Source organism: Moschus berezovskii, chromosome 12 (genome assembly GCF_049115385.1).
Source record: "Moschus berezovskii isolate FMDL1 chromosome 12, NW_MosBer_1.0, whole genome shotgun sequence".
NCBI lineage: Eukaryota > Metazoa > Chordata > Mammalia > Artiodactyla > Moschidae > Moschus > Moschus berezovskii.
In genome coordinates, this window is record NC_142471.1 from 63,643,638 (window position 1) to 63,923,524 (window position 279,887).

At 41.5% G+C, this 279,887-nt stretch overlaps 2 protein-coding genes and 1 pseudogene across 8 annotated transcripts; 1 reads left to right on the forward strand and 2 right to left on the reverse strand.

Moving 5' to 3' along the window:
- Positions 1–6,804: 6,804 nt before the first annotated feature.
- Positions 6,805–72,290, reverse strand: TM9SF3 (transmembrane 9 superfamily member 3). Its single transcript, XM_055424987.2, has 15 exons — positions 72,019–72,290; positions 62,015–62,210; positions 45,052–45,174; positions 41,655–41,815; positions 40,477–40,554; positions 37,396–37,527; positions 34,657–34,823; positions 30,389–30,483; positions 28,438–28,568; positions 17,901–18,040; positions 15,015–15,083; positions 14,034–14,180; positions 13,508–13,591; positions 13,305–13,381; positions 6,805–8,161 (listed from the first exon to the last, which is right to left on the reverse strand). Exons 1-15 carry the CDS (start codon positions 72,115–72,117, stop codon positions 8,094–8,096), a joined length of 1,767 nt encoding a protein of 588 aa, XP_055280962.1. The 5' UTR covers positions 72,118–72,290; the 3' UTR covers positions 6,805–8,093.
- Positions 72,291–77,237: 4,947 nt separating this feature from the next.
- Positions 77,238–209,696, reverse strand: PIK3AP1 (phosphoinositide-3-kinase adaptor protein 1). 7 transcript variants are annotated; one of them, XM_055424984.2, is made up of 17 exons: positions 209,545–209,696; positions 200,002–200,418; positions 147,130–147,269; positions 141,685–141,829; positions 139,838–139,980; positions 139,191–139,323; positions 136,408–136,604; positions 133,370–133,559; positions 119,252–119,347; positions 113,337–113,528; positions 111,202–111,267; positions 104,588–104,793; positions 101,546–101,618; positions 96,695–96,850; positions 91,414–91,484; positions 90,106–90,224; positions 77,238–80,550 (listed from the first exon to the last, which is right to left on the reverse strand). In XM_055424984.2, exons 1-17 carry the CDS (start codon positions 209,555–209,557, stop codon positions 80,493–80,495), a joined length of 2,415 nt encoding a protein of 804 aa, XP_055280959.2. In that variant the 5' UTR covers positions 209,558–209,696; the 3' UTR covers positions 77,238–80,492. The 7 variants fall into 7 exon arrangements, with proteins under 7 accessions (XP_055280959.2, XP_088698341.1, XP_088698340.1 ...); XM_088842215.1 differs by having other exon boundaries at positions 200,002–200,330; positions 209,545–209,669; XM_088842214.1 differs by lacking the exon at positions 111,202–111,267.
- Positions 153,255–153,982, forward strand: LOC148776010 (large ribosomal subunit protein eL31 pseudogene; annotated as a pseudogene).
- Positions 209,697–279,887: the final 70,191 nt, after the last annotated feature.

The window sequence follows — 279,887 nt, forward strand, 5'->3', positions numbered from 1 at the left end:
AGGCAGTGGCTAGAGCTCTGGGCGCCGGACCAGAACCCAATGCGAGCTATCCCCACTACCAGCTCGCTATGTGCTTTTCGGAGAACCATTTCCTTGTGGGGATGAAGCGAATCTTCTCTTTGGGTCGCTTTTGGCGCAGAAAAAAAACGACGATTAGGATCCTCTCAGCTTTCTCCACATTCCCTCGTCCAGCCGTGACTGGAGCTTGCTGCAGTAACCACCTAACCTAACGTATAGCTGGTGATATTGAGTGGCTTAGAAAATAATGATTTAAAATGACGGATTTCCCCTCTACGTGACCCAATCCTTAAGGAAAACAGTGCAAGACGCTTCATACAGGCAAAAAGATTGACAAACGAACAGCTGTACCTGCTATTTGTGTTAAATTACAGGCATGTTTTATTAAATAAGCCACTCACCATTAACTTGATGGAATAAAAACCAATTTCTGAAGTCTGGTTAATTTTTTGCTAATTAAAAACATATGCCCAAATAATGTGAGAGAATAATCAAGAGATATTTGAAACCCCCTCCTATGCTGTACCGTAAATGTAAAAATTGTTAGAACTGAGCCAATTTGATTTATAGACATAAATATGCTATTACCAAGAGGCTTTTCAAAGACCTTTCTACAAAAGCAAAATTGCCCATTAAGAAGTAAAATACATCAATGTGTAGTCAGCATCACACCCAGCAGAATCTTTTTTCCATTTAAACCGCAAGCAGAAAAAGGGACCAAGATTTCCTTTGGGATTTCCACGTGGTTTCACAGTCACCAATGACAAAACAGCAGACAGGGAGCCCAGAGCTGGGCTTTACACAGGAGTCTGAATTTCTTGCATTATGATCATCTAATAAGTAGTGTGACAAGTCCTACAACCCAGTAAAGGTTTAACTACTAGGTGTTTTGTCTTGGCCCTTAGAAATGTAAGTTGACTCTGCTTCATGCTGAGCCTTCATCAAATGGACATATATATATAGGAGGGAGCAATCTGGGGCAGACGGGGGGCGGGAGGGGAATGGATGCCACCAAATGGCAGGGAAGACCAAGTGGCCATTAAATAGGTATGGGAAGGAGTTGAACGTCATTTCTGCCTGAATGCTGGAAGGAGTCAAACCCAACGCCATAGGTCTCTGCATTTAACCCAGTGAAGGTCACCACCTGTCAGTAGACAAGTCTACAACGTCAACATCTCAAAAGCCTAACAAACTTATGTGACACTTCCAGGTCTCCAGATGGCACTAGGCAAACAGCCAAGTGGCCTCATTAGCAGGGAATTCCTCCGGAAAATAGACATTACAGGCGACCTCTTGTGCAAGCACTGAGGTTGTGAGCTTTTATTGCCTCTAATCCCCGCCTCGTGAGTAGCTGCCAGGCTTCTCACCAACATTCTTTGCCCAAATATTTTGACAACCGTCGTGTTCTGGGATGAGCAAACTGCAGCTTTATGTCAGCTGCCCTGTCTGAATGCTATCTTAAAGGCTATCAAACAAGTACGAACAAACTACTTGAGTCAATAGTACAGAAAAGTCAGAAACAATCGAAAGTGATGGTTAATATTTTTTCTGTTTCATGGTTTCTGATTTCACTTACCACTTTTATATTTTAAACTCTAATCAGGGCTCAAATAATTTTATAAATGTATTTTTTAATTTCCATGAAAAAAACTATAGATTTGGAATAAAAGGCTCTGGGATCTAAAGCCACTGAACTCAGTTCCATAGTTATTTGTGGGTTTCCTCCTCTACAGCTCATGATCTCAAGTCCATACAACTGTCCCTTTTCAGTCAGATGTCTGTCATCCACCCAACTCTTTGCTGGCACACCCTATGCTGAGTTCCACAGCTCTCTTGCAACAGCTCTCAAACGCCTCCACCCCTACCAAGTCTTCCATAACTACTCCGCAGAGGTCCCTTCTTCCTCTTGATGCCTTTCCAGGTTACCACACACCACCTTCTCCAAGGCAGGGAGCAGACACTTCAGGGTAAAGAGGGCACTCTCATTTGCTGGTTTATTTCTTGGTTTATATGAACTGACCACTGAGACAGTACTTTGAGTTTTTAAAATATTTCATAGTTATGATTTTCAGCAGCTGTTTAAAACCTTCTGTGGCTGAGACCCCTACCCAAGCCCATTTAAGGGTGGATGTTGGGCCCTCCATCCACCCTCAGGCTGTCCTTACATGTGTATTCCAGCCTTGAGCTCTTGTCATCTCCATTGTCATACTCACATTGCATTAAACATCTTGCATTCATCCTAATAGGGCCTTGCTGCTCCATGTCTTTGCGGGCACAACTTCACAACTACACAGGCTGCATCTTCATGCCAACATTACAGCAGCTACAACACCTATGACACTTAACCTGTCTGTCTGTCCTACCCTTCTGGGTCTCTATCCTGTATCAGACCTGTCTTACTCTCTGGACCTCTTTGGACCCTCTCTTCCCTTCAGTGACCTCTAAGGTTAGGTCCAAAAATCTTACTGGCTTACACAGAGCCATAAGATCTGTGACATGGGCCAGTTTAAATGACTTATGTCAAAATTCCCCCTACAACTATGTCCTCCATTTAAAAAGTTTGAAACTCCTACCACCTTAAGTATGCAAAACCTTGAAGATAACTTTAAAAACATTTGTAGACTGCATTACCATTGACTCCATGTGTTCCAACACAAATTTATTCCCTCCCCTTCTAATGTCAAACTATTGATTAGCTATTTAATAGAAGCTCTCACTGTGAAATTCAGAAGTTGGTTGTATAAGTTTCCTCTATTAAACTCCTAGTTTTCCAACCAGACAAAAGTGCCCACTAAAGAGATCTAAAGTAATCAAATTTGCACCAATTTAAACTATTCAGCCAACAGGAATTTTCAAGTAAGGTGTCAACTGGGGCTGGTAATAAAATCAGGGGGAGAAAAGAATCAAGGAGGCTGACAAGAATCTAAATAACCAGTTAAAATTGAAGATGAAAAAAAGTACAAATAGACTTGGAGGAGTTCGCCACTACTTTTGATGTACTCGTAGTACAATAAAAATAATCCTACCGTTACTATAGAACACTCATTTCCAACGTGATCTCTATGAATATCTCTTCCATAAGCCAGAGAAGCAACATCCCCATTTTACAGTTACAGCCATCAAAACAATAGGACCTAATTTTGATTACTTCTGGGCTAAAAACAAGGAACTCTTTAGCTGCTCTAGTTTCTTAAAATGTAGTTGCCTATCTATCAGCTTCACAGGATAGTTGTGAGAGGATGCAAGTGAAACTGCTGTGCAACAGTAGTACTAGACAATTACAAAGTATTCTCAATCAGGAGAAAGACAGGGACAGAGGAGTTTGAATGCTGGAGTCAGAGTCTGTATACAAAGAAAGTCAAAAGAACGATGAGAGAAAAAAAATCATTTCTTAAAAAGACAAATCTTATTCATTATACCACTCTTCCCATTTTCTGTATATTTTTTTCCCTCAAAGTATGAAGTTGGGGAAAATACCCAAATCTCAAATTTTAAATCCTTTGTTTCAGGGGTCAGCACACTATGACCTGCTGGCTGTTTCTGCTGTTTTATTGGAACACAGCCATGCTCATTAGCTGATGTACTGTCTTCCATGGCTGTTGCGCTACAATGGTAGAGCAGTTGTAACACAGACTGTACGGCTCTCAAAGCGTCAAATATTTCCTATTGGGCTTTTTACAGGAAGCTTGCTGACCCCTGCTTTATTTAATTGTAGAAAGCTATTAGTAATCTCTTCATATGCATCCCAATAATAATGGGCTATCCTTTATGCATGGATCATCTGTTTCAAAAAAGAAAGAAAGAAAGCATCAGAGGGAAGAACATTTGACTTTTTATTACTTTTTAAAAATTCAACTTCAGTTAGATTAACAGACTAGGTAAGAACTTCAAATGTGATACATTATATACTGCACTGGATTTCTATTACTAAAAAGCCAGTTGGAACATGGCCTACACAAATCACGGGTGAGTACAAAAATGGAAGTCATCACTGAGTAGTAACTGTTTCCTTCCAACTCTGTCACCAACTGTCCGTACTCCGGGGATTTATAGGTTCAAGTCTGACACAGATGAAAAGCCCAAGTGGGACTGCTTTTCCAAAGATACTCTGTTGTCCTTCAAATAGAATGACATGTTAATTTACTCCTTTCCTTTAAGCTTTTACTTAAAATGTTTATAACCTTCAAATGACCTAAACTGATGAACTGGGGCAAGCACACAAAATGCTGCTTTATCAATTATTAGCCCTGTTCACCAATACTTCAAGATGAACACTTTTCACAAAAATATGTTTATTTCCATATCCTAACAACAGTGAAACAAGAACGTAATTTTTCCTTTGTCTGCACAAGTCTGCCTACAGCTCTTAAGAGGTGAAATCAGATGGCTTTTAGAAAATGCTCACAGAACAAGTTATTTCTCAAACTGAATTTAAATCTTATAAACTTTCTGCAGCGATATGTCAACTTTCTGATCTACTTTACCTCTAAATCTCGTCTATTTCTATACACACTTCCAGTCTTGAAAAATTTTCAGTTCTCTGATCTCCTTAACATATTGTTAAAATATAGCTTCATAACTATGCAATTTTTATGAAGATATAAAACATTAATGAACACGTGTATTTTCACGTCACTACTCCTATTAATTATGTGTGCCAATAAATCCACAGAATGAAGCACTAAGACATGGAACCCTAAGCTTAAAACCCAGATGAAACTGCAGTGGGCAGATGACAAACAGGCTTTTCTTTCTCAAAATTCCTATACAGAAGCCCTTCGATATGTAGCTTTTCCTGAACAAATTACACTAATACATTACTTCTTTTTTTACATTTGTAAAAAAAAATCAGCAAATCTTAAACTAATATTTATCTGCAAAACATTTGGCATATGGTGATCAGTAAACATTTAGGAAACAAAAGCTTTATCAACATGAATACAATTTGTGGATAAACCCTGAATAAAGTGGCTTTTGGAAGAACTGGAGTTTGCAGCAACCACCTTTATAAAGAGATCCATCCACTCTCAATGGAAAACACTCAAGCATACCATTCACTAAGTTCAGAAATCACCACAGTGTAATTAATTCCAAGGGCATGGGGCTTAATTTATGGGCAAGCTCCATACAATCCAGAAGCCCAACATGACATACTAAAGAATGTTTTCCCAACTTTCCAGTCACTACATTTCCACCTTATCCTACTCTCACACTGGCAGGCTCCTCTGTCCATGGGATTCTCCAGGCAAGAATATTGGAGTGGGCTGTCATGCCCTCCTCCAGGGGATCTTCCCGATCCAGGGATCAAACCCAGGTCTCCTGCATGGCAGGCAGATTCTTTATCGTTGGAGCCACCAGGAAAGCCCACTCTTGTACTAGGGTATACCTATTAACAATGTCACTAATGTAGCTAAATTTCAGGTGAAGCGTACTTACAGATACAAATCCCCAGTTTTTGAGAGTATTCAAAACTTCAGTTGCTAAGTTGAGCAAATGTTAACAAATGAAAGACAAATAGCATTTATGAAGTGGAAAAATCCTACCCTTTGATTAACTTAAATAATATATTTTGCTATTCTACAACTGAAAGCTATGGAACTAAACTATTTGTGGATTACTTCAAGACACACACACACACCACACACACACACACACACAAAACCCACCCCCTCTACAAAGTCATAAACCAATACCTATTTTCTAAAGGACTTTTCAAGGTGACTTATACTCATTTTAATGTATTTGGATATTACAAAATTATTTTTCAGTGAAGAGTCAAAAGAATTTCAAATACAGGTTAGTTTAGTAAAAGAACTAGTGTACCTGAATGCAGCTAAACCACTCATTCTTTGAAAACCCTGTATCTTACCTGAAAGATTCACAAGAAACAAATTCCATTTTATGAAGATAGAAGCTTGCCACCCAATTTACAATCTATCAGAGAGACTCTATGTTCTTGTAAGAATTTTACATGTAGTTTAAAAGTTATATAATATAAGCCATTAAGTACTAACTTTTAGTTCTTTTTCTTATTAGATCTTAAAGGAAGGTGTGAGAAAAAAAAGAAAATGAAGGAACTAGCAGGTTACACTTGATGTAATATTTTGGCTTGAAGAAGAGGATTTACCAACAGCTTTTGATCAAATTTCTGTTTGTTCATGTCAGTCATACTTAAGTGGTAAGAAATCAAACTTGCCACCCTTTATAGTCTTTAATGCTATATAATAGGATGCAGAGTCTATTAATTTACAGAAACATATTTTGTCATAAAAACACCTTATGTAACTCTGAATGGCATGAACTTCATATTAAGGTTTAAATACATTAAGGTTAAAATGTTTTGAGTCTTTCTAAAAATACCAATATACAGTATAGTTTTTAGGTGGTCATTTGCATAGCAAACTATTAAACTAGAAACTCAATGGTTCCAGGAAAACTTCACATTATGGACCGTTCCAGAAAGATGTATTCAAAATTAAAATTACTTCTCCTAGAAAACTGTAAGCTTTATTTTGCTCATCCTCTAGTACACTAAACCACTTTTACCCATCCCCACTTTATACAGTACACTGACCTGAACAGATTTTGTACCACAATTTCATTTGAAAGGCTTCTCATTCATTTTGTGACTGCACTGGATAATCTAGATGAAAGCAATATTGGGAATTTTAAAGTATGGGTCCCTTGCATCAGAAAAGCATGATTTAAAAAAAACCCTGCATTCGGTAATACTGTCTTTTGAAAAGATATCTTCAAATTGCAAACACATGTATTTTCACAAAACAATTTGGTCAGGAAATTTTATTTTAACAATCTAAAGCAGTAATGCTTTAGATGTTACTTAAGTGCCCCAGACAGGATTAACAAAATTAAATGTTTCTAAATTACAAATTTGGCTCCTGTAGGGAGTCTCAGGAAGAAAAACAAAAGAAAACAATCGCCCCTCCCAAAAGTAGTATGACACACACATTTTGAAGAAACCCCAATGTTTCATGCAGTGGTAGGCAAGATGTAAAAAGCCACCCAAATTCACACATTTCTACACCAATCATCATCAGAAAAAAGTACTCCGTAGTCAATCTGTACATCCAAATGCATTTGGGAATCTACACCTACATTACATTATTTAATGTTATATACATTTATTACCCACCCCCCTTGTTTTTAATAATTTCTTATGTAAAACCTTCATTCAAACCCAAAAAAGATGTAAGACTAACTTGGGGGGAGGGGGCAGATAATCACTTTAGACATTCAGTTAAAATGTAGTTTATCTAAATCTCAAAATGTTTAATAAAAACAAATATCTTCTCCATTTAACAATTTGCTTTCTAACTGTACAGTAAATTGCATTGTAGAGAGTACACCTCTATCTTCAAACTGTATCTTCTTTGGATGGAATTAAGATGTAACTGGATAGTTTTAAGATAAATAAATGGGAAGCTGGTCCAACTAAGATGACAGCAGATATATTACATGCAGGATTTAATATTTTTAAATTTTCTCTTAAAAAAAAAAAAAGGATGCAGTTGAATTGGGGGGCGAAGCAGGTCAAAAAAGAACCCAGGTTCAATATATAAAAATGTCCCACAATAGGTTGATGATGGCAGTAAAAATAAGAGAAAAGAGCAATCTTTCTGGAACATCATTTTTCAGTATTGTAGAAATACTAGTGCCAGGAAGATTTCTATTAATGTATTTTAGCATCCAAGTTTCCCTCTATTTATTTTATTGGAACAAATGCTTTAAATAAACTATTTGTCCTCTTCACTGAAGAGAGCTGGTCTACTTCATCTTTAATGAGCTAGTTTTTGGGAAGTTTAGCCATGTACTGTAGTAATGCCTACTGCATAAAATCCAAGCATTTGCTGTGAACAGTTGGAGAAAGCAGTCAGTAAGAACCTAGGATCAATGGAAATAGATGTTACTTTAAGCCATCCACGAAAGAGACCCACAAAGTACCCAGTATTAAAGCCCAAATCTCTTCTTGCGCCTTTTTTTTTTTTTTTTTTGCTGTGCAAGTTCCACCCCTGTGAAAGAGAAATTGATCCGAAGTTCCAGGCTGTTTTGGGTCTTTAGTCAATTTTCACATTAGTATAGATTTTTCGGACAAAGGCACTTGTTCCCATGTAACCAATTGCTCCTGTAAAGATAAGATAAGATGTTTTGAAACAGATACATACAGAGCAGTACCCATCACTTACAAACAAACACTAAATGCTCTCTGCTCTGGAAAGTTATTCTTTTTTCAAGACAACATCTAATGTTACCATTCTCCCTAAACTTACTAAAATAGTGTCACTTGTTTTGCAAATCACCTGTTGCTGTCATATACCAAGTCTGGTCTGATGTAACATTTTTACAGTTAAATATCAATCATTTAATGAATTATGAACTATATGAATTAAAATAATCTCTTAAAAAGAGAATAATTACAGAATGACAAAAATTCATTAAATGAAAAAAATAAATCTTTTAAAAATTTAAGCATAGATTATTCTAGGTTATTAAAACAATACTAACATGTTCTCCAAACAATATGATACACTTATGGATAATTTAGTAAGAAGTGACTGGGGGTTCTCTCAGGGAAGGACTGAGACCCATGGCCCAGTAGCATCTGAAGCTCTAGAGAGGACACATTTCTGATGGCTTCTTTTTTATGTTTAAATTGTAGAAGCTATGTGATTGGTAGAAAGGTAGGCATTTGAGGGCATGGATAAGAGAGACAGATAAGTAGATCAGGTATTTTGAAATGCTGTTTTTGAATAATGAGCCTCAAACAGGGCCCGAAATACCAAAATGCAGGGGTGTTTCTGTTTTGTTAAATTAAGTTTCTGCCTCTTGGCCCTTAAAAAGTGCTTGGCACATGATAGGATACTCAATAAATATCTGTTGAATGAATGAATTAACTGCATAGTTCTTTAACTACTAAGAGATCTTTAGAACAAGACAGGTAGTCATTCATATGATAGAGAAGATTCTCCACTGGATTTAGGAATTTACCATCAAAGTCTAAAAGTCAGTCTTCCGTGAGTTAATGATACACACACATACATCTAACTGGCTACCTTTGAACTAACTTTTATTCACCCAACTGGTGTATGCAAGGAAAAAATAAGTCTTTCTGCCTTTCCTATACATATGTAAACTGTACCTCAAGGGAACCAAATGGCTGATGAAAGGAAGTTTCTCCTTAGAGAAGTGTCCCAGCTAATAAATATAAAAGGAACAATGGAATGAGACTATTGTAACCACTAATTGGAAGAACTAGGCAGTAACTATCAACAGCTGCTAACCTCACAGAGACAACCAGACATTTAAGTGTCTCCTTATGAAAATTTACAAACCACCTGTTAAGTGTTCTTGGACAAGTATTCTTGAGTGTGATCAGGTCTATAGATCTAACTACCACTTTACAGGAAATACAGGGAGAAGCACACAGAGAAACATTAAATAACACCTTGGGGATACAATCAGCCTAACCCAGAGTGAAAAACTCAACAGGATTTCAAACAAACAAACCAAAACCTAAGTTCCTTAAGTAATTGCAAGGGAAAAGAGAGTAAATATCAATAGACTTAAAGCTGCTTAAAAGACAGTTTTACCAAGCAATGTATGGACTTTAATTGGATCTTCATGCAAACTGTATTAAAAAAGAAATGAGACGAGACAGCAAAAGAGACACAGTTGTATCGAACAGTCTTTGGGACTTTGTGGGAGAGAGTGAGGGTGGGATGATTTGAGAGAATGACATTGAAACATGTATGTTGTCATATGTGAAACGAATCAGCAGTTCAGGGTCAATGCATGTTACAGGATACTCGGGGCTGGTGTGCGGGGATGACCCAGAGGGAGGATAAAGGGAGGAAGGAGGTGAGAGGGGGGTTCAGGAGGGGGAACTCATGTACACCTGGGGCGAATTCATGTCAATGTAGGGCAAAACCAACCAATATAATATGGTAAAATAAAAAAAAAATAATAATGGAAAAAAAAATAAAATAAAAACATCAAAAAAAAAAAAAAGAAATGAGAACGTGTAGGATAAAAGTGAATACTAAGTGAATATTTGAACACGTTAGGAAATTAAATATATATATTAAAATATTATTATATAACTGTATTCTTATATATTATAGCTATATAATAATTATATAAACACTGCACATTTGATTATATACCCACATGCATATATACACACACACAAAAATATTTACAGCTAAAATGACATGAAGTTCGAAATTCACATCAGAAAAAAAGGAGGTAAAGTGGGAACAGAAATAAGACAAGACTGGCTACAAGCTAACAATTACTGATGTAAGGTGTGACAGGTACATGGGGACTCACTACATATATACTACTCTTTCTCTTTTTGTATGTATTTGAAAATTCCCCATAATTAAATATCCAAAATATTTTAAAAACCCACCCAGACAGTAAAGGAAACCTATTTTTGTAATAAATAGACATACTTGAAAATAGTGATAATTCATTTTAAAATAGCTATATACAAGTTCTTACAAGATAAGTGAAAATAACCATTCAGTTTTAAAAACCTGAGTTCTTTTTAATTTAAAATATCTGTAAAATTTTAGGTAGAATCAAAAATTTAACTGGCACAATACAAGTACTAGTCCAATAAGCAAATTCAATTTTCAAGACATAAAATACTGTTCCCTTTTGAGCAGAGATATGCTTAAAAGCAAAATAGTGTCAATCTGAAGAACGATTTTTCTTAATCTTATGAGTATCTCAAGAATAACCTTATAAAATATTACTTAAGGAAGAGACTGAATATACTCCCTAAAAAAATAAATGTCTTGGGAATAATACCAAACTTAATTTTTTTTAAACTAAAATGCTATGCTCAAAACATAAAGTCTGCAGTAATCTAATTAGTTCTCCCTTAACATAATTTTTTTCCTACATTAAAAAATAAATTTTTTTCTTTCAATTACTGATTGAAAAAGCATATTAGCAACATAACCAGATGAGTATGTATAATTTTTGTATTATGATGACATTTTAATCATTTCCAGTGTGAACTCATTCCCCTCCCCGACAAAAACAGATTAGCACTGAAGGCATATAAACCCATTAAAGAATAAATGTTGGGACATTGCCAGAACAGCAGGGAACTGTAAATGTGCCAGGACTGTCAGGCAGCAAGTGAAATTTCAACAGGAAAAGCATTCAAAAAATTTAGTTATTAAGTAGGGGCACTATGATTCACAATCAAGACTGGCCCCTCAAAGTCGTGCTCCTCCCCAACACTCCCCAACACGTCTCATATGTCTCACCACCTAATAACAGACCTGCATTATACCTGGTGCTTTATACACATGACCCCATCACAGACAACGACTCTGAAAGACATGCCTATGTTATAGATTAGAGAATGAGACTTAGGTTAAAATGCCCTCCCATGGCCACAAAGGTTAAGGGGCAGCATGGAGATTTAATCCAGGTCTCTTAGGCCAGTCTTCATTCCAATCCCAAAGAAAGGGAATGCCAAAGAATGCTCAAATTACCGCACAATTGCACTCATCTCACACGCTAGTAAAGTCATGCTCAAAATTCTCCAAGCTAGGCTTCAGCAATATGTGAATCGCGAACTTCAGATGTTCAAGCAGGTTTTAGAAAAGGCAGAGACACCAGAGATCAAATTGTCAACATCCGCTGGATCATGGAGAAAGCAAGAGAGTTCCAGAAAAACATCTATTTCTGCTTCATTGACTATGCCAAAGCCTTTGACTGTGTGGATCACAATAAACTGTGGAAAATTCTGAAAGAGATGGGAATCCCAGACCACCTGACCTGCCTCTTGAGAAACCTGTATGCAGGTAAGGAAGCAACAGTTAGAACATGGAACAACAGACTGGTTCCAAATAGGAAAAGGAGTACGTCAAGGCTGTATATTGTCACCCTGCTTATTTAACTTCTATGCAGAGTACATCATGAGGAACGCTGGGCTGGAAGAAGCACAAGCTGGAATCAAGATTGCCGCGAGAAATATCAATAACCTCAGATATGCAGATGACACCACCCTTATGGCAGAAAGTGAAGAGGAACTCAAAGGCCTCTTGATGAAAGTGAAAGAGGAGAGTGAAAAGGTTGGCTTGAAGCTCAACATTCAGAAAACCAAGATCATGGCATCTGGTCCCATCACTTCATGGGAAATAAATGGGGAAACAGTGGAAACAGTGTCAGACTTTGTTTTTTTGGGCTCCAAAATCACTGCGGATGCTGACTGAAGCCAGGAAATTAAAAGACGCTTACTCCTTGGAAGGAAAGTTATGACCAGCCTAGATAGCATATTAAAAAGCAGAGACATTACTTTGCCAACCAAGGTCCGTCTAGTCAAGGCTATGGTTTTTCCCATGGTCATGTATGGATGTGAGAGTTGGACTGTGAAGAAAGCTGATCGTCGAAGAATTGATGCTTTTGAACTGTGGTGCTGGAGAAGACTCTTGAGAGTCCCTTGGACTGCAAGGAGATCCAACCAGTCCATTCTAAAGGAAATGAATCCTAGGTGTTCATTGGAAGGACTGATGCTAAAGCTGAAACTCCAATACTTTGGCCACCTCATGCGATGAGTTGACTCACTGGAAAAGAGTCTGATGCTGGGAGGGATTGGGGGTAAGTGGAGACGGGGAAGACAGAGCATGAGATGGCTGGATGGCGTCACCGACTCTGTGGACATGAGTTTGAGTGAACTCCGGGAGTTGGTGATGGACAGGGAGGCCTGGCGTGCTGCAATTCATGGGGTCGCAAAGAGTCAGACACGACTGAGCAACTGAACTGAACTGACAGAACCACAGATTGCGCAGCCAGAACTTAAGCCCAGTCTGCAAGCAACCAAAGTGTATACTCATAACCAGTCAACTGTGCTGTCTCCTGGACACTTTTACCTCAATGAACAGGGGAACAGAAACTTCCAAACAAAAATCATTCAGCCAAAACTTTAACTTGTTTACACAATAATCTTTTCCCAAAAATCTAAGCTTAAAAAACAAAGGCAATTCTCAACATGAATGAAAAACTAATTGTGGTATGGGAAATAGTGCTATACACAATTAGTAAAAACAGGAAATTAAAGAAATCAGTGAGGTAATAAATTAGATTCTGAGGAATAGTTAAAAGGACTGAAATCAGATGTTTGAGTTTGTTTTAGTGTTCCTGATCAAACAACACAAGATTATTTCTCAGTTTCCAATTACTGTATTTTTCTGATTCAGATACACTCAGAGATTTACTCATGTTATTCCAAGAATTTCAGAACTTACCACACATTATCCCCAAGGCTGTGCTAAATACCGCCATATATCCAAAGTAAAATGATGTTTGAAATAAGCCATACATCCTGAAATAAAACCAAAAAATTATACACAGTATATCCATTTTTACTTTCAACATAAGGCCTAAATTCTAGGATTTAAATGATAAACTTAGTTTCTAAAATACAAAATGAGAAAATGTCTCCACTTACTTTGTTTTGAAAAAATAGTAGTAAAAGGAATACATGTAAACATAAATTGCAGTGGATGCAGCAGAAAGAAAACTTGTCCATTGCCTAAAGAAAAAAAGTAACTCTTTTGAATGGATGGCACTGAAAGATTTTAAAGAAAAGCATTTTATAAACATCCTTTATGATTCTATATATTTAAAAACAAATGTGTGTATAATGGCATTTAAATATATCAACAAGGAGAAAGCCTAAGAACTGGAAGGAGAGATCCTAAATTTTGTCAGATTTCTAATTACAAATGACCCTAAATAAACCATTTCCTTTTTCAAATGTCTCCTCATGTTTAAAATAGTGACCCTCATTAATACTCCCAATTTTTTTGACTATGATACTATTTTTTTCTCTAAAATCATCAATATTTTTATAACGGAAAAAACTCCTACACTATATTAAGAAAATTTGTATATAGATTTTTACTCCACTTGATACATTTCAAACGCAATTTTAAATTATATGGTCCCCAGCAGTTCTTCCCAGAAGTACTCACCACCTGTAATCCTCTGCATTCAGCAGAAAGTATGTGCACACGATGGTCACACAGACAGTCACAATGCACAGGATGACCAGCACCAGCATCATGAAGCCATAGACATAATAGATCTTATACGCCCAGAAAGAGGTGAAGATGAAATACCTAAATACAGCCCAACAAAGACACAGTGTTCCAGTCTTTACTCATAAAACTCACCCTGTTCTTGCTAAATCTCATTTGCACCTTAGTTATCACTTAAATCTCAATATTTTTCTTCCAAGCAACTTTCAACAGTTTCCCTTCCTCCCCTTTCATCTCTAAGTAAACTGAATAAATTAGAATTTTTAGGAGTGTACTATGGAAAAGAAAAATGAAAATAGCTAAAAATTCATATTTTTAAAATAAATTCATTTATTTTTTTGCATAGAATACTATACAAGCAATGCAGTTTATAAAACACCCAATTAAATTGTTTAAAAAGGTTTGATATGGTAATAATGCATAAAATTAGGAAAATAAAAATAATTAGGAAAAGAAAGTCTAAGAAAGCTCTATGCCATTTTCACAGGACTGCAAGAGAAAGGGCACTATGATTTTATACCAAAAAAGATCCTTTCCTCTAATTCCATTACACAAGCCATCATTAAAACAAAAAGGGTTTTTTCACCTCTTTTCTTTTTCTTATTTCCTTCTGCTTGTTAGTTACCTTATCTATTACCCATTCTTTCAACAGATATTTACAGAAGCCCTACACATATCAGAGAAGCAGCGAGAACAGAATTAAAGAGTCTCTACTCTCAAAGAGATGAGTTCAGTGAGGAACATCAGTAAAGGGACAATCATGACGCGCTATGACAGGTCCTTCACCAATGCACCTAAGAGGAGCATCTAAGCAGGACTCTGGGCGAGGGAAGGGGAAGCCACCCTAATTCCTATATCTCCTGTATCTTATTACAATGAAATCTCTCGAAACATAAATATATTGCCAAAACTTACATTTCAATAAAGATTGAGCCAAAAGGTAAAATTCCTCCTAGGCAAACAATAACTGCAGGCTCCATGAACCTGGAAAATATTAAAATTAACAGTAAACTTCTAGTATGATTTCCACATTATATTAACTCTGATAACAGGAGTCAGAATACTTGTTATAAATCAGAATACTTATTATAAAAATAATCTAAAGGACAGATATAAGCCAGTAAAGAGAAAAACAAAAATTCAGAGAGGCACAATATTGAAATGGGATTTCAAATTAGCCATAGTTAAAATTTTATAGTTAGAATTCTTTTTGGCATTAAAGCCCAAGATAAGAATTTCAGGAACACAAATTCTGGCTACTGGAAGAACTCAAGAAAAACTGTCTCCTCCTGATCCACACTTTCCAGTAACTTCTAAAAATTTTAGTCCTTTACTTATAGAAAGCCACTGGAAAAGAAAATATAAGTTTTGAAACCGACTCCCCCTTGTGAAATAATGTTTCCCAAATTGTGGCCTTGTCAGTCTCTTTGCTCATGCTTTCCTTGGTTCAGTAATTCCTTTTCCTTTGAATTATACAATTATGAGTTCTGAGTTATAAAAGAAGTCAAAGAATGACTTAAAAATAAAATTCAAACCTCATTCATTCACTCAACAAATATTTACTGATTGCAGTCAGTAATTCTCCAACCCTGAATGCCTTCCCTTGTCTCATATTTCTTTTCCTGCAAGTACTGGCTCGAGTGTTCTCCCTATAAAGCCCTTCCCAAGTCTCCCAGGCAGAGGTGGGTTCTTTGACTGCCTCCTGAATGTAACTCCAAGGCTACACTTACCACACTATACTGTACTAATTACTTATATAATTACTCACTAAGATTATAAACCCTTGCAGGCAGAAGCTATTCATCTAGGTATTCCCAGTGCCTGGCACAGTACACTGCACATAAAAGACAGCAAACTACCATTTCTGACATGAACAAACTACAAAATTGAGAAGAAATGAGTTTGACAGCTGAAAAAAAAATTAAAGATCATTTAATCTCATTTCCTTTCCTCCTTTTATAAAAAGACAAGATCCACAGAGGTTAAAAACGACTTGCCTGTCAGATCTAGGATGTGGATTTTGGTTCCCATATAACGACCTAGACCAAGAGACATGCGAGCCTTTTCTACACCTAAACGTGACCCACAGTTAGCAAGGGTACAGGTTACTCCTTCCTCTCTTTCACCAGCCTAGTGACCCAGAGGAACTTTTGTGATTCCTGACTAGTCTTTTCCTTTAATCTTATCCTCCTCAGTCATGGGTGAAGGAACATCAGGATATCAGTGGGCCTTAACAGTCTAATCTTGATTTGAAGAAGATAAAACTGACTTTAAAACACAGACAACAGATGTTCTCATAAGCACTAATCTAAAAAAAAGAAAAGAAAGAAAAAAGAACATGTGTAATTCCTAAGACTAGAACAGATCACTCTCCTTTAAACTATGGGGCTATTTTATCCAGCTTCCACTTCTGCAAATGTCTACATACCTCCAGGTCTTCAAAAGACTACTGTCTAAGTACCTGAAAATAATATTTATAATATAGCAAAATATATACGAACAGAGGCATTTCAATATATATCCCTTATTATGAATATGTAGAGTCTACCATATAGCTGTTTTAATGAGATGGGGAATAAAAAAATATGTAGTAAGATTGTTCTATTTATGTAAGAATTAGTAAAATAAAGAATGCAGCATAGCATAAATCAGCACTAAAACATTCAATATACTAATTTTAAAGGGCAAAACATATACACAGTGAGCTCACATTTTATTCAAATTTGAATTACAAAAATTAGAGATATATATTAGTGATATCTCATTTTATGTCCAAGGTTGAAAAAATATAAACCATCTCAAGTTAAAAATCCATCAAGAATCACTATTTCAAAACTGACTAAATGAACTATAAACTACGTTTAAACTACTGCAATAGAAGAATAGCTTTAGCTATTAAACAGAAATACCTGTCATCTTTTGTCAGGATTAAACCTTGAATTATGGGAGATTCTCAAAAACACATATTGTGCATAAAATGACAAAATGTATCTAAGAGATTTCTACACTATCCCAGAAGTGAAAATAAAGAATGTAGGTCAGTAAATTATGTGATCAGTCACGTTCAACTTTATGTGGCCCGATGGATTGGAGGCCGCCAGGCTCCTCTGCCCATGGACTTTTCTAGGCAAGAATACTGGAGTGGGGTGCCATTTCCTACTCCAGGGGATCTTTCTGACCCAGGGACTGAACTGGCCTCTCTTGCATCTCTGGCATTGGCAGGCAGATTCTTTACCACTAGTGCCAGCTGGGAAGCCCTAGCTCATCTCTCAATTGATTCAAAATATATGGCTATATGTGTGTCAATTTTGTTTTGAATAAAAATTGTGGAAAGGACATTAAAATCGTAAGCCAGGGATTAGCAAACTTTTTCTGTAAAGGCTCAGGTAATATTTCATGTTCTACAGGTAATATGGTTGGTGTCTGTCATAACTGTTTAACTCTGATGCTATAGTGGAAAAGCAGTCATAGACAATATGGGAACAAACAGGCGTGGCTATATTCCAACAAAACTTTATTTATAAAAACAGATTTGGTTTACAGGCTGCAGTAATACAACAGCTGCTGCGTTAGGTCCTATCTGCCTCTATGAACTAGTATACTGACCAAAGCATTTGACTTCTCTGTGAATGGCATTAATATTCAAAAAGTGAAATAAAGATACCATTTATTACTACTCCTAACAATATAAGTTGATAAACTTATAAATACATGCCAATTCTAAACGTTATGTATACGCAATAGGCTTAAGAATTTATATACGGTGAGAAGCAATCAAATACAATTTAGCATTCTCTTTACCATTTTTTCTCCGGTATGGGACGAGGCACAGCATTGACACGACAAGGAAAGTTGGGTTGACCTGATAGATTTCGGCCAAGTATTGTACCAACAAGATTTAGAGGAAGGATAACAAAAAAACAGATGCAACAAACAGCCACCTGTAAATTAAATTAAAATGTGTGTCATTACTCAGAGAACAATAATATTAACAAAAACAAATAAAAAGGATACAAGAATTTAAACGCAATTTGATTATAAAAGAAAATGTTTACGTTCAAAATGGGTTAAAATTGTGCAGAATACATAGTAATAGTAATAGGAAAAGAATGTGCTTTAAAATATTAGAATTAAACTAAATACAAGTTGAACCATATTTCCTATCAACTGTAGTTCCTGATATTTCCTATTCTTCCACACTGCCCCGGCCATAGTCCTTTTTTCTCTCAGTTTCAGCTGTCATGATTTTAACATATCCTTTATCTTTTATCATTATAACCAACTTATTTACTTGCCTATACTTCACTGAGCTCCTATTAAGCTCAAGGACCTTTACACATGTTTCCCTACTTCACAGGTGAAGAAAACGAGACAGAGAGGCTACCTGACTTTCCATGATCACAGTTTAGTAAGCAGCCAAACTAAGATTTCAATTCAGATCTGCCAGTCTCATTCTGTCTGCTCGTTTCTATTCTACAGTGCTTTAGGATCTTAAAAATAAGAGAACATCACTATTTATGCATATATGTATATTACTAAAATAATATGAGCATTTCTCTGCCTATTAATAATCCGAAGTCTAACATTACAGGGGAGACCATACAGAGATTCTAGAACCAAAGTTACGGAAGCATTTATTTTTGTGACTTTTTTTTCTTTTTTATATAAACTTGTATTCTTACAAAGACACATTCAAGCTCTTTCCAGCCAGCATGTAAATTAGGATTAGTTCATTCTGAACCTCTAAAACTGAAACTGAACTGAACCACCTCTAGTATTCTCAAATATATATTTTGGGGTTCTAATAAATCAAAAGTAAAAGTGAGAGAAAAGCTGAATGAAAACTGTGAAGAAATTAACTGACAGAAATGAAGAGGTATGGGGTAGAAAATCCACAGTGATGACATGAGAAGGAAAGAATCTATTTTGAAGCAACATTACTGAAAACTCTACATATTCATTATACCCTGATGTGTGCTTGCATGTGTTTAAACAAACCAAAGAGTATCATCATTTTCCTTTCAGGGAGTGATTAGTCACTCAGTCATGTCCAATTCTTTGCGACCCCAGGGACTGTAGTCCAACAAACCCCTCTGTCCATGGGGATTCTCCAGGCAAGAATACTGGAGGGAGTTACCATCTCCTCCTCCAGAGGATCTTCCCAACCCAGGGATCAAACCCAGGTCTCCTGCACTGCAGGTGGCCTCTACCATCTGAGCCACCAGGGAAGCCCAGAAAACTTGTACAAAAGTAGGGGAGTTAAGAGTTCTGACATTCCATTATAAAGCTCAGACTTAGAAACTCAAATCAGTGGTATCTCAGTTTAGATGTGTTAATAATAGGAATTTTTGCTTATATGAATAATAAGAAAAGGTGAAAATAAAAAATAGGCAGTTGTTTTAAAGATATTTTAAATACTAGGATATATTGTGAATTATACATATCCCATATTTGGGTGCTGAATTCTGTCTCAATTTTTGTTGTTTTTTTAATTATTATTTTGCTACCATTAAGTATATAAAACTCATAAATATTAAAACACTGTAATAGAGACCTACATATTTTCCCTTAATTTACCAGAACTCTAATTTCAAACAAGGACTGAAGAGAAGTTGTTGAGAAAACATTCGTATGTGGAATGACATGGTCTAGCAAAGCAGTTTTCAAACTGTTCTACAGAACCCTCAGGTCCTGCTGAAAAAAGTTTTAGCTAGGAATTCCACAAGCACTTGATTTGAATATCCTTTCGAAGATAGCTTTTTTTAAAAAATTATTTTTAACTGTAAAAAAAATAAGGTGAGAGGAGGGTCAAGAGGGAGGGGCATATGTATACCTATGGCTAATAGTTGATGTATGGCAGAAACCAACACAATATTGTAAAGCAATTATCCATCAACTAAAAATAAATTTTAAAAATAAAGAACAACAAAAAATAAACAGACTCAAATTAGTTTTATACCAAATACAAACAGTCTCATCAAGACATTATCGACTGTTTATATTTGTTTAATTCCCCTCTCCCTTTTCCTGACTTTAATATATAGTAAAAATGTGAGCAGTATGTTGGAAACTATTAGTGACTGAACTGTGAAATCAATTTCCTACTCCTTTATGTCCAACTTCTGGATGAGTTTTCGTCCAAGTTCTGGATGAGTTTACTTGAAGAAATACTCTGAGACTGCAAGGTGAGCTGTTTAAAAAAAAGAGTCACATGGAATTAAATCATCTGTGAAGTCAGAATTTTTCTCAGTACTGATACTCAACCAAATAAACTGGTTACTAAAGTAGAAAGTTAATCTTACCCCTTGATATTAGATCTGTATTCATCACAACTTTCTTGCCTTTATTAAACTTAAAATGTTAAGGTACTGAATTAGCAAAATGTATTTATATTAATAGAATCATGTTCATTATCTGCTTTCTTTCTTGAGCTTCTGAATTAAGCTTTCATTTAACTTGAAATTTAGCAACTAAGAGTTAAAAAATCATTAACCTAATACACTGGTGAAAACCCTGGAATTCAAACTAATATAGGGCCTTCCCTTAGAGCTTCCTAGCCTTTGTTCACGGATCAATGTAAAGTGAAAACAGGGAGGCGGGAGTGAAGGACTCACTCCAGGTTGAGGGCGTCCCCTAGCGACAAGAACAAGTTAGAAACAAAAACTGCGTATCACTCCTTAAAACCCCAAAGATGTACCAACTCAACTGGTCAACTATTCTCAATCTCAGTCACAAGACAAGACTGTGAATATTATTTTATCTTTGTTTCCAAACTGGCCTTTTAAGGAAATCTGTGGTGTGAGTGAAATGGAAAGGGAACAGGCAGCCTAAAATGTGCTATTTTGGAATGCTAAAGGATATAAATTTCACTGAGGGTGACAGACAGTAACTGCTGACAGGTCGGGTGATTCTCAGGCTTCCCAGGTGGTGTCCGTGATTAAAAAACCCTCCTGCCAATGCAGGAGACATAAGAGACTCAAGTTCGATCCCTGGGTTGGGAAGATCCCTTGGAGGAGAGCACAGCAACCCACTTAGTATTGCCTGGAAAATCCCATGGACAGAGGAGCCTAGTGGGCTATACAGTTCATGGGTCGCAGAGAGTTGGACACAACTGCATCGACTTAGCACAAGGTGATTCTCAGAAAGTATATCATCTTCTCAGTCATTATGTTTAGGTATTTCCTTGACATGTGCTCAGAGCAGACAATTTTTATCACTCCTTTCCTACTTACACATTTTATACCTTTATGTCTACACAAAAATTAGCTTCAATTTAAGCATGCTGACAATAATCTAATAATAAATAATAATAAATAAATAATAAATAAATAAATAATAAAACTAATAATCAGGACACTGCCAACTCAAACACAAATACTTACAAGAAGCCTATCTTATAGATATTTTCAACACTTCTCATTCTGATTCCTGGCAACTTCAATACCATAATACAAGAAACCACTGGATTTGAAGTTAAGAACTTATTCTATGCGGCTGGCAAAAAGTTTGAGCTTTTCTGTAAGCTGGTATGGAAAAATCTGAACGAATTTTTTGGCCAATCCAATATAAAGCTAGCATTATCCTGATACCAAACCATTAAAAAAAGACATTATAAGAAAACTGCAGATCAATATTTCTCATAAACATAGATGAAAAACAACATAAAGGACAAGTTTTAGCAAATTAAATCAAGTTCTATATAAAATGGATAATACATCATAACAAATTGAGGTTTATCAATGGAATTCCAGATTGGTTTAAGATTCAAAAATCAATCAATGCAATCCACCATATTATCAGACTAAAAAAAGAAAAATCATAGATCATTTCAAAAGGCGCAGAAAAAAATTGTTGCAAGAGCCAACCTCCCTTCACAATAAAACAAACTCAGCAAACTAGGAATAGAGGGGAACTTCATCAACCTGATGAAGGACATGTATGAAAAAACTACAGGTAACATTTCTTGATGGCATAAGGCTGAATACCTTGCCCCTAAGACTGGGAACAAGATAAAGAGCCTGCTCTCACCTTTTCTGTTCAACACTGGACTAGAGGTTCTAGCCAGTGCAATAAGGCAAGAAAAAGAAAAGAACTAGAGGTTCTAACCAGTGCAGTGAGGCAATAAAAGGTATACAGATTAGAAAGGCGGAAGTAAAACTGTTTATTCTTAGACAACACAACAATATATGCAAAAAGTCTCTGGGAATCTACAAAAAAGAAATGAGAACTAATAAGTGAGTTTAGCCAAGTTGCAGGATGCAAAGCCAGTATGCATAAATCAACTGTTTTTCTATACACTAGCAACAAGCAACCAAAATTTTTAATTTAAGAAATACCATTTACGAATAAAATAAAAAATATGAAATACTTAGAGGAGTAATTTCAATAAAAGCTGTACAAAACCAGAACATTAAAATCTATAAAACATTACAAAGAAAAAGTAAAGATGTCTAAATAAGTCAAGAGATATACCATGTTCATTAGTCAAGACTCAATATTGTTAAGATCTGAATTCTTCCCAAATTTATCCATAGATTTAATGGAATTCTATTCAGGTTTTTCTGTAGAATTTGACAAGCCAATTCTAAACTTCACATGGAAATGCAAAGAACCTAAAAAATCCAAAACAACTTTGAAAAAGAGCTGATTTCAAGACTTATTGTAAAGTTACAATAATCAACACAGTGTGATATTGGAAAAACAAACTAACCCAAATCAATCAATGCAACAACAAAGTAGAAAAGAAAGTCCAGAAATAGATCCACACAGATACATGGTCAATTAATTGTACTCTTCTCAGAACCTTTGAGAGATCACAAAATAGCACCCATCCATTAATCTTTGTCTCCATCCTTTCCTCACTGTGTTCATTTCTAATTATACCTCATGAATTTCATTTGAGACCCTTGAATTCTCATGACATTTTCCCAGTTATGGTAAAATATATGGATCATGAATTTCCCTAAGTATTTGTGAAATCTTTTTTCCTAAAACCTAGGGCACATTTCTGATAAATCCCCTCCCAAGGTAAAACAAACCTTAAAATGACAAACATGGCTCATGACCTATTACTTCTCCATCAACTATTCTACCCATTGAGAGACAAAATCATAAAGTATGATAAGTCACAGATCTATCAGTGCATTCTGAGGTGAATGATATTTAGATTGAAAGGTTATCAGTTTTTATGCTACTTTGTCTCTGTGAGTTTAAAACTCTGCAATTTGGTTCTCTGTCCTTGAAAACCTCCAAAATCATTAAGAATCTGAGATTTACAACCCAGAGAAGACTTTAGATGCCTAAAACATTTTTTCAGAATACCCTGGCAAACCTTTCCTCATTCCCAAGAAATCCTCACAGAACAAAAAACTCTGGGTATAACACTTAAATCATTTTTGAACAAATTTCAAAGGAAAAAGGTTTTACTTTACCAGATTCAATTTAATTTGAAGTACATTCTCTCCAACTCGCTGTAGTATCTCGGCCAGAATAAGCCAACTTCAGGAACAGGTGTGTTCATCGCTGAACCATCTTTGACCCCAAATTTCATTTAAATGCTCCCTTATAGAGTTTTGTAATATTCTCGAGGAATCATGCCTTAAGACTAGACGGTAGACATTAGCTTAGATTACCGCTACCACCCTCTATTTATGTTTCTTTTACCTTTAATAAGCTGCTAAGGTTGACAAGTACTCAACAAGTTTAATCTGGCATGGTTAATGGCTTTGACATACAGGTACATACGACCAGACAATTTGGGGTCCAGAGGCAAACTTCTCCCACTTTCAATCTTATCTTGGGCTAGTCCTGGGGACACCAAAACTCTGGACTCCAAGTGGACAAAATCCCCATTGTTCTGGTGCCTCTGCAGGGCAACACAGAAGCTGAAGTCACTCTTACTAAGAATGAATTGAGCCCTCAATTATGGACTCTCTGAGAAAACAATTAGAGCGAAGATTACCCAGAGAAAGGGCTCAACGGCCATGAGATCAAAGGAACAGGGATAGAATAAGCCTGAGGAAGAGTATACAGGAGTATCTGAAGACTGTGATTTTAAACAAGGGTATTAAAGTAGGGGATCCAGTTTCTCAGACATATGGGACTTGGGGACTTTACAGTTAACAGATTCATCCTCAGATGCTGAGAAGTAGAATCAGGTAAACACTAGAGACTGGGTTTAAAGTAGGACAGATAAACTGGCATAGGATGAAGCCCTGGGCATTGAAATTTTTTAAACTTCCAAGTGACTCTATGTATACCCAAGGTTGGGGACTATGGAGATTATGAGAATAATATAATCATTTCCTTCATAATGTCAACAAGCCAAATAACTTAAAATACAAATTTAAGTAGTTAAAACACTTAATGGACAACTAGGTCAAATATCTCAATTCTTACATTTCATGTTCTAAACAAATTCTGATACTCTTAAAAGGAAGAAAAAATTTTAGACCACACACCTGATTACAATCTGAAGGCAGTATTTCTTCACTACAAAGACCAGGACATTAAGACCAGGACATTGTAGGAGGATGCTAAGCACCACGGAGAAGGCAATGGCAAGCCACTCCAGTACTATTGCCTAGAAAATCCCATGGATGGAGGAGCCTGGTAGGCTGCAGTCCGTGGGGTCGCTAAGGGTCGGACACGACTGAGCGACTTCACTTTCACTTTTCACTTTCCACTTTCACTTTTCACTTTCCACTTTCACACATTGGAGAAGGAAATGGCAACCCACTCCAGTGTTCTTGCCTGGAGAATCCCAGGGACGGGGGAGCCTGGTGGGCTTCCGTCTATGGGGTCACACAGAGTCGGACACGACTGAAGTGACTTAGCAGCAGCAGCAGCAGCAGCAGCTAAGCACCAACAGCCAGTCTTTTATACAATAAAGATCAATTTTATAAACCATCTCTTGCTCAGCACAGAGTCTGCTACTGTATTTGAGTAATGAGTAATTATTAAAGTATCTAAAGGTAAATTACATTGAATGTTAACACTAAAACCCCATTTATAGAGTGGCAAAATTTAATAATTTTTGTGAAACAAAGCAACTTTGAAATAACATTTTCACCATAACAAATTAAAAACTTTATGATAAAAATTATAACAGAATCTGAATTTTAATTTTTAAAGCACTATGATAGTAATTCATTTGGCAGATCACCTCTAAGTAACTTGACTCTCTATATATAATTTCTGATGGCCTAGAACTACTATAAAGCAAATTATTTTCCAGTTCTCAACGTTACTAATTCTTCCACCCCTTTCCTAACCATTATCAGTATCTGTGGCTTGCAAAAACAAACCAAAAAAAGCTTCCAATTTTGAAGCAATCTGCAAAATATTCCTAAATAAAAATTATTAAACATTTAATAAAAACATATATGCAAGGTATCTCTGAAATACTTGGACTGTAAAACAACTAATCATCTGGACTTTTCTGAGACCATTCAATAACTCCCGTATGATAGAAAGAAACCCCAAACAAGGTTAAAATTCAGACAGAGATATGGGTTCCAGTTGCAGTTCTGCCATTAAATCTGTATGACATTAAACGTTATATTCAGTTCAGTTCAGTCGCTCAGTTGTGTCCGACTCTTAGCGACCCCATGAACCACAGCACGCCAGGCCTCCCTGTCCATCACCAACTCCCGGAGTTCACTCAAACTTATGTCCATCTAGTCGGTGATGCCATCCAGCCACCTCATTCTCTGTCGTCCCCGTCTCCTCCCACCCCCAATCGCTCCCAGCATCAGAGTCTTTTCCAGTGAGTCAACTCGTCGCATGAGGTGGCCAAAGTATTGGAGTTTCAGCTTTAACATAAGTCCTTCCAATGAACACCTAGGATTCATCTCCTCTAGAATGGACTGGATGGATCTCCCTGCAGTCCAAGGGACTCTCAAGAGTCTTCTCCAGCACCACAGTTCAAAAGCATCAATTCTTCGACGATCAGCTTTCTTCACAGTCCAACTCTCACATCCATACATGACCATGGGAAAAACCATAGCCTTGACTAGACGGACCTTGGTTGGCAAAGTAATGTCTCTGCTTTTTAATATGCTATCTAGGCTGGTCATAACTTTCCTTCCAAGGAGTAAGCGTCTTTTAATTTCATGGCTGCAATCAGCATCCGCAGTGATTTTGGAGCCCAAAAAAATAAAGTCTGACACTGTTTCCACTGTTTCCCCATCTATTTCCCATGAAGTGATGGGACCAGATGCCATGATCTTCGTTTTCTGAATGTTAAGCTTCAAGCCAACCTTTTCACTCTCCTCTTTCACTTTCATCAAGAGGCCCTTGAGTTCCTCTTCACTTTCTGCCATAAGGGTAGTGTCATCTGCATATCTGAGGTTATTGATATTTATCCCAGCAATCTTGATTCCAGCTTGTGCTTCTTCCAGCCCAGCGTTCCTCATGATGTACTCTGCATAGAAGTTAAATAAGAAGGGTGGCAATATACAACCTTGACGTACTCCTTTTCCTATTTGGAACCAGTCTGTTGTTCCATGTCCAGTTCTAACTGTTGCTTCCTGACCTGCATACAGGTTTCTCAAGAGGCAGGTCAGGTGGTCTGGGATTCCCATCTCTTGAAGAATTTTCCACAGTTTATTGTGATCCACACAGTCAAAGGCCTTGGCATAGTCAATGAAGCAGAAATAGATGTTTTTCTGGAACTCTCTTGCTTTCTCCATAATCCAGCGGATGTTGGCAATTTGATCTCTGGTGCCTCTGCCTTTTCCAAAACCTGCTTGAATATGTGGAAGTTCACGATTCACATATTGCTGAAGCCTAGCTTGGAGAATTTTGAGCATGACTTTACTAGCGTGTGAGATGAGTGCAATTGTGCAGTAGTTTGAGCATTCTTTGGCATTGCCTTTCTTTGGGATTGGAATGAAGACTGACCTTTTCCAGTCCTGTGGCCATTGCTGAGTTTTCCAAATTTGCTGGCATATTGAGTGCAGCACTTTCACAGCATCATCTTTCAGGATTTGAAATAGCTCAATTGGAATTCCATCACCTCCACTAGCTTTGTTTGTAGTGATGCTCTCTAAGGCCCACTTGACTTCACATTCCAAGATATCTGGTTCCAGGTGAGTGATCACGCCGTCGTGATTATCTTCATCGTGAAGATCTTTTTTGTACAGTTCTTCTGTGTTTTCTTGCCACCTCTTCTTAATATCTTCTGCTTCTGTTAGGTCCATACCATTTCTGTCCTTTATCGAGCCCATCTTTGCATGAAATGTTCCCTTGATATCTCTAATTTTCTTGAAAAGATCTCTTCTTTTTCCTATTCTGTTGTTTTCCTCTATTTCTTTGCACTGATCGCTGAGGAAGGCTTTCTTATCTCTCCGTGCTATTCTTTGGAACTCTGCATTCAGATGCTTATATCTTTCCTTTCCTCCTTTACTTTTCACTTCTCTTCTTTTCACAGCTATTTGTAAGGCCTCCTCAGACAGCCATTTTGCTTTTTTGCATTTCTTTTCCATGGGGATGGTCTTGGTCCCTGTCTCCTGTACAATGTCACAAACCTCCGTCCAGAGTTACCGCTCTGAAAAACAGTAACCACCTTGCAACTTGCATGTGTGTGTGTATGCGTGTGTACATGTCTGCACAAGTGTACACTAAGACTAAAGTCTACTCCAGGCCTAAAATTCTGTTTCTAGTAAAACGATAACAACTGGAAGAATAAAGAGACTGAGAGTCCCTCTATAAAGCATCAGTATTTCTGTGCTCTAGTTTTAATATATTCTAAAAATTTAAAACACTTCAAACTCTGTGATAACATGTAAGATATAAAACAGGATTTTAATATTTATAGCACATAAGTTATCAATATTAATATAAATGCTTTCCTGAGGTTCTAAAAATAGTACAGTTACCAAAAAGAAATATTACAGACAGTCTTCACTTCCTACCACTGCCCTCAACTATCACCTTAAAACACCCATGTTTCTTGTGTGTCATCATCCTTCCTCTGAAATATACTCACCAGTTTCCCTCATTTCTAATAAACAATACAGTGTTCTCTTTTGTGTTACCTTAAAGTTGATCTTTCACTTCATTGGTTGACAAATCAAGAAAAAATTTTCTTTACCTAACTTTCCAGGACTGAGTAGGGACTGGCTGCAAATAGTAAAAGGTAGCTGTTATACTTAAGGTACCTCCTAGTTTAGAGGTACCTTGGATGGACAGTAGACCTCATATTAGAATGCTTATCAGTCAGTCAGTCAATTCAGTCATGTCCGACTCTGTGCGACTCCATGGACTGCAGCACGCCAGGCCTCCCTGTCCTTCACCAATATACTCTCAGTTTAAAAGTAAGATTCGAGCAACTCACCATTGTTCCAAAAGGAATGGCTCTCGAAGCATGGTAATAAATGGCTATAAAATTGATGAAGAAGGCAGTGCCACACACCATAGCTGGGATGAGGAATGCACCAATGAACATCTGCTTTATCCATCTCCTTCCTGAAAGAAAAGGGAAACTGTAACAATCAGAGAAGCTAGGTAGACAGACGAGCATCAAAGTCTCGAAAGGTGGCCATTTCTCTTATTAAGTTCCAACTCTTTTCTGGCATTCTCTTATCCTACACTTTCAATGTAAAACATGAACATGATCAGCTCTCCTCAGGAGACTGTCCATCAGAAAATAACCTTTAGATTACTCTTGGTAAGATCTGATACTCCTAGGCTTAAGTCTAAACTCTGTCAACTTTCAAGAACAAGTGTAGTAAAGTTAAGTTTGGTTGGGTGTTCTTCACTTGCAATCGGACTAAAAGCGAATTTATATGTTCAATTTCCTGTTTTGAGTAACCTGTTCCTCCTGTGGAAACTTTTCTAGAGACCATTAACTGTACAGCTCTTAGCCTAACTAGTTTTCAGATCAAATTCAAAGCAGGCATTACCTCAGGCATCCTTACTTCCTCAGGATGGTAGACATGCGTGCTAAGACTCAGTCCCCTATCTAGAGGGAGAACAGAAAAACTGAACAGCTAACTAAAATAGTCAGGAATCTGCAATGATACTCCTTCAGGCAATCCAAAGAATTATCTCTGTTTATAGTATAGACCACATTAAGTCTGACAGGACCAGTTTTTTTTAAAAGCCATGGTAAACTAGGATATCCTGGGGGAATTTTAAATGATCCTGTGCTCTGAGCTCCTTCCGCCAATATGTCTAGCCTACTAAAAGAAGGGCAGGATCCTCTAATGCTGACACTGCTTAGGAAGGGCTGGGAAAATCACATTAGGAAGCCTCTATCCTGAGGAATATAATTTTAACATCTTTCAACAACCTTTCATTCATAAACTGAAATATGCAAATCTACTACTTTTATCACTTTTCTTACCCCCCAAAATTATAGGAAAAACAAAGGAACTTAAAGACCTTAAATGCCATCTCAGAAAGAAACACCAAGAGACAGAAACCTCACATCATACATGAACACCCATCATTTTCAGGTCACAATAATAAAGAAGCAAGGGGATATTTCAGATGAAGCTCCCTTAGCAAAAGATTGTGACAGAAAATCTTTCTGCAGGATCCTTTGATGAGTATTTAAGGGTCAACAGAAATAAATAGCTTTCCTTCTTATTAGCCTTCTACTGCCCAGACATATATCCATAAACCATGAAACATGCCTTTCTGTTCCGCTGTAAAGCTACAGAGTCTATGAGGAAGCCTCCCGTGGAGCACTACTAGAGAATTAGACACCTCAAAGCAAAATAATATTAATAACTTAAATACACTCTCTCCCACAGCTTCCTCAGGCCTAACTTCACAGTGGACAATGAAGATAATCTACTGCTGCTGCTAAGTCACTTCAGTCGTGTCCAACTCTGTGAGATCCCATAGACAGCAGCCCACCAGGCTCCCCCGTCCCCGGGATTCTCCAGGCAAGAACAGTGGAGTGGGTTGCCATTTCCTTCTCCAACGCGTGAAAGTGAAAAGTCAAAGTAAAGTCGCTCAGTCGTGTCCGACTCTTAGCGACCCCATGGACCGCAGCCCACCAGGCTCCTCCATCCATGGGATTTTCCAGGCAAGAGTACTGGAGTGGGGTGCCATTGCCTTCTCCGGATAATCTACTAATTATTCATAATTTTAGGAAATAAAATGTAAGGATTCCATAAAAAGCAGATGAGAACATGTAACAGGTTTGGTAGAGATTATGTGAAACTGGATAACAAACAACTTTAAAATGGCTGTACTGCCCATTTTAAACTCCATATACCTCACAGTCAAATAGTAGCATCTGTAATTAAAAACATAAACAGTAACTCAGAAATTACCTCCTTGTCTAGCATACAGACTTCCTCCAAAATAACCATTCACTGGAGATGTAGCAGCATAGACAAATATGGCTGTACTGAGCATTGAGCCCCTCCTAAAAAGGCAAAACAACATATATAATAACTAAAACCAATGATTTAAAGAAAATATCATATCACATTAACATCAGTTTAATATCAAAGACAAATTTAGCAGTAACAGAAAAAATGCATTCCTGGACTGCAGCGGGCCTCAAAAGGTTGCCCAGTAAATGAATTTCTAGTTAAAACTGCATGTAAATGGTAACAGACTGATCCTACTTTTTTTTAATTTGAAGTTAAATTTCATAATATTCCTAACAAACATTTCACATTTCTTTGGCAAACATACTAGAAGCTGGCACTAAAACTGTTTCGCAACCTTATGAACCAATCGCATCACATGGCAAAGAATATTCATCTGTTAAGAAAATTAATTAGAATATTTCTCTTTATAGTTTAACTGCCTGCTGACAGAAATAAAATGGAAGTACTGTAACCTATATTACTACTATTACTTCAAATGGTATAGTACTGAGACTTCTATTTAGTTTCCCATATACTGTTAAAATTGTTTTTAAAAATCCATAGGTCGACAAATCAACATTAACTCAGATCAATAATTTCTAACCTTTTCTTCCAGTAATGCTATCCAGGCAATACAGATCAACTCTCCTATTGAACAAAACTGGACAAAAATATTTTAAATGCCTAATTGCAAAGAGAAATATTAAAATAATAAAATGACAGCATCATCTTTCATAATATAGAAATGTACTTAACTAAAAATAAAGACCATTTCTGAAACTCACCACAACTAGGAAGGTAAAAGTCTTTAAACAGAACATATAGCCTTGTTAATCTGAGTTAAAGAGTACTCTTTTAAACACAACTTACAAGAATATCACACTAATGTGTGTTCTAGAAGGATACACAACTTTCAAAAATTAACCATCTGCTGGATAATAATTATTACATTCTATTGCCCGTCTCTGTAGACTTACAAAGGCACCATACAGTCTTGAAACATGTACCACTTTTCTGCTCACTTAAGCTCAATTTCTTAACGTGTATGTTAAAACACTATATAATATTCAATTACATAAATTTATAGCTAAATAGAAACGTGGCAGCAATATGTTTGTTTCCCATGTTTAAAAGATCGTGGGTCTCTCAAAGTTAGTCAGTTTGAAAAGCCAAATTTGTTTTTTCAAGAATACAATTAAACATTGCAAGTACGAACTTCTTTTTCCAGACTCATTAACAAATTGATCTATTTTGCTTATTACCAGGTACGTGGATACTGACACAGACACTGACAGCTCAGGCTGCTGTCATGTGACTAGGAGTCCAAAATGACTAGAGTTAAATTAGAAGTCCCAGAGAGATTTCCACTAAGCGGAATTGTGCGAGTAAGTTACAGTTTTAAAAATCAGATATACCCTTGCACCTCTTTGTTCATAAATATCTTATGGGCATTTTCCACCCAAAATAGACCACTTTCATCTGCAATGAAGAAACCTACTGAAGTAAAGAACCATCCTTGCTCATCTCTCTAAGACTGGGGGTGGGGGGAGAGAGGGTGATATCTAAGTAGCTGCCATCCCACCACTGCAGAGCATTTTATCAGACTTACTCATACCCTCTCAAACACCATGCTTTCTCCAAGGTTAATATCACACTAATTGGCACATCCACATTGATGCTGATCTTCTATCTATCTAAGTATTTTCTTCTTCCCTGATTGCCATGATCATCATTGAACAAAGTAATTTTCACAGGTTATACATTTTATCTGCTTTTTATCCTCTAGAATCCTTGAGATATCTACTCCTGGAGTGAGTCTTAAAAATTTTACATGCAAGTTTTTTCATTTTCTCATCACTATGCATTTTTATTATCTCTTATCTTCTTATCTAGAGCACTGAAGGTTAAGAGGCAAGTTCTGGAGTCAGAGTGAAAGTGGTGAGTGTCAGTTGCTCAGTCGTGTCTGACTATTAGCAACCCCATGGACTGTAGTCCTCCAGGCTCCTCTGTCCATAGGATTTTCCAGACAGGAATACTGGAGTGGGTTGCCATTTCCTTCTTCAGGGGATCTTCCTGACCAAGGGATTGAACCCGGGTCTCCCACATTGCAGGCAGGCTCTTTACCATCTAAGCTATCAGGGAAGAGTGTCGAGGTTCAAATCTCATCTTACTAACACCCCTTACTAATAGCTGTATTATCTTACTCAAATTACTCAAGCTCCCTGAGCTTCACCTTTCTCATCTGTGAGCTGAAGATAATAATAATCCCTTCACAGGGCTGATGTGAGGATTAAATAAGCTAATGAGCATAAAGCTACTAACACTGAACCTCAATAAGGTTAGTCACTTTGATCTCATAATAATATTCACAGGTGTAGTACTTATCATGTAAGTGATTAAGTATGTTCACTTCAAATGGTAGAAAAACCACTGATAACAATGACAGGCTTAAATAACAATGCATGACTTGCCTGCTAATAACCATCTATTAGGTACAGTTTCTTATTTCTAAAAGCTGAAGGTCTATAAGTAGAATAGCTTCAGCATTAAAAAATGAACTGCCAACATTGAAACACTAACATTTGAGAAAGAACAAAGCAAAAATTTGGATTCTAGGAGAGGTTGCATACGTGTGTGCTAAGTCACCTCAATCATGTCTGACTCTGTGTGACCCTATGGACTGCAGCCTGCAGGCTCCTCTGTCCATGGGATTCTCCATGCAAGAGTACTGTAGTGGGTTGTCACTTCCTCCTCCAGTAGATCTTCCCAAGGATCAAACCTGTGTCTCTCATGTCTACCTACACTGGCAGGCAGGTTCTTTACCACTAGCACCACCTGGAAAACCCCTAGGAGAGGTAACCCACTACTAAATACCCAATACTAAATTCTAACACTGTGACTATAAAGTTAGTGTCAATTCCATAGTGATGAATTTAATCCAGTATTTAATGTGAAGGATGATGCAGTCTTATGTAGGAAGGGGCTTCCCAGGTGGCACGAGTGATAAAGAATCTGCCTACCAGTGCATCTTTTCTTGAATTTGAGATTTAGTTTACTTGAAATATATTATATCCTAAAATTAGAACTACCAACAAAACACTGAAGTTTAGGTTTTGACCAATTATTTTACGGTTTACGTGGTAACTAACGTACAAAGGTTATATTAAAGAAATATAACAAACTACAGAGAAATACCTTTGCCGATTAATACACATTCATTTCACTGACTGAGAAACCTGACTGAGAAACCTGAATACACAAAGTTCTTTAGGTGCTCGGAAAATACAAAGAGAAGACCCAGTCTCCACTCTCAAGGAACTTACTGTCCAGTGCAAGAAACGATAATTTATAGTTAAACATTTAATATGTAACTGAAGAGCCATGCTTTCAGCAACAATTTGTCACTTGTCCACCAAATGCCAGGCATATATAAGCAAGCACCATCAGGAACTGAAACAGAGGTAAGAAATGTAACAGGAGACAAGTGTCATTCTGACTGAGGACTTCCTGGCACGGCATCTACACCTCAGACTCAGAGTGTGTTTGCTTTGCTGAGGTCATGGCTCTCTGAGCACAAGGTTATAGGACTACTCAATAAAGACTTAAGATCTCCATGAATGTACAACTTTTTCTTAGGATCCAAAGGCCTCACATTAAAGATTTCTTGCAGCCGGTTTTGTCTTCAAAGAAACAGTGTACCAGAAACCATGTAAAGACAGAATAAAGGAAAAACCATGCGATTATTGTTCTAACCTCATGTGCCTTTTCCACCACTCTTTTTAGTGTTATTTACAGTGCTTTCTTCTATTCTGTAGAGCTCCAAGTTTTGGGGGCAAATGTGAAGTACTAACTCAGTAAATGGGTAATCCTTGTGTGCTTCTTAGGAAGATCTAACTGGACCTTCAGCTTTCATAAAAGTGTCTACTCACTTTGCCAAAGAACTCTTGATTTGTAACTCTGCTCATACCTCTAATGAAAAATAATCTTTATAACCAAGCAAAGTATTCAATAAGGTTATTAATTTTAGAAGATAACAGGAAAGTCTATTTATTATAGTTGCAGAATACTGTTCATTATTTGTTTGCAATAATGGCATTTATGCTTTTTAAATTCTAAGATAATTAGAATCAGCAGATATTTAATATAATTGACTTAAAGGTTCAATTATTAAAACTATTCAAGAACAACAAAAAGGTAATAAAGTTATAAACATATGAACTTACTCTGTATACAAATCTTCTATCATTGCAACAATAATAACAATGAGAGACACAGCAAATATCTGACATCCAGAACCAATGAGAGAGGAAAATATCAGTGGGTGACTTGATGGTCTAAATACATCTCCATGCACCTGCTTCCATCCATACTCATCTCCAAGGTCTCTATCCTATATATATATATATATACAAGTGTTGAGAGAAAAGAAAATAATCCAGAATGAAATTAAAATACATAAAATAGCTTAAAAAATTACAACTACAGTTGTAAGTTCCCTCCCTACAAACTTAGAGCTATTAAAAGTTTCAAAATATCAAGAAAAGACATTTCAAATTTAAAATAATTTCTGCCTTAATAAATTATGTTATAAAGTGTGATATTACTGAAACTCAGAAAGGTGGCTCCTGGTTGTACTCAGAAAATCTCAAAGAATGGAAAAAGAAAAGGTCTAGGAGCAAAAAGAAATGGTCACACAGGGAGAAAAGCCCAGCGGCTGTCTGAACATTACCTTCAGATGCTGTTCTTGACATTACATCATGACTATGACTCACGTGTGACCAGGGCCCAGGTTAAAACCAGTACTAGATGCCCTAGCAATGCAGAAATGCCCCTTATAGCCTGGAGCCTAAGAAAATACATGGGGAATATATAGAATAGTTAAATATTATTTAACTGTCTATCAGTCTGTTCAGTGGCTCAGTCATGTCCTACTCCTTGTGACTCCATGGATGGCAGCATACCAGGCCTCCCTGTCCATCACCAACTAAAGGAGTTTGCTCAAACTCACGTCCATTGAGTCAGTGATGCCATCCAACCATCTCATACTGTTGTCCCCTTCTCCTCCCGCCTTCAATCTTTCCCAGCATCAGGATCTTTTCCAATGAGTCAGTTTTTCCCATCAGGGTGCCAAAGTACTGAAGTTTCAGCTTCAGCATCAGTCCTTCCAATGAATATTCAGGACTGATTTCCTTTAGGATGGACTGTTTGGATGTCCTTGCAGTCCAAGGGACTCTCAAGAGTCTTCTCCAACACCGCAGTACAAAAGCATCAATTCTTTGGCGCTCAGCTTTCTTTATGATCCAACTCTCATATCCATACATGACTACTGGAAAAACCATAGCTTTGACTAGACGGACCTTTGTTGGCAAAGTAATGTCTCTGCTTTTTAATATGCTGTCTATCAGTTCAGTTCAGTCGCTCAGTCATGTCCGACTCTTTGTGGCCCCATGAATCACAGCACGCCAGGCCTCCCTGTCCATCACCAACTCCCGGAGTTCACTCAAACTCATGTCCACAGAGTCGGTGATGCCATCCAGCCATCTCATTCTCTGTCGTCCCCGTCTCCTCCCGCCCCCAATCCTTCCCAGCATCAGAGTCTTTTCCAGTGAGTCAACTCGTCGCATGAGATGGCCAAAGTATTGGAGTTATACAGTTAGCAAAAACAAGACCAGGAGCTGACTGTGGCTCAGATCAAGAACTCCTTATTGCCAAATTCAGACTTAAATTGAAGAAAGTAGGGAAAACCACTAGACCATTCAGATATGACCTAAATCAAATCCCTTATGATTACGCTGTCTATAGTGCTTTTTTAAACAAAACATTCAATTATGCCTTTTCAACCTGAGTAAGTAAATATCTAAAACAGAGTTTCTTAAGAAATATCAATCAGTCCCTCAAGATAATCTCTGGGTTTCTTTTGGTGGTGGCAAGGGAGGGAGAGTGGTCTGGGTCAGCTATATTTGAGAGGCAGCAAAAATTCCATGTTTTCATACTGTTCATGGGGTTTTCCAGGCAAGAATCCTGCAGTGGTTTGCCATTCCCTTCTTCAGTGGACTCTGTTCTGTCAGCAACTGAACTGAACTGAAATAGTTCATCTATTTCACAAGACACATATGCATATTAAAGTTTTAACTGCTTTCCAAGCTTATTTAATGATGGGAGCATATCTACAGAGAATATTCATTAACAACTGAATCACTTTGCTGTAAATTTGATACTAATGTAACATTGTAAATTAACTACACTTCATTTTTTAAAAAGGGGAAAACAAAAGAATAGCCATTAACATTCCCTGATGGTCAGGACTCTGTGCTTTCACTGTCAAGGGCATGGGTTCAACCCCTTGTCAAGGAACTAAGATCCCCCAAGTCAGGCAGTGTGGTCAAAAAAATTAACAAACAAACAAACAAAAAAACCACCCTTCTGCTCATTTACAACAGTGTTCTGTAATTTAGTAAAAATAATTTCAAAAGCAAACCTCTGAACCATCTGAACAAAATATAAATCAATCCTTCCACCCACTCTTAATTTTATGCAATATTTAGCAGCATTAGAAAAATACCAATACAAGTCGGCAACCTCCTAGCTGCAATTCTGAAATCAAAAGCTCTGAAAAGTGAGTCTGTTTTGCAAACTTGACATATCCTTCTCTGGTGGCAAATCTCAAGACTGAACTGAGATTACTTACAATGTTTATTTTATTCATCTCACTTAGGGTGAACATTCATATTTTGCTGAAAACACATTAATGTATTTGATTATAGGACATTTAATCAGGGCACTTAAAAACATTAAAATATTTGATTAGAGACCCCTCTGGGAGTTTATATCTTTCTAAAGCCTGAAAATGCTGAATTCTAAAGATCAGCTGATCTAAGGATTATAAACCTAGTTCCAACATTCAAAACCACTTGAGTTAAATTGTTTTGTAAATACAATGTATTAATAAAATGTTTACTTACCATGTCATCCATTTCTTCTTCTTTACTATACCGGGCATAATCTTTTCTTAAAGTTCTCATTAAAATCATTGAAACTAAGCCCACCAAGAAGATAACCATCATGAAGGAGTTGAAAATTGAAAACCAGTGAATCTAGAATAATAGAAAATAAAGTATTACTTACATGAAATACCAGTTACAAAATTCATAGGTTTCATGATGACAATAGAACGTTTATGCAAAAGAAAAAAAAAACACACAAAAATCTTCTAAAACTTTTACATGAAAATCCAAAAATTAAAATACACTGGAGAAGAGTAATTAAAGGGATTGGCTTTCTTTCCAGTAAGCTTCAGATGCATTAAAAGTATGATACTGTATATATAGATTATCACAATCAAATTGTACAAATAAGTACAATTTGGCCAACAGAGTATGCTATTCAGTATTACAGAGAAAGAACGTGGGTTTTGGAATCAAAACACAGTTCAAACACAGGCCCTGACCCCAGTTTTCCTTCATCAAAAATGAAGAAAACGATATTATATCATAAGTGATTTGCACATTTTAATATATATGTAAGCCACATGTCAGCATTGTCTGGCACAGGTCAGTGAATACTCAATAAATATTAGTTCCCTTCCCTCTAACTGAGCAACAACCTGAAAACCTCATCAAAATGACAAGACCAAACCATCATAGTTGGGTGCTGTGGACTTAAGCCACCTTCCTATCCACAGTACAGAGAACTCTGAGGTACTCCATAGTTTCTCAACGTCCCCAAGGCTCTTGACTTTGATTTCACCCATACATTTGTCAAAAAATTACATTCAGATGCAGCACATCTGACTTCAGCTATGTCTGTGGCACTGTCTAACAATTTCTTTACATTTTAATTCCCCAAAATTCTTCCTTATGGATAGTTTCAAAATTTCTCTTCTCTCTCACTTCATTTTTTCTCCTTCCTCTCCATTCCCAAGCCATCACCTCTCACCTGATAGCTCTAACGGCCTCCTACGTGATGACCTTTATGTTTGGTCTTTCCCCTTCCTCTCAGTCTATCCTGTAACAGCTAATCAAGTACATCTTTCTGAAACATCATGTTCATATATCGCTTCTCTATTCTAAAACTTACCGTGACATTCCCTATTTTTTCACATATCAAAGTGAAAGTGTTATTTGCTCAGTCGTGTCCAACTCTTTGCGACCCAACGGATGGTAGCCCACTAGGCTCCTTCATCCATGGGATTTTCCAGGCAAGAATACTGGAGTGGGTTGCCATTTCCTTCTCCAGAGGATCTTCCTGACTTCAGGGTCTCCTGCACTTCAGGCAGACTCTTTACCTTCTGAGCCACCAAAGAAGCTTGCATATCAAACCTAACCTATTCACATATAAAGTTTATCACAAAAGTATTTCTAAAGATTTATAAATGCACTATATAATAATAGGTTTTTGCAAAGATTTGCTTTTGTTGCTACTCTGGAAATTGACCCAGAAAAGGACAAGAGAAAAAAATTATACATATATATATGTATATATACATATAACACATAACTTTTTTCAATTTATCAAATTTTTGAAAAGAAGTTTTACATAGTTACTGTTTGGTAATAAGAAAGATACGCCCCCAAATGTTAAAATTTCTAGCAAAGCTCTCTATTTTCTAATCAAAGATGCAAACTTTAATACCTATTATAATGTACTACTAATCACCTGACATTTTATAATATTCCTTTATTCCCCAAATTTTAAAATGTTGTGTGATTCTGAAGTTATTAACCAAAACAATAAAGAAATGAGATGTCACACAGCAGTGACTAACCCTATGAACTGCTACCTCCAGCACCCTCTAGTGTTGCTAATCCTAAAAGTAGCACTCCAGGTTTACCACCAACACTGGAACAGCGGAGATTAATACACCACCAGCGCTGCTTCTTCCCGAGCACCTGCTATGGAAGGTTTTGTACCAGAGGTTTCATAAATACGGTCAAATGGAGTTTCACAACAACTCTGCAAGGTAGTATAACCCTCGCTTCACTGCTGAAACGAAGCTAAAGAACTGAGTCCTCTCACCAAGGTTATAGTAAATGACAGAGACTGAGTTTACATGCAGTTGGAGCTCCTAAGTCTGTGCTTGTAAGTCACTGTATAACAAACAATCCCAATGCTTCACTGTAGATCCCATCCACTCTTGCCTACTCAAGGAAAAAGGTTCATTAATTCTCCATCTTCTGCATCGTCAGTTTGGTATTCTTTACGGAACCCCATCAACATACAAACGTGTTTCCCTTACATTTCAAAAAACAAAACAAAACAAAAACACCCCAACTCCCTCCTGATCCCATCTTTCCTGCTGACTACTGCACCATTTCTTCACTCCCATTAATAGCCAGACTTGTTGCCTCCAATTACTCTCCGCTCATTCTCTCTTACACCAGCTCTGTTGAGACTGTGCCCCACTGCTATACCAAACTTGTTCTTTGTCAAGTTCACTGATGACTCCAGATGAATCCAGTTACGGTCAGTACTCATCTTACTGACCCATCAGCAATAATTCAGAACTAATCTTTCTATCCTCCACGACAGACTTTCTTCTCTTGGCTTTCAGGATACCATACAATTCTTTTTTCACACCATACAAGAATCTCTTCAGAGCTCTGAGCTGGTTTTCTGCTTTTCTCTCTAAATTTACACTACTGCTCCCAGTGCTCAGTCCTTAGTGCTCTTCTATTTCTATACACTCTTTCTTGGTAACTGCATTCAGTCTCACAGCTTTAAATACTACTTATATGCCAATGACCACAAAACTTCCATCTCGAGCCCAGGCCTCTCTTCCGAACTCCGTTTGACAGATCCATCTGGATGTCTTGAAGACACTTCAAAACTACGTACCAAACTGTACTCTGATCTTCCCCTCCAACTCTCCAAACAGTTTTTTGCCCCACCTACGGCAGTTCCACTTCAACAGGTGCTCAGGCCCCTCTGAGCACACGTCTGAAATCAGCATTATAGTGAACCCTTTGAGACCCACAGCCCTCACGCGGTGCCCTATAAATGGCCAGTTGCTTACTGTGTGACTGACTGAGGCACAAGTTACCTACCCTGTGTTGAAAAAAGGACGGGTCAAGGTATTTGTCAAACCGATCTTCAAATTTTACATCCGACTTTTTCCATTTTACCTGAAAAAAAGTGTTTTCTTTAATATCAAGGACAGTAAACAATACTCTGAGCAAAATCTGAAAAGATTTACACTCTAAGAATAAGAAATTTGAGAAACGGTAGAAAGTTACTACCAATCTGAGAAGTTGAAATATATGATTTAAAAAACTACCTAACTTCCCCCTCTGTGTATTAACAAAACTTATGACTTTACTTAGAGTGATCAACTCAGTTTTCAAGTACTGCTGCTGCTGCTGCTGCTAAGTCACTTCAGTCGTGTCCAACTCTGTGTGACCCCATAGACGGAAGCCCACCAGGCTCCCCCGTCCCTTCAAGTACTATTAACTGTTAAATTCTCTGACCTCATAAATGTGGTAATAATAGACAAAATAAATTAAGAATCTGAACATCTTTGTCTTTAGATTGCATTAGGTTTATTAGAAAGATGGTGTTTCTTTATAAATACAGCTATGCAAATATTCTTTGTACTAGGTACATATGCACAAAGCTTGAAAAACTTTCAAAACTATCTAATAGCAATGGACTCATTCTAGTTACCAGGAAAAGAAACTCGCAAAGAGAGAGGCTACCTACATCAGATTTCTCTTCTTTCCATTACTTTTAATCCTAACAGAACAGAATTAACGTGACAGCTGCAAAGGGCTCTTACTCTGCAAGAGCATCTTATTCCATCTGATAAAGCAAATTATGGTAAACTATACTCATCCAGAAATTTTCAACATAACATCATCTCGTAATCTGCAACAGTAAAAAGGAAAGACAAAGAGTACTGCTAAAAAGTAACTATGAGAATACATGGCTGGGTTAGCTAACTGCTCAGATATAATGGTAAACTTTGCTGAAGCAACTGGTAGGTCCTGCCACTGCATAACAGGTATCTATTACTACAGACCTAAAGTAAATCTCCTAGTCTTCAAGAGGCTTACTTACAGACACTGGGGAAATACAGTCTCATAAAATTTTTACTATATAAATACTGCGCAGTATTTCTGTTGTATCCCTTTTCAAGCTACATTTTCATTTACTGAAGTTGTAAAACTTTATTTTTGATGTTAAGTCACAAACACTTCTTCCTGTATACAATTATTTTCATACTTACTGAATAGGACATCTGGATTTTAGTATTGGGAACCAGTTTCACCTTTCCTTCACTAGTAAGATTAACATCAACAATTCGATTTCCATTAAAACCTATTTCAAGTTTTTTATAGGTCCAAAGATAATAATCTTCTCCATTTTCATCTGCTTCACCAACTATACCTACAAAAGAAATAACACTTCATACAAGGTATGTAACATCACTTAATATTTAAAACACATTAGAAACTAAAGCTCAGTAAAAAGCATTTTTATAAAAAACAGCAACATGACCATTATTCCTTATGGTTAGAACAAGGAAAAGCTACAGGTTGGACTTCTCTTTGTTAACTATTTGGCAAACACAAACCATTTTCACTTCACGGTAAAAAAAGGTGATGAACAGCTCAGCATAATCTATCATTAATTTGATCTTCAAAGTTCACACTTTGATCCTCAAAGTACACCTTCACTGTAATAATTATGACTATATAGTTTATATTCCCTGATATCTCAAAATTTCAAGGAAGCACTATATTACCATTTGGCAAGGTTCTCAGTTTAGTGGCCAAACTAAATTAAAACCAAAGTTTCCAGAGTTCCAGTCTCGTATTTTCTCTAATAACCTATGATCAATCCATTCCTAATAGTTGCACATATGTATATAAGCATTAGTCACTCAGTTATGTCCAGTTCTTTGTGACTCCATGAGCTGGAGCCCACTAGGCTCCTCTGTGCATGGAATTCTCCAGGTAAGAATACTGGAGTAGGCTGCCATTTTCTTTCCAGGGGATTTTCCCGATCCAAGGATCAAACCTGGGGCTCCTGCACTGCAGGCTGATTCTTTACCATCTGAACCACCAGGGAAGCCTAACTTAAAATGCCTCCTCTTTACACCTCAAGTCTTAGAATTATCGCTAGGATTTTGTCAACAAAATGACAGAAGTGTTGAAGATAAATGGTAATGAGACAATAGTTAAAATGATCATTTTGATCACAATTTGGGATACTGAAGTTCAGCAGGTAGTAGCTGAGGACCATCTCTTGTGCCCTCATACTGTCACAGTTAGTTATCCAATGTTCCCTATAACTACACCTATAAATTCATTAGAAAATCTTAGCTTCTGTTTTGGCCACCTCATGCGACGAGTTGACTCACTGGAAAAGACTCTGATGCTGGGAAAGGTTGGGGGTGGGAGGAGAAGGGGACGACAGAGAATGAGATGGCTGGATGGCATCACCGACTCTGTGGACATGAGTTTGAGTGTACTCCGGGAGTTGGTGATGGACAGGGAGGCCTGGCGTGCTGTGATTCATGGGGTCACGGAGAGTCGGACACGACTGAGCGACTGAACTGAACTGAAATGTTACTCCTTGGGTCTTCCCTCTATGGTCAATGCAATTCATGAAAGCACTGGCTGGGGCAGGGGATCATTTTTTTATTAGGAATTATTTGCTTATTAACCAAAGCTGTTCTAATTGGTACCAGTTCAAGGAATACAGATGCATTTTGTTTGAGGTTGCAGAGGGATAATAAAATCCTCCTACTAATTAATTTCATGGAAGTTTATTTACCCATCCACTCTAAAAACTCTGAGGGTGGAGACACAATTACACAATTACAATAGGAAAGCATTCTCTGAGGGACTTTTAAAAGATCTAAAACCTTTATTCCAAGAAAAGCCAGGTAAAGATTTGTTTCTGACAAGGTTTTCCATGGTTCAGACATTCTAGAACATTCAAAAGTATCTGCCCTAAATATGGCAGAAACCCAGAGTTAAAAAATATTTATGTTAAGACAGGAAAACACAGCTGCCATGTTGCTATGGAGGCCCAAGAAATGACTGGAAAAGCCTAAGGTTCCAGGCAGGAAACCCATGAGCAATGCAAAAGAGCAGGAGAGGGACTTGCTCTCTCACCAAAAAGAGGAAACCCAGATTATAGGATTCTCCTCAACTACAGGCTCAGAAATCTTCAGCGAATATTCAGATCTTCCTGCTACCCTCAGAGCTGATCAGAGAAATGTCTGTTATACTAATTACAGTCATTTACATGAAATGCTTCCTATTTATACCTAATCAACATGCAACACAGTAATGATGCCGCATGCAATTATATCTTGAGAGTGACTTTCTTATAAATTCCATCTTAGTCATAGTGTTAGTCACTCAGCCACGTGCAACTCTTTGCGACCCCATGGACTGGAGCCCACCAGGCCTCTCTCCATGGGATTCTCCAGGCAAGAATACTGGAGTGGATTGCCATTCCCTTCTCCAGAGATCTTCCCAACCCAAGGATTGAACCTGGGTCTCCTGCATTGCAGGCAGATTCTTTACCGTCTGAGCTACAGGGAAGATCCTTAATTCCATCTTAGTACCATATTAAACTCTGAGTTGATATGTTCAGTCTTGCAATTTGCTTCTCATGAATACAGCTGCTGCTGCTGCTAAGTCACTTCAGTCGTGTCCGACTCTGTGTTACCCCATAGACGGAAGCCCACCAGGCTCCCCCGTCCCTGGGATTGTCCAGGTAAGAACACTGGAGTGGGCTGCCACCTCCTTCTCCAATGCGTGAAAGTGAAAAGTGAAAGCGAAGTCGCTCAGTCGCGTCCAACCCCTAGCGACCCCACGGACTGCAGCCTATCAGTCTGCTAATAATTTTAAGAATTAGAATATTAACTATATGTACTAATTATATATAAGAACAAATGTCCAGAGATCAAAAAACAAACAACAACAAACGCCACTAAGAGGACAATGTGATCCAACATGCTGGCTATGACAGACGGCTGTACTTTTGCATATTAAGTAATTTAATCAAGTCCAGCACAAACAATGTTTGGATTATGCATAAACTGGTATGACTATTCCATTGCTCCTCTCTATCAACAGAGATGAACAAGGACATACAATATAAAAAAATAAAACATAAAAAGTTAATTTTTAAACATAATAGACTTTTGGAAAATAACATAGAACTAGCAAAACAAGTCATTCAGGAGACTCTTGTACCTAAAAATCATACCACCACAGTCCTGCATCATAAGATAAAGCCAGAATATAATTTTAAAATCCTATTCAGTCCCCTTGATTATATTTGATAAATCAAAGTAAGATATGAGAAAAATGGGGGCAAGAGGAATATTTCAGACTGTTCAAAGCACCTTTTAATTTCTTGAATCTGAAAAATTATACTGTATAAAAGTTATATTTTCAGGAATTTTCATGTAAAGTTCAACACAATGTCAAAAATCTTTCAAGTAACAGGAGACCATATAAAATTGGTATTAAAATAATTCTGTGGAAAAGAGTGAAAACACATTTATTGATTCAGTGTACAATCACCTGAATAGTCATTACAGAAATCTTGCTTATTATGTAAATATCCCCCAAACTTTAAATGTAACATACAGTACTTACCCCATATTGGTAAGTCATCTATGTACATCTGGTACCAGTAGTGATTTTTGATAGCATACACAAATGCATCTCTCTTTTCTTTATCTAAGTCAATTTCACAGTAAGTGCCTGGCATCACATCATCTACATAAAATAAAAACTGCAAAATCAGCACTCTCGCTGGCAGAAGAGTTACAGGAAAATTAGCACACACAAAAACAACATTTATTGAAGTTGAAATTTCTACTCATAACAGTTGAACCTGGGTGATATATATATGGGAATTCAGTATACAATTCTTTCCTCTTCTGTATATGTTTAAGAGTTTCACAATAAAAGAATTTTAATCATCTTTATTTTCAAAGATATCTTATTAGTGAAGAATGCATCTCTCATAGAAAGAAAATTATATAGAAAATTTACAGAAAAACTTTCAAATGAATGAACGGATTTAAAACAGAAATGAAAAGCTTAAAACACATAGGAAAGCTTCATTTTATAAAAAAAACTCAAGAATATAATCCTAAGTAAAAAACAATTTCTAGCTCTAAGATCTCTGAGATAAGTATTCAACTGAACATTCTTGGAAGTGCAAGTCACTGGAGGCCACAGATTCTATGAGAAATGCCAGTGACTTTTCATAATTCGGAAGATTAAAAGGCAAGCCTCTATCCAGCAGGTGTCACTGTACATAAATTACTGGAAAGTTCCCTCGAGATGAGTCATCTCCATTCTTGACTGCTTTTAAAAATACTCCTATCTGAAAATACTGTTCAGATGCTAACTTGTAAACCTTTCAAAAATGTGCTTAGGATCATTAGTTTCTACACAAAACAAAACCTGAAAAACAATCTATAAGACCAACCAAAGGATTGAACTGTTTTTTTTTTTATGTTACTTAAGCAATGAGGAGAAAAAAGAGAGAAATCAACCTTAACAACAACAAAAAAGAAAGCATAAATGTTTGTTTTTAAGTTATCCTGTACTAGAATACTGGTTACTTAGAACATGAAAAACAACTTCCTCCAAGAAACAATGTTAATTTCTCAAATTTTTCAATGCTGATTACAACAAACATAAATTACAGCCAAACCATAATTAACAGCCATCTATAGTGTAGTGGGGGCGGGAGGAGAAGGGGACGATGGAGAATGAGATGGCTGGATGGCATCACCGACTCTGTGGACATGAATTTGAGTGTACTCCGGGGGTTCGTGATGGACAGGGAGGCCTGGCGTGCTGTGATTCATGGGGTCGCGGAGAGTCGGACACGATTGAGCGACTGAACTGAACTGAACTGAATAGTGTTATTTAGACCAGAAGTAACAATCTGAGGTGTAACTCCAGATACTACCACCATGTCTCCCCAGTCCTCAACAGAAAAAACAGCTTCCCCTCATTACTGCTCAGCCCAGAGTGGATACCCCAAAACTATAAAACCAAGCTAGCAAGAAACACTGAAGTCCCATGAAACAGGGACAGGGTAATACTCTCACTCTCAAACTGGGAGAAGAAAATTGCTTTGTATCCAAAAGCGGGCAAGTTTGGCTTGGAGAACAAAATGAAGCAGGGCAAAGGCTAATTCAATTCTGCCAAGAGAATGCATTGGTCATAGCAAATACCCTTTTTCAACAACACAAGAGACAACTTTACATATGGACATCAACAAATGGTCAATACCAAAATCAAACTGATTACATTGTTTGTAGCCAAAGATAAAGAAGCTATATACAGACAGCAAAAACAAGACCTGGAGCTGACTGTGGCTCAGATCTTCAGGTTCTCATAGCAAAATTCAAGCTTTAACTAAAGAAAGCAGGGAAAATCACTAGGCCAGCCAGGTACAACTTAAATTCCCTGTGAACATGCAATAAAGGTAACAAATAGATTTAAGGGATTAGAACTTGTAAATAATGTGCCTGAAGAACTATGGAAGAAGGTCCATAATACTGTACAAGAAGCAATGAACAAAACCATCCCAAAGAAAAAGAAAAGCAAGAAGGCAAAGTGGTTATCTGAGAAGGTCTTACAAATAGCTAAAAAACAGAAGAGAAGTGAAAAGCAAGGAAGAAAGAGAAAGGTATATCCAACTAAGCGCAGATTCCCAAAGAACTGCATGGAGACACAAGAAGATACACTTCAATGAACAGTGTATAAAACTAGAAGAAAACAACAGAAGGGGAAAGACTTGAGATCTCTTCAGAAAATTGGAGATATCAAGGGAACATTTTGTCCAAAGACGGGCACAATAAACGGCAGAAACAGTAGAGACCTAGTAGACGCTGAAGAGATCAAGAAAAGATGGAAATAATGCACAGAACTGTACAAAAAGGATTCAAATGAACCGGATTACTACAACTGTGTGGTCAGTCATCCAGAGCCAGAAATTCTGGAGAGCAAAGTTAAGTGGGCCTTAGGAATAAACCTTAAATAACAATAATAAATATTAATAATACTTAGTTAATAAAGCTAGTGGATGCGACAAATTCCAGTAGAACTATTCAAAACCCTAAAGGATGATGCCATCAAGGTGTTGCATTTAATATGTCAGCAAATCTGGAAGACCCAGCAGTGGCCATGGGACTGGAAAAGGTCATTCCTCATCCCAATTCCCAAAAAGGGTAGTACTAAAGAATGTGCTAACCACCAGACAATTGCACTCACCTCCCACGCCAGTAAAGGGAGTTGCTCAGTCGTGTCCAACTCTTTGGGACCCCATGGACTCTGGCCCACCAGGCTCCTCTGTCAATGGAATTCTCCAGGCAAGAACACCGGAGTTGGTTGCCATTCCCTTCTCCAGAGAATCTTCCCAACCCAGGGACTGAACCCAGGTATTCCACATCACGGGCAGATTCTTTACTGTCTGAGCCACCAGGGAAGCCCCTCATGCTAGTAAGGTCATGCTTAAAATCTTGTATGCTAGGCTAAAGCATTATGCAAACCAAGAATTTCCAGATGTCCAAGTTGGGTTTAGAAAAGGAAGAGAAACCAGAGATCAAACTGCCAACATTCACTGGATTATAGAGAAAGCTAGGTAATTCCAGAAAAGCATCTGCCTCTGTTTCATCAACTACGCCAAAGCCTTTGACTGTGTGGATCATAATAAACTGTGGAAAGCTCTTAAAGAGATGGGAATACTAGATCTTCTTACCTGTTCCTGAGAAACTTGTATGTGGGTCAAGAAGCAACAATTAGACCCTAGCATGGAACAACTGACTGGTTTAGGATTGAGAAAGGAGTAGACAGGGCGGTCTGCTATCTCCCTGTTTGTTTAATCTATATGCTGAGCACATCATGAGAAATGCCGGGCTGGATAATCACAGGCTAATCAAGAGAGGTGGGAGAACAACACTCAATAACTTCAGATATGTGGATGATACCCTTCTAATGGCAGAAAGCGAAGGAGAACTAAAGAGTCTCTTGATGAAGATGAAGGAGGAGAGTGAAAGAACTGGCTTAAAACTGAATACTGAAAAAATTAAGATCATGGCATCCGGTCCCATTATTTCATGGCAAATAGAAGGTGAAAAGGTGGAAGTAGTGACAGATTTCCTCTTCTTAGGCTCTAAAGTTACTATGGATGGTGACAGCAGCCATGAAATCAGAGGATACTTGCTTCTTGGCAGGAAAGCTATGACAAACCCGGACAGTGTGTTGAAAAGCTAAGACATTACTCTGCCAGCAAAGGTTTGTATAATCAAGGCTATGGTCTTCCTTCCCAGTGGTCATGTAGGGTTGTGAGAGCTGGACCAAAAAGAAGGTGGCGCGCAGAATTGATGCCTTTGAACTGTGGTGCTGGAGAAGACTCTTGAGAGTCCCTTGGACAGCAAGGAGATCAAACCAGTCAATCTTAAGGGAAATCAACCCTGAATACTCATTGGAAGGACTGAGGCTGAAACTCCAGTATTTTGGTCACCTGATGCAAGCAGCTGACTCAATGGAAAAGTCCCTGATGCTGGAAAAGATTGAGGGCAGAAAGAGAAGAGGGTGTCAGAGGATGAGATGGCTGGATGGCATCACTGAAGCAATAGACATGAACTTGGGCAAACTTTCGGAGATGGTGGGGGATAGGGAGGCCTGGCGTGCTCCAGTTCATGGGATCATAAAGAGTCAGACATGACTGGGCAACTGAACAATAACAATCCAACAACAATGGCTCCTATACATGTTTTCTTTCTACCCAGGCCCTTTCAAGGTAGAAAGAAATTTAGGGTTTTCATAATGGCAAAAACTAAGACTGAGTACAGGAGAAGGAAGGGACAATTAAAAAAGAGATTATTACAAAAGGAGCTAAGAGAACTGCCAGCAAGAGGGTTCCAAATGGGATTTCCAGATTGTGTTAATGCACCAAGGGCAGCAGGCAACTGGAGCTACAGAGGGAAGATCAAGAACCACAGGAAGGTCCAGGTTGAGCAGCAACAAATGGCCCAAGTGGCCGTGGGAGAACTCACAGCTGCCTCTGCAAGGCCATCAAATTCCGTGTGTTAAATCAGACATTCACTGATAACTGTCATTAACAATGCAGTAGTTTCCCCGATGAAGTTATGAGGTATACAATATGACATTTACCCATATAAAGCTTTGAGAAGATGCCTCAGTCTGAACTTTAGCTTAACCCTCTCTTTCCCAACTATCTACCATCCTCTCTCCCTATACTCTAGCCCAAGTCAACCACCTGCAGTTCCCACACACCTTGTGCTCCCGGGGCCTCTGGACTTTTGTTTGTACAGTAAACCCCACCTCACGTGTCTATCCTAAAATCTTTCCCATTCCTCAACCCTGTCCCCTGCAGAGTGATCTCTGATACCCCAACCTTTTCACTGCTCAAACCAGATAGCCTGCCCCTTCACTGAAGCCCCATGGCTTTCTTTCCATACCTCCTACAGCACCTAGGCCTACACCACCTAGAATCTCACACCAGTACCTCAGCTTCTCAAAAAGACCATCAGGTCTTGAGAACAATGTCTATAACTGATCATAACCTTTTTCAGCCCCAGCTCTGCCTGTTTCAGTATCCAGCACAGAGCAAGCACTGAACAAATAAAACATTTCAACAAATTTTAAGAGCATGATTTTCCATTTATTTGACAAAGGAAATTACTAAGTATGCACACATACATGCATCTGCCTGTGAATGGTGGCGGGGGGGGTTGTGGATGTGTTTGGGTGTAAGGAGAAAATACCAATATAAACAAATGAAATTTTTCAGCTGAGTATCTCAGAAGGATTGATAAAGAAGTCCTGAAGAGTATCTTTCAGTGATATAAAGTCTAGAAAATAAATACTGAGGTAAAAGAGAAAACATCATTATGGCAGGCTATAATAAGGACCTAGGTTCATCATGTTTGAATGAAATTCCTCTTGCAGGCATGTAAGCAAATACAAACATCACCGATAACTGAAGAGTTTGGTTGCTCAACTGAAACAAGCACTTCCCTCTGGAGGAAGCCACTTTGAAGACAAGGAACGTAATGTCTCTGAATATACCAAATCACCACTCAGAGCACTCTACATGACTGGAACACAATCTGAAAAACCCATCACCACAAATCACAACTTTAAAATTACAATAGGATACACCTTTCTCACCTGCTCCAGTATTCTTGCCTGAGAAATCCCATGGACAGAGAGCCTGGTGGACTACCGTCCATTGGGTCGCACAAGAGTTGCACACAACTTAGCGACTGAACAACAACAACAACATACTCTTCTCACATGAAATACACATTTATGAATCCTGAAGAGGATGCAATTAAGATCTTACCAATGAAATTATTTTTATGGGTGAAAAAGAAGAAAACCAAAATTATAAAGTAGCAAATGTCAACACTGATCTTCCAAACAGAAAGCAAGGGTAGATTCTGGAAACTACATGCCAGTAAATCTGTCATTCTCAATCAATTCTCAGTAAATCAATTCTCAACAACACTCCAGACTAATAACTGAATAGACAGTGAAAGCACTGAAAAAAGAATGTGATAATTATTCATGAGTTCTCTAAGAACATATCACGTCTTCCTTTGTTTACTTTTTCTTTTGATAGCATTACTGAATTGGAAAATCAAAAATATTCTATCTCAAATTCAGCAGCACTCAGCAAAGTTTCTCATGAAGTCACTATAGACAAATGATAGAGAAATGGGCAGAAACTTGAATTTTAGTCTGGGTGTCATTACTTACTACCTTTGTGAATAAAAGCAATTCACTTAACCTCTGTGACCCTCAGGTCTCTCAACTGTAAAAGAGATAACATCTATGCTACCTCTGTCCCAGAGCTGTTTTAAGGGCAACAAGTGCCCATATAGTCACAGATAGTGACTATAAGTACCTCTCTGAAAATCCAATGAAAGCGATATCTCCCTTATCCCCTGAAAATGCATATTTACTCAAAATTAAGAGTACAATTCCAGAGGGTCTACATACCCCTGAAGCCAGAGCTTCTTACTCAACTTTGTATATCCAGAGCCTACCATAGGGCTCTGGAGAACAGTAAGCACTCAAAAACTGCTGAATGAACCTTTTAAAAAAGGACTGAAAAACTGGCATTTTCATGTTAATTAATAACCATATATATAAACAATATTAACTGACCCAACTGACTGGCAGGATAAACTGTATAATTTTTTTCTAGGTGGCTGTCTGGCAACATGTAAAAACAACTGCCATGGATACCTTTTGATTCAGTAATTCTACTAAGAATTTAACGTAATGAAAGATTCAAAGATGAAATAAAGTACCTATGTGCTGCTGCTGCTAAGTCGCTTCAGTCGTGTCCGACTTCGTGCGACCCCACAGACGGCAACCCACCAGGCTCCCCCGTCCCTGGAATTCTCCAGGCAAGAACACTGGAGTGGGTTGCCATTTCCTTCTCCAATGCACGAAAGTGAAAAGTGAAAGTGAAGTCGCTCAGTCGTGTCCGACTCTTAGCGACTCCATGGGTTGCAGCCCACCAAGGTCCTCCGTCCATGGGATTTTCCAGGCAAGAGTACTGGAGTGGGGTGCCATTGCATTCTCCACCTATGTGCTAGTATAGACAAATGCATCATTATTTCTAACAGAAAAAAAAGTGGGGGGAAGGAAGGAAAGAAAACAATGAGTAAACTGCCACTGGGAAATGGGGGGAAATTATAAAATCCACTTACAGAAAACTAAACACATTTTAAACAGTAATTAACAATCTGAGGACAAGTTCATAAGATGTTAAGAAAAAAAGAAGATTAAAAACTAATTAATATATAACATTAAATAAGCAAGTGCTCAGAACAGTATCTGGCACATAATAAACATTATGTAAGTGCTCATTAAAAACATTTTAAAAATCATACTAATAACATAAATCCAATATTCAAAATCTTAAATAATGCAAATGATTGTAAAGATGCTCAGAAAAAAAGAAGAAACTATTACTAGTATTTATATCCAGGTGATTTTTATACTCTTCACACTTCTCTGTAGTTTCTAAATTTTGTACATTGATCGTATATCACTGTTAAAATAAATTAAAAATATATATATATACACACACACATTGTTTTGAAAACAAAAAAGACAGATGTCAATCTGAAGAAAACAATGCTAGCGATGGTCTGAATAAGAACTTATAGAAAGACCATGCTTATCAAATTTTCAGTTAGTGTAAAGTTTAAAAAATTGCTAATAATTCAAATTGTCTGGTTGAGCTAAAACACTTCAGTTGAAACCAACAGGACAAAATATTGCATCGAATTCCCAGACTTCCAATTAAACAAGGCAGATTAACCACAAGTGTCTTTTACCTTCTGAAACTCCATTAAAATGTCAATAAAGGAATAAAAAGAATGTAGGTGCACAAGGACAGAAAGGAAGACAGCGAGAAAAGATTCAATAAACGCTGAGGAAATGGAAAACAGATGGAAGACGGCAATGACTAAGGCGGCAGAGGAGACTGTAACAGAAGGGACGACAGGACTGCTGTCACAGGACACAGGAGGCACTCTCAGGACTTGGAGGCACCGCAGACGTGGAAAGGCAGAGGACAGACAGACACAGGGCTGAACACACTGTATGAGACTACGTTTATGGAGGACTTGGATGCCCAGTCCCCTCCTCCACCCAGCACACAACCAGCTGAATACCCTCAACTTGCCCCTGCAGTTTACCAAAGGCACTTGCCCTAGAGAACTTCAGCAGAAAGGCTCCAGCCTCAGAAGAGCAGGAACAGGAGAATCCAGGGACTGTAGAGGGGTGAGGTTACCAAAAACAAAAATCTGCATTCAGGCTAAAAGAAAGGACCTGCAGCCTCCCAAGCCCTTTCCCCACCCTTTGGCAATTAGGCTTTACCACCCCAGCCAGATATCTGAAGGGAAATACTGCAGAGTCATTAAAACTCAAATGGGTTCAAGCTCAAACTCTAACACTGGGCTGCTTAGTTCACATTTTCACTTTCCTACTTTTCACCAGTGAATCCTTAAACAAGTTTACTTCATCTCTGGGCCCCAACTTCCTCGTCTGAAAACCAGGTATAACACACCTCTATAAGTTTATTTCAAGGATGAAAATAGACAAGATTGAGAATCACTGAATTAGAAATACACAAGAGTCTTAAACAGCCCCTGGTATATCTCCATATCTGCAGTACTCACCATTTCACTCTAGAGAAGTAGGATAAGTTAACCCCTCTGGTAACTTGGAGTATTCAAGGAAGAGAAAATTCAAGGGAAGATCAATTAAAAAAAAAAACAGGAGGAAGGAACCCTCTAGAAGCCATCAACTTTTCAACAATTAATATTTATATTAATTGTTCACTATACCGCAACAATTCTTGTAAGAGAGGGAATGGAGTGGTTGGTTACCTCCCCTGCTTAAGAATTACTGTTCTAGTTCAGCACTGCTAGTTATTCAGTTCAGTTCAGTTGCTCAGTCGTGTCTGCCTCTTTGCGACCCCATGAATCACAGCACGCCAGGCCTCCCTGTCCATCACCAACTCCCGGAGTTCACTCAAACTCATGTCCATCGAGTCAGAAATGCAAATCAAAACTACAATGAGCTATCAGCTCACACCAGTCAGAATGGCTATCACCAAAAAAATCCACAAACAACAAATGCTGGAGAGGATGTGGAGACAAGGGAACTCTCCTGCACTGTTGGTGGGGATGTAAGTTAGTAGACCCACTGCTGCTGCTGCTAAGTCGCTTCAGTCGTGTCCAACTCTGTGCGACCCCATAGAAAGCAGCCCATCAGGCTCCCCCATCCCTGGGATTCTCCAGGCAAGAACACTGGAGTGGGTTGCCATTTCCTTCTCCAACACATGAAAGTGAAAAGTCAAAGTGAAGTCACTCAGTCATGTCTGACTCTTCACAACCCCATGGACTGCAGCCTGCCAGGCTCCTCTGTCCCTGGGATTTTCCAGGCAAGAGTACTAGAGTGGGGTGCCATTGCCTTCTCCGAGTAGAGCCACTAAGGAAAGTAAAATGAAGGTTCCTTAAAAAACTAAAAACAGAGCTACCATATGACCCTGCAATCCCACTCCTGGGCATATAACCATAGAAAAACATGATCCAAAAGGATATAAGCACCCCAATGTTCATTGCAGCACTGTTTACAATAGCTAAGACATGGAAGCAACCTAAATGTCCACTGACCAGGGAATGGAAAAAGAAGATGTGGGACATATCTACAATGGAATATCACTCAGCCTTTAAAAAGAATGAAATAATGCCATTTGCAGCAACATGGATGGACCTAGAGAGTCCATCTTATTATCTTACTAAATGAAATAAGCCAGACAAAGAATATCAAATGACATCCCTCATATGTGGAATCTTAAAAAGAAACAACACAAATGAACTTACCTACTAAACAGAAAGAGACTCACAAACTTAGAAAACAAACTTATAGTTGTCAGGGGGAAGAGATAGTTAAGAACTTTGGGAAGATCATGTACATACTGCATATTTAAAATGGATGACTAATAAAGACCCATTGCATAGCACATGGAACTCTTGCTCAATGTTACGTGCCAGCCTGGATGGGAGGGGTGTCTGGGAGAGAAGAGATACATGTATATGTATGGCTGAGTCACTTTGCTGTTCACCTGAAACTACCACAACATTGTTAACTAGTTATACCCCAATACAAAATAAAAACTTTAAAGTTAAACAAACAAAAATAACTACTGCAGATCTAACGACCATAATGAACCAGTTATCATAAAGAACAAGTAGGAACAAACCAGGTGCCAGACAATTTATTCAGTTCAGTTCAGTCGCTCAGTCGTGTCCGACTCTCCGCGACCCCATGAATCACAGCATGCCAGGCCTCCCTGTCCATCACCAACTCCCGGAGTTCACTCAAACTCATGTCCACAGAGTTGGTGATGCCATCCAGCCATCTCATTCTCTGTCGTCCCCTTCTCCTCCCGCCCCCAACCTTTCCCAGCATCAGAGTCTTTTCCAGTGAGTCAACTTGTCGCATGAGGTGGCCAAAGTATTGCAGTTTCAGCTTCAGCATCAGTCCTTCCAATGAACATCCAGGATTGATCTCCTTTAGAATGGACTGGTTGGATCTCCTTGCAGTACAAGGGACTCTCAAGAGTCTTCTCCAGCACCACAGTTCAAAAGCATCAATTCTTCGGCGATCAGCTTTCTTCACAGTCCAACTCTCATATCCATACATGACCATGGGAAAAACCATAGCCTCGACTAGACGGACCTTTGTTGGCAAAGTAATGTCTCTGCTTTTTAATATACTATCAAGGTTGGTCATTACTTTCCTTCCAAGGAGTAAGCATCTTTTAATTTCATGGCTGCAATCAGCATCTGCAGTGATTTTGGAGCCCAAAAAAACAAAGTCTGACACTATTTCCACTGTTTCCCCATCTATTTCCCATGAAGTGATGGGACCAGATGCCATGATCTTGGTTTTCTGAATGTTGAGCTTCAAGCCAACCTTTTCACTCTCCTCTTTCACTTTCATCAAGAGGCCTTTGAGTTCCTCTTCACTTTCTGCCATAAAGGTAGTGTCATCTGCATATCTGAGGTTATTGATATTTCTCCCAGCAATCTTGATTCCAGATTGTGCTTCTTCCAGCCCAGCGTTCCTCATGATGTACTCTGCATATACGTTAAATAAGCAGGGTGACAATATACAGCCTTGACGTACTCCTTTTCCTATTTGGAACCAGTCTGTTGTTCCATGTACAGTTCTGACTGTTGCTTCCTGACCTGCATACAGGTTTCTCAAGAGGCAGGTCAGGTGGTCTGGGATTCCCATCTCTTTCAGAATGTTCCACAGTTTATTGTGATCCACACAGTCAAAGGCTTTGGCATAGTCAATGAAGCAGAAATAGATGTTTTTCTGGAATTCTCTTGCTTTCTCCATGATCCAACGGATGTTGGCAATTTGATCTCTGGTGCCTCTGCCTTTTCTAAAACCTGCTTGAACATCTGGGAGTTCACGGTTCACATATTGCTGAAGCCTGGCTTGGAGAACACCGAAATCAGATTGACTATATTCTTTGCAGCCAAAGATGGAGAAGCTGTATACAGTTAGCAAAAAACAAGACCAGGAGCTGACTATGGCTCAGATCATGAACTCCTTATTGCCAAATTCAGACTGAAATTGAAGAAAGTAGGGAAAACCACTAGACCATTCAGATATGACCTCAATCAAATCCCTTATGATTATACAGTGGAAGTGAGAAACAGATTTAAGGGACTAGATCTGATAGACAGAGTGCCTAATGAACTCCTGACATTGTACAGGAGATAGGGACCAAGACCATCCCCATGGAAAAGAAATGCAAAAAAGCAAAATGGCTGTCTGAGGAGGCCTTACAAATAGCTGTGAAAGGAAGAGAAGCGAAAAGCAAAGGAGAAAAGGAAAGATATAAACATCTGAATGCAGAGTTCCAAAGAATAGCAAGGAGAGATAAGAAAGCCTTCCTCAGTGATCAATGCAAAGAAATAGAGGAAAACAACAGAATAGGAAAAACAAGAGATCTCTTCGAGAAAATTAGAGATTCCAAGGGAACATTTCATGCAAAGATGGGCTCGATAAAGGACAGAAATGGTATGGCCCTAACAGAAGCAGAAGACATTAAGAAGAGGTGGCAAGAATACACAGAAGAACTGTACAAAAAAGATCTTCACGACCAAGATAGTCACAATAACATGATCACTGACCTAGAGCCAGACATCTTGGAATGTGAAGTCAAGTGGGCCTTAGAAAGCATCACTACAAATAAAGCTAGTGGAGGTGATGGAATTCCAGTTGAGCTATTTCAAATCTTGAAAGATGATGCTGTGAAAGTGCTGTACTCAATATGCCAGCAAATTTGGAAAACTCAGCAGTGGCCACAGGACTGGAAAAGGTCAGTCTTCATTCCAATCCCAAAGAAAGGCAATGCCAAAGACAATTTATTAGAGCTCACTATAACCTAACAGCTAAGGATGCAACAGTGAATAAGAATTCAATTGTCCTTGCCCCTGGGGAAGTAACTAAACCACCCAGCAGGCTAGTGCAGCATCTTGAGGATAAGTTAAATCCTATACTATAGTCAATAAACTCAATTATTGTTTTATAACTGAATTTTATAATTTAGTCAATTAACATTTTGTAATTGCTAATACAAAATCAAGTTTGAAGTACAAACACACACTATGTGCTATCAGCATTCATAACAATGACCTTTTCCTGAATGTAACCTTTCAGGAACTTTGATAAATGATGTTTATGCATTATCTCATTTAAATCTGATGATTCTACCAAGTGAATATTTCCCTCATTTCACAGATGAGGAAAGTAAGACTGAAGAGGCTGAATAATTTGTCCAGAACCATATAGACAGGCAGAGGCTCAGCTGAGGTGCATCAAGTCTCTCTGACTCTAAAGCACATGTTCTTTCCACTCCATAGAAGCAAGACTCCAAGAGAAAGGCACCCTTGAAAATGATAGGGTAATGATTTCAAGCCTCACTCAAAGATACCCAATTTGAGTATGCCCTTTTCTAACTTTCTCTAATGTTCTCAATGTAGCATTCTGTTAAGTGGTAGTATAAAAACTATTAAGGAAGGAAAAAACTAAGTTGTACATAAAATCTTCAAAGAGGGGTATCCTACATTAGACTCAAAACTACCATTTCTCCTCTAAGAATGCTTAGTCATGTCTGACTCTTGGCAACCCCATGGACTATAGCCCTCCAGGCTCCTCCGTCCATGGGATTCTCCAGGCAAGAAGATGGAAGAGAGATGTCCTTTCTTACTCCAGGGCATTTTCCTGACCAAGGGATCAAATCAGAGTCTCTTCTGTCTCCTACACTAGCAGGTAGGTTCTTTACTACTGCACCACCATCAGTTTCCTAAAATCATCTATTTAGTGACCTTCATTTTACGAAACATCATCAATCCATTTAGCCTGACAGAATCTACCAAGTTAAAAAAAAGAATTACATTTGTGTGAATGCAGCCTAAGTGTGTATCTGTATATCGACAGTTTTTCCTAGAGTCACAGTATTTCCAAAAGTGTATGGTCTTACTTGAGTATGCCTTCAGAAGAACCTTTAAAAATCAAATACTTAGAGATGAAAGATTAACAATATAAATACTTCTACAGTTCACACAGGGACAAAGGGCTCAAGTTTCCACAAGCATTAGCATGCTGCAGTATGCCTTAGGTAAATCGTTTCATCTTTGGGCCTCCGTAAGAGGAAATCAGATGATACAATCTGTAAGGTCCAACTTAAAATTCTACGATACAAGAACAACCAAGAAACCCCACAAAACACTTTTCAAAGCATGATCAACTTTATCTCTGAACAGGGAGAGCAAGGATCTACAACTGAAAGAGAAGTCTAATTAGCACTTTCTATTGCTTCTGGGAGTGCAGGGTTGACAGAACTCCAAGGAACTGCCGACTCTTAGGGAGTAACATCAGCCCGTTCTGATTCTTTTCATCTAAAAGTGTTTAGTCTGAAAGGAAAATAAATTCCACTTCTATAGCCCATGAAAACTGTCCCCCTCTAAGTAATCTTTCCATCTCAGCCTCAAGAAACTAATAAAATAAGAATCGTTAAGACAGCTGAATAAGTAACTCTTCTTTAGTAAGTAAAAGTGAAGATTTCAAAAAGGGATGAAATCTGTTCATAGTAGCAACGAAGGACTCAGGGTTTTTGCTTATTCTTTCTCTGGTTCCTTTTTAATAAATTAGACATAAGTATCAAATATGGGAGAGGAGAGAGTATGTGAATAAATGTAGTACTGAGGCGCTCAAAGACCACATATTCTGTTTCCTCCTTACTTTTGATTAAATAAATTATCTCATTAAATTAAAACAAGCCTCAGGGCACGTTTATAATAATTCATAAAGTTACAGGGCATGCCATTGTGGTTTAAATTTATAACTTAATTTTATAATTAAATCCCAAGGAATAATATAGAAAAAAAATGTAATTGCGTATACCTATTTTCAACAATAAGGAAAAACATCCTAAAAACAACAGAATTTAACAAATCAAAATTAAACATTACATTCAAATTATTATCTTCAAAATATCTCATTTCACACTCTCTTCCCAAAAGGCTAAAAATATCAGAGGGCCATTACTGTTCATTTCATACAGTATGTAGACAATAAAGTTAAAACTGGAGTAAACAACTTTACTAAAATCAATAGAGTAAAAGAACAGGATTAAAATTCAAAGCTTCTGATTACAAGATCCATGCTCCTATTCAGACATCAAGATACCTAATCAAAGATCCTGCAAAAATTCAATCACTCAGGTGTCTGACCACCAAGTAAAAATGTCCATGCAGGAAATACCTGCTGGGACAAACTTCACAGAGAAAAATAAAAAGTATAAATACACTCATGGGCACTGATAAAATAAATAATAAATAGCTACAGGGGAATTTCCCCCCTAATTTTTTTTTATCCAGTTGAGCTATTTCAAGTCTTGAAAGATGATGCTGTGAAAGTGCTGCACTCAATATGCCAGCAGATTTGGAAAACTCAGCAGTGGCCACAGGACTGGAAGAGGTCAGTCTTCATTCCAATCCCAAAGAAAGGCAATGCCAAAGAATGCTCAAACTACCGGACAATTGCACTCATCTCACACGCTAGTAAAGTCATGCTCAAAATTCTCCAAGCCAGGCTTCAGCAGTATGTAAACCGTGAACTCCCAGATGTTCAAGCAAGTTTTAGAAAAGGCAGAGGCACCAGAGATCAAATTGCCAACATCCGCTGGATCATGGAGAAAGCAAGAGAGTTCCAGAAAAACATCTATTTCTGCTTCATTGACTATGCCAAAGCCTTTGACTGTGTGGATCACAATAAACTGTGGAACATTCTGAAAGAGATGGGAATCCCAGACCACCTGACCTGCCTCTTGAGAAACCTGTATGCAGGTCAGGAAGCAACAGTCAGAACTGTACATGGAACAACAGACTGGTTCCAAATAAGAAAAGGAGTACGTCAAGGCTGTATATTGTCACCCTGCTTATTTAACGTATATGCAGAGTACATCATGAGGAACGCTGGGCTGGAAGAAGCACAATCTGGAATCAAGATTGCTGGGAGAAATATCAATAACCTCAGATATGCAGATGACACTACCTTTATGGCAGAAAGTGAAGAGGAACTCAAAGGCCTCTTGATGAAAGTGAAAGAGGAGAGTGAAAAGGTTGGCTTGAAGCTCAACATTCAGAAAACCAAGATCATGGCATCTGGTCCCATCACTTCATGGGAAATAGATGGGGAAACAGTGGAAACAGTGTCAGACTTTGTTTTTTTGGGCTCCAAAATCACTGCAGATGCTGATTGCAGCCATGAAATTAAAAGACGCTTGCTCCTTGGAAGGAAAGTTATGACCAACCTTGATAGTATATTAAAAAGCAGAGACATTACTTTGCCAACCAAGGTCCATCTAGTCAAGGCAATGGTTTTTCCCGTGGTCATGTATGGATGTGAGAGTTGGACTGTGAAGAAGGCTGATCGCCGAAGAATCGATGCTTTTGAACTGTGGTGTTGGAGAAGACTCTTGAGAGTCCCTTGTACTGCAAGGAGATCCAACCAGTCCATTCTAAAGGAGATCAATCCTGGATGTTCATTGGAGGGACTGATGCTGAAGCTGAAACTGCAATACTTTGGCCACCTCATGCGACGAGTTGACTCACTGGAAAAGACTCTGATGCTGGGAAAGGTTGGGGGCGGGAGGAGAAGGGGACGACGGAGAATGAGATGGCTGGATGGCATCACCGACTCTGTGGACATGAGTTTGAGTGTACTCCGGGAGTTGGTGATGGACAGGGAGGCCTGGCGTGCTGTGATTCATGGGGTCGCGGAGAGTCGGACACGACTGAGCGACTGAACTGAACTGAACTGAATTTTAACAAGTCCTTGACTTAAAATTTTAAACCACACTAAACAGGTATTGAGAGGATAAAGCAATACAACACTGATAAATACACCAAGCCAATAGAACAAATTTGAATTTGAGATTTTACACATAATTTTTAAGTATCCACACAGCCCATTACATCTCTGTACCTCTGGAAATGACTCCATTAGGAATCTATGAAGGCTTTCCCCAAACATAATTTAGTAGAAAACACCTTTCAGAAATAAATATGCTACGGAAATGTAATTTTATTAACAAGATCCATGAATATTTTATAAATATTCAAAACAAACCTTTGTTACTAATATACTTTGCTAAATATAATACATATAACTTAAAGATAAAAACATCTTTTAGAGTCTGGAGTAGTGGATCTCAAACAAGGGTGATTACCGATGTTTAAAAATGTTTTTGACTGTCACAACTGGGAAGTGCTACTGGCATCTAGTGGGTATAGGCCAGGAACTCTGCTCAGCGTCCTACCAGGTACAAGACAACCCACCCCCACACCCCCACAAACAATCATCTGGACCCAACGTCAATAGTGCTAAAGTTGAGAAACCCTGATGTACAATCTAACTTTTATCATGAGGACTATTAAGGTTTACGTACCTTTGAATTTAATATCCAGACCACTAAATTCCAATTCAACTCCTTGAAGTGCTTCTCCCAGAGTTTCATGGTAATGACTGATACTTTTTTTTGACCCCACACAGAATGGAAGTGAAAAGTACTTATATGTCTCTTGGCGATTATGGTAGGGCCCAACAGTATTCATCCATAAGACAACTTCCTCTTTATCCTGATACTGAAACAAACAAACCAAAAAAGCAAGTAAGAATATGCTTAAAAAAAACTAATTCAAACTAAGGGAATATTCTGCTATTTAAACAAAAATGTACTATCTCAGTTTTGGAAGCTTTAAAATAAAATGCTGGAAGCTTGTTTCAAAATGATGATCAGTTTCTACACATTAAAAATGAAATTTGGTGAATTTTAAAATGATATATTCTGATTATGGTCTCATGAAGATTCATGTTTTCCAGACTTTGTTTTATAGAAGATACTCCAATAACCTTAAATAAACTTCAATAAATTTAAGTTTACTTAAATAAACTCCAATAACCTGTAAGAATATGTTTAAACTTAATATTTACACTATCAAATAATGATAAACTTAGAACCGACATAACTCACCATGCTAACTGGACAAACGAGGAGGAAACAAAATCAGAAGTTTATCCAGAACCTAATGTTAATCACTGGAAACTCCAAAAACCTAATGTTGTCCAGCAAGCACAAATAAAATTTCACCTTTTTTTACCACCCTCCTATGACAATCATTGGTCAAAGGGAGGAAATGACCAAAGAAGAGGAAGAGAAAGGCATACTATGAAACCTCCACAACTCATCCAAGTCATATTCTACCTTTCCCATTATCAGTCTCAAACACAGCTACTGCATGCAAATTTTTTTTGAATAAACAATTACGGCTTTACCCATCAGGGAATACTTTATGTAGCTAAACGTGGGCAGTGGTCCAGTGACTTTGGGTAAGTGACTTCACCTTTCCAGGGCCTGACTGGGGAAACTGCCAAAGATTTCTAAGATCTCCTCAAGTTTAAAATTCCAATGATTCTATGAAGAGTAGTTACCTGAGTCATTTTAAAACTAATAATCCTAATTAGCAATATAAATGAAAAACAACATAAGATGCAGCTTGTCAGCTAACAGTGCAGAGCTTATATCACCAAACAATTATTTACTGAGTACCTGCTGCTGCGGTTTCTGCTAAGTCGCTTCAGTCGTGTCCGACTCCGTGCGACCCCACAGACGGCAGCCCACCAGACTTCCCCGTCCCTGAGATTCTCCAGGCAAGAACACTGGAGTGGGTTACCATGTGCCAATAACTGTGTTCATAACTGAGACAGCTTTGAACAAGACACACTTCCTGTCCTACTAGAGCTCAGAGCCTAAACAAAAAGATGGACACGGAATGCGCAATTATAATCGGGCAGGGTGCTATGGAGCATATAAAAGAGAAACCTATCCAACCAGACCAAACACCAAACATTACTCCCAGTCCTCCATCTAATGACTTCCCTCATAGCTCAGTTGGTGAAGAATCCACCTGCAATGCAGGAGACCCCGGTTCAATTCCTGGGTCGGGAAGATTCCCTAGAGAAGGGATAGGCGACCCACTCCAGTATTCTGGCCTGGAGAATTCCATAGACTATACAGTCCAAGGGGTCGCAAAGAGTCAGACACAACTGAGCGACTTTCACTTCACTTTTCCTCCATCTAAAATGAATAAACATTTTCCACCAAAACCCAACATCTCCAAAACAAACTCATCCCACCCAAACGCAACCCCTCAAAACTTTTTCTAACGGTATTATCCTCTCAGACATGAAGACTCAATCCCCAAGTCCCTCTGCATTCCAAAAACCATTGACTTGTCTATTCTTATATAAAGCATCTGCCTCTTTTGATTCATACCACCATCAAACTAGGACTTAGATCTAATCACCTTCAAACATAATGTCTCATTGTCCTAAGACATCATTTGGGTACCTCATCAAGGAATTTATTTAAACCACTGGACTTTTTGAATACATGACACATGTACTAAGCATAGTACTAGGTGTTAAGGCTATAAAGGTAAATCTTGTCCTATAAGTAGTTCACAGTCCAAAGTGGAGCCAGAAAAGTAAATAATTAACAGTGAAGAAATAAGTGTTAGAATTAAGGTAAAAACAGCTGTAACAACAGTAAAAGAATGATTATTTTTGCTTTGGCACAGAAGGATTGGGATGAATAACAGTATGGAAAATCACAAGCTGTTTCAAGTGAATCCAGAAAAACTGTACATAATCTTAATGTATGAAGAAACCAATCAAAGGTCTTAATGTACCCATAGATCCCCATTCATAACTACTCTTGTTACTTTGCTGCTGCTGCTGCTGCTGCTACAGTGTCCAACTCTGTGCGACCCCATAGATGGCAGCCCACCAGGCTCCCCCGTCCCTGGGATTCTCCAAGCAAGAACACTGGAGTGGGTTGCCATTTCCTTCTCCAATGCATGCAAGTGAAAAGTGAAAGTGAAGCCGCTCAGTCGTGTCCGACTCGTAGCGACCCCATGAACTGCAGCCAACCAGGCTCCTCCATCCTTGGGATTTTCCAGGCAAGAGTACTTTAGGGGCTTGAAAAATATACATATGACATCACCCTTCTGTCCAATGTTCAAGGTCACACTGCACTAATCAATCAAGGTATTCCTTTTTGCACAGATATAGATACAGCATAACAAGTCTCAGAACAATTCTTTAAACCAATCACTATCCACTGAACAGAGCTGGTATTAGAATTGAAACCTGTTCAGAGTAGAAACCTTTTTGCACAGTATCATGTACACAAAAAATATTTAATAAATATGATGAAAAAAAGTGAAGAAAGGCTGAAATGAAAAGTCATTAGCAAGTTTCAAGTATGTGCTCTGAATGCAATAGTATCCTTTGAAAAAAGTAAGGAGAGGTAATCACATGTATCCATTCAGGATTATAACCCTGAAAAAGAGGAACTATTCTTGTCATTAATCCTGCTGAGAGTCTGCAGAAATTTTATAAACGTAACAACTTGTAAAAATAAACAGAACACCTTCTCTATAAATCCTAATACTCATATTCCTTTAAAAATAGACAAAAACTTGAGCACTAACACTTGTTAAAATAGAGCATTCATTTATTTCATACAAATTGAAACATAAGACTAAAATAATTTAAGGGTCATAGTGTGTGTTAACACATTCTGAAGTCACTCACTTTAAACATTCATGAAACCTTAATGGGATAGTAGAGTTCTGATGACATGATGCAAAATGTACTATAACAAAATGTGTACAATTCTATAGCCTAGGATTCCTTCTGGGAAGAGGACTGAAGCAGTGATCAGAGGGAAAAATACATATATATGTATATGTTATACAGACATAAACACGGATACACACACACACAGATTAGGGTGAATATTAAGGTTAAAAATGTTTCTTTTACATTACTCCTTATACAGACCACAGATTTCAAGAACTTAAAATGTTTACTTTTCATTAGTTTTTGATTATTGCTGAGAATAAGTTATTTCCAAGACAAGTTCAAGGGGATAGTTCTTTTTCGAGAGAGAAAAATGTGTCTTAAAATATCTTGAAATAATACCAAAAGGAAGAAACGTTTTAAGAAGAAAAACCTTTCCTTTCGCTAAGCTGCTGGAAAAGTCCCTGGGCTCCCCAACTCGTTGAGAAGACAGGACTGGTAAGGCTCTCCCCTCCACCTGTGGAGGTCACAAGTGTGAGTCGCTCAGCCATGTCCAACTCTTTGCGACCCCATGGACTGTAGCCCGCCAAGCTCCTCTGTCCATTAAATTCTCCAGGCAAGAATACTGGAGTGGGTTGCCATTCCCTCCTGCAGGGGATCTTCCCGACCCACGGGTCAAACCCAGGTGTCCAGCATTGCAGGCAGATTCTTTACCATCTGAGACACCAGTGGTGCAGCCAAAAGGCTAATCTGTTTTTAAAACATCCCTTGTCTTAGCAAGCTCTTTATAAATACTTTCCCCAGAAAAACTGAGTTGCCAAAGAGCAAGATGGAATTTAATAATTCCATCAGAAGAGGGGGAGAGAAAAAGTAAAGTATAGCAGTGGATCAGAGGATCCCTGGACATGGGGGTGGTTCCTTCCATGAGGCTTCTTATTAAGGACATAACATGTGCTGGGCACAGTTCTAAGGTCTTTATATGTATATAAACAGTTAATCTCTCAAAGCTTTGTAAGACAGCTCCTATGATTTTTCCCATTTTACAGATTTGAAAAAACTAAAAAGAGATGTTACATAATTTGTCCAAGATCATTCTAATTTGCATTGCATTTATAAATTTAGGACTACACTTTTGCTAATCCCTAATCTGCTTCATTAACTGAAGAGCAAAAACTAAATAAAGGAATTTGGGAAAAGTAAGTTGTACAAAGCACCTAAGGACGTGCTAAACACTGAACAACTTTTCCATTTGAGCCTTTAATCTGCCCAACAGGAAAAAAACCTTCCTAAGAAGCTCCTTGTGCTCTAATCTCAAAAGTAATGACCTTTGTTCTCAAGAAGTCACCAATGTTGGGTCTCTCATTTAAATATGGTTTCTGCGCTGGGAAAGTGCTGGTACAGAAGTTTCCCTCCTTGGCAGACATGGTGAATTACCTTTTCTCAGGAGGAACACTTCAGGAGATGATGCTACTGACGATCTCATGTAAAATCCAAATAAAGAAATCAGAATTTATGTACAGGCGAAGAACTGAAGACTCAGACTAAGTTCCCAAATGCCATTACTTTTATGAGACGAAGGACGAGATATATGCTTACTTTAAAATACATATCTGAGAAAGCAAAATCCCAGTTCTGAAACGTTTCAAAAATCACAGTTTCAATGCCTTTTAATTATTTAAAACACATACATCAGAATGTGAATACAAACAAATTATTAATGTATTTTTGGATAACCTCTTGAGATAACTGCTCTCTCTCAAAATAACTCTATTCCTAAATAAACTTTTGGTCTACCATAGAGTACAGCTGAAAATAGGACAATGAATTCTGGCACTTCCTAAAACTGCTGCTGCTGCTGCTAAGTCACTTCAGTCGTGTCCGACTCTGTGCGACCCCACAGATGGCAGTCCACCGGGCTCCCTCGGGGGTCCCTGGGATTCTCCAGGCAAGAACACTGGAGTGGGTTGCCATTTCCTTCCTAAAACTAGATCTATATTAAAACACTCACAAATTCACTTGTAGTAAACAGTTTATCCTCTTTATAAATCTTCACATATGTTTTAAGAGTTTCATACTCCCAACAGAGATAAAGACTAAAGGCTTCCATTTGTCTAAACAAACATCTTTTTTTTTAACCCAGTGGTGTAATAGTGCTTATGGCAGATGCTGAGGACAGGCTATCCTAAAGGAGATCCAACCAGTCCATTCTAAAGGAGATCAGTCCTGGGTGTTCATTGGAAGGACTGATGCTAAAGCTGAAACTCCAATACTTTGGCCACCTCATGCGAAGAGCTGACTCACTGGAAATGACTCTGATACTGGGAGGGATTGGGGGCAGGAGAAGGGGACGACAGAGAATGAGATGGCTGGATGGCATCACCGACTCGATGGACATGAGTTTGAGTGAACTCCAGGAGTTGGTGATGGACAGGGAGGCCTGGTGTGCTGTGATTCATGGGGTCCCAAAGAGTCGGACAAGACTGAGTGACTGAACTGAACTGAACTTGAAGCACAGAGCGGGTCCTTCCAACATTACCTATACGAGGTACAATGGGCCACAAGGAAATGGAATTGTAACCTAGGTAGGGCCCCTAAAACACAACAGCCATCCCCAAGACCATGCATCTTAAATGAACAACGGTCTGCGTTAAGCTACAGGGTTATCAAACTTCCAACCCTGCATATTCTTACCCCTGGCAGCTCCCGAATTACTCAAATCACTCAACAAGCACTGATTAAACACCACTTGTTGTGCCAAGCACAGAGCCTGGTATATGACAGACCCAGAAAAAAAATTTTTGATTTTGTGACCTTGAGGAAACAGAGCCCAAAATAAGTCAAGGCTTCAGTGTAAATGATAAAATGCTTTTAAGATTCCTGTGCCATTGATTGTTGATTTTTTGATGCTGATATTTTTACATAGTATGGGAATTATATGGACAAGACAGGTGGAAAAAACAAGGACTAGAAATCATGTAGCTCAGACTCTTCCTGTGGCCCTGGGCCAGCCACTGGGCCTCTTCATGTCATTAGGAAAATGAGTCTTGAATTCAATGGTTCCAAGTCTTTCCAGTTCTCAAATTCTATTCTCAATTTGCAATCTTTCTAACGAGTCCTCTGGAATCTTAGGAGACATGATAATCTAACTCTAGTTGTTTCTAAGTGCTCCAACTTTCAGAAATCCAAATAAGCATGAGCCATACCCTATATACCTTTCACTCTTAAGTGCTCTTTTTATGATTCTTCAGTCATTTATTAAGAACCTGTCTTTCATGAAAGTGTTAATTTTTATTTAAGAGTATGTTCTGTAATTTAAAAACTGAAAGGAATTCATTTTATATATTCTGCATGTGTATATTGGAGAAGGCAATGGCAAGCCACTCCAGTACTCTTGCCTAGAAAATCCCATGGATGGAGGAGCCTGGTAGGCTGCAGTCCGTGGGGTCGCTAAGGGTCGGACACGACTGAGCAACTTCACTTTCGCTTTTCACTTGCACACATTGGAGAAGGAAATGGCAACCCACTCCAGTGTTCCTGCCTGGAGAATCCCAGGGACGGGGGAGCCTGGTGGGCTTCCGTCTATGGGGTCACACAGAGTCGGACACGACTGAAGTGACTTAGCAGCAGTAGCAGCAGCAGCATGTGTATATATTCTAGAAGCCAGCAGCATGTTTCCTTCCCATTATTCTTCTGAGAATATTAAGAGCATTGGACAAATAAGCACATAAAAAAATACCATATGACTCAAATGGTCAGCTGAATCCTAATCCAGTAGGTAAAGTAAGAGAAATCAAGGGCTTTGAGGAACTGCATTAAGTAGTTAGTTGCTCCTTCTTAGGATCAGTTACATAATTTGTGGGGCCCAGCACAAAATAAACATGCAAGACTCCTTTCTAAACAAGTATTAAGAATTTCAAATGGTGACAGCACAGCATTCAGCTCAGCAGTCTTTATGTCTTGCACACACTAAGTGGCTGCATGGGTCACATGCCCATTTCTGTCCCTCTTTAACATGAAACCAAACACAACCTCAGTAACAATCCCCTATGAAACCAGACTTACCCAAACATTTCTTTAAAGCACTTAAAAGTATTATCAATACAGAAAATTACTCAATTTGATACCAAGTGTTTTACTGTCCTATTTTTTAAGGATAAAAGGCTGTAGAGCATATCCTATGAGAGTGTAGCAGACTATTAACTCAGTTTGCCTGAGCTCGAATCCTACCTCTACCTGTACTAGCTGTGCAGCCTCAGGCAAGTAACTTCTTCGCCATCCCATTTTCTCATCTATGCAGAGGGCATAATCCCCTTCATTTCACAAGATTATCAATACATTTTAAAATACAAGTTAATACATATTACGTACCTAGGATAGTGTCTACCACATATTGCTACAAAAGTTTAGCTATTATTTCTATCTAGAAACTGTCTTCACAGAAAGTTAATCTAAAGGGCAAACTTCAACTTAGATGGTTCTTTGGTTAACAATCCAATTTCACAAGTATTTATTAAACACTTACTCAGTAACCTTCCCTTGACAATTTTTCTCTCCCTTCAGTATCATTCTGTCTTCATTAGCTACTTCTGCCTTCTTGGTGGAAAAAAAAAATCACTTGACCATAGCCAAAAGTATTATTATCGGTTTGAGATGAATGCCCAGTTTTCAAGAATATTTTCAAGAAACTTTTAAGAAATAAAATATCTTGGCTAATAGCCAAAAAATATATAATGACACTTAAATTTTTTACATGTATCTTCACACTATTTTTCCTATAATTTTTAAATACCTAAATTTTTAAAATAGGTATTAACAAGTGAGAGCAGTTCAATGTAACCATGACTGAAATAAAAGAGTCAAAATTTTTTTGTCCAACAATTTTCTCTCAAAAACATGACATATTCTCTCAAAAACATTTTATCAAGTATTTTATATTCAATTTCTGGCTTTAAAATATTAAACGTTCCTGCCATAAAATTTCAGTTAAATTGGCATTTACATTTTAAATCTGTAAATTAATCTAATATTTTTATTCACCTCCAATCTGTAACATTTTAATTAATATGTTCTTTTCCCTATTACAGCGGTTTATATAAAACACAATATAAAAAGGGGCTTCCCTGATAGCTCAGTTGGTAAAGAATCTGCCTGCAATGCAAGAGACCCCAGTTCCATTCCTGGGGCGGGAATATCCAATGGAAAACAATAGGCTACGCACTCCACTATTCTTGGGCTTCCTTTATGGCTCAGCTGGTAAAGAATCCGCCTGCAATGCGGAGACCTGGGTTCGATCCCTGGGTTGGGAAGATCCCCTGGAGAAGGGAAAGGCTACCCACTCCAGTATTCTGGCCTGGAGAATTCCATCGACCGTATAATTTCCACGGGGTCGCAGAGAGTCGGACAAGACTGAGCGACTTTCACTTTCACTGTAAAAAAGTAAAATACTACTCTTAAGCTTATATGCCTGTACGGTGGAACTAAAGAAACAATTCCGAGTTTTATATGGTATTTCCAAAGTGCTCAAAGAAACTGGAAAAATAGTAGTACTCATTGGCCAAAAGAATGCCCACTGGAAATGAACACTTCTTACTCTTTGAGACAAATTTTTAAACTGTTTAACCTGCAAATAAAACTATCTTAAGGTGAAAAGTCACAAATACAGTACAAAAACGTCACCGGCTCAGGACTTAAAAAATATACAGATAAAAAGTTGCTGTACCTCAAAGTTTAGAACTTGTGTTAACTAAATGAAGAGCACAAGTAACCTACAGACTTCTCTGGCCGCTTCATTTCCTCACTTGTCAGAAATGACAGAAGACTTTCAGATTTAGTACTACACAACCTCTCATGCAAAGTCGTATCATTAATGAGTTAAGGTCTAAAAACACAAACTACTCACACTCACCCTCTAATTTACATGACTTTACTGCTCTGCTCACATCTACCACTGAGAGAGCCACTGAATTACCTTCCTTAAGTGAAAGTCACAAGAGGAGTCGTTAATATCCAAGCTTTGATGTGGAAAATGCCAATTAAACAAACAGTCGATCAATTTTAGGCTAAATGCAAAACGGGTTGTTCCCAGCAAGACAAGAGGCCTGGGAAACTTAAGACCCCGCACAATCAGAAGCTGCCCTAGAGACCACTGGGACGCGAGCCTCATCTCGCGGCCAGAAGAGGTGAGGAGAAAGTTACAAGGCCTCCAAGGCGGATGCGGGTGGCTGAGCGCCTGTACACGTGTAAACTGCTCTTCACCTCAAGCTTATCGAGGTTGTCCCCACGCCAGTGTTGGATTCCGGTTTGGGCAGGAGGGGCAAATAAAGGCCGGCGAGCACCATTAAGTGGTGGATATTTCCTGGTTAGTGTATGACGAGTTATAGGTGGTGCATCCATCTTCCGCCGTGTCGTAGCCCCCCAGCAGCGAGGGCGCAGCTCCCTTCCCTGGGGGACACCAGCCCCGAGACTGGCTGCCTGCGGCCCCCCACTGCCGCGGCCAAGTGAGCCCCGACCCTCAGACTCCGCTTCTTTCCCGGCTCCCGGGGCCCCGGGACCCAGAGGTTAGGCGCCATTTAGGTCCGGGCTGGGGAAAGGAGGCCCAGGCACTTGAGAGTGGAGTCCTGTCCCGGGAACACACGGAAATGCCGCCTCCCCGCTCCCGGGGTTCCTGCTCCGCCAGGCCCAACCGGAAGACGGCCGCGGGGCTCGGCCGGGCAGCCGGGCCGTCCAGGCCGCGCCGGGCCTGCCGAGGCGGCGGGCCGCGGGGAGCGGGCGGCGGCGGCCGCGACGGCAGGGAGCGCTTCTTCTCACCGTGTGCTCGTGCTCGTCCGCCCGGGCCCGGGGCAGCAGCAGCAGCAGCAGCAGCGCGGCGGCCGCCGCCACGCCGGGAGCGCCCGGCAGCGGCCTCATCCTCCGCGCTCCCACCGCACCGGCGCCGGCCCTCCGACTCCTCCTCCTCCGCCGCCGCCGCCGCCGCCGCGGCCGATTCGCATCCACGGGGCGCGGACAGACGCACGGGGCCCGGGCCCAGCCGCTGGCTCCTCCGCGCCGCCGCCGTCACCGCCCGCCCCGGAGCCTCCCCCGCCCCCCGCGCCTCCCTGCCTCTTCCTCTGACTCAGCCACGTCATCCGGCCACCCCGGCACACGCCGGAAGTGCCTCGCGACGCGGGGCCGCAACCGCCGCCGGCCGCCCCGCCCGGGAGGCGCGAGCCCGTGGCCGAGAGGGCCCGGCCGGTCCGCCCGCCGGCTCCCAAGGTCGGCGGCACGCACGCTGGCCGCGGCCTCGCCCCGCTCGCGGCTGCCTGGCCCTCAGCGCCAGGTCGAGTTGTGCGACCTGGGTCAAAACGCCTCAATGTTCTGGCCTCATTTTCTTCGGTGCGAAGTGGGGTAATAGTCTGACCTGCCCCCTCTCGGTTGCAGGGATCAGATCAAATAACCCTCACAGGCGTTCGGCTCCCGCCGAGAATGAATCACCAGCTCCGTAATCGTCATTAAGGGAGAGTGCTAAACTGGTGCCGGGTTGGATGAGTGTCATAAAATCCCTGAATATTTATTGAACCTCTACTATTCAATCTTTTTAAAATTCTTGTTGGTTTATTTGTTGAATCTCCCGTCCACAGATAGAAACATCTCTTAGAATCTAAGCTTCTCTCCTAAGCAGAGATCCTGTTCACTGACATGTACTAGAACAGTGTCAGGCCCATTGTGGAAACTCAAAAGTTATTTGTCAAATATATAAACATCTGGCGGAGAAGGCAATGGCAAGCCACTCCAGTACTCTTGCCTAGAAAATCCCATGGATGGAGCAGCCTGGTAGGCTGCAGTCCGTGGGGTCGCTAAGGGTCGGACACGACTGAGCGACTTCGCTTTCACTTTTCACTTTCATACATTGGAGAAGGAAATGGCAACCCACTCCAGTGTTCTTGCCTGGAGAATCCCAGGGACGGGGGAGCCTGGTGGGCTTCCGTCTATGGGGTCACACAGAGTCGGACACGACTGAAGTGACTTAGCAGCAGTAGCAGCATAAACATCTGGACCCTGGAGTCGAGTTGTCTCTATCAGGCATCAGCAGTCAACAAGTTCTAGCATTTGTTATCTTAGAACTATCTAAAGAATTTATTTTTCCTCTCCCTTCCTAGTAACAGCCAGTCGTCTGCACCTCACTCACCATGTATTGCAAAAACCTCCTAACAGGATCCTTATTACCGGTCTTCCTTACCTATTTATCCTCCCCAACAGGTACCAGAGTGATTCTTCTATGAAGAAAGCTGACTATATCACTGCCTTGCTTAAAATACTCCTTGTATATTGCCTACATAAATCAAGAAATCACAGCTAACGTTTTCATCTGCCAGGCACTATTCTGAGCACTTCACGTGTATTGACTCAATCCTTAGGCAACAGGCACAGTATATTCATTTTACAGAAATGGTAACAGAAGCATGGAGGGTTTAAGTGGTTACTGAAGGACTTGATCCTAGCATCTGGCTTCAGAATCAGTCTTATGTTTTTAATATTTATTTTTATTTATTTATTATTTGGCTGTATTCGGTCTTCATTGCGGCACTTGGGTTTTTTATTTGCAGCAAATGAACACTTAGGAGTGGCACGTGGGATTTAGTTCCTCCACCAGGGATCGAAACTGGGCCCCCTGCATTGGGAGTGTGGAGTCTTAGCCACTGAACCACCAAGAAAGCCCCAGAATCAGTATTTCTTACTACTAATGGACCGCCATCCATACAAACATTTTAGGAAATAAAGTAGACTTGTATATGCTGGCATGCAATGATAGGCAAGAGACAATTTTAAGTGAAAAAATTTGCAAGTATAGACTGTAATTCCATTTTGAATGATATTAGTCTAACCACAGAAAATAATCTGAAAGATTATGACTCAAACCATTAACAGTGTACGTGACTGCCAATATTTGAGTGTTTTATACAATGGGTATGTGCTATATGTGTAATTAGAAAAAAAATTCCTTCCTGAAGGATAATCCTATTAGCATGCAACTACAGAATCAGTTTCCAATTTATCTCCTCAACTTTACTTCCCACTGATCTCTGCTCAGTCTACATCCCTATATTTCCCAAGTACACCGGATTCTTTTATACCTCTGTACCTTTGCCTTTGTTTTTTAATTTTGATTAGAGTGTAGTTGATTTACAATGTTATATTAGTTTTTGCTGTACAGCAAAGTGAATCGGTTGTATATACACATTCATCCACTCTTTTTTAGATTCTTCAATGTTCCCTTTGCCTAGAATGGAAATGAATGGACAACCTTTGTTTACTCATTTTCCTGGCCTAAATGAATGACCTCTTCAGTGAAACCTTGCATGATGCCCTCAGTAAGTTAAGTATCCCTTCTTCAGGATTCCAGCTGCATTTATGTCGTAATTACCATAGTCTCATTTCCTCTTCTCTCCTGCATTCTGACCCTTTTTGATGGCAGCCACTACCTTTTTGACCCTTTTTGATGGCAGCTGTTGGGATAGTGCTTGTCACATCATATTCAATAACTATTTACTGAAGACATTCATAAGTGAAAAGTCAAATAACAGAAGGATTTAAAGAACACTTTCCAAATAGTCTAAGAGGCATCACAAAGGTAGTACCTGATTAGTTGCTGAATGAATCATACACCAGTAATTGCAATAGAAGTCAGAGGAGGTGTCTTATCCATCTTTGTATATCCCTTCGAGTACCTAGCACTGTGACTTGCTCATAGTGTAAGCTCAGTGAATGCTCCATGAATGAATAATCACAGCTCTTGAATCAAGTGATGATGGGCAATTGAAGAATAAGCAGTGCAAGTGCTGAATTAAGATGGATGAGTAGTTTCTTGCTTAACATCCATCACCAGCCTCCACAGATTTAAGGCATTAAGCATTTGCTCCGTATTGTCAGGAGCACTAGGTTGGCAATTGCTTGAGGGTGGGGAGAACACAGGGCTTCCCTGGCTGCTCAGACTGTAAAAAATCTGCCCATAATGCAGGAGACTCAGGTTCAATCTCTGAGTTGGGAAGATCCCCTGGAGAAGGAAATGGCAGCCCACTCCAGTATTCTTGCCTGGAGAATTCCATGGACAGAGGAGCCTGGCGGGCTACAGTCCATGGGGGTCACAAAGAGTCGGGCACAACTGAGAGAGGGAGGACACAAGAAAAAGTATTCGTTTGGGGAGTGTAGACTTATAACTAGGAAACATTACACACACAGCAGACAACAGGCATAACAGTGTACAAAAAAGGAATTGCACAAAATGCGACCAACAGTGTAAATGTTCAAAAGGCAATATGAACAATGAGCAAGAAGAGAAAAGCAGACCCTGTTTTGGTGACATATTTGGGAAAGTTTAATGAGGGAAAGAGCATGCAGGGCCATTAATGCAAGGAATATTTATTGAACACCTGTTATGTGCCAGGACCTCTGGTAGGTACAAGGAAATGATAAATAGCTTTAGGTGATAGAAGTCTGATAATAAGTAGGCTTGCTGCTGCTGCTGCTGCTAAGTCACTTCAGTCGTGTCCAACTCTGTGCGACCCCATAGATGTCAGCCTACCAAGCTCCGCTGTCCCTGGGATTCTCCAGGCAAGAACACTGGAGTGGGTTGCCATTTCCTTCTCCAATGCATGAAAGTGAAAAGTGAAAGTGAAGTCGCTCAGTCGTGTCTGACTCTTAGCGACCCCATGGACTGTCGCCCACCAGGCTCCTCCATCCATGGGATTTTCCGGGCAAGAGTATTGGAGTGGGGTGCCATTGCCTTCTCCGAATAAGTAAGCTTAGGAAGAAAGAATAGGAGATAAAGTAACTAATTAGAGGAAAAGGAATATGGCTTCAAAGATTCTTGGAGCCTGATGACATCAAGGCTCAAAAATCATTCGTACTGGGCTTCCCTAGTGGTCCAGTGGTTAAGAATCTGCCTTGCAACGCAGTGGACACCACCAGTTCGATCCCTGGTCTGGGAATATCCCACATGCCACGGGGCAACTAAGCCCATGCACCACGTAATTACCAGGCCTGCGCTCTGGAGCCTGCAACCTGCAGCTACTGAAGGCGTGTGCCTAGAGCCTGTGCTCTCCAACAAGAGAAGCCGCCACAATGAGTAAGTCCACACACAGTAACTAGAGAGTATCCCCCACTCTCCACAGCTAGAGAAGGCCCATGCAGAGCAACAAAGACCCAAACAAAGCACAGCAAAAAATAAATAAATATATTTTAAAAAAATCATTAGTACTCAAGGGCACCATCAAAATCAGGGTTGTTCTGCCAAACTGGGGAGTGAAAAACATTGATAAATCTTATTTCATCAGTTTCTTCATCTAGATTAATGACCTCATTCCCTGACACCAAAAAGATTGAGGGGGAAAATGCCAATGAAAAGGCAACCCCTCCCAAATGGTTGTTAAAACCTCTTTTTTGTGGTAGCTCTAATAAGACTCAATTGGTTAAGGAGTTTATGACTACCGAATGATCCAGAAAACCACAATTTCAATCTTTTATTTTTGGTAAACACGACCATCAAAAGTTTTGGTCTATAGATGACAAAATATCTTCTGATTTCCATCCTCAGCTACCTTTTCTTTGAAACTCTATTTCTTCTTTCTGCTTTGTTATGTTTGTCTTGCTGCTGCTACTGTCTTGCTAGTAATCTACTTTTCTATTGCTATTTATCACCTTCTGCCTCTACCTTTTCTGTTCTGGCTGAAACGTTCTCGATACCAAGGAACTTTATAATTGTTCTGAATTCTTTCTTTAGGAAGCAATCACTTAAAACATTTGGTTCTTAGACCGAAGAACAACTAAGGCTATTTTAAGTTATAATATTATAAGTTGTATTATAATACAACTAAGTTCCCATTTTACTGTTTCTCATACATTTCTTTTAACTGGAACAGGAGCTGCCACATAATAAGACCCCTTGCTAACTAGGTGGACACTCCAGTATGGTTGTCTCCTTCCTTCTTCAGAATGAGTGATTCCTCACCCCTAGCTTTAGTCCTAAACTTACAGAGTTGAAGGGACTTAAGTTATTACTAAACACAAAACGTTTTATTTTACAGATGATGGGTAGTCAAGGTAGGTGAATTCATCAAGTCAGCAACAGTCCAAAATAAAGTCATTTTCCTGACTTCCAAGCCAATGTTCTTTCCCTACATCATGCTAACTCTTACTGCATGGCTAGCTAAGACATTTTAAATGGGCTTTGGCAGGCTAGCCAGGGAACCCACGATTTATTACAGTTTCTGTGAGAAAACTAATTCTGAGTTGTGCTCAGAATTCAGAATACATCTTTCAACCTCCTACTCATCCTCTCACCTCTCTGGTGAACATAGTATCTGGCCACAGAAATGAATGGAGAAGACCGTTTTTATTCTTAATAACTTATTATACTTGGAAACGAATAGAACACAATTTGTTTATCAAACCAAAGCAAATATTTATACAGTCAGAGTCCTCAAAATTGAGGATCGATGTTTAGGATGAATCTTCTAGAGACACCCAAATTAGCTACTTGTCTTTCTTAGAAATAAATCCGTTACTAATGCTTCCTCAACCAGTTGCAAAACCACACAGTACTCTTTGAAAGACAAGCATAGAAAATCAGCTTACTTCCTGGAGCAAATGGGAGAGGGATCTAAAAATCCCAGCTATTGAGGTAATGTAGGGTGGACTAGGATCCCTGTTTTTTAATAACAAAGAAAGACAAAAGGAGGGGGAAAGAGCAGGTAACTTAGCTTGATGTGAAAAATATTCATTTAAGTTATTTACATATTTTACCTAATTATGGCAAAGCCTTAGGGATTATTCACATCATTAAATATGTCAAGTTAAATTATTTGATTGTAATACAAACCTCCTGTTTAGAGTCTCTCAGTATTCATACTTTGTTGCTCATATAGTTGGGTTATCTGCTCACAGGTTTTAACATAAGATGAAGGAACAGTGCTGGACTGGGAACTGGAAGACAATGTACCTTGCACAGTTAGAGGCAAAGGCAATGGCAGTGAACATGACTTAACAGCTTCACTGTCTATTGAGCCAGTTTGTAAAATCTTGGGGAAGGAGAGGCATCATGTAGGGAACTTTTTAACTGTCTCTTTGGATACCTAGGCACAATTTAGTTTCTGATTCTCATTGTACTTAAATTCATGGTTTTATTACATACTGTATTCCTAAACATGTATACTAAGGTTGACTGTGTGGAAATTGAGTAAATTTAAATTATAATGAGTGGCTCTGTTTCTGGAGAATGAAAAATTTCACCCCATCATTTAGAGATATTCCTTGATAACATGGTCCCCATGCTTCATACAAATTTTTCATTTTCTTCTTTTGCACACAATCATTTTGGATGTTCAATGAACATTCAATGAGGATTTAAGACTTGCCATTTTTGACTTGGCACTCCTGATCATTTCAGTCCATATATCAAGTGTGCCACATTTTATGAAACGCAGATTTCTCATGAGTACTTTCAATTTTATGTTTTCTACTTATTTTCCTACAAGAATAAAATGCCATAAAATATTCCAATATTACACAGTGATGTGCATACAAAGATGGTAACACCATTGGCTAGCAGTAAGTTTTGCCATGTTACTGATCTAAATGTTTATTTATCAAAGAATCTAAAAAAAATTAAATTTGGCATCCAAAAGGAGGCTTAGAGGCATTAAATATTTTTAAAAGTATAGCTTTATCAAGATCAAGCATGCTTAAAATAGAGATTGTCTATAAATAAGAGGAATACCAATCTTATAGTTCTTGTTCTCCTTTTATCTCGTATTTCCTTATTTCTCCCAGATAAGTGACAAGGAGAGTAAAGGGACCATTCCAAAACAGCTACTATGTGCCAGGAATTGTGGTAGGTAATTTGCACAAATACTCTCTTCAAGGCCAATAGTGTATTTTATGTTAGGGGAAAAAAAGCAGAAAAACAAAAACCCAAGATCCCAGAAGCTATTAACTTCACTCAATCATTGTTTGCTGAACTGAGGAATTCGACTGAAAAAGAACCATTAATCATTAGAAAAGGACTCAATAAAACTGTACTTAAATGGATCTTTAATAGTATAGTTTTTATATCTTTGTGTGGGATGGAGAATAATTTCATGGAGAACCATCAGATTTCTGATAATTTTTAAAGAAATGGGTCTGACACTAATTTTACTGTATATTTAAGCATCAAATTACAGACCTGTGTTTTCAAGGTAGATTTATGTGCTAGGGACTCAAAATTAAAGATATACCTAAGGCTCTACATTCTCTGCACAGATTTCCGAAATCTGGTGTTAATAACAAGTATATAGTAAAACAGAGGACTATTTCTATTTTAATTTCTTCCTTCTTCTTCTGACCCCTCAGCAGAGTGAAAGTCAAGGATCCCCCCTGTCTCCTATGGCCAGAACTAAGATCTATAAAGGATGCAGAGCAATAAGTGGGGTCCCTGGCATGCCAAGCTTCTGGTTCCCAACCTTTTTTAGATGTTCCTTGGCAAGCATACTGAATTATAAATGCCCCAAATACTTGATAGTCCCATACCTGGGAGATATGGAAAAAGGAAACTTCTAGAAGGTCAATAGTCACTGAACACATTTCTTCATCTGGACATCTTTGGAGGGAGAGAGCTTGGCCATTTGGATATGGGAAGTGTGATGACCTGGAATCAGCAGGTCCAAATTCCAGACCCACTTCTTCCTCTAACCAACTGAGTACTCTTGGCTCCAGGCTTTGGTGAAATTAGATTTTCCTTCTATCTAAAAGGAGTTAGGACTAATCCCTCTCTAAAGTCCTTTTGAGTTTTCTGTATATGACCAGCCCTGGCATTTAAACACCCTCCTGAAGCTACAGAAAAGCTGAAGAATCATTTAAAAATTAGGATATATCTTCTTAAATCATAACCACAGAAGTTAGATTGGACTAGCAAATAAAACCTAATATAAGTGCATTTCTGTAAAATCACTTGTACATTTCTGATCAATCTTTTCAGGCTCCTGACATGCCAAATTAGTCCAGTTCCAATTAAGTCCTCATCCTCTTGGCAAACGAGGATATGGATCAATAGATGATGGTGAATGAAGTTCTTAGTTTTTCGATTCTTTGTGCCTTAATAATATCTTCTTCAAGGTAAGCCCAAACCAGCAGGGCTGCAACAATATCAGTGATGAGAGTGGGTCTTAAGGTCAGCAGTCAGGCCATAAAACTCAACATGAAGACATCATTAACAGGCTGAAAACTGCAAGTCTCAAAGTCCAGAAGGAGGTAGCCTTTAGGAGGTGGAATCAACGACCTCTGGGTGGAACAGGTGGAGGAGGATGGAAGGTCTCCCTGGTCGGAGGCCTGAAATGAAAGACAAAGCAATTATGATCAAACAGATTTGATGAACTACTTCTTAGGAATCCATGATTTGTTGCAAACTGGGTATACTATGGTATACTATGCAGAGGACACATCCTTCAATTAATAAAACTGGAGACACATACAGACCTTTCAGTGGCATACATGCTAATCTGTGGATTGCAAGCCTAGCCAACATTAGAATCACTCCAGGTGGGGGGCTTTGAAAAATACCAGTTTCCAGGCCCAATCCCAGACCTATTCCATCATAATCTCTGGAGGATAAGGCTCAAGCATGACAACATGTAAACAGTGTTCCTCCTTCAACCAGTTTTATTAATCATGTGGTTTATTTTGTGAAGCTTTGACATCCCAGGTCCTGGCTGATCCTGGAAGGCCTGTCCCTCTGAGGGTAAGCTAATTCCTCTAAACAGCCTGCAGTTAGCACACATTTCACATGCAAACTAACCAATCCAGAGTCCATATCCCAATCACCTCCAGGACTGGGACTCTCAAAGTCCAGGCCTCTCTCCACCTGCCCTAATCACCCCAGGGCCAGGTGCCAGGCAACTGGAGACAGCCCCTATGCCCAAGCCTGCAGAAATTACTCAGACTAGTCAATCCTAAATCTGCCTAGCCTGCCTCACTAGTTCCTCCCTGCAGAACTCACAAGAAAAGTTTCTGCCCATCTTTCTCCACTCCCTGCCCTTTCTCCTGCCTAAACCTGGGGCTTTCCTATGTGTTCCGCCCCAGCATAATGTGCCCGCCTCCTCCTGAGATCTAGGAGTATAACAAACCATCTATCCAATGGCAGTTGTCTCCTGATATGCCGACCTTGCCACACCTAAATAATAATAAAATCTATATTTTAAAACTCCAGTGATTCAAATATGCAGCCAGGCAGCAGACACACTGCAGTAGGGAGATCTCTTGAGAGAGGACTTATGAATTTCTGAAGTCAGCTTCTCACAACTACTTCTACTTGGGATCACTCAGTGTTGGCTCAACTCCACGTCCACTTTCCTAGAAGCCTCCCTCCACATTAGCCTAGATGGTTTTTGAACAGTGCTAAATGACACTCCAGATAGACCTGGGGGAATGTATTTACAAGAGGTTCAACAATCGAGATGGTATTTCCATATGTGTGCTGTAAAACCAATATTTAATTCTCTTGGAAGCAAGTCAATAAGTCAAGAAAGAGCGCTTTGTCAAGTGCTGTAATTGAACTGTGCTACCCTGGAACTGCATACTTGATTGAATGAATCAATGAGTAAATATTTATTAAATGTCTCTTGAATGCAAGTTTCATAGGTCAAGGAAATGATAAAGGAGTTGGGAAAAGACGGGCCATCTCAGAAGGCAGAGAGGGAGGCAGGAGTAGAAAAGAATAACAACAGATATCCTCAAGAGGTCCTACAGTGGCACCTGGGAGTAGATGGTTATATGTGGTTGTCTCTTTATCCAGAGAAAACAGACAGTCTCCTTCCATTGCCCCAACCTGCCCTATGAACCGTGAGCTTAGAGGAGAAAGCTGAAGAACCCTCGGGTGTTACCAGTTATCACTTAAGTGAGCTTAGGCTGGTTTGATGGTTTCCTTCCTTCCTCTCAACAAACATATATCTACTATGCATTAACCTCTGGTGTGGGATATAACAGTAAGTAAAATGAGCATTGATCCCACCCTCAAAGTGCTGAGACTATAACGGATGAGACAGACAATAGGGAAAGTCAGTGCACTGTACCGAATGTTTTGTTAGGGGGCGTTCATAACCTATGAACACATGGCATGCTCACATCTGAAGGACAAGTTCAACAAGTTCAAACTTCTCTGTTTCTCATCTGCCAGACAGAGGTAAAGATGCCCACACTGGAGTAATGTGTGCCACCTGGAGATGACAGGTGGAAGATGGAGAGCACTTTCTGGCTTGGAGTAGGCACTCAAGAGGTAAAGCTAATAATTTTATTATTTGTGGTTAAAGACCTGTTCTTAGACCTTTTCCCCATGTATGCCCCATGAGCCTTTCATTTTACCTTCCATCACAAAGAGAGGCACGATTCCCTCCTGGTCACTCTTCCTCTGTTGCCCTACTCTGCAATTGAGTAAGTCTGCAAGCAAACCTGGAAAAGGAAATGGCAACCCACTCCAGTACTCTTGCCTGGAGAGTTCTGTGGACAGAGCCCTGGTGGACTGCTGTCCATGGGGTCGCACAGAGTCGGACACTACTGAAGCAACTTAGCATGCATGCATGCATTGGAGAAAGAAATGGCAACCCACTCCAGTATTCTTGCCTGGAGAATCCAAGGGACAGAGGAGCCTGGTGGGCTGCCGTCTATGGGGTCACACAGAGTTGGACACGACTGAAGCAACTTAGCAGCAGCAGCAAGCAAACCATCTCCATATTTCTTTCTGATGAAAAGCCCAGCTAAGGATTGGAAGCCCTGTCTTTGGAAATGGATTTCTGAGATTATAGAGATATCAGAACCATGGAAGTAAAATGTATCAAATCAGAATTGAGGGGCAGTCTGTGGGGAAGTGTCCCAAGGACACTGGGAAGCTGGAGTTGGACACAGGATTGTCCAGTCCAGAGACCTGGGCACTGGTTGCTTTCTCCTACATGTTGAGGAGATAACTTTGGTTCAAGAACCCAGCAATCCTAATGTTGGTTAACATTCTTTTAAAGCAGGTCTGTTATTTAGACGATATGCTTTTGTATGATCATAACATTGTTAAAAAATATTTTTAAGCTTCCCAATTAGTAAATAGCCTCAGGTCCAAGTCCCCTTACTCTCTGACCACTCCCCCTGCTCCTGCTTAGGGATTCCACAGATATCTTTACAAGTGGAAGTTGCTCAGTCATGCTTGACTCTTTGTGACCCCATGGACTATACAGTCCATGGAATTTTCCAGGCCAGAATACTGGAGTGGGTAGCCTTTCCCTTCTCCAGGGGATCTTCCCAACCCAGGGATCAAACCCAGGTCTCCCACATTGCAGACTGATTCTTTACCAGCTGAGCCACCAGGGAAGTCCAAGCAGCTAAAAGGTTAACTCTTGGTACTGCAGGAGGCTTTCAGAAATATGTTCTGACTTGTCAGTACTTATTATAGGGGACTGGAATGCAAAGTAGGAAGTCAAAAAACACCTGAAGTAACAGTTAAATATGGCCTTGGAGTACAGAATGAAGCAGGGCAAAGGCTAATAGAGTTTTGCCAAGAGAACACACTGGTCATAGCAAACACCCTCTTTCAACAACACAAGAGAAGACTCTACACATGGACATCACCAGATGGTCATCACTGAAACCAGATTGATTATATTCTTTGCAGCCAAAGATGGAGAAGCTCTATACAGTCAGCAAAAACAAGACCAGGAGCTGACTGTGGCTCAAATCATGAACTCCTTATTGCCAAATTCAGACTTAAATTGAAGAAAGTAGGTAAATCTTCAAGAAAGTTAGAGATACCAAGGGAACATTTCATGCAAAGATGGGCTCAATAAAGGACAGAAATGGTATGGACATAACAGAAGCAGAAGATATTAAGAAGAGGTGGCAAGAATAAACAACTGTACAAAAAACAATCTTCACAACCCAGATAATCACGATGCTGTGATCACTCACCTAGAGCCAGATATCTTGGAATGTGAAGTCAAGTGGGCCTTAGAAAACATCACTATTAACAAAGCTAGCGGAGGTGATGGAATTCCAGTGGAGCTATTTCATATCCTGAAATATGCTGTGAAAGTGCTGCACTCAATATGCCAGCAGATTTGGAAAACTCAGCAGTGACCACAGGACAGGTCAAAGGTCAGTTTTCCTTCCAATCCCAAAGAAAGGGAATGCCAAAGAATGCTCAAACTACTGCACAATTGCACTCATCTCACATGCTAGTAAAGTCACGCTTAAAATTCTCCAAACCAGGCTTCAGCAATACATGAACCATGAACTTCCAGATGTTCAAGCTGGTTTTAGAAAAGGCAGAGGAACCAGAGATCAAATTGCCAACATCCGCTGGATCATCAAAAAAGCAAGAGAGTTCCAGAAAAACATCTATTTCTGCTTCATTGACTATGCCAAAGCCTTTGACTGTGTGGATCACAAGAACCTGTGGAAAATTCTGAAAAAGATGGGAATACCAGACCACCTGACCTGCCTCTTGAGAAACCTGCATGCAGGTCAGGAAGCAACAGTTAGAACTGGACACGGAACAACAGACTGGTTCCAAATAGGAAAAGGAGTATGTCAAGGCTGTATATTGTCACCCTGCTTATTTAACTTCTATGCAGAGTACATCATGAGAAACGCTGGGCTGGAAGAAGCACAAGCTGGAATCAAGATTGCTGGGAGAAATATCAATAACCTCAGATATGCAGATGATACCACCCTTATGGCAGAAAGTGAAGAGGAAATAAAAAGCCTCTTGATGAAAGTGAAAGAAGAGAGTGAAAAGGTTGACTTAAAGCTCAACATCCAGAAAACAAAGATCATGGCATCTGGTCCCATCACTTCATGGGAAATAGATGGGGAAACAGTGGAAACAGTGTCAAACTTTATTTTTGGGGGCTCCAAAATCACTGCAGATGCTGATTGCAGCCAGGAAATTAAAAGACGCTTACTCCTTGGAAGGAAAGTTAGGACCAGCCTAGATAGCATATTAAAAAGCAGAGACATTACTTTGCCAACCAAGGTCCGTCTAGTCAAAGCTGTGGTTTTTCCCGTGGTCACGTATGGATGTGAGAGTTGGACTGTGAAGAAAGCTGAGCGCCAAAGAATTGATGCTTTTGGTGTTGGAGAAAACTCTTGAGAGTCCCTTGGACTGTAAGGAGGTCCAACCAGTCCATTCTAAAGGAGATCAGTCCTGGGTGTTCATTGGAAGGTCTGATGCTAAAGCTGAAACTCCAATACTTTGGCCACCTCATGCGAAGAGTTGACTCATTAGAAAAGACCCTTATGCTGGGAGGGATTGGGGGCAGGAGGAGAAGGGGATGACAGAGGATGAGATGGCTGGATGGCATCACTGATTCGATGGACATGAGTTTGAGTAAACTCCGGGAGTTGGTGATGGACAGGGAGGCCTGGTGTGCTGCAATTCATGGGGTCATAAAGAGTCGGACACGACTGAGTGACTGCACTGAACTGAGGCTGTACCTTAAAGGGAAGTGCACAGATTGTTGTGCTGGGCTCATTGTGCTCAGTCATGTCTGACTCTTTGCGACTCCATGCACTATAGCCTACCAGGCTCCTCTGTCCATGGGTTTCTCCAGGCAAGAATACTGTTGTGGGTTGCCATTTCCTTCTCGGGGGGATCTTCCCCACCCAGGGATCGAACCTGTGTCTCTTGCTTCTCCTGCATTGGCAGGAGGATTTTTTACCACTGTATCACCTGGGAAGCCCATAGTGATTGGCAAAATCACTAGTAAACAGCAAAACATATTAAAAAAGGGGGGGGGGCAATGTCTCAGCAAGATATGGTTTGTTTTTTTCTCTGCTGGCAGGACTTTATACCTTTGAAGAATGTGACACCTTCAGCTGCCCACTCTGTGGAACTGCAAGGGAAACGCCACATAAGGATGTAATGCATCTGTTCCTGTTCATGTCACCATCTGCCTTTCCTAACTTTGAAGTCTGTTGGGAACTTACAGCCAGTGGGAATGTGAAGATTCTTTCTACTGATCTGTAACCCACCTGCACTGCGGTACACGACTTGATGGCTAGCTGTCAACCCAATCAGTACCAATCTATCCTCTGCCCATTCACTTAATTGCATGATAAATATTTGCTAAGTTCCTAGCATGTGCCAACTACTGAGTTAACTCCATATTGCACTGGGGAGAGTAGAAAAAACTTATTAAATCAAAACAATCTTTATCATTTGAGGTTTACCATCTACTTGCGGAGACGAATATGCAAACAAGGGCCACGATGTGGAGTGAGTTATAATAAAGGTATTTGGGGAACACAGAAAGTTCACGCTGCAGAGGAACATCAGGGGAGGCTTCAAAGAAGAGGTGAGGTTTTGACAGAGTCCTAAAGGATGTGTAGGAATCTTCTAAGCAGAGATTTGAAAGGAGTAGGAAGACAGCATGCTAGGCAAAAGAAACAGATTGGGCAAAGACCGTACAAAATGGCACAGCTCACTAGGAATGCTTAAGGGGTGAAACATCAGTGAATACAGAGAGAGATGGGACTGAGGGCTACAGCATGCTAAAAAATACAGAAGTAAATGCAAGGTTTTTATGCCAGGAAGTGACATCATCAGCTATTTCTGTTCTAGAAAGTGCACTCGTGTGCAATGTGGAGGAGGGACTGACTGGAGGCAGGGAGGTAAATGCAGGGATGAACTTAGGCATGGGCAGATGGAGAGGAGGGGGTGGATCTGAGAGTTGTGAGGGCAGCAGAATGAACAAAGCCTGGGGAGCTGCAAAGGAGCAAGAATGGAGGCTGCATCCGGGGTTAGGGACTTGGGGAAGAAAGAGAATAGTGTCATGTCTCTGGCTGGGAAGTCATGAGAAGAAGGCAGTTTGGGACAGAGGAAGGCAGGTGGGATGGTGAGTTTAGTTTTCACACTCATGTTTGAGATCTCTTTGGCATAACTTCCCAGCCAGAAAAGCTCAACATTCAGAAAACTAAGATCATGGCATCCAGTCCCATCACTTCATGGCAAATAGATGGGGAAACAGTGGAAACAGTGGCTGACTTTATTTGTCTGGTATCCAAAATCACTGCAGATAGTGATTGCATCCATGAAATTAAAAGATGCTTGCTCCCTGGAAAGTTATGACCAACCTAGATAGCATATTAAAAAGCAGAGACATTACTTTATCAACCAAGGTCCATCTAGTCAAAGCTATGGTTTTTGCAGCGGTCATGTATGGATGTGAGAGTTGGACTATAAAGAAAGCTGAGCGCAGAAGAATTGATGCTTTTGAACTGTGGTGTTGGAGAAGACTCTTGAGAGTCCCTTGGACTGCAAGGAGATCCAACCAGTCCATTCTAAAGGAGCTCAGTCCTGGGTGTTCATTGGAAAGACTGATGTTAAAGATGAAACTCCAATACTTTGGCCACCTGATGCGGAGAGCTGACTCATTTGAAAAGACCCTGATGCTGGGAAAGATTGAGGGCAGGAGGAGAAGGGGACGACAGAGGATGAGACAGTTGGATGGCACCACCAACAATGGACATGGGTTTGGGTGGACTCTGTGAGTTGGTGATGGACAGGGAGGCCTGGCATGCTGCGGTTCATGGGGTCGCAAAGAGTTGGACATGACTGAGTGACTGAACTGAAGTGAACTTGAGATCTCTGGGACCCCTGGTGAGGTCCCCAGGGAAGAGCAGGAAATAGAAGGCCAAGGTAGAGATGGAGATGGACTTGGAGCTGACAGTTCAAGCTCTGGGGACAGCATGCAGAGTGAGGAGAAGAAGGGAGCGGGACTGGAGAGAGTGATGAGCAGGATGTGCTGTTTGGGGAAGGGAAGCTCAGGAGAACATAAAGGAGAAAGAGTTGCCAGTTCCCAGATCTGGAAGTGAAGTGGAGAATATCCAGTCAGCCGCCCCTCTTATCCATCAGTGGGTCAAGCATTCAGGACAAAGGCCCATGTTATTCATCGCTCAAACATCTCCTCATTTTATTATGAACATTACATACAGTTTCAGAACAACTGCATCTTTTCCAGTCTTCACACCAAAAATGCACCCAAACCCTTTTTCTATTAATTACAGATTTCTTTGTAAACACCATTTCTTTAGTCAGATGTGTTTTCCTCCTTTTTCTCTCCCCATCTTAATCGCAACATGCTTCCAGAATCTCCCAAACAATTCAACTGCCATCTCTCTTTACACATTAAATGCATCCCCATTTCCAGTCTTTAATTTCTGGTATCCACTTCCCTAGTTGTTCTCTCTCCTGCAGACAAAGTTCCACAGAGTCTTTGAAGCTCTACATTCAAGACTGACATTCTTTTTAATCTTGGAACAATTAGATAACTCCCTCCTTCAAGAATAAAAGGTCTTAGATCTTAGATCTTCTCCCATGACACCTGGACCTCCTTGGACAGGTATAACACAATCACTAAACAACTGGACCCTGGAGTCAGGCACACCTAGGTTTATCACACAGGGAAAGTCTCCATCAGTCTCAAACCCCAGTTTCTATCTCTGCAAAATGGGATAACTCTAAACATCTACCACTTGAAGTTGTGGAGAGAATTAAATGAGTTAATGCATTTAGCGAGTTTACCAGAATACCCAGCACATAGTAAGTGCCAATAAATACAAGCATTTATTGCCATAACTGCTCTCCATAAACATCCCTCCCCAATCACCAACTATATATAATTTTCAAGTAACAGAACATAATGCAAATTCAGCAGACAGGACTAGATTATCACTAAAGTTCCTTCTAGGGCTAATGCTCTAAAATGTGACCTCTAGTCTATAGCAGGGAAACATGTTTGGTGAGTGTGAAGCATTTTGGGACTGTGGGAGGTTTTTGTAGCAAGTGTCAGTATGTGAATGTTGCCAGGAACACACAGAAAAGTGGTAACAGCAAAGACAGAAATGGAGACATCCTCAGTGCAGAGTCAGCTGCTTTTTCCAGAAAAACAGAAGAAAACCCTCACTGTGGCACTTTCTCAACAAATTTCACTGATGAGGTTCATTTGAGTTAAAAGATTCAAAATGTAAAAAAAAAAAAAACACACACACCAAAAAAACCCTAGTTAATCACCCCTTACCCACACACTGTATTTTAGACATCAAAGAATTAAACTCCTAAGACAAGCCTAGGCTTTTATTCCCAAAGGTTCCTTTCTGCCTTAGCAGACAGTTACACAAGCTAGCTTTGACCAGCTTTTCAGTGATTCCATAAGACCTTAAAAAGGTTCCTGCCAGAAGCCAGAACACAAACATACATCGGAGCCCCATAAGTCAGTCACACTCTTTTGTCTAATGCCCAGCCCCCAATCTCCATAGGCTCATCCTTTTGTATAAAGAATCACACAGACAGTTGTGCTCTTATTTAGGGCCAGAAACTCAATCCTTACAATTCTGTGAGGAAGTCCATTTATTATCGCCATTTATTGGACACAGAAATAAAGTCTCATGAAAGTTAAACAGTTCATCCATGTACACAAGTGGCTGCCGGGGTCTTCGCAGGTGGTGTTTTCCCACTACCACACCATACTGCCTCTCACCTGCATTTTCATCCCCAGTTCCTTCTTATCTCCTGGTCCTCCAGAAGCACTGTCCCCACGGTACAACCAAGGGAATTCATTATTCAGGAGTTGAATTCTAGCCAACCAGGTTTAAAAAAAATATGCAAAATGTTGACCTTTCCCAGTGTATTGCACTGACAAAAATATTAAATTTGTTACTTAGAGTCTGCAACTGAATAAAGCATCACTTAAGTGAATGAAGAGTCCACACTGAAATGTGTCCAAAGTACGCATTTCAGTGAGTTCAGCTCTTACTCACACTTAGGTCACCTTAGATGTCCCCAGACCCTACTCTGTCCTGAGACTCAACGAGCGAGGAAAAAAAATGTTCTGTCAGCTTCCTTGTTACCTCTGTGAGGCGGCTCGGGGAGGAACCCTGGGGGGCCTCTCAAGGGGCACGGTGGGCATGCTGTCCACTTGTGGGGGGCCTGGACTACGACTCCTGGTAACCTCTGGAGCTTCATTATCCTACAGCAAAAAAAAAAAAGATGAGAGAGAAGGCTGAAAATGACATTAAGCAGCAACGCAGCGGGACAGAGCCATCCCACAAGCTCCTCAGCTCTCCCCAGGCTTTGGTGGAAGGTTCCCCACTGACTGAAATTCAACAGGCCAGCAACAGCAGGGGCAGTTTTCCACTGACTCTGACAATCAGAGTCACTGAAGAGACGATGGGCCCTGAGTTACTAACGTTATTAGTGATCTGAGCTCTCGTTCCTTGCTGCTCAGCGTGACTTGTGGGCCACCAACAGCAAGCGTCGCCTGGCAGTGGATAGAGCCGCAGGGTTTCAGGCCCCTCCTCACACCTGCATTTTCACAAGATCCTAGGGAATCCTGATGCACAGCAAAGTCTGAGGAGCACTGCTCTAGGGTAACCAGGTAGGGCTGGAGAAATCTTCTCTTTAATCAGAAGTCCCTTTTGGGGACCGTGATTGATCCTCCGTCGCAGGATAATACAAGTTGTGTGCTGGGGGGTGGCCCACCCTAGGACCCTACCTCAGGGAGTCTCCCGGGTTGGCAGTGACTCATGTGACCCCCACCCGTGCAAAAGCAGTGAGAGAAAAAGCAGACACCCAGAGGAAAAAGGAGACCAAAGAGTGTGTGGCCTGGGGGTGGTGGTGGGGGGACACAAACCACCAGCCCTGGCTCTGCGTGCCTGCCGCTCCTGACCCAGGCCCAGAAAGGTGACCGCCAGCCCTGGATTCCCGGATATTCACCCAGTTCCCTCTCACAGATGCCCCTTTTGGTTTAACCCTCTCCCTCCTTCCTTCTCTCCCTCCCTTCCTTTCTTCCCCTCTTTTTATTGGTGGGAAATTAATATAACATAAAGCGATCATTTTAAAGTGAACAAACAGTGCCATTCAGTACGTTCACAGTATCGTGCAACCACCATCTCTGTCTAGTCCCGACATTTTCCCGACACCCCCTAAAGGAAACACTGTATCCCTTAGGCAGTTTCTCCCCATTTCCCCTATCCCCAGCCCTGGTAGCCACCAACCTTCCATCTCAATGGATCTACCTATTCTGGACGTCTCATATAAATGGAGCCCCACAGTGGATGACCTTTTGTGTCTGGTTTCTTTCTCTTGGATTTCTCTTTCCTGCAGTGAAATGACCCCTGAGACAAAAACCTATAAGGAGGGGGTGCCCCAGCTCTCACCTCGTTGTCCCCCTCCATCCCGCTGCTCACACTGAGGAGGCTCCGGGTGCTGGACCGGTTACTTGCGCTGCCTAAAGGGTGCAAACAGAGTCAGCTGGACTGTGCAGGCTCTCGAGATAAAGTAAAAGGCAAAAATCTAGCACTTACTGATAGAAACAGTACATAAACTGTGAATAAGGGATTCTTCAAAATGCTGCTATCTAATAACATACCATGTTATTAGAGTTCAGTTTTTCTTTCAGCATAAAAACGGGTCATCTTTTTATGACCACTTTTTGCTTTATAGCTACCATTTACCAAGAGCTCACCCCACATTATATGCTTTAAAAGCATGACTGCATTTAATCCCTAGGAAAACCTTATCTGATACTAGTGCTTCGATTTGACAGACTAGGAAGCAGAGATGCTCTATTTCTCACCTGTTCAGTGGTGTTTCTTAAATCTGCAAACAAACTTTGTTACTAAAGTTTTTTACCTATTTAGGGATTACAGCAAGCACATGCAAGTATCACACATGTACACATACCTTCTAAAAGGGGGCCAGTGTGACACAAAACAAAACACAAAGCACAAATTCAAAAGTATAGTTTACACACCAGATAGGAGCTATGAGTGTGTGAGTTCAGGTGCTTAGAGATGTAAGTTGAGGATTTATCACCTAAATCACTGAAACAGCATCATCCAGTTGAGTTTTCTGGAAATGTTCTGTTGTGTGCTGTTCAGCTTGAAAGCTAATGTGACACAGCGCAACTGAGGAACTGAATTTTAAATGTTATTTAGTTTTAATGAACAGATTTAGTCACATGCAGTTATGGGCTACTGTACTGGACAGGACAGCATTAGAACAAGCTCAAGGACGTGATGGTCTGGCAGTGAAGAAGCAAGATTAACAGTTAATCAGCTAAAACTTTGACTTTCATTTTTCCAATATATGCTGTTAACAGTACTGCCAGCACTTAGGTTTAGCTGAATTTTCACTCAAAATAGCTACTTATATTGGTTTATAGGTAAACTGTCTTAGTTTTGACTTCATTATGGCATCAACTTTGACCTAACTAATTTAGATACCAGCTTGACAAAAGCAGGTTGAGATTATAATTTTGGATTTTTTCTTGGAGGCAGATTTTTAAATTTAAGATAATGTGTCAAAATATTTCTAGACACCAGGAGATTCAGAGTTTGTTTCAGAGTTAAGGACCACACAATCCTGTCTCTTTTCTATCCAGTTACCCACATATAACACCGTTCGCTCAGCTAGAATGTCCTTTCCTTCCCACTCCCCCAGCCCACTCCATCCACAAATTTGAAACCTCCTCAGGCTCCAATGCTCGGGACAAATGCTACAAAAGCCTTTCCTGATTCCCCCAAATGGAAGTAACCCCTCCTGTGCACGGGCTTCCATCCCTGTGGGGCCAAGCCTTCCACGTCATTCATCATTGTTCATCTTATTCCTTTACAACGAACCAGACTCCTTCCAAAGATTATCTGCTGGGAGGGAGCAAAATGGTGTCCAGGAGCTGATTCTAGGATCCTGGAAATTCATACCCACCAGCTCCCACTATGCTTTCCCTTGGTGTTGTTGAATTTTTAACCCTCAGTGCTTGACTTTGAACCCTCACTCCTGGTTTATCTGCCCTGGCCTTCTCCCTTCTCCAAGGCTGATGACCTGGTTGGCCCCAACCCACCTGGATGGCACCATTGGTAGGAAGTTCTGGCCCTGGCCCTCCATCACATTCACTCTTGTTGGGGGAAAGGGGCAGCGCCCACGCCTTGCCAGGCTTCTGTCACCAGGGAGGAAGGATCAGACAAGCCTATAACTTGCACTTTTTTTACACTTTCTCTCCTCCATTATAAGCTCCCAGAGCACAGACCCTGTTTCTTTTTCAGCTTTATGTCTCCAGTGTACAGTCTAGCTCCACATGCACAGAGCAGTCCTCAATATTGATAGAGGTATGAATGAGAGAAAAAAATGATCACGTATATGCCTGTTAAGAAACTTGAATCAGGCAAACTAGAAGAAGCTCAATGGTCTTTCTTTAATGAAACTTTTGTTCTCTTAAACATAACACTAATATCTTGTGCTTAAAATTTTAGATATAACTAATTTAACCTGAAACTGTTTTCCTATAGTTTCCAAGAGATGACAGCTGCAGCACAATAAAATAGTGCTGTTTTTAGGGCATGATTCTGGGGGTTGAAGGGCTGTTGGTGGCTCAGAGCTGGACTATCCTCATTCTCTCTCCTTGCCCTCTTTGGAAGGAAATATGTCCCCAAGGTTGAGTACACAGAAAGATCTGTATGTGAATCCAAGATCCTCTGCTTAATTGTCAAGTGACCCAGGATTAGATGCTTAACCTATGTCTCTGTTTCCTGATCTCACAGCACTATTGTATAGAATGAGATCGTATGGTAACATGCTTGGCACAGAGCCTGTAAGAGCAAGCATTTAATTAATTACAGCAGCTATCATCATCATCATCATCATCAATTTCAAGATGACAGATTATCCATTAGTTACTCAAGGACCCCACCTCCAGTATCCACACCTTTGTACTGCCTCCTCCTCATCTCCCTCTTGGCTTAGCCATGGGACTCACTTTGGCCAATATGACATTATCAAGTGTGATGTAAGGCAAAGCTTGATAAGCACTTGCACACCGGGGCTTATTTTTCTGGAATGCTCCCTTTATGGATCTTGTTATCCCCCCAAAATTCAGGCTATTGAATTAGAGGCCATATAGAGAGAGGCCCTGAAGAATGAGAGGCCATCATGGATGCTCCAGTCCATGCCAAGCTTACAGCTAAGTACAGTTGGGCTCCAAAATCACTGCAGATGCTGATTGCAGCCAGAAAATTAAAAGACGCTTACTCCTTGGAAGGAAAGTTATGACCAACCTTGAGAGTATATTAAAAAGCAGAGACATTACTTTGCCAACCAAGGTCCGTCTAGTCAAGGCTATGGTTTTTCCCGTGGTCATGTATGGATGTGAGAGTTGGACTGTGAAGAAAGCTGATTGTCGAAGAATTGATGCTTTTGAACTGTGGTGTTGGAGAAGACTCTTGAGAGTTCCTTGTACCGCAAGGAGATCCAACCAGTCCATTCTAAGAGAGATCGATCCTGGGTGTTCACTGGAAGGACTGATGCTAAAGCTGAGACTGCAATACTTTGGCCACCTCATGCGACGAGTTGACTCACTGGAAAAGACTCTGATGCTGGGAAGGGTTGGGGGCGGGAGGAGAAGGGGACGACCGAGGATGAGATGGCTGGATGGCATCACCGACTCTGTGGACTTGAGTCTGAGTGAGCTCTGGGAGTTGGTGATGGACAGGGAGGCCTGGCGTGCTGTGATTCATGGGGTCGCGGAGAGTCGGACACGACTGAGCGACTGAACTGAACTGAACTGAACAGCTGCACAAGTGACCCCAACTGACCACATGGGGCAGAGGTGAACCATCCCCACTGACTCCTGGCCAAGTTTAGAATCAGGCATAAATAAATGATTATGTTTAAAGCCATTGCATTTTTGGATAGTTTGTTACACAGCAATAGATAACTGAATAACAGGGACCGGATGCAATCTACAGCCACAGAATAAAATAAAACCCTCTGGTCTGTCATTTAATAACATTTTCTTACCCAATAAGCTAGCGCTCCCCGGGCAGAGTAAACCACCACACAAGGTACAAAGCAGAGTTTATGCTTTCCATTCTATTCTCACTCCAAGGTAACTCAAAGTAAAACATACAGATAAAATAGTTTAAATGAATCAAAACCTGTAATGATTATTCTACATTTATCTTGTTAAATTTCCCGTTCCCTTACCCCAGAAAGTCCTGCCTTCGCCCCCAGAGTGTCTACACCACTTCTCTCCTCCGCAACATATCTGAGATGGGTTGCTTGCCCCTTGCTTTCTCTGCCATCTGTGATCACTGGGAAAATCTATCCCATTTCTGAACTTGTCAGAATTCTCTAATTTGCCTCAAGGGGGTAGTATATATTATTACCCTCATTATGTAAGGGGAGATTTTCTTCTCTATCAAGTCTAGACTTAACATGACTGTGTGATATGCTTTGGGTATATTTCAACAGGTAACAGTGGTAGAGGGAAGAGGGTTCTACTCCTATTGCCATTGACTGGTTGTGGGACCTTAAGCAAAACACTTTCCCTTTCTGGGTTACAAATACTCTGCTAATAAAGTAAGGAGAAGGAACAGTTCAGAGGCTCTTGACCTAAGTCCATGGATGGGCAAAATTGTGTGTGTGTGTGAAAACACGTGCAAGTGTATTTTTATAAGAAGGACATTCAGAGCATATGTCAGATTCTCAAAGGGGTTAGTGATACAGAAAAGATAAAGAAGTTATCTTTTCTGGGTTAGATGAGCTTCCAGTTCCTACCTCCACATGGCGGTCTTCCACCTGACATTTAAGGAGACTTTGAGTCCTGAAATTCAGCTTGTCTCTTGCTCTTTTATTTTTTTCCCCCAGTCACTTTTGTTAACACTGAAATGTATGAAAGCAGGGAAACTCAACCTATTTGTGAAGCTGGTGTGTCTGAAGTCAGTTAACATTGCCCTGGATCCGGAAACAAAGCCCCAGCTCCTGGCTGCACATCAGCGGGTATTGTCTATTGCAATCAGACTCCTATTCAAGCTTTCAAGCCAAAAGGAAGACATTTCCAAATCAGATCCTCAATTGCCTATACAGTTGGAATTCTCAAATCTGAATCCACTGTTACCTAATGTTTTTGACTTTGTGCCTTTTCCTTTCCCTGACCATGGTTGAAGCAAAAAGAATAGTAAGCAAGAGTCTTGACCCTGATCCAGTCTCCCTGAGTTCAAATCTAAGCGCTACCCCTTGTTGGCTATTTAACCTAGAGGAAGGCACTAAGCTGCCTGTTTCCTCCTCAGTAAATAGAGGTGATAGTACCTATCCTGCAGAGTGATTACGAGAATTAAATCAGAGAATCTGTGGAAGAGCCTTAGCATATAGTAAATGTTCAATAAATATTAACCAGTACTATTACTAGGATTTTTCATTTATAAAAGTGATAGAGTAATAATTATCACACAATCTTCTTCCAGGGATATTTGTGTAAAGGGTCTTCTGTGCCCTGAAAAAAAGGCAAACCTCACAGGCTAAATGTCCTTTATTTCTTACACCTCCTAGGCCCAAACCAGGCTCCAGTTAAAATCTTCTGGGCTCATCACAGAGCATGTTTCCAAGACCCAAAGGCACCTGCTGGAGTCCAGCTGCGAAGGCACCTGGGGGCCACCTGCTTACTTGCTGTGCTAGAGGTACTGTCTGTTTTCCAGTCTCCTCGTCTTAGCTCTGTCCTTGGGGGAAAGACGCTTTTCCTGGGGCCACTCTCATAGACTCCATACTCCACTTTCCCAGGCAGCTGCTGTGAGTGCCGAATTGGGACCGTGATCTCCAAGTCTGGAATTAGAGAGAAAGGGATCAGTTTTAAGGAACTGGGATGCCAGTTACCAAACTGCGAAGCTGCTTCCTCTCTACCCGCCTCCTTCCCTTGAACCTAGAGGGAAGGGGAGAGGAAGGGGAGGAGGGGAGGAGTAGAGGGGAAAGAGGGGGAGGAGGGTGGGGAGCCTGCCCAATCAGCACTGAAGCTCCACAGAACCATGCATGGCAATCACTGACAGAAGGTTGGGTGGAGGAATGTTGGAAAGGGCAGAAAAGTGCTCTTGCAACAGGCGACAGAAAGACTGTGCAATTAGGGAAAGGTTGGTGGCTCAGACTGTAAAGAATTCACCTGCAATGCAGCAGACTGAGGTTCAGCCCCTGGGGCGGGAAGGTGCCCTGGAGAAGGGAATGGCTACCCACTCCAGTATTCTTGCCTGGAGAATTTAATGGACAGAGGAGCCTGGCGGGCTATAGTCCATGGGGTTGCAAGGAGTTGGACACGACTGAGCGACTAACATGTTCATGGGTGCCCCAGCTCTGCCACTCACCAACTGTGGAACTTGAGTTAGTCAGCCAACCCCTCTGATTTCTTCATTTTCTAAGGAGGGGTTATGAATGCCATTGATTGTAATCCTAGGTTATCCTGCACATCATGCATAGTTCCAAGAGCCTCCGTATTCTTAGCTTCTTCAATCCTCCAACACCCATGAAGTAAATACTATTGTCAGCATGCTCAATAGAAACTAAGGTATAGATACAACGTGAAGTAGCGTGTCCCAAGTCCCTGTCAAGCAGCTGGAAAGTGGGATAGCTGGGATGTGAACCCAGGCTCCGAAGTCCAGGCCCTTAAGGACTCAGACTGCCTCCCATACGGAGGGTGGGTGGTCCACAATGACAGTAACAATCCACAGAATTCATGGAAAGAGGTCCATAAGGTCCATGAAAGATTGTGTGACTTGCAAGGCTGATTAGTGGTTTGAGATCCCACAGATTCAGCAAGATAATTCCTTTGTCCTGCAAAGCATTAACCTGGCCTCTTCACTGGCTTAGCCTGAACAGTGACTGGTCTTTCTTCCCCGCCCCCCACTACCCCCAGGATTTCCACCCCTGGTTGTTATGAGCAGAGAACAACTCCAGCTGACAAGTGGAACAAAGTATCTGTGGGTGCCCAACCCAGCTTCCTCCCCAGGGAAGTGTGAAAGCCAGGTGAGCTCCTGTCACAGGGCTCCCCTTGAGGCCCCAGACCTTCCCAAGTCTCGGGGCAGAGACTCTAGGAAGAGGTGTAAGCGCGGGTGGGCTTTTAGGGATGTGTGCCCTTAATCTCAAGGAACTACTTCCTCCTCTGCCTCCCCTCTGCTAGGGAGCAGGTGTGGCAGGAAGTTAGTGAGTGTGGCACCTGCCAAAGCCAGAGGTCTGCCAAGAAGGGTGAATGTGTAAACTAGCACATCAGGGAAGAGCGGGGGTGAGGACGGGGTGGATGGAGCATGTGCTTGACATGCTGCATAGAGAGTATTAAAACAGCAGATTGCTGGCTTGCATGGGCTCGAGCTTGCCTCATTCTAGAGACCCTGATCCCAAGGGTAGTGTATGGTCCTAGCTTTCCAGACCTCTGTGTAACACAGATCTTTTTTACATCCTTAGCCCCTTTTGGTTATAACTGAGCAATGGAAGCACCCACCCGCTTGGGTGCCCAAGCTTAGAAGTGCGTGGGCAGAGACTAGTCAGTGAACCCACACATGGGTGTGAACCCACAGTGTCTCAGAGCCCAAACAGGTAACACATTTCTCCCCCTCAGCTTTGACTGAGGTTTTCGATGACAGTCTTTTCAAGGTAAATTCGTGACTGCTTAATTCAACTTCAATGAAGCAGTTTTCAGCTCACAACCAGTTCAAGGAAAGGTAAGTAAAATACACAGGAAAAAAGTTGGGAGTCAAAGTTCAAAAAAATCAAGTAGAACCAGGCTAAATGTCCACAAAATCCTGATATTCTTTGAACAGAGGAACAGTGCCAGGAAAAATAATTATCATCACTATACTGGGAAGCACTCTGAACTTTGCTACTCTGGTTAAGTGGGCTTTTCTGGTGGTTCAGTGGTAAAGAACTCTCCTGCCAATGCAGGAGATGCGGGTTTGACCCCTGGGTCAGGAAGATCCCCTGGAGAAAGAAATGGCAAACCCACTCCAATGTTTTTGCCTGGGAAATCCCACGGACAGAGGAGCCTGGCAAGCTATAGTCCATGGGGCCACAAAGAGTTGGACCCAATTTAGTGACTGTACAACAACAACTCTGTTAAGCAGATAAACTGGGTGTGACCACAGATGGGGAAACTGAGGCATGAAGTGGTTAATGGAAAAGTCTTGGATCATGAAATGATTTGGAGACAAAGCTGGGATCAGAATCCAGGCTTCCTGGGACCCAGCTTGCTCCTCCAGGTCCTGCCCTGCGCTGACCACAGACACACCCAGAACACAAATACTGGTATTCTTCTCTGTGGGGCCAGGGCATTCGGTAAGTCCTGAGCCAGCCAGCCCTCTTCTGACTTCCTACACTATCAGTGGTCTGCACTATCTCAGTGAGAGTAAACCAACTCCCAGGGCTGAGAACAGACTGTTACTGCTTAATCGTCCTTGGTCTTTTAACCCAAAATAAAGAAAAATCAACATTGTTTTTCTTTTCAAAGGCAAACGAGGTTTCCAAATGAATAGAGTCAGTCCTTGAGTGGGGTGGCCTCCATTCCTGGAAAAGATTGTTCAAGCAGAAATGCCATTCATCAGCCCTAATTCTCCTATAGGTCAATGTTATCCTGTGCGGACGATTTTCAAATTTTTTTTTTTATAAAGCAGAATTCTTTCCTCTAAAGAAAACAGAAGCTCAAAATAGAAACAGATTTTTTTTGTAAAGGATTTGCAATGGTTGAAGCAGAGTAAGGGGCCCCGAGTCCTGTCCCATTCTTAATCTACCCCCTGCCCCATACCTAACTGCCACCCTGCTCCCACCTGCTACCCCTACAAGCATGGATGCACCAGTGCTGGGCACCTGAATGTGAACACCCTGGAATAGGCAATTTTAAGTTAGTATGTCACTAAATATACAATTGAGCTTTATGTAATTAACTAATACATCACATTTACTCAGCCACAAATGACACCTTTGCTTTGGCAGAAGCTCTGATGCCCGGGGGCCTCGCCAGGTAGCATAGGGTCCAGCTTCCACCTGCATGAGCTTTCTCTGGGAACCAGATTCCAAGTGCCCATCTCCCAGCAGGCATCACCCAAAGACATGGGAGCTGGTGTCTAAATGCCCCATGGGAGGGATAACCATTCCAGAGTGTTCTCCATCAATTCCTAGCATCTTTGTGGAGATGAAGCTGCAGTCTCCACGGTGCTAACTGCAGGCTGCTGGCCACCTTTTCTTCCTCTATCTCTTCCCCACCCGCTACCGTGCTCCCCAGGATCACCTCCCAAATCAGCTGTGGGTGTGTGTGCTTAGTCACTCAGTTGTGTCCAACTCTTTGCAACCCCATGGACTGCAGTCCACCAGGCTCCTCTGTCCTTGGGGATTCTCCAGGCAAGAATACTGGAGTGGGTTGCCATGCCCTCCTCCAGGGGATCTTCCCAATGGAGGGATAGAATCCAGGTCTCCCACATTGCTGGTGGATTCTTTACCGACTGAGCCACCAACGATGCCCCCACATGCCCTGCCAAATCCAGCTTTCTTGACAGTACGTATATTTAAAAGCTTGAAATGTTTCATTCAATCAAGTCTTCTTCTTCTTTTTTTCTTTTTTAGCCATGTTGTGCAGATTGTGGGATCTTAGTTCCCCAACCAGGGCTCAAACCCATGACCTTCAGTGGAAGCATGGAGTCCTAACCACTGGACCACCAGGGATGTCCCATGGTTCATGTGCTGTAGTTTTAAAAAGCACCTCCGCCCTCTACCACGGGGTACCCTGCTGTCTGACCCTAGGATGAATGCATCTTTTGAACTGGATTTTCTTCCTCCTCTCCTTTGTCCTCTTCCCAACCAGAAGGCATGAGTGTGGCTAGTGGCAGCACACATTTAAAACCTCGTCACCCAGGCAGGAGTTTGAGGATGACCCCTCTGACCTTCCACCCACTCGTTGCCCAGGGATGGTGGTGACACATGGGTAGCACCTGGAGGAGGCAGGGTCACGGGGAGCAGAGGGGTCTCAGTGCACACCATGGAATCCATGGCCCTGCTATTGGACCTCCGCTCACACGGCAGGAGCCCTGCTGCACCTGAGATCCGGGCTTCCAAAGCAGCATGTGGTGTGGACACTGATGATGCAGTAGACCTGCCTGAACCAGATACGGACACTGCGTGAATGGGACTTTCCCCTTTCTCTGCTCAGAGAAACATGTCTTCCTAAATGCCAAGGGGAGTCAGGTGCCTAGGAGAAAGCATTATCGTCCTCTTTCATGGGAGGAGAGAGGGGTACAGAGTTCCAGCCTTCCTTCCTTTCATTTGCTGACATGTCTTATGTGCCAGCCAGGTACTAGATTTACAGAATTAACAAGACAAAGTCGTTGTTCCAAAGGACCTTACAGCCTATTGAGGGACCCAGATCTATAAAGAGGGTGACAGGTTCTGGGCAAGTGGTCTGCCCATTCAGGCCCCAGCAGAAAAGAGAGTCAAGGAAAACAGACCATAGCAAAGTCCCCCAGCGTGCAGGAGCCCGGGGAAGCCACATACCTGTTTGCTTTCCTGATTTTTGCTTCTCTCTCTGTCTTCGGGTGATGCTATCTCTTAGTCGTTTAAGATTTTCCTGGAAAAATTTAGTTTGTTTTTAAAAATATACACCAGAATTATACCCTCTAGGCACTAGAGTTTCTTTCTGATTTTATGACATTTGCAAGATATATCACATTGCAATAACATTTCCAACATGCAAATGAGGCTGAGTGCATTTGCAATCAGCTCCCAGAGAAATTCAAGTTCCTCTTAGAAGCTATGCCTGAAGAGAAGACGTTTTGTCCACAACAAAGGGTCTCCCCTCCTCTCTGGTTCTTAGTTCCTTCCCAGCCTTATAACCTACCCCCACCTTGCACGCCCCTTAGACAGGCCAGTCTCCTACCTGCTTACAAGCTCTCCACCCTCATTCCCACCTCTGAGGCTGTGTTCTCGCACATTCCCCTGACCTTGAGGGACACTGATTCCATGACTGTGTTCCAAGCCTGGGTCAAGGCCCACCTTCTAAACCACCTCCCCCCACACCAGACTGTTCCAGTCTTTAGTGATATCCATGCCATGTGGCACTTGGTTATGACGCCTTGTGTGTGTGACGTGTGCGTGTGTGTGTATGTGTAGTCTCTTCAGAGGCACTGTGAGCTCTTAACGGGCAGGAGACCAGGTCTTGCACCTTCCTGTAATCCTCCTGTTTGGGCTATCACAGTCATTCAATAAATGTTAAACAGACATGTAAGGAGCAATATTTGTTGCTATTTTAGTTCATAAACAGCAATCACCTTGAAGTTAAGTATCTGAGTAGTCTAGGGAAATGCCCCAGGGACTAACACTCAGACCATCTGGCTGGAGCAGAACGTTCCTGTGAGGGAGCCAAAGAAGCAGGACAGAAAGACTGGCTGGGTTGTGACTGCAGCTGAGAGAGTGAGCTTGGTCCAGGAAGCAGCAGTGGAAGTTGGGGGCTGGCCATAGCTTTAAGGTCGGGCAGAGAGGAGGGGGAAGGAGTTGGAGGCAAGGAGACCCACCTGAAAATGATGTGATAGGACAGATGGAGGTGATACAGGTCAGCATGAGGATGTGGCAGAGGGAGCACAAAGATAGGAGCAGAGGGAAGAGGAAGAACGCACGGAGCAAGACCAAGCAAGACACACAGCTGGCTGGATGTGGGGGAGTGTGGAAAAGAGCCCAAGAGAGTCTGAAGTCTGGACAGCAGCCTCTGGAAGATAACAGTGAGTGAACAAACTCAGGGAGTCAGGACAGGGAAGAGGCCTCAGGGGACTGTGTTGTTGGATGTGCTGCGGGTCTAGGACGCCTCGGGGGCCATGTCCAGCTGACGGCTGAAAAGATGCTACCAGAGACACAGATGCAAAAGTCACCTGAAGAGAGAAGGAGTTGAAGGGACAGTGCCTGCTCACGAGAGGGCAAGTAAGGGAGAGAGACAGAGGAAAATGGGGCACAATGGGGCAGCCCCTACCAGGGGGTCTTCACACTGTCCAGGCCTTGGACTCCTTGGCTCTGTAAGTGCCAGGAGGCAACCAGAGCATGCAGTACTCTCAGCATTTACTATGTGCCAGGTTGCCAAGGGCTTCACAAGGATTACGTTGTCTAGCCCTCTCCCTTCACACTTCACAGATGGGAAAGCAGAGGTACAGAGAGACTGTGGTCATCCAGTCCAAAGAGGCAGAGCAAGGCTGAACTCAGGCTGCCTGGCACTGGAGCCCTGGCTACTCCTGACGACCATGCTGCGTGGCACCAACTTGGCAAGGACTCAGAAGATCAGTTTATGGCCAAGACCAGCCTGTTCCCAGCAGTACTGCAGCCTCCCTGGGTCTCCTGGGTGAGGAGAGCCCTGAGTTCCTGCATCCAGACCCCCAGAGGAAGGGAGACAGGCTGGGAGACAGGGTGACCCTGCTTTAGGAGCACTCAGAGGGCAGACCCAGTGTTGCAAAGGGAGCACAGGCTCTGAAATGAGAAAGGTTTCCTTTGAATCCTGACTCGCCTCCCTACCTCTCTGAGCCTCAGTTTTCTGTAAAGTGAAGTGAAAGTGTTAGCAGCTCAGCTGTGTCTGACTCTTTGCAGCCTTATGAACAGTAGCTGACCAGGCTCCTCAGTCCATGGAATTCTCCAGGCAAGAATGGGTAGCCATTCTCTTCTCCAGGGGATCTTCCCTACCCAGGAACTGAACCCAGGTCTCCTCCATTGCAGGCAGATTCTTTATTGTCTGAGCCACCAGGGAAGCCCAATGACACTTACGTCCATGCCTGCTGTGAGGTGTGGAAGAGATTGGGTCCACTTAGCACAGTGTCACAGACTGTTGTCAGAGCTGGACAAATGCACCTTTAGGACTCACATCCCCCTGTGTCACTGTGTGGAGTTACATGTCCTCATGTAACAGCAGGAGTCTCCCAACAGCCCAGCCCTCTGATCCCAGTTTCCTCTTGAGTGGTAACCACTGGCGTGGGTGTGGGGTCATGCTTTCCAGATCTTTGCATCTGCAAACATGCCTACCGTTTGTGTGTGTGCATCTGTGTGTGGGGGTGGGGGTGGGAGGTGGGTGTGTATATACGAGAGTGTGTTTTAACTTGAGTGGTTTTATGTCAGTGACTTGCTCTGTTCACTTAAGGGTAATTCTTGGGAGCCATCAAGTTCTCTTTGAGTTCTGAGGTCTGATAGTTCTGTGGGAGTGTCGGCACTAGGAGTAGAGAGAAGGCCTCTGAAAAGCAAAAAGCTAGAAAGCAAAAGTATAGGGCCACATGCAGAGGGAAGTGGCAGGTGCAGAGCTGGGGGTTAGAATTGAGTCTTGGTTCCTGATCTGGAGCCTCATGACAACAAGAAAGGCCAACCAGCTCTTGGCCAGGGAGCCATATGGTTACAGACAACAGGTGACAAATGCAAGTATGCAGTGACTCACCATGACACTCAAACAAACATTCTCAGCCCCAGCCCCAGGTGTGCAGTTACAGCAGTACACAGGACAGCCATGGACTCAGCCCTTCTCTACCGTCTAGCAGAGAGACAGACACGAAACAAAGTCCCTCCGGAGCCAGTTACCTGCTGGAAGCGGAAGGACTCGGACCGCCTCTTCTGGTTGAGCTGCCACTCTTTGAAGTGCAGCACGGCCTCATCCACATTGACGATGCCCAGCTTCACCTGCTCCTGGAGGGTAATGAGTTGCCGCTGGCCTGGTGTTTTCATCCCAGCAAAGGGATCATATATGCTCGACTGAGGCCTGTCCCTCCACGGTCTGACAGGTGGCTCTGGAAAGGAAAGAGAAACTCAGTTTCCAGGCTCCTCCACTGAAGAGAGAGCTGACCAGGTGAGTGGGGTTCATGATGCTGGCTGTGGGCTCAAGAGGATACGTCTCAGAAGAACAATTACATATGGACTCAAGACAAGGGAGATGCTACATGAAATCGGAGAGAGGGAAGCAGCTAATAATTTCAAAGCCTATGACCCTAAAGTAGACAAGGTCACAACATTTTAGAAAGGTATAGCAACCAGGGGTGCATCCCACCTGGCGCTGGTGGTAAAGAACCTGCCTGCCAAGAGAGACATGAGAGATGCGGGTCCAATCCCTGGGTGGGGAAGATTCTCTGGAGGAGGCCATGGCAACCCACTCCAGTATTCTTGCCTGGAGAACCCCATGGACAGAGGAGCCTGGTGGGCTACAGTCCATGGGGTCGTAAAAAGTTGGACACAACTGAATGACTGAGCACACATGCATCCACACAGCATCCAGTAGATAAGTCAACATGAATTACTGAGAAGTCTTTAGACCAGCGTTTCTCAACCTTGGCACTATTGACATTTTGGACTAGGTAATTCTTGGCTGGGGTTGGCTGGCTGTCTTGTACACTGTAGGATGTTTAGCCGTATCCCTGGCCTCTACGCACTTGATGATAATAGCATCTCCTTCCTCAGCTGCCACAACAAAAAAATATCCCAGGGCTTCCCTGGTGGTCCAGTGGTTAAGAATCTGCCTGCCAGTGCAGGGGACACAGGTTCTATCCCTGCTCTGGGAAGATTCCACACACCGTGGGACAATTAAGTGTATGTATCACGACTACTGAGCCTGCGCTCTAGAGCCCAAGAGACACAGCGACTGAGCCCACATGCCCGAGAGCCCATGATTTGCAACAAGAGGAACCACCACAATGAGGAGCCCACACACAAGTAGACAGAAGCCCCCGCTCACAACTGGAGAAAGCCCGGGTGCAGCAAGAAGACCCGGCGCAGCCAAAATAAATAGATAAATAAATAATCTTTTAAAAAAATGTCCCAGGCGTTGCCAAAAGGCAGGGTGGGGCGGTGCTGGCGAGTGGAGGAGAAATCACCCCGAGTTGAGAACCACTGATTTAGACTAAAATCCACTCCCGGAAAAGAATACACAGGAAAGGCTAACCAGGATGCTTCTTCCAGCACTCCCAGCCCTCCCCATCCTGCCTGCCTCCAAGCAGCACAGGGCACAGTGATTGTGAAGCTCCGGGCATGAAATGCCTGAGGAGACTGGAAGGCTAATGGAATCATGACCCAGGTCCAAAGTCACCAGGTAAAAATTAGGTGCTGGGTCCCAAGTGACTCTCCTTGGGTTGTTCATGCGCCAACCTCCCCTCCACTTTAAAAATATATAATTCTCTGCTTTAAATGTTCTAGGGAAGTATGACGCCAACTCCTCTCTCTCCAGGCTGTGTGGCTCCTCTAAGTTCTGTGGGGAGCAAGCCAGACTTGCAGAAGTGATGGAGCCACTGAAGCATATGAAAACAACGTGACATTTCACTTCTCATTTCCTGTAGGGCTATCTTTGATTCTAAATTTCTCCAGGAAGACCCCATTTGGACATTGTGATTCAAGGAGGTGGCATAAAGGAAAAAGAGAGATGACTTCACCCAGTGGGTACTGAAAAAGCTTCAGAGAAACTTATCCATCATTCTTACCCCCATTCTCTCTGTCCACACACACTCACATGCCTTTCTCCAGGTTTGCCCTATAATCTTTAATTATATTGGGAGATGGAGTGTGGGGACAAAATAAAAATGCCCGAGTCAGTCAGTTCCAGTCTCCTACTACCAAAGTCTTTAGGGATGCTTTCCCATGTTTAGATGGTATCATGGCTCCTTTTCAAAAGAATCATCATTGGGATACTACTGAATTAGTACACTCTGTTTAGCACAAGGAAATGTGTCAAGAACAAAAGAGCACTTATCTCTTCAAACTTCCTTTAAAAAGGTTTCAAAAAAATGTCACCCAGTGACAAATAAAATGTCTCAAATAAAAGTTGAATTAAAGTATACTTTAGCTAATACTACGCGACGAGACGCCGGCCCCGGCGGCGCAGACGCGACGCGAGAGACGCCGGCCCCGGCGGCGCAGACGCGACGCGAGAGACGCCGGCCCCGGCGGCGCAGACGCGACGCGAGAGACGCCGGCCCCGGCGGCGCAGACGCGACGCGAGAGACGCCGGCCCCGGCGGCGCAGACGCGACGCGAGAGACGCCGGCCCCGGCGGCGCAGACGCGACGCGAGAGACGCCGGCCCCGGCGGCGCAGACGCGACGCGAGAGACGCCGGCCCCGGCGGCGCAGACGCGACGCGAGAGACGCCGGCCCCGGCGGCGCAGACGCGACGCGAGAGACGCCGGCCCCGGCGGCGCAGACGCGACGCGAGAGACGCCGGCCCCGGCGGCGCAGACGCGACGCGAGAGACGCCGGCCCCGGCGGCGCAGACGCGACGCGAGAGACGCCGGCCCCGGCGGCGCAGACGCGACGCGAGAGACGCCGGCCCCGGCGGCGCAGACGCGACGCGAGAGACGCCGGCCCCGGCGGCGCAGACGCGACGCGAGAGACGCCGGCCCCGGCGCAACGAACCACGCAAAGAGGTGCGGCCGTGAGGAGCTACCCCACGCCTGAGGCCAGGGCCGGCGGACGAGAGGAGCTACCCAACGTCCAACAGGCGGTTGCTACGCAGGCGCAGGAGGGCCGAGAGGAGCTACTCCACGTTCAAGGTCAGGAGGGGCGGCCTTGAGGAGATACCCCTCGTCCAAGGTAAGGTACAGCGGCTGCACTTTGCTGGAGCGGCTGTGAAGAGATTTTCCACTACCAAGGTAAGAGAAACCCAAATAAGACGGTAGGTATTGCTAGGGGGCACCAGAGGGCAGACAAACTGAAATCATGATCACAGGAAACTAGCCGATCTGATCACATGGACCACAGCCGAATGTGGTCCACTGGAGAAGGGAATGGCAAACCACTTCAGTATACTTGCCTTGAGAACCCCATGAACAATAACAAAGGGCAAAATGATAGGATACTGAATGAGGAATTCCCCAGGTCGGTAGGTGCCCAGTATGCTACTGGAGCTCAGTGGAGAAATAACTATAGAAGGAATAAAGGGATGGAGCAAAAGCAAAACCAATACCCAGTTGTGGATGTGACCAGTGATAGAAGCAAGGTCCGGTGCTGTAAAGAGCAATATTGCATAGGAACCTGGAATGTTAGGTCCATGAATCAAGGCAAATTGGAAGTGGTCAAACAGGATATGGCAAGAGTGAACGTCGACATTCTAGGAATCAGTGAATTAAAATGGACTGGAATGGGTGAATTTAACTCGGATGACCATTATATCTACTACTGTGGACAGGAATCCCTTAGAAGAAATGGAGTAGCCATCATGGTCAACAAAAGAGTCCGAAATGCAGTACTTGGATGCAATCTTAAAAATGACAGGATGATTTCTGTTCGTTTCCAAGGCAAACCATTCAATATTACAGTAATCCAGGCCTATGCCCCAACCAGTAATGCTGAAGAAGCCAAAGTTAATCGGTTCTATGAAGACCTACAAGACCTTTTAGAACTAACACCCAAAAAAGATGTCCTTTTCATCATAGGGGACTGGAATGCAAAAGTAGGAAGTCAAGAAACACATGGAGTAATAGGCAAATTTGGCCTTGGAGCACAGAATGAAGCAGGGCAAAGGCTAATAGAGTTTTGTCAAGAGAATGCACTGGTCATAGCAAACACCCTCTTCCAACAACACAAGAGAAGACTCTACACATGGACATCACCAGATGGTCAACACCGAAATCAGATTGATTATATTCTTTGCAACCAAAGATGGAGAAGCTGTATACAGTTAGCGAAAACAAGACCAGGAGCTGACTGTGGCTCAGATCATGAACTCCTTATTGCGAAGTTCAGACTTAAATTGAAGAAAGTAGGGAAAACCACTAGACCATTCAGATATGACCTCAATCAAATCCCTTATGATTATACAGTGGAAGTGAGGAATAGATTTAAGGGACTAGATCTGATTGATAGAGTGCCTGATGAACTCTGGACGGAGTTTCGTGACATTGTACAGGAGACAGGGACCAAGACCATCCCCATGGAAAAGAAATGCAAAAGAGCGAAATGGCTGTCTGAGGAGGCCTTACAAATAGCTGTGAAAAGAAGAGAGGCGAAAAGCAAAGGAGAAAAGGTAAGATATAAGCATCTGAATGCAGAGTTCCAAAGAATAGCAAGGAGAGATAAGAAAGGCTTCCTCAGTGATCAATGCAAAGAAATAGAGGAAAACAACAGAATAGGAAAAACAAGAGAGCTCTTCAAGAAAATTAGAGATTCCAAGGGAACATTTCATGCAAAGATGGGCTCGATAAAGGACAGAAATGGTATGGACCTAACAGAAGCAGAAGATATTAAGAAGAGGTGGCAAGAATACACAGAAGAACTGTACAAAAAAGATCTTCACGACCAAGATAGTCACGATAATGTGATCACTGACCTAGAGCCAGACATCTTGGAATGTGAAGTCAAGTGGGCCTTAGAAAGCATCACTACTAACAAAGCTAGTGGAGGTGATGGAATTCCAGTTGAGCTATTTGAAGTCTTGAAAGATGATGCTGTGAAAGTGCTGCACTCAATATGCCAGCAGATTTGGAAAACTCAGCAGTGGCCACAGGACTGGAAGAGGTCAGTCTTCATTCCAATCCCAAAGAAAGGCAATGCCAAAGAATGTTCAAACTACCGGACAATTGCCCTCATCTCACACGCTAGCAAAGTCATGCTCAAAATTTTCCAAGCCAGGCTTCAGCAATATGTAAACCGTGAACTCCCAGATGTTCAAGCAGGTTTTAGAAAAGGCAGAGGCACCAGAGATCAAATTGCCAACATCCACTGGATCATGGAGAAAGCAAGAGAGTTTCAGAAAAACATCTATTTCTGCTTCATTGACTATGCCAAAGCCTTTGACTGTGTCGATCACAATAAACTGTGGAACATTCTGAAAGAGATGGGAAGACCAGACCACCTGACCTGCCTCTTGAGAAACCTGTATGCAGGTCAGGAAGCAACAGTCAGAACTGTTCATGGAACAACAGACTGGTTCCAAATAGGAAAAGGTGTACGTCAAGGTTGTATATTGTCACCTTGCTTATTTAACTTATATGCAGAGTACATCATGAGGAACACTGGGCTGGAAGAAGCACAAGCTGGAATCAAGATTGCTGGGAGAAATATCAATAACCTCAGATATGCAGATGACACTACCCTTATGGCAGAAAGTGAAGAGGAACTCAAAAGCCTCTTGATGAAAGTGAAAGAGGAGAGTGAAAAGGTTGGTTTGAAGCTCAACATTCAGAAAACAAAGATCATGGCATCTGGTCCCATCACTTCATGGGAAATAGATGGAAAAACAGTGGAAACAGTGTCAGACTTTGTTTTTTGGGCTCCAAAATCACTGCAGATGCTGACTGCAGCCATGAAATTAAAAGACGCTTGCTCCTTGGAAGGAAAGTTATGACCAACCTTGATAGTATATTAAAAAGCAGAGACATTACTTTGCCAACCAAGGTCCGTCTAGTCAAGGCAATGGTTTTTCCCGTGGTCATGTATGGATGTGAGAGTTGGACTGTGAAGAAGGCTGATCGCCGAAGAATCGATGCTTTTGAACTGTGGTGTTGGAGAAGACTCTTGAGAGTCCCTTATACTGCAAGGAGATCCAACCAGTCCATTCTAGGGGAGATCAATCCTGGATGTTCATTGGAGGGACTGATGCTGAAGCTGAAACTGCAATACTTTGGCCACCTCATGCGAAGAGTTGACTCACTGGAAAAGACTCTGATGCTGGGAAAGGTTGGGGGCGGGAGGAGAAGGGCACGACGGAAAATGAGATGGCTGGATGGCATCACCGACTCTGTGGACATGAGTTTGAGTGTACTCCGGGAGTTGGTGATGGACAGGGAGGCCTGGCGTGCTGTGATTCATGGGGTCGCGGAGAGTCGGACACGACTGAGCGACTGAACTGAACTTAGCTAATACAGATAGCCTAGGTAAATAGCACGGTGGGGCTGGATCACTGGGTAAAGACTGGTGCTGGGCTGCCCCTTTCATCCTGTTGCTATCAGTTTCAACGTCTAAATCGTATTTTAGTGTGCTGTTGCAGACACTTTCTCAGGTATTAGAATCGTTGGTGTGATTGATTTGTACACTGTTCTAAGGCACCTCAATCTCTTCTCCTCTCCTTTCACCTTCGGTACAGTTCCACTTCAGGTATTTCTTGAACCTCTGTTTTTCAAGGCTAAGGAGTGATTACACCTGGAAATCTCTGAAACATGATCACTGCCACCACCAAGAAGTCCAGGTCCTGTGAAAGAAAGCTGAGGACATCTGCTTACCTTTCCTGATGCTCTCTGAGGTAACATAGAAATTCCCAGGCCTCTCTTGACTTTTTTCTGCAAAAACTGTGAGATAAAGAGCATTCTAAATAAAGCCAAATAGTACCTCTTTCTAAGAAGCTTTATAATGTTTTATACATTTAGCATAAAAATTACCAAAATCTTGTCCAAAATAAATAATAATGGATCACAACTTCGACCACTGTATGCAGTTCTATAAATCAAAATTCTAGAAAGTGAAGTGTTAGTTGCTCAGTTGGGTCTGACTCTTTGCAACCCCTTGGACTGTAGCCCACTAGGCTTTTCAAATACTGGAATGAGTTGCTATTCCCTTCTCCAGGAGATCTTCCCAACCCAGGGATTGAACCTGGGTCTCCTGCATTGCAGGCAGATTCTTTACCACTGAGCCATCAGACAAGCCCCTTTAAAGGAGGCCAGTGAATGGAAGCTCTAGGGATTACAACATGAAGACAGATCAAACAGACAAGGTCTCAAACCAGAAAGACAAAGCCAGCCAGAGGACACTATCCGCATTTATGAGATCATTAAAGAAAAGGGTAAGGTGAACAAGGACGTGTGCTGGATCCTTGAATATTTGAAGCAAGCCATGGAATACCCCGAAGTTTGAGGATAAAAGGAAGTGCCACTTAACATGTCAACAAGTGCCGTAAGACAGAACTCAGAGCAATGGGACATGTGAAATGTGTGCAAGGCTCCAAAGTGACTTAGATGATGTCACTCATGCACAAGGAATCTATAAAGGCTCATAGGGAACACTGAGAAGTGACAAACGTTGACTCAGTGGTAGGACTAACAAGTGATTAAGGCTCTTTGGGCTCTGCACATGACTCCCTGCATTTAAACCCTGGCTCTACCATTTATGAGCCACATGATCTAAGACAAGAGGCTTGAACTCTTCTTGCCTCAGTTTTCTGATCTGTAGAATGAGGATGATATTGTACCCTTGGCTATGGATTATATGAGTTAATATATGGAAAGTGCTTAGAACAGTGCCTGGCATGTGTAAGCACTTCATGTTAGCTTTTATTATCATTGTGTGTGTGCTCAGTCACATCAGTCGTGTCTGACTCTTTGCAGCCCCATGGACTTTAACCCACCAGGCTCCTCTGTCCATGGAATTCTCTAGGCAAGAATACTGGAGTGGTTTGGCATTTCCTTCTCCAGGAAATCTTCCCAACCCAGGGATCAAGCCTGCATCTCCTGTGTCTCCTGCATTGCAGGCAGATTCTTTACCCTCTGAGCTACCTGGGAAGCCCTTTATTATCATTATTCATTTCTAAACCTTGAGATTGATGCCAATAGGACAAAAATCCCAATAATAGAAAGGATGTCTATATAGTGCTTTATTTGAAAAGACCTGATACTGGGAAAGATTGAGGGCATATCACTTACATCAACAGATACATCATCTAGTCAAGTTACAAGTACTTACACTCATATAGTACTTGTAATCATATTAATAAAATCAAGTCCTGAAAGACAGTGAAACTTACAATGCTATGAGCATCTAATGTCCCAGGGGTCATTGTGAAGAACTCAAAACTCAATTATCATCAACTTTTACCAATGTAGGTAGGTAGGGAGATAGCCTAGCTTTGTGGTTGAAAACCAAGGTTGTAGAGAGAGACTCCCTGAATTCAGATCCTAGCTCTGCTACATGGTTGTCAAGCAACCTCTGTAAGCCTCCATTTTTCTCATCTGTAAAATTGAAATGATAATGGCCCATACCTAATAGATTACTATGACATATTCCAAATAAAGCACTCAATAGATTTCAATAAATGTTAAATATTTAAAATTAACAATAATAGTAATAGTTTTGGGAGATAACAATTACCAGGAATCTTGCTATTTGGAGTAGAGAGACATCTTATTTATCTCTATCTTCCCATTATGCACCAATTCCTGCAGGAAAGGACAGAACTGAATCTGACCACTGCCCCTAGTCTAGTTCCAGAATCTGCCAGAAACTCTGACCCTGTCTCTGGGGACTTGTTGCAGACCATTCGGGAGGGAATACTTTCTGAGTAATAATTCAGGAGGTAGAGGATCCAGGGAATTCCTGCTGAGAGGCCCTGAAGACCCCACTGGGCATCATTCCCTGCCACACTTGCCTTTAGAAATGTATGATTCATTGTCAGATAGCTGGTGAGTAGCAGATGCGCTGGCCTCTGGTCTGGGCACTGGGACAGGGGGCCTGTTGGTCAAGTCCACTGACAAGGCCTCATCATCATCCACTGTGTGATATACATCTTCTTCCTGACCAAGATGGTCTCTCTCCAAACTGGACATTCCCATGCTGTTGCCTAGAAGCAGAGAGAAAGGTGACTAAAACAATTGTCAAACCCTGGGACCCCCAATTCCTGCAACCAGCTGCCCTGGATCCCAGCCCTGCCCATCAGTAAACTGATAGCCTCTGAATTAGGTAGGGCCTGGCAGCCAGCCAGGCCAGGGACCAGCCCCACCTACCAGCACTTCCACAGTAGTAGGCCCTGCCAGAACAGAAAGGCCCATGTAACCCAAGTAGAAGGCACAACTAAAGTATATCGCTTTGGTGACCAGAAGGGCGTATGCTACTGGGCCCCATAAATATCTGCTATATAAGGCCACTTCTCTAAGACTGGGAAACATTTTCAAGCTACCAAATGCACAAAAATTAAAAGAGAGAATTATTCAAAATGAGGGGCAGAGAAATACATGCCAAACGAACAAGAAAACCCCCAGAAGAAGATTAGACAAAGTAGATTTTAAAACAAAGACTGTAACAATAGACAAATACAGACAGTATCTAATGATAAAGAGAACAATCCAATAAGAAGATATAACAATTAAAAGTATATATGCATCTAATATAGGAGCACTAAATACATACAGAAAATATTACCAGCATAAGTGGAAATATTGACAATAATACAATAATATAATACAATAATAAGAGGCTTTAACATATCACTTACATCAACAGATACATCATCTAGTCAAAAATTCAGTAAGGAAACACTGGCCGTAAATGACATATTAGACCAGATAGACTTAATAGATATATAAAGGTCCATATAGTTAAACCTATGGTTTTTCCAGTAGTCATGTATTGATGTTAGAGTTATATTGTAAAGAAAGTATAACTTTCTGAGTGCCAGAAAGTTGGCACTGAGTGCCAGAGACAGAAATATAGATCAATAGAACAAAATAGAAAGCCCAGAGATAAATCCACTCATCTACGGACACTTTATCTTTGACAAAGGAGGCAAGAATATACAATGGAGAAAAGACGATCTCTTTAACAAGTAGTGCTGGGAAAACTGGTCAATCACTTGTAAAAGAATGAAACTAGACCACTTTTTAACACCATGCACAAAAATAAACTCAAAATTGATTAAAGATCTAAATGTAAGACCAGAAACTATAAAACTCCTAAAAGAAAACATAGGCAAAACACTCTCTGACATAAATCAAAGCAGGATCCTCTATGAGCCACCTCCCAGTGTATTGGAAATAAAAGCAGAAATAAACAAATGGGACCTAATTAAACTTAAAAGCTTTTGCACAACAAAGGAAACTATAAGCGAGGTGAAAAGACAGCCTTCAGAATGGGAGAAAATAATAGCAAACGAAACAACTGCCAAAGAATCTCAAAATACAAGCAACTCCTAAAGCTCAATTCCAGAAAAATAAACGACCCAATCAAAAAATGGGCCAAAGAACTAAACAGACATTTCTCCAAAGAAAACATACAGATGGCTAACAAACACATGAAAAGATGTTCAACATCACTCATAATCAGAGAAATGCAAATCAAAACCACAATGAGGTACCATCTCACGTCAGTCAGAATGGCTGCTATCCAAAAATCTACAAACAATGAATGCTGGAGAGGGTGTGGAGAAAAGGGAACCCTCTTACACTGTTGGGGGAATGCAAACTAGTACAGCCACTATGGAGAACAGTGTGGAGATTCCTCAAAAAACTGAAAATAGAACTGCCATACGACCCAGCAATCCCACTGTTGGGCATACACACCGAGGAAACCAGAATTGAAAGAGACATGTGTACCCCAATGTTCATTGAAGCACTGTTTATAATAGCCAGGACATGGAAGCAACCTAGATGTCCATCTGCAGACGAATGGATGAGAAAGCTGTGGTACATATACACAATGGAATGTTACTCAGCCATTAAAAAGAATACATTTGAATCAGTTCTAATGAGGTGGATGAAACTGGAGCCTATTATACAGAGTGAAGTAAGCCAGAAAGAAAAACACAAATACAGTATACTAACACATATATATGGAATTTAGAAAGATGATAATGATAACCCTATATGCAAGACAGCAAAAGAGACACAGATGTATAGAATAGTCTTCTGGACTCTGTGGGAGAAGGCGAGGGTGGGAAGATCTGAGGGAATAGCACTGAAACATGTATATTGTCATATAAGAAACAGATCGCCAGTCCAGGTTCAATGCATGAGACAGGTTACTCAGGACTGGTGCACTGGGATGATCCAGAGGGATGGGATGGGGAGGGAGGAGGGAGGGGGGTTCAGGATGGGGAACACATGTAAACCCATGGCTGATTCATATCAATGTATGGCAAAAACCACCATAATATTGTAAAGTAATTAGCCTCCAACTAAAAGAAAGAAAGAAAGCTGAGTGCCAAAGAAATGATGCTTTTGAACTGTGGTATTGGAGAAGACTCTTGACAGTCCCTTGGACTACAAGGAGATTAAACCAGTAAAACCTAAAGGAAATCAGTCCTGAATATTCATTGGGAGGACTGATGCTGAAGCTGAAGCTTCAATACAGTGGCCACCTGATGCAAAGAATTGACTTATTAGAAAAGAACCTGATGCTGGAAAAGATCGAAAGCAGGAGAAGGGGATGGCAGAGAATGAGATGGTTGGATGGCATCACCGACTCAATGGACATGAGTTTGAGCAAGCTCCAGAAGTTGGTGATGGATAGGGAAGCCTAGCATGCTGCAGTCCATGGGGTCACAAAGAGTCGGACATGACTGAGCAACTGAACTAACTGCCTGACTGATAGAACACTGAATCCAAAAGGAGCAGAATACACACTTTTTTGAAGTATACATAGACTATTCCCCAGGGTAGATCACATGATAGGCCACAAAACTAGCCTTAATAAATTTCTAAAGATTTAAATTGTATCAAGTATCTTCCAAACTACAACAGGATGAAACCAGAAATCAGCTACAAGAAAAATTGCACACACACAAAAAAAGAACATGGAGGCTAAACAATATTCTACTAAACAACCAATGGGTCATTGAAGAAATCAAAGAGGAAGTAAAAAATACGTGGAGACAAATGAAAATGGAGACACAATAATCCAAAATCTAGGTCAAAAGCAGTTCTAAGAGGCAGCTTCAGGCCTACCTCAGGAAGCAAGAAAAGTTTCAAATAAACAACTTAACCTTATACCTAAAGGAAATACAGAAAGAACAACAAAACCTAAAGTTAGTAGAGGGAAAGAAACAATAAAGATCAGAGCAAAAATAAATAGAGACTGATAAGTATTTAGCCAGACTCATCAAAGAAACAAAGAAAGAAGTCCCAAATAAATAAAATCAGAAATGAAACCAGAGAAGTTACAACTGACATCACAGAAATACAAAGGATCACAAGAGATTACTACAAATAATTATACACCAATAAAATGGACAATCTAGAAGAAATGCATAAATTCCTAGAAACATATAATCTTCCCAGACTTAATCAGGAAGAAATTGAAAATATGAAGACTAATTATCAAGACTGAAACTGAAGCAGTAACTTTACAAATTTGCAACACACAAAAGTCCAGGACCAGACAGATTATAAGTAAATTCTAGAAAACATTTAAAGAAGAGTTCACATCAAAAATTTGCAGAGGAAGGAACGCTTCTGAATTCATCTATGAGGCCAGCATCACACTGACACCTAAAGCAGACAGAGACACCACGAAAAAGAAAATTATGGCCAATATCCTTGATGAACATAGATGCAAAATTGTCCTCAATAAAATGTTAGCAAATGGAATTCAACAATGCACTAAAAAGATCGTGCATCATGATGAAGTGGGATTCAATCCAAGGGATGCAAAAATGATTCAGTATCTGCAAATCAGTGAATGTGATATGTCATATTAACAAATTAAAGAATAAAACTGTGTAATCATTTCAATGGATGCATAGAAAGCTTTTGACAAAATCCGACATCCATTTATAATTTTAAAAATTGTGTTCTTGCCTGGAGAATCCCAGGGAAGGGGGAGCCTGGTTGGCTTCCGTCTATGGGGTCACAGAGTCGGACACGACTGAAGTGACTTAGCAGCAGCAGCAGCAGCAACAGAATGGGTACAGAGGGAACATAATTCAACATAATAAAGGCCATATCATATGGCTGTTGCTGCTGCTGCTAAGTCACTTCAGTCGTGTCCGACTCTGTGCGACCCCATAGACGGCAGCCCACCAGGCTCCCCCGTCCCTGGGATTCTCCAGTCAAGAACACTGGAGTGGGTTGCCATTTCCTTCTCCGAAGACTGTCCTAGTGTATATAGTGGGAAAGTGAAAAGTGAAAAAAGTGAAGTCGCTCAGTCATGTCTGACTTGTAGCAACCCCATGGACTGCAGCCTACCAGGCTCCTCCGTCCATGGGATTTTCTAGGCAAGAGTACTGGAGTGGCTTGCCATTGCCTTCTCCGATCATATGGCTAACATCATACAAATGGTGAAAAGCTGAAAGCATTTCTGCTAAGATCAGGAACAAGGCAATTTCATACAACATGGTATTGGAAGTCCCAGTCATAGTAATCACATAAGAAAAAGAAATAAAAGGAATCCAAATCGAAAAAGAAAAACTGTCACTAATTGCAGATAACATAACTATATATAGGAAATCCTAAAGATGCTATAAAAAAGCTATTAGAACTAGTAAATGAATTCAGTAAGCTTGCAGAATTCAAAATTAACATACAGAAATCTGTTGTATTCACTAATAATGAACTGTAAGAAAGGGAAATTAAAACAATCCCATTAACAGCTGCATCAAAAAGAATAAAATACCTAGGAATAAATCTAACTAAGGAGGTAAAAGATCTGTACTCTGAACATTATGACGTTTATGAAACTAGTTGAAGACAACACAAACAAATGGAAAGATACACCACATTCATGGATTAGAAGAATTAATATTGCTAAAATGACCATATTGCCCAAGGCACTCTATAGACTCAATGCAGTCTCTATCAAAATATCAATGGCATTTTCCACAGAATTAGGATAAATAAAAAAATGTGTACAGAAACATAAAAAACCCCAAATAACCAAACTAATCTTGAAAAAGAAGAAGAAAGCTGAAAGTATCATACTCCCTGATTTCAAACTGCACTAAAAAGCTACAGTAATCAAAACAGTATAGTACTGGCATAAAAACAGACCACTGTAGACCAATGGAAAAGAATCAAAAGTCAAAAATAAACTCATGCTTATATGATCAATTATTTATGACAAAGGAGCCAAGAATATAAAAGGAGGCAAAGACAATCTCTTTATAAATAGTGGGAAAACTGGGCTATATATATATATATGATCATTATACAATACAGCCTTGATTTAATGCAACCTTTAATCTATGTATGTCCCCCATGCACTCCTCCTTCACCACAAAGTAAAGTCTCTTGAGGGTATTGATCATATCTTATTTTCCTTTGTGACCCTAGCCCAGTATCTAAAATAGTTCTTTGCTTATAGTAGGTACTCATGAAATTTTGGTCAAATAAAAATGAACCTGTGTTTTTCAAAAGAGGTCTTGCTAAAGGGAACTTGTTTACCCAAAGCAGTGGCTCAACTGGTGGGAACTTCTGACTTACTTGTAACAGGCTGATGGGGGAGCTCACGGGTCTCCTATCACACCGTGTGCTATGTACATTTGTTGAGTGGAGCAACCCTCATAGGTAGCCAGACAATGTCTACATTTGTTTCTCTTTCCTTCTTTTTGCTTTCCTATTCACTGATGCAACTTACCTTCTAAAAACTTACGAATCATAGAGTCCTTAGTAGTCCGAGCAAAACCACCCCTGGAAATTGGATTCGATGTACTGGCCTGAAGCATCTCAACATCTAGAAGGAAAAGAAGACTAAGAATTTATATGTTGTTCTTCCACACATGCAAAGACATTTTATAAATGGATACATTGTTTGGCCAAAAAAGTTTGTTTGAGTTTTTTGTGTAACATCTTATGGAAAACTCGAACAAACTTTTTGGCCAACCCAATACAAGTTTTGACAAATTAAGAGATTCAAGAACTGATTAAACCATCCATCTGTCCATCCATTCATCTAATCATCCATGCATCCATGGATCCATGCACACATGCATCCATTCAATTTACCTACTTAGCAAGGCTACCTAGTAAGTATTGGGTATAAACAAAAACAATATTTACAATCTTCAGGCCCTTTCCTGGACCACAGGACTCAAAAGGTATAGATATGCTTATTTGCATTTGAAAGAACAGGCTTAATTTTTAAATACATAACTGTAGTCTTTTGTATGACAAAAAAAAATTGGAAGCAAAAACAACAAAGAATAGATAAATTGTAATTTATCTAAACTACGAATCATTTTGTTACAGTTAAAAGCATGTATTGGAGCTACTCTAGTACCGTCTCATAAACATAACAAGCAGAACTCTTTTTAGGTCATCCATGTAATTGGTCATTTATAAGGAGGAAGTTGACAGACCTTTGATTTTTCACTATTAAGCATAAACCCACGGAGACCAAAACTATGTGAAAACTATTCAGTTACTGTAGCAGATTCTACTTAAACCTGAGTAACCAGCTGTAGCTGTTACTTTATGACTCTGAAGTATGCATTTTGGGAGCAAAATTACAGCCTTGCGTTTAAAAGTAGAGCTTTGATATTATCAAGAGTTTGCATTCAGTAAGTCATATCATACAATTACTGGGGATTTGTTTCCTTAGGCAAAATATGTAATTTGAATACTATGCTTTGAGAAAAAAAATCATTTGAATTTAATCACTATACATAGATATACTGTTCCCTACTACTTTAATCTTTGGGGACCAGTTAAATACAATCTGGTGAATCTGTATGAAAAATTTATATTTATATCACATTTCCCAAGAATGTTCACTGAAAAGAGGTCATGTTCATAAAATCATGTTAAGGATAATGAACTTCATATGACATAATTCTAGTTTTGAAACAAAATATTTGTATGTACATAGAAGAAAGCCTGGAAAAAAATACATCAAGATGCATATAGTGACTATGTCTGAATTAGTATAAGTAGATCACTGGAAAAGACTCTGATGCTGGGAAGGATTGGGGGTGGGAGGAGAAGGGGACGACAGAGAATGAGATGGCTGGATGGCATCACTGACTCGATGGACATGAGTTTGAGTGTACTCCGGGAGTTGGTGATGGACGGGGAGGCCTGGCATGCTGTGATTCATGGGGTCGCAAAGAGTCGGACACGACTGAGCGACTGAACTAAACTGAACTGAACTGAAGATCATGGACAATTCAGATTGTGAACATTTTATTTTCTATTTTACACTTTCCTTTGTCTTCCAGATTATCCACAGTGGCTTGTGTTGCAGTCATATATGAGAAAAACCCTATCAACACTTTCAGGTCTAGGTAATTATGATCAAGTCTGTACAGTTAGATTCCCAAAGCAAAAATAATTTTAGGTTATTAAAAAATAAATTATGGCTCACCTGTCAGTTACCAGGTTATTGATTTAATTATAAAAATACTGATTTTTAAACTTTCCAGTGAGCAGATATGACATTATTACATAGCATAGCTTTTACTCGACCTTATTTCAAACTTTGACAATCTTTTGATAATCAAAATATAAACTTTGTGACCATAAAACAAGACACAATATTGAGTGAAAAAGTTGCTGACCGGTGTTTGTAGTATATAAGTATCTTATGTAAAGCAGTTTGCAGTATATATAGTACTTTATATAAATTTTAAGACCTGTAAAATGATACGACATGTGGTTTATGAATTCATAAATATCTAATAAACATATGAAAACTTGCTGACATGCTGGAAAGGATAAATGCTGAATTCATGGTAGTGGTTATCTCTGGGAGGGAGGGAGGACAATTAGGTTCCAGAAGGGGCTCATAGGGGATATAATATGTAGTTAAAAAAAAAAAGATCTGAGACAAAAGAAAAAAAGAAATATATACTCTTGATGAATCTTTTTTCCAATTCCTTTCCTTTTTTCTACTTTTTCAGTTTAATACTTCTTGAAATAAATGTAGTAAAGACATTACATTGACTATAATCTACCTTGATACCCTCTAGTCCAAAGCCCTGTGATTCCAAATGTGGAAACTGTTAACTCAGTGAACATCTCTGGTCAACACTGAATTCTATAAAGTAAACTGTAGAGATTAGAGTAACTGTACTGATCCTGAAACATACCTAGAAGAATTTTAAAAATAAATTTCAGATAACAACTCACAATCCATTTCTTAAAAACTGAAGATGAGAGAAATTCCGCTTATTTGAGATTTCTATTTAAATTTCTTAACTGCAGTTTTATGGAACACTTTCCTCATGAAGTTAGAAAATAAGGGAAGAAAGACATGCCATAGAGATGTGCCCTGCTGGTCACAGGGCCCTTCTCTACCCTCCCCACTCCTATTCCTACACCGCTTCACCCTTCAACTGCCTGACCCAGCCAACTTTTGAAACTCCTAACTCACAAAGCAATAAAACACAGAGGAAAAGACCCTTTAGGAAAAACTTGCTTGCATCAGACACTCCTAGAGATTAGGATGCGCTTAACACTGGGCTCTGTTGCACCCAGTGCTGCATCCTCCAGGAACCACAGCCCCCCCAGGCTCCAGCATCTCTAAGAATCTGGTGAGGGCAGAGCAGCATCAGGACAGTTTTGATCACCAATAATCAAACCTCCCAGGCTGGCAACACCAGAGTGCAAATCTCACACGTATAATCGGTCACCTCCACTGACAGTAGTAAAAGAGTCATTCATGGCCTAGCTATTTCACTAACAAAGTTCAGTTTGACAGAACTGATTTTCATATTCAAGACATAGCTGAAAAAACTGAAGGAGCTACAAAGAGTTAGAAAAACAAAATGTGGAAGAAAAATGAAAGCAGTCAGAGCATCCCTGGCTGGATCTCTCACACTTCCATAATAAGGATGAGGGCTTCTGTTCTGGTACTATTACCCCATCTTAATGTGCTGAGTTTTTTGTGGGTTAAAGAAAGAAGTTAGGAAAGAGAGAAGAAAAGAATGAGCCCCAGTAATAAAACATATCAACATCATGATACCTTAATACAGTGCATGGAGAGGGATGCAATGTCATTGCTATGGTATTCTTGCTCAAAACTTATAACCTCAGTCTACTCATAGAAAGCATCTGACATACCCAACTAAAGGGCATTCTACAAAATAACTGATTGGTGTTCTTCCGAAGTATCCAAGAGGAGGAATGACTGAGGAACTCTCATTATACATTGGAGGGGACAGGAGAACAACGGCAGACACTGTGGCTTCCTCTCCAGCATCAGCATCTAGTCCCACCTACGAACAGAAAAGGAGCCTTGGGGAAAAACTAGTGAAATTTGAACAAGGTCTAGAGTTCAGTTGGTGGTATTGCACCAATGTTCATTTCACAGCTTTAGTAACTATGGTTTTGTAAGATGTTACTGCTAGGTAGGTAGAATAGGGAAAAGGAGTCCAGAATGGTGGTGGCCAAAAGACAAGGAAGGGAAAAGCCCGCGAAAATAGAACAAAGGAAGGTCGGAGGACCGGAGTGAGGACCTCAGGTAAAACAACCAACACTCCTGGCTGGCCCAATCTACATAGGACAGGCCCAGGGGAAAAAACATGTAAAAAGAGGAGCCAAAGCTAGCTCTCTCGCTCTCTCCCACCCGCTGGGCGCTCTTCTCTTTGTGTCTTTGGATCGACGTGCCCTCACGCCTCGAAAATGGATTTTCCTGCTATCTTCTAAATAAAAGAGAGCCGTAACACTGAGCCGTAACACTGATTTGTCTAAGAGCTATAACACAGTCTGTCCAAGACCTGAGAGCTGTGACACCCCGAAGGGGCTTTAATGTCCATCACTCCAAACCTTTGTTGTGACAAGACAAAAACCGAGGAGCATACACTCGCCTGACATTACTATCTGAGAAATCTGGATGAAAGGCATACAGAAAGGGTAACATTTTTGCAACTTTTCTCAAAATCTAAAAGTAGTTCAAAAGTTTGTTTTGTTTTGTTTTTTTAAAAGGAGAAGAACAGAGAGGAGGGAAAGAGGTGAGAAAAGGAGAGGAAGAAATCCAAGCATAAGCTCTGGGAATGACCTACACTGTCAAGTCACCTTCCAGGAAGTCTCGTGAGCCATGCATCCATGGGTACCATGGACAAGGCAGGGCTACCTGTGACAAATATCTTTTTATTCTATAGCCAAGCCTTCACTGGTGGTTAAGAGCATAGTTTTGGAAGTAGACAAACTAGGATCAGATAAACATCAGTCCTGAGACATTTGTAGAATTATTTCTCCTCCTTGAGGCACCCTAGATGGATGGTGACAGATATGGGCATTTGGGTCAGAATGCATAGGTTCCAATTTTGATTGTTCCACTTCTGACTGTAGGACTGCAACACCCCGGGCCAATTCATTTCTAGATCCTTTAGATCCAGCTGATCATTAGGACTTACCAGATGACCATGGGCTGTGCTGGCGCCAACCTACTCAGAATGTTGGAGGATACAGACCAGCAGGACAGTACCAAATAGCCTTCCTCATTCAGGAAGTCTCTGGCCAGTCTCGCAACTCTCATGCAAGGAGACCAGAGCCATATCAGGCAGGTGGAGGAGATGTCCTTGTGCCTAAGAGGAGCAGCATCTCGCAACTCCTGAGTTATGTCAGCACCTCCTGAGGCCCAGCTTCCAAGGTCCCCTTAAGAGGCATCCAGAGACACTGCCTTCAGGGAAGCCCAAAGTATGGTGTCCTTTCCAAGTATCTATAGTTTACATACAACTCCTCCTAGCTCCAGATGCAATTTGCCAACCAATTAGGGGTCATTTTTATCATAGGCAATGTTGCCTAGAGACATAATTGACATATGGCTCTTATCAGGTTACCAGGGTAACAGAGCGGAAGTCAATGAAGGTCAAATTCTCCTGGAGAAGGGAAATGAGAGCTATTACATTAACTCTTTGCCCACTATTATCTTGGGCCAAGTTGTTTACATCCCCTCAGGTTCATTTTCCTGTCTCTAAAATGGTGATAATAATGATACCTTGCAGGACCCTGTGGGGCTCCTGGGCACAGAGTCTTTCTGTGTCCCAGTTTCACTGATTATAGGAAACAGCCTTCATTCAGCCTCCATGACCTCCCCAGAGTTCCAAAGGGCAGATTCAAGCAGTTGTTAATCAGGGAAGGGCGGAGATGGAGAAACAGTCAAGAGCACCTTGGGACAAGGTCCTGTTTCCCCATCAATGGATACATACAACATTGTCTTTGAGCTATTCTGCAGATACTGAAACTCCTTCCAGGTGGGAGAAGTGCTGCCCATAAGCATGTAGACCCCAGGCCAGTTGCCCATGAAGGTTGACAATGATGACTCTTACTTAGCTCATCACCAACCTATCAGAAGAGTGGTCACAAGCTGATCACTCCCACTTTTATTATAAAACTTCTATCTTCCTCAAGTTGGGAAACTCGGTTTTGAGGGCATCAACCCACTATGTCTTCTTTTGCCTGGCAAAGCAATAAAGCTATCCTTTTCTACATCACCCAAAACTCTGTCTCTGAGATTTGATTTAGCACTGGTGAACAGAGAAGCTAAGCTTTCTGCATCAATAATAGTACATATCACATAGGTTTGTCATGAGTATTTTTTTTTTTTTTTGCCGCATGGTGGGGCACACAGGATCTTAGTTCCCTGACCTGGGATCAAACCCATGACACCTGCAATGAAAACATGACGTGTTAACCACTGGACTGTATAAGTATCTTTGAATTGGCTATTCTGGTGGCTCAACAGTAAAGAATCTGCCTGCCAATTCAAGAGATGCGGGTTTGACCCCTGGGTCAGGAAGATCCCCTGGAGAAGGAAATGGCAACCTAGTCCAGTATTCTTGCTTGGAAAATTCCATGGACAGAAGAGCCTGGTGGGCTATAGTCTATGGGGTCACAGAAGAGTCAGACATGATTTAGCGAATAAACAACAACAAAACAAAACAATCTTTAAATTAGACAAGGTACAGCGGATACACACCGGCCTCCACACCACTACTCCGTATTCAAGGTAAATATCTTTATTCAATAACCGCCTTCTTTGTGGCCTCAGGATCCTTCTCAACACAGCTTCCCAGGACCTCAACACCAGCTAATTGACATGGAAATTATTTTTAAAACACTATTTGCCATAGCTGGAATAGGCAGTAAGTCCAAGTAGTAGCAGATACTACCTTTGTAAGAACAAAGAAAAGAAAAAGCTCCTGGTTATTTCAAGTTAATGACAGTTCAAACCCTCAAACTCTAAATTTGACAACCCACATGTGCATGCAAACCAAGCATACAGTAACACATGAGTAACTGAAATATATAGGAAATTCTAGAGGTGAATGGAATCAGTTTCCAGACAAAGGACATTTTCAAAAGGACAGCGACAGCAACAGATCCTGCATCCCTGGATGTGTAGGGCTTGTACTTCAGATTCTAAACATTTAACCTTCACCACTGGTCAGTTAAAAATAAACTGAAATGTGCTGAAACCTGCTTATCTAAGGAAAAAAATGCAGAGTTCTTTGATGTGATTGGAAAAAACAAACAACTCAAAACAGTAACAAGGAGATTCTGGGGCCACAGTCTCCTGGGAAAGCCAGCTGCAGAGTTACACTATAGTTTTTTATAGGAGTCGATCCCAGAGAAACCATTCCTGGGAAGAAAGAAGCTGGAACAGATGAGTGAAGGCAGGCAGGCACTTACGAGTCAAGAGCAATAATGAATTTTCAAAGATGCTCACGTGATACTCTTCATGGGACATAAATCTAGATCGCTTAGCCACAGTGGAAACTCCACTCAGATTATGTGTTAATAATTTAATAGTAAACCTAATCTGAGTACATAATACAGTAAAATATCAGATACTGAGTGACTGTTCTTCTGGAAAGGCTCTCAAACCCTGAAAGCAGGCCAAAGGCTTTTTTTTTTTTTCCAGCAAGTGCTATTGTGAATAGAAAGAGGCTTAGAGCAAGGAGCTGAATGGCGAAACATTTGAAAAAAAAAAAAAGACAAAAAACAAACTTGAAACCTGATTGGTTCTATTTGCACACAGGTAGAAGGATGGCTGTGATTGACCATGTCAACAGGAAAGTCCAACCTTCCTGTACCCTCATGGAGAAGTGAGGGGAAGGTGAGAGAGAGACAGAGCAGAAACAGGGACAGAGAGAAAGACACAGTCACACACACGCAGACGTGGGAGTCAGAGGAGGGGAAAAGGAGAAGGAGAGAGACAGAGAGGAAGAGGGAGTGGAGGGGAGAGACAGACAGAGACACAGGGCAGAGACAGGAGAGCTGTAGTCTGAAATTACAGAGACTGAGAGGTGATTTGCAATGACAAACAAGAGGCTAACATGAAAGGGTTAGGAGAAGCGGCATGTCAAGTTCTGTGAATTTCTTAGCAGACAAGCAGGGCCTCAATGCAGTGCTCCTGGTGAGCACACATACCCTCTGCCTTGCAGGAAGGAGTTCACAGGTCAGTTTCCTGCTGGGGTGCAGTGGGTACTACGACTTGCTAAGATCCATTCTCTACTAGCTACCCTCTCGAGGGCATCATGTGGTTTTCCTCTGCGGCACTGTCACAGTTTGTAGTTATATATTCAGTTAAGCCGTCTCTTTGTTTAATATCCAGCTCTCCCACTAGAAGGGAAGTGCTAGAAGGCAGGGACCATGCTGGCTTATTTGCTGACTCCTTGTCACCTGGTGCAGTGACTTAAACACTTGAGTGGATTGATAAATGTTGTTGAATGAATGTGAAAGTGAACAGACTAATAAGAAAGAAGCAAATGAATACATGGCTATGGAAGTCTTCAGGCTTTGGGAAGGGATTTGGGCATTTTCCAAGCTGAGAAAAGAGAAGGGCAACGCAGGCAGCAGGACCAGCACAGGCGGATGGATGGAGACACAGCAAAAAATATAGGCAGCCGGGAGTGGCCACAGATGTCCCACCTTTGGGGGCATCTCACAGATGTCTCACTACCACCTGTCAGAGAAGTGAAGTCCTTGCGTTGTAATGTCGACAAATAATTTCACACCACAACATCTAGGATAACTTCTTATTTTCTGGCAACCCTCAAAGTCAAGAAATAATCAAACGTCTGTGGTGTAGGGCCTGTGGATGATACTTGCTAACATTAGTAGGAGCAGGTAGCCAGAGAAGCAGGTACATGTCCAGTTGCAAACTGATTTGTGGGCAGTGCCCCGAGGAACGCCTGCCCACAGCCATGCCGCTGCAGAGGCGGGCAAGGTCGCTGCTGGTGGTAAGGAGTTAATTAACTTGAAAACATTCAATCCAGTGCTCTTTCACTAAGTGCCTATATTTGCAACAAAGTTCTTGTACACCTAAAGGAGGGAAAAGCTACAGAAGTCAGAAGTGTCTTGAGGCTCCCTTGGCTTCACTAGGTCAGTTTCAGCCCCAGACAAGACAAGAAGGGCCAGCCCTGCCTCAGAGTGAGTTCCCTGCGGGTAAGAACTCATGCCACTGCAGGAAGGAAGATCCTGAGAGAAAAGTGTGCAGATGGGGAAGTCAGCATGTTTCAGTAACTTAATAACCTGCTTACAAATGGTCCTTCAGGGGGGCTCAGATCTTACATGGCAGGGCTGTGAGGACGTTCACTGGGCCCAGCTATGCCCCACCTCAGAGGGGACCCAGCTGGCAGAGAGGGACTGTAACCAGAGAGCTCAGGCAAAGAAAACACTACTGGAGATGATCTGTTACAAAGACGCCAGTTACCAAGGAGGTTGCTAAGAGAAGTCAGCACGTTAGTTAGCTTGGGCTGAGTTGGCTCTCCCCACTGCAGGCAAACTTGATCCACAGAACCAGGTGGAGGGAGCAGGGGCGCAAGAGAAAGGTTCAAAGCAGGAGTCCCAGAAACGGAGCAGCCCTCTGGGATGGATTAGAGTGACACGTGTGAGTTTAGTTTCCAGTGGCAAGACACCGCATCTTTCCCCCTTTTTTCCTTTCTCCTGATAGAGGAAGACAATCCTCTGAGATATTCAAGCAGCGCTAACTCCACAAATGGATTACCTGGGAAACAGCTGGACCCAGAAGAGGATCCTGAGGCCTTAGCACCCAGAGCCTCAACAAAGTGACCTAAATGCATTACCTAAGTCAAAGGACTGACAGGACCACTGTACCATTCTCTGAAGGCAAAGACAGAAGGAAAAGAAGTAAATGAGAAAAAGGTCAACAGATAGTGAAGTCACCCAGAGATGTGCCATAATTTCCGTTTAGTGTTGCCATAAGGCTACTCCAAAAGCATTTATTTATTATATAGTGAGGTGTGGAACATGGTGGTTTAAATCTGTGGGGCTCTTGAACACAAACTGTTCCAGAGAATTGGGAAGCAAAGTTGAAAGTCTGATAACAAACACATGTAGCTACCACTTGGTGGCAGCATATCTAAACTAAAGACAGCAATGGTGAGGAGTGTCTCTGTGTGTGCGTGTGTGTGTGTGTGCGCGCGCGCGCGCGCGCGCGTGCGTACATGCACGCACACACACAAGTTCAGGGGAAGGGCCCCCAAATCTCAGGATCAGAACTCAACACTGCTCCCCAGCTCCTTTCATTCAACACTGGGAGCCTCGCTGACAATCCCTATTTAGTAGTTGTTTGGATTCCCTTTGGGGACCTTATTACTATCCCCTTTCCAAAACTTAAGTCAGAAAAGGGCAGATTTAAAATGGATAACCAACAAAAACCTATTGCATAGCACATGGAACTCTGCTCAATGTTATGTGCCAGCCTGGATGGGAGAAGGGGTTGAGGGAGAATAGATACATGTATGGCTGAGTCCCTTCACTGTTCACTTGAAACTACCACAACATTGTTAATTGGCTATACCCCAATGCAAAATGTTTTTGGTGTTAAAAAATAAAAATTAAAAAAAAAGAAAGGGGCAGATTTGTCCCAACACAGTTAGATGAACTCCGGAGCAACGGTATGAGCTGACCGAGCTGCATCCATTATGTTGTCCTGTGAGCGGATGAGTGAATGAGCCAGAGAGTCAGTGAGTGAATGAACACAGCCTAGTTTCCTTAACAGATTTATTTTCAGCTTCTGGGGTTGAACTGTAACAAGGCGAGACACTGATAACCTCCGCTGTTCCATTTAGAAATAGATCTCCTGTGAGTATCTGTCCCAGGGCAGGCACATGTAGACCTGGGAGGAGGGTCCTCCCTCAGTGGGCAGCTGAGAGCCTTGATCCCTGGGAATCTGCAAACCCAGCTTCCTGACCCAGTTTTCTCTCGATGGGACTTAAGAAAGTTACTTAGTTTTGGCACCTTAGCAGCCATTTGTCTCTAGAATGAAGATGATTATCCGCCAAGCTCCAGAACGATCAGATGAGATCACAGAGATGAAAGCAGTGCGCTGACATGAAAGGCAGATGTTCCCAATGATAACTGTGCTGCGTGCTGTTATAAACACACATCTTAGAGCGATCGGTTTGCCCTGCTTGTTTACGACCTAATCTGCCTTCTCTCCTAGAGTTGCTGGCCACTGGTAGTAAAATGAATGGTTCTTCCCCAGGTAGCAGTGGCTGCTGCTTCTGGGCCAGTAATCATTCTTAAGGTTAAACCACAGACAGAAACACAAATCATATCTAGATTCAGAAAATTCAGAGTTTATACGATCTGGAAAGTGAAAAATGCACTGGGTTTCCTCTGCCCATTCCCCAAACAGCCGAATTTTATAGCCTGCCTGTCTGTGGCCTCCTGCTAGCTCCAAGGCAACCAGAATCTCCCCCCACCCTATCCTGGCCCCATGTAACTTTACAAGTTGCCAACTGGCAGCAGACCAGGCAAGCTCCCTAGCACCCGGCTGCCTTGGAAAGTGCTGGAGAGGCTCAGGGCTCCCGCTGTGAGAGGCCTGGCAGACCAGGAGGAGTGGGATGGCTGCCCTTAGTGTTCCCGCCAGCTCTGCACTGATGTGGTAGGAGGATTCATGTGCTGGAGCATCCAGAGGCATAACGGGGGTTAAGGCTCTCTGTCAACACTAAATCAACTGCTAGTAAAGTGGGGGTTTCTCTCATTGTCCAACTGCTCCACCATAGGGACCCAGGGCAGAAATGTTGATGCGTGGTCTCTGGCTTCCCACAGGGGTACTTCTTGTTCTCCAAATGTTCTTTTGTGAATGGGTCTGTGTTCCAGATTGCAAAGGACTGTGTCTCCCCTGCACCCCGTTTTCTCACCAACAACGGGGAGAGGTAAGTGGCTGAAACACCGATGCTCCAGAATTGCTTGCTGGGTCCATGGAGAGAGGGATCCGTGCAAGGGCCAGAGGGCACCAGAGGCTGTTTTGTGAGCCAACATCTGGGCCACAGAAAGAAGAAGCCTGGCTGGAGCTGGGGATGGTTTTTCTAAAAAGCAACCAGGACTACAAATTTGTGGTTTTAGATGGCAATTTCTGGTGCAGAGTAAGGAATGTAGTCCTAGAGACAGAGAGACCTGGGTTCAAACCTGGGCTGTATCACTTATTAGCTGTGAGACATTGGGAGAACTGCTTAATTTCTCTGTGCCTCAGTGTCCCCATTTGTAAAGTGCAGGTAATTAAGAGTGCCCCTGTATGACTGCTTAGAGGATTCGGGGAGGGGGAGGATGCAGATGGTGGGGATGATGCCTTCTCTCCTCACCTCCCTGCTGGGTCATGGCTCATTTGGGAAGAGCTTCCATCAGCACCTTGGTCCTCCCAGTCAGGTGCTGGGAGAGAGTTTCTACCACTCTTTTGCTCTTTCTTCCCCTCCCCCAGAGGAGCAGCCAGTCTGACGGGCAAGCACCTAACAACCACAGGACCACACCTTCCAGGTGTTGGGGTTGCAGCATCAAAGGCCCTGCAGTATCAGGGTTCACTTCTGGCCACCCAACCTGCCCACATTTGCGGCTCCAAAACACCCTATTTATGCCCGCTTTTCTGTTCATAGGTGGGAAAATCAAGCTCCACTCCCTGTGGGACCAGATCCCTATGGTCTTCTTCTCAGGCTGAAAGTTGGCAATACTCAATCCAGCCCATTCTAGAAAGTCCTCCATCAAAAAAGCTGATCGATGCATTGATGAGTATTTGTCTTGTCTTTCTTGAATCTACTAATTAGATCAGAGGGAAGGACAGCGAAGATGTAGGCAGCGTTTCAGAGTTCTTAGCATCTCATGGCAAATAATGGTAACCTGAAAAGAACGCTCTTAGAGGGCTGGCTGTGCGGTCCTCCTGCTTCAACGCTGATATGTGCATTGAAATCCAAAGGTACTTAGACCAGTGGTTCTCCAGGGGAGTGGCACTGCCCTCTACAGGGTATTTGGAAAATCTGTGAGGGTATTTTGGGTTGTCACTATGATACAGAGACACGACTGGCATTGAGCAGAAGGCAGAAAGAGGCTACAACACCTTCGGTGTGGGGGGACAGCGCTACTTTGGGTCCCTCATGACTTTAAAATATTTCGCTAGACCCACACATGAGTTTAAAAAATAACTGCTTATGATATGTATTAATACATATGTGTGTATTTGTACAGATCTGTTTATACATATACACATGTGTGCATATTTTTTAAATGAGTATCAGCAGGTATAAGGAAAAATATGGGCAAAAAATATCTACCAAACTATTTAAAGTGCTATAGTGGTTGGTGGAGTGGAGTCATAGACTTTTAATAACTTGGTTATACATTTTTGTTTCCAATTTTTGGAAGAATGTGCTAATTTTGCTATTGAATAAAACAATTAAAAAATAAACAAAAAAGGGTAAAATTTGTTAAGCAATTTACAAAAAAATCACGTCCTAGAGATATGATATTTTGGAAATAAGCTTATTATACATTCTGTTCCGTCGCTCAGTCGTGTCCGACTCTCTGCGACCCCGTGGACTGTAGCCTACCAGGCTTCTCCGTCCATGGGATTCTCCAGGCAAGAATACTGGAGTGGGTTACCATTTCCTTCTCCAGGGGATCTTCCCAACCCAGGGATCGAATCCGGGTCTCCTGCATTGGAGGCGGGCTCTTTAACCTCTGAGCCACCAGGGAAGCCCTATTATACATTAATCCAGTAAAATTAGGTTAATGGAAAAAAAAAAAGGTTTTCATAATTTTCTGAGCCTAGAAGCTAAACTACTTCATTTGTAAAATACAACTTGTACTTTTGCATGGTTTTCATATATATTAAATTTTCCAAGAATTCCATTACTATAAAAATGGGGAGGAGAATGTGAGAAATCACTCACCATTTAGGAAAATCCAGGCATTGATGCCAGCACTGTTGGCAGTAGCCAAGTCACCAAAACAAGGAACATATCAGCCAGCATTTGAGGCTGTGACAGTGCCAGTGATTCAGAGTGAGGTGACTGCCTCTGCCTAATGCACCATGTCTTCAGGTGCAGGTACACCTGAGCATTCCTCTCCTAGTTCCCTTCTATATTTCAATCAGGGCAATATTTGATTTCTAAGAATTTCATGTGTATTAATAGACAGGTTATATTATATAAATTTCATGTCAGCAGAGTGGATGGGGGAGCATTACAGAATGTATGCTATAAAAAAGGGGCCGTTGGGACTGATAAGAGTCAAAAGACACTGATTTCACCACTGGGATCTGAAGGCAACACTTTCATCAACTCTGCCTTCCAGGCCCCTTCTTAAACTCTCCCGCAACAAAGCAGGAAGTTTGGAGAACAATTCTGCTTGCCATAGCACACGATGGCCTGTCTCACTTTGTGTAAAATGGGATCTTCATCTCTCCGGAGTTGGGGTAAGGGTAAGCAAGGGACTTCCCCAACACACAGCAGAAGGAAGAAACGCTTTCGTCAGCGGAAAGACAGAAGCAGAGCTGAGCCGGGATACTTACAGAGGTCCTCAGTGGCAGCTGGGACAAAGGCCGCCATGGACTCGTACAGCTCCTCGTCACAGCCGGGGTTGAGGGAGCATTTCATGAGCAGGTCTGTGGACAGGTGGGCCATGGACTCATACACAGAGTCAGCCTCCTCCCCTTGCATCAGCTCCTCTTTAATGTGACTCTTCAGCATGTCCACAGTTTCCTGAAAGAGAGGGAGGGCCCCACAGGCACGCTGATACCACCTGGCTCTCTGGGCAGTCAGTTGCGCGAGCGGCCTTGTGACAGTCCAGTAAAGGCTCACAAGAATCAGGGTTGCAACTGGGTGTGCAGGTCTGTATTTCCCACCAGACTGAAAGCTCCTTGAGGAGCCAGGCTCCAAGTCTTTGTTCTATGTCTTTTGTTTTCACCTTTGTATCTTCCTTCAATACTAAGGAGCAATTAGGCACTCAGAGGGGACATCTGTTAAATGTCCAATGCCTGAAGGATACACATCTCCCCCCTTCTCATGAGTGCCTCTGATGCGTCAGGGAAGGGCTAGGGATGTGCTTATGCAGTGTATCCTGACATCCTTTCCACTGCTGCTTCTATTCCCTCGTTCACAGATGAGAAAATCAAAGCTCAGAAAAATCTAGTGCCTTACTCAAGGATCCGCAGTCCTGGCTTCTGACTTTTCTACTGTACCTTAGTGGTTCCTCAAATGGAAACAAATGGCACACAAAGGTGTAACCTTTGCTGATTAGCCAGATGGAAATTCAAATGGGCTAAACAGGGCTGCAGCTAAGTTGCATAGTCAGAAGTCCCTTGGGGACTTGGTTCACCTGACCTTGTTCCTTATATTAGGCTGCTCCAAAGTACCTGACAGCACACTTCTCCAAAGTGCCCTCCTCAGTTTTAAATCCTATGTCCAGAAGGAGAGGTGATCTTGGGTGAAATGCACTGAAGTCAGAGAGACCCGCCCCCCTTTTGTCATTCTGCCTCCAGGTGGTGATGAAGCCAGAGAGATGACTTCTCTGAAACCCCTGCACAACTTTTCCTGGTAAGAAACTCTGGTGTTTCACAATCCTTATTTCAGCATCAACCCACAAAAATCCTCATTTTCATCATCACTACCCCAAGAGCACTAATCTGCTCTTGACACTCTGCGTTGGTTTCCTGATGAACCCCAAGGAACAGACCAGGTGACAGCTGTGGAGTGTTGGAGACTCCGAGTCTCGCTTTTGGTTTTGATATGGTGGAAGGAGGAAATGGGATGGTTCTGTGGAATCATGAACAACATGAAGGGACGACCTTTGCGGGGCAAAGCTGGAGATACACTGGTTGAAGGGATTATAGTCTGAGAACAAAGATGATAAGACAAATGTGAACCAGATTAACTTCAGTGCAAACTGGACATGCATCTTTCCACGTCCCTATGACATAAAGTCAGATAACAGGCCCCAGCTTTAGCATCAACTAGGTTCATATCCTATCTCCACTCTGACAAGTGTGGGGCACGACTACTCTGCCTTTTGAGGCCCTTTTCCTCCTTTGTTGAAGAAAGATAACAATACTGTCAAATTCAAAGAATAGTGGGGAGGACTCAAGGAGACAATGCACTTGCCAATCAAATAAATGCAATAAATAGTGGTCATTAATATGAACACAGTATGCTGTTAACAAAAACTATTGGCAGGGAAATGAAACACTGCCTTTTATACATTTTTGACTCCAAAGTGAAGCCAAATAAATGCTTCTAGACTGTAAGTACCTTTCAGCTTCATTTATGCCAATGATACACCAAATAGGCAATCGTGCTATTCTATTCATTCAATATATTTAATCACTCCCTAAATTTTGGGGGCCTCTCTATATACCTCAGTGAGGCACTGTCTTGTAGATTCTCAAGTCCAGAGCAGAGAGGTAAGTTTCTGGAGAGTTGTCAGGCTCACTCCTGCCTGGAGGCAGAAAACAAGACTAGATGGTGTTCATTGTTCCCTTTGAGGTCACAGCCTCATAGGAGAGGCAGAGCTATTTCCGCGCTGCAGCTGTGAATCGCAAAAACGGAAGAAAACCAGAAAAGGGTGGAGTCACAAAGGTCACCTGCCTCCAAAACAATGGAAGGAATTTGGGAGCATGTACCAAGGCCAAGATACAGGATGAGATTACAGAGAAGGACCCCCAAGTCAATGATCGAGGGAGATCTGTGAATCCGAAACTAGAGGCTCAGAAAGTGAGAGAGGTTGTCAGGAGGTGGGGCCTCACAGCTAGCCTCCCTGTAGCCTCAGATGCAGAGTTTTACTGTGGTCAGTGCTAAGAAAGGAACCAAGCTTAACAATTAACCTGGGCTTGATGGTGGGCGAAGCAGCTGGGAACATCCTGCCAAGTGCCTTGGAGGTGGGTGGGGAGGCAGCTGGCAAGAGGAGTTGGCATCTGCCCTCAGCAGATTCACTCGACAAATGTCTCTGTAAATTCTTCGAGGGTGGATCTTAGTGCTTTCCTACATTATCTCTTTTTATCCTCAAAACAACCCTAAGAGTAGAACTATTGTCATCTTTCTCCTGCATATTAGGAAACAGAGAGAAAGAGTATAGATACATGATTTGCCCAAAGTCATGTGGCTAACAAGTATTGATAAGGAAACTGGACCTGGGTCCATGTGACTCCAGGCTTCCCAGGTGACACTAGTGGTAAAGAACCTGCCTGCCAACGCAGGAGACATTAAGAGATGCGGGTTTGATCCCGCGTTCAATCCTGGGTGGGGAAGAGCCCCTGGAGGAGGGCATGGCAACCCACTCCGGTGGTGCCTGGAGAATCCCATGGACAGAGGAACCTGGTGGGCTGCATCCGTGGGTCGCAAAAAGTTGGACATGACTGAAGTGACTTAGAACGCATGCATGCACGACATGTGACTCCAGGGCTCATCTCTTCAGCCTGCGTATACTGGCCCTGCCAGCAGAGGCACATGAGGACATGCTAGAGATGAAGTCCACCCAGATCTGTGATGCAAAGGCAGCCCAGGGGACCACGTGGTGCATTTCCAGTTCCCGGGGCCTCTCCTGCCTTGACCTTACCACATACTCGTCGATGAACTGCCGCAGGTCCCGGAAGCCATGCTTCTCCGCGATGGTGTTAGGATAGTGGCCGTGCTTGTTGGCAACACTGTAGGCCTGTAGGGCTCCCGGGCAGGTGAGCAACAACGCAGTGAGGTTCTTTAGTCCATACTTGGCAGCAAAGTGCAACAAAGTGGGCAGCTCTTCATCCCTTTGATCTGAAAAATTGTCAAGCAAAATGTAATGATCAGAGAAAGCCCAGGGCACCATGCTTATGGAGATGACACTGGAAACCTAGTGTGGCACCCAGCAGATGCTCAATCATTGCTTCTTGGTTGACTGACCTAACATCTAATGACTTCCTCTGGGCCACCACTGAAGATGACAGAAGAAATGATATGTCAATTAATTAGCAAATCTATCATTAATATCCTACCTCCTTTCTCTAAAAGGATTGGAGAATCCTGAGAAATAACACCAGTTCAAAATATGTGGATATTCTAAGGGTTTTTTAAAGAGCAGCCATGAAGAGCAACAGGGATTGTGTTTTGAACATCTCTTCAAATTTCAGAATACTTTAAAATAACCACTTTATGTATGCTGATTGAACGAAAGAAATCCTGCGACTTCCCTGGTGGTCCAGTGGTTAGGACTCGGTGCTTTCACTACTGTGGGCACATGTTCAATTTCTAGTCAGGGAACTAAGATCCTGCAAACTGTGTGGCGTGGTGAAAAAAAAAAATCCATCTTAGCTCTTATGCCCAGTTTCATAACATGTGCCAAGTAATCCGGAGGCTGTTACTTAGACGTTCCATGACCTTTAGTTTTGAACTAGAAAATATTTCCAGACTATCTCAAAGGGACCTGGGAGGATTAACAAGGTGGTTTTCAGTGAGCTCTTTGTTGAAGACAGGCTTTAAGTGATGGTATTAACGTACATGAACCCCAGGATGTCCATTAACCTTCTGATTTGTGAGAAACAAAGTGCTCCTGAGGGTCACTGGTCCCCATGAGCCCCTCCACCTACTAATATGTGATACAGCAAGTCAAACTCAACCAAGGAAATAGACATGTTTGTTTTGGGAAGCTGGGGACAAATCTCTTTTTTTATTTTTATAAAAGTTGATTTCTAAGCCCAAAGTGAAAGTGAAAGTGAGGGTCGCTCAGTCATGTCCAACTCTTTGTGACCCCATGGATTATACAGTCCATGGAATTCTCCAAGCTAGAATACTGGAGTGGGTAGCCTTTCCCTTCTCCAGGGGATCTTCCCGACCCAGGAATCAAATCAGGGTCTCCTGCATTACAGGCAGATTCTTTACCAACTGAGCTATAAGGGAAGCCCAAAAGTGATAGATAAATAAACAGATAAATATATGTATATATACATGTCTTATATATGTGTGTGTGTGTATGTACATAAATACGTATATGTATTTTTTTAATAAGACAAACCCAGGGACATCCTGGTGGTCCAGTGGTTAAGACTTTGCCTTACAATGCAGGGGGTTTGGGTTCGATCCCTGGTCAGGGAGCTAACATCCCACATGCCTTGCAACCAAAAAAACAGAACATAAACAACAAAAACAATACTGCAATAAATTCAATAAAAACTTTTAAAATGGTCCATGTTGAAAAAAAATCTAAAAAAAAAAGAAAGAAAAGACAAGCCCAGCATCGTATTCACCAGGATATAATCTTTGAAATGCAGGTCTGAAAATGTCCGCAGGATCGCCCATGATTGTCAAGCTATGAATTATTTTCTCCTGAGCCCAAATAGGGAATATTAACACCTGCTGAAAGTGATGCAAGGACATTTCACAGTAGGAAAATGGGGAGAGGCAACAAGAAAATGCCCCCAGGAGAAGTACTTGAAGGTAATGTAACCTCATCCTTATGGTTCTCAGAGGCTGTGGAAGGATAAAATGCAGGCAGTGAGTATCCAGAGACTTGGGTTCCTCCTGGGCAGTGCAGCTGCGGCGTGAAGGAAAAACGGCATCCACAAAAGTGCCATAACAAGCATCCAGTCCAGCGTGCAGGACACCATCCCCATGCAAGTGGTTCTCCCAGCTCCCAGCAAGGCACACATGCCCACCAGACTACTCCTCCCTCGTCAAACAAATAATTGATTTGTGCCTACTGTGAGCCACCAGGCACAGTCCCTGTGTTCATCCAGCTGACAGACCAGCAAAAAAGACAGACAAAGCTGAAGAGTAAAGAATCCAACATGCTAGGGGAGCCCACAGCATGTAGGTGGGACCTACCTGAAGAAGAGCTTCCTAAGCTGCTGCAGGAGGAGGGGAGGAAGAAGCTGTATTCTCAAAGGCTGAGGTAGCAAGAGGCAGGGTGGAATTTTCATTAGGTAAAAGAAGTTCATACCTTCCGTAGAGCACAGCATAGAAGCCAAGGGAGAGAACAGAGAGGGGTGAGAGCAGAAACACTGCAGGAGCCCCTGGGGAAGGGCTTGTGAAAAGTTAAGCAGTTTGGACCTTAGAAGACAAGTGGGAACCACAGAGGGTATTTAGTAAGGGAGTGAGATATTTGGGCTTATAATTTAGAATAATCTCAGGCTGACCACGGATGGTGGAGCCTGGTGGGCTGCTGTCTATGGGGTCGCACAGAGTCGGACACAACTGAAGCGACTTAGCAGCAGCAGCAGGCTGACCAGAGAAGAATGACTGTTTCTCAGAGGATGAACGAAAGAGCAGAACCCAGTAGAACGCATGAGCACAGGCTGACTGCATGCTGGAACCGACCAACTGAAATCGACCTGCTGCCTTTTTCTTGGGTTTTGACTATCGACTTACTCGTCATCATGTCTTCTTCTTCCAGCTGGTTGATTCCAAAGAGGTGCAGCCCACTTGCAGGAATGTTGTTCTTCAGGGACTCCGTTAGCAGTTTATCAAGGGTCTCCGTGTTGTAGGGCACAATTTTAAAGGCCTAAATACCAAAGTGAAGATGGTCAGATTTTAAATCCAGCTATCTCCCACCCTTTTCATACTGTTACATCTTTTTGCCTTAATTGATGCTTTCGAACTGTGGTGTTGGAGAAGACTCTTGAGGGTCCCTTGGACAACAAGGAGATCAAATCAGTCAATCCTAAAGGGAATTAACCCTGAGAATTCATTGAAAGGACTGATGCTGAAGCTGGAACTCCAATACTTTTGCCACCTGATGAGAAAAGCCAACTCATTGGAAAAGACCCTGATGCTGGGAAAGATTGAGGTCAGGAGGAGAAGGGGACGACAGAGAATGAGATGGCTGGTTGGCATCACCGACTCAATGGACGTGAGTTTGAGCAAGCTCTGGGAGATGGTGAAGGACAGGGAAGTCTGGCGTGCCACAGTCCAACTGAGCAACTGAACAACAACACAATCTTCCACCCAACAGATTTCAGACTGTGAACCATGAGCAGAAACTACAGAAAACTCTGGGGTCCTTTCATCATCCTTACCTGACACATGAACTCCACAGGATTTGCAGCATTGGACAATAAATTCCCAATTTCTTCCATGTCAGTATAATAGCTGATGATGGTGTCACACACCACTAAGTCCCCAGAATATATCTTCAGAGAAACATTCCCAGATGAAAGGTCTGGATGGAAGAAAAGATACTATAAAACTGTTTTTTTGGTTTTTTTTTTTTTGAGAGTACAGGGGAAAGCGTTCCTGGATTACTTAAACAGTGAAGAAATGAATTGGGGACTGGAAGAAAGGGCTTGGAGGTGAACTGCAGGGTTGGGAAGTGAGGGACAGAGCAGAAGAAGCAGTGAGCAGACTGACACACAGGAGAGCTCTGTGTCAGAGGGATTATCCGCACTGGGTCTGCAATTTAACTTTTCGAAGATTTTCGTCTGCTTTACTCACTACTGCAGGCCCCAAGTCACAACAGACAGGAAGAACAGCTGAATTTAAAGCACTTTATATAAAGGCCAGTGGTCACCAGAGGCGGGGGGCGCTGGCGGTGGGACTCCGCACTTCTACCCATCGCACAAGAGAACTGATTCGCTTGCTGTGCTGCCATCATGACTGTGTGTTCTCCCTGACTGTTCTCTCTTCTGCACCACAGGAAGGGGTTTTGAGGGGGAAAGAGAAAATTAAAAATACACCAACCACAAAGATTCGATTCACAAAAGAGGAAATGTGACAAGTAGAGAACACGGAAAAACATTTAACCTCACTAGTAATCAAAGAAAGGCAAATTAAAACAATGGACTACTTTTTAGAAACATGTTAAATGAGCAAAAATATTCAAAGTGACAAGGCCGAGTGTTGGTGATGAGATAGCAGATAAACTTGACAGTAGTAATATTCCATAAAGCAACTAAGCATCATCTTTCAGGACCCTTAAAAACACCCAATGTTTGAGGAATTCCATCTCGAGGACACTATGCTAAACACAAAAGAAACAAAACCTGCATGCTCAATACACCATCATTTAAAATAATAAGGAATCAAAAATAACACAGATAGGCAATAATGAGGAAATGAAAAATTAAAAGATATTTCTATTCAGCTGAGCATTATATAGCTTTAAAAATTATGGTTTTAAGATATAGGTCCAATTGAAGGGACTAGTTTTATAAATTATGGTTCATCTACACATTGGATTACCTTACAACCATTAAGCATCATTTTGTCAAAGGAATATTTATTAACATGGGAAAAAATTCACAGTGTATTTTCAGGTAACGAAAGCTGGTTGCAAGACAACATTATGTACACAAATGTGGGAAAATACAGAAACCAGTGATTTCCTTTGGGGGCATATGGGTAATTTTTCTACCTACTTTCTTTTATGGTTACTGTATTCTCCAATATTGAGCACACATTACTTTTGTAATAGAAAAAATAATTATAAAATTGAGAGTTCCAAAGTCCACGTAACAGGACAGTGGTAAAGGGATGGAGACAGGATAAATTCAGATACATAAAGAAAACCAGAATATACGATAATAGATACTATTGGAACAACTATGCTTTTAAAAATTAGGAATAAAGGCAAAGAAGGCCTACTAGTAGGGTGTCAGGTGACTTTACCCCTACTTTTCCTATTTTTCTCTTGTTTTAAAAAATGTTAATACATTAACTTTGTAAACATTGTAATATATCCATTTCCTCCCCATCACACATGTATGCTTCGACAACTTCTTTTTCCTTTCAAGAGAATATGACAACCAATCCAAACCTTGGTTGTCACTTTTCTCAATGACTGATAAAGACAGCTGTCAACAAGGTGAAGAAAGAAGGGGCCTCTTCACATGAGGCCTAATTTCTGGAGGTCAGTGGAGTTACTTACTGGGAGCTTTCACGGAAACAGTGTACTCATTCTCCAGCTTGGCTTCCACCCTTATCGAGGGAGAATCCTCACGAGAAAATTCGGCTTCTGTTGTCACCTTCTCATCCAACTTACATCTCACGAAGACGTAGACAGTGGTTTCTGCCTGGAATGGGACACCAGTCATTGCTCCTCCTCCCTGGTTTTTGGAGGCCCAGCTCTCCCCAGTGAAGCTGCTCCAGAGCAGGGTGGGGTCTGCAGTCCAGTGCCAGGCAGTGACTGCTTGCCACAGGTCCAAAAGATCAGTTACAAAGCCCAGGAGTGAACATTTATAACCCTTAATAGCAATTTGATCATCTTATGTCTGTCAAACCTAATAATAATTTTAAAACCTGGGGCTGGTATTTTATATGTTTGTTTATTCACTTTTTTATAGCATTTCTTTTTTGTTATACATTATAAAAGTGTTGGTCCATGGCAGAATTGGAAACTTGAAAGAACAACATTTTTAAAAAGTTCTTCACTACAGATAGTTTGAGAAGCAGTATTCTAGATCAGGGCCTTTTCCAATGAGTCGGTTCTTCACATTAGGTGGCCAAAATATTGAAGTTTCAGCTTCAGCATCAGTCCTTCCAAAGAATATTCAGGACTGATCTCCTTTAGAATGGACTGGTTGGATCTTTTTGCAGTCCAAGGGACTCTCAAGAGTCTTCTCCAACACCACAGTTCAAAAGCATCAATTCTTTGGCGCTCAGCTTTCTTTATAGTCCAACTCTCACATCCATACACAACTATTGGAAAAGACCCTGATGCTGGGAAAGATTGAAGGTGGGAGGAGAAGGGGACGACAGAGGATGAGATGGTTTGATGGCATCGCCAACGCTATGGATGTATCTGAGCAAGCTCTGGGAGTTGGTGATGGACAGGGAAGCCTGACATGCAGCAGTCTATGGGGTGGCAAAGACTCAGACACGACTGAGCAACTGAACTGAACTGATTCTAGATCAGCCTTGGTACCCAAAGTGAGGCCAAGGGACCAGCAGCATTGGTATCTGTGGAAGCTTGTTAGAAACACAGAATCTCAAGCCCTACCGGGACCCACCAGACACCACACCGGAGTCTGCATTTTACCAAGACAACTGGGTGACTCAGCCTTACAGAGCAAGAGGCACTTATTTACAGAAGACTTCTTGATTTTGGAATTTATGCTCTTCTCAGATGGACAAAGATGGAGAAGTTCTATACAGTCAGAAAAACAAGACCAGGAGCTGACTGTGGCTCAGATCATGAACTCCTTATTGCCAAATTCAGACTTAAATTGAAGAAAGTAGGGAAAACCACTAGACTATTCAGGTATGACCTAAATCAAAACCCTTATGATTATACAATGAAAGTGAGAAATAGGTTTAAGGGACTAGATCTGATAGACAGAGTGCCTGATGAACTATGGACGGAGGTTCGTGACATTGTACAGGAGACAGGGATCAAGACCATCCCCATGGAAAAGAAATGCAAAAAAGAAAAACGGCTGTCTGAGGAGGTTTTACAAATAGCTGTGAAAAGAATAGAAGTGAAAAGCAAAGGAGAAAAGGAAAGATATTCCCATTTGAATGCAGAGTTCCAAAGAATATCAAGGAGAGATAAGAAAGCCTTCCTCGGTGATCAATGCAAAGAAACAGAGGAAAACAACAGAATGGGAAAGACTAGAGATCTCTTCAAGAAAATTAGAGATACCAAGGGAACATTTCATACAAGATGGGCTCAATAAAGGACAGAAATGGTATGGACCTAACAGAAGCAGAAGATATTAAGAAGAGGTGGCAAGAATACACAGAAGAACTGTACAAAAAAGATCTTCATGACCCAGATAATCACGATGCTGTGATCACTCACCTAGAGCCAGACATCTTGGAATGTGAAGTCAAGTGGGCCTTAGGAAGCATCACTATGAACAAATCTAGTGGAGGTGATGGAATTCCAGTTGAGCTATTTCAAATCCTAAGAGATGATGTTGTCAAAGTGCTGCACCCAATATGCCAGCAAATTTGGAAAACTCAGCAGTGGCCACAGGACTGGAAAAGGTCAGTCTTCATTCCAATTCCAAAGAAAGGCAATGCCAAAGAATGCTCAAACTACCGCACAATTACACTCATCTCACACGCTAGTAAAGTCATGCTCAAAATTCTCCAAGCCAGGCTTCAGCAATACGTGAACCATGAACTTCCAGATGTTCAAGCTGGTTTTAGGAAAGGCAGAGGAACCAGAGATCAAATTGCCAACATCCACTGGATCATCAAAAAAGCAAGAGAGTTCCAGAAAAACATCTATTTCTGCTTTATTGACTATGCCAAAGCCTTTGATTGTGTGGATCACAATAAACTGTGGAAAATTCTGAAAGAGATGGGAAGACCAGACCACCTGACCTGCCTCTTGAGAAACCTGTATGCAGGTCAGGAAGCAACGGTTAGAACTGGACATGGAACAACAGACTGGTTCCAAATAGGAAAAGGAGTATGTCAAGGCTGTATATTGTCACCCTGCTTATTTAACTTATATGCAGAGTACATCATGAGAAACGCTGGGCTGGAAGAAGCACAAGCTGGAATCAAGATTGCTGGGAGAAATATCAATAACCTCAGATATGCAGATGACACCACCCTTATGGCAGAAAGTGAAGAGGAACTCAAAAGCCTCTTGATGAAAGTGAAAGAAGAGAGTGAAAAAGTTGGCTTGAAACTCAACATTCAGAAAACGAAGATCATGGCATCTGGTCCCATCACTTCATGGGAAATAGATGGAAAAACAGTGGAGACAGTGTCAGACTTTATTTTTTGGGGCTCCAAAATCACTGCGGATGCTGATTGCAGCCATGAAATTAAAAGACGCTTACTCCTTGGAGGGAAAGTTATGACCAACCTTGATAATATATTAAAAAGCAGAGACATTACTTTGCCAACCAAGTCCGTCTAGTCAAGGCTATGGTTTTTCCAGTGGTCATGTATGGATGTGAGAGTTGGACTGTGAAGAATGCTGAGCATTGAAGAATTGATGCTTTTGAACTGTGGTGTTGGAGAAGACTCTTGAGAGTCCCTTGGACTGCAAGGAGATCCAACCAGTTCATTCTAAAGGAGATCAGTTCTGGGTATTCATTGGAAGGACTGATGCTGAAGCTGAAACTCCAATACTCTGGCCACCTCATGCAAAGAGCTGAGTCATTGGAAAAGACCCTGATGCTGGGAATGATTGGGGGCAGGAGCAGAAGGGGATGACAGAGGATGAGATGGCTGGATGGCATCACTGACTCGATGGACATGAGTTTGAGTGAACTCCGGGAGTTGGTGATGGACAGGGAGGCCTGACATGCTGCGATTCATGGGGTCGCAAAGAGTCGGATAGGACTGAGCGAATGAACTGAACTGAACTGAATAGATGGACAAAAATAACTGATTGGAGGATTAATTTTCCCAAGGCATTGAGCAACCTGAGTGCAGTTTTATATTGTTTTGCGATCTCTTGTCAAACCTACCAAATGGAATTATCTATTTTACTGTGATGGTTAAGTTCTTAAGACATTGAACTAGAAAGGACCAGCTGTCCAAAAAACAGGGGAAAAGGAGAAATTTCTGGCCACAGCTATTCCCCAGATGTTCAATGTAAAATTCCGCTATCAAGCCTTTAGAGTAGGCCTTTGTAACGAGGGCCACTCTTGATTCCAGAGCAGGTGGGAGGGGGACTGTGGTCCTGGCTCACAGAGACTGCGGAGGGTGGATGTGAGTGTGTTTGTGATGGACCTGTCTCCCACTGTGGGTCCAGCCCTGTCCAACCTGCTCCTCCCAAGGCGGGTGGGAAGCCAATGAAAATGAGTGTTTCTCCCCCTTGATAGTCATGACCCAACTCCAGCCCAGCTGCCCCAGGATCCAGAAACCTGGAGCAGGGAGCAGAGAGAATCCTGGGTCAGTGGGAACCAGCACAGGAGAAGGAGCCAAAGCCTGGAAAACCAGGGAGGTATGGATGGAGCACTATCCCTCAGTTCCAAACCCTCCTCACAGTCTCCAGTCTGATGTCAGGATGAGAGGGGCATGGGGAAAGCAGGAAAGAGTATAAGGAGACTAGAAACTGCATGCCCACCACAAAGCCTGGCTGGTCAGGAAAAGGAGTGAAGCGGGTACAAAGAAAAGAGACTGGTGAGAACCAGGGATGCATCTAACGGCCCAGCTGCTCATCTCAGACCTGGTTATTACCAGATTCTGATCCAAAAGAAGCTGGAAACAGATTTTCATGCCTAATTTTTAAAACACTGAGCAACTCAAACCAAACACATCTATGAGTTCAATCAAGTCTGAAGAAGCAGCTTGCAACCCCCATGGAGGGCATCCTTGCCCAACACCTTGTGGTCTCAGACTGCACAGAAAGCCACTCATAAGTTCAGAGAAGCTAAGACTTCCCATTTCCATGGCCCTTCCGCCCTCTTGCCTCCAGGAGCCCACAGTGGCAAACCTAGCACAGGCTCCTACCCACAAGAAAAGATTTCACTGCTCTGAACCAATATTACACATTTTTCATCAGAAAAGGAAAGATAATGAAAAACTATAAATACTGTAGTAGTATTCAAATGACAGTGGCTCCATCAGTTGGTTATCACATTCAAATCATCTCTTAACTTGGGTCCTACCCCTGAAAATGTTAGTCATGTTATGCTCAGGCATTACGGAGAAGGCAATGGCAACCCACTCCAGTACTCTTGCCTGGAAAATCCCATGGATGGAGGAGCCTGGTAGGCTACAGTCCATGGGGTCGCGAAGAGTCGGACACGACTGAGCGACTTCACTTTCGCTTTTCACTTTCATGCATTGGAGAAGGAAATGCCAACCCACTCCACGGTTCTTGCCTGGAGAATCCCAGGGACGGGAGAGTCTGGTGGGCTGCTGTCTATGGGGTCGCACAGAGTCAGACACGACTGAAGCAACTTAGCCGCAGCAACAGCTCAGGCATTAAGCTTCTTCCTTTTGCAAGTGATACTGGCCAGCAAGTTTCAGCCATCAGGCTTTGAGGCACTTTTGGGCCATGCAAGGAACCAGCTGACAGAAAAGCAAGCTGTCAAAATGCCCAGCACTGGGCTGGAAGGACCAGACCCAGGCCTCTAACTCCAGGGTTGGCCTATAGTGTATTATAATGTCCATGTCTGCTGGTCTTCAACACACTCTAAGTTTTTGTCTCATGAACTTAATGTCTTGGGTTGATGACACATACATTCCTGGGCTCTTCTCCCTTTGACTTAAAGGAGTGAGGAATGTCCAGGGCCCAGGCAGTGGGGGTCCCAGGGTGGCTAATGTATATGGAAGCCCAACAAGAAAGCTGGGGTTACACAAAGGTGTGACAGGAGAATACCGCTCCCTTTACTACACCCACTGAAAAGCCCCAAAGTCTGTGCTCCGACGTCCATCCACCAGCCCTAGAGGCGCCTACCCCACAGCGGATGCGCTCCGGCTGCACCACCATCAGGTTCCCAGGCGGAGTCTCCGGCGGCGGCAGGCTCTGCTGCTTTGAGTAGGGAAGGACCTTCTCGTCCTCAGTCTCGGTGTCAGTGACTGAGTCACAGCCAGAATCTACGGCACAGAGAACACAGCTGAATGGAAAGAAAAGGAAGCAGAGCTGGGCATGTCCCACCCCCATTAAAACCCCAAATGTTACCAAATAGGAAATGGCTCCGAATGTCAAACAAATACAAGCTGAAGGGAATGACTCAGGAAATCATGAAAGAGGACCTCCTGGGGAAAAGTCAACCCCCATGGAGGCCACGAGGATAGGGTGACATCAGGAAGATGATGGTGGAGAGAGAGGCCGAGATGTCTGGGGCAGGCTGCTGTCTGAGGCTGGCAGGTCTGGTCGCAAACAACAGACTTCTTCAGGCTTCACCGCTGGACTTCTTGCAGGGCTCGCTTTGGTGACTGTGAGGAAAGAAGTCCCTTCTCCTTAAGGGGAGGGGTGTCAAGAATAGGCTGTCCACTTAAAGGCCATCTTTTGAACATCAGGTAAAACCTGTGCTTTCCAGGAAGTCAGTATTCCTCAAGGTCATAGCTAGCCAGCCTATTCCCTCCAGGGCAGTGGTAAAAGGCAATCACTTTCAACAAATCTTAGTGTCACTGGGTCCCAAATCAGTATCACAGCCAACACCCCTGCCATGGGAAGAGAGGAGCGTGCTCGGATTTGGAGCAGGTGAGCAGGGGTATGCAGATAGAGCATGGCGTGGAATGAGATGATGCTGAGATGGGGGTAGATGCAACCTACCAGAGCTCTAAAGCAGGGACTCTTAACCAGGGCTCAACAACTGATAGGGTGCCTGTGTGCAAGATTCTCTGTGTGTCTGTGTGTGTGCATGTGTGTGTGTATTTGCCTAAACTTCTCTGGAGATAGTCCAGAGCTTCATCAGATCCTCAAAGAGGAACAAAATGGTTAAGAACGGCTGCGAGGAACAGGAAGGTCCATCTAGTCCCTTCCCCAGGCTTGTTCTCCATTTCTAAACCACCGACAGAGCCGGCCAACTGTGCTAGGAGCTGTGAGAACACGAGTGTGAACCAAACACCCATCCTGCCTTCAGAGAGCCCATTTTCTAGAAGGGCTGGAGAGAGTTTAATCTGGCTGATTCCAGCAGGCTGGCCTCCCATGGAAAGAGTGACGTCGTCCTGGGAGAAAGCTGGGGTGGCAGATCAGGCCACTGATATGTCCCCAAAGAAAGCTGTTACACAGGCTTGCTCTCTAGATCCAAGGTCATGCCAGGGGATGGCTGTGCTCCCACCACCATGAAGGCTGAGGTGCCAGAGCAGGTGTGGGGAACCAATCACCACCTTGTCTGAGGGCTATAACTGTGAGGCAAGGGTCTTTGGAACCTGCCCAGGCCAGGGGAGGGCCTAAGGCCTCCCAGATATGCAACTTAAAAGCTCCATAGCCTTGGGCAAGGGTCTTGCCCTGGAGCCTGAAATGGGTTCTGACAGATGTCTACATACAGGTCCATAGTGTGATGGACAGTGAGGCAGGTACTCCTGCCGCTTGGTCCGTCTCTGTGATTTCACCCAAGACGCACTAGTCCAGAAGGCAGGGCTGAGTGCAGCCTGGTCTCTGACCAGGGAATCCAGGCGGAAGTTAGTGCTGAGTCCTAAGGAGAGAGACACGGTTTCTCACTCTGTGCCAGAGCCATAATCTCCTCATTCTCTCCTTTCCTTTCAGGCCTACTGACTCCCCTCTCACTCACTGCTAATGACCAATGCCCCTCGACCCCTTCACAAAGGCTAAGTGCGGTAGTCTTTCCACCTCCGTGCCATCCAAGCCAAATTAACGGAAGACTGACATTTTCTCTGCCGGATCTGTCCTTCTCCACAACATTTTCTCCTTGAAAGTGAAAAGTGAAAGTTGCTCAGTTGTGTCTGACTCTTTGCAACCCCATGAACTATACGATCCATGGAATTCTCAAGGCCAGAGTACTGGAGTGAGTAGCCTATCTCTGCTCCAGCGGATCTTCCTGACCCAGAAATTGAACTGGGGTCTCCTGCATTGCAGGCAGATTCTTTACTAACTGAACCGTGAGGGAAGCCCTTCTCCTTGACCGGTCACTATCAAAATGGCCAGGGCCCATCCCCACGAACAGAGCTATACATGCTACCCAGGCACACTCCCACCTACCACGGGAACTTGTGAAAGAAAGAGCCAAAAAATCAGGACAATTAATATTCTTCCTGTTAATAACTATATAACACCACATCAAGCTTTAGTTTTGTATCATTTGATGTCTAAACGTCAGTTTTTTATTTCTATGGTTCTTCCTGGATGAGAAAATAACCTCATTGACTTACAACATTCATCAGTCACTTAGAACTGCAAGAAACTCCCTGATCTACTTATGGATCTAGAATTGTTTAGATACTACCCTGAGTGGGTACCAACTTTTGCCAACTACCTATTTTAATTTATTGTACATATATAATTGCCTTAGGTTAGACTCACAGTATAGTCTATTGCTTCAAAAAAGAAAATCTCTTCATTTAACCCAGTTAGTTGGCTAGCCAAAGAATTAAAAGCTCTAATAAATACAATCAAGAAAAGAATAGAGAAATAGAAATAAGCCAAACAAGAAAGAGATGATAACAACAAATATGGAGAAAATTTTAGAAAAATACTGATGTGAAAACTTGTTGCTAATAGTTTTTTAGAATTTCAGTACAATTTTTATAGAAACTATATAAATGGTCAAAACTGTTTCAAAATAAGTAGAAAATTTGACTAAAACAATAATCACAAATTTTTCTGACTTTCAAATAAAATGTAAAGTACAGGCCACACACCCTCCCTGCGCTGAATTTTAAATTGTAATTGCCACAGTGTTTCCTATCTAGAAAAATTCCATTTATATAGGTTTTCTGTCTCCTACTAAAGTTTACAAAAAACAATAAAGGATGGTCTTATTTTACATTCAGTTCAGTTCAGTTCAGTCGCTTAGTCGTGTCTGACTCTTTGCGACCCCATGAACCACAGCACGCCAGGCCTCCCTGTCCATCACCAACTCCCGGGGTTCACTCAAACCCATGTCCATTGAGTCGGTGATGCCATCCAGCCATCTCATTCTCTGCCATCCCCATCTCCTCCTACCCCTAATCCCTCCCAGCATCAGACTCTTTTACAGTGAGTCAACTTGTCGCATGAGGTGGCCAAAGTATTGCAGTTTCAGCTTTAGCATAAGTCCTTCCAATGAACACCCAGGATTGATCTCTTTTAGAATGGACTGGTTGGATCTCCTTGCAGTCCAAGGGACTCTCAAGAGTCTTCTCCAACACCACAGTTCAAAAGCATCAATTCTTCAGCGATCAGCTTTCTTCACAGTCCAACTCTCACATCCATACATGACCACTGGAAAAACCATAGCCTTGACTAGACGGACTTGGTTGGCAAAGTAATGTCTCTGCTTTTTAATATGCTATCTAGGTTGGTCATAACTTTCCTTCCAAGGAGTAAGTCTTTTAATTTCATGGCTGCAATCAGCATCCTCAGTAATTTTGGAGCCCCAAAAAATAAAGTCTGACACTGTTTCCACAGTTTCCCCATCTATTTCCCATGAAGTGATGGGACCAGATGCCATGATCTTCATTTTCTGAATGTTGAGCTTCAAGCCAACCTTTTCACTCTCCTCTTTCACTTTCATCGAGAGGACTTTGAGTTCCTCTTCACTTTCTGCCATAAGGGTGGTGTCATCTGCATATCTGAGGTTATTGATATTTCTCCCGGCAATCTTGATTCCAGCTTGTGCTTCTTCCAGCCCAGTGTTCCTCATGATGTACTCTGCATATAAGTTAAATAAGCAGGGTGACAATATACAACCTTGACGTACTCCTTTTCCTATTTGGAACCAGTCTATTGTTCCATGTCCAGTTCTAACTGTTGCTTCCTGACCTGCATACAGGTTTCTCAAGAGGCAGGTCAGGTGGTCTGGTCTTCCCATCTCTTTCAGAATTTTCCACAGTTTATTGTGATCGACAGTCAAAGGCTTTGGCATAGTCAATGAAGCAGAAATAGATGTTTTTCTGGAACTCTCTTGCTTTCTCCATGATCCAGCGGATGTTGGCAATTTGATCTCTGGTGCCTCTGCCTTTTCTAAAACCTGCTTGAACATTTGGAAGTTCACGATTCACATATTGCTGAAGCCTAGCTTGGAGAATTTTGAGCATGACTTTACTAGCATGTGAGATGAGTGCAATTGTGTGGTAGTTTGAGCATTCTTTGGCATTGCCTTTCTTTGGGATTGGAATGAAGACTGACCTTTTCCAGTCCTGTGGCCATTGCTGAGTTTTCCAAATCTGCTGTCATATTGAGTGCAGCTCTTTCACAGCATCATCTTTCAGGATTTGAAATAGCTCAACTGGAATTCCATCACCTCCACTAGCTTTGTTCGTCGTGATCCTCTCTAAGGCCCACTTGACTTCACATTCCAAGATGTCTGGTTCCAGGTGAGTGATCACACCATCGTGATTATCTGGGTCATGAAGATCTTTTTTGTACAGTTCTTCTGTGTATTCTTGTCACCTCTTCTTAATATCTTCTGCTTCTGTTACCATACCATTTCTGTCCTTTATCGAGCCCATCTTTGCATGAAATGTTCCCTTGATATCTTTAATTTTCTTGAAAAGATCTCTTGTTTTTCCTATTCTGCTGTTTTCCTCTATTTCTTTGCATTGATCGCTGAGGAAGGCTTTCTTATCTCTCCTTGCTATTCTTTGGAACTCTGCATTCAGATGCTTATATCTTTCCTTTCCTCCTTTGCTTTTCGCTTCTCTTCTTTTCACAGCTATTTGTAAGGCCTCCTCAGACAGCCATTTTGCTTTTTTGCATTTCTTTTCCATGGGGATGGTCTTGGTCCCTGTCTCCTGTACAATGTCACGAACCTCCATCCAGAGTTCATCAGGCACTCTATCTATCAGATCTAGACCCTTAAATCTATTTCTTACTTCCACTGTATAATCATAAGGGATTTGATTTAGGTCATATCTGAATGGTCTAGTGGTTTTCCCTACTTTCTTCAATTTAAGTCTGAATTTGGCAATAAGGAGTTCATGATCTGAGCCACAGTCAGCTCCTGGTCTTGTTTTTGCTAACTGTATAGAGCTTCTCCATCTTTGGCTGCAAAGAATATAATCAATCTGATTTCGGTGTTGACCATCTGGTGATGTCCATGTGTAGAGTCTTCTCTTGTGTTGTTGGAAGAGGGTGTTTGCTGTGACCAATGCGTTCTCTTGGCAAAATTCTATTAGCCTTTGCGTTGCTTCATTCTGTGCTCCAAGGCCAAATTTGCCTGTTACTCCAGGTGTTTCTTGACTTCCTACTTTTGCATTCCAGTCCCCTATGATGAAAAGGACATCTTTTTTTGGGTGTTAGTTCTAAAAGGTCTTGTAGGTCTTCGTAGAACTGTTCAACTTCGGCTTCTTCAGCATTACTGTTTGGGGCATAGACTTGGATTACTGTAATATTGAATGGTTTGCCTTGGAAACGAACAGAAATCATTCTGTCGTTTTTAAGATTGCATCCAAGTACTGCATTTCGGACTCTTTTGTTTACCATGATGGCTACTCCATTTCTTCTAAGGGATTCCTGCCCACAGTAGTAGATATAATGGTCATCTGAGTTAAATTCACCCATTCCAGTCCATTTTAGTTCACTGATTCCTAGAATGTCGACGTTCACTCTTGCCATCTCCTGTTTGACCACTTCCAATTTGCCTTGATTCATGGACCTAACATTCCAGGTTCCTATGCAATATTGCTCTTTACAGCATCGGACCTTGCTTCTATCACCAGTCACATCCTCAACTGGGTATTTGTTTCGCTTTGGCTCCATCCCTTCATACTGGGCAACTACCGACCTAGGGAATTCCTCATTCAGTATCCTATCATTTTGTCTTTTGATACTGTTCATGGGGTTCTCAAGGCTAAATGCATTAAAAAATTTAACAGAGCAATTAAACACAATAGACAACTCCCAAACCAAGTTTCATTCTCACAAAAAATATGTGATAATCCCTTGCACTTTCTTTCCAACCCCACCCCTGCAGGATGGCTCCCACAAAGAAGGGCGGCGAGAAGAAGGGCTGACCTGCTGTCAACAGAGTGACCAAAGAGCACACTATCAACATTCACAAGCTCATCCTAGGAGTGGGTTTCAAGAAGTGTGCCCCTCGCGCACTGAAAGAAACCTGGAAATTTGCCATGAAGGAGATGGGAACCCTAGGTGTGCACATTGACATAGGCTCAACAACCCCGTCCGGGCCAACGGAATAAGGAATGTCCCATAGCCTATTTGTGTGCACTTGTCAGAAAACAGTCACCAAACAAACCATACACTGGTTACCTATGTGCCTGTCACAACTTTCAAAAATCTACAGTTAATGTGGATGAAAATTAACTGCTAATTGTCCAAAAGTTATTGAACTGCAAAAAAAAAAAAAAAACACCTAAATATGTGATAAAGAAAGCACTAAAAATCAGAGCAGAATAAAGAAAATGGTTAGTGAAAAGGATGACTCAGCAGGTGGTGCTGAAAAAATTTAGCTATATGGGATGGACATAGAGGGACAGAGAGACTGTTTAGAATCTTAATTCTTATATACTCCAAAAGAAAATTTAGATGGATTATAGATGGAAACAAACAATAAAACAAATTTTAAAAAGATAAACGTATATCAAAACACGGGCAAAAATTTTATCATTGTTTTGAGAAAAGATTTGTTTATCTTAAAAACAACTGTAGAAATACAATCGAAACAAGCAATAGCACTGATGATATTAATTTAAAGCTTAGGTAAACAAATTTAATTAAAAATAAAATTGCAATGCTTTAGCAGCATTAGTCATAATAGTCAAAGGTGGAAACAACCCAATTACCCATTCTTTGATGAATGGATTGACAAATTATTCACCACAAAAAAAAAAAAATACGAATACATGTTACAACATAGATGAATGTTGAAAACATTATGCTGAGTCAAGGAAGCCAGCCACAAAAGATCACATATTACATGATTTCAAACATACAATATATCCAGAATCATCACATCCATCAAAACAGAAAATAGACTAGTAATTGCCTAGGGCTGGGGATTCTTGGGAAGGGGCGGGGAGGTTGGGAGATAACAGCTAAAGGGTGTGAAGTTTCTTTTTGAGGTGATGAAAATATTTTAGAATTGATCATAGTGACAGTTGAACTTGTCTGTGAAGATACAAAGAAGAGAACTGTATACAATAAATGGGTAAATTGTTTGCAATGTGAATTATATATTAATAAAGACATGAGTTTGAGTGAACTCCAGGAGTTGGTGATGGACAGGGAGGCCTGGCGTGCTGTGACTCATGGGGTCGCAAAGAGTTGGACACAACTGAGTGACTAAACTGAACTGAAAGCTGTTATCAAAAATTCAATGGCAAACCACAAACTGGTTGAAAATTTGAAATAAATAGGCCAAGCGGACAATCTCCTTAATATATGAAGAGATCATAGAAATCTCTTTAAAAATACCCAAAGCCAAATAAGTAGATGATTCACAAAGAAAGAAACAAAACTTACCTCCCCATTCAGAAAAATTAAATCATTCGTTATCACTAATCATCATGGAAATGCAAATAAAAATAATATACTGTTATTTCACCTTTTTCCAATTAGGAAATATTTGAAGGTCAGGTAGGACAGGTACTCTTACTGGTCACTGAAGAAAGTATAAACTGGCACACTCTTTCTGGAAAGCCATGTGACCATATACAGAGAGAGAGAGCAAGTCTTTACAATGGTCATGTCTTTGGCCACACAATTCTACTTCTAGAAATCTCTCTTAAGGTAGGAAAATAAATGTTCAAAATGTAGACAAAGATAATGAACCAAGATGTCTGCTAAATCATTCTTTGCATCTCTGAGAAACAAAGAACAACTTGTCTGATAAAAGAATATTAAAAGTATATTTCACTTTAAATATTATTTTAAGTAAAAGTTTATGACATGTTAAGCACCAACTTGATGGACATGAGTCTGAGCGAACTCCGGGAGCTGGTGATGGATGGGGAGGCCTGGAGTGTTGCGATTCATGGGGTCACAAAGAGTCAGACACAAATGAGCGACTGAACTGAACTGAACTGAAGCAAAAAAAGCAGAATGTAAAATCATACATCTCAGAGTATAAGATACCAGTTATATAAAGGAATATGTATTTTAAAAGGTCAGAAGAGGACTTCCACAGTGGTACAGTGGGTGGGAATCTGCCTGCCATTGCAGGGAACGCAGATTCAATCCCTGGTCCAGGAAGATTGCTCCTCCGTCCATGGGATTTTCCATGCAAGAGTACTGGTGTAGGTTGCTATTTCCTTCTCCAGGGGATCTTCCCGACCCAGGAAACTAACCTGGGTTTCCTGCATTGTAGGCAGACACTTTTTACCGTCTGAGACACCAGGGAAGCCCTCCAACTGGGATGGTATGCCCCAACTACTGAGTCTGGGTGCAACGACTGAAGCCTGCATGTTGCAGAGCCTGTGCTCTGCAGCAGGAGAAGCCACCGCAATGATAAGCTCGCACACTGCAACTAGAGAGTAGCCTCTGCTCTCTGCAACTAGAGAAAGCTCTCACACAGCAACAAAGACCCAGTGCAACCAAAAATTGAAAAAGAAAAAAAAAGTCAGAAGAAAAAAATAATGTGTGGATACCGTGGCTGATTCGTGCCAATGTATGGCAAAAACCACCACAATATTGTAAAGTAATTAGCCTCCCCTTAAAATAAATTAATTTTTTTAAAAAAGAAAATGTGCGGATAAACTGTGCATGACCCTTCCCTCCATCTTTTCTACCTTCCAACCATTCATACATTTTCATATTCTCCACAGTGAGAGAGCACTTTGATAGTGGGGAGAGGTGAAGATGGGCAGAGAGAAAAGTAGCAGTTAAGTCTTTTGACTAATCACTTCATCAGCTTGGCATCATTTATGATGAGATTGGTCCTAATAGTACAGCACGTGGCAGATATTCTCCAGTGTTCAGGTCGGCCCTAGAAACAACTCCTTCTAGTAGGTCTATTCATTTAGTCACCTGAAATGAACGAGCTGCTGCTGCTAAGTCACTTCAGTCATGTCCGACTCTGTGTGACCCCATAGACGGCAGCCCACCAGGCTCCCCCGTCCCTGCGATTCTCCAGGCAAGAACACTGGAGTGGGTTGCCATTTCCTTCTCCAATGCGTGAAAGTGAAAAGTGAAAGTGAAGGCGCTCAGTCGTGTCTGACTCTTAGCGACTCCATGGACTGCAGCCCACCAGGCTCCTCCATCCATGGGATTTTCCAGGCAAGAGTACTGCTGCTGCTAAGTCACTTCAGTCGTGTCCGACTCTGTGCGACCCCATAAACAGCAGCCCACCAGGCTCCACCATCCCTGGGATTCTACTGGAGGCTAATTCATTTCAAGAAGTCAGGCAGGATGCCACTCACACTGCACGGCAGTTCTGGTGGCGCCAATTGAGCATCACTTTCATTTCTTCAGCCACATCGGCCTCTTCCCAGCCCACTGTGGACTGGGTCAGGGTCCAACCACTTCGGCAGACTCCGTTTCCTTTGAAGGAAATACCAACCCAGACAAAAGCACCATCGAAACCCACCTGAAAGTGAGATGGCACCAAAGTTTCCCATTTACACACGTAAATTCCTCTCACTCCCTCCCCACCCTGACGATAATAACATCCTTACTGTCCTGAGACTCAAATAAATAAATGTTTGACTGAAAACAAAACACTGAAAACCCCAAGGATCCTCCCTAGTTAAAATATTATCAAGACACCAACAGTATCCTTGTTCAATTGCTAAGTCATATCTGACTCTTTGCGACCCCAAGGAGCAGTGTGCCAGGCTTCCCTGTCCTTCACTGTCTCCTGGAGTTTATGAGCATCAACATTTTGGGAATCAGTGAACTAAAATGGGTGAGAATAGGTGAATTTAATTCAGATGACCTTTGTATCTACTACTGTTGGCAAGAATCCCTTAGAAGAAAATGGACTAGCCTTTACAGTCAACAAAAGAGTCTGAAATGCAGTACTTTGATGCAGTCTCAAAAATGACAGAATTGACCTCGGTTTATTTCCAAGGCAAATCATTCAACACACAGTAATCCAAGTCTATGCCCCAACCACTAATGCCAAAGCTGAAGTTGAACAGTTCTATGAAGACCACAAGACCTTCCAGAACTAACACCAAAAATAGTGTCCTTGTTGCTTTAAAATTTAACAATATTCCTCTCAGCTTTTATGAGGCCTGGAGAAACCATGGGAAAAGTATAAAAAAAGACTTTGTGTATCTAGGTTATCTATAAAGGACCCATGTGGCAAAACACTCCTCGAATTCAGTGGCAGAAAGTCTGTCTCTCCAGAGAACTTGCCTGCTTTCTCTCATCAGCACAAGCTAACATGGTATGTTTCATTTTCCGCCCTTGCTGCCAGGTAGCTCAGTTTCCATTCTGGTTCTTAACCAGTTAACACTTTCATCCAGGTCTTGCCCTTGCCATTTTTCTTTTTTATATTGTGTTTAATTTTGAAGGTTGCTTCAAACATTTTGGGGATCTAGGTAGGGTGTGAATCAATGCTTCTCAAAACTGATATCTGCCAAAAGTCCTCAGATAGAGTCCTTACGAGAATTAGTGCTTGGACTTTTCATTTAGATAACAGTGCCTTTAAACTGTGATGCAAAGACATTCCAGATTATCCAGGTGACCATATTGTAAATAGTTCCCTGGCGGTCCAGTGGCTAAGATTCTGCATTCCCAATGCAGGGGTCTCCCTCGTCAGGGAACTAGGTCCCACATGCCACAACTAAAGATCCTGCATGCTACAATGAAGGTCAAAGATCCCACATGCCGCAACTAAGACCTGGTACAAGCAATAAATAAATATTAAAATAATAATAATAATTGGGCCCAGCCACAGGATTGTGGTGCCCATGTGTGCGTGTGTGTGTGTGTGTGTGTGTGTGTGTGTGTAATCATTTTGCAGCTAGGTCATGCTAAGCTGACTGCGGGGCTAATGAAGAAAGAAGACAGAGGGCAGGATGACATGTACATAAGGCATTTGTGCCAAGTGAACACAAGAAGGTTTCCCCACATACCACTTCACATTGAGTAATGCAGTGGGAGATAAGTCCCCCAATAATACAGGGGAGCTGTACAAGGCCCTTTGACAGAATCAGCAAGCACCAGCGCCTCGTGTCACGTTCATATACGGTTTCAGAAAATGATCATGATCTATGACAAAATAAATGTAATCAGTTTGCCCTGTATTTATTTTACAAATGTACTGTGTAAATCTGGTTCATTTGTTTTGCTTCTGGAGTTGGGAAAGAACAATAAGCATTAGGAGTTGAATATGTTTGTACATATTTGAACAACATCAAAATAACTTATCACACTAAAGGTTCATAATTTTTTTCTTTATAAGGGAGTCTATATAGTTATTTAACATTATTTGAGTCTAAAGAAACTATTAATTTTAAATGAATTGAGTATGTGTATGTATTTGGATCTAGGGCTTTCCTGGGGACTCAGATGGTAAAGAATCTGCCTGCAATGCAGGAGACTGGGTTTCGAACCCTGGGTCAGGAAGATCCTCTAGAGAAGGGACTAGCTCCCCACTCCAGCATTCTTGCCTGAAGAATTCTATAGACAGAGGAGCCTGGCAGGCTACAGTTCAAAGGATCGCGAAGAGTTGGAGATGACTGAGCAATTAACACTTTCACTTTCACTTTATATACTTGGAGTCACACCAAGCCACCTGGACAAGCTCATACTAGGTAAGAAGGCTGGTGACTATTACTAATATTGATAACAATAAAAGTTATCATTTATTCAATATTTTAATAAGAGGGCTGGGTGACAGACTCAATATTACTAACAAGGATAACACTAAAAGTTATCATTCACTGAATATTGTGGTGACTGCCTTACTAGACAATCACATTTAATTCTTACATCCACCCTATGAGATAGAAATCAACAACCTATTCCTATTTTATAGATGGAAATACTGTGCCTGAAGGATTGAAGTAACCCAGCCCAGGCTGTGCCACAGGTAAGCAAGGGGCAGCGTGGGAATTTGTCCCGAGGTGACTGTGCCCTGCCTTCTCTGTGGATGTGGACGAGGACAGGAAGCAGCATCACTCATTCCCGGTCTGAGGTTCTGACTGTAGCTCAAGAGACATGACGTGGCTTTTGTTCACCAATACCTGGTGGTCCTGCCTTGTTCTGAATGATGCTGCCTTGGTTAGCTGTGTCATGACCCACCACCAGGGCCAACAGGCACATCCCAAGGATAGAGTTTAAGTCAGAAGACACTGAATTCCAGCTGAACCAGTCAGACTTCCATGTGCTCCAGGGGCCTCTGCCCAAAGCTGAATGGTTTCAGTTTCCAAACAAGCTTTCAGACCACAGGGCTGACTGCTTCTTTCCTGTACGTTGTCTAGCACTCCATCAGGACAATTTTTTAATAGTCTGAGGGACAGGAAGGGTAAGGACGGTCAGAGAATGATGTTTGCTGATCTTGAAACATTTTCTCCCCCCTCCCCTCCTGGAATATACAAGCTCACTTCTCTTGTAAGGTAATGCTAAGCTTTGGGGAAAGTACCATAGACAGGTCGTTGTTGTTTGGTCAATAAGTGTGTCTGACTCTTTGCGACCCCATGGACTGTTGCCACCAGACTCCTCTGTCCATGGGATTTCTGAGGCAAGAATATTGGAGTAGGTTGTCATTTCCTTCTCCAGGGGGTCTTCCCAACCCAGGGATCAAGCCTATGTCTCCTGCATTGGCAGGCAAGTTCATTTACCACTGAGCCACCAGAGAAACCCCAACATAAACAAGTATCATTCTTCAAAACGACCACAAATGCCACTGTTGAGCATTTACTATAGGCCAGGAACCAGGCAAAACCCTTGACATAAATGATTCTATTTGATCACAACTAATTTGAACTGTGGTGTTGGAGAAGACTCTTGAGAGTCCCTTGGACTGCAAGGAGATCCAACCAGTCTATTCTAAAGGAGATCGGTCCTGGGTATTCATTGGAAGGACTGATGCTAAAGCTGAAACTCCAATACTTTGACCACCTCATGCGAAGAGTTGATTCACTGGAAAAAGACTCTGATGCTGGGAGGGATTGGGGGCAGGAGGAGAAGGGGACGACAGAGAATGAGGCTGGCATCACTGACTCGATGGACATGAGTTTGAGTGAACTCCGGGAGTTGGTGATGGACAGGGAGGCCTGGTGTGCTGTGATTCATGCGGTCACAAAGAGTCGGACACGACTGAGCGACTGAACTGAACTGAATAGATTAGAATAATTCTGCCCATTTCACAGATGAAAAAACTAGGGCACCAAAATTAAAATAAATTGTCCAAGTCACACAGTGCATGCTGCACAGAAAGTTAACCCCCAGATCCATGCTCTCATGCACTCTGATAGTGTTTCCCACTCTGGAGACCATGTGATCAGTACACAGGAGATAATTTCAAAGTCTACAGCAAACATGTACTGACAGTGAGCCACATGTAAGAAAGCAGTCCCCTTTCAACCCTTTCAGTCTCACTTATATCAAGAAGAAAGGCTCAATTTGGTAAGAGGATGCCTTTAACTTCTCCTTAACATGCTTACCTCCCTCTGAACCACAGAGAGAACAAGGCACTAAGCCCACAGGCTTCTGCAGGCATAAATGTCTAGTAGAATTTAATATCACTGTTCTGTTTTTATTGTATTTATTTTTATAGTTACCTTTTTTCTATCCAGAGATATTGGTTTTTAATTTATAGCAGCAAACTTTCCTTTCAAAATAAATTTATTTACATGAAAAAACAGGAATTGACTTAAAGAAAGTATTGTTAAAAGTACCATGGAAAAATCTGGAAATAGATACTGTTAATGGTTGCATATTGTGAATGTAATTAATGCTGCCAAATTGTAATTTAAAATTGGTTAAAATGGCAAATATTATTTTATATATATTGTCACAATTTTAAAAAATTGATAATGCAATATACCCCCAAATCACTGAATTGCACACTCTTTATGGATAAATTTGGATATATGGATTGGATATGGATAAATATGGATAAATTTGGCACCCCACTCCAGTACTCTTGCCTGGAAAATTCCATGGACAGAGGAGCCTGGTAGGCTACAGTCCATGGGGTTGCGAAGAGCCGGACATGACTGAGCGACTTCACTTTCACTTTTCACTTTCATGCATTGGAGAAGGAAATGGCAACCCACTCCAGTGTTCTTGCCTGGAGAGTCCCAGGGACGGGGGAGCCTGGTGGGCTGCCGTCTATGGGGTCGCACAGAGTCAGACACGACTGAAGCAACTTAGCAGCAGCAGCAGCATATGGATAAATTATATGGCATATAAATTATATCTCAAAAAGGTGTTTAAAAAAAAAACCAAAATGATGTTGAGGAGTCTCAGATGACCAAAGTTTGGGAAAAGCTGAACTATGCTATACTGCTTTCATTTTGTCAAATTAAACTTATTAGTGATTTTTAGAACAAGGTAAAGCAAAGCTGGAAAAGCAGGGAAAAGGCCTGTAGCATTAACACGCCAAATTATTTTCTCCAAGTTTTAGATGACAAGGAAAAAGAAAATGAACAAAGAAGGAAACTAAGGAGATAAATTTCAACTGAGAATTAAGAGCTTTCTACCAATCGAGCTGAAAATTGATGAAATAGAAGTGGTCATTGGGGCCAGTCAGGGGCTCATGGTTGTCTCTAGGCTGATATGAAGCAGGACACCATCACTTTGCGCTCAGGATCCCACTGTGTCTGATGAAAGAAAGAGGGAAGAAGATTCAAGGTTCTTCCATTCAGTTCAGTTCAGTCGCTCAGTCGTGTCCGACTCTTTGCGACCCCGTGAATCACAGCAAGCCAGGCCTCCCTGTCCATCACCAACTCCCAGAGTCTACCCAAACCCATGTCCATTGAGTCAGTGATGCCATCCAGCCATCTTATCCTCTGTCGTCCTCTTCTCCTCCTGCTCTCAATCTTTCCCAGCATCAGGGTCTTTTCAGATGAGTCAGCTCTTCACATAAGGTGGCCAAAGTATTGGAGTTTCAGACTCATAATCAGTCCTACCAATGAACACCCAGGACTGATCTCCTTTAGCATGGACTGGTTGAAATCTCCTTGCAGTCCAAGGGACTCTCAAGAGTCTTCTCCAACACCACAGTTCAAAAGCACCAGTTCTTTGGCGCTCAGCTTTCTTTATAGTCCAACTTTCACATCCATATATGACCACTGGAAAAACCATAGCCTTGACTAGACAAGACAAAGGTTCTTGGAAGAAAGCAAAAATGAATAGTTAAACAACCTAGGCAGTGTGGCCCATGAAGGAAAAGGAGCCATGTTCCCTCTGCATTTGTATCCCACGTCAGGGCCCAAATTTAACCAACACACAGATGGGACAGAGGTCTAGAGAGATGTCTGAGGTCTGGACAAGCTTCCAGAGACTTCTCCACTCAGGATGAAATTTCTCAGCTGTTCTGACACTCATCCATCCTATCTAAACCACAATGATGATATCACAAAACAACTACTTCTCAAAGTCCAATATACAATGTTCTGAAGCCTGAACTTCCTAATCACCAAGCAAGTATCCACTGAATATGCCTGACAAGGATACCACAGGGGTTCCCAAGAGTGCACCTGGAGAGCATCAGCCTTAAGGAGATGGCAGCTGAACTGGGAAGATAAGGCTCCACATGAAACAACTGAGAGAACTATGTAATACCAGGAAGCATTGCTGCTGCTGCTGCTAAGTCACTTCAGTCGTGTCCAACTCTGTGCGACCTCATAGACATCAGCCCACCAGGCTCCCCCGTCCCTGGGATTCTCCAGGCAAGAACACTGGAGTGGGTTGCCATTTCCTTCTCCAATGCATGAAAGTGAAGTCACTCAGTCACGTCCGACTCCATTATGAGACCATAAATACAACTAAATAAAGTGAGTTGTATTTCCAGCTGTTTATAAAAGTGCTGGCGCATGAAAAAAACCTAACAGAAGTTTAGAGAAGTTGAGAAAAACCTCCTGAAGGATAAAGAATTTACTTTAACCAAAGCAAATAGCATTTGGGTGCTGGGATTACCCTTTTGATGAAAAAAAGCATATTTTTCATTTAAATTAGTAAAATATCTAGTAATTCATTCCTTTATTCCTTCAACAAACATCCAATGCCTTTCAATGAATAACAAATATTCAAACTCTGGCCTAGGCCTCCCAGGAAATGTCACAGTGAGAACATTTCAGCTTCACTGAAAGTGGAGGGACGACAGAGGAGAGAAACAGGTTCTCTCCACCTTCCAGAGACAAAAGAGAACAGGAATAACCTCAAATGGACAAGCAGGGATTTATAAAACATAGTTTATGGCCACCAGAGGATCAAAGAAGGGTCTCCCCAAAGATGTGACAAGTAGGGCCTTCAAAGGCACAGAAAATGCGGACATGGGGCTGGAAAGACTATCCTGGCAGAGGTAAAGGCAAGCTTAAGGACACAAAGGCATGAGAGCAAATGATGTGTGTGGATCCCAGGAAGCAAGGCACCTTCTGTATAAAGTGTGGAGGGAGGGTGATGGGAGAGAGGAGGACAGGAAAGGAATCCCAAATGCCATGTTAGGAGTTTGGTCTGCACAATGAAGACCTGTCAGCAAACAGTATTCATGAGAAAAGGAAATTCTGTAAAATATAGATTAAAACCATAGGCTTTTTTGTTTTGTTTTGTTTTAGTTGTGCCATGTGGCTTGTAGGATTTTGGTTCCCCAACCAGGAATGAACCCAGGCCCACTGCAGGGGAAGTGCAGAGTCCTAACCATTGCACTGTTAGGGAATTCCCAAACCCAAAGTTTAAGAATTTTCTTTGCTCGTTTTTGAAATAATTCCAGATACACAAGCAGAGTATGTCAGCTCTTTTCTAAATCTTAGTCAGAATGGAGAAGTGTAGCAGCTGACCACCCATCACACCCTGAGCAAGCAGTGCCTTTAAATCTGTAAAATTACATGAACTAGTGGCTAACAAAGTGTTACCAAGCCAACATCCTGCTCTACCCGCTTTCATGAGCAAATAAGATGCTATAATTAACCCAGTGTCTGAAAGAATACTACAAGCACAGTTCACAAAATGCTTAGAAAAATGGTTGTTAAGTAGACAAAACACTTCTCCTCCTGTTTATCTTGTTTACACTAGCTAAAAGCTTAAAAAATCAGTGTCATTGCTAGTGCTGTGTCCTTAGTACAAAGGGAGACCTCAACCCTGGCCTTGTCCCCAGATTCCAAACGTGTGGATCCCAATGAAGGAGCTTCTGTTCCACTGTAAAAGCGTGTGGGTTCTTGGGGGAGGTGAGAGGGACTCAGATCTTGAGTTTCAACAACCCCACCTCTTCGCAGCTTCCTGACAAACATCAAGACTGCTTTTTCGTTTTAGTCATCACCCATGGGTCTTTCTTCCCCGTTTTTCACCCACCTCAGTTAATAGGTATCGAATTTCCCGTCCAACTAACCGTTTTCACTTAAAAAGCCCCAAAGTAAGTATACCCAGCCAGCAAGTCACCAGCTACCCCCTAAAGTCATACACAGTCATGAATCAGAACGATGTTAAGAGGACTCAGTGGAATGCCAGACTCTTACCCACCACAGGTCTTACTGGCACTGGTCGGGGTATGGGGAGGAGGTGATGATTATTTAGTGGTGCTAGTGTGAATTCATTACAGTGACATCAACTGTTGTCCTTGTCACCTTCATCATCATATCCTCTTGATGCCAAAAAGGCAAGGCAGAAAGAGCCCTATGGACAGAGCCCTGACCCAGACTTTAAATGAACTCATGGCGGCCTCTCTACCTCCCTGAAAATAAGAAGAAAGAAGTAGAAAGGAGAAGGAAGGATGGATCTGCTCCTCCTATAAGTCCACACTGACTTCCTGAGGCAGTCGATGCTGCTGATCTTTCCCGCACAGGCTGGCTCACCTGTCACATCCGACCTGCTCTGCCATCCAGTGATCCGTGCTAGCTGCAGATGCCCTAGGCTGCCGGGTTTCACCACACATCGATGGCTTCCCAGCACTTGGTAGAGGGTTCTGGATCAGCAATCTACTGTACATCAACCCCAGTCTTTTCCAGCTCACATAGACAAGAAATCGTTTTTCCTTCATTCACCAGGCAATTCCCCTGGGCCTCCTCAAGGTCCTCAAAGCTCAGGATAAGGGGACAGGACAGGAGGAGAGGAGCCCTCGGGCCACCAAGACCTTTATGCAGCCCCCACCTAGCTGCTCTAAGTGAGCTATTCAAAGTGTCAGTTTAGTTGAGCTTTAAAGCAAAGGATGATGGTTCTTCCCGTCCCCTCCCCAACTCACCCCACTTGCTTTTCAGCTTGAATAAAAATAGCCCCACAGCTGAGGCTGCCATGACAACCGATGAAAATGTGGGCTCACCCTTGTCCACCAATGATAAAAATCTGCCTGCAGCCTTCCCACCCACCCAGCTGGGGTTGGGGCCCTCCAGCCCTCTCCTGAGTTCAACCTTCAGGAAACACTTCAGTGAGTACCAGAGCCAAGTCGCTCCATACTCAACCGAGAAGCCGAGGGATATTTGGAGCTCTTGCACCACCCAGTGCCTCAGAACTTTTTAATGTGTTTTCGTTTGTTTCTTTCAGTATCCCCAGGCACATAGGACAGATCTGACCCCCTCCCTTTTGCAGATGGATAACTGGGGGCACAGGGACATGAACTGATGTCAGTGCCCTCAGTCATTAGCTTCTGGATTAATGGTAGAACCCCATTAAGAACTCAAGGCTCCCATCTCCTCTCCAGTTCTGAGATCAAAGGAACAGCTGCTCTTGGGAAACACAGTGCCAGTGGGGAAATCATTTCCTTGTATGAGCTGCTGCCTGGCCACAGGCTGAAGTGCCCTCAACCAGTCTCCGGGATAAATCTGGAAAGGGCTGGGGGAGAAAATCTGCTGCCCCATCGTCAGAACCAGGTTCAGGTTCCATAGAAACCCATTCTATCCTGAACCCATGATCTTTGGGGCTGCTTCAGTGAGTGGGGCTGCTCACTGGCCAAGTTTATCAAGAGCCTTAAGACGCACTGTCCATAACTACATTTCAAAGGCCACCACTGGGGAGAAAGTTCTCCAGCAGGCCCCTGTTTCATCGTTCAGGAAACCCCAGTGTTGCTAACAAAGCAGGGGCTACCACAGCCCCCCATGAAAGCTTCCTCTTTCTTCATCTCTTTCCAACACTTATAAATGTGCTTCCTCTCTCTATGTAAATTTCGTTCAAATGGCATGACACAGGTTTGTAATGAGGCCATTAATAACTAGCTTTTAACAGCTTCTTCTTGGTTTCCTGGTTCAGGAATCAATTCTAATCTAAGCAGACACTGACATCTGGATTTGCTGGTATGAGGACAGACAAATGGGCTTTGTTTGGGGCAGACTATGACAATGCAGTTCATTTTCCCCCGGCCGAGAACTGAGGCTGAAGGCAACTCTTATAGCAGAACCAAGCTTAAGAAATTGTAAAGAAAATTCCTCTTTCGTCTCTCTGCCACTCAGTCATCACACTTCCAGGAAAGGCCAAGTGGGTGTTCACCTTCCCACACTTTTGCAGACCTTTAGCAATCTGACCAGCTGAAACTATGAAACTGCACTGGTCAGTTTCACTTTCCATTTCTGGAATGGGTAACTTTCTCTCACTCTTCACCCTGAGATGTTGTATCTGGGTTCCAAGTACGGTCAAGCTGGGATGGGAGCATGCTGTCTTCGGTGATTGGCTTAAAAAATACAGAACAGGATGACATCCAAATCAGCTTAAATAATTGTGGGCCAAAATAAAAAATTTCTTTAAATACAGGAGCTGCTGACTTCCCCCAATAATTAAAATATGGGCTATGAGGGGCAAAGCTCTAAAGATATGGTGTAATATCTTCTAGCAACATAAATGCAATTACTGAGGAGCTCTGGAAGAGATAACAGTCAAGGAGGGAGGCCTGGATACAAGTCCCCTCTCCCAAGTCACAGGGTACCATGACTTTTCAAAGCTTCAATATCATTTTCTTTAAAATGGGAATATTCACACCTGTCTGGTCTGCTGTACAGGCTTATTGGGATGAAGTGATAAACAAAGCCCTTTGAAAACTGAAAAGTACTAGACAAAATTAAGTATTTGTTATTTTTGTTATTAGTCATTTAACAAGTGGTAGTTCCTATGAAATGATTCTCTGTGTGGAAGTGTGCATACAGTAGTGCAGGGCTAGCCAGTCACATGTGACCCAGGAAGTGACTGTCAGGCAACCCAGGGATGCTCTGGGTAACCATGGAGACAGACACCAGCAGAGATCCTCCTACCTCCAGGCAGGCAGGAACAGAAAGCCTTGATTATCCACAATGAGCAGGTGTCTGCACCCACCAGACTGCTCAACAGATCACTGTGGCAGCTGATAAGGATTTTTAAAGGGGAAACTGAGCTGCTTTGGGCTTAGGGTTCTGTCACAATAGAAGCCTGCCTTTCCCGGGCACAATCACACTGTCTAAGAGGTGGCATGGCGAGGGGTAGCATGGCACAGCAGTGAGTGAGAGGACTCTATGCATTCAAACTCTAACTCTGTCACTTAATTCCCTGTGTCTCAGCTTCCCCCATGTGCAAATGGCGACGATAATACCACCTACCTCACTCAGTAGTGTGCAGTGAGCTGGTTCATATGCAACACTTAAAGGAGTACCTGGGGAAGAGTAAGTACTGAAGAGTGATCAGCACTCAGAGTCGTTTGTCAACCAAATTGTTCTTCCACTAGACTGTGATTTCTTTGAGGGCAAATTCTCTGACATTTATCTCTGGATCCCCAGGGTTTAGAAATCACAGTGAGAAATCAATAAATGCTTCTTGTGTGAATGGATGAATTGATGAAAGACATAAGACCATCCACCTTAGCTGCCAGAGGTAGGAAAATACAAACAGGGAGGACCACTGCAAGGCCTCAAGCCTTTTAGTGTGAAATTTAAAGACAAACAGGAAACAGACTAATCCCCAGTTTACATTGGCAGGCTGAACCAAGCTGTCTTCAACATTTGGTGTGGGACACTGTCTCAGTACCGGTCTTCTGAGAAAAAAAACATTAAAATGGGATTAAATATGCAAGGATTTTACTAGAGAAAGTGCCTGCAGTAGAAAATGAGGAGGGAGGCTAGGAGAAACACCAGATGGCCTGAGCCTGAGTGAAGAAAAGCAGGAAGGAAGGATGGGTGGAAGCATTCTAGAAAGTTCCACAAGCTGAGGAAGTCCTCCTATTGGAGGAGTCCTGTGCTGTCTGGGAGCCAGTCTGCTGCAGCATCCCCATCATGTGGTCATTGGCTGGGAACAGCCAGTGGGAAGCAGGGCCTTGGTCAAACGCCATGACAGATTCAGAGCACAGGCCTGAGGCCCCTGGTCAGTTGCACTCCTAGAGCTGGAGGTCTGCCAGGTGCATTCTCATGGCCATCACGTGGTAGTCCTTACGAGCATGGGGATTTGGCGCTCTTACCAATCTAAGGTGAATCCTCACTCTTACAGGCTGGCTACCTTAAATGAGTAACTCAACCCCTCCATGCCTCATTTTCCTTATTTGTAAAATGAAAATTACAATTTCAACCTCTTAGGATTGTTATTTTTGAGCACTGTGCCTATACATATTAAGTGCTCAATAAAAAGGCAGCTGTCCTTTCCTTGACCATTATTATTACTAATCATGAAGTACTTCTATTAGCAATTAGGATATGAGAACAGCATGCTTGAATTTGAGTTTCACATGTCTTCATAAGCCTTAAAATCATGGTTTGACGCGATCACAATTCAAACAAGCAAACCAGTTTGTCTACAAATGAAAGGTCATAGGGACTTTTCTAGTTTGGCTGTTTCCTGCAGGGAAAGGGTAGGTCTTGTGCCAGAATCCACCTACAGCCACAAATCCCTCTGCTTTCTTCCACTGGCTGCACTTCGCCTGCAGTGTCCTTGGCACATCCCGTGCCAGCTGTCCACCTTTGAAGGAAACCATCATTCACACACCTTCCCCCCAAGAACAGGCTCTGAGAGGCATGACCCTGCTATGCTGTGTGTTCTGAGCACCTGTGTGGGACTCCTTGTTTGCCTTTGTGACCTTAATTCTTTCTTTAAAACCTTGGCTGACTTTCTGGCAGTGGTCACTGCTGGCCGCTGCTGGCTTCTGGCCATTCCATGTGACTGAAGTCCACAGTGTCCCCTTGCTGGACTGGCTCTGACCCAAGGCAGTCACAGCATTCATGGCCTCAGTTCACGGGCTTGGGCCTCTCCCTGGCCTGGCAGACTCTGTGCCATGGTGGCAATAACAACTAAGAACCCACAAAAAGGAGCCCCCAAACTGGAAACCACACTCTGATCCCTTCCACTGCCACCTCACAGGCTTTTTCTCGAACCTCCACTTCCCGGAGGGTCACCAAAAATATGCTGGGATTTCTGGGTTTTGCTTGTTTTTTTCTTTTTTTTAATCTTTGAAGGAATGACCTTCAGTTGTTTTTTTAAACTGAAAAGAGTCAACATCAAACTAAAGATTATTGATTTTGTTTAATAATTAACCTCTTAACAGAGCTGATCAAACTGTTTCTTCCAGAATGATATTCTCCATTTTACAGGGACTTTTTCAGGGAATTTTAAGCTTCCGTGTTGGAGCTGGAATCCAATGCTTGAGCAGCTATGTGTCAGCTGAGGTCAGAGTTGAGGGCAGGAAGTTAAAAAACTGGTTGAGTGCCCCCAACCAGGCTGCGTAGGCTTTCCCATCTGAGAGAATATGAGTTTTCTCAGAAGTGGAGGTAAAGCCTCAGAGCAGTAACCATGCTGGCCACTTGTACGTATGACCAACAAAAGCACCAAGTCCATCTCTGAACTTGGCTTCTTTTTCTCTTCTGGTATTTCAATCAGAGCTAGGAAAGCACTGGCCACCCTGACACCAGACATGCCCAGTGCCCAAGACAGAGAGCTGCCACCACCAGGGAGGTAACACTGATTGGACAGTCTTCTGGCCCCATTACACATGAAAATATCCACAAGCTTAGTAATCAGCCTTTTCATACCACCTTGGCCTCTTGTTTGCCTTGATCCCTCTCACTAACTGGAAAATCAGTCAGATTTGGTTTCCCTGCAAATCCAAATTCTTAAAAAATGATCCCTTAAAGTAAAACTGGACATTCTCACACTCCCACCTTCAGATCAGTGATTCATTAACCACCAGATCCCCAGGGAGTCGCATCCCTACTCACAGAGTGCCTCCTCTGCGCTAAGGTAGAGTGGACAATACAGTTGTATTTCGGGTTCTCTGTCCAGCCCTGACCTCTGTGAGTGACACCACACCAGCCTCACCAGCTACATTCTCAGCTTCTGTGAAATTTCTCCCCAACAAGCCCAGTCTGGTTATGTGTCATACAAGATACACAGCGTGAGATCACACTTTCTGTCAGAGTCATGAGCATGAGGGCAAATATAGTTTTCACTACTATTTTATGTTTAATTACAGAAACTGCTAGAAACCTAATCAACATTGGGACCAGTATTAAGAAAAATCTATTTCAGTGATTCATGTCTTCTCAGAGAGAAGAGAGGAGTGTTTGCAAATGTGATGGATTAGGATGGAGAAGCTGTGTAGCTTGTAAAGCACAGTCAATATTCTATTATGTTTAAAATTTTTAAATAATAATTTTGTAATATGAACTATGGAAGGGGGAGGTTTATCAAAAGAGACCATGAGTTATTATAAAATGGGAGGAAAACTGCATCCCTGTAAACCTGGCAATGTTTTCTCTACCTCTTCCCTTCCCCCAGCCTCTGGGCCCCTTCCACTAAGAGCCCACAGTCCACAGAAGCTTGTCTTGCTCACTTTTCCTCTCCATATTGCAGCCCTTTGCATGCTGTGTTTTGCAAACCCAGTAGTCACAATATGGTTTATTTCCCTTTCGTTAGGGTTCAGCAACCTTCCAAAAGTGGAGAGCCCAGACACAGACTCCTATAGGCAAAGGGGACCATGACTCACTCACATGACGCAGCCAAGAAGCACCTGGAAGGCTCTCATGCACAAAACCTCCCCCACCTCCACATTCGACTAATAAAAGTTTCATCTGAGCTACCCTGGAGATAATGCAAATGCCCTGGGGAAAAGTTCATCTTCATGGTCACTCACACCTTAATAAGAATTATTTTTGAATCTTAGATCATCAGGGTTTGAACAACACTTGAGAATCATTTAGAGCAAAATTCCACTCAATAAAGGCTTTTTTAAGAAAATCATAGTCAATCTCTATTTGAATAGTTAACAGTAACAAAAGTCCCCTTCTTGAAAGGGTCTAACTCCACTGATGGGCATTTGGAATTTTGTGTGAAAACTCATTCTTATCTTTAGCCCAACTCTGTAGAATCTATTAAGATGGTTCTGCTGCAAGTAAGTGAAGTTGCTCAGTCGTGTCCGACTCTTTGCCTACCACACTCCTCCATCCATGGGATTCTCCAGGCAAGAGTACTGGAGTGGGTTGCCATTTCCTTCTCCAGAGGATCTCCCGACCCAGGGATCAAACCTGGGTCTCCGGTATTGTAGACAGATGGTTTACTATCTGAGCCACCAGGAAAGTGACTGCAAGTAAAGGGAATTCCAACTCAAGATGCCTTAAACAATAAGGACATTTATCTCTCAGAATAGCAAGTCCAATAGTTGGGGAGTTTGCAGGTGACAGACATAGGGATTCAGTAACATCCTCAAAATTTCATGCAAAGATGGGCACAATAAAGGACAGAAACAGTATGGACCTTACAGAAGCAGAAGATTTTAAGAAGAGGTATAGTCATGTATGGCTGTGAGAGTTGGACCATGAAGAAGGCTAAGTGCTAAAGAAGTGATGCTTTTGAACTGTGGTGTTGGAGAAGACTCTTGAAAGGAGTCCCTTGGATTGCAAGGAGATCAAACCAGTCAATCCTAAAGGATATCAGTCCTGAATAATCATTGGAAGGACGGATGCTAAAGCTAAAGCTCTAATACTTTGGCCACCTGAAGCAAAGAACTGACTCACTGGAAAAGACCCTGATGCTGGGATAGGTTGAAGGCAGGAGGAGAAGGGGACGACAGAGGATGAGATGGTTGGATGGCATCACCGACTCACTGGACATGAGTTTGAGCAAGCTCCAGGAGATGGTGATGGACAGAGAAGCCTGGCGTGCTGCAGTCCATGGGTCATAAAGAGTCAGACACGACTGAGCAACTGAACAACAACACCCTCAAGACCCTAGGTCCTTTCCATTTCTCTAGTTTATCATCTTCAGCTTGAGCTTCATTCTCAGGTTGGTAGCAAGATGGCTGTGGCAGTTGCAGATTCACTTGCACCAGAAGAAAAAGAGAAAAATATTCCCCCAAGCATGGAATATAAACTCTTCTTGTCACTCTGTTTCAGCTTCTATTATATGCACAATAACTGTCACCAAGGGGATGCCATGTACTCACTGGCTCCACTCACCATCCAGCACAGAAAGAATGTTAGAACTTCCACTGTAACTCCACCTCAAATAGAGTTTTCCTTTCCCCTACAATTCAGAACACAGCCTCAGCGATTTCCACAAAACCATGGTTCATACGTATTTCCAAAGTCCCTGGTTGTCCTTCTCTGGACATAATCTAGTTGGTCAGTTTCCTCCTGAAAAGGTGTCATCCAGAATGAAACACCATTCTAGCTAGAATAGAGTGAAATTACAATATTTCACAACTGGAGAGCTATCTTTTTACTAATGTAGCTGAGTTTTGTAATAGCTTTCGGTGGCAAGATCATACTGTTGGTTCCTTATCAACCAGGTAGTCAACCTTAACCTACACTTCATCTTTACAAGTGAATGCCACACCGGATTTCTAATCTGTTGCACAAACTGAGTTGCTTTAAGACATCAGAATAGAATGTAGGATAATCCCCACTGAACTAGATCAAGATAATTTTTAATGATGCTTCTGCCACTCAAGTGGCGCTAATGGTAAAGAACCCACCTGCCAGTGTAGACATAGATATGTGGGTTTGATCCCTGGGTCAGGAAGACCCCCTGGAGGAGGGCATGGCAACCTATTCCAGTATTGTTGCCTAGAAAATCTCATGGACAGGGGAGCCTGGAGGGCTATAGTCCATAGGGTTGCAAAGAGTTGGACACGACTGAAGTAACTTAGTATGCATGCACTCAATGTAATAACTATGCAGCCACTATAAATGTTATCCATCTATTAATATAAATCTGTATTAGTTTGCTAGCGTTGCCATAACAAAATAACACAGACTAGGTGGCTTAAACAAGAGAAATCTATTTCCTCACAGTTCTGGAGGCTAAATCCAAAATCAATATATCAGCAGGTCTGCTTTCTGGAAAGGAAATCTAAGACCAGAGTCTACTCCACTAGATAATCCTTTAAAGAGAGCCATTAATGAACAGCCTAATCTAATTACCTTCTCGTGTTCAGCTGACATCAGTCACTTTGGAGAGGAGATCTGGACTATATTGAGGAGAGTTTTAGAGAAAAAGATTGTTCTGGAACCTGGGGGATTTCTACTAGAGTGTTTCCATAGTCAGAGTGCATGACTTTGGACATGAAGGTGCTGAATCAAGGGCCTGCTGAGCAGTGAGTTGTACAGAGACCGGAAGAAAAAGAGGTACAAGGTTATCAAAAGGCAAGTCCAGTTACTTCCCAATTTTACTTAGGACATGAGTAGTGGCAAATGAAATTGAGACAGACAATTACCCTGAGTGTTCATAGCATGGGCTTCCCTGGTGGCTCAGTGGTAAAGAATCTGCCTGGGCAGGAGGTGAGGATTCAGTAACTGGTCCAGGAAGTTCCCGTGGAGAAGGAAATGACAACCCACTCCAGTATTCTTGCTGGGACAATCCCATGGACAGAGGAGCCTGGTGGGCTATAGTCCATGGGGTCACAAAGAGTCGGACATGACTTAGCAACTGAGTTTGAGCTTTTTTTGAGCTTTTTGTCCATAGCATAGATTGGCCATGCCTGTCTTCACTACTCTGGTCTGTAATTAGTCAGGTGGGCAGCAACGACTTGGTATTCTGCCCAGGGACTTGAAGACCCCTGTCTCTATAGACGTGATGAATAGAAAGCAAATGCTAGGCTTTCCCACTGTAACCCTCTTTAAAAAACATACACACAGATATGAATAATAAATAAGTATATTTGTTATACTTAAATAATAAGTATATGTATTATTTTGTGTACTATTAGAGCAACTACACATACAAAAGAATTAAGTAGGTAGCAATAAAGAGTAAGAGTAAACAAATACCTATTTGTATAATAATTAGCTCAGTTACTTACTGATCCTTAACTATTCCTGATTAGATTAAATCCATTAATTTAAGAGGCAAAAGCCTACTCTCCAGGTAGATTTACAGCTCTAGTGTCTGAAGCTGTAAGGTAACTTAATGTTATTAACCTCTCTGACCAGGTGTTTGCTTGTTTTTCCTTCCTGTTGATTTGAGCAAGCACTCAAAAGATGGGGAGTAGAGACTAGAGGGTCTGCAGAGGACATTCAACCCAGCTCCTACATCCAATGCTTGAATTGCTTTCCCATAACCAAATGCCTATTTCAAACTAATGAAACTGGCACATGGGAGTTCATCTTTGCAAGAGCTACCTCTTCTACAAGGAAGCACTCTTGTCTTCAATTTCCTCAAGGAAGAAATTGTCAAGGGAGAAAAGCACCATTTTTCATACCCTGCTCTAATTTGTACTGCCTTAGTCACCACTACGTGGTTAGTATGTGCTGACATGATACCTGAGTGGGGAGAGAGCTGTGTGACCCCATTCTTCGTTTTTCCCTTTTGCCTCATTAATAGATGCTTTTTAGCCACTTCACCAACTGACACCAAGTCTTGCCTCTAGTCTCTAATCAAAACCTTAGCAGGGTTTTATATAAACTGAAATTTACATTCAACCATCACCATAGCAACCATCACAGAGGATTAAAGACAACTTTTCCACTCTGATATCATCTACTTTTTTTAAGAGCTGTTTTTCTTTTCAGTTGCAAATCCAAGCTATTCAGAAAATAGCCATTAAAAATCTATTTTGAAAACTGCATTTAAAAAGATTGTAACAAGGTTCTAAAAACAGGCATTTGAAGTGGATTCTAGACACTTAGCACCATACACTTTCTCCCTCAACTGATGGCTGTACATTGCTGAAGTCTCAAGGGTTTGCCTCTGCACTGAGAACTGTTAAAATCAAAACAAGGCTTCACTTATAATTGTGACAACCATCTCATAAAAAGTTCCCCAAGATGATGACTCTGAGCTAAGGCAGGAAATTCTGCTAATTTCAAAATGGATTTTCATCATGTTGAAAAAAATTCTTTCTTAATAAAACAAGATTTTGGTTTGGATATTCAATGTGCAGTAGGCAAATCTGAAATTTTCAGGATTCACCTGTTAACTGAAGAGGAGATATTCAATTGTGGGTGCGGCTCACGGCCATGTGGAAATATGCAAAGGTAATGGAGAGTAAACTAGAAATAAAAAAGGATAAAATATCCCCACCCAAGAGATCTACTTTTTTCTTAGTTTAGAGTACAATGCCACAAGAGGCCTGAGTATTTGCAGCTGTTGGAAATATATTTCAGATTTAGACAAAGGCAAGAAAAGATACCTTTCTAAATTTTACTGAGACAAAAAAAAATCTACTTATGACACTAACCTCAATAACAAATTAATACACACCCATCTCATCACTTCCTCTCATTCCCTTGCTACTTAAAATCCCAGAAATTGGCAATTCAGATGTACTGAAAATTCAGACAACAAAATTGTCATCTTTCATAAGCCAAATAATTTGATCTTGCTTATTTCCTGAAAACCAAACTATAATGCGATACTCCAATTGTTCATTTATTCATTCATCAAATATTTATCAAGCACTAGATGCTACCATTGGAGAAGGAAATGGCAGCCCACTCCAGTGTTCTTGCCTGGAGAATCCCAGGGATGGGGGAGCCTGGTGGGCTTCCGTCTATGGGGTCACACAGAGTCGGACACGACTGAAGTGACTTAGCAGCAGCAGCAGCAGATGCTACCATATACTGAGAACTACATCTCACAAAGATGAGTGAGACTTCATCCAATACCTTGAGAGCTTTACTTTTATAATTCCATCGGATGGCAGATGTTTTACACCAAAATGTCAGTGAAATCTTAACACCTTTTCTCTCAATGAAGTCTTTTAAGGTTCTGTCTATACACAGGAGGTGATGCCCATCCCTTGGCTGTACCCGTGACCTCAGTATGGACACCAGAGATTAGACCAACGGCTCAGTTTTACTACTAAGCCCTAGTAGAGCTCACCGGAGGACATTCATTTTAAAGTTTCTAAAAATGTCCTGACTTGTTCCCAGTGCAACTCTGCTCCTCAGGAAATGTGGATGAATTCTCCCCTAAATAATAAATGATAAAGAAGCCTCCCCCAAACACTTCTAACAGTCAGCTGCAGTGGGAATCAAGGCAGCTCTTGAAGGTATTCAGTCATCCTTTTCCACGTAAGTGTTGACATAGCTAGTTAGGCAACATGAGCAGAAGGTAGGGGTATTTACAAATAATGGCCAAAATATCTTACATGCCCAGAAGTGACAAATCTTACACATTAAGAGAGTGTTATCTCACTTAATAAATGTGGAGAGTGCAAGACCAGGAATGGGATGCTGGTTTCACATCAAGTGCCAACTCCAGTAGATGGGGTTGGATGTCCAGACCCCTGAGTGAGACCAATGCTGAAGCCAATCCCAGACCACTGAGAAAAGATGGCTTGATCTGTGAAGTCTTATCTGGGAGCAGGCAGGCAGTACTGTACAATATACGCTGCTCTACAAGACCATGGTGTGGGGAGCCTGGGCCGTGCTGGAGGAGGACTGAGGAGATGCATGCCACTGAGTTACCTAGGACAGTGTAGAGGAATAATAAAAAAGAAGACCCCCCCAATGCACTCAAAGACCAATGAACTGGTGTGTCAACGATCTTGAGAAAAAAGGTTGAGACAGAATCAGCAGAATTTAAGACAGAATGGGTACCTTCCAACTGACCAGAAAAGATGGACCAACTGAACACATTCCATACAAGAAAAAATGGACCAAGAAGGGTAAGACATGTAAAACATAGATATGATCACAGAATTCAGAGGTCAGAACATTTGAGATGACACCCTTTGATGGATATGCCAGTTGCCAATTAATAAGACAGGGTGAGAATAAAGTTCAAATCCTTTTCTAACAGTTGAAGAGCCTACCCAATACATGCACTGCAACCAACAGAGGGGTTCTTGGCTTTTCATTTGTTTTCGCTTTTTTAAAGATAAGTAGGAAGATTTCAATCTCCCCCAACACAGCCTCTTAGTAATAAAACAGATGTGTGGCTTTTGTGGTCAAAAGAAGCAAAGAATGTCATTTTGAGTATCTTAAGGCTGTAGATTTACTGCTTTTCAAAACTATAAATAAATAGATCCACAAAAGCCACAAAATTCAGTTTGAGTTATTTATGTCTTGATTTTTTTCAGAGTTTCTTACAACTGATGTTAAATCTAAAATAATCCCAGCACGGTTTTTGGGTGGTCATTCAGTGGTCATCAAACTCAAGATGCACAAGCCTATCACTGGTGTGAATTAAGCAAAGAGAGAGCACCTCGAGTTTCCCCTTTCTGTTATGGTCCACGTAGCTGGGAGGAGCAGAGGAAGCCTGGCTGTGGTTTGGCGAGAAGAGATGCTGACCAGCCTCACCTGCTACAGTCCTGGGGGCCATTTCCAAAGCTATATTAACAGCAAACTACGGGCCTCATACGCCTGGCGATAGGAACGACTGTATCTCTTCCTCCATGTTGCCAAGGGAACTGTCATACCCAACATGCTTTCTGGGGATGAAAAGATTATTGAACATTTATTATGTGCCAGGCACTGAGCCAGATACTGGGAGTACTCAGCTGGATTCATTTTGTTTTGCAGCCCTCTTTCTTAGCTCATGGACAGCTGTTCTCTAATAGATCTTCTTGTTTCAATCCTAAAGGATCTCACAGTCTTTGGATCATAAAGATCGAAACATAATACAATAGTTATTCCAGAACAGAGAAAGGTCAATAATAGGAGAAGGCCGAATGTGACAAGAATGAGTCCCCAAAAATGGCTTTCTAAATCTCCATGTCTAAGTTTGGACATCTTAGAATCTTCAAGGAATCATTCAGGACATGTCACAAAAAGTTAACACATATGGAATTCATTTCTTCCTAGTAACAAGGTTAACAAAAAGCTTCTAGATTTATTGGGGGTTTTTTGGCCATGAACTGCGTGACTTGCCGAATCCTGACCAGGGATTGAACCCAGGGCCATGGCAGTGAAAGCACTGAGTCCTGACCACCAAACCACCAGGGAACTCCCCCAAATTTGTTCTTTATTGAGCTGCAGTCCTGTAATGAAAAATGAGAAACTGGGAAAGTTTGTATACATCTCTGTTCTTTTTAGGCTGATTTCAGAAGGACCAACAAGCCGTAAGAGAATATAAAGCAAGATAGAGAATTGTGTTTAGGGTGCAGGGAAGGGTCCCTGAGCAGCTGGGGTCTGTAGGCCCCACCAATGTACACATTCACCCCAAGAGCTCCATGTTTACCTGTTTCAAACACTGTGGGTATACACAGGTTTTGTTCAGAGAACAAAAAGTTTCTGCCGCTAACAACAACAAATCTAATACTGCAATAAAATTACAGAAGTCAGCAGGGGGACAGATGGTACAGAGCTTTGAACTCTTCCTATTAAGAAGTCTAGACTTTATCCTGTAGAAAATGATTCCCCATCTGGATTTAGGAAAGTCTTCTGGTAGTTTAGTGGAAGATGGGCTGGAGAGGTATGAAATGGAAACATGAAGACCAATTAAAAGACAGTTGTCTATGAGGTCAGATAAAAAGCAAGCTGCAAAACAATGTATACAATAATCTACTTTGTAAAAAAAAAAGAAACTTTATGTGTATATATGTTACAAATTCACAAGAAAGGATCAATTAATTGAAAGAAAATCAAGAATAATATGTATACAATGATTCTATTTATAGAGAAAAATGTCTGTGTGGATTTTATAAATTTATAAGGATGATCTGGAAAGGCACACCAAACTGTTTATGGTCATTACCTCTAAGAGAATGAGGATTTGGGGAAGCAGACAAATATTTTCACTTTTTCCTCTACAGATTTCTAATGGTTAAAAATTTTTTTATAACAAGCATGTATTACCTTTATAATTTTTGAGATTTCTAAAACTTAAAAAAAATTAAAAATTACCATAAAATAAAAAAAACAGTTGCTGTGACAAGAAATGATCAGGACTTAAAACCAAACCAGTCGTCATGAAGATAGAAAGAGGGGAACAAACTCATCAGACAAATGCTGATCAAAGAGCAGATATGAACCTGGAGGAAGGAGGAGATTGTGGGCGAGTGGGGGCCCGTATGTTCCCATCATCTGCTCTTGTGAGGTGGGCATTTTCACCACATTTTACAGATAATGAAATGGAGTCTCGGAGAATCTTGCCCCCAACCCCAGAACTGGATACTAAAGCCAGGACTAGAACCCTGGCCCTCCTGACTCCAGGTCTTAGACTTAACTGCCTTGGCCAACTGATTGCTTCCTCTCCAGGGTCCTCTTAATAGCCTCTTCTGTGCTCAAGTTCTGATTCCAGGCAGCAGTAGGAAACAGGGAGCTAGTTCTGACAACACAGGCGGGACAAGGGGAGAACAGCAAAGCCGAAACCTGTTGCCATCCCCCACGGCAACACGTCCCCTTGGGGAGCAAGTCCTGGACACTGAAACTGTTCTTTAACAGAGAAATGCCCACACACCAGCTTCGTTCATGAGGATTCTTGAGAGAACACCCTACGTTTCCTACAAAATCTATAATGCCTCCAGAGCATCTAACAGAACACCGAGTCCTCACTGCATTCGCTGAGTGGGTGTTTAATAAATGCATGTTAATGGAAGGGCAGCAAGATCACCTGAAGCAAATATGAAACTGTATTTGATTCCTTATTTAGATCATGAGTGTTCTGAAAGCATTTTTTTTTTCTGAACAATTCAGGATGTAGGCAGTCAATGCACATTTGCGATGGATAATGACTATGACCCTACTGAGAGAGTAATTTAATCATTCTGTCAAAGTGGCTTCAGTTGCAAAGTAACTATAATATCTGTCCTCCAAGACTTCAACCAAGCTGCCAACCAACTCAGTAGCATTTACTAAGATATCCGTGTTCCCACACTGTGCTGGGCACAGTGGAGAATCTCATGGAATAACACACAGGCCCCACTCCTACAGAATTTAAACTCTTACCTGGGAAACCCATTCAAAATTCAGGAAATGACTAGATAAATGAGTATTACCTGTGGATGTCCTGCAAACGAGTCCTAAAGTCCAGAGAGAGGAGAAACCATGGATAGCAGAGTCTAAAGAAGATGAACATGGGTGATCAGTTGCTCAGTCATGTCCAACTCTACGATCCCTTGGACTGTAGCCCACCAGGCTCCTCTATCCATGAGACTCTCCAGGCAAGAATACTGGAGTGGGTTGCCATGCTCTCCTCCAGGGGATCTGCCCGACTCAGAGATAGAGCCCGGTCTCCTGCATTGTAGGGGGATTCTTTACTGTCTGGGCCACCAGGGAAGCCAGTGACGTACAGGATAGAGAGAAAAACCAGGGATTTCCTTAGCCTCTTAGAAGCATAATGGCATTTCACAGCATCCATAAAAGCACCCACAGCTCTCAGGTAATTCACCCTCTGTATGACATGGCTGCTTGGTCACAGCTATTTAATGCTCTCACCACCCTTGGTTTCCCTGATAGTTCAGATGGTAAAGAATCTGCCTGCAATGTGGGAGATCTGGGTTTAATCCCTGGGTCGGGAAGATTCCTGGAGAAGAGAATGGCAACCCAATCCAGTATTCTTGCCTGGAGAATTCCATGGACAGAGGAGTCTGGCGGGGTACTGTCTATGGGGTTGCAAGGAGTCGGACACGATTGAGTGACTAACACTAGTAACCCTTGGTTATGTACAGATTTAGGAACAAACAACCCCACCCCACCCCAACACACCATGGTGTTTCCCTTGTCTATTCAATAGGCTATACTAGGTCTCTGCTCCTTCGAGCCAACCATCACTCCCCACCCACCGGAGATGAGGCCTTGCACAAACACACCGCCTGAGCTCTCTAGGGTATGTACCACTGATAGTAAAGGGGGGCTGGTGATAAGAATCAAAGAGCAAGAATAAGATGTCAGAGGAACTTAGTGTTTGATGCTATCTCAAGAAAATACTCACACGAGCCTTTGGAAATTTCTGTAATATTTCATCAGAAAATCTACATGTAACCTGGGTTCCATTTCTCATTTCAGTAGGATCTGTTTACATTTAGCTCTACACCCAACCTCTCCCGTGAAGGATACAAGAGCCTTCTGCTCAGTCTCTGGCCTCCAGCCAAGCCCACACAGCCACCAGACTGAACTTACTGAAAATCAATCCAGATCATGTCAGATTCGACTTTTAGCTCTTCAAGGTCTCCCCATGGTCTTCAGAAGATAGTCTAAGCTGTTTAGAGAATTATGGGACTTTTCAGGATCTGGTCTACCCTCCAGCTTTCCCTAGAAAGATCTAGACCAGTGGTTCTCAAACTTTACTGCCCATCGGAATCATACTGAGTACTTGGAGGTATTGGAAATACATATTTCCAATCCAATCCACATAAACATTCTGGTTCCTTGGGTAACAGGTAGGGCTCAGGAACATAAACATTTACCAAAAATGTAGGGTTCAAATACATGGGGAATGTGAATATTTTAAAAATATGAGTTTCAAAAATATTTGGTTCTCCAACAAACCCCAAAATATATGGTTCTCACGCGAGTATTTTCAGGATCACACTTTGAGGACACCTGAGAGAGACATTGTAAAAATAGAACTAGAAACAAGTAGTTTTTGAGACGTCATTGACTGTAGTGGTTAAGTTAAGGGGCATTGGAGCAAAAACAAAGTTTTCACGTGCCATTGGGAAAGTAACTTCATGTTTCTGTGCCTCAGCTGTGAAATGGAGATGATAAGAGTATCTCCATGATAGGTGAAGATTCAGTGAGATAATCGTTACAAAACGGTCAGCACAGCATCTCACGCTGTAAACACGATACAACTGGAGGAAGCTGTCGGGGGGAAAGTAAAATACAACACCACCCAGGTTTTTAGTTGACAGTGTCTCTGAAGAAGACTCTTGCAAGTCCCTTGGACTGCAAGGAGATCCAACCAGTCCATCCTAAAGGAGATCAGTTCTGGGTATTCACTGGAAAGACTGATGCTTAGGCTGGAACTCCAATACTTTGGCCACTTCATGCGAACAGTTGACTCATTGGAAAAGACCCTGATGCTGGGAGGGATTGGGGGCGGGAGGAGAAGGGGACGACAGAGAATGAGATGGCTGGATGGCATCACCGACTCGATGGACATGAGTTTGAGTGAACTCCGGGAGTTGGTGATGGACAGGGAGGCCTGGCGTGCTGCGATTCATGGGGCCACAAAGAGTCGGACACGACTGAGCGACTGAACTGAACTGAACTGGGTTGGAAGGGATTTGAGGGACTCCTTCTTTAGCATCATTGGCAGATATTTGGATAAACGTCTTTATCTGGGGGTTTGCGGTGACCACGTGCTCAGTATGGATCAGCAAGGTAGCATAACTGCTTTAAGATGCAGTCTTTAGCCCAAAGGCTTCTCACAACAGGACTTCTGACCACCACCTTCTGAGGAAACCTGCTCCATTGCTTAGCCACTTCAGGTGTTGACATTCTTCCTTAAATCTAGTAGAATTCTGCTTTTCGGTTACCACTGCCCATGAATTCTCACCTGACCTTTGAAGCATCATCAAACAACACCATTCTTATTTCCACACCCAGTCCTTCAAATGTTTGAAGGTAATTTCCTTGTCTTCCCTTGACATTTTCTTCTTAGGAAGACAATCAAGTAGAGTGGATGAAACTCTTAAGTTTCTTGTTTTCTTAGTTTTCTTGTCTTCCCTTGATATTTTCTTCTTAGGAAGACAATCAAGTAGAGTGGATGAAACTCTTAAGTTTAGAGTTAGAGGCCTGGGCTTTTGTCTCCACCCAGCTAAGCATCCTTGGGTGAGTCCTTTGACAAAAGTGAGCTTCCCTTTTACTCTAGCCCCAAATTCTATGATTAAACATCCTCAGTTAGTTCCTCCGTTTCCTTAGGCACAGGCATGTTTCCAGATCCCTCATTGAGACGACTGTCTTTAAATAAAAAAAAAAAACAAAACTTTTCATTTTGTATTAGAGTATAGCCAATTAGTGGCTTCCCTGGTAAAGAATCTGCCTGCCGAAGTGGACGATGCAAGTTCGATCCCTGGGTTTGGAATAACCCCTGGAGGAGGGCATGGCAACCCACTCCAGTATTTTGCCTGGGAAACCCCATAGACAGAGAAGCCTGAGGGGGTTACAGTTCATGGGGTCACAAAGAGTCAGACACAACTTAGCAACTAAACAACAATAGCCAGTTAACAATGTTGTGATAGTCAGGCAGACAGCAAAAAAACTAGGCCATACATATACATGTATCCATTCTCCCCCAGACTCCACTTCCATCCAGGCTATGTGGCAATTGTCTTTTGCACTGATTGATAAGGACAGAATATCAGATCCTCTTCGGGAAAATTCCCTTTCCCTCCACTCTCACCAAGTGGTTTGAGTGGAAGCTGCCAAGTTTTTTAGAGATCCCACTCCCCAGGCTATCAAATGGGCCATTCTTAGTCCTCCAACCTCCTTGGCCTAGAGTTAGGCACCTGACCCAAGTTCAACTAGTTAGATCCTACCCTGGGATTTTAAAATTGTGGACCTGAGAGAGTAAGTGTCAATTCCTCTCTGGAGCTGGAACTGGGAGGACTGAGGAGTGGCAGTTCCTAGGAGCTTTAATTCTCCTTCTTGGAGATGCCTCATCAGAGAATGATTCTGGTTTGCAGAGAGACACAGGAAGAGAGGTGGAGACGTAACTCTGGAGTTCAAGTCTTTAGTTCCACGTTCCCTCTGAGGACTAACACTCCCACCCTTCCCATAGCTTAATTAATTCCTCTTGGGCCCAGGTCAGGGCTCTCTCTCCTTACAAGCAAAAAAGTCCAGAGTAATACACTCAGCTTTCTAAGTAGGCCCCCAAAAGAGACAGCTTTGGCTTATAGGTCTCCTCAACCCCCTAACCTAACTTTCCACTCCCTCACCTTCTGCCAACAGCTACTCCGGATGGGTAGCTACTGTCTGGGTGTAATACAAGAAGGGCCGTCATTTCTTCCAGTCTGGTTGTTGTTCAGAAGGGAAGCTCAAGACTGCATCTTAGAGCAGGTGTGCCACCTTGCTGATTCATACTGATAATGTGGTTACCTCAAATCCCCACCTCTTCTTCATGTAAACCATGGAAGCCAGGATTTTTCCTCCAACATGCTTTAATTCTATAGTTCAGTTTTGTTTGGGGGTGGGGGGTGAGGGATGAAGTTTGAGACCTAATTGCAAATAAACACCTAGCCTTGTAAAATGTTGTATGTTGGATTGGAGCCAGGTTCCTGCCTGTCAAGACTATTTTGACTCAAGGTTCCATCATCAGTGGCAAAGCTTCCAAACTGGTCACTCCCAGTTGGAGGCAACAGTGCTCTGTTGACCATGCTTAGCTTGCCTTCAACTAAAACCACCAGACCTTACATGCACAACTCACATATATATTCCTTCATCCTGCTCTTGTACAACTGCTTAACTATTTTCTTGAATGCTGAATAGGATTTTATATTGATTCTTATTCATTTTCAACTTATCTTTAGCCTGTCCTTCTAACCAACTCACATTTAGGTAAACAAGAATGTAAAAGTTCCAAATTGTGGAAACATAGTAATAAATACCTCTCAACGTCACTGATGTCTATAAACTTAAAGAAATGATCAAAATACTCATTTTAAAATTAAGTAAAACTATGTAAAATTTTAGACCGTCCTAATCACTACTTGAAACTGCAATACTTTGGCCACCTCATGCGACGAGTTGACTCACTGGAAAAGACTCTGATGCTGGGAAAGGTTGGGGGCGGGAGGAGAAGGGGACGACAGAGAATGAGATGGCTGGATGGCATCACTGACTCTGTGGACATGAGTTTGAGTGAATTCCGGGAGTTGGTGATGGACAGGGAGGTCTGGCGTGCTGTGATTCATGGGGTCGTGGAGAGTCGGACACGACTGAGCAACTGAACTGAACTGAACTGAATCACTACTTGGCGAACATGAAAGCCCTGCCTGAAAGCCATGGTTAATTTGGGCAATACATTACCATTAGATAAGCAGGTGTATGCTGCTTCTGCTGCTGCTGCTAAGTCACTTCAGTCATGTCCGACTCTGTGTGACCCCATAGACAGAAGCCCACCAGGCTCCCCCGTCCCTGGGATTCTCCAGGCAAGAACACTGGAGTGGGTTGCCATTTCCTTCTCCAATGTGTTAAAGTGAAAAGTGCAAGTGAAGTCGCTCAGTCATGTCCGACCCTTAGCGACCCCACGGACTGCAGCCTACCAGGCTCCTCCATCCATGGGATTTTCTAGGCAAGAGTACTAGAGTGGCTTGCCATTGCCTTCTCCGAAGCAGGTGGATAATATTTGCCATATCTACAACCATGCCTTTTCTTCTTTTTTCCAAGATGGATGCTCAGGAAACTCATTCTTTCTTTAATGGATGAGAGTAAGTAACTATCCAAAGGGCCCTTAGAAAACCACAGATCTCCTTTATTATTCATAGGGAGCTCCCTGACTTCTGCTTCATAATGCTGTACCCTCTTGGCATTAAGTAATTAAAAGAACAACTGGCTGTTTAGTCGCCCTCTACCTCCAGGACACATAAACTCCTGAAGAGCAGGACTTGAGTATGACTTTTCCATCAGGACTTCCCAGTACCTTGCAGAGTGCCACCCCCATGGCAGGCACTCCATTAGCTCAATAAATATTTGTTGACTAGAAACATAAATTAACATGCTCATCTCTGCCATTAACTGTGTAACACTGGGCAATTCTTCTATCTCTCTGAGTCTTACTTTGTTCCTTTCAAACTAGAAAGACTGAGCCAGATGATCCCAAAGTTGCCTTTTCTCATGTTAATATTCTATATTTCCATCTTGTTGACTGCACAGTTCCCTGTCCCTCTTTTGCCATTACAGACACTAAAGCTAGACTATTTCCAGAGCATGGGAAAGTTTTAATCAAAAGAACACCTTGTACCATGGAAGAGATTGGAGTGAAACAATGTCAAAGGATGTCTATAGTCTAGAGGACTCTGAATTCAAAATGAAAATAAAGATTTAGACTGCCCAACTACTGTATGATTATTTCAACATTACATTTTGCCCAAAAACTTCTATAAAAATGCTTTATAATCAGAGCTGGAGACCTTCTCTAGCAACAAACCAAGGCTTTAAGAGATGATATTCAGACAGTTTTAGAAAATGAAAAGGGGGGCTCTGTTTTAGAAAAAGTAACAGGCTGACTCTGTAAGAAAATGGGTCAGAGGGTCCCTGGAAAGAAAACCAGGAAAGACTCTCTTGACTTTAGAGAAGCCCTTTCGGCCTAAGTCATTTTGTGATCTCAGCCTGGACACAATGCTTACCCTTGAACAGTAATCTATGATCCTTTTGTTTTCCTTTTTCTTTTTTGACTGTGACATGTGGCTTACGGGATCTTAGTTTCCCAACCAGAGATTGAACTCCAGGCCCCAGCAATGAAAGCAGGACCACTGGATTGTCAGGTAATTTCCAGTAATCTATGATCTTAAGGAAACAAAGAGAAGGCAGTCAAACAATAGTGCAGTGATAAAGCAGAGTCCTAGTTCCTCCTCAAGTGCTATACATAATAATATATCTTTTGAGTTCTACAGGAACTAAGGCCCCAACCCAGGTGGAGGATGGAATGATGAAGCTGACCCTCCTGAATTCAATCAACTAAAGCTTGGACTCTGTCCACCTTTGCCCCAATTCTATGCTGAATTCTCCTCTGCTCCAGCCCTTTCATGAATATGCATGTATTCTAAGCTTCCCCAGTTTTGCTGTTCAGGGAAACACTGCTTCCGGAAAGATCCCCAGAGTTCTCCTTACTTGCTACAAGTAATAATAAATCGTTCTCTTGATCTTTGGCTAGGTTGTGTCTTTTGGCTCAACACCAACCAAGAATCCAGTTTTCTTTTCAGGTTACAACTCCACTTGTGATGCTAAATGCCATATCCTGCAACAAAAAATGTTTCCCCACATTTTACACACTCAAAAAAAAAAAGTCAACAGCTAACATTGATATTCTATCTGCTAGTTTTGATGAATGTAAATTCCACTGCAAGCTTTAACTTTAGCTACAGCCTAAAACATTAGCTGATATATATAAAAGGAAACTTGTTTTAGTCCAGTTTAAAAGTAGAGCATTTTCATTTCATCATCAGCTTCCCCTCTATTTCCTGTGTTATCAGATGTTAGAGAGCGAGCCAGCAATCTGTTTATGAAACTGGCAACTTGGCAGACAAAATATGCACGTTCAACCCACATTCTTTTAAATGAAAGCCTAGTATGGGTCTAATCTTGAAAGATTGATAAGGAAGATACACAAATGCAGAAGGTACAAACCCAGGGGAGAAAACAATCAAGGAATTCCCAAAAGCACTAAGCCAGTTCTAGAGGTCTCTTCTGAACACTTCAGATTTCTTCTTTTCAACGCTCTCCTTCAAAAGGACGCACTCAACTTAATTTCTGCTACTAATGATCCATGCACACCCCCATGGAGTTAACAATTCAAGTTACTAGCTGGCCTCTATAATGGCATACCTGGTTCTTTTCTGGGATAGGCTGTCATATCTGGTACATGTTTAAGTATGGACACAGCGAAAAAAAAAATGCACTCAGTAGACGCTGTCTTACTCTGAATCAGTTTGATGAGTTTCTGTTCAGACACATCCTGACTATGCAACCATAAGGCATGGAAACAGCTGATGAGCCACATGGCACCAGCAGCACAGGCTCCCTAAGAAGGATGCTCACAGGAAGGATATCTTTTTCTCCAACTAGGACCTTCAAAATGGGCTCAAGAATAAGGAAAATGGCAACAATCCATGGATGTACCCACCGAGCCACTCATCCATCCACTACCATTTACTGAGCACAAAACATCTGTCAGTGAAGACAAGTATTTTCTTTAAAAACATAAATACAGTGAAAGTAAAACAGTCTCCAAATGGCTTTTTCCCCTAGAGAAAAGGCAACTTTATCGATTATTAATTTTGTTCATTTTTTCTGTGTCTTAGAAAATCAACTGACCACTGTTCACATCTAAATTTTACCAAACTGGCTAATTGAACAAGTTTTCTGCCCAGAAGTCTATATGACAAGCCTGCCATGGTTTCAATAATTTCTCCAGTGAGCAGATAAAGAGTTTACAGCATGAATCATCCTATTTCCTCAGCCATCTCAGACACGCTCTCAGTCATGTGAATGGCAATGGAAACTAAATTGAAAAACTGTGAAAACATCCTGCAAAAATAGGGAAGTTAACAGAGCCATTTTGTCATGCACATTTGCCCCCATTTCCCTTGCGCCCATTATCTTCCTGCAAGCCACAGCCACGTAGCTACACATCCACAACAAACAATATATATAAAGCGTGAAATACATGCATTCCTTCAGTCCCACACAGATAATGGCATACTGCTATGTTCTTCTAAGACTGAATTTAGGCTAATGTCCATAAACAGGAAGCTATTTTTATGTCATTTAAAGTTCTATCTAAATTCTGTTGGAAAGGATAACTTGTTAGCTGAAATAATATACAATACCTTGATGGGATTTTGAAAAATATTAGATTGAGAACAATGAAATGTAAGATATTTAAAATTATATGTGGTTGGAACCATGGAATTTCATGACTTTAAAGGTCTGAGATGTCAATCTGTGCACCTCCCGGCATTTCAACAAGGACAAGAACAGGTCCAGGGTGGCCAGGTGACTTGCCAAGGTGGCACAGCCAGTTGGTGTCAAAGTCTGTGAAATATACACCCACATTCTCTTACTTCTTGTCACAAGACTGAAGTAACCTAAGGAGACATCAATCTAAATTCCACAAGAGTCAAATTCCATTTGAGAAGAATAAAACTCTGACTCAGTGATAAGTGGCTGCTCCCTCTTTTCAAGCAGAACCCACATGGAGTGACTGATGAGACAGTCATTACAGCAATAACCCCTTACCCAGATCAATCTAACGAAGCTGAGAAAAAGGCCAAGGAGTTTGCACAAAGGAATTTAACCTGAAACTCAACCTACTAAGAGTAGTTGGGTATTAGTCCAACTCCTTCCTCTAGGTTCATAAAATCCCCATGACCCCATCAGTTTTCTCTTTTAAAATCTCAAAGAGTAAAAATTAGCATCATAGAAAAATTAAAACACTGGAGAAATGTCTAAAGTAAAAAGTTAAAAATGTCCTCCATCCACCAAAAGGCAACCACTATCAACAATTCTTTGTGTATCCTTGCAGTGAAAAAGTTCTTAAACCAGTATAAAATACATAGATACATATACACTGGCAAAATATATATAAATGCTGCTCTATACATACTTGTAAAACTTAGACAGATGAGTAAGTAGACAGGGAGGTAAACAGACAGACAGAAGCACCCTGGTTAGTTTCTGCCTTCACACAGGTTGCCAGGAGTCCAGTCTCACTAGTATATATGATAAACTGGTCATCCCAAGGACAGAAACACTGTTGTTAATCAAAGTTAATTTTGTCTTACCCAATGCTATACTTGCAGAGCCTGGGAACATAGCTAAATAGCTGACAAAATATAGAAAGGGACAAAGAAAGGGAAGGAATGAGGAAGAAAAGCTAGAAAGAGGAATGAGGAAGGAAAGAAAACAATGAATAGATGTTCCCTACAGACTAGCACATGACAGATGCTCATTCAATAATTGCTGAATGACTGAATAAATCAATTTTAAAAAAACCAGGACAAACATTTCTAAAAACATATATGACATTTCATGCATTAAAATATTAACAGATATGGTCCCCAGTTCTCTAAGAAGCATCACTCTTGATCTACACTGTCTAATATGATAGCTACTGGCCACATGTGGCTATTGAACAGTTAAAATGTGTGCTCTATGTGTAAAACACATGCCAGATTTCAGAGATTTAGTATGAGGAAAAGGATAGAAAACATTTCATTAATAATTTTACATTGGTTATAGGTTGAAATTTTAGATTTATTGGGCTAAGTAAACCACATTATTGAAATTTACTCACTTGTTTCTTTTTATTCTAGTATTTTTTTTTTTTTTTACTCTGGCTACTAGAAAACTTGAAATTTCACATGTAGCTTGTGTTATACATTTTTGGAGATGAACCGAAATCCCATGGACAGAGGAGCCTGGTAGGCTGCAGTCCATGGGGTTGCTAAGAGTCCAACACGACTGAGCGACTTCACTTTCACTTTTCACTTTCTTGCATTGGAGAAGGAAATGGCAACCCACTCGTGTTCTTGCCTGGAGAATCCCAGGGACGGGGGAGCCTGGTGGGCTGCAGTCTATGGGGTCACACAGAGTCAAACACAACTGAAGCGACTTAGCAGCAGCAGAGGGATGGGATGGGGAGGGAGGTGGGAGGGGGGTTCAAGATGGGGAACAAATATACACCCGGGGCAGATTCATGTCAATGTATGGCAAAACCAATACAATAATGTAAAGTAATTAGCCTCCAATTAAAATAAATTTTTTTAAAAAAGGAAAAAAAAAAACCACCTAAGAAAGCAAGGAAAAAAAAAGAAATTTCACATGTAGCTTGTGTTATACATTTTTTGAATAGTGCTGGTTTAGAACGCAGAGACTATTATAGCAATGACTATATCTGGCTTCCCTGCTCTGTTCCAGCACCTAGCACAGGGCCTTGAGAATGGAAGGCTCACTGTAATGTCTGGATAAGAAAATAGTTAGGCCTTGGACTACAAGACAGGAGGGCTTGACCTGATCCTGGTCTAATGGAACAACAGCTGTGTGAACCTACCAGGCCTTGTTTTCCTCACCTTTAAAATGGTGATGATAATAATGTCTGCCTTATAAGAAAATGCAATGCAGGAGACCCAGGTTCAATCCCTGGGTTGGGAATGGAGAAGAGAATGGCTACCCACTCCAGTATTCTTGCCTGGAGAATCCCATGGACAGAGGAGCCTGACAGGCTACCGTCCATGCGGTCGAAAAGAATTGGACACGACTGAGCAACGAACACTACAAGAAAACAGCACGGACCAAATGAGATAATGTTTACAAAATGACTTTGAAGGGGTAAAACAGATGTCAGATCGCTCCTCCATTCTAGCATTCTCCTCTAGCAATAATCTCAGGAGAAGTGAGTTACAAAAACTACAGAAACAACAGGGTAAGAAACCAACCGATAAAATTCCTACATCTGATATTTCCATTCTGGCCTGCATTAGACAATTTACACAAAAACAGGTGCAAACTTGAGATTCTCACACTAGTGGAAACTTCAGCATTCATCACTCCCTTTTCACTGCACCTCACCAACCACAGTTGACAAAGCGACTTGCAGATATTTTCCTTGAGGGACCACAGAAAGTCTAACTGGGAGCAGAAGGCTGTCTCTGGGTGGATTTTGAAGCATCAGGGTGGCCAATTCCACAACGCCACCTGGGCCCACAGCTCTGTGGGAAATTCGCACAGATCCATGGGCACAGAAATCTATCATGGGCATTAGTCCTCGTTGATTGTTTTTAGGTGTAGGTAGGAGGAAGCATCTAGTTCTCTGAGGTGGTCAGGGTACCTGGCAAGGGAAATCCAAAGGACCTTTGGCCATGTTGCAGCTTTTTAGTGACACTGGGACAGATTTTACCATCCCAGCTGGGCATCTTCTCTCCAAATCAAAGATTATTTCAAAAGGGAAGACTGTGTGAAGGCAACATATTTCTGCAAGGGTCATTTAAGGAGGAACCTTAAGTGTGGACTAAACCACAGAAGAGAGAGAGCAAACCCAACAAACCAAGGCCACAAGGCGGGAGGACAGCAGAACCAAACTTGACTATTTCAAGAGGCCCCAGATCAGATTCTCCCCTCAGTCTCTGCAAGGCAACATAGAAGCCCCAGAAGCCATCACGGACTTACCATCAGCAAGGCTTCCACAGCAAGGAGAGCAAGGAGGGTGCAGTCACTTCCCCTTTGCTGGGAGGGTCTGTCTCTCTTCCCCTGTCTGAAAGCTGCTGCCTGTGACGTGGAAGTGAGCTGTGACCTGGCCAGGCCCTAAGCCCCTGGGAACACTGCCCCGTGACCTGCCCTGTGACAGCCCACAAGGCCTGAGTTGCTGCCAGCTCCTCCAACCAGAAAACCAATGGACAGGGCTGCAGGCATGGAGCAGAGTCTCCAGAGCATGGCTGCAGAGCATAACCCACTGTGGAGTCTTTTTGAAATTCATTTTGTCTGAACCAACTTCTGAGATTCTCGTTCAGTCAGTCTAGGGTAAGGCGGGGACACCAGCATGTTAAACAAATTGGGGGGTAATGCCAATATCCAGTCTGACTTAAGATCCTGTGGTCTAGAGAACTCAGTCCTTAATCCTCACTGTCCTTAATCCTTTCTCTTTCCCAGGCTTTCTTCCTGCTTCTTGTCTCCATGCGGAAGAGGAGGATGTGAGGGAGAGGCTTAGGAGTAAGCAAGACAAAGCAGAGCATGAGTCTGACGGCCCTGTGTTTCCATGTGAGCTGCTCCCAGTCCTCATGCAAGTTATTGAACCTTGCTGAACCTCAGTTTTCTCATCTGTGAACTGGTGGTAAAACCATCTACCCACTCAGGGGTGTGGGGCGGGGGGCTGGGGAATAAATAACCATGAAATGACGAATATATTATACACAGCAACTGTCACAGCATCACTTTAGTGTTAGCTCTTTCCATGAGGAGAAGGAGTGGTTCAGGGCAGTTCTCCACATGAGTATCTTTGCAAGAGAAGTTGCAAACGTAAATCACTGACTTAGGCATAAAGGGAAAGAAAAATAAGCAGATAAACTGCAACAACAAAAACCCACAGTAAGGGCCCATGAATTCAGGACACATGGGGGAGTGGGGAGATGCGCAGAGCAGGTGAGCACCATCTGTAGGAGCTCTGCGGAGACCGGCTAAGGAAATCCACAGAGATTGACAAAGAGTTAGGCATGAAGCTGTGTGGAGATTTACTGCGACATTATTATTTTTTTAATTGGAAATAGCCTACAGGTGTATTTTTCATTTTCTTTTTTTCAACATTATGATAAACATACGTTACAGTTGACCTCTGAACAACATGGGTTTAACTGCACTGACAAGTTATGCTCAGATTTCATTTTCAATAAAAATGATCAACTACATGATCCCCTGTTGGTTCAATCCATAACTGCAGAACCACAGATACCAAGGGCCTGTGTGGGACTTGAGCATCCATGGATGTTCTACATGGGTCCTGGCAACAATCCCCCACCAATACCAAAGGATGACTCAAAGATTTTTGCTTACATGGGTGGGGGCAGGGGAGTCAGTGCCCCTAACCCACATGTTGTTCCAGGGTCAATTGTATTTTATTTCAGAAAAGAAAATGTTCCTTTTTAAATCTGGGAGAAGACTTTGGAATCCATCTGATTAGCTAAAATTATTTGTATCTCAATTGTTTTCCTTTTAAACTCCAGTTTAACAATCAGGTTAGAATACTAATATCAACAAAGGAAGGCCAGATGTGGACATATCCCTCTAAATTTTCCCCATGTGAAAAAGGCAAAATTCATTATGATTCTGGGCATGAGAAGCACAAAGGGCATGAGAAAAGATAGGGGAGGTAAAGAGAAAATAGATATAAGAAAGCAGACAAGATCTCCAGCGTAATACTGAATAATACTGGAAGAATTGGTTCAGTGCTTCCCTTCCCCCTGAACACATACAAACACACACACACACACACAAATATGGACACACTAAATTATGAGAACTTTTGAAATAAAACTCAGTGTTACCCATCAAGACCTCTCCCACACAGACTAACAGAATCTATTTTTACATTCCAATGAGATTTGCAATAAAGAATAGAGAGCCTGAAAAAAAAAAATAGAGCGCCTATAAAAAGAGGAAATAATTTCTGCACTGTACCTGAGTTTTTCTCACTTCCTTATTTTAAAATAATCACCTAACAAATGCAAACAATTCAGAACAATAGTACAGTCTTCTATGTCCTGGGTATATAACCCTGCAAACATTTTGGAACTAAACTGAATTGGTTAAAAGGTTCTGGGTAATTTGCCATCTATTTAGAAAACTCACAATGATATCTTACAGTGCTGGGGTGCTGGAAGAAACCTTCCAAATCATCTGGTCCAACCCCATCATTTTACAGATGAAGGCCTTGGGAAATAAACTGGCTGTTACAACGCACTGAAGACTCTTTAATTAAAGCATTTGCTCAGTTTTAAGGTGACTGACAAATTTGGAGAGAGGGGGTAGGAAATAAAACCTCCCAAACATTTTTAGTGGCATAGTAATTATGATCAACACGCCTGTTAAATGAAGAAGCAGTAAGGACTGTGATGGAAGTATACCCCTACTCCGATATCAGGACCATTTACATCTGGAAAACTGCGAGGTTGAAAGCTGTCAGAGCTAACATATTGAATCTGTGAGTCAAGGACCAGGAAGAGAACCCAAGAGCCCTAGCCTGAAGTCTACTGGCCTAAGCAACAAACACTGGTCTTATTTTATACGTAAACACTGGTCCAGGAGTCAACCTTATGAGACAGTGCCTTCATTTCCAGAAAAGTAGAGATCTGAGAAAATGATCCAGGCATAACAGAAGTACAAGACAACTGACTTGACAAAGGAAGGGTGACTTGGACCTTAGCTCAGTTTTCAGCAGACCCCTAACCAGCAGCATCAGCATCACCCAGTTGCTTGTTAGAAATGCAGAATCTTGGGTCCCATCCAGACTCATAGAGTAAGAATCTGTATACTGACAAGAATCCCAGGTCCTCCCACCCTCATTAAAATTTGAGAAGTACTTACTTAGATAACACAGCAGGAGGAGAAGGGGACCACAGAGAATGAGATGGCTGGATGGCATCCCCGACTCAATGGAGGTGGGTTTGAGTGAACTCTGGGAGTTGGTGATGGATAGGGAGGCCTGGCGTGCTGTGATTCATGGGGTCACAAAGAGCTGGACACAACTGAACGACTGAACTGAACTGAACTGAACCTCACTCAGGGCTTCGCTGGTGGCTCAGTGGTAAAATACCTGCCTGCTAATGCAGATGGAGAAGGCAATGGCACCCCACTGCAGTACTCTTGCCTGGAAAATCCCATGAACGGAGGAGCCTGGTGGGCTGCAGTCCATGGGGTCGCTAAGAGTCGGACACGACTAAGAGACTTCACTTTCACTTTTCACTTTCATGCATTGGAGAAGGGAATGGCAACCCACTCCAGTGTTCTTGCCTGGAGAATCCCAGGGACGGGGGAGCCTGGTGGGCTGCCGTCTATGGGGTCGCACAGAGTCGGACACGACTGAAGCGACTTAGCAGCAGCAGCTGCCAATGCAGAAAATGTGGGTTTAATCCCTCGGTTGGGAAGATGCCCTGGAGGAGGGCATGGAAACCCACTCCAGTATTCTTGCCTGGGAAATCCCATGGACAGAAGAACCTAGTGGGTTACAGTAAATGGGGTGGCAAAAGAGTTAGACACGAACAACAACCACCACAATCGATCCAAAGTTTCTGGAATAATTACCTCTATTACCAGTTCTATTCTCTAAAGCTTTTGATTGTTAAGCCTTACTTTAAATTTTAAGTGGTCTAAAATTTAGCCTAAATTTTAAATGGTCTCAATGAATATCTTACTAAATAGTATTATTTGTTGACAAAAATTCAACTAAGTATCAAGTTAAGAGGACAAAAAGAATTTTGTTTGAGCCATACCATATATTATAACCTAGCAAGTAGATTCTCAGAAAGCTCTAAGAACTCTCCTACCTGCTAGAAGTCAAAGGCACAGTCACAAACATTTTTGAGACAAAGGATTGTACATCAAAATGACATACTGATGTTTTACATAAAGTTCATCAAGGATACATGTTCCAGGTAGGCACAGACAAAGTGAGCAACAAGTCATCATGACCCTGTACAAAGCTGGGAAAGAACACTATTATTTTAAGTTACATTGTTAGTGTCAGAAGAAAGAAAAAATTGATCTTTACGGTCGAGCGGGCACTCCCATTCCTGAGAAGCTCAGGCTAACGTGGGTCAATGTGCAATGTGGATGCACACTGCACATGGGGGAAGGGAGGGGAAGTCCAAACACACAGAGAGAGTTTGATGTTTAATTTTTTCTTGCCCTGCCTTAAAATAAAAATTTTATTTCATCACGTTTTCTCACAAAATACATTAAAATTTTAAAAAAAGTATATAAATATTCTTGTTTACTGTTTTCAAAGGTTACATAGATTATGAATTGAAATCTTTTTTCCTGCTATTTTCTGTTGGGGTTATAGTAGGAATATGACAAATATTTCTTCAGTTGGGAATTAGAAACCCCAGGGAGATCTGGTGAAGGAGGAAGGCTGGATTCAGTATAGACATGTTTCCCTAGCAAAAAAAAAAACCCAGAAACTTAAGGTAAGAGAATTTTATGATCAAAAGATTGTGACAGTCACATGGTCTAACTATGGTTCCAAAGCTGAATTCCTTTTACAACACACATGCAGCCTCTGCTTGCACATTCCAGGTGATGTGGAACTCACTACCTCCAAAGGCCACCCATCCCATCTTTGCACACTTCAGTTGCTTCAGTTGTTAGAAAGATGCCTGAAATGTGTCTCCCTGTAGCTTTCAGTAGCTCTACAATCAGTAACCCCACAATTATTGTCTTTACCATTAGTGCATCCCCATTATCAATTTTCCATTATGTTTCCCACTGGAATTGTTTTAACAGAGAAAGTCTAAGAAAAAGTTTCATGTATTTATTTCTGATAGGACTGGGGCTTGTACTAGTACAGCTTGTACTAGTGGGCTGTATGGAAATTTTATTTTTTACTGTTATTTTGAAGTATCTTAGGAAAACCTCATGTGTACAAGAGGGATATTAAAATAAATTATCACAAGTTACAGAGACTATAACTAAGGACATACTCATACCAGAAACATAGTATAGGGATAATATGATCCTTAAACGCTGTTTTAGTCTAAGCTTCCTGGGAGTCAAAGCAGGTATGAAATAGGACAAGATGGTGGTGCTTCAGAAGTATTTGAGATTCTCTGGCCTAAGGGACTCATAGGTTTCAGCCCTGGAAAGTGTCTTAGATCAAGTGTAAGCCCGCCTCTTTAAGAGAAGGAAATGTTAGTGTTAGATGCTCAGTCGTGTCTGACTCTTTGTGACCCCATGGACCTGCCAGGCTCCTCTGTCCATGAAATTCTCTAGGCAAGAACACTGGAGTGGGTAGCTAATTCCCTTCTCCAGGGGATCTTCCTAACCCAGGAATCAAACTCAAGTCTCCTGCATTGCAGACAGATTCTTTACTGTCTCAGCCATCAGGGAAGTCCCACAAAAAAGGAAACTGAAACCCAAAGAGGCTACATAAATTGCCCAATATTGGGCATCCAGTTAGCATTGGAGCCAGGCAATAGAGTGTCGTTACTCATTTTTGCTACGTTCGACTTTGAGTCTTCCGTTTGTTAAGAAAGCTTGTTTAGCACAAAAATCAGAGACATAGCCCTCCATTACTGGGCCAACTGAGGGTGATGGCTATGGACATTCCCAAAGCAAACCTAAGCCATTCTAGCCTCCCCACACAGAGACCTCAAATCCACAAATTCACAAATCTAATATCAGATAAGAAAGTGACATTGGAGGCATAAGCCATACTCTCTCATACTGTTTTCTATAACTCCATCTGTCCCTACATATCCATTGATTCTGAACCACACAGATTTTCCACTAAGCATCTGGTTTTAATCTCCCATTTAAAACATCTCTTTCTGATGAGAGGTTATTTGCTTTCAGGACAGAAATACCGCTGTGAAACATGTCATTCCTTCTGAAACACTTGAAGCTAAGGGCTCATAGAACACTGAGCCAGAGTCATTAGTGAAAAGTAAAATATTATAAACAATCAATTTATCTAGGCATCTGAACATCAGACAGAGCCAAACAATAGTCAAGAGAATCCCTTTTACCATCTGTTTTAAAACACAATACCACTGTAGTATTTGAAAGAACAGTCTGCTAGTGCACACGCCATGAGGCCAGTACAGTAACAACACAACCATGGTGTGCAGAATGATGGAAAGGTGGGTCACAGCAGTCTGCCCACCAGATCATAAGCTCACGTTAAGCAGTGACAGAAGCTCATCCTCTGCAACAACCAGTTGCATCTCACTTCTCTGGAAGTTTCAGCAGACCCCTCAAACCAATGAAGTACAATCGTGCAAGTATGAATTATGCATTTTTTTTTCTATCCTTGTGTCCTTCTGAAGTAAAGATAAGCAAACTCTGGAAAAATCCAGGTCCCAGGAGTTTCAAGTGAGACATCTTCTACACTCACACTTGTCATTTATATTACAGAATGGCCTGGGATCCTACTGTGTTAGGTCACCTGGTCATATTTATTGGTTTGGAGCAGGCCATTCCTGGGATAAAAGCGTCTAGGAACTCTACTAGCTTTTTAAGGTCACTAAGAATTTGTGAATTCTTGATTCACAAATCAAACGACATGGGATGGATGAGTCAATTTTTAATGCCCAAGGCACACCAGGGATAATTGAGCATAGTTACATCGCTCCATTATTTTCCAGGTTTCTTTGCCGGCATCAGGTGTATAAGAGCGCAAATGGCAAGACAATAGAAGATAAACACATAGCTTGCTCATAGCCCACAGTGAAGCAAAAATAGAAATCAAAAAGAGGAAGAAAAGCTGTGACACGCATCCATCCCAGAGCACATCTTCCGGTACTGCTAATCGGAGCATTTGTCATACTTCCTGGGGCCACTGAAGTCATTAGTCCCGGCAGAGAGGCTTGGAATTCTCCCATTTTAAAAGGAGAAACAAGGCAAAGGACAGAAGCTAGGCTGGTGGGAAATAGAGAAAGGAGGTGCTTCTCTACAACCATGTTACCCAAAAGTGACACCTTCTCAACCAAAATCTTAAGGGCACCTGGTGATAAAAAATGGAAGTGGCTTGCAACAGGGAGGCTGGAAGTCATAGTCCTCCCATCCCCAGCAAACTAAGTCTCAGCCTCCCACCCCCACTGCCCTCTAGGCTGGAGTCTCTGTCCAGTGTCTTCTGAGGTGTAGACAATTCTAAAAAGAGAGCATATCCTAGCACAGAACCCAAGGAGAAGTGTCATCTTTCTTTCCTGTGGTCCAGGAGACCTACCCTATCCTACCATATCCAGTAGACCTAACCTACCTTATTCCGGGATGGGACAATCCCATCCCAGAAGTAGGCTGCTCTAAACCAGTAAATACGACTGGGGCTCTTAGCATAGCGAGGTCTAGCTTCAGTCTGTAATAGGAATGATGACCATTAATACCACAATGTCTCGCCTGAAATGCCTGAGGCCTGGATGGGTCATTTTTTCCAGGGTTTGCATATCTGTACTCCAGAAGAGACCCTTACCTTCAGAAATGGCCTTCTTCACAGCTGCTACGTAAGTCTCAGGCTCATCGTCACAGGTGAGCTCCTGCCAGTGGGCCCAGTCTGGAAAGAAGTCCAGGAACTCCTCGCTGTCCTGTACCCCGCAGAGCAGCCGCACCACACGGTGTGGAGGATGAAAGGCTCTCTGCAGCAGGGGCAGCAAGCTCGGCTGGCAGAAGCACTGCACCAGCTCCGCAGACAGCAGCACCACAATGCAGCGCACGTGGAGGAAGAAGCTCAGGTCCTCAGCGGAGAAGGATGTCATGGGGCTCAGCCTGTAAGTCAGCGTCTTCTGGCTGCGGACCTGCCGACTGGAAAGGAAAAGGTCCTGGAGGTACTGGCACCACTCCTGAGCATCTCGGCTGTAAACAATGAGGATGTCGCATCCTCCCAGCATCCCTGAGCAAGAAGGAGACACGGAAGCACGTTAACATGCCTGCTCCCACTAGGGCTTCCCATGACCTGCAAGAGTCACCATCCAGACGAGGGGCCTGGCACCCATAGTCTCTCACGCTCCACCCCCAGCACACCTGCCCAACTTCTTTCCCACTTAACAGCCTGTGTTCCTACCATTCCAGAGTCCCTGCCATTGTCCAAACACCCCATGCTGTTTCAGATCTTTGCATACGCTATTGCTTCTGCTGGTATCCTCTCCCACAAACGGCTGATGTAGTATAGGATGACAATCATGAAAGAAACTGCAAGCACTTACTTAGAGCTTACTACATTCCAGCTTGTCCAAGCTTATTGCCTAGAAAATTCATTAGATCATCACAGCAACCTTCCAAGGTACCACTACTAGCCAAATCCTAAAAATGAGAAAATTGAGGTATGGCAGAATAAGTAATTTACCCAAGAGCCCCAGTGGCAGAGTTAGAATTTGAACCGAGGCAGTTTGATCCCTGGTGGCTCAGATGGTAAAGAATCCGCCTGTAATGCAGGAGACCCAGGTTTGATTCCTGGGTTGGGAAGATCTCCTGGAGAAAGGAATGGCTATCCACTCCAGTATTCTTGCCTGGAGAATTCCATGGACAGAGGAGCCTGGTGGGCTACAGTCCACGGGGTTACAAAGAGTCAGACACAACTGAGCGCCTAACACTTTCACTTTTAGTTTGATCCCAGAACCTAGCTATCCCAAACACAGTGGTTACAAGCACAGATCTGGAATCAGGCAGCCAGACTTAGCATCTTGGCTCTCTGAAGCAGTAGCTGTGAAACCCTAGGCAAGTTGCTTACATTTTCTAAACCTCATTTTACAGGGAGATCAGTCCTGGGTGTTCATTGGAAGGACTGATGCTAAAGCTGAAACTTCAATACTTCGGCCACCTCATGCGAAGAGTTGACTCACTAGAAAACACTCTGATGCTGGGAGGGATTGGGGGCAGGAGGAGAAGGGGACGACAGAGGATGAGATGGTTGGATGGCATCACCGACTCGATGGACATGAGTTTGAGTGAATTCCGGGAGTTGGTGACAGACAGGGAGGCCTGGCGTGCTGTGATTCATGGGGTCGCAAAGAGTCGGACACGACTGAGCGACTGAACTGAACTGAAATGGAAATATAAAGACAATATTTATCAGTGTTTCGTGAGAATTAAATTAAATATGTTATGCAAATTGCTGAGCATAGTGGTTGGCATGTAGTAAACCCTCAATGATTGGTAGCCGGTGTCACAGTAATATAAACAATGCACTAATGTAAAGGTAACCATGGTTGAACTAACACATTTACCTATACAGTGCCTTTTATAAGGTGCCCCTCACCATACATGGTCTGTCACATAGGCTTTCTTCTTGTAATAAAGCACAAATGCCAGAAACAGAGTCCAAAGCCTCAGAGACGTGCTGAATCTTTGGGGTATCACAAAGTGATCCCAAACTCCTCGTTTACATATAAGAGATATACTTCATCTGAGAAGATAAAGGAATTTATTTAAATTTACATTCAGCAAATTAGTTCAGAGTCTGGACTGAAACTCAGGTTGCCCCCTGGTTTCCTATCCTGTCCTCTTGCCAACTTCACCTGCTACTTTCCATCAGGAATTCTGTCAAGAATATTATGAGCAATAACTCTTATTTTCCATTATGGAAGTTCAAAGAAGCTTGGCTCTTAACATAACACTTGTGAGTCCTCATCTCCCATTAATTCGATGAACTATTCTAAGGGATCTGGAAGGGGTGAGCACAGAGAAGTATCTACGAACCTACAAGGCAATAGGGAGCCTTCCTCCCACTCAGAGATGGAAGCTGGGAATTTTGTGAAACGGGATTTATCTAAGCTATGGATTAGCACAATTAAATGCCATTCTTGGGCCACATTTATCTGAATGTCAGAGGCAGGACTGGGGCAAGACCTGAGCTTCCCAGTTATGAAAACATCATGAAAGGAAGTCCCATTCCTGGCCCCATCCATCTCCATATTCAAAATAAAAATAATGACATATAAATTGTAAACCCAACACAGTTCTGATATCCCCCCAGGATGACAGTACCAAATCTTTTAAAACAGTAAATAAAACAAAAATGTGATGTTTCTTTTTGAAGCCCCTCATTCAGTACTAATATAAAACCCAATAGGCTTCTAGTAGGAACAAGTGCATCAGCCTGTGAGGGAAGGTGTGCAAATTTAAAGAAGGCAATTTGAGACTGGAATAAAAGTCAGCAATTCTGAAGACACCATGGACATCTGTAGCTCTGTAGAGAACTCAATTCTGAACATGGTCTGTTTCCTCAGTTTTGAATAAAACAGTCCCTTTTAGGAATGCTTACTCTGGTCCCAGAGTTAAGTAGATCAAGGACAAAAACCAATGGTGCAGCCTTCCATAAAATGAAATCTTTGCCAATTGAATCTTTTTTCTTCTGTGTAGAATATTTCTTTGAACCTCAATGGAAAAATAATTTCTGCACTACAAAAGCAATAAAATTGGCAAAGCTACATAACTATGGAGTTCATACTGAGAAAAAGCAGAGTTAACATCCAAACATTTCTGTCTTCTTTATGCTCCTCCTCCCTACGTGGCTGTTTTATACTAAGAAGCAAATGTTCTTCTAAATGTAAAGGGTAATTGCATATGAATGGGCATGAATATGGCCTATCAGGTAGGCAGTGTGCAAGACTACATTTCACTACAATATTAAGGATGCAAACTTAGTGATGCTGTGCTCAGGATTTACTTAAAAGTATAAAAGTAAGAAGCTGTAGTCACATACCCTCCCTCCACATACACACAGAGGCAAATATCATGTCAATAGTTTATGAAAAAGAACTAGAAGGAGAGTAAGGTCTGAGAAGAGGCTGGCTGTGGTTCCATACATTAGTGATGGAGAAACCATGGGTAATGTTTTCAACAGGGTTGACAAGTGATGGCTAAAGAGCGAGGAAGAAGGAAGAAAGTGATTTCTGAGAGCACCCTTAAAAGGTACTTAAGAAGGAAACTTGGGTCTCAGAGCACTGATTGTCTTAGCAGGAAAGCAGCAACGGTACATTGCCTGACTATGTAGATATGAGTGATTTATACCACTTTTCTAAGGAGTCTGTTCAGTTGCTAAGTCATGTCTGACACTTTGTGATCCCATGGATTACAGCATGCCAGGCTTCCCTGCCTTCACTATCTCCTGGAGCTTGCTCAAACTCATGTCTATTGAGTCGGTGATGCCATCCAACCATCTCATCCTCCATCGTCCCCATCTCTTCCTGGCCTCAATCTTTCCCAGCATCAGGGTCTTTTCCAATAAGTTGGCTCTTCGCATCAGGTGGCCAAAGCATTGGAGCTTCAGCTTCAGCATCAGTCCTTCCAAAGAATATTCAGGGCTGATTTCCTTTAGGATTGACTGGTTTGATCTCCTTGCTGTGCAAGGGACTCTCAAGAGTCTTTTCCAGCACCACAGTTCAGAAGCATCAATTCAGTGACTCAAAAGCAAAACAACATTTTTAAGACAAGTTCTGGGGCCATGGAGGAGGGAGTACTCAGTTCACCCTGGATCCTGCCTCACCACTTCCTGCTCCTCTGTTAACAGCATATCGCAATACCTACTACTCATTAAAGACTTCTAGCCATCAAGAAAACCTTAAATGTTAATAATAGGGGAAAACAGGTGTGCAACATATGAGAATTCTCTGTACCATCATCCCAATTTTTCTTTAAATCTAAAATGTCTAAAATAAAAGTTTAAAAATAGAATTTAAATAAAAAGCACTTAAGGGGTCAGTCAGTCAGTTCGGTCACTCAGTCGTGTCCGACTCTTTGCAACCCCATGAATCGCAGCACTTAGCCTCTTCTACATGGAAATCTACTTAAAATGTCTCATTCCTGAGGTTCTGGTGCTAAATTTCACTTACTCTCTTTGAGTGAAAGTACAGGCATCCTTCAGAGTTATTGCTGGTTTGGTTCTAGACCACCATAATAAAGCGAATACTGCAAAATCACCTCTCCCAAATTTGAGGGTTTCCCAGTGCATATAAAAGTTATATTTATACTGTACCGTGTAGTCTGTTAACTGTGTGAGAGCATTAAGTCTAAAAAAAAAAAAAAAACCAATGTACATACCTTAATTAAAAAATGCTTTATTGCTAAAAAATGCTACCATCTGAGCTTTAACCATGTTTTGCAATAGTAAAATCAAAGGTCACTGATCACAAATCATCATAAATATAGTAATAATGAAAAAGCTTGAAATATTGTAAGAATTACCAAAATGTGACAGAGAGACAGGAAGTGAGCAAATGATGTTGGAAAAAGAATAACGTCAATACTCTTGCTTGATGCAGGATTGCCACAAACCTTCAATTTGTAAAAACTAAAACGCAATATCTGCAAAGCGCAATAAAGCCATGTGCAATAAAATGAGGTATGCCAGTACTTGAGAAGGAAGTGGTTAGTACCTCAGGCTAGTTAATATCACAACCTACTTGTTCACCAACTCCTGGTGTGACTTCAGACCAATATACTCTGTCTAAGCAATTTTGCCTTAATGTAAATGAGGACAATAAGATCTATCACCTTCTTGAATTTCACTCTGCTGCTGAAACTGAACCTTGGGGAAATTCTAGAAAAGTCCAAAGTGGAAGTCAAAGTCCTTTCACAACCTGCTGGGACTAAACGTTTTGTCGGGGACTCTCTTTCATACGTAGGGACACCCTTTTCTTCAATGAGTCCCTTCCTTTAATCATAAGTCACTTCTTCACACGTGACAAATCCTTCCTCCATTTTTGTGTGTTTGTTTATTTAGAGAAACGAAATACATGAGCCAATAAGGAGTCCATAAATTCCAGACAGAAATAAGTAAGGGTATTTACCCTTGAGGAGCTTAGAGATCAGGTCTGGCTATCAAAGGAGAAAGGCGTGGATAACAGTAGAGGCAGGGCTGGCTGGTAGCAACAGGGAGTCTCGGTGGTGGTAAGAAACCCAGTGACCAAAAGACAGCTTCCTTTGAAAGATCCAGAATCCACCCCAGAAAAAACCTGAGAAGAGCTTGGCAGCTTCTCAAACTACCCAGCCCAGACCACTCCATTCATCCAACCTGGAGTCCGAGTTCGAATCTAGGCACCATATTGAAGAGCGGTATGACACAAGGAAGGTGACTAGAATAGGGAGAGATCTGGAAACACACAAGGACTCCGAAAGTTTCAAGTTTAGAGACTTCGCAGGAGTACTGAGGGACTTCAAGGATCAGACAGAAGGTAACGTGACAAAAAAAATTTTAGGTCCCTTCAAGCTCTTTTGTCCTGTAAGTCCAGGAATGGAAGAAGGATCTAGAGGTAAGAGAAGCCTTGTGGGGGTAGAAAAAGGTATGAGAGGTTTCTTCAAATACCTGAAGGCTGATACACAGAGGAAAGGATTCTAGTTTTCACTCAACCAGGCTTGGCCACTTGGGAAAATCACTAATGGCTTCTCTCTCCTCTCTCTCAAGAGTAAATACAACAGACATCATCAGGTGCCTACAGAATATTCCAGGGTAGGCTGATTCCATTTCATTTCACCTCATTTTCCAAGTATTTTTCAGATAGAGAGTTAAGATTCTCCTCAATTTCAACAAGAAAATATACATTTCTAAAAAAAAGAAACTAATGCTTACCCTTCAGTGGAAGGGAATTGAAGAAGACCACATGATTGGATCATAAGAAGAAACGAAGTACTGATGCATGCTACAACTTGGATGAACCTTGAAAATGTTATACAGCGTGAAAGAAGTTGGTCACAAAAGGCCACATACTATATGATTCCATTTATATGAAAGTCCAGAGTAGGGAAATCTAATCTACAGAGACAGAAAGTAGAACTTAGGGCTACAGAGGAAGAGGGAACAATGGAGTGATGGCTGAAGTGTATGGAATTTCTTTTTGAGGTGATGAAAATGTTCTAAAATTGACTGTGATGACGGTTGTACAATTGTGTCTGATTCTTTGCAGTCCCATGGAGTGTAGCCCACCAGGCTCCTTTGTCAGGCAAGAATCCTGGAGTGGGTTGCCATTTCTTCCTCCAGAGGATCCTCCTGACCCATGGATTGAACCCACGATTCTTTAACCTTGCACCACCTGGGAAGCCCTGTACATGTCTGTGAGAATACTAAAACCACTGAATTGTATACTTTATTGGGTGAATAGCATAGTATGTCGAAGAAGGCAATGGCAAGCCACTCCAGTACTCTTGCCTACAAAATCCCATGGACAGAGGAGCCTGGTGGGCTACAGTCCATGGCGTCGCTACTAGTCGGACAAGACTAAGCAACTTCACTTTCAGTTTTCACTTTCACACATTGGAGAAGGAAATGGCAACCCACTCCAGTGTTCTTGCCTGGAGAATCCCAGGGATGGCGGAGCCTGGTGGGCTGCCATCTATGGGGTCGCACAGAGTCGGACACGACTGAAGCGACTTAGCAGCAGCAGCAACAGCAGCATAGTATGTGAAATACATCTCAAAAAAAAAAAACCTATTCAAAAGATGAGGAGAACAGAGAGGGGAAGGAAGAAGGGAAAAAAGAGGCAAAGGAAGAGGAGAAAAAGAGGAAGACACATAGAGGAGTGGCCTGGACGGCTCCAGAGACCACAGCATTCTGACAAAGAGACAGTCTCACTGCTGTCACCAGTGTGCCATCCACCACAGGACCTGGTACTTCCAGACCTCAGAAAGGCCCATTTGCAGAAGCTGGAGTGGTGACTCACCACAGAGGATGCTGATGGCAAGAAGATTGACAGCTTTAACCATTACAGACATCTGCAAAAAGTCACTACAGAGCCCATAAATGGGCCTAGGTTTGGCCACTGGGCTTGAGTCCCCATATGAATAGAAGCACACCATTCTAGCCCCTTTGGCCACGCCTACTGGACACTGGTGGGGGGTGGTTTCCTCCACCCAAAGTATGCTGTTTCCTGGACTAAGCAGCCCAGGAACTGTTCCTAGCAATAGACGGAGGTGGGAGCATCATTGATCTTATCTCCTACTTCTCCCCAATCACCCACCTACTGTGGCCACTCTGGCCTGCTCCCTGTTCCAGAAATATATCATATCCACCCATTTATTGTTCCCCTGCCTAAAACCCTCTTCCCCCACATGCCTCCTCTTCTGCTCTCCTTCAGGTCTTTGCTCAGATGCCCCTTTCTCCATGAGACCTAACCTGGCAGCCTCCTTTAAAAATGTATCTCCAACCCTCTTTACCCCTCTACTGTTTTGCCACCACACTTATCACATAATGTACTTTCCTTGGGCTTCTCAGGTGGTTCAGTGGTAAAGAATCTGCCTGCCAATGCAGGAGACACAGGAGGTACAGGTTCAATCCCTGGGTTGGGAGGATCCCCTGGAGGAGGATATGGCAACCCACTCCAGTACTCTTGCCTGGAAAATCCCATGGACAGAGGAGCCTGGAGGGCTATGGTTCATGGGGTCACAAAGAGTCGGACATGACTAAGCATGCAAGCACATCGCACTTTCCTTATTCAGTGTATTGCCTGCCTTCCCTCGCTGTTTCATAAGCTTCAAGGAGTCATGGCTTATGCCTGTTTTATTAAATATACACCTGACACCTAGAACTGTGCCTGCAATAAATATATGTTGAATGACCTGATTCCCTCTAGTTAACTCTGCACTGGCTTTCAAATGGAATGTGTGGACTATGAACCTGCTGCTGCTAAGTCACTTCAGTCGTGTCCGACTCTGTGTGACCCCATAGACGGAAGCCCACCAGGCTCTCCCGACCCTGGGATTCTCCAGGCAAGGACACTGGAGTGGGTTGCCATTTCCTTCTCCAGGACTATGAACCTACTATCACCTTATTCATAGTCCAAGTTCTTCTAAATTCTAGTGCCCAGCTAGAGAGCCTGGAGGCTAAGGTTAGCTACCTTCCCAATTCCCTTAAATACGGAGTCTGCATTACCAAATCGAAGGGAACTGTCACCGTTGATTGGCCTTTTCTTTCAAATCACAATTAGAAGACTGTATCTCAGGGGACCTGGGGAGAGCTGGCCCTTCATTCTAGCATCTGCCCACAATTTCTCCAAAAACAGCACCTCCTCCCAGCCAAATAGATATTATTTTTCAAGAAGATTTTACATCCTGTTATCACGTTATCTCTACTAAAACATCATAAGATGGGATGGAAAAATACTAGTAAGTGCACTTGCAAACATGGCAACTCTAACCTTCTCATTTAATAATTCCCTGTTTTACTTAATGGCTTGCCTTCACATACTATAAACTCGAGAGCAGAGATCAGGGTGTCCTGGTCACCAGTGAGGACATATTTAGGTGCACAATATCCACTGCATTGCATCGTTAGTGCTCATTGGCTGCCTCTATTCTCATCATCATTATTGTGCTGGTTCTGGGTCTCAGTGAGCCAGAGGCTTGCCAAGGGTACACACCATGGACCAGAAGGGAGCCCAGGGCTAATCAGAAGAGACTCCTGGCACCTTTTAATGGGTAGATTACCCAGTTACCCTCACCTCTCCCCAGTCCCCAAAGTTCTGACAAGGACATAAAAAAAGTAAAGCTAAAGGAGTGGTGTTCCTAGAGTCCTACTGAAATTCTACACACACACACAAAAAAAAACAAAGCCCAGGAGGGAAGAGGAAGCGGGTTAAGCAAGGCGGCCCAAAGCCCATCTCCAAACTCGGACTGTCGGAGCGCCCCCTATTGGCCGGATGGGACCCGAAGAGAAGCATTTCGCCGGCGGAGAGACCAGTGGGCTCTCCGCATTCTTTAAACTTGATCTCGGCTCACAGAGTGAGTTCAACAGGGAGATAGACCCTCAGAAGCTCAAGGGCCAGTGCTGCAGGGAGAAAAGGAGACTCAGAGATGAGGGACAGGGGAAGGTCGGGCAGGGGCCGAAGAGAATCGCGCAACAGCCTGGGAAGGGGAACGTGAGAAAGTTGTGCGGCAAGAAGAGGGGAAAGGACAGAAAGAACACAGATCCCGCGCCGAGCCGAGGGAGCAGCCGGGGACTCGAGCGGGGACAGCGACGGCGGGCGGCGGCGGCGAGAGGGTGCGGGAAGGGCGGCGGGGGAGAGGGACCGGCGTCCGGCCTACGCACCTGAGGCTGCCATGCCGCCGGCCGCGGTCCTCCGTGCCCTGCTAGCTGCGCGCGGGGCCCGGGGCCGGAGCGGGCCCGGCGGCGGCCCAGGCGCAGGACGGGAGGGCGCCCGGCTCCGCGCAGCACCCGCCGCGGCTCTGGCGCTTCCTCCTGCCGGGCAGCGAGGACTCGCCGCGAGGGCGTGTCCACAAGGCCCGCCTCGCCCGCGGGGCTCGGCCCCCGGCACCTGCTCCCCAGGCGGTTGGGGAGGGGAAGTGAGAACTGCCCCCCACCGGCCTGTAGCCGGCCAGCTCCCCGCGTTGCCCCCATCGCTCACTCAGGGTAGGGAGGAGACGAGGGGGGCTTCGTGCGCCCCGCTCCCCGTGAAATCAGTCGGATCGGCCCCCAAAGGGCAGCCCGAGTCGGGGGAGCGTTGAGAGAGGACGGAGACAGAAGGGTTAGCTGCACGGCCTCTGCGATCTGGGGCGGGGGCTGTCAATGTGCACAGGTGGCCCAACCATCTCCCCATTCCCTGGGGCTTTCTCCCTGAGCCGCTGCCCGGGCAGGAAGGGGAGGGGGCAGGAAGGGGAAGAGGCATCTTCTCTGGCACCTGGCCCTGGTGCTTGGTGTTGCCCTTGATTACCCTCCAGTGACCTTCCTATAATTCCTGATCTCCAGACGGCACAAGAACGTTAATGATAATCTCATATGTCAAATGCATGGTATCGTTGTCATTGCCTTTTGTGCCTTTGAGGTAGCCCCTATCATGGCCTTCAGGTTAACGCTGAAGAAACAAGCCGCATCTCTTGCTCAGACTCCCACAGAGAACAGATGCTCCCCGAGCTTCTATACCAGGCCTGTTTGAGACCAGAGCTAGAGCTCTCCCTTAACCCTCACACTCGCCTGCCACGTCTTCTCTTCCTCCCTTTGCCGCTCCTGTAGTGGATCTGAACGGAGCTGTGCCCTTGCAGTCCTCAACGATGTCCAGAAAGCAGAGATGACAGAGGTTTTCTGTGCAAGTGGAAAGAAATGAAAGACATTTTAAAATGGAAACATCAGGGTTCAGTCCAAGAACTAGTTTGCTACTGTTGCCGTAATAGATTAGTACAAATTCAATGGCCTAAAACAAATTTATTATCTTACATGAATAAGATATGAAATTAAAAGATTCAGTCATGAAATTAGAAGGTGCTTGCTCCTTAGAAGAAAAGCTATGACAAACCTAGATAGCATATTAAAAAGCAGAGACATTACTTTGCCGACAAAGGTCAGTCTAGTCAAAGCTATGGTTTTTCCAGTAGCCATGTATGGATATGAGAGTTGGGCTATAAAGAAAGCTGAGCACCGAAGAACTGATGCTTTTGAACTGTGGTGTTGGAGAAGACTCTTGAGAGTCCCTTGGATTGCTAGGAGATCCAACTAGTCAATCCTAAAGGAAATCAATCCTGAATATTCATTGGAAGGACTGATGCTGAAGCTGAAGCTCCAATACATTGGCCACCTGATTTGAAGTGCTGACTTATTGGAAAAGACCCTGATGCTGGGAAAGATTGAAGGCAGGAGGAGAAGGGAACGACAGAGGATGAGATGGTTGGATGGCATGACCAACTCATGCCGTCCAACTCATGGACATGAGTTTGAGCAAGCTCCAGGAGTTGGTGATGGACAGGGAAGCCTGACATGCTGCCGTCCATGGGATCGCAAAGAGTTAGACATGGCTGAGTGACTGACCTATTATCTTACTCTTCTATATTTCAGAAGTCCAACATGAGCCACACCAGGCTAAAATCAAGGTGTTGGCAGGTTTTGGTTCCTTTCTGGAGTCTCTAGGAGAGAATGCATTTCCTTGCCTTTTTCGGCTTCTAGAGGAATTTATACACATTTCTTGATTCATGCCTCCCTCGATCTTCAAATCCAGTAACATAACATTTTTCTGACCCTGCTTCCCTCATCACATATTTCTGTGTTTCCTCTGCCTTTCACTTTTAAGGGCCTAGCAGTTACATTGGTCCCACACAGATAATCCAGGAAAATCTCCCTGTTTTAAGGTCAGCAGACTAGCAACCTTATTATCGTCTGCAACCTTAATTCTTCTTTGCCGTGTAACAGTATATTCACAGGTTCTAGGGGTTAGGATGTGGACATCTTTGGGGGACAGGGGCATTATTCTGCCTACACAGACCTGGAATTCTGAAAGAGGAGATAAGCTTATTACCTGCTATACGTTATAGCTATTCCTCGTGTTCAGGATTTCTCTGGCCTCCACACCCGGTCAGCCACACCTCCTACCCACCCCCTATCAATGCATTGTCACAACTCTGTACAGTTCTTTCGCAGAACTTATATAGATTATTTTCCGCAATTACAAGCAGCTTTTTAGACAAAGCCTAAGAACCTAGCCCTCTTTTGAGCTTCCTTCCTTACCTACCAAAATGGCCACTCCCCATGAAGTTTCTGCCACTTGTCTCCTTGGGGCATTTTGAGCAATGGCAGAGGCCATTTCCAGGTTGGACCTCCAGTTCAGAGAAACAAATTGTTGGGCATCTGCTGTGGGGCCAGCTCTGCTCAGAGTGCTATCACTTATTCTGCTTTCAATAATCTTTACCTGAAACCTATGAGGTAGGCATGTTATTATCATCTTATTTCACAGGGGAAGAAACTAAGGCTCCGAAAAGGTAATCTGCCTGACTCATGGTCATGTATTTAGAAGGATCAAAACTGGATTTTGAATTCAAATCCATGTGCTACTCAAGAGCTAACTCTCTTGTCATGAATTGTGACTTAGAAGCCACACCAGCTATTCCATGCCAGTTCCATGATCTCCAAACCCAAAGTGCCTGTAATAACAGGAAAAAGGAGTGCTGTAGAGATCACTGACTGCATACCCAATATCTATTGTCCTTATAACACAATCACCCCTTTATTTGGAGACCGTAATGTGCCTCGCTAAAAGACTTCATTCCCCAACTTAGAGGAGGCTAAGTAAGTGGAAGTCATTAGCTGGGGCATCCAAAAACTTCTTTATTGTGTGCTTAACTCTGCTGCCAGATACTCCTTTTGCCTTTCTCTCTCTCTTTTAACTCCTACTTGGAATGTGAATGGATGGCTGGAGATCTGACAGCCCTGTTAGATTTCAAGGTGACCGTGTGAATGGAAGTCACACTCTAAGGAGAGCAGAGAACAAAGGTGGGCAGAATCTGGTTCTCTACTGATCATGGGGATTCCATACAAACTCCAGCCTTCCCACCTTCGAATTCTTTTACATGAAAGAGAAATAAACACATCTCTGTCTTGCTAGAGCCATGATTATTTGTGTATTCTGCTATACGTAACCAAACTTAATTCTTTACCGAAATGGGAATGGAAGCTAACATTTACTGAGCATCAGCTATAATTCATGAATTTTCTTATACTATCTCATAATCATCCCTCAAAATAACTCTGAATCACAAGTATTATCTCCACTTCAGAGATAAAGAAACTAAGATTCAGAGATGTTAGTTTTTCCAGGGTCATTCAGTAGTTAGCATAACTGTGATTCAAATCCAACTGATTCTATGGTCTTTTCCATGGCATAAGGACATACTGGATGACTTCAGAGAGTAAATTAAAACTACTTCCTGAGGACACACATGTGCTCTCAAGTGAGGGGTCCCCCTTGAGTCCTTGGCACTTCAAGTCTCACACAGATGGTGTCTTCATTTGTGCATGAAAGCAAGTCTTGCACGTTTTCTACTTCTTCCTTCTGAGGTGCTGAAGCAGAAAGTTTAAGCAGCTGTGAGAAAAAGTTTAGGACTTGACCGCATATGCTCTTAGAATATTAAAGCGGGAAAAGCCCTAATAATGACCTAAGAGGTCATTATTGGACACTTGTGTAAACTAATAATGAGAGGCAAAGTGACCTTTCTAACATACTCTGAGTTGGAAGCACAACCAGGATTAGAATCCTGGTCTTGATTCTTAGTCTGGTGTTTTTAGCTATATCTGGCCACTTCCCCCCCCCCCCCCAATTAGTAAAAGAGAGCAATTGTAGAGAAATGTTTTCCTTAATCTGATGTTTCATCTTTGTCTGCCACAAGTTCCTAGAGGGTTAAACCAATCTTGAATGTTTGGAATAAACCCCACTTGGTCATGATATATCACCCTTTTTACATGTTGTCAACTTACTAGTATTTTGTTAAGGATTTTTCTATCTGTGTTCATGGGGTATGTTGGTCTGTAATTTTCTTTTTGGTAACATCTTTTGTTACTTTTTGTATCCAGGTTAATCTGGCCTCATAAAACAAGTTTGGAAGTATTCTTTTCTCCTCTATTTTCTAACAGAACACTTGACGTTATAAATGTTTAATAGATTTAACCGCTAAAACTAGCCATGTCTAAAATTTCTTTTGAGAGGTTTCGCTAGCCAGTTCTATAGCCCCCTCAAAAGACAGGGTTCTTGGGGTGTGCCAGTATTGATAAGTTGTATTTTTCAAGGAATTTGTCCATTTAATCAGTTTCAAAATTTTATTGATATGAAATCAGTCTTAATATTTTACTATCCTTTTAATGTCTGTAAGATTCATAATGATCGCCCCTGTTTTATTTCTGATATTTTTCATTTGTGTCTTCTGTCTTTCTCTCTCAATCTCTATCATTCTAAATAGCTGTTTATCAATTTTATTAATCTTTCCAAAGAATCAACTTTTGGTTTTGCTAATTTTTCTATTTTTTGTTTCTTACTTCATTGATTTAGGCTCTTTATTATTTCCTTCTGCCTATTTACTTTGAGTTCACTTTGCACTTATCTAGCTTCCTAAGGTTGAACATGTGGCCACTGTTTTTATTCCATTCGTCTTTTAATAATATAAACATTTAAAGCTATAAGTCTACCGCCATTCAATGCTTTGGCTGCATCCCCCAGATTTTATGTTCTATTTTTATTATGATTTAGTAAAAAATATTTTCTAACATCCCCTGTAATTTCTTTGAGTGATGGGTAATTTAAAAGTGAGATCTCCAAATATTTGAGTTTTTTTAAAGATAGCTTAATGTTGTTGATTTGCAGTTTAGATCCATTATGGTCTGAAAGCAGATTCTGCTTGCAGATACACATATTATAAACATGTAGATGTTATCTATATGACAACTGTAGCATAAAGTAAGGCTTCCCTGGTGGCTCCGTGGTAAAGAATCTACCTGCCAATGCAGGAGACATGGGTTCAATCCCTGGGTCTGAGTGACTCCCCTGGAGAAGGAAATGGGAACCCACTCCAGTATTCTTGCCTGGAAAGTCCCATAGACAGAGAAGCCTCGCAGGCTACAGTCCATGGGATTGCAGAAGAGTCAGACATGACCTAGTGACTGAACGATACCAGCATAAAGTAAGGGGCTGAGGAGAGAGTAAATTGTTCTAAATAGTGTCTAATTTCTTAAATTTTATGAGAAGCATTAAAATATTAATTCTAAGTGGACTGTAAAAAATTAAGAATGCACAGTATATTTTCATCCTTAGAACAGCCACTAAAAGTTAATTTTAAAATGTATGGCTAATCCCAACCCAGGGATTGAACCCAGGTCTCCCACATTGCAAGTAGATTCCTTGCTGCCTGAGCCACTAGGGAAGCCCAGATAAGAGAAGGAGGTACAAGGTAACGAGCTAAACATTACTGGAGCAAGATGGTGAGTTTGCTTTTGAAAATATTGAAGTGCCAGAGTCCTCAGACTGAAAACATCCAGGGAGATGTCAGTCTAATACTTGGAGGAGCACACAGGAGGAATATCAAGAGGATAGCAGAGGGCCACATAAGTAGGAGGAAGAAAAGTGAGAGTGTAGCCCTGGGAGGCAGAACAGTCGAGGAGGAAGCTATTGAATTCAAGAAACTAATCAAACGTGTCTTTAGGTGGAGATAATGGTTGACTTTGATCCTGAATAAAATCCACAGCATTAAATAGGGTTGTGCAGGTCTTTTGGTAAAGTCAATAGTTACATCTTTCCCTAATACAACGCAGGGCTTCCCAGGTGGCTCAGAGGTAGAGTCTGCCTGCCAATGCAGGAACCTTGGGTTTGGTCCCTGGGTCGGGAAGATCCCCTGGAAAATGAAATGGTGACCCACTTCAGTATTCGTGCCTGGAGAGTCCCATGGACAGAGGAGCCTGGGGAGGCTGCAGTCTATGGAGTCACAAAAGAGTAGGACACAACTTAGTAACTAAACAACAACAAATAGCAACTCCATGTTATTGTTATGGAAAAAGAAATCTATTGATTAATTAGTTTATTAACAAAAACTTTGTTGTTGAGCAGTTACATGAGGTATACCAGGAAATGTTTGCCATGTCAGATGAGGGAGTAATCTTACATTTTTGCTTCTTTCTTCTCAAAGAAGCGGATAATGCTTAGTAGATGGTACTAGTGAAACATGCAATTGATCAGTCTTCATGCTACCGCCAAGCAGCAGCTAGCTACCTTGGAACTATTAAACCTTTTAATGAAAAGCCATGTTCGTTGTATCCTTTGTGTATAATTTTATAACTAGAGTGAAAAAGTTGACTTAAAGCTCAACATTCAGAAAACTAAGATCACAGCATCCGGTCCCATCATTTCATGGGAAATAAATGGGGAAACAGTGGCTGACTTTATTTTTGGTGGCTCCAAAATCACTGTAGATGGTGCAGCCATGAAATTAAAAAACACTTACTCCTTGGGAGAAAAGTTATGACCAACCTTGACAGCATATTAAAAAGCAGAGACATTACTTTGCCAACAAAGGTCTGTCTAGTCAAGGCTATGGCTTTTCCAGTAGTCATGTATGGATGTGAGAGTTGGACTATAAAGAAAGCTGAGCACCAAAGAATTGATGCTTTTGAACTGTGGTGTTGGAGAAGACTCTTGAGAGTCCCTTGGAATGCAAGGAGATCCAACCAGTCAGTCCTAAAGGAAATCAGTCCTAAATATTCACTGGAAGGACTGATGTTGAAGCTGAAACTCCAATACTTTGGCCACCTGATACAAAGCGCTGACTCATTTGAAAAGACCCTGATGCTGGGAAAAATTGGGGGCAGGAAGAAAAGGGGATGACAGAGGATGAGATGGCTGAATGGTGTCACCGACTCAATGGACATGAGTTTGGGTAGATTCCGGGAGTTGGTGATGGACAGGGAGGCCTGGTGTGCTGTGGTTCATGGGGTCACAAAGAGTCGGACACGACTGAGCTACTGAACTGAGTAAAATATTACTATAGACTGCTGTTTTATCTTTTTCCTTTGCAAATATGGATTATGGCAAGAAGTACAAATCTTCAAAAAATAAGGACCAAACAACTTTAAAGAAAAAATACTTCACTGTAATTTATTGAACATTCAATAAACATTCAACTAACTGATAAAATAAAATGTATGGCTAAATAGTCAATAAATAAATTGAAATGGAATTCTTACCTATAGCCAATAAATGTAAGTAGTCAGGAAAAGAGAATCAGAAGAGCAAAATACAGAAAGGACCAATAGTAAATAAATAGTAAAATGGTGGAACTACCTGTTAATCACTATGTTAATATTAATTACATTCAGTTCAGTTCAGTCGCTCAGTCGTGCCCAACTCTTTACGACCCCATGAACCACAGCACGCCAGACCTCCCTGTTTATCACCAACTCCCGGAGTTCATTCAAATGTATATTAATATTATGTTCAATAATTGCATTGAATAATTACATTAAATTACATATTGAGTTGGCCAAAAAGTTTGTTCAAGTTCTTCCATAAGATGGTATGGAAAAATCTGAAATGAACTTTTTGGCCAATCCGATATTTTTTTTTAATCTTTGATTTTCAGCAGTTTGATAATAAGCTCAGATGTGATTTTTCTCTGTATGAGGTCAACTTCCTGAGTCTGTAATTTTATGTCTTACCAAATATGGGGAAGCTTCAGACATTTTTTTTAGATGTCTTTTCTGCATTATTCTTTGTTTTCATCTCTTCTCAGATTTCATTAACACATGTTAATATTATCCTATAGACACTTATGTCTCTGTTCATTTGTTTTCAGTCTTTTTTTTCCTCTGTGTTCTTCAGAATGAACAATTCCTATTAATCTGTAGTCAGTTCACTGATTCTTTCTGCTGTTGTCTCTAAAATGCTTTTAAGCCCGGCCAATGAATTTTTCATTTCTAGAATTTCTATTTGGTTCTTTATTAAAATTTCCATTTCTCTGCTAATAGTTTCTCTTTGTTTAATTACTCTGAATACATCTTTCTTTACATCCTTGAATACAGTTACAACAGTTCTTTGAAAACTCATCTGCTCATTGCAACATGTAGTACATATTGGGGTCAATCTTCACTGATTGCCTTTTCTCTTGAGCTGGATCCCATTTTCCTATTTCTTCATGTACCTAGTAATAATGAATGGTGGCCTAGATATGTTAAGTGATATTTGGTGAGACTGATTTCTACTTTGCCTTTGAAAAGTGTTCTTCTAAAGGATGTAGTGATTCTGGCTGCACTCAAGCTTCCAACTCTGTCTTCTCCACTGTGGTGAGCAACAGCAGATCTCTGTTCAGTTCTTTCAGCCTTAACTGGGGTGCACAGAGTCTGCCATATATAGTATAGTATAGTTCAAGGATTAGTAGACCATATCATCCTTCCTGAAATACTCAAGGCTGCTAGGTGACTGAGAAGAATCATACCATGAATAGAATGTGACTGAGCAATACACCCAAATTTTGTGTTTTCTGGATAAGTACAATTTCTTAATTTCCAACTTTTTAATTTTGCTAAGCAAGGACATTAAAAAAATCTATTCATATTACCACTATCATTTCACAAGAAAGGAAAGGGATATTAAAACCAAAAAAATTAGAAATAGTATGATTTCAGAAAAAAAGAACTATTTTAAACTGAATGTATTCTGTGTTAGTAAAAATTCACCACATTACATTACCCCCTTGATGACTTGATGAAAATTCCATCCCAGCTGGGTTCCCAACCTAGGAAGGGAAGCTGAGAATTTTTGTGACGAAAGTATTAAGGATCTCAATGTTTGCCAAAACCATTGCTTTAAAGGAAGTTTCAAAACAGAAAAATCAGGACAGTGTTTCCCAAACTTCAATCATGTGAAAATTCCGTCACAAATATGCCATGGCTGCATTTCACCTGCTTTATTTACTTTCAATGTTTTATTTCAGTCATTTGCTTACTTAAGTTTATTTTAAAATGAAAGTCTTATATGAATATCATAAATGGAAAGCCATATCCCTTGCCATAAAATCAAGAAAACAAAAATGTTGGAAGGCCCTCAGCCTGCAGCCACCTCTCTGTTGAAAAGGGAGATTAGCAGAGATTAGGGGTTCAGGTCGTACCTGCACCAGAATGAAACTTTCTCTTTGATTTAAATTTAAGGACAAAAGAATTGAAAAGAATAATTTTCTCATCGTGTAATTAAATGTCATTCAATGCCATGTTCATGTACCGCCTAAAATCACCTCCTAGTGAACTTATGGATGGGGGAAGGGATAGTTAGGGAGTTTGGGATCAGCATGTACACACTACTATATTTAAAATGGATAACCAACAAGATTCTTCTGTATAGCACAGGGAACTCTGCTCAATGTTATATGGCAGCCTGGATGGGAGGGGGGTCTGCCAGGGAATGGATACATGTAAATGTACGGCTAAGTCCCTTTGCTGTCCACCTGAAACTATCACAACACTGTTAATTGGCTATATTCCAACATAAAATAAAAAGTTAAAAAACAAGCAAGTGTATATAGGGGAATGGAACTTCTATTATTTATTATATTATATATTATAATTATATTACATATATTGGGCTTCCCTCATAGCTCAGTTGGTAAAGAATCCACCTGCAATGCAGGAGACCCTGGTTCGATTCCTGGGTCGGGATGATCCGCTGGAGAAGGGATAGGCTACCCACTCCAGTATTCTGGCCTAGAGAATTCCAAGGACTACAGTCCATAGGGTTGCAAAGAGTTGGACGCGACTGAGTAACTTTCACTTTTCACTTTCACATTATATATAATTATATGTTATATAAAAAAATATATAAAATATTAGATATCATATCAAAGCTTTCTTTGAAAGAGATATAATGAGATTAGAGTTATTTCATAAAAAATTTTAAAAATATATAGAAAAGTTGCAATAGTGTAAGAAACTCCTTTCCCCAGTATTGAAAAATAAAATCATCTTATGCCAAATAATAGTATCTTGGTAGATAGTCTATTGAGTCAGAGGCACTATCACACTGTAATTAAAAGCATTGGCTAAATTAAAACAAAAAAACATTCAGCAGAGGTTTGGAGCTCCCTTCTCCTGCTCTCTCCTTTTGAGATGACCCCTCTCCTCGGCTTTCCTGGTGGCTCAGAGGATAAAGCATCTGCCTGCAATTTGGGAGACCTGGGTTTGATCCCTGGGTCAGGAAGATCCCCTAAAGAAGGAAATGGCAACCTACTCCAGTATTCTTGCCTGGAGAATCCCATGGATGGAGGAGCCTGATAGGCTACAGTCCACGGGGTCGCAAAGAGTTGGAGACAACTGAGCGAGTTCACTTTTACTTTGTTTTCTCTCCCTTACAGCTACTGTATCCTCCGAGTCTTCAAAACAGTTAGATTGTACTTCTACTATCAAATATCAATGAGCCCTATTACATGGATGTTGCTTATTAATAAGCAATTGAAACTGTTGGTATATATTGTAGTTACTTATAGAAAAATTTGAGCTTTTATTTAACAGCAATCTGCCTGTAGTTTAATCCATTTCACATACATGCACAATTTGTGACTCTATCATTAAATATGAAACTCTATTTTAATACATTTTTCTAAATATTTAATATTCTATATAAAATTATATCATGACATTTCTCTTTCCTGATAATTTTATTCTTGATCAGTGGCAGATAGCAAAATATTTGCTATCTCTTTGATTCTTCTAATAACAAAGTCCATAACTACTCATGACTCCTTTATAAACAGTTGCTTCTCATAAACAACTGCTGCATAACAGGTAAATCAATGCATGCTTGAATCTACCAGAAAGAAGCTGATAGATGAAATAAAACTGTGGTACAGAGCAAGAGTGAAAAGCTGCAAATGTAGTAGCTGAGTTTGTTGATTTGGGAGAAAATTAAAGTCATTTATGCCTATTAAATTAAGCTTCCTTGTAATCATATCTATTATAATTTTTCAACTTTATTTCACTTTTTAAGAAAACCAGCTTGACAGTGTATAGAAAGAAAAAAAGAAGTGAAAGTCGCTTAGTTATGTCCAACCCTTTGTGACCCCATGGACTGTAGTCCATGGAATTCTCCAGGTCAGAATACTGGAGTGGGTAACTTCCCAACCCAGGGATCAAACCCAGGTCTCCCACATTGCAGGTGGATTCTTCACCAGCTGAGCCACAAGGGAAGCCCAACAATACTGGAGTGGGTAGCCTATCCCTTCTCCAGGGGGTCTTCCTGACCCAGGAATCGAACCGGGGTTTCCTGCATTGAAGGCAGATCCTGCATTGCAGGCAGATCCTTTACCAACTGAGCTATCAGGAAAGCACTTCAGGGAAACTTCCCTGTCAGGGAAGCATAACAGGGAAACTGTTATGCAGCAGTTGTTTGTCTATGATGGTGTATGATCCACCTGAATTTTGACTGCCTCACAGGATACAGACTGGAGCCAGACCTGTGGCAAAAAGCCATAAAACTGAGAAACCCAGTGCTATTCTCTTCTAAATGTTGACTTGACTCAGTGTCTGCCTGCTTCTTATTACTCTCTAGAGCATTTAGGTACTGGTTGTTTCTGTTTTTTTGTCTAGAGTTTATCATGGGAAAATTGGTCCAATCGAGTTATCCCCTTGTTGTCAAATCTAAAATCACTAGCATCTTGGGCCCAATAAAGAGACAGATCAGCTGGACAGTCTCCTGAGGTGTTTGCTCTCTAAGGAATGCTGAAGCATCACAGGAATAAATCAGAAATATGGTAGAAGAATGAAATGATGCCATCTTTAGCAATATGACGGAGAAGGCAATGGCAAGCCACTCCAGTACTCTTGCCTAGAAAATCCCATGGATGGAGGAGACTGGTAGGCTGCAGTCCGTGGGGTCGCTAAGGGTCGGACACGACTGAGCGACTTCACTTTCACTTTTCACTTTCCACTTTCACACATTGGAGAAGGAAATGGCAACCCACTCCAGTGTTCTTGCCTGAAGAATCCCAGGGAAGGGGGAGCCTGGTGGGCTTCCGTCTATGGGGTCACACAGAGTCGGACACGAATGAAGTGACTTAGCAGCAGCAGCAGCAGCAGCAATATGAATGGACCTGGAGATTATCATATTAAGTGAAGTAAGCCAGGCAGAGAAAGACCAATATCACTTATCACTTATGCATGGAATCTTAAAAAATGATACAGATGAACTTATTCACAAAACAGAAATAGGCTCACAGACATAGAAAACCAACTACAGTTACCAAAGAGAACAGTGGGGGTTGGAGGGGGAGAGATAAATTAGGAGTTTGGGATTAATATACGTATACAACTATATTTCCATGATCACCGGTCACACCCACAACTGGCTATTGCTTTTGCTTTGGCTCCATCCCTTCATTCTTTCTGGAGTTATTTCTCCACTGATCTCCAGTAGCATACTGGGCACCTACCGACCTGGGGAATTCCTCATTCAGTATCCTGTCATTTTGCCTTTTCACACTGTTCATGGGGTTCTCAAGGCAAGTATACTGAAATGGTTTGCCTTTCCCTTCTCCAGTGGACCACATTCTGTCAGACCTCTCCACCATGACCCTCCTGTCTTGGGTGGCCCAAAACGACATGGCTTAGTTTCATTGAGTTAGACAAGGCTGTGGTCCGTGTAATCAGATCGACTAGTTTTCTGTGATTATGATTTCAGTGTGTCTGCCCTCTGATGCCCTCTTGCAATACCTACCATTTTATTTGGGTTTCTCTTACCTTGGTCGCGGGGTATCTCTTCATAGCTGCTCCAGCAAAGCGCAGCTGCTGCACCTTACCTTGGATGAGGGGTATATCCTCACGGCCACCCCTCCTGATCTTGAACGTGGAGTAGCTCCTCTCAGCCTTCCTGCGCCCGCGCAGCCGCTGCCACTTGGAGGTGGATCATGGAAAAAGCAAGAGAGTTCCAGAAAAACATCTATTTCTGCTTTATTGACTAGGCCAAAGCCTTTGACTGTGTGGATCACAACAAACTGTGGAAAATTCTGAAAGAGATGGGAAGACCAGACCACCTGACCTGCCTCTTGAGAAACCTGTATGCAGGTCAGGAAACAACAGTAAGAACTGGACATGGAACAACGGACTGGTTCCAAATAGGAAAAGGAGTACGTCAAGGCTGTATATTGTCACCCTGCTTATTTAACTAATATGCAGAGTACATCATGCGGAACGCTGGGCTGGAAGAAGCACAGGTTGGAATCAAGATTGCCGGGAGAAATATCAATAACCTCAGATATGCAGATGACACCACCCTATGGCAGAAAGTGAAGAGGAACTAAAAAGCCTCTTGATGAAAGTGAAAGAGGAGAGTGAAAAAGTTGGCTTGAAGCTCAACATTCAGAAAACTAATATCATGACATCTGTCCCATCACTTCACAGGAAATAGATGGAAAAACAGTGGAAACAGTGTCAGACTTTATTTTTTGGGCTCCAAAATCACTGCAGATGCTGACTGCAGCCATGAAATTAAAAGACACTTACTCCTTGGAAGGAAAGTTATGACCAACCTAGGCAGCATATTAAAAAGCAGAGACATTACTTTGTCAACCAAGGTCCATCTAGTCAAGGCTATGGTTTTTCCAGTGGTCATGTATGGATGTGAGAGTTGGACTGTGAAGAAAGCTGATCGCTGAAGAACTGATGCTTTTGAACTGTGGTGCTGGAGAAGACTCTTGAGAGTCCCTTGTACTGCAAGGAGATCCAACCAGTCCATTCTAAAGGAGATCAGTCCTGGGTGTTCATTGGAAGGACTGATGCTAAAGCTGAAACTCCAATACTTTGGCCACCTCATGGGAACAGTTGACTCACTGGAAAAGACTCTGATTCTGGGAGGGATTGGGGGAAGGAGGAGAAGGGGATGACAGAGAATGAGATGGCTGGATGGCATCACCTACTCAATGGACATCAGTCTGAATGAACTCCGGGAGTTGGTGATGGTCAGGGAGGCCTGGCGTGCTGTGATTCATGGGGTCGCAGAGTCGGACACGACTGAGCAACTGAACTGAACTGAACAACTATATTTAAAATAGGGCTTCCCAGGTGGTTCAGTGGTAAAGAATCTGTCTGCCAATACAGGAGACATGAATTTGATCCCTGGGTCAGGAAGATCCCCTAGAGAAAGAACTGGCAACCCACTCCAGTATTCTAGCCTGGGAAATCCCATGGACAGAGGAACCTGGCGGGCTGTCATCCATGGGGTCATGAAAGAGTTGGATACGACTTAGCGACTAAATAACAATATATAAAATAGGTAAACACGGACCTCCTGTATAGCACAGGGAGCTATACTTAATATTTTGTAATAACCAATAATGGAAAAGAATCTAAATATATATATGTATAACTAAATCATTTTTTGTGCACTTGAAATTAGCACAATGTTATAAATTAACTATACTTCAATTAAAAAAAAACTGAAAAAAAAAAGAAATATGGTGACAATTTGCTCAAGTTTCCTCAGGTTACTCCTTCCATAATAGATGAAATACAAATTGTTTCTTCTGTTGCTTAAGTAAACACAGTTCTCAAATAGACATTCGAGAACTTAAAAAGTTCATTGATTCAGACATGACTCTAGGTCAATACATATCTAAGCCATTCTTTTAAAAGTTGTATAATACTCCGTGGTCACCATAATATATCAATTCTTATCTACTGATGAAATTAAAAGTAAGTTATTTTTCTTCATCTTTTGTCTTTTGATTTTGTTTGTAGTTTCTTTTGATATATAAAAATGCATTTACTTTTAAGAGGTAATATATGACTGTTACTTTCAGGTACTCAATCATTCAGTCGTGTCTGATCTTTGTGACCACATGGACTGAAGCCTTCCAGGCTCCTTTGTCCACAGGGTTTCCCAGGCAAGAATACTGGAGTGAGTTGCCATTTCCTCCTCCAGGGAATCTTTTGGACCCAGAGATTGAACCCACATCTCCTGCATTGGCAGGCAGATTCTTTACCACAGAGCCACCTGGGAGGCCCATTATTTTCAGGTGGCGACTCTTAGTTTCGGCCTTTTATCTTTTCCTTCAGAAGCTCTTCTTTACTTTATGATCTTATAAATAATTCCTCACATTTGTATCTAATATTTTTATATTTCACATTTAGATTTTTAATCCATCTGGAGTTTATTTTTGCATGTGATGTGGGGTAGAAGTGTAACCATGTTTTCTTCCAGATGGATCGTCAGTTCTGCCAGCACCATATATTAAGTAAACCATCTTTCCCCTCTAAACAAAATGTCATCTTTATTTATATTAAGTCCCCACTTGAATTTGTTTTTGGACTCTTTATTAGGTTCCACTTATTTATTCTTATGCTATGTACAGTTTTATTATAATAGTGTTACAATAAATTTTATTATCTTGTATATAATGTAGGAATTGTGTTTAGCTAGTAGCATAGATACAAATAACAGAAGCTTAACCAAGAAACAAATTTATTTCTTTCATGTAGAAGAAGTCTGGTCCAGTAGGCTAGGGTTGGCATGGTAGCACCATGTTCATTAAGAATCCAATCTCCTTCTATTACTCTGCTCAGCCATCCTTTAGCAGTGGCTTTCACTCTCAGGATTGCCTCATGCTTCAAGATGGCTACTGAAACTCCAGCCATATACCCCTATACCAGTTATGAAGCAAGCAAAGCAGGGAAGGGCAACAAAAGTACATGCAGCTGTCCAACATCCCTTTTAGGAAGTTTCTGGAAGTCCCATCTAACAAGTTTATTTACATCCCTATCTGAAAGTGAAGCATTTTAGTCTTTTAGTAGCTGGATATTGACTGTTAATCTAGCTAGTCTCAGCCCTCTCCCCTCCCATATCATTTTTAATTTTTTAAAAATTGTTCTCAGACATTTATGTTTCTTAGTTAATACTTTATTTTTTAAAACAGTTTTAGATTTACAGAAAAATTAGGGATATGGTGCAGAGACTTTGCATCGGCCCTCTTCCCATATACTCTCCCACCCTCCCACCACACACACTCACACACGCACACAGAATTCCTGTTATTAGCATCTTGCATTAATATGGTACATTTGTTAACAATTGATGAACCATTAGTGATGGTGTTACTATTAACTGAAGTCCATAGCTTGCATTAAGGTTCTCTGTGCTGTACATCTGTGAGTTTCGGTAAATGCATAGTGCCATGTGTCCACCATTACAATATCACATAGAATCATTTTAACATACTAAAAATTTACTGTGCTCCATTTATTCATCCCACTCCCAACGCCTCTGAACTCATGCTAATCACTTGCCTTTTTATAGTCTCTATAGTTACCTTTTTCCAAATGTCATGCCGTACATAGCCCTTCCAGCTTCTTTCTTTAACAGAAATATACATTTAACTTTCCATCACGTCTTTTTGTGGTTGATAACTCATTTCTTTTTATCACTAAATAATATTACATTGTATTATATGGATATATCACAGTTTATCCATTCACATATTAAAGGACATCTTGGTTGCTTCCAGTCTTCAGTAATTATGATTTAAGCTACTATAAATGTTTGTGTGTAGGTTTTATCTGGACATTAGCTCAGTTCATTCGGGGAAAATATTAATACCTAAGAGCACAACTGTATGGCAAGATTATGTTCAGCTTTGTGAGAAACTGCCAAACTGTCTCCTAAAATGGCTGTGCCAGTTTGCATTCCTGTCAGCAATAAATGAGAGTTCCTGTTGCCCTGCATCCTCTCTGACATTTAGCATTGTCAGGGTTTTGCATTCTAGCTATTCTCACAGTTTTGTAATGTATTTCATTGTTTCAATTTACAGTTTCCTAATGATATAGGTGAGGGCTTCCCTGGTGGCTCAGAGGTTAAAGTGTCTGCCTCCAATGCAGGAGACCTGGGTTCGATCCCTGGGTCGGGAAGATCCCCTGGAGAAGGAAATGGTAACGCACTCCAGTATTCTTGCCTGGAGAATCCCATGGATGGAGAAGCCTGGTAGGCTACAGTCCATGGGGTCGCAAAGAGTTGGACACAACTGAGTGATTTTACTTACTTACTTACTTAATGATATAGATATGATGTTCAATATCACTTCATATGTTTGTCATCTGTGTGAAGTGTCTGTTCAGATCTTTTGCCCACTTTTCCAATCAGTTTGCTTTCTTATTGTTGAGTTTTAAGAGTTGTTTTTGTATTTTATATTTTGTATACAAGTCTTTAATCAGATACGTGTTTTAAAACATTTCCTCTCAACCTGTGCCTTGTCTTTCTATTCTCTGAAATGTCTTCTGTAAATTTTTTTTAATTTTAATACAGACTGCTTAATCAATTTTTCCTTTAGTGTATTATGCTTTTAGTGTTGTATTAAAAAAATAATAGCTAATCCTGCAGTTACCTAGATTCTCTCCTATATTATTGTCTAGAAATTTTAGTTTTTTGGTTTACAGCTATATCCGTGATTCATTTTGAGTTAATTTCTGTGAAATGTGTAAGATCTGTGTCTAAATTCATTTTCTTGCATATCAATGTCCAATTTTCCATCACAATTTGTTGAAAAGACTGTCCTTTCTCTGTTGAATTGCCTGTTCCCCTTTGTCAAAGATCAATTGACTATATTTGTGTCAGTCTGTTTGGACTGTCTATTCTGTTCTATTGATCTATTTGTCTGTTCTTTTGTCAGTGCACCTCATCTTGATTCTTGTAACATTAAAGTAATTCTTGTCAGTTCTCCAGCTTTGGTCTTTATTCAATACTGAACCACCTATTCTCAATCTTTTGCCTTTCTATATAAACTTTAAAATAAATCTGTTGATATCCACACACACACACACACACAAACTTGCTGGGATTTTGACTGGGATTAAATTGAATCTATAAATCAGTTTAGGAAGAATTGACATCTTAACAGTATCGAGTCTTCCTATTCATGAACATGAAATATTTCTCCATTTTTTAAGATCTTCTTTGATTTCTTTCCTGGTAGCTCAACTGGTAAAGAATCTGCCTGCAATGCAGGATACCCCAGTTCTCTCCCTGGGTCAGGAAGATCCCCTGGAGAAGGGATAGGCTACCCATTCCAGGTATTCTTGGGCTTCCCAGGTGGCTCAGACAGTAAAGAATCCACCTGCAATGTGGGACACCTGGGTTCAATCCCTGAGTTGGGAAGATCCCCTGGAGGAGGGCATGGCAACCCACTCCAGTATTCTTGCCTGAAGAATTCTATGGACAGAGGAGTCTGGTGGGCTACAGTCCATGGAGTCACAAAGAGTCGGACATAACTGAGAGACTTTCACTTTCACTTGGTTTCTTTCATCGAGTTTTGTAGTTTTCCTCATATAGATTATGTATATTTTTGTTAGGTTTACATCTAAGAGTTTCTCTTTCTTTCAGTGCTAAGATAAATGATACTGTGCTTTTAATTTCAAATTCCAATTGTTCATTGCTGATATATAGTAAAGCAATGGACCTTTTATCTTGGAATCTTGCTATTATTATAGCTTATTAGTTCTAGGAGATTTTGTGTCAATTCTTTGGGACTTTCAAGCATGTCATCTGTGAGCAAAAACAGTTTTATTTCTTACTTACCAATCTGTATACCTTTTACTTCCTTTTGTTATCTTTTTGTATTCTCTAGGAGTGTCAGTAAAATATTTAGTAAGAGTGGTAAGAGGGAACATCCTTTCTCTGTTCCTAGTCATAGGGGGAAAACATCCATTTTCTCATCATTAGAGTGATGCTAGCTTGAGAATTCCCTGGCAATTCAGTGGTTAGAACTCTGCACTCTAACTGCTGTGGTCCCAGGTTCAATCCCTGGTCTGGGTACTAAGATCCTGTAAGCCACATAGCAGGGCCAAAAAAAAAAAAAAATGCTGTAAATTTTTGTAGATGTTCTTTATTAACTTGAGAAAGTTCTCTTCTAGTCTTAGTTTTCTGAGGGTTTTTATAATGAATGAGAATTAGATTTTGTTAAATGCTGTTCCTTCACCTACTGACACAGTGATATGTTTTTTTTCTTTTTAGCCTGTTGATGTCATGTGTTACATTAATTGATTTTTTTTTAATGTTGAGCCAGCTCGGTATACTTGGAATAAATCCCACTGTGTTGTGATGTATAATTTTGTATACATTGTTGAGTTTGATTTGCTAATATCTTGTTGAGGACTTTTACACCTACATTCATAAGAGATATTGGTTCATAGTTTTCTTTTCCTATATTTATCTGGCTTTGGCATTAGGGTTATGCTGGACTCTTACAATGAGTTAAGATGTGTCCCCTCTACTTCTATTTTCTGGAGGAGATTATATAGAATGTGTATCATTTATTTTTTAAATGTTTGGTAGAGTTCGCCAGTGAACCCACATGGGTCTGGTGCTCTCTGTTTTGGAAGGTTACTAATTATCAATCCAATTTCTTTAATAGCTATAGGTCTGTTTATATTATCTATTTCTCCTTGTATGAGTTTTAGTAGTTTTGTCTTTCAATGAATTTGTCTATTTCATCTAAGGTAGCAAATTTGTTCTTTTTTAATAATATCCTTTTATTCTTTCAGTGTCTGGTAGAGATGACTCCTTTTCCATTTCTGATATTCATTTTTTGTGTCTTCTCTATCTTTTTTAAAAAACTTGGCCTGGCAAGAAGTTTATAGTTTTTATTGATTTTTTTCAAAAGACAGGATTTTTTTTTTCATTAATTTTTCCCTATTGCTTTTCTGTCTTCAAGGGCATTAATGTTTGCTTTAACATTTTTTCTTTTTTCTGGTTGCTTTAAGCTAGCATATCTTTACTTCTTCTAATTTTACAAGGTGGAATATCTTGCTTCTTTTCTAATATATACATATAATGCTATAATTGCCTCTAAGCCCTTTTTTTACTACAACTCACAAATTTTGGTAAGATGCATTTTTGTTTTCATTTAATTCAGTATTTTTTAAAATTTCTCTTGACATTTCTTTTTTAACCCAGGCATTATTTAGAAGTACATTATTTAATCTCCAAATATATTGGAATTTTCCAACTATCTTTCTGTATTGATTTCAACCTTAAATCTACTGTGGTCTGAGGGCATACTTCTATATGATTTCTATTTTTTACAATTTGTTAAAATGTATTTAATGGCCCAGAAATATATTTTTATATGAACTTTCCAATCCCTTGGTCCTGTTTATTTATTTATTAGAGGAAACAAGATTGGCAAAATGTTAACATTTGTTAGGTCTGTGATTGTGAAAATCTCCATCATGGAAAGATTTCTAAAATTACTTTAGAAACATAGCAAATTTTCTGACTCATAGTCGGGGATGAAACATTGGGATAAGCCATCGTCATCGTCATCAAACCAGATGGTTGTGGGTCTTTGTGTCTCCTCCACCTTCAGATTCTTCCTCTCAGACATGCTGCCCTTTTTTTCCTTTGACCATGCTGCCTGACTTTCAGGATCTTAGTTCCCTGACCAGGGACTGAACCCTAACCCTTGGTAGTAAAAGTGTATTGAACTGCCAGGGAATTTTGGCTCTTTCCCACTATTATTTAAATATGTTTGTCTCCATCTCTCTTCCACTTCACAGTTTAGTCATATTTGACTTTCTTGGTTGATAACTTCTTGTCCCCCCACTTACCCCTGTTTCTGGCTTCTGAGCCACCGTCTCTCCTGGTTTCTCTCCAGCCTCTCTGATCGCCCATTCTGTTTCCTCTGTGGACCGTTTTCCTCCATCTGAGTCACATACATTGGTGTTTCCCAGGGTCTCAGGTCAGCTTTCCTTCTATAGACTGTCATTGGATGATCTCTTTCAGGCAGTCCAAGTTCAATTACCATCCAAATCTGACTGGCTCCAAAATCTATAAATCCAGTCCAGTTTTATCTCATATGTTCAGAGACATATCTCCAACTTTTGGCTGGATACTTAAAACTCAGTGTTCCAAAAACTGAAATTTATAAACTGGTTCTTCTAGTCTTAAGCTTCCCTGGTGGCTCAGTCATAAAAATTCCACCTAGCATGCAAGAGACTTGGGTTTGATTCCTGAGTTGGGAAGATCCCCTGGAGTAGAAATGGCAACCCACTCCAGTATTCTTGCCTGGAAAATGGACTGAAGAGCCTGGTGGGTTACTAATCCATAGGGTCATGAAGAGTTGGACATGACTGAGCACGTGCACGCACGCGCGCGCACACACACACACACACACTGATGGTTCCCATCTTGGTGTAGGGCACCACCAACTACCGAATGGCCTAAGCCAAAATCTTCTTCCTAACTCAAACCTTCATCATCTCTTCTCTTCTTCTCTTAATTCAAGCCTCCTAACTCCTTTTCCTGTCTGTAGTCTTTGTCCCTCCAATCTGTTCTCCATCAGAATGATCTTTCTAAAGCAAGATCATCATGCCCTTTGCCTGTTTAAACCACTCAATGAATCTTCATAGTAGATTTTAATCCCCAATTATCTCTTTTCTAGGTAGAGATTCTATTCTCTACCTACTCACTATGCTATTCTCTTTCCCTCCCTTCTCTGTCTGCTCCTCCCCAACCCCTAAACCACCACTCTCTGCTTGAAACAGATTTATAGTTCCCATGAATGGGCCTGGCTGTTTCACTTAGCCTCCACACTTCTGTACACTTCGCTCCCTATACTGGGACTGCTCTCCCTCCCTTCCTTTCTTAGGACTCAGGTCAGAGAGCCTCTCTCTCTGGGCAGCTCTCCTAGCTTAGCTTCCTCCCAGTTCCCCTCACCCACCTCTTGCTACTCCAACTTGCATTACTCTGTGGTAGATTCTATCATCTATCACCTCCATGGAACAAAGAGTTCTCAAGGGCCCAGACTGTGTCAGCTGATCATTGGACCCACACTACCTGGCATATCATAGGTACTCAGAAAATGTTGGTCAAACAAGTGAAGAGATGCCTATAGGTCAGGAACAGAGGGACAGAAGAGGCAGACTTTGAGAAAATGACAGGAGTGTTTATTTGCCTTTACTCATGGAGTGGAGAAGGAAATGGCAACCCACTCCAGTATTCTTGCCTGGAGAATCCCATGGATGGAAGAGCCTGGTGGGCTACAGTCCATGGGGTTGCAAAGAGTCGGACACGACTGAGCGACTTCACTTCATGAGGTGGATGGAGAATGAAATGGTAACACACTCCAGTGTTCTTACCTGGAAAATTCCATGGACAGAGGAGCCTGGTGGTCTATGGTCCATGGGGTTGTAAAGAGTTGAACACAACTGAGTAAAGACGATGCTGTGAAAGTGCTGCACTCAATATGCCAGCAAATTTGGAAAACTCAGCAGTGGCCACAGGACTGAAAAAGTTCAGTCTTCATTCCAATCCCAAGAAAGGCAATGCCAAAGAATGCTCAAACTACTGCACAATTGCACTCATCTCACACACTAGTAAAGTCATGCTCAAAATTCTCCAAGCCAGGCTTCAGCAATACGTGAACCGTGAACTATCAGATGTTCAAGCTGGTTTTAGAAAAGGCAGAGGAACCAGAGATCAAATTGCCAACGTCTGCTGGATCATGGAAAAAGCAAGAGAGTTCCAGAAAAACATCTATTTCTGCTTTATTGACTAGGCCAAAGCCTTTGACTGTGTGGATCACAATAAACTGTGGAAAATTCTGAAAGAGATGGGAAGACCAGACCACCTGACCTGCCTCTCTAAAAACCTGTATGCAGGTCAGGAAGCAACAGTTAGAACTGGACATGGAACAACGGACTGGTTCCAAATAGGAAAAGGAGTATGTCAAGGTTATATATTGTCATCCTGCTTATTTAACTTCTATGCAGAGTACATCATGAGGAACACTGGGCTGGAAGAAGCACAAGCTGGAATCAAGATTGCCGGGAGAAATATCAATAACCTCAGATATGCAGATGATACCACCCTTATGGCAGAAAGTGAAGAGGAACTGAAAAGCTTCTTGATGAAAGTGAAAGAGGAGAGTGAAGAAGTTGGTTTGAAGCTCAACATTCAGAAAACTAAGATCATGGCATCTGGTCCCATCACTTCATGGGAAATAGATGGGGAAACAGTGGAAACAGTGTCAGACTTTATTTTTTTGGGCTCCAAAATCACTGATGCTGATTGCAGCCATGAAACTAAAAGACGCTTACTCCTTGGAAGGAAAGTTATGACCAACCTATATAGCATATTAAAAAGCAGAGACATTACTTTGCCAACCAAGGTCCGTCTAGTCAAGGCTATGGTTTTTCCCATGGTCATGTATGGATGTGAGAGTTGGACTGTGAAGAAAGCTGATCGCCGAAGAATTGATGCTTTTGAACTGTGGTGTTGGAGAAGACTCTTGAGAGTCCCTTGGACTGCAAGGAGATCCAACCAGTCCATTCTAAAGGAGATCAGTCCTGGGTGTTCATTGGAAGGACTGATGCTAAAGCTGAAACTCCAATACTTTGACCACCTCATGTGAAGAACTGACTACTGGAAAAGACTCTGATGCTGGTAGAGATTGGTGGCAGGAGGAGAAGGGGACAACAGAGATTGAGATGGCTGGATGGCATCACCAACTCGATGGACATGAGTTTGAGTGAACTCCAGGAGTTGGTGATAGACAGGGAGGCCTGGCGTGCTGTGATTCATGAGGTCACAGAGTCGGACATGACTGAGCGACTGAACTGAACTGAACTGAAATGAGTGACTAACACTTTCACACATTGGGTGGAGTGCCTGGGCAGCACAATTTCTTTTCAACCCTCAAATACTGATATATTAAATAAATATATAGCTTATGTGAGCTTTTCCTGGTGGCTCAGATGGTAAAGAATCTGCCTGCAAGGCAGGAGACCTGGGTTCAATCCCTGGGTTGGGAAGATCCCCTGGAGGAGGACGTGGAGACCCACTCCAGTATTCTTGCCTGGAGAATCCACATGGACAGAGGAGCCTGGTGGTCTACAGTCCATAGAGTTGCAAAGAATCAGACACAACTGAGCAACTGAGCACAGTACAGTACAGTTTAAGAACCACTGCTGCTCTGATGCTCCTTTCTCAGGCTTGCCCTCAGGGAATATTAGGCCATAAGGGGCTGGCCGTCCCAACAGGCTGATTCCCATGTGGATTATGCTTAGTAACCGTAAAGAAACCTGAGCATTCTGTCCCAGGGAGTCTGTGGACTTCACTGGTAGGGCTGGGGTGGAGGTCCTCTGTGAGCTTTGAGAGGGAGTTAGCTCCTGGAGTTTTCTTTTGAGGGAAGGTCTTCTCCCTTTGAGATTGGTGCTCCTCTGTCTCCCTCCACCAGCAGATGTACTTGGGTCCTCAGAGCAAGGCTCAGACCTAGTAGCTTGGGGCCATGAGTTTTGTAGGTGTGTGATTTCTTCCTCAGCTGGCGCTTTCTACCTTTCAATGTCTTTTAAGTTTGTGCCATGACTTGCCTGATTAAAAGCTCCATTTCTATTTAGATTTTCTGCAAGTGCTTTGCATCCCTCTCCTTCTGTGATTTCCTTTGGCTTAGGGTCACATCCTTTTACAAGGTTGCCCATCCTTCTGGCGAAAGTCCCTCTATAATCAGCAATCCAATCTTATCATATATATTATATAGAAATATAACATATGATTTAAAATCTTATACATATATTTTTCACATTCCTAGTTTTTCACTCTAAGAAATTCTCAGCCACTAGAAAATTCTACATACACTCATTGAAATTTCCTCTTGGTTTTGTCATTTCCGTCCTCAAATTGTTCAAGCGCCCAAGTAGCTGGGCAGGAAAGGGCCCCAGTTGCACTGCCTGTAGGACCCAGCAGGGCCTCTGCAGACCTTCTAACAAGGACACTTCCCCTTGGGGTCCTGCTGTCTCCTCAGCTGCAAAGTCAGCCTCCAGCAGCAACTTCACCCCGCTTCGCTGGACCACAGCTTTGCTCAACTACCTACACCTCCTTCCTGGCTCTTGACACAGTTCACTCGTCTCTGCTTCTCACTCACTGTCCCTCTACCTGCTTCCTTGCTCCACTGAAACCCCTCCTACTCCTTCCTCAGAAGGCAGGGAAGAGAATGCTGCCTCACCTGCTCCTTTTCCTTTATTCCTTTGACGCTGTCCACACAGACTTCCTCTTCCCTCCCACATTCTTAGGATTCTCTTCCAGCCTGTTGTTGTTGTTTTACCTTTTAATATAAAACAAGCACATACTTAGCAGCAGACATTTGGTAAGCCCTGGTGAAATTAAGATTCCCGGGGGCTTGATCTTCCAGGATATTGACTGTTGGCTGGGATTGGCTTAAAGGCCCAAGAGAAGGACTTGAAAACTCCATTCCATCTACTTAAGTGTTCCACTTTCACCAGAAAAATATTTTCTTAAGGGCAAAAATGAGAACTGTGAGCCTGGTATTGACTAAGATCCTTTTGAAGTCCATGCATTTTTCCTCCTGTGTTATGTTTATCAGAATAGATTAAAATTCAGGAAACAATAGCAAAGTAATAATAGTAAATTCTAATTGCAGAAAAATTTAAAACATGACTAAGTCAAAAGTAAAAATTAAAACGGTCTGTAATTCCATCAACCAGCAACAGCACTTGGTTTCCTCATGCCCATGTGGAACACAGGCTAATAACCCCTCACCTATGATTCAGAAAGTAAAACTTTTTTGCTTTTGTTTTTTAAGTTTGCAGCAAATTTGTTTGGCTGTGCAGCCTGAGCCAAACTGAAGTAGTGCTGTTTACAGTCTTTAGTTACCCAATTAGTATGAATAGTCATGCTTCACTGCAGAAGGATTAATGGGTTTGGTTGCTGCCTCAGACAGACTGAATGTGTTCCATAATTCGGCACCTTTGTAAAATCTGAAAAATTCTAAATTCCAAAACACCTCCAGAGGTCAGAATTATGGACCTGAATACTAGAAAGAAGTGATGATAGTAATAATAATTGTCATGAGGTATGACATCTACAAGTTCCAAGTACTGCTCAGCCCATTACACATATTAATTAAATTCTTACAGCACCCCCACAAGGCAGGTACTGTTATCTTCATATGAGAAGAGGATATATTATACCTATTGTTTTATCGCTTGCTTTCTGCACTTAATATGTCTTGAACATCTTTCATTTCAATGACTATTAATCAGAAGCCTTATTGTTAGTGATTGCATTGTGTCCCATTGTGTGACCATGCTGTCACTTAGCTAGCCCTCTGGTGTTGGACATTTAGATTGTTTTCACACCCTTTCTCTTTGATGCATTTCTCCACGAGATCTTTCTCTAGAGATCAGTTGGTTGCTCCTCTCACACCTTTGACTTTGAGGAAAGCACATGACACTACTCATTGGCTCCTTGAAAGGAAACCATTCTTGCTTCTTGAACATCTCCTATTATACATATTTTTTTCATCCTAACAGGAACATGGTCAAATCTCTATATGCCCTTATCGGATTTCCCAGTGTTTGGAGAATCCATTCTGCCGTTATTGGGTCAGGATCTGCAATGATGTGACTCTCATTTCATGAAACGAGGCCTTTTCGGTTTCCTGCCCTTAACTCCTGGAAGTTCCGCCAGTCTGCTTCCTTCTTCATGTGACTTAGTTTCAGAGGGTCAACATGTCATCTAGATGACATCTGATTCTTACTCCTTAACCCTAAATATTTAGTCAAATAGGTTCTTTTGGGATGTCTTTTAACCTTGATTCTTTTCCCAGATTTGGCACTAAAAGCTTCTTTTGCATTTGGATTTGTTTCCTGTGGCTGCAGTGATAAATTACCCCAAACTGAGGAGCTTAAAACAACAGAAATTCATCCTCACAGTTCAGGAGGCCAAAAGTCCAAAATCAAGGTTTGAGCAGGGTCTGGAGTCTAGGTGTTCTCAGAGTCAAGACCCCTTGAAGGGCTGGGGGACAATCTTGCCTCTTTCATCTCATGGTGGTTCCAGGAGCTGCATATAGGCTGTGTAACCCAGATCTCCATCTCCGTCTTCACATGGACTTTTTGTCCCTTTGTCTCTCTTCCATGTCTCTCATGAGGACACTTGAGATTGGATTTAGGGTCCACCGGGTAATTCAGGATGATCTCACCTTGACATCACATCTGCATACACCTTTTTGCCAAAGTAGGTCACATTCACAGGTTTCAGGGATCATGATGTGGGCATACCTTTCAGGGGCACCATTGAATCCATGACAGCCCCACTCTCCCCAAATCTAGGGATTGATTTTTCTCCCTTCACACTTTCCGAGTGGACTCTCTTGCCTTCCTTGTTCCCATCCAAGGTAGCCCAGCCTCCTCAGAGATGTTTCACTCCTGTGGAGCTTATGAGGTTAAACAATGGTCATGAGAAAAATGGTTCCTTTGTTTGGCTAATCTACAAAAGAATCCCAAACCAGTTCTCTCACATACATTAAATATATTTTCTTTACCAAACTAAGTGTTGCTACTTATGCTAAAACTATGGACAATTTTTTTTCTTTACTGTAAGGACCAAAGGTTACATTCCAAGGAAGAGGAAATTCCTTCGTGAGTGTCTGCAATATATTAAGTGCTGTTACATTACCTTGTTTAACTCTCATAACAACCCTGAGACTTACAGACCATTTTCTCTGCTTTAGAGAATCAAAAACTGAGGCTCAGAAAGGTTAAATAACTTGTTAAAAATCACACAGTAACTAGCAGGACTCAGCTCTGTCAAACCCAATGGCCCTTAGATCTCTTCTCTATACCAAACTGTCTTTCGAGTTATTATAGATAAGTGCAGTACGGAGACAGTAAATGACTCAGAGGTCACTAATGATAGTGACAAGACCGGACGCTTGACTCAACTGCCAGTTCATTGTTCTTTCCATCACCCCACACTGTCCACATAGAAGAAGGGTTATCATTTGAACTGACAGAAGGACATGCACCCTGACTGAGCTCAGAAAGTGCCTGAACTTTGATAGATGAGCCTGAGTCTATCCTGTCTCCACTGCTGGGTGACAGATGCTCCCGGACCAGTCATTTGGCACCTTTGAAGTTCAGCTTCCTCGTCTGTAAAATGGCATGACAATGAAACTCACCTCCCCACATCGCTGAGAGGATTAGAGAATGCATGTTAATGTGTAGGGAATGAAGGCATTCCCCAAATGGTAGCTGTGACAACTCTGTATATTGCAATCCAATGTCTCTTTAAAGATTTTTTTAAATTATATAAGAAAAAGAAATTCATGCTTGTAGTAAAGAGTATAAAGTAAAACCTCTCCACTGCCCAAAGATCCTAGCCCTTGTCTGTGGAGGTAGGCATGGTTAACAGTATTTTCAGTATGATTCCACAATTTTTTTGTGCATTTGTAAGTATATATTCACCGACTCAATGGACATGGGTTTGGGTAGACTCCAGCTGTTGGTGATGGACAGGGAGGCCTGGCGTGCTGCGGTTCATGGGGTCACAAAGAGTCGGACACGACTGAGCAACTGAACTGAACTAAACTGAAGTATATATTCATTCATTGCACAAACAGGTTCATACAAATCCACAGCTTACTTTTTAATAAATCATTGCTCAGGTGTGTTCTCAGGAAGCAGACTCTGAGACAGGCTTTAGGGTGCCAAATGCTTACTAAGAAGTGCTCTTGGAAGTAACATCTGTGGAAAGGAAGGAAGGCAGGAGCAAGAGTGGACAGAAGAAGTCAAGATCTTGGACAGCCTTGGACTTCCCTCATGGTCCAGTGGTTAAGAATCCACCTCCCAGTGCAGGAGACAGAGATTTGATCCCTTCTCTGAGAAGATTCCACCTGTCGCAGGGTAACTAAGCCAAGGTCCCACAACTACTGAGCCCAAGAGCTGCAGCTACTGAGCCCAAGCACCCTAAAGCCCCTGCTCTGCAACAAGAGAAGCCATCACAATAAGAAGCCCATGCACCATAACTAGAGTAGCACCCACTCACCACAACTAGAGAAAGCCCGTATGTAGCAATGAAGACCCAGGCCAGTCAATAAATAAATAAATAAAGTATTAAAGAAAAAAAAAAGATTTTGGATAGCCTCAGCCAACCCCACTGGAGCTCCAGAGTTAACCAGACCATCAGAATTGCCCCAAGCCTTGTTGGGCCCAAAGACCTGGGCTTCAGCAACCTCTGCACCCCCACTATCAGCGGGCCAGCCTGGGAAGGCATGCCCTGGGACAAGGCAACTGTCGGCAGCTGAGGCCATCTGTGCCGGGGTGACAGCTAAGCTGTGCTGCAGTTGGACATGTCCTTCTGATTGGGTATCCATCAGTGCATTCCGTGCCTACTTAACATCTCAGTAACATTGGGATGACAGCAAGACACAGCCTACAACTGCCCACAATGCCACCAGAAAACTCGGATGAAATAATGGTACACAACCAAAATGGCCTATTTGTCTAATGACTGGAAGACCTATGTCCTGCAGACCTAGTGACTGAAGCTGCTTGGGGCTGTGTAAACTTAAAATTAGTTTTATGTGAGTTTTTACTGTCTGGGGACAGTCACTTTACCTTGTCTTCCCCTTTCAACAGCAGAACTTTTGGTTCCTCTTTGGCTGGGAATATGGTGAAGGGCTGGGGGAGGGGATGCAATTAAGCAAGCACATTCTCTGACAGTGAAAAAGAGGCTGAGGATTCCCATTCTATAAAAAACAAGCACAAAGGGTCATTCACGTACGTGACAGTGGGCCCTTTCTATTGACTTCCTCTTCCCTTGTAGTATTTATCTTTGTCCAGCACTTGCTGAATCAAGTCCCAAGGTAAGAATCTGGAGTCATTGCCACATTGTCTGAGAAGATAGATGCCCAGGCAATGCCCACCAAGGGGGCTACTGTGCGACTCAGCATACCCACGCTGTGACCCCACACCTTCCCCACCCTTCCCTCCTCTTTCCTCCCTCAAATTTAGGCATCTACTTATCCACAGAATGACAAAGATTGGGAGAGGGTAGACTAGATTCCATCCTGGGGATGGAGACCTGCTTGAAAGCAAGAATTAGGCTTTACTCAATATTGTGCGTGTGTGTGCTGTGTGCTTAGTTGTGGCTAACTCTTTGCTACTCCATGGACTATAGCCCAATAGGCTTCTCTGTCCATGAAATTTTTCAGGCAAGAATACTGGAGTGGATTTCCATTTCCTTCTCCATTAATCAATATTACTGATGGGAACATGGCATTTCAAACCATTTTGAAAAGCAGTTTGGCAGTTTCTTATAAAGTTAAACACCACAGGAGCCAGTCATTCCAGCCATAAATAAAGGAAAACCCACATTCACATGGTGATTTGTACACGAATGTTTGCGTGTGTGCTCAGTTGTGTCTGACTCTTTGTGACCTTACGGACTGTAGCCTCCAGGCTCCTCTGTCCATGGGATTTCCCAGACAAGAATACTAGAGTGGATTGCCATTTCCTAGTCCAGGGGATCTTCCTGACCCAGGGATCAAACCCAAGTCTCCTGCATTGCAGGCAGATTTTTACTGCTGAGCCACTGGGGAAACCTTCACACAAATGTTTACAGCAGCTTTATTTATAATAGCTCAAGCTGGAGACAATCCAAATGTTAATCGGATAAAATTATAAAATATTAATAACCAGTAAAAAGGAATAAACTATTCCTTTTAAAAAGGAGATACACAAAACTGTAAAAGGATATACACAAAGCATGAATGAATCTCAGAAACATGCTGAATGAAAGAAGTCAGACATAGGGGTACATACTGTATGATTTCATTTATGTGAAACGCTAAGAAATCAATTTAATCTATATTGACAGAAAACAATCTGTAGATGCCTAGGGTTAAAGGTAGAAGGAAACTGACTATAGAAGGACATAAGAAAAATGATGGAAATATTTTATATCTAAACTATGGTGGTGATTTCATGGGTCTATAAATTTGTCAAAATCCATTAAACCGTGTACTTTAAATAAATGGATTTCATTGTATGCAAATTATTCCTCCAAATGTTGATTGAAAAACAAAGTATGTAAGCAAGTATTTTAAAGAAAAATATAAAAGCAAATGAAACCCAGGAGTTTTAACTTTCCAGCTATTTTAACGTATTGTAATTTATATTAAAACTGTGAGACAGATAATAGAAAAGCTAATATAAATCATTCTATTCATAAGGGAGTATAACCCCAAGACCACCTCAATAAGCACCAAATAAGTATTTAATACAAGTTAAAACTCACATTCCAGTAATAGAAAACTCCTTGACCAGATAAAGATTATTCATCTGACAAATAAAGTATTTCAATTACAAGTGCCATTGCATTGGAGGATCTTTCTAAAGTGATCACTGGGACTCATCCTAGGAGAGCCATATACATATACATCCTAGGAAAAGTGAGGGAAGAATGAGGAAGCATATTTGGTTAACATAATGATCAGGGTGGGGGGGTATGATAATGGTAAACATTGGGTAGGAACCCAAGATACTAGATATTTGCAATTCCATAACAGTTCTACAGATCAAAAAGCTGCCCCACATTCCACACAACTTTCTAATGTCCTACTACTTTGTTTCATACATATGTATATATAAACACAAAGCATTTTTTTCAAGGACTTAACATATAATGAGGAGCTTCTCTGGTGGCTCAATGGTAAAGAATCCGCCTGCCAAAGCAAGAGATGCAATCCTTGAGTTGGGAAGATCCCTTGGAGAAGGAAATGGCAACCTACTGCAGTATTCTTGCCTGGGAAATCCCACAGACAGAGGAGCCTGGTGGGCTACAGTCCATGGGGTTGCAAAGAGTTGGACATGACTTAGTGACTAAACAACAGCAACATGTAATGAAAATTTTCCAGGAATAAAACTATAACATAATTTGATGGAGTATTATACTTTGTTTTTTCCAAGTTTTTCTGAGTTGTTGACTATTTAGAAAAACCTGTCACCACATATAGGTATCTGAATACGCCACGTCTGTGTTTATATAATAGTGTAGTTGTCATGTTCCCAGTAATAATGTTCATAGATAGAGGCATATGCAACTTTGTTATGACTGTTTGGTGTATTTGTGTGCCAACAGTATTGAAATACTACTATCTTATTATAAAATAATTATGCTTTCTTTCTCCTTTACATTATGACATAATATTGATGTTTAGAAATCATGAGATTAAGTAGTTTATAACCCATGAATTCAGATGTTTACTAATTTCATATTAGTAAAGATGCTGTTGCACAATTTTTGTTACAAGTATGATGGAATAGAGAACCATCATTCTGGTGTAATAAGCAAAGTGAGGGAAAATATAGGAAAAGAAAAATAAAAGCTGTTTGTCAGAGATATCATTGTATTCTTAGAAAACCCAAGAGTCAACTAAAATCTATTAGGATTGGTGAGAGAGATTATAGATAACTGTAAATGGTCTTATTATAGCAATATAATAAATATGCAATGGTTTTGTTTTTCTTGATAAATATCAACTGTGCTTTGCAAGTCCTACTCCCCACCTTAACCTGACACTAGCAGGGACAGGGTGGAGGGTGATGATGAAGATTAAGAATTGCCCATGAGTCTCTCTTCTGCTACATGCAATGACTTCACTCTGAGCAATGGTTATTTCCTATGGAGGTACAAAGAGGAACTGTTGAGTAGGGGGAGAGTGAGGCTCACATTCTCAGTAATGGGTAGCCTTCATGGAGAGCTTTGCTCCTGGTTCTTCCTCTATTGAGTCCTTTCCCATTCTTGTTAAGGAGAGGGAGCAGGGAAGAAGAGGAAAGGAGAAAGAAAATTTTTAAAAAGAAAGTAAAAGAAGAATATTAAAACAAGGAAGAAAAGGGGGTACATACATTTAGAAAAAGAGATATGACATCAAATGTTAAAGTACTTGGTTCATTTGAAGGGTGGAGGAGGCTGGGAGGGTATCAGATGACTTTCACTTCATATAATTCTATATTATAAAACTTTACAATATGAACAAGCAACTCTACTCTTAGGTATCTTCTCAAGACAAATGAAGGCAAATGTCCACACACAAAAAAAATCCACACATATTCAGGCAGCATTGTTTATAATACCCCAGAAGGAAGTCAGATGGAGAAACACAAATATCATGTGATACTGCTAATATGTGGAAACTAAAAAAAAAAAAAAAAAAAATGGTGCAAATGGACCTATCTACAAAACAGAACCTATTTACAAAACAATGAACCTTATTTCATTTCAATGACAATGAAAACAATTGTCACGGATATAGAAAACAAGCTTATAGTTACCAAGGAGGGAAGTAGGAAAGGGATAAATTGGGAGATTGGGATTGACATATACACACTCCTAATATAAAATAAATAACTAATAAGAACCTATTGTATAGTACAGGGAACTGTGCTACTCAATACTCCATGATGACCTATATGGGAATAGAATCTAAAAAGAGTGGATATATATAGGCTTCCCAGATGGCATGGTGGTAAAAAAAAAAAAACCACCTGTCAATGCACAAGATGTAAGGATATAAGAAATTCAACTTCGATCCCTGGGTGGGGAAGATCCCCTGGAGAAGTTCATGGCACACTACTCCAGTATTCTTGCCTGGAGAATCCCATGGATAGAGAAACATGGTGGGCTATAGTCCATAGTGTCACAGAGTCAGATACGACTGAAGCAACTTAACACAGCACACACATATGTATATATACAACTGATTCACTTTACTGCACAGCAGAATTTAGCACAAGCTTATAGATGGGGAAACAGTGGAAACAGTGTCAGACTTTATTTTGGGGGGCTCCAAAATCACTGAGGATGCTGATTGCAGCCATGAAATTAAAAGACACTTACTCCTTGGAAGGAAAGTTATGACCAACCTAGATAGCATATTAAAAAGCAGAGACATTACTTTGCCAACCAAGGTCCGTCTAGTCAAGGCTATGGTTTTTCCCATGGTCATGTATGGATGTGAGAGTTGGACTGTGAAGAAAGCTGATCACCGAAGAATTGATGCTTTTGAACTATGGTGTTGGAGAAGACTCTTGAGAGTCCCTTGGACTGCAAGGAGATCCAACCAGTCCATTCTAAAGGAGATCAGCCCTGGGTGTTCATTGGAAGGACTGATGCTAAAGCTGAAACTCCAATACTTTGGCCACCTCATGCAGAGAGTTGACTCATTGGAAAAGACTCTGATGCTGGGAGGGATTGGGGGCGGGAGGAGAAGGGGACGACAGGATGAGATGACTGGATGGCATCACCCACTCAATGGACATAAGTTTGAGTGAACTCTGGGAGTTGGTGATAGACAGGGATTCCTGGCGTGCTGTGATTCATGGGGTCGCAAAGAGTCAGACACAACTGAACAACTGAACTGAACTGAACTGATAAATCAACAGGACTTCAATAATAATTAATTTAAAAAAATATAATAGCCAAAAAGTAGAAATAAACCAATGTTCATCAACTGATGAGTAAATAAATAAAATGTATTATATCTTGTATAGTAGATTACTATTAGTCAATAAAAATAAATGACATATTGACATGTGTTTCAATACAAATGATCTCTGAAAGCCAGTCACATATTATATGATTCCATTTATACGGAAAGTTCAAAATACGACAGAAAGTAGATTGGTATTGCCCACGTTGGGGGAAATGGAGGGCAGGGTGGGAAGCGGCAGCTAAGGGATATGAGGTTTCTTTGGGGGATAATAAAAATGTTCTAGAATTGATTGTGGAGGTGGATGCACATATCTATGAATATACTAAAAGCCATTAAACAGGTCAACTGTATGACATCCTAATTATATCTCAATAAAATTTTAATAAAAACTTTACAAAGGATATTGCTATTTTATACTAATAAAAATTAGTGATTTTATCTGCTAAATGTACATATTTATTAATATTATATAGATTTGTTACATATTAAATATTCACCCCCCAAATATCCAAAATTTTATAATAGGATTCTGTCTTGAGTCCCCTGGATAATTACTTTTATAAGTAGGTAGGTTATCTAACAAAAGCAAGAAGAAATATAATACATTACTGGCAAAAAGAAAAGGAAAAGAAAATCAATATACAGCAGTAAACAAAGATGAGAGTCTGGAAATAGACTCAGCTAAATATAAAGATTATACGATACTGTAAGCTTTTTAAAACTCCGGGGTGAGGACTCTTTCTTTAATGAATCAGTTCAGTTCAGTCGCTCAGTCGTGTCTGACTCTTTGCGACCCCATGGACTGCAGCACACCAGGCCTGCCTGTCCATCACCAGCTCCCAGAGTTTACTCAAACTCATGTCCATTGAGTCAGTGATGCCATCCAACCACCTCATCCTCTGTCATCCCCTTCTCTTCCCACCTTCAATCTTTCCCAGCATCAGGATCTTTTCAAGTGAGTCAGCTTTTCACATCAGGTGGCCAAAGTACTGGAGTTTCAGCTTCAACATCAGTCCTTCCAATGAACACCCAGGACTGATCTTCTTTAGGATAGACTGGTTGGATCTCCTTGCAGTCCAAGGGACTCTCAAGAGTCTCCTCCAATACCACAGTTCAAAAACGTCAATTCTTTGGTGCTCAGCTTTCTTTATAGTCCAACTCTCACATCCATACATGATTATTGGAAAAACCATAGCCTTGACTAGATAGACCTTTGTTGGCAAAGTAACATCTCTGCTTTTTAATATGCTGTCAAAGTTGGTCATAACTTTTCTCCCAAGAAGCGTCTTTTAATTCCATGGTTGCAATCAGCATCCGCAGTGATTTTGGAGCCCCCCAAAATAAAGTCAGCCACTGCTTCCACTGTTTCCGCATCTATTTCCCATGAAGTGATGGGACCAGATGCCATGATATTCGTTTTCTGAATGTTGAGCTTTAAGCCAAATTTTTCACTCTCCTCTTTCACTTTCATCAAGAGACTCTTTAGTTCTTCTTTGCTTTCTGCCATAAGGGTGGTGTCATCTACATATCTGAGGTTATTGATATTTCTCCTGGCAATCTTGATTCCAGCTTGTGCTTCTTCCAGTCCAGCGTTCCTCATGATGTACTCTGCATATAAGTTAAATAAGCAGGGTGACAATATACAGCCTTGACGTACTCCTTTTCCTATTTGGAACCAGTCTGTTGTTCCATGTCCAGTTCTAACTATTGCTTCCTGACCTGCATACAGATTTCTCAAGAGGCAAGTCAGGTGGTCTCGTATTCCCATCTCTTTCAGAATTTTCCACAATTTATTGTGATCTACACCGCTGGATCATGGAGAAGCAAGAGAGTTTCAGAAAAACATCTATTTCTGCTTTATTGACTATCCCAAAGCCTTTGACTGTGTCGATCACAATAAACTGTGGAACATTCTGAAAGAGATGGGAATCCCAGACCACCTGACCTGCCTCTTGAGAAACCTGTATGCAGGTCAGGAAGCAACTGTTAGAACTGGACATGGAACAACAGACTGGTTCCAAATAGGAAAAGGTGTACGTCAAGGTTGTATATTGTCACCTTGCTTATTTAACTTATATGCAGAGTACATCATGAGGAAAGCTGGGCAGGAAGAAGCACAAGCTGGAATCAAGATTGCTGGGAGAAATATCAATAACCTCAGATATGCAGATGACACTACCCTTATGGCAGAAAGTGAAGAGGAACTCAAAAGCCTCTTGATGAAAGTGAAAGAGGAGAGTGAAAAGGTTGGCTTGAAGCTCAACATTCAGAAAACAAAGATCATGGCATCTGGTCCCATCACTTCATGGGAAATAGATGGAAAAACAGTGGAAACAGTGTCAGACTTTGTTTTTTTGGGCTCCAAAATCACTGCAGATGCTGATTGCAGCCATGAAATTAAAAGACGCTTACTCCTTGGAAGGAAAGTTATGACCAACCTTGATAGTATATTAAAAAGCAGAGACATTACTTTGCCAACCAAGGTCCGTCTAGTCAAGGCAATGGTTTTTCCCGTGGTCATGTATGGATGTGAGAGTTGGACTGTGAAGAAGGCTGACCGCCGAAGAATCGATGCTTTTGAACTGTGGTGTTGGAGAAGACTCTTGAGAGTCCCTTATACTGCAAGGAGATCCAACCAGTCCATTCTAGAGGAGATCAATCCTGGATGTTCATTGGAGGGACTGATGCTAAAGCTGAAACTGCAATACTTTGGCCACCTCATGCGACGAGTTGACTCACTGGAAAAGACTCTGATGCTGGGAAAGGTTGGGGGCGGGAGGAGAAGGGGACGATGGAGAATGAGATGGCTGGATGGCATCACCGACTCTGTGGACATGAGTTTGAGTGAACTCCGGGAGTTGGTGATGGACAGGGAGGCCTGGCGTGCTGTGATTCATGGGGTCGCGGAGAGTCGGACACGACTGAGTGACTGAACTGAACTGAACTGAACTGAACACAGTCAAAGGCTTTGGCCTATTCTTTAATGAATAGTTCTAGAATAATCAGTAATTGAGGGATGAAATTAAGTCAGACCCATATCTTACAACATACTGCAAAAAGATACTCCAGATCAATTGAAGTGTTAAATTTAATAATCATATTAAACGAAACAAAAGAGAAATGAGATGGAGTATTCATTAGCTCTTTGAAGGACTAGTAACTTCCTCAACTCAAAATGCAATTAGAAAAAAGTATCATTAAAGCCATATATTCAAATACATAATTTTTTCATTTTTAAATATTGACAATTAAACAAAATTAAGATTAAAAAGCCATTAGATTTATTTATATGCTTTTTTGTTGTTCAGTTGCTCAGTTGAGTCAGACTGTTTGTGACCCCATGTACTGTAGCACACCAGGCTTCCCTGTCCTTCACCATCTCCCAGAGATTGCTCAAATTTATGTTCATTGAGTCATTGATGCCATCCAACCATCTTTTCCCTGTCTTGCATTTTTTCCAAGACCCCTGCTCAAGATCACTCCATGAACCCTTTCTCCTTCCTTTGACTATGTGCTTTTCACAAATTTGCTTCTCACAACACAGGCAGTGCCTCTCTGAAATGAACCTCTCATCTGACTCACTGTGAATCCCCCTTCCCTTTTATTAATAAAACAACATATTCTTATTTCATTTTTTAAATGACATAGTTAACTAAGAAGCAAAAATAATTTAATTATAATATTTGATGCTAGCTCTCTGGAATAATGTCATATTTCTAATGGGAGTAGAAAATGATACACAGCCATAAAATTATGCATTATTTTTTATCCTGTGAATGTGTGTGTCTGTGTGAAGATACACATGTGTGTATGTCTGAAGATATTCATTATTAGTAACATCTATAATGGCAAAAAGAATCATACTTTAAAAATGTACAGTAACAGGGTAAGCATTACATTATAAGCCTGACACCTTTCAAAGACTGATTGGAGTAAGGACAGGTGCCTGACACAATCCATCAACCAGCCAGTGACCTATCAATCATTTGTTTGACAAGGTATTTTTTTAAAAAAAAAAGATAAACTGAGCCTATTAAGAGTCTCTCTTTTTTAAATCAAGCAACATCTATCGCCCATTGAGTTTAGGGCTTAGAGGTGAAACATCATCTAGACCAGTGGTTCTCTAATTTTAATGTGCCTGAGAATCACCCAAAGGGCTTTTTTAAAATACAGACTGCAGAGCTTGTAATTGGCTAGGTCTGGATTGGGGCACAAGAATTGGTATTTCTAACCAGCTCCAAGAAATTCTGATGCTGGTGGACCAAGGACCACACTTTTGAGGACCACTGATGAAGACATTGCCAAAGTGCAACTATTTTTGGACAATGGGCAAGCATGTGTGCAAAAGGGAAGAGGATGGAGAAGACCACAGAGAGAAGCAGAGACCAGACGTGGTTCCTGACTACTTTCCAATTCCCATGAGCCCAGCTGTACGTGAGTTCCTGATTTTAGATTCTATTGGACCTTTCTGTAATCCTTATATTAAAATTCCTTTCATTTCACTGGAGTCTCCTTGCAGCCTGAAAGCTTCTCAAGAACACAGCTGAAAGAATGTTGTGTCCTCCCATAGAGACAAAGTGCATTATCCCCAACTCTATTCCAAACCACTTTCTCTGTTACCAAGGTAAAAAGTTGGTATGCATCTTTTCATATCTTTCTCTAAGGCTCCATAGTTACATATATGCAAGGACTTTACTATTTTTTTTTACAGAAATTAAATTATTTTGAGCTAGGATTCAGGTTCTGCTCCTATAATATGGATCAACATATCTGCGGCTTAAACAAGATGGGAGTTTGCTTCTCTTTTGAGTATCAGGCCCAAGGTGGGTGGTCCAAAACTGGTGAGGTGGTTCTGTTCTGGGAAGTCATCTTCGAATCCAAGCTTCTTCCATCTTGCAACTCCACCATCCTTGGGGGTTGTTTCAACCATATTTTCCAGGGTGCTTCACACCATGTCTGTATTCCAGGCAAAAGGAAGGGGAAAGAGTGGTGGCAAGAGGGTCTTCTTTTCCTTTTAAGAACAGATTCTCAAAGAAGGAAAGATCACTTCTAATCATTCTCCCTTGGCCATAATTTAAAACCAACTAACTGCAAAGGAGGCTTAGAAAGACAGTATTTAGCTGGTCAAGCATGCCTGGTTAAAATTTGGAGATTCTGTTACCAAAGGAAAAAAAGGGGGAAGTACGGATCTTGGGTGGGGGCGGTGGGGGGGACATTTAATAATCTCTACCACACAGACTGGTGGCTCAGACGGTTAAGAATCCACCTGCAATGCGGGAGACCCAAATTCTATCCCTGGGTGGGAAGATTCCCCTGGAGAAGGGAATGACTATCCACTCAATATTCTTTCCTGGAGAAATCTGTGGACAGAGGAGCCTGGTGGGCTATAGTCCATGGGGTCACAAAGAGTCAGACATCACTGAGAGAATAACACTTTCACTTTCCCCACACAGACTACAGACAGTGCTCGACTGTAGCAGGCATGCACTGCAACTTGTTTATTTCATGATATACTTTCAAGTCAATAAATTTATATCCAATTTGCTTTAATAGCAGGCAATTTAATATCTCATTGTATAGTTATAATGTACTATGTTCAATACTCCTATGTTGGTGAGTCAAGTCCACCTTTTTATACCCAGAAAGTTTCTTCAGTGAACATGCTTGTTGATAGATTCCTGGCTTCCTACAGCTTTTGCTTCTGAGGATGAATTGCCCAAAATGAGTCAAAGGATATGTGAGATTCTATGGGTAGCCATTCCCTTCTCCAGGGATCGTCCTGACCCAGGGATCAAAGCCAGGTCTCTAGCATTGCAGGCAGATTCTTTACTGTCTTTAGCCACTAGGGAAACCCTTTAATCTTAATGTATATTGCCAAATTACTCCCCCCAAATGATGTAATGCTAAGTTGTATCTTCATCCGCAATAAATGAGAGTCCTCATTCTGTCATGTTATCATTAAAGATCTTATTTTTTGCCCATGTCACTTAAATTTGAATTTCTCTGAGTATAAGTGAGGTTGGGGCTATTGTCACATCTTTATTGATGATTTTAATTTCCTCTTCTGTGTATTCCTGATTTACCTATGTATTTGTTAGGATCCCAGCAGGAAACCGAATTCATCCGGGATGGTTCAAATGAAGGAGTTGTAATAAAGGCAGTACTAACAGAGTTGAGGGCAGAACTAAGAGGGTAAATAAAAGATGAAGAGCTGGTGAGACGCCCAGAAATGAAACAGAGGGAATCTTGCTTCCTCCCAAAGCCGTAAAGACAAGGAACCAGTGTTACCCACTAAGCCCAGTGAGTACTTACCTTGAAGGAAAAGATGTCCTGTAGGAGCTCCTGAGGTGGAAGCATTTCACTCATGCCAGAAACATATCATAAGAAAGGAGAAACATCCTAACTTTTTTCTCTTTCAGCCCTTATATCTCTTACTGCTTTTGCCCATTGGTCAAACGTAATGAACAAGACAGCCAGCAAGGATCCCCAGTGATGCAAATCCACAGAGCATCCTCTCAGGGCGGAGAACAGATCTGAGGACCAAACAGAAAAGCCAGCACAGCATCCTTTACCCCTTTTTCTACTGGGTGTGTGTTCACTCCCAATCAATTGATGTTGTTGTTGTTATTTAGTTGCTAAGTCGTGTCTGACTCTTTGTGACCCCAGGGACTGTAGCCTGCCAGGCTCATCTGTCCATGGGATTTCCCAGACAAGAATACTGGAGGGGGTTGCCATTTCCTTTTTCAGGGGATTTTTCCAACCCAGGGATTGAACTCACATCTCAATTCTTTACCAAGAATGGCAAAGTGGCAGGCAGATTCTTTACCACTGAGCCACCCAGGAACTTGACAAACACTAGGGATATTAATCCTTTGTCTATAATACATGTGCAAATGATTTCCCCCATCCATCACCATCTATTGACTCTTGTCTTTAGTTTATTTTTTCATAGAAACCATTTTTATAGGTTTGGATTCTATTTTGCTTAACACAATCTTTACCATCATCCACAAGGTTTGATAAATTGTCTTCTACACTATTTTCAAAAGTTTTCTTTTTTTGACTTTTGCATCTTTACTTCCTTTGAATTTACTTTAATATAGAGCATGAAGTAGAGAGTTTCTTTGTTTTCTTCCAGATGAAGAGTCAATTATGCTAGCCATAATCATACTTTCTCCACTGATATAAAATAATAACTTTGCTATATTAGCTTTGAATATATACTTTAAATTCATTTCTGAGCTTCCTGTACCATTCCATTACTAGTTTGAGACAGTGGTATGCTGGGGTAGTAAGGAATTAGAGCATATAAGAACATGTAAGAAAAAATCAAGGTCTGCAAAGTGAGAGAATGGCTAAGAAATTCATGAAAAAAATCTTTTGAGTAGACTAGACATACTAAAAGTTAAAATTTTCTATAATGCTGTTCTTTTCATCAGAGTATGGTATATTCCCAAGTGAATACATAAAAATAGTTGAGAGTGTAGTTATATTTTAGTACTTTATCTTATCTTTCATATTTCATCTGTGTAACCCAAAAGTCAACCTCTTGATTATCTCAAATTTATCTGCTTTCTGCAGACACTTTTCTTGTTTTGTTTTTTGCCTCTCCCTAGCTGCCTCTTGCACTCCTGTTTCATGGTTGTTCCTGGAACAATTTCATGGGCCATTTTTTCTCCTGAAGTCTCCACTCTCCCATCCTTTTGTCTGGTTTTCTTTCTCTGATCTTAGTCTTCATCTCCACCAGCTTCTACCCACTCCTCCCCTTCCTCCTTCACTTGTCCCAGGAAATTAAAAATTCATATTTATTTATTGTAAAGTGCGACACTATATTACTTATCTCACTCTAGTCCAGGCCACCGTGAAGTTTTAGATGACTAAAACATGAGGGTCTACTAGAGTATTTGGCAAAGCAAGATATCTCACATTCTGAAGATTTCTGTCTCCAGCTTAAAAAGATTTTTTTAATTCTGATTTATCTTTCTTAATTTTTGGCTGTGCTGGGTCTTCGTTGTAGCAAGCAGGTTCTTCATTTCAGTGCTTAGGCTTTCTCTAGTTGAGGCATTCTGGCTTACTTGCCCTTCAGCATCTGGGATCCTAGTTCCCTGACTAGGGGTGGAAGCCATGTCCCCTAGATTCTTAACCACGGGACCATCAAGGAAGTCCCAGTCTCCAGCTCTTTAGATGGACAACTTTCCTTCCTGCTCCATATGCATGGTTCTTGCAGAGCTGTAATCACAGTTTTTGTGCATAAGAAGTTGTGTTCTACTTTCATTTGATGAAATAACATCATTTGTATATGTATACAAATTTGTGTTCTACTTTTTCATTTGATTTTTCAAAAGTAGTTTTCTCATCATGAGTCTTATCTTTAAAATCTGTATAATTCCATCATGTAGAAATGACATAATTGACACTCATTTCTCTAGTGTTGACATTGAAGACATTTCCTCTTTTTTTCTTGGTAAAATTTGTCATAAAACATTTTTAAACAATTGAACTCCTCTTCCTATCAAATTATTTTCTCAAAGCAAACCCCTGGGAATATGTGAAATGTGGAATGGGAAGTTTACATGTTTATTACCCTCAGTGTATACTGTTAAATTTTACACCATACAAGCCTACCAATTTACAATGCCATGAGTTATGAAAATTATGAAAGTTATGAAAGCTATGAAAATTTATGTCAGATTTTGTTTTCAAAAAAGTCAAGTTTATTGATGCAAATTACACTTAGTGGTAATTTCCATTTTCGTGTTCATTATTACCAGCACTGTTGAATAGTGTACCACTTATTTAAAACTTTTGCTTTCTGTTCTATATATTGTCTATGTCCTTGTCCAGTTGTAATCGACTTCCTGATACTCTCATTCACACACAGTTGTTAATACTTCATATCTGCTGAACTGTTTCCTCCAATCTTTTCTATTTTGTACGTAGACATCCTTCACTTTTACTATGTCCTAACAGTTTGACTTTTTCCTTATTATTTATTCATTTATCTATGTTAGAAGGTAGAAAAGGATAGTTAAAAGTGTATGAATTCAAATTCCACCATTCCTATTCTTGCTCTGCCTCTCTGAGTACTGGACACATTACTTAGTCTCTCAAATACCTCTTCCCGTCTGCAAGGACCAGATACCACTGGCAATGGCACTGAGTTCACAGAGTCTTATGAGCATTAGAGGAGATAATGCAAAAAAAAAAAGTTTACTGCATAGCAATTAATTAAAGTAGTTCATCACTTACTACCATAATCTTTTTATTCCTTCAAAAGTACAAAAACTGGTTGTTTTCCCCTAGTTGTGATAAATAACCAACTCTTTTTCATTAGTTTTCTTTTTAATCTCAACAATTCATATATAGCCTATGTTGATGTGTATATGATGGGTGAATAAGAAGCAGGAGAAGGAAGTGTAATCCAAGCCCTTGGCCACATCCATCAGGGATTCTAACGGAGCAGTCACGAGGAGAATGGGGGCATTCCCATGGGAAAGGGGGGCTTACACATAAAGCCAAAGAGGTTAGTTAGTAAATAGGTTGTCCATAGTAACACCTGCCAGTGAACAGGAGCCAGAATGGCAGGCAAGGAGCCACAGATGGTAATGTACTTTTAAACCCAAGAGGATAATGGCTCAGCATCTGACAAAATGAAGACGTGTAGCACTAACACGGGCTGAGCTGACACCCACAGGCACAGTGAAACAGGCCAGTATTTAGCCAGTACGCATCACAGCGGTGCACGGTGACACACGGACCGCTCCGCTAGAATGCATACTTCTGGAAGGGCACCAGCTCACTAACGGAGGAAAACTACAAGCATCATCAGGAAAGCAGGAAGCCCCTGGCTCAGCCACTACAACGAACTCCATGAGCCTCTCAGCTGTACTTCAGGAAAATTAAAACTGAGCCCCTTTCCCCAGCTCCAGGCCAGGTTGTGCTGCCTCTTGGATCCAGTAAACAGCACTCAGAGCCCACTGCCATCTGCACTGTTTCAGCAGCTGCTGGGCCAGCTCTAAGTACAGTATTGCCAGCATTTTTCCATTCTAACACATTGTGCATTAGAAACTATCCATTGTGACAGCCTCCAGCCACACCAAGATGCATGTCTGGGCATCCAGGTTATCTCCTTATGTGCAAACTACTATTTTTATTAGTATCCCATTTAAACATTTGAAGTGATCTGCCTCTAAACTCATTCTGCCCATAAGCTCTATTATTCGTACAGTTCAGTTTTGCCGAAAACAAGATTTTTCATAGAAATGCATAAGTGGTGGGCCCCTATGTACATGAATGTCCTCATATCCCCTTGGTCTTGTCTTCAACCTCAGCTATTGTTCAGGGACACGATTCCATATTGGCTTCAGCCTGCCTCCTTGGCCATGCCTCGGCCCAAGTATGCACTGCCCATCTCCCCTGAATCCCAAAGTGCTTCTCCGATGTGGTGGTATGGGATGCCTACATGAGCATATTTGATACTTGCTTGTGTACAACTCAGAGGTGCAAAGGGCATTGCAACTTTGGGGCAACCAACCCTCTGTCAGTGCTGAATGGGAGTCGACGGATGAAGACTTAAAAACACTTCTCCACTGGCTGGTCAGTTGCAGGCACATTCAGAAGTTCCTGCTGAAATCAGGATCCAGTTGCCCACAGCAGTGACCAATGCAACTGGCTTGGCTTTCCCTCCTTGCCCAGCCAGTCTCCCTAGTCCCTCACTCCTGCTCTCTGGAATCACCTTCCACAGTAACCACCTGCACACATGTCCTTAGTCTTAGAATTTTCTTTCTAGGGAAACTAAGACAGTACATGGAAATGAAAACACTTTTACTTAACAGTTCATCAATAATCACCGCCCAGTCCTTCCAAGGGCCTTTGCCATCCCTTCCTCAGGAACCCCTGGACCTTTCCATGATGTTCCACCTACAGGAGTGATGTCTGGCAGAGTCAGGGGCTGCCAGCATCACACTCCAACACTGAAACAACATCTATTCTGATGGTTGTACACCTATCAAATCAGTGTTAAGTATTTTAGTATCACCCTGCCAGTGAGATATGTGTATAGATGAATGGCAATCAAGTCCCTATGTTCAATGAAGTGGGGACTGTTCATAAAAGCAAGGTTAGAACACTAGGTAGTTTGGACTACATGTCCACTAAGGATGAACAGAACAAGCTGGGTACAATGGTAAAAGTAACAAGAAGCTTAGTAAGGAAGTAAAAAATTATGAAGCCACTTAATTGGCCCACAAAAAAAGATCTTCATGAACCAGATAATCACAAGGATGTGATCACTCACACTCACTCAAAGCCAGACATCTTGGAATGTGAAGTCAAGTGGGCCTTAAGAAGCATCACTATGAACAAAGCTAGTGGAGGTGATAGAATTCCAGTTGAGCTATTTCAAATACTAAAAGATGATGCTGTGAAAGTGCTGCACTCAATATGTCAGCAAATTAGGAAAACTCAGCAGTGGCCACAGGGCTGGAAAAGGTCAGTCTTCATTCCAATCCCAAAGAAAGGTAATGCCAAAGAATGCTCAAACTACCGCACAAGCACTCATCTCACACGCTAGTAAAGTCATGCTCAAAATTCTCCAAGCCAGGCTTCAGCAATATGTGAACCGTGAACTTCCAGATGTTCAAGCTGGTTTTAGAAAAGGCAGAGGAACCAGAGGTCAAATTGCCAACATCTGCTGGATCATGGAGAAAGCAAGAGAGTTCCAGAAAAACATCTATTTCTGCTTATTGACCATGCCAAAGCCTTTGACTGTGTGGATCACAACAAACTGTGGAAAATTCTGAAAGAGATGGGAATACCAGACCACCTGACCTGCCTCTTGAGAAACCTGTATGCAGGTCAGGAAGCAACAGTTAGAACTGGACATGGAACAACAGATTGGTTCCAAATAGAAAAAGGAGTACATCAAGGCTGTATATTGTCACCCTGCTTATTTAACTGATATGCAGAGCACATCATGAGAAATGCTGGGCTGGATGAAGCACAAGCTGGAATCAAGATTGCCAGGAGAAATATCAATAACCTCAGATATGCAGATGACACCACCTTTATGGCAGAAAGTGAAGAGGAAGTAAAAAGCCTCTTGATGAAAGTGAAAGAGGAGAGTGAAAAAGGCGGGGGGTGATATGGTTCTCTGTCTGGAAGAAATTTAAGTTAGAACCTTGCTTTGCACTATAACGATAAATTCCATATAAATTAAAGATGCAAATTATAAAAAGAACAATTAAAATAGGAGAAAATAAAAGATAACATTCATTTAACCTTAGGATGGAGTTGGTCCTTTTAAGAAAGACAAAACTTAGACACCATAAAAGGAAAATGTATGGATTCAACTACATGAACATTTAAAACACCACAAACAAAGCCCAAATATAAATGAAGAGACTGGGAAAGAAATTGGTAAGATACGAAAAAGTGTAAACATTACTATGAATAATTCTTTCCAATTAATAAGAACAAAATATGTAAATAAGCTAACTGAAAAATGAACAAAGACTAGGAACACAAATTTAAAAAAGAGGACTATAAATAGTCAATTTACGAAATGTTGATCCTCAGAGGTAGTACAAGAAAGACACACTCAGCCACTGCACTTGCCCTCTGAGATGGCCCACACTGTCTGTGGAGTGTGCTTCTCTCTGAATAAATGCACTTCTTACCTAAAAGAAAAAGAAAAACACACTCATATACCTAGTCATCACTATAGCCTATAAGATGGGCAAAATGGAAAATATTGCTAATGTCTAATGCTCTTGAGTAATAGATGCTCTTGGTCACTCTGACAAAGAAATCATTTTAAGTAATCAATTAGGCAATTGTACTTTCACACTTTAGTTTTGTTTTTTTTTTTTTTTTTGGTTCATTGACTGTATTTCCGAGCAAATGGTATTAATTATATCACAGGCTGCTGAAGGAAGGTGTGAAACAACATGAATCAGAGGCTGTAACACTAGAAGCCTGCTCATAGTACTAAGTGACAGAAGTGAAGCTCCTTCTTCCACTTTGCAAATTTTTAATGCAGTTTTCACAATTCAAGAAAAAAAAATTAGCAAGAAAAAATTTATGTTCTCATGCTCTTTGCTGATTCTGCTGCTTGTTTTGGAACCTAATTATGCAGTCTGTATTGCATTTCACTTCTGCCAAATGAATCTTATAACTAAGCACTCTCCAATAGCATGAACTCTCATTTCCAAATAAAGCCTTTCATTTTATTTCCTTCTTTATTTGCAAGTAAGAAAAGAGGAAGTATCACAGGAAACTTTAGGAGGAGATTTTGAGCCACATAAAGAAAGAAGGCAACACAGTCCAGAAAGGGAACACAGATCCACCGGTGTTGTCCTACGGTGCAGGCCAGTACAGTGTCAGCTAAGGGAGGCAAGACCTCAAAAATCAGAAAGGATGTACATGTGTGTCAGTTGCCACTGGATTTTGTTACAGATCATTCCTAAGAGGTTTTGCCCTTTTGTCCAGCCACTTCTCCGAGGTCACAGATCCTGCAGAAGAAAGATCGGTCTGGTGGAGGCCGACCACTAGGTGGCACTGTGCACTGTTGGGTAAACCATCCCCTTCCCAGCTCGAGACAGGGCTCCCATTTCTGCAGATAAGATCTTCTCAGGCCTACCAAATCACAACTGTCCTTCAAAATCCGTAAACCCAGTTAACTTTAAGAACCATATCATTTTTATCAGAAAAGAAAGAATTTTGGTTTGGGGCGTGGAAGGGACTTCCACTTTATAAATACTTTTTGGAGTAAGTTCTTCCTTAGTTAGTTAATGTAACTCATGAGCCGGCTCTCTGGATTGAAGAGCCTCAACTACTGAGGCCACGTGCCATGACTACTGAAGCCTGTGCACCCTGGAGCCTGTACTCTGCAACAAGAGAAGCCAAGGCAACGGAAAAGCCCACACACTGCGGTGAGAGTAGCCCCCGTCTTTGCAACTAGAGAAAGTACAACAGTGAAGACCCAGCACAGCCAAAAATATATAAACATTAAAAAAAAATCTGAAAAAGAAATACAATGGGGACCTAAACCTACCAGACCTTAAAACATGCAATAAAGCCACTATAATTAAAGCAATTGGTACAAATAGATTGAAATTCCAGAAAGAAATTCTAGTAGATATGAAAACTTTTTTGTATACAACAAAAGTGGCATCTGAAATCACTGGGATAAATAAATGATATGAGGAAATCCAGGAACCTTTTGGAAAAATAAAATTCCATATCTCATTGATGGATAAGAAAAAACTTCAACCCAATCAAAGATCTAAATGAAATAAAGAAAAGAAACTTTACCTACTAGAAAAAAATATGCTTAAATTTCTTTTTAACCTGAGTATGGGAGAAAGCTATCAAACTGATTCAAGATCCAAGAATAATAAAAGAAAAGACTAATAAATTCAACTACATAAACTTTTGAATGGAAAAAAAGAACACCACCATAAACAAAGTAAAACGATAATTGATTAACTGGGAGAAAATATTTGCAACATGCATTGCAGATAAAGGACTAAACTCTTAAATTGAGGAATAAAGGACCAAAAACTCAATTAAAAAAAAAAAAGAGGGAAAAAGATATGAAGTGATAGTTCACAACAAGATCTCCAAATGGTCTTTAAAGTAAGCAAAGATGTTCAGGCTCACTTATAATTCAGTTCAGTTCAGTTCAGTTGCTCAGTCGTGTCCGACTCTCCGCGACCCCATGAATCACAGCACACCAGGCCTCCCTATCCATCACCAACTCCCGGAGTTCACTCAAACTCATGTCCACAGAGTCAGTGATGCCATCCAGCCATCTCATTCTCTGTCGTCCCCTTCTCCTCCCGCTCCCAATCCTTCCCAGCATCAGAGTCTTTTCCAGTGAGTCAACTCTTCGCATGAGGTGGCCAAAGTATTGCAGTTTCAGCTTTAGCATCAGTCCTTCCAATGAACACCCAGTACTGATCTCCTTTAGAATGGACTGGTTGGATCTCCTTGCAGTATAAGGGACTCTCAAGAGTCTTCTCCAACACCACAGTTCAAAAGCATCAATTCTTCGGCGATCAGCTTTCTTCACAGTCCAACTCTCACATCCATACGTGACCACGGGAAAAACCATAGCCTTGACTAGATGGACCTTGGTTGGCAAAGTAATGTCTCTGCTTTTTAATATACTATCAAGGTTGGTCATTACTTTCCTTCCAAGGAGTAAGCGTCTTTTAATTTCATGGCTGCAATCAGCATCTGCAGTGACTTTGGAGCCCCAAATAATAAAGTCTGACACTGTTTCCACTGTTTCCCCATCTATTTCCCATGAAGTGATGGGATCAGATGCCATGATCTTTGTTTTCTGAATGTTGAGCTTCAAGCCAACCTTTTCACTCTCCTCTTTCACTTTCATCAAGAGGCCTTTGAGTTCCTCTTCACTTTCTGCCATAAGGTGGTGTCATCTGCGTATCTGAGGTTTTTGATATTTCTCCTAGCAATCTTGATTCCAGCTTGTGTTTCTTCCAGCCCAGCGTTCCTCACGATGTACTCTGCATATAAGTTAAATAAGCAAGGTGACAATATACAGCCTTGATGTACTCCTTTTCCTATCTGGAACCAGTCTGTTGTTCCATGTACAGTCCTGACTGTTGCTTCCTGACCTGCAAGAGGCAGGTCAGGTGGTCTGGGATTCCCATCTCTTTCAGAATGTTCCACAGTTTATTGTGATCCACACAGTCAAAGGCTTTGAAGGGAAGTGCAAATTGAAGCTACAATGATATATCATTTGTCACCTATTAGACTGGGAAAATTGGGGGGGGAAATGGAAAATGACAGCGCATTCTGTTGATAAGGTTGTGGGGAAACTGGTCCTCTCATACATCACTGACAGAAATCAAAATTGGTGCAATCCTTTTACAGGGGAATTTGCCAATATCTGACAAAATACATATGTATTTACCTTTTGTCCTAGCAATGCCACTCTAGGAATCTACCCTGAATTTATGCCTCCATCAATATGAAAATGTTGTTCACTGCAGTATTGTTTGCAATTGTAAGAGATTGGAAACAACCTAAATTCTCCTACATGAGTGTTTGAATAAATTATGGCATATTCACACAGTGAAGTACTTTGCTACTGTAAACAGAATGAGGAAGAACTGATATAAAGTGATTTCCAGGATGTTTCAGTAAATGAAATAAGCAAAATACAAAGGAGCATTTACTGAGAAACACTTTTATCATGGTGACATGAAGACCTCTGAGGAACTTCCTATAAAACAATCATAACTCGTAAAAATTAGCAAAAACATACCAACATATTTAAACTCTGAAAATCACCCTAAGGTCACCCTTATATATCCCACCTTCCTTGGGAAGGATTTGCCAAACAAAAGAGCAATGGACGAGATTGGGCGCGTTCAGGATGGTATGGCCGTAGACAAAAGCAACAGAAAGTTTCACCACTGAAGCACTGAATAGATCTGATTACATAAAAAATTTAAATCATATATGTTAAAAGGATCTTAAAACCATACAATTATTTAAAAAATAATGACAAACAACCAAATGTGAAAAGAATTTGCTATGTAGAAATAAATGCAATGTGGAAATAAAAACCTATTCAAATGAGGACTCAGAGCTTACTGAGGAAAGAAGTCATCACCACCACATGTTTTTGGCAGAGATTCAAAGTCTGTCTTGGGAGTGGGGAAAGCCTTATGGTGAAAAAATAAAAAAAGCTTAAGGTGTGCTTCGATGAGACTTTCGGCAGAGAAGCTGGAGGCAGACTAACTAGAAGCAGGGTATCTTACGAGATTAGTTTGGGGTGTATATTTGGCTTTCTCTGGTTGGTCCTGAGTTGAAAATTGGGGAGAAGAAACAAAAAGGAAAAAGGAAAACTAATAGTCCTTGTGCAAATCTTGATGGTCCTGGGTCAATTTCTACAGAGGTTCTGGTTTGGTGGCCTGGACTGGGCACTACAGAGGATGTAAAACAGAATTGTATTGTCATACCTGGTCTGGCTATTGTCTGTTTTTTGTTTGTTTTATTGTTTGTATACTCAGTCTCTCAGTAGTTATGGTGTATAATAGGAGAAGCTTATAAAATAGGAATAAAGAAAATTTCCATTCCGTCGCTCAGTCGTGTCTGACTCTTTGCGACCCCGTGGACTGTAGCCTACCAGGCTTCTCCATCCATGGGATTCTCCAGGCAAGAATACTGGAGTGGGTTACCGTTTCCTTCTCCAGGGGATCTTCCCGACCCAGGGATTGAACCCAGGTCTCCCGCATTGGAGGCAGACGCTTTAACCTCTGAGCTACCAGGGAACCCCAAAGAAAATTTATAAGTCCTCAAAGATTAAATGGTCAAAATACATAAAAATACAACTTCATCTAAACTGGGGATTAGAATTAACAAATTCAGTAGGTTCAAATCATAGTTAAGTTTGAAATCTGATTGATTGCCAATGCTCAAGATAAAAGAGAGGAAGATGATTCAATTCTATTATTCCCTGTTATGAGTGTATGTCATAGGCAATGCAGACCTTTATTCAGACGGTCTTATGAAGTGGGTTAGGATGACTGTCTTCAAGAAGCAAACGGCAGAATAAATTATGACCCACAGAGAAACACTGATAAAGAGTTAGAGAAACTGATAGTATCAGCTACAGAAGATACTATTAATATTTTATGGATGAGTTAAGATGGTGTTTTCAAACTATGGGTAATGATCCATTAGTGGGTTGTGAGATCAATTTACAGGGTAATCAGCATTTTAAAAAAATTAATGGTAAAGAAAGAAAGAAATATTGTTTTTCTTGCATTAGCAGTTAACTTTTAGAACCCAAATTTTGGGTAAAATGTGACTTCAGTGTCAGCATTAAAATAATTCAACCACACAGTAGAAGTAAATAGGGATAATTCAAGATACTGTTTGTCCAAATGCTGCTACATCAAATTTAAAACTTCAGTTCCCGTCTTTTGATGGGGTGCTGATGGTTTATAACATAAATGGCATTACTTTGAGAGAGGGATAACTTAGGTATGGTATTGGGTTTTGTTTCTTTTTTGCAGCTTGAGGCAGTTGTAAAATAACTTAATGTAGCTTTTTACAACTGTGTATTCTATAGTATTTTTTCATTTGGTGAAATTTTAACTGTTAATGTTTTTGGCATTGTGCTTTGTACCATTTATTAAATAAAAAATTAAAAAATAAATAAAAAGAAAAAGAATTTAAAACTTCTTTGCATCAAAGGATACATTCAACAGAGTTACCTACAGATGGGGAGAAAATATTTGTAAATCATACATCTGATAAGCTCTCAGTATCCAGAACATAAATAGAACTCCTATAACTCAACATCAGCAACACCAAAAACAAAAAACCCAATATTAAAAATGGGAAAAGGACTTGAATAGACATTTCTCCAAAGATGATATACAAATTGCCAACAAGCATATGAAAAACACTCAACATCACTAATCATTAGAGAAATGCAACTAAAATCACTCCCCCCAGAAAAACAAAAACAAAAACAAATTAACAAACATTGGCAGGGATATGAAGAAACTGTTGTAATTTGTGTACCTTGTATTATTAACGTCTCAAAACTTTTAAATGATAATGAAACAAGAAGAAAGTGGGCAAGGCACAACCTTTAAAAGAATGACATAGCCCAAGGACATGATATAAACTGATTAGAACAGAATAGGTCCAAGATGGCAGACAAATCAACTTCCACTAGACCTTGAGCCTTAGTAAACTGCTCATTGTAACACATCAGCAAGCTAAATGACATACCCATAGGCACCATGACAAGTTTCAAGGCTGACCATAAAATTCAAAAAGTGGGCAGTACCACAATTCCTAGAAATCCCCACCCCTTCCCTGATATAGCTGGAAAACTCCTCCCACTCATTAGCCTATGAGATTTTTTGTTGTTGTTCAGTCATCGTCAAGTGCAACTCTCTGCGACCCCAAGGACTGCAGAAGGCCAGGCTTCCCTGGCTTTCACTATCTCTCAGGGTCTTTTCCAATAAATAGGCTCTTCACATCAGGTGGCCAAAATATTGGAGTTTCAGCTTCAGGGCATCAACCCTTCCAGGGAATATTCAGGGTTGATTTCCTTTAGGATTGACTGATTTGATCTCTCTGCTGTCCAAGGGACTCTCAAGAGCCTTCTCCCACACCCAAAAAAACTGACAATCCCTGTCCTGGGGCCACTCTCACTTTTTGAGATAGCCCACAGTCCTTGTCTGTGGAGTGTGTTTCTCTCTAAATAAATCCACCCCTTACCTATCTCTTTGTCTCTCAGTGAATTTTTTTCTATGTTAAGGTAAGGTATTAAGAACCTGAGCTTCATTAAGTCCCGAAGCCAAGTGTGTCCTTCTCAGTTAAAAGACCAGGTATTCAAGTCTCAGTCTAGGTTTTGGCTGGGTTCGAGTCATGCATGGCACATGAGTTTAAATCTCAATCTGAGTTACAGGGTTTCAGGAATGTTAAATGTTGGTGACAGTGTAATGAGTAATCTCACCACCACTGCTGATAGAAGCATCTCCTACCAGAAAGCAGTTTGGCAGCATCTTTCAAGAGACTTTAACACCCATCAAGAGTTTAACTCAACTTATTAATTAATGAGAAAACAGTAAGTTATAACCAGTTCCAAAGAGAATTCAAAGAATCCCACAGGAATAGGTCAATCAGGAATACTTTAAAGAATTTACAAATAGATAACAAAGCTGACTGTATCTACTTGGGAATTTTGGAGTCCTTTGTCCCTCCACCCAACAGAAATCATTTGCATGTCTATGGACCAGAGTCCTTTGTCTTATTACTGGTTAGCAGAGACTTGGGACAAACAGGACATTAAGTCATCATTTTTTCTTTTCCCTTTCCCCCGCCATTTCAAAGTCTTACGACTTTTCCTGACAGTTGAACCAATCAAAATTAAATATTTAGCATTGTCTCAAGGAGAAAAAAAAAAAAGAGAGAAAATATACCCCCAAATATATATTAAGTGTGCCTTTGTTCTTAATGGTAAATTTAGTGGTTTACTTGGCTTCCCTGATGGCTCAGCTGGTAAAGAATCCACTTGTAATGAAGGAGACCTGTATTTAATCCCTGGGTTGGGAAGATCCCCTGGAGAAGGGAACAGCTACCCACTCCAGTATTCTGGCCTGGAGAATTCCAGTGAGTCCACTGGGTCTCAAAAAGCTGGACAAGACTGAGCAACTTTCACTTTTTTTCACTTTTCTTTCCTAAACTTTTCTTTATCTAAACTGTCTACAATCAGAACATAGTCCTTTTAGAATAAAAACTAATTAAAAAAACAATATTTTAATTATTAATAATTAGCATTTAAAATAATTATTTTATTATAATTAATTTAATAATTTCAATATAATTAAACATTAATAATGTTTTAAAACTGTAATTTTAGGTAAAGACAGTTTACAGGAGGCAAAAAAACACAAATAAATGTACCCCTAAAATTCAATTATAAGCAGGAAAATTTATATCTAGAAATCTAAAGTTAAGAGAACCAATATAATTAGCTACCTATGGAAATAGTCCCCAAAGCGATCCTCCTCTTGCGAATGTTTTTGAGGAATCATTTCAAATCAAAATGTTTTCAAATTCCCTAGGGAAATCACAGTCTAGATCTAAAATTAAAATAATCAAGGTGAGCATTTTTTATTAATTGTAACATGAATTAATGCTAAGGATGAGATTTAGTAAAGTTAGATTTTGATCTGCACAAATAATGAAGAAAAGATCTAGACATAAATGACTTGCCATTGTTTCCTCAGTAGTCCTCAGAGGAAAGACTATACTGACTTGAAATCAGTTCAGTTCATGGCTAGTCCTAAATACTTCAATTAAAAATTTTTTTTAGTCAAGAAGGATAATTCATTGTTGTTTAAGAGAAATACTTCTAAAAGAACATACTAGAAATACTTCTAAATACTAGAAATACTTACAAAAGAACATTCCTTTCCTTCTGTTAAAGTCCAATACAACATAGAAGCCAAACTTGAAAATTCCCTGAGTCATGTAAGAAAAACTAAATCATGAACATAAGTGAAATGTAGGTTATTTCTTGTAAATGTCTTTGATAATCACAATAGAAACTTAAGTCCTCTTCCACAAAGTGGTATAAAATAATTACTTTTAACCAATCCCCTACCACCTGGAAACTCCCTGATTGCAGTGTCCAATCAAGGTAAAGTTTAAGGTACTTACTCATTTTCACTTTATAAGGCATCCTGTATGGTCATGCTTCTGAGTTTCTTTTTTTTTTTTTTTGTATCAGCTTTCATTAATTTTATTTTTTAATTTTAATTTATTTAATTGTAGGCTAATTACTTTACAGCTTCTGAGCTTCATATCAGTTTTGTATTTGAAAGCTCCTATTTTGAAAACTGTTGTTATACACACAATAAAGTAAAAGTAAAGTGAAGTCGCTCAGTCGGGTCCGACTCTTTGTGACCCCATGGACTGTAGCCTACCAGGCTTCTCTGTCCATGGGATTCTCCAGGCAAGACTACTGGAGTGGGTTACCATTTCCTTCTCCATAAACTTATCAAATACTATCTTACTGATCTGGTGATTTTAATTTTGCTATTTCTGGATTTTTGACAGTTCTTAATCTATTTTTACCTCTATGATTTGATCTCATGTAATCATATCCACAATCACTGCAGATGCTGATTGCAGCCATGAAATTAAAAGACGCTTGCTCCTTGGAAGGAAAGTTATGACCAACCTTGATAGTATATTAAAAAGCAGAGACATTACTTTGCCAATCAAGGTCCATCTAGTCAAGGCAATGGTTTTTCCCGTGGTCATGTATGGATGTGAGAGTTGGACTGTGAAGAAAGCTGATCACCGAAGAATCGATGCTTTTGAACTGTGGTGTTGGAGAAGACTCTTGAGAGTCCCTTATACTGCAAGGAGATCCAACCAGTCCATTCTAAAGGAGATCAATCCTGGGTGTTCATTGGAAGGACTGATGCTAAAGCTGAAACTGCAATACTTTGGCCACCTCATGCGATGAGTTGACTCACTGGAAAAGACTGATGCTGGGAAAGGTTGGGGGCGGGAGGAGAAGGGGACGATGGAGAATGAGATGGCTGGATGGCATCACCGACTCTGTGGACATGAGTTTGAGTGTACTCCGGGAGTTGGTGATGGACAGGGAGGCCTGGCGTGCTGTGATTCATGGGGTCGCGGAGAGTCGGACACGACTGAGCGACTGAACTGAACTGAACTGAACTGAATCATATCCACTAGAATGATAAGACTTATACACATGTAATCTCCTATTATAAATACCAACGATGGACCCCAGGTATGTTGGTTGGTAGAGTCCACCTTAGAAATTCATCCTGAACTTGCAGTGTCTTTACAAAGAAGTTCAGTAACCTTGGCAGCACCTACAACAGTGAGATTCTGAAAAGTCAGTGCTCAACTGTGCTAATTTCACATGTTAGCAAGGTAATGTGCAAAATCCTTCAGGCTAGGCTTCAACAGTACGTGAACCGAGAACTTCTAGATGTACAAGATGGATTTAGAAAAGGCAGAGGAACCAGAGATCAAATTGCTAACATCTGTTGGATCACAGAAAAAGCAAGAGAGTTCCAGAAAAACATCTACTTCTGTTTCATTGACTACACTAAAGCCTTTGACTGTGTGGATTACAACAAACTGTGGAAAATTCTTAAACAGACTGGAATACCAGATGACCTTACCTGCCTCCTGAGAAACCTGTATGTAAGTCAAGAAACAATAGTTAGAACTGGACATGGAACAATGGATTGGTTCAAAATTGGGAAAGGAGTATGTCAAGGCTGTGTATTGTCACCCTGCTTATTTAACTATATGCAGAATACATCATGTGAAATGCCGGGCTGGAGGAATCACAAGCAGGAATCAAGATTGCTGGGAGAAATATCAACAACCTCAGATATGCAGATGATACTACCCTAATGGCAGAAAGGGAAGAGGAACTAAAGAGTCTTTTGATGAACGTGAAAGAGGAGAGTGAAAAAGCTGGCTTAACACTCAACTTTCAAAAAAACTAAGATCATGGCATCTGGTCCCGTGACTTAATAGCAAATAGATGGGGGAAAATGGAAACAGTGGAAGATTTTATTTTCTTGGCTCCAAAATCCCTGCAGATGGTGACTGCAGCCATGAAATTAAAAGAGGCTTGCTCTTTGGAAGAAAATATATGACCAACCTAGACAGTGTGTTAAAAAACAGAGACATTACTTTGCTGACAAAGGTCTGAATAGTCAAAGCTGTGTGGTTTTTTCCAGCAGTCATGTGTGGATGTGAGAGTTGGACTATAGAGAAGGCTGAGCACTGAAGAACTGATGCTTTTGAACTGTGGTGCTGGAGAAGACTCTTGGAAGTCCCTTGGACAGCAAGGAGATCAAACTAGTAAATCCTGGAGGAAATCAACCCTGAATATTCACTGGAAGGATTGATGCTGAAGCAGAAGCTCCAATACTTTGGCCACCTGATGTGAACAGCCGACTCTCCGGAAAAGACTCTGATGCTGGGAAAGGTTGAGGGCAGGAGGAGAAGGGGACGACAGAGGATGAGATGGTTGGATGGCATCACTGACTCAGTGAACATGAGTTTGAGAAAGCACTGGGAGTCGGTGATGGACAGGGAAGCCTGGCATGCTGCAGTCCATGGAAGTTGCAAAGAGTTAGACACGACTTAGCAACTGAACAAAAACAGTGTTCAGAAAACATCTAGAGATATAGGTGGTCCCATATGGGAGAATCACTTTCTCATTTATTGGCCTCAGCGTTCCTATCAAGTAGCCAAGTCTCCCTCAAGAGACAACAATTCCTATCAGAACCCAAAGATACGTCTTGGGCAAATCAACCAGGAAAGAAAAACAAAGTAGTGATAAAAGATGAGAATTAGAGAATCATAGGCAGATATAAAGTTCTTACGTCTTGGTGGTCATTTTCATCTATGACTAGACTTTAATTGATCTACCATCAGACAAACAGCACTGTAAAGTAGTTTCTTTTCTTGGATTTATGAGATTATGCTGTTGTTTGCATTATTTACATAGTGAAGATTCTTCTTCAAAACACTCTCACTTTGTCTCAGGGACAATAAAAGGAAAAGGGTTTCTCTGACCAGCCCACCCGTCAACATTTTTGAATGTAAAGAATGACAGTGTGTTCCTCTGGCACAATAGTTCTCAACTTCTATGACTTTAAGGATCTACTGTATTTATAAACCTTGTCCCCCCAAATATATATATGTTCAGAATAATTACATATACTCTTGGCAAGCATACCCCTAAAGTCCATTCATGAATCTCCTAGGGGTTCGTAGACCCCAGGGTTAAGAACTCCTGATCTAATGACAGCTTTGGAAGTTGATCCAGGGGGATTTCCTGGTGAGAAGCAGGAGTGACACAACTTCCTCTGGATTATTCCCTTCCTTTCCATTACCCAGTCCCGTTATGTACCCTGTCCTCACCCTTGGTCCACTGTTTCCTGGTCTAGAGAGCACTGGGTCTCATTTACCTTTCTATTCCCCTCCCCTAAAACCTCTGAAGATTTCTGCCTTCCTCCTTCGGACTTTCATTCTAGTCTGCACTAATGGCCAAGATTGGAATGTATGGAATAAAAAGAGTTTATTTATTTAAAAAATATACAACATAGATGAACCTTGAAGACATCAAGTGAAATAAGCCAGACACAAAAGGACAAATGTTGTATGGTTTCACTTGTATGGGGTACTTAGAATAGTCAAATTCATAGAGGCAGAAAATAGAATGGTAGTTATTTGGGACTGAGGAAGGGGAAAATAGGAAGTTATATTTTAATGTGTTCAGAGTTTCATCTTGGGATTATGCAAAATTCGTGGAGATGAATAGTGGTGATGAGTACTCAATATTGTGAATGTACTTAATGCCATTGAACTGTATACTTAAAAGTGGTTCAAATGGTAAATTTTATGTTATGTATATTTTACCGTAATAAATAAAAATGGTGCATATTTACTGAAACAGTTTTCTGTTAGTGTGATAGGTGTTTGATTAAAGAGGTAAATAGGGAAACAAGATAAGACATGCAAGCTCAAAGAGCTCATAGTCTCATTGGAAGATAATCCATATGTCAGAAGATTGAAATAATATTTTGCTGCTCACTACAGATTGGAAGAACTGTCCCTGACACTTTCTTATTTCAGGTCTGTGAGATGGCAAGGGCAGGACTATCACCAACCTCCCTCACCACATCTTTATCCTTCTTCTAGTCCAAGATCAATAATTGATAGGATGGCCAACTAAGTTCAACTTTATAAACGACTGGTGAAAAAATTTTTTTCAGATATTTACATTTCTGAGCCAAAGTGAATGCATGAACAGCAATAACCCGAGATTTCCTACTGCCTCCCCAAATTTCCTTATTGAAAAGACTCTGATGCTGGGAAAGATTGAAGGCAGGAGGAGAAGGGGACAACAGAGGACAAGACGGTTGGATGGCACCTCTGACTCAATTGAGCAAGGTCCAGGAGATGGTGAAGGACAGGGAAGCCTGGCATGCTGCAGTCCGCGTGGTTGCAAAGAGTGGGACATGACTGAGTGACTGAACAACAACAGAACTTTGAGCCAAGCCTGTTGACTTTTTCTGAGTCTGAAAGATGCTTTTCAATAACTTGTTTAACAAGTTGCTTGTGGTTGTTTGGACTGCATCAGCTCTTGCAATTCCTTGGGATGTAAAATATATAAATATATATCTTTTCCAACTCAGTCTTTATCGACTCTTTCACCTTGGTATCACCAGTGCTTCAGGTGGAAGGGGAGTGTACCTTATGCACGTCATGAACCCTGGAGCACCCCTCTCAGAGAGAGAATAAATCCAGTTACAGAACCTATATGGCAGTTGGGAGGGGCGGAAAAAGAGCACAGTCAGTACAGAGACCGAGGAAGCTGTTGGAGAAAGTTCTTCAGCAACAGGGCAAGGTGGTACTGAAGAGAGAAAACACAAAATTGTAGTCAGCTAATGTCCTAGAGCCCGTTGCTCAGCCACTCACAGATGGAACTTTTTTATATCTAAAATGAAAATCTTAACAATACCTACTCAGTGGTCTGTCAAGAGCATCAGATGAGAATATGTATATGAAAGTTCTTTGTAAAGTGCAAAAAACTACTTTATGATTCCGTTCCGGTCCATTCAGTCGCTCAGTCGTGTCCGACTCTTTGCGACCCCGTGGACTGTAGCCTACCAGGCTTCTCCGTCCATGGGATTCTCCAGGCAAGAATACTGGAGTGGGTTACCATTTCCTTCTCCATTTTCTTCTTCCTTTATGATTAGCTGGGTGTTTATTTCTATGTGCTTTTGTATGTACATATTTCATGAGAGTAATGGGATTTCAGATGATCTTCGTAGAATGGGTAGGAGTTAAATTGCCAGAGAAGAGATGAGTCAGTATGTGGGGGAAAATGGTAATGCTATGATAAAGAGCAATTAACCCAAACCAAATACAATTAAAAGAGAAATATGAGAGGCACTCTTTCCAAAATAATGATACCTAGTATTAATATTATCATTACCTACTGCTTCGAAAATCCTTCCTAATGCAGTAAGATATGAAATAGAAATGGGAGGAATGAACAACAAAAGGAGGAAACAAAAATTATTATTTGTAGGAACTTCCATAAGACTCCATGCTCCCAGTGCAAGAGGGACCCAGGTTCAAATCCCGGTCAGGGAACTAGATCCCCTGAGCCACAGCTAAGAGTTCTCATGCCAAAACAAAGAACTGGTTCAGCCAAATAAGTAAGTAAAAATAAATATATATTCGAAAAGAATGTAGTATTTAAAAAAAAATCATTACTTGTAAATGATGCAGTTTCAGTAAAAACTAAAAAGAATTGATCAAAAGTTTTGAAATTAATGTATTAGCTAAAATAACTAGAAAGAAATTAATATGTAAAGAAGCAATAGGGAATCCCCTGGCAATGCAGTCCACTCTGCATTTTCACTTCCAAGGGTAACAGTAGGGCACAGTTTCAGCCCCTAATCCAGGAACTAAGATCTTGTATCCTGAGGCCAAAAAAAAAAAAGGCAGTATTTCTCTAACCAGCTGGAAAAGATTAGTGAAATTATTTTCCAAACCAGGTCTTTTCGTTGTCCTGTCCTTTCTTCCCACCCCATTGCCACTGCCCTGAGGACAATCTCATGCATTACATATATTCATGTTAATTAGGATCAATGAAATTAAAAATTTATACTGAAGATTCTGTGTTAACCATGTGGGTGGATCAGGATTCTCTAATAAGACAAGTTTTTAAAGAGGCCCTTCATGTAATGTTTTTGTTGTTTTCATTAAGGCTTATCTCCCTTTCAGTTTCTCTTAGGTCTTGCTTTCCTTTCGTCCCTCCAATAACTGTTTGCTGTGAAATATAATAACTTGTAGACTTTTGTGATAAGCTGGCAATAAATGCCAGTGTCTGTCTTCACATGGAAGAGAGTGGTTACTCCTCTCTTGTCTCCACCCATTTGTCATCTAGACAAAGGCTGTGGGGAGGGTTAGCAGAGTTATATACTCACAGCCTCCCTCAGCCAGAACATCCCTTTCCTAATCTATCTGCCTTGTCTACCAACACCTGCTGAGGATTTTATGGCCACAGTCTGACTGTCTGCAGCACTCTGCAGTTAGACGGGTGAGCACGCTCAAGTCCTTGGTCTGGAGAAATTTACCCTCTCTGGCCCCAAGGGGACTTTGGCCCTGATTTTAGTTCGAAGTTGAAGAATGTTGAAGGGGCTAGGCTGTGACTGGGAGGGCTGAGTAGCTAGATCAGAATGTAGAAGAGGGTGAAAAATGCCCTTCTCTTCACTGCTACCTGGGTCTTCTTCTTGGGCTGAATTTGGTACCAGGAAAGGAACATGGATCTCATTGAGGGCTTAGTGAAGAACATGATTCCTCTTTCTTGGCTTAGCCTTTGTATTTTTGATGCTGAGCACTGTGAGACCAGGAAATGGAGTGAATAGGGAATGTTACCAGACTTGGTGGTAAAACTATGTCACTAGTATTAACCAAAATCCCAATTAGACTTCACTAGTCTTTTGCAACTAATCTTCTTTTTCTATTTCAGCATCCAATCCAGGATAGCACATTGCATTTAGACTAATGTGATTTTGACTACTGTATAAACCTTCTTAAATGACCATTTCCAGCTCCATTCCTGTACTTTCTTCTAAGACTTTCTATCAAATGTGCTGCTGCTGCTGCTAAGTCACTTCAGTCGTGTCCGACTCTGTGTGACCCCATAGACAGAAGCCCACCAGGCTCCCCCGTCCCTGGGATTCTCCAGGCAAGAACACTGGAGTGGGTTGCCATTTCCTTCTCCAATGCGTGAAAGTGAAGTCACTCAGTCGTGTTCGACCCTTAGCAACCCCACGGACTGCAGCCTACCAGGCTCCTCCATCTATGGGATTTTCTAGGCAAGAGTACTGGAGTGGCTTGCCATTTTCTATCAAACGTAGAGGACCCAAAATTCTAAAATGGTCAAGTTTAATAAAACTGTCTCAGAATTTCTCATAAACATTTCTTTAAGTGAAATTTCCAGAACATAAGTGTAACAAGAGGTTGTTATTTTAAAGAAAAGGTTTCTACAGTCAAATGAGTTAAAGAAATGCTAAATGCCAATTCCCTTCTTGAAGAGGCAAAATTTCTATCAACATGATAAAATCTCTGCAAGGTCCCGCAACAAATAAGCCAATTTTATCTGATTTGACAGAACTTTTCTCAAATTCCAGTCATTTGTGTACCACCTTCAGAGTCTGCCATACCCACAATTTACACTGTTATTGATTTAATCTTTTTCTTTAAATCCACTCACCTTTTAAAAGGAACATTATAAAGCACTTCTATATAATTATTAAAAATGGAAAATTAGGATCATTTGCCAAAATTTTAATTAGAAAAAAAATGTTAATTTCAACCAAGTGAAAGTAGCTCAGTTGTGTCCAACTCATTGTGACCTCATGGAGTTCCAGAGGAGCCTTTCTGTCCATGGAGTTCTCCAGGCAAGAATACTGGAGTGGGTTGCCATTCCCTTCTCCAGGGAATCTTCCTGACCCAGGGATCGAACCCAGGTCTATTGCATTGCAGGCAGGTTCTTTACCATCTGAGCCACCAGGGAAGCCTTCTGAAGTCAACTCATCTAACTCCGGTGGTTCACATGACAGTTTGGGAAATACTGGTTAACAGAACTGCTTTTTCCCTATCCCCTATTAACATCCTAGGGAGATATTTCAGGAAATTATGATCTAGTTGTTCTATCTCCAAGACCCAGAAGATCAGAAAACATGCACAGGAAGCTAGTGGTAAAGCCCAAATTAAAACTGAAGGCCCCTACATCCCTCGAGTGGTCCCTTCACAACCCTACTCAACCTCTGAGTTTCAGATATGTCCTGGGCATGGCCAAAAGAGGTTCCTTGGGGGTCAATGTAACACAAGAAATTCTGATTCTACGTGATCAGGTTGTGATCACACATTTGGGGTTTTAAACAGATTCCCAAACCCAGGTCTAAAGGCTTCCTGTTTTCCTCCAAGTTTACTACAGGGAGAGAACTTGGATCTGATTCTTTGTCAAAGTAAACAGGTACAAAGTGTTTTCTGATCCCTGACTACGCCCAGCCAACTCTCATTCATAGACCAGGTACCTGCCCTTTGAACAGTTCTTCCTAAAGTCATGTTATTTTAAAATTTAATTGTGTTTGAGCAAAAGGGTGTGGCAAGAGGGGAAGCTACTGTTAATCAGTAACAGAGAGTGGCAGATATACAAGGTGCCTTCGTCTGGGCCAGGCATTGTTGGGTCCTCAGTTCTTCCTAAAGTGGCCCCTGAAATGTGAGTACTCGATTCAACTCAGAGTGTTCTGGCTGTCTTCTCATCCCAAGGGGCTAGACCACAGGTGCTCCTCCCTCCTTCTCTACTTGGCCAGTTGCTCAATGCTATGAGTGGATTTGACAACTAATGCTCACTAATCCTATCCCAGCTGGTTTCCAACATTCAGACCAGACATGAGTGCCACTGGACTTTTTCTCATTCATAATATTAGACACCTAAAATAATCCAGTCCATGATGTATAATGAGTAATAATAGATAAGTATTGCTCTTAGCCCTTATCCTTACAGAGCTCTTGTTTCTATGTTAGTTACTCCTGGTACATTATCCCACTTTCCCAGCTGGTGCTAGTAAGAACCCTTGCCAATGCAGGAAACATAAGAGACTTGGGTTTAATCCTTGGGTTGGGAAGATCCCCTGGAAAATGATATGGCAACCCATTCCGGTATTCTGGACTGGAGAATCCCATGGTTAGAAGAGCCTGGTGGGCTACAGTCCAAAGGATTGCAAAGAGTAAGACATGACTGAAGCAACTTAGCATGCATGTACATTATTCCACTTAATCCTAGGATAATTCTGTGAGGAAGATAATCTTTTTCCCATTTTAAGATTAAGTAAACTAGGGCTTCAGTTCAGTTCAGTTCAGTTCAGTCGCTTAGTCATGTCCGACCCTCCGCGATCCCATGAAACTAGGGCTTAGACAACTTAAATACCTTTCCAAATTTTCTGTAGTTAACACATGTCAGATATGAGATTTGAACCCAGGCATATACTTAACAGCAGAGCATATACTCTTAGCCCTTATCCTCCCATGCCTTGGGAGAAGGGATGGTTTTTACCCTCAAGGAGTTCACATATTTATGACAGCTATTTTGAAGTCTTTTAAAAATCTCTGCCATCTCTGGCTATGTTTCTATTTTTTGTCTGTCTCTCTTAGGGCTTTATCATATTCTCCTCTTTCTCATACCACGCAGAGTTTACTGAATGTTGTACATTAGGGATGTTATGTTGTAAAGCAGCTGAATATTGTTGTCTCCCTTTAAAAAAATATACACTATTCTTTTTTTCCTGAAAGTAAGTTAATTTACTTGGGATTAGCTTGATTCACAACTTTGTTTTTTTACACTTTTAGAGCCAGTCTAGAATCCCTTTATCCTAGAGGTGAAAAAGCCCTGTGCCTAAAGCATGTGTTTAGAGATCCAAACTTAAGGCCCAGAGTTTACATTAAGGTCTCTCTACCTTCTCTGATCAGGACTCTAATTAATCTCCCAGCATGCTGCAACTCCAAGGATCTTTGTTCTTACAACCCACCGGTAGCTGTTTTCTTGCAGGCCTTGTGAATGTTTTCCTGTGTACATGCAGTTTAGCATTCAACCAAAGACTTGATTTCCAATAAGGGATTCCTTTTGCATATTTTTGAACTACTTTTTAAATGCAGATCTCTCCTGTCTTCCACTTGCCTCACAAATTATAGCCACTACAATGGTCTGGAATTCTGATCCCTGCCTCAGCTCTGCAAGATCTCTGTGCTCTGCTTTGGCTCTACTTCCTTGCACCAAAATTTGGAAAGTGTGCCCAGACAGAAAGTTGGGTTGAATATGGCTCTCACCTCATGTAATTCTATTTCCTTGAAAGTCACACATAAGCACTGCTTGTTGTTCAGTACCTAAAAATAGTTGTTTCAGGTATTTTGCCAATTTTACAGTTGTATATGACGGGAGAGTAAGTCTAATTATCTGTTGCTCCATTCTAGTCCGACCTGGAAAACTTGGACATTTCTTTTTTTTTTTAATCTATCTCTGAATTTTAACTGGAACTTTAGTCTAATTACATTTATTGCGCTTATTGATAGATTTATTTTTTTTCTATTGTCTAACTTTTGGTTGAATATGTTTTATTTTTTCGATTATTTTCTTTCCTCAGTTTTTTCCTTTAATCATGGAAATAGTTTTGTTTGTATTATTTTTAATTTCATTTCACTTCTCTACAAGTTTTTAAGGTCTACATTTTATTTCCATTCTTTTACTAGTTATTCTCGAAAAGTCTAACATTTCTACCTACTTACATAACAGTTCTATAGTTCATATCTGCTCCTCTGCTGAACAGTACAGTCTTTAGAAGACCTCTAAATGCTCCACTCTTAATTCATAATTGTTTTCCATTATTTTCACTGAGTCCTTTAAAAAACATACAAATTATATAACAGCTTAACTTCATATAAATAATGTTTATTTAGGTTTACCTGGGCTTCCCTGGTGGCTCAGATGGTAAAGAATCTCCCGCCTGCAATGCGGGAGACCTGGGTTTGACCCTTGAGTCGGGAAGATCCCTTGGGAAATGGAATGGCAACCCACTCAGGTATTCTTGCCTAGGAAATCCCATAGACAGAGGAGCCTGGAGGGCTACAGTCCATGGGGTCGCAAGAAGTCGGACATGACTGAATGACTAACACTTTCACTTTTCACTTGCTCACTGTTACCCTTTGGATCGCAGGTCTTTGTACTGAGACAATCTTTCTTCTTCCTGAAGTTATTTTTTAGTTCTTTTGGTGAAGGTCCACTGGGGCAGATTCCTTCAGATAACAATCTCAAGATAGTTTACTCTGCCCTCATACCGTTAAAGAACAGAAATTTGACTGAGTCAGTTTTGAAGGCATAATTGGTTTCATTAGATGATTCATGAATTAAGCAGCATCCCATTCAGCATGTAGAAAAGCTGTACAAAATGCTGTCAGGAGCTGTACAAAATGGAACTTTTCAGAGACAGAAAGAGGTGGGACAAGGACTTAAAAGAGTGGATTATTTCAGACAAGGTTAGGGGGAGGCAGGGGGTCTTAGGCAGATAACCTCCCTAGTGCTGACCAGGAAATTCCAAGCTGCTTGGTTTAAAAGGCTGGGAGGGGCTGAAACTACAATTAGAATAGGTTATAAGTCTTAATCTATACGCTGAGCACATCATGAGAAATTCCAGGCTGAATTGAGTTACAAGCTGGAATCAAGATAGGCAAGAGAAACATCAACAACCTTAGATATTCAGATGATACCACCCTAATGGCAGAAAGCAAAGAGGAACTAAAGAGCCTCTTGATGAGGGTGAAGAAGCATGAAAAGATCCAGCTTAAAACTAAATGCTAAAAAAAAAAAAAAAAAAATCTAAGATCATGCCATCCAGCCCCATTACTTCATGGCAAATAGAAGGGAAAAGGTGGAAGTAGTGATAGGTTTCCTCTTCTTCAGCTCTAAAATCACTGCAGATGGTGACTGCAGCCATGAAATCAGATGTTTGCTTCTTGGCAGGAAAGCTATGACAAACCTAAACAGTGTGTTTAAAAGTGGAGACATTACTCTGCCAACAAAGCTTCGTAAGTCAAGGCAATGGTCTTCCCAGTGGTCACATAGGGTTGTGAGAGCTGGACTGTAAAGAAGGCGGAGTGCAGAAGAATTGATGACTTCAAACTGTGGTGCTGGACAAGACTCCTGAGAGTCCCTTGGACAGCATGGAGATCAAACCAGTCAATCTTAAGGGAAAGCAACCCTGAACACTCATTAGAAGGACTGATGCTGAAGCTGAAACTCCAGTATTTTGATTATCTGATGTGAACAGCTGACTTATTGGAAAAGCCCCTGATGCTGGGAAAAATTGAGGGAAGAAGGAGAAGAGGGCAAGTCAAAGGATGAGATGGCTGCATGGCATCATTGAAGCAATGGACATGACCTTGGACAAATTTCAAGAGATGGTGAAGGACAGAGAGGCCTGGCATGCTGCAGTCCACAGGGTCACAAAGAGTTAGATATGACTGGGAAACTGAACATTAAATCTTGGGGTTTAGCACAAGTGACTCCGTTTTGGACTTGTAGTTTCTTTTGTTGAAAATAATTTGGAATGAACAGTTAATTCTAGGTTGACAATTATGTTCTTTCAGCACGCTGAAGATATTATAAAAAAATGTTTTCTAACCAGAGTTGTGAAATCTGCAGTCAGTCAAATTATCATTTATAGATAATTTTTTTTATCTTAAGCTGTTTTTAAATATTTTAACCTCTGTGTTCTAGAGTTTTACATAAAGTGTGTAGGTCCATACTTCTTTATATTAGTTCAGTTCAGTTGCTCAGTCGTGTCTGACTCTTTGCGACCCCATGAATCACAACACGCCAGGCCTCCCTGTCCATCATCAACTCCCGGAGTTCACTCAAACTCATGTCCATAGAGTCGGTGATGCCATCCAGCCATCTCATTCTCTGTCATCCCCTTCTCCTCCCGCCCCCAATCCTTCCCAGCATCAGAGTCTTTTCCAGTGAGTCAACTCGTCGCATGAGGTGGCCAAAGTATTGCAGTTTCAGCTTTAGCATCAGTCCTTCCAATGAACACCCAGGACTGATCTCCTTTAGAATGGACTGGTTGGATCTCCTTGCAGTCCAAGGGACTCTCAAGAGTCTTCTCCAATACCACAGTTCAAAAGCATCAATTCTTCGGTGATCAGCTTTCTTCACAGTCCAACTCTCACATCTATACATGACCACTGGAAAAACCATAGTCTTGACTAGACGGACCTTGGTTGGCAAAGTAATGTCTCTGCTTTTTAATATACTGTCTAGGTTGGTCATAACTTTCCTTCCAAGGAGTAAGCGTCTTTTAATTTCGTGGCTGCAATCAGCATCTGCAGTGATTTTGGAGCCCCAAAATAATAAAGTCTGACACTGTTTCCACTGTTTTTCCATCTATTTCCCATGAAGTGATGGGACCAGATGCCATGATCTTTGTTTTCTGAATGTTGACCTTCAAGCCAACCTTTTCACTCTCCTCTTTCAAGCTTGCTATAAATCATGTTTTGGATATTTATGGATTTACAGCCTCCATCAGAATTGAAAAATTATTATTCATTAACTCATCAAATATTTATTTCTATTCTCATTAATTTATCTCCTGAAAGCCATGTGTGTGTATGTGTGTTTAGTCACTCAGTCATGTCTGACTCTTTGCAACCCTGTGGGTTGCAGCCCACCAGGCTCCTCTGTCCATGGGTTTCTCCAGGCAAGAATACTGGAGTGGGTTGCCATTTCCTTCTCCGGGGGATCTTCCCGACCCAGGGATCAAACTTGTGTCTCCCGCATCACAGGCAGATGCTTATCCTCTGAGCCACCAGGGAAGCCCTCTAGAAAGCCATAAACTAAGTTTATTATTTTATTTTGTCTCCCAATCACACTTTAATCATTTCCATCTCCTTGTTTTCCTGTATTACCTTATGGGTAATTTACTTAGGTCCAACTTTCACTATAGTTTTTTCATCCATGTCTAAGCTGCTATTTAATCCATAGCTTTCTGAAGTTTTAAAATGTCAACAATTATATTTTTTATTTTCAAATATATTATTTCATAAATTCCCAGTCTCTTGTTTCTTGATCAGTTTTGTGATTTCATTTTAAACTTTCTTCCAGTATTTTATACAAGGTTATTTTATATTTTGATTTTATAATTCCATTACTTGAAGACCACAGAGGTCCAAATCTGTTGTTGTTTTTTTTCCTGGGTCATGATCATAGTAGCTTTTTTTCTCTTATGTTTATTAATCTCTGATTGTCCGATCATATGTATTTATCTTTGGGGATCCTACAGGCCTAAACTGGGGATTTTTTGATGCTTCTACTACAAGCAAACAGAACCTACTAAAACCATTTACCTTAGATTGAGACTTGAAGCCATACGCTGTGAATTGAACCCAGCCAAAACCCTTGCTACCTGGTTTCAGGACCTAAAGGAGTTCAGGTTCTTAATGTCTCATTGCATAAAGAATTCAGTGGGAGACAAAGTGATAGGTAAGAAATGGGTTTATTCAGATTCAGAGTGTGGGTCATGGCAGAGGGTGAATCTGGTGACCGTGAAATGTGGCATGGCCATAAACTGATGCTGGGAAAGATTGAGGGCAGAAGGAGAAGAGGGCAACAGAGGATGAGATGGCTGGATGGCATTACTGATGCAATGAACATGAACTTGGGCAAACTCCAGG

What these genes read in the sequence shown, in the direction of transcription:
- PIK3AP1 (XM_055424984.2), bottom strand. An exon ending in CGGAGCGCATCCGCTGTGGG is followed by an intron (nt 141,830 to 147,129) that starts GTAGGCGCCTCT and finishes GTCCCATTCCAG; the next exon opens with GCAGAAACCACTGTCTACGT. An exon ending in AGTCCTTCCGCTTCCAGCAG is followed by an intron (nt 101,619 to 104,587) that starts GTAACTGGCTCC and finishes AAATTTTTCCAG; the next exon opens with GAAAATCTTAAACGACTAAG.
- TM9SF3 (XM_055424987.2), bottom strand. Translation starts at nt 72,117, where the DNA reads ATGAGGCCGCTGCCGGGCGCTCCCGGCGTGGCGGCGGCCGCCGCGCTG. An exon ending in AATGCAGAGGATTACAGGTG is followed by an intron (nt 13,592 to 14,033) that starts GTGAGTACTTCT and finishes TTTTTTCTTTAG; the next exon opens with GCAATGGACAAGTTTTCTTT. An exon ending in TACTATTTTTTCAAAACAAA is followed by an intron (nt 13,382 to 13,507) that starts GTAAGTGGAGAC and finishes GTTTTATTTCAG; the next exon opens with GATGTATGGCTTATTTCAAA.